The sequence below is a fragment of the Melospiza georgiana genome, chromosome 9, assembly GCF_028018845.1.
Source record: "Melospiza georgiana isolate bMelGeo1 chromosome 9, bMelGeo1.pri, whole genome shotgun sequence".
Taxonomy (NCBI): Eukaryota; Metazoa; Chordata; class Aves; order Passeriformes; family Passerellidae; genus Melospiza; species Melospiza georgiana.
In genome coordinates this window covers 30,612,831-30,891,718 of record NC_080438.1, presented here as the reverse complement: position 1 = coordinate 30,891,718, position 278,888 = coordinate 30,612,831, and the positions used below count along the sequence as shown (strand labels likewise).

The 278,888-nt window shown below is 51.7% G+C and overlaps 13 protein-coding genes across 15 annotated transcripts; 7 read left to right on the top strand and 6 right to left on the bottom strand.

The window, feature by feature from the left end:
* Window positions 1–4,679: 4,679 nt before the first annotated feature.
* On the top strand, window positions 4,680–30,570 carry WLS (Wnt ligand secretion mediator). Its single transcript, XM_058029818.1, has 12 exons — window positions 4,680–4,817; window positions 15,760–16,032; window positions 21,113–21,237; window positions 21,638–21,799; window positions 22,517–22,653; window positions 22,998–23,166; window positions 23,325–23,422; window positions 23,935–23,998; window positions 24,342–24,485; window positions 25,671–25,754; window positions 27,222–27,375; window positions 28,429–30,570. Exons 1-12 carry the CDS (start codon window positions 4,712–4,714, stop codon window positions 28,536–28,538), a joined length of 1,626 nt encoding a protein of 541 aa, XP_057885801.1. The 5' UTR covers window positions 4,680–4,711; the 3' UTR covers window positions 28,539–30,570.
* A 3,848-nt stretch (window positions 30,571–34,418) lies between these two features.
* On the top strand, window positions 34,419–35,648 carry DIRAS3 (DIRAS family GTPase 3). The gene is made up of 2 exons (XM_058029824.1): window positions 34,419–34,600; window positions 34,754–35,648. The coding sequence occupies exon 2, from the start codon at window positions 34,839–34,841 to the stop codon at window positions 35,433–35,435; it is 597 nt and encodes a 198-aa protein (XP_057885807.1). The 5' UTR covers window positions 34,419–34,600; window positions 34,754–34,838; the 3' UTR covers window positions 35,436–35,648.
* Window positions 35,649–44,868: 9,220 nt separating this feature from the next.
* GNG12 (G protein subunit gamma 12) lies at window positions 44,869–62,402 on the top strand. Its single transcript, XM_058029829.1, has 4 exons — window positions 44,869–44,943; window positions 51,889–51,946; window positions 59,726–59,842; window positions 61,959–62,402. Exons 3-4 carry the CDS (start codon window positions 59,747–59,749, stop codon window positions 62,082–62,084), a joined length of 222 nt encoding a protein of 73 aa, XP_057885812.1. The 5' UTR covers window positions 44,869–44,943; window positions 51,889–51,946; window positions 59,726–59,746; the 3' UTR covers window positions 62,085–62,402.
* Window positions 62,403–64,742: 2,340 nt separating this feature from the next.
* Window positions 64,743–66,593, bottom strand: GADD45A (growth arrest and DNA damage inducible alpha). Its single transcript, XM_058029825.1, has 4 exons — window positions 66,472–66,593; window positions 66,293–66,394; window positions 66,006–66,219; window positions 64,743–65,451 (listed from the first exon to the last, which is right to left on the bottom strand). The coding sequence occupies exons 1-4, from the start codon at window positions 66,513–66,515 to the stop codon at window positions 65,338–65,340; spliced, it is 474 nt and encodes a 157-aa protein (XP_057885808.1). The 5' UTR covers window positions 66,516–66,593; the 3' UTR covers window positions 64,743–65,337.
* A 15,085-nt stretch (window positions 66,594–81,678) lies between these two features.
* Window positions 81,679–97,659, top strand: SERBP1 (SERPINE1 mRNA binding protein 1). 2 transcript variants are annotated; one of them, XM_058029822.1, is made up of 9 exons: window positions 81,679–82,155; window positions 85,212–85,374; window positions 86,431–86,568; window positions 86,711–86,782; window positions 87,348–87,422; window positions 89,152–89,329; window positions 94,997–95,170; window positions 96,397–96,435; window positions 97,232–97,659. In XM_058029822.1, exons 1-9 carry the CDS (start codon window positions 81,795–81,797, stop codon window positions 97,286–97,288), a joined length of 1,257 nt encoding a protein of 418 aa, XP_057885805.1. In that variant the 5' UTR covers window positions 81,679–81,794; the 3' UTR covers window positions 97,289–97,659. The 2 variants fall into 2 exon arrangements, with proteins under 2 accessions (XP_057885805.1, XP_057885804.1); XM_058029821.1 differs by having other exon boundaries at window positions 86,687–86,782.
* Window positions 97,660–101,411: 3,752 nt separating this feature from the next.
* Window positions 101,412–115,598, bottom strand: IL12RB2 (interleukin 12 receptor subunit beta 2). Its single transcript, XM_058029817.1, has 16 exons — window positions 115,541–115,598; window positions 114,367–114,693; window positions 113,878–113,992; window positions 113,185–113,363; window positions 112,828–112,967; window positions 112,097–112,241; window positions 110,306–110,385; window positions 107,859–108,075; window positions 106,876–107,076; window positions 105,833–105,934; window positions 105,601–105,756; window positions 104,631–104,765; window positions 103,153–103,240; window positions 102,457–102,556; window positions 101,821–102,230; window positions 101,412–101,463 (listed from the first exon to the last, which is right to left on the bottom strand). Exons 1-16 carry the CDS (start codon window positions 115,596–115,598, stop codon window positions 101,412–101,414), a joined length of 2,505 nt encoding a protein of 834 aa, XP_057885800.1.
* A 6,356-nt stretch (window positions 115,599–121,954) lies between these two features.
* IL23R (interleukin 23 receptor) lies at window positions 121,955–139,868 on the bottom strand. The gene is made up of 15 exons (XM_058029812.1): window positions 139,826–139,868; window positions 138,734–138,811; window positions 137,594–137,878; window positions 136,876–136,999; window positions 135,950–136,122; window positions 135,087–135,232; window positions 134,349–134,508; window positions 133,903–133,985; window positions 133,315–133,531; window positions 131,417–131,614; window positions 130,219–130,293; window positions 128,498–128,548; window positions 127,075–127,171; window positions 126,498–126,588; window positions 121,955–125,166 (listed from the first exon to the last, which is right to left on the bottom strand). The coding sequence occupies exons 2-15, from the start codon at window positions 138,789–138,791 to the stop codon at window positions 124,591–124,593; spliced, it is 2,334 nt and encodes a 777-aa protein (XP_057885795.1). The 5' UTR covers window positions 138,792–138,811; window positions 139,826–139,868; the 3' UTR covers window positions 121,955–124,590.
* A 5,910-nt stretch (window positions 139,869–145,778) lies between these two features.
* On the top strand, window positions 145,779–158,102 carry SLC35D1 (solute carrier family 35 member D1). The gene is made up of 12 exons (XM_058029826.1): window positions 145,779–145,930; window positions 146,408–146,441; window positions 146,519–146,605; window positions 146,988–147,055; window positions 148,039–148,110; window positions 148,756–148,824; window positions 149,066–149,168; window positions 149,625–149,717; window positions 152,393–152,460; window positions 152,812–152,890; window positions 153,048–153,130; window positions 155,605–158,102. Exons 1-12 carry the CDS (start codon window positions 145,827–145,829, stop codon window positions 155,711–155,713), a joined length of 969 nt encoding a protein of 322 aa, XP_057885809.1. The 5' UTR covers window positions 145,779–145,826; the 3' UTR covers window positions 155,714–158,102.
* A 365-nt stretch (window positions 158,103–158,467) lies between these two features.
* MIER1 (MIER1 transcriptional regulator) lies at window positions 158,468–195,770 on the bottom strand. Of its 2 annotated transcripts, XM_058029820.1 has the most exons (14): window positions 195,712–195,770; window positions 195,494–195,586; window positions 183,233–183,257; window positions 182,189–182,334; window positions 177,519–177,686; window positions 173,426–173,558; window positions 171,875–171,939; window positions 171,484–171,556; window positions 169,725–169,876; window positions 168,895–168,976; window positions 167,192–167,286; window positions 165,729–165,856; window positions 163,514–163,650; window positions 158,468–161,410 (listed from the first exon to the last, which is right to left on the bottom strand). In XM_058029820.1, the coding sequence occupies exons 4-14, from the start codon at window positions 182,285–182,287 to the stop codon at window positions 161,085–161,087; spliced, it is 1,458 nt and encodes a 485-aa protein (XP_057885803.1). In that variant the 5' UTR covers window positions 182,288–182,334; window positions 183,233–183,257; window positions 195,494–195,586; window positions 195,712–195,770; the 3' UTR covers window positions 158,468–161,084. The 2 variants fall into 2 exon arrangements, with proteins under 2 accessions (XP_057885803.1, XP_057885802.1); XM_058029819.1 differs by lacking the exons at window positions 195,494–195,586; window positions 195,712–195,770 and adding an exon at window positions 194,668–194,773.
* Window positions 195,771–196,204: 434 nt separating this feature from the next.
* Window positions 196,205–212,791, top strand: DNAI4 (dynein axonemal intermediate chain 4). The gene is made up of 16 exons (XM_058029730.1): window positions 196,205–196,227; window positions 198,470–198,631; window positions 202,028–202,131; window positions 202,247–202,415; window positions 204,412–204,551; window positions 205,227–205,382; window positions 205,937–206,101; window positions 206,761–206,969; window positions 207,928–208,014; window positions 208,754–208,905; window positions 209,466–209,623; window positions 209,767–209,888; window positions 210,944–211,042; window positions 211,421–211,647; window positions 212,252–212,405; window positions 212,698–212,791. Exons 1-16 carry the CDS (start codon window positions 196,205–196,207, stop codon window positions 212,746–212,748), a joined length of 2,178 nt encoding a protein of 725 aa, XP_057885713.1. The 3' UTR covers window positions 212,749–212,791.
* Window positions 212,792–214,362: 1,571 nt separating this feature from the next.
* Window positions 214,363–216,369, top strand: INSL5 (insulin like 5). Its single transcript, XM_058029827.1, has 2 exons — window positions 214,363–214,525; window positions 216,134–216,369. The coding sequence occupies exons 1-2, from the start codon at window positions 214,363–214,365 to the stop codon at window positions 216,367–216,369; spliced, it is 399 nt and encodes a 132-aa protein (XP_057885810.1).
* Window positions 216,370–216,451: 82 nt separating this feature from the next.
* Window positions 216,452–218,046, bottom strand: DYNLT5 (dynein light chain Tctex-type family member 5). Its single transcript, XM_058029828.1, has 3 exons — window positions 217,986–218,046; window positions 217,781–217,905; window positions 216,452–217,341 (listed from the first exon to the last, which is right to left on the bottom strand). The coding sequence occupies exons 1-3, from the start codon at window positions 218,020–218,022 to the stop codon at window positions 217,138–217,140; spliced, it is 366 nt and encodes a 121-aa protein (XP_057885811.1). The 5' UTR covers window positions 218,023–218,046; the 3' UTR covers window positions 216,452–217,137.
* Window positions 218,047–219,369: 1,323 nt separating this feature from the next.
* Window positions 219,370–271,489, bottom strand: SGIP1 (SH3GL interacting endocytic adaptor 1). The gene is made up of 24 exons (XM_058029830.1): window positions 271,256–271,489; window positions 259,005–259,068; window positions 256,025–256,049; window positions 253,532–253,588; window positions 253,065–253,119; window positions 252,097–252,272; window positions 249,855–249,866; window positions 249,349–249,360; window positions 248,393–248,417; window positions 247,977–248,028; window positions 246,558–246,643; window positions 244,543–244,635; window positions 243,635–243,709; window positions 241,428–241,868; window positions 238,578–238,699; window positions 237,561–237,687; window positions 234,489–234,548; window positions 228,980–229,091; window positions 227,730–227,885; window positions 226,738–226,870; window positions 226,205–226,407; window positions 225,419–225,483; window positions 224,786–224,950; window positions 219,370–223,961 (listed from the first exon to the last, which is right to left on the bottom strand). Exons 1-24 carry the CDS (start codon window positions 271,263–271,265, stop codon window positions 223,939–223,941), a joined length of 2,349 nt encoding a protein of 782 aa, XP_057885813.1. The 5' UTR covers window positions 271,266–271,489; the 3' UTR covers window positions 219,370–223,938.
* Window positions 271,490–278,888: the final 7,399 nt, after the last annotated feature.

Sequence of the window (278,888 nt, the reverse complement as noted above, 5' to 3'; positions counted from 1 at the left end):
GGAAGTTGGTTAAATCTCTGCCATTAATTAAAATGGAATTCAGTCTCTGTATTCTGAACATGGATAGGAGTGATGAAACTATGGAGATTTTGCTACAAATGTTTGTGCAATTCAGATTTTACTTTTGCTGTGCTAAGACAGGATGCTGGACATCATTTTAAATATTAACATGGCCATATGTGTTAGCAGTACAAGTTTCATTGCTTGCTTTTGAGGATGTCACGCTGCAGGGAAAGGCAGATTCCAGCCTGGAGGGGTGCCTGAAGCCATCCTGATATCCCATGTTCCTGCCTGTGGGGCCTGCTGGGACACCTGGCTATTTATAAATGGCTTTTGTGGAGGTGAGAGGCACTGATGGGTGGAGGGGGGAGTGCTAGGAGTGGTTTTGATGAGACAAAACTTATGGGCCTCTAGATGATTGCTCAATCAAACTGAAGGATTTGAGCAGAGCTGTTCCTACTGCCAGATGATCATTATGTTATGGACGAGGTTTGGATGGAAGAACTTGGGAATTCAGTGATAGAGTAATGATGAATCCTCCCCAGACTTGTCAGATATCCCATGGCAGGAACTCTGCCTGTTTGCTGATAATTGAAAAAGACATTTTGGCAGATCCAAATCAAAGACTTCCACAGCTTTGGAGGGCTTGAGCCTTTTAACCACATGGTAATTATGAAGACTATAAATAACACTGAAAAATCCAGTTCAAACAGTCCTCAATAAATTATTTTAATGTGCTGTTATTGGCCCCCTCCTTCAGGATCTCACAAGTCTGCACTGTCAGTCTGACAGGCTGAAATGTGCTCTGTCAAATCAACAGCTCAGCTCTGTCTTACAGACTGAGGGAAGCCTTGATTGCCTGTTTGTGGATGTGGTATTTGGGGACATGGGGCAGTTCTGGGGAAACAGCTGGACTCGATGGTCTCAGAGATTTTCCATCCTAAACCATTCTGGGATTCCATGGAAGCTTCAGCCAGTGTGAGGAAAGTTTTGTTACCTGAAAGGATATTAGGGCAGAGCCATCAGAAGAGTTGTCTGGACTGTTCTCTCCATGTTTGTCGGATGCAAATGACTCCAGGAACCCAAGAATTGTGGTTTTCTCGCCCAGTTCTTGCTGAGGGAGCCCAGGACAGCTGAGTGCAGACAGTGGCTCTGTCCCTGAGCTGGGCAGTGTCACCCACCCAGTGCTGCTCTGGTGGTCACAGCTTGGACTCAGTGCTCTTGGAGGTGTTTTCCAGCCTCAATTAATCTGGGATTCTGTGAAACTTTATGTCTAACTCTGAGTTCCCAGATGTGGGAACAGTGGCAAAATTCAGCTTTCCTGCCTCCTAATCAGTGATGAATGTTTGCCTTGGAAACCTCTGCAAGTATTTACACTCTGGAGCAGGGCTGCTTCAGCTGGAAGGAACACTGCAGACCTGGGGATTTTCTTCCTACTCCCAGCTGCTGTGGTCATTAGCAGGTGTAAATCTCTGCCTGCTCACCAAACTCAGCCCTCCATGCTTGTTTTGACGTGTGCCACATTTGAGTATCTTTCCAAACCACGGAAAAGGCATGTCCATTTTCCAAACAGAAAATGTCCCCCACTATCTGTGTGCTGGAAATGACAAAACCACTCTTTTCCTGTTCAGTGAGAAAATGTTCCATGTTATCAGCATTTGCAAGAGAACAGAACTAAGAATTTACCTTTCAGAGCAGTCCATACTGAGAAGTAAGCAGGGCTTTTGAACCCTTTTAATTATCTTTATACTGTACACTGGAGCATCTTTGTAATGTTTTAGGTGTACAAAACAAACAAGAACTTGCATCAAGCAACACTAATACCCACCCTGAAAACAGAGCTCACAGCCCCAAAACTTAGGAGCGTGTGGAAACCCTGCTGAGCACTTACTGCACCTTCAGGCAGCAAAATCCCTTTGAAAATCTGGGCTTTAGGCCCAACCCTGCCAAGAGTTCTCTGTGGAAAGCTCCTCCTCCTCCCGCCTGGGGCTGACCCTGGCCCAGCTCTTGTAAAGGCTCAGCTTTCCAAACAGCCTAAAGCAGGCAGGAGAAAATCGTGTCAGAAGTGGCAAATGGATGAGTTCCCAGATGATTGATCCAGATCCTTTCAGAGACAGGAATTCTGATTTGTGAGCAGCTGGAAAGCACAGCTGGCTCCTCTCTGGTGCCAGTCTGTGTGTGGTCACTGTGGAATGTGCTCCATATGCCCTTTGGACACATGTCAAAAGTCACATGTCATTAATTTCTCCAAACTTTGCAGTATTAAAGATGTAGGAAGGTCATGGAAATGGAAAGTGCCTTATTAATGTGAAGAATTGTTTCCTGTGGTTTAGGTATTTTACTTTTTTCAGTCCAGATTTTTTTCCTGATGGAATGATTTGAGCTCTACCTCTGAGATTCTTGTCCCAGAAATAAATGGCTTGGAACAAAAGGGACATTTAACAGAAGATTGCATCGTGTAACTTTTGTAGAGTCATTAAAGACAGATTGGATTTAGTGACACTCGTGGCTCCAGAGATGCTGCCCAGGATCCCTGGAATGTCCAAGGCCAGGCTGGACAGGGCTTGGAGCACTCTGGGACAGTGGGAGGTGTCCCTGCCCATGGCAGGGGTGGAATTAAGGTCCATTCCACCCCAAACCATTCCAGGATTCTGCTTGGTCACAGGTCCCTGCATTTGGATAAGCAGGACCTCAAAGAGTGGCTGGGACTTGTCTGACTCTGCTCTTCAGCAGTGCTTACAGACTATGAGGGAACAAACACAATTCCAAGGCTTGTTCCATTCCCAACAGAGAAAAGAGCAAAAATCATCACTCAGAATCAACACTGTGTCAGACAGACATCCCAAAAATTATTATTAGATATTTCAAAAGAAGCATTTTTAATAGCAATTGTTCTATGTGGGATTTTTTTTTTTTTTAATTTCAGTATGAAGTATTTGGTATTTGAAGTCTTTAATTGTGCTGGCCAAAAGCCACTAAGAGGCTTTGATTTTTGGAAGCAAATCCATGTGACTGATCCGAGTGGGATCATGATGGCTGCAAGGACCCGTCCACTAGGAGCTATTTTTAACAATGAAGTCAGAACTGGAATGTGAAAGTAAAGCTAAAACTAAACTACAGAAAGGTAAAACTCACAATATTCTGAAAGATTAAACTGTCCTGCAGTGACAAAATAGCTAAAGTTGTTCCTGGTGCCCATATCCCAACCTATATTATCCCAAGTTATATTAGTCCTAAACCTCTACCAACCAAGCTCCAAGTATGGACAACCATTCAGCTCCTATACTGAATGGTCAAGGAGTGTTGGAGTCCTTCCCAACTTTTTTCCTGACACTTTTTGCTTTAGTTCATTGTTGGTTTGTGCCTCTACATCTTTGACCTGTCCTTCATTTTGTTCCTGTCTGTATTTTTGTTAAGAGTTGTCTCCTTTCATGGTTTATTTGTTCTCAAGTGTTTTTGGCAACTCCCTGCCTAGTTTCAGTCCTACAGGATGATGTTCTTCATCCATCACTCCAAGTGCAACAGGGAGCAGAGCATGGATCCTTGAGGTACCCAGTAAACAAAAACCAGAGATATCCCAGACTGGTTTGGGTTGGGAGTGATCTTAAAGCCCATCCAGTGCCATCCCTGCCGTGGGGGGACACCTTCCACCATCCCAGGGTGCTCCAATCCCCCTCCAGCCTGGCCTTGGGCACTGCCAGGGATCCAGGGGAAGCCACAGCTGCTCTGGGCACCCTGTGTAAAAGTCTGCCTAATATCTGATCTAAATCTGCCCACCCTTCAGTTTAAATCCATTTCCCCTTGTCCTGCGGCTAAAGGTGATGGCAGGGGGTGATGAGCTGGTGCTGGGCCATGAAAAGGACTCTGTGAGCACACAGAGCTCAGAGCAGGAGGAGCAGGAGGCCAGCAGCTTCCAGAGGGTGGGATGGGTACACAGCATCCTCCTCGGGGAAATGGGGAGAGATGGAGGGAGCAGAACTGGGAAAACTGCTCAGTGCGAGCAACTGGGGTGAATCAAAGTAGGGCTGGGAGAAGGACAAAGCATTGCCCAGAGCCATGGGGATGGGAGAGCAGTGGGGAAAGCATGATGGTGAGTTCAGGCCAGAGAGGAGAAGGTTCCAGGGAGAACTCAGAGCCCCTGGCAGGGCCTGAAGGGGCTCCAGGAGAGCTGGAGAGGGACTGGGGACAGGGATGGAGGGACAGGACACAGGGAATGGCTGGAAGCTGAAAGTGGGTACATTTGGGTGGATATTGGGAAGGAATTCTGGCTGTGAGGGTGGGCAGGCCCTGGCACAGGGTGCCCAGAGCAGCTGTGGCTGCCCCTGTGTCGCTGGCAGTGCCCAGGGCCGGGTTGGAGCAGCCTGGGACAGTGGACGGTGTCCATGGCCGGGGCGGGCCGGGCTGCTCCCCGTGCCGGTGCCGGGCTGCGGTGAGCGCACGGCGGTGCCGGTGCCGGTGCCGGTGCCGGTTGCCGGTGCCGATCCCAGCGCCGCTCCCATCCCCGCTGCCGGCGCTGTGGCGGCCCGGGCGGGGCGCGGGGAGGGAGGGGCGGCGGTCACGTGTGGCCGCCCGGTTAAAGCGGCCGCGGGCGGCGGGAGCGGCACAATCACGGCTGGGGCGGCGAGCGGGGCCCGCCCGCTGCCCGCCCGCGGCCCCCGCTCCGTCCGCAGCGCCCCGGCCCGCGCGGCCCGGCCCGCGCCGCCCCGCCAGCATGGCCGGGGCCATCATCGAGAACATGAGCACCCGCAAGCTCTGCATCGTCGGGGGCATCCTGCTCGTGCTCCAAGTCATCGCCTTCCTGGTGGGAGGGCTCATCGGTGAGTGCCGGGGGCCGCTGCCTTCCTCCTCCTCCTCCTCCTCCTCCCGCCGCTGCCCGCTTGTTTAGTGCTGGTTACAGTATCGCTGACTCGCTCCCATGATCTCATTATCCGCTTTTGTAGCCGAGCGATCCCGGCTCCGGGCCCTTTGTGCCCGTCCCGCGGCTGCTGCGGGGGGAGCCGGCCAAGGAAAAGTTTTTGTGTTGGTTTCTCTCTTTTTTTTTTTTTTTTTGGCCTGGTTTCAGCCTGGACTTAAAGAAAGAGGGAAGTGGGAAAGCTTCAGTATGGCGACGGAACGCGCAGGGAGCCTCGCGTTTCAAAGTTGGCTTAGAAAATAATAATAATTTATTTTTTTAAAAGGATTTTTTCTCCCTTCTTGGCGCTGCACCTCCCCGTGCCTCGGCCTCCGAATCGGCCGCGAGAGGAAACCTTTCCCCTTGCCAGAATGAGAACAAAAAAAAAAAAAAATTAATAAAAAATCTAGGGAGGAAAAAAAAGGAAGGAAAGAAAAAGGGGAGCGACTGGTGGGAGGGGGGGGGGGGTCCCGTCTGGGGTTTTTTTGGGACTCGCGCTTTGTCCGGGCTCGTTTCTGCGGGGGATCCCCCCACTCCCTCCCGATCCCGTTCCAGGGGGGTCCCCTCCCCTCCCTCCCATCTCCCGGCCTCTGTCAGGACGGGTCCCCTCCCGATCCCCCTCCGAGAGGAGCCCCCTCCGTTCCACCTCCCGCTCCCGCTGCAGGAGCTTCCCCCGTTCCCCATCCCCTCCCAGGAGAAGCTCCAACCCGCGGGGGCTCGGCCTGGGTTCGTTCCTGCCCGTGGAAAACCCTCGTGGCCGCCCGGGGAGGGCTTTCACCCCCGGCTCCCCAGCTCCGCACCGGGCACTCTGAAGCCCAGATTGTGTTTGTTTATCCCGTAGCGTTCCCAAAGGCAGGGAGATGGGAACTGGGACACAGCCCTGCGGCGAGCAGAGTGTTCCCTGGGGGATGGAAGGAGGAAGATGGAGGAGAGCGAGTTTGGGGCAGTCCTGGGAGTTTTTTACTTTTTTTTTTTTTTTTTTTTTTTTTTTTTTTTTACTAGAAAGCAGCTGAGTTCTGCGCCGGCTCCTTGCGATGATGGGCGCATGGATGTGGCTCTTAGGCCATTTCCAGGGTGGGAATGTCGCCTTTGTGTCCGGGCAGGGCTGTCCGGCCCTGCGGGGCATCCCCCGGCAGGATCCCTGAGGAGCTCCCCGGGTTTTCAGGGAGAATCGGGGTCAAATTCACTCCGAAACTTTGTTGCGCTTGGTTGGGAGAATGGAGTCGGGCTGTTGTCTGCTTGAGAGGGACCGAGGGAATAGCTCCGGCCGTTCCTCGGGAGCAGACTGTGCTCCTGGTGCCCATCAGTGCTTTGCCTTCCTGGCCTTGAATTATCAGCCTCTAATAACCATGAAATTCCACTAAATATAATTTTGGAAAACTTCAGTTTCCCTCATTCTCTTTCTTCCTCACCTCCGACACAAGGGAGTCACTGGCACATATTGACTAAAACTCATTTTCCCTGCTCTTGCAGGCCTGAAACCACATGGAGTTTATCAGGATTAGCTTTTTTGCTTCCTTTTTTTTTTCTCTTTAAGAGCCGGTTCGAGAGCAGGCTGCTGAACCCACTGCTGATTCCTGAGATAAAGTGTCTTGGCCTGTGCTGTGCAGAGAAGCCAGACTTCATCTTAAAGGTGTTTTTTCTAGCAGTTTCTTCCTGCTAAATTGAAGTGGTTGGTTTTTCCAAAGGCTGGTGTGGCTCAGAAAGCCTTGTTTGTGCTGGCATCTGGGGACAGATGTAACAAACAGATGTTTATGGCTGGCTTTACAGGGAAAAGACAAGTGTATCTGCTCAGTTTTGAAGGGATTCAGAGGTTAAAGAATTTAAATTATGTTAGTTCAGTTTTCCAGCTGGTTTGTGCCCTGATGCTGCTGCTGGGCCTCCACCTTGTGCCCTCCCATCCAGGATGGGTCTCCCAGATGGGGCTGGAAGCTGCATGGACAGGTTGGATGGGCTGGGGCCAGCAGGGACAGGGATTTGGGGCTGAGTTCAGTGCCCTGCACGAGCTCAGTCACTGCATCCTGCTGGAATTCCTGCACAGGCTCAGTCACTCCATCCTGCTGGGGTAAATGCATCTTCTCTCTGTGGTCAGGTCCTAGGGGGTGCTGCCCCAAAGTTCTTTAATTCCTGGATTCCCTCAGACCAAACTGCTCTGACCAATCATCCAAACTGTTCTTTCCTCTGCAGCACTTACCCCTTCTGTGCATTTAAGGAGTTCAGAGGCTTATCCCTGAGCCAGCAGCTCCCAGCCAGCCCTCCTGGGAGCTGCAAACCCAGGGATAGATATCTGGTGCTTGTGAAACACCAAGTTCCATGTGTAACCTAGGTGTGGTCCCCAACATCTGGCAGGGTGACACACGGCCTGGGAGGCTGAGCAGCTCCTCCCAGGAGCCTGCCCTGTTCTGGGCTCCCTGTATCCCTGGAAACTGATCCAGGGCTCGGGCCTGACCCCTTCAGTGATTCCCAAGCGTGGTGTTTCCCTCAAGGAGCCTCCTCACACTGAGCAGCGGGTCGGTGGCCGGCGTTCCCAAGGGATCAGAGCCGTGCCAGCAGAGCTGCCAGTGCCACCCCACAGGGTGCCACCAGGTGGGCTGGGAGCAGAGGTGGCGCTGACACGGTGGCCCCGCTCTGGTTGGATGCAGCGCACCCAACAGACACCAAAATCCGGTTATTTTGGTGTGCCCAGGTCTAGACAACCCAAAATACGTACCCGAGTGGGACAGGGCTGCTCAGCCCAGCCAGCCTTTCCCCTCACAGGCACTTAGGTCATGTTTCAAAACAATGACTAAGTGCTCTATTTTAACAGATCCCTCGTGCCAGTCCAAAATACCCAAATGCAGCACGTTGGTACTGATACAGCCGCCACAAAGCTGGTTTTCCTCACATCAGGGGCTTTCTGCCACTGCTGGATCCCAGCTCGGTTTTGGACAGTCAGTGTGTGATGCCAGAGTTTTAATGCAGCTTCCACATTTCCTACAGCTCTTTTATTTAGCAGCAGGAACCTTATCAGCTCGCAGGTGGGATTTGCTCAGAGCTGTCTGTTGGCAAAGCGCGAGATGCACACCGAGGGAGGAATTCCTGTGGCAGGAGGAAGCTCCTGTGCCAACAATTCCCTGACAGGAGCATGCAGCCAGGTGGGGTCAGGCTCTGCTCCCAGGGAACAAGGGGCAGGATGAGGGGAAACACCCTCAGCCTGTGCCAGGGAGCTTTAGGTTGGATATTTGGGAAAATTTCTTAATGGAAAAGGTTGTCCAGCCCTGCTGCAGGCTCTCCAGGGCAGTGGTGGAGTTCCCATGCGTGGAGGGAGCTTTGCAAAGCTTGAAAGGGAGCAAACACCCCCAAAAAAGAATTGTATTGGGTTGTTTCTCTGCTGTGCTTTGGTAATGAACTGTTGGCTCCAGAAAGTGGGGCTGTCACTACTTGAAGCCCCACAGGATTCCTGGTGTCTGCTCCCCTTGTGGAAAACATCTTGTTTAAAGGTCACGCTTCTGGGCTGTGTGTGATGTGTTCAGTTGGGATGCAACAGTGGGAGATAGAACATGATCCACAAAATGAATCCTAATGCAGCCTTGTCTCCACTATCCTGCTGTAAATGATGGCATGTGTGGATTACAGGAGACTGGGATCACCAGGAATGGTTTGTGTTATCGTTTGTGAGCAATGGGGCTGATGATAATTTACAGGCACGCCGGTGTTCCCAGGAGCCCCTGCCTGCTCTGCCTTCCCTGGACCCAGTGTGGCTGTCCTGGGATGCCACCAGGCTGGGCAGGGCATGAGGACAAACCTTGCACCTCCAGTGCTGGGGCAGTGCTGGGTCCCTTTGCACTAGAGAGACTCTGAGGGTCTGGAGCCCCAGGAGAGGCTGAGGGAGCTGGGCAGGGGCTGCAGAATCCCTGAGGAGCCGGGCAGGGGCTGCAGAATCCCTGAGGAGCCGGGCAGGGGCTGCAGAATCCCTGAGGGAGCTGGGCAGGGGCTGCAGAATCCCTGAGGAGCCGGGCACGGGCTCAGCCTGGAGCAAAGGAGGCTCAGGGGCCCTTGTGGCTCTGCACAGCTCCTGACAGGAGGTCACAGCCGGGGGACAGGGAGAAGAGCAGAGGGAACGGCCCCAGGCTGGGCCAGGGCAGCTCAGGGTGGATATTGGGAATATTCCTTCCCCAGAAAGGCTGTCCAGCCCTGGCACAGCTGCCCAGGGCAGGGCTGAGTCCCCATCCCTGGAGGAGTTTAACATCCCTGTGGATGTGGCACTTGGGGACATGGGGCAGTGCTGGGAACAGTTCAATTCCTGGCCTAAAAGGGCTTTTCCAGCCTAAACATTTCCATGATTCCACAGTTGGACCAGCTGCAGGTTCCACCTGGCTGTGCTGCTGCTGGGAATTGTGGCTGGGATGTTCCAGTGGAGGTCACCACAACTGCTCCAGGCCAAAGCTGAGCTGGGACACAGCAGTGTCCTCCTGGCAGCTGCCAGGGTGGAAGCTGTGTGTGCAGAATCTGACTGGATTTATGTGGGTTTGATGCCTCTTGGTCGTTTAGAAAGCAAAGCTTTTGATTACAAATTATCTTTTTCTGTAGGAAGCTGTTAGTGTCCCTTTGTAGTTGCCTTTCCATCTTGGAATTTATATATATATGTAGTTATTTTCTATGTACATAAAGGAAAAAAAAAATCAACCCAGATCTCTGTGCAGCTTTGAAAACTTTTTGAAAGGGAATTTTTAATGACTTATTTTATTTTATATGAGTTACTTTAAAGGTCCCTTCCAACTCCAACTTCCATGATTCCAAGGGTGCCTTAGCCCAAATCTCAGCTCCTTGGTTCAGACAAGCACAGGGGATGCAGAACTCCCTGTGGTCCAGGCAAATCCCGAGCAGGCTCACACCCAGGGAGGTGCTGCAGGCCCAGTGCCCACCCGTACGCTGTACAAATTTAACTGATTGGAAAAGTGGAGGGATTTATTTAGCACATGAATCCTCTGGGCTGAGGGGATGGATTAAGGAGGTGCAGGTTCACTGCTCCCTTCCCTGGCTTAGGCTGGAAAAAACAGAATTGTTGTGACTGGAGGAGCTCAAACTTCCTTGTGTGTCTGGCCTGGAGAGATAATGAGTCATGTGTGGCCATGGCTGAGCAGCTCTCCACAATCCCAGCTCATTATCTAAATGTCTGATTTGGCTCCTGAGCCCCCTGTTTCCAGGATTTCATTTTCTTTCCTGGGATTTCATTACCTTCCTCGGGCTGAGCTGATCTTTTGACAAGGAAAGCGCTCGGATTTCCAAGGTATGGATAGGAAAGAGTGTTTTAGGCTGATGATAAAGAACATTTTTGTGTGCCTGACTTCCTTTCATGCAGGGCCTCTCCAGGAGCTGGTCGGTGCTCCGTGGCCATGAATGCCAATGGATCCTGTGTATAGACACATTCCTGCAGTGCTGCAGCCTTGGCAGAGGCGCTGGGAGCCAGGAGAAAGCAGACACGAAAGGTCATGTCTGTTTAGTTAGGTCTGCTCAATTCTTCTTTTGAGGAGCTGTAACTGTAGCTGAATGGGCAAAAGTGCCAGAAACGGAGAGTTCCCAGGCAGGAACGGCAGTGCTGGGGCCTGAGGAGCTGGGAATCCTCAGAGGTGCTGCGTTTTCTCTTTTCACAGCTGCATCACTTCCAAACCCAAACCTGGGAGAGCTCAGGTCAGTCCTCCTGCTGCTCCCCCTCTGTCGGTTTAAACGTGACCCGAGCACTTCCCAAGCAGTGCTGCTGCTGCCTCCCTGCCCTTTGAGAGGGAAAACCTCCACACAGGAAGCCTTTTCCTTGGTAAATAACACTGGTGGCCTTTGAAGTCCCTGATAGCCTGGGAAAGCCTTTGAAGGCTCAAGGTGTCCAGTGGGGAAGGGCCCGGCCCATTCACATGGAGATGGAATTCCTCACATATCTGAGCACGGGCAGTTTCCAAGGTATCTTATCTGGGGGAGTGTCAGGCTCAGGAGAAAAGCTCAATAACAACAGCTCTTCCTGCTCCTTGGGGTCTGAGTGCAGGATTTCATACCTTGGCTGGGAGTTGCAGGAAATGCACCTCATCCCCCTGCAAAACTGACTTGGAGGAAGATCAGGCTCTCTGTGGCAATTAGTAAATCAGGTTTACCTCTTTTTTTTTTTTTTTCTTCTAAATATGTTTGAATATCCATTTCTGCATTTAGGGAGCTCTACTCATGCTCACCTCATTTGTATTCGTTGCTGCTGTTGAATATGGATGTGAATCATGCAGATCACTCATTCAGTTCTCCCTGCAAGTTGTGCCTGGTGAGATTTCCCTGCTGTCTGGCTTGCCTGGGGCTGAGGGAATAATTCCTTATCTCTGTTCCCCAGGAGCCCTTTGGCTGCTTATCAGGGAGCTGGGAATCCCCTGCTCCCTCAGTTCTAAGGGCTGTGGGCACGGATGCTCCTGCAGCTCCTTGGGAACCGATTTATTGGGAAAAACCTCCCATTTGTGCTGCTCTGGAGAGGCTTTGCTGGTAGCAAGGCTGCAAAAGGAGCACTGGAGAACAAACCTTGAGGAAAAACACAACCCCTGGGACAGGAGAGTACCCAGCAATGTGTGACTGGATTGTAGAGTCACAGAATCCCAGGATGGTTCGGGTTGGATGGACCTTCAATCCCATTTTTATCCCACCCCTGCCATGGCAGGGACACTTCCACTGTCTCAGGCTGCTCCCAGCCTGTCCCTGTCCCAGAGATCCTTTGTGGGGCAGACACAAAGTTTCTGTTCTGATCCAGCAAACTTGGCTTTGATGGTTTGCACAGGTTCATTTTTTTGGTCTGAAAAAATAAAAAAAAAGGACAGAGAATCCTGTAGTACTGATAAAATGCCTCTGAAACAACAGAAATATGGGTGTTCAGCTGCAACAGGATATCTGGAAACTACCACTGTAAATCAGGATGGAATTGGTGCCCCGGGGCTTTAAAGGATTTTGGTCTGGGTAAAGCCTGAACTCAAATATAAGAATGAAAAACCTTTCCCAAGGGGAGTGGGCTTCCAGTAGGCAGTGGAGTTATTTAAATATACGATTATTCTGCATATAAAAGCTGCTTCAATGTTCCAAAAAGCTTTGTGAAATAAGAGCTATCAAGGAAGTAGTAATTAAAAGTCTCTGTGTCACTCAAATTTATTAAACTGGTGCCATCGAGGTCCGGGAAGAGGGAGGCAGAAAAAATCCGGCTGCAATAAACGCATATTTATAATCCTGAGTGCATGCATGGTGTTATCCAGGTTGTGGCTGTTCCAGTTGGAAAAGCTGGGTCTGTCCATGATAAATTAGCTTGTTTATTCCTACCCTGCAGTCGCTTAGGGTAATGAAGCAGAAGCCCTTTGTGCGTGCTCGCTGGGAAGTGCTGGCTGGCTCCGGAGGGGGTAATTGAGTAGAAAAGCAGAATGCTCCCGGTGCCGGGAGAAGTTAAATCCCCCCGAGGTCAGGGGGATTCAGCCTTTAATCAGTGTGGACACAATGCAATTGAGAGTTTCCAAAGGGCTTGTTTATGGTGCTGGAGCAAGGGTCGGTGGTTAATGGCAGTGCTGGAGGTGCTGGGATGAGAAGGTGCAGGATGTGATTGCCAAGGTGAGCTGAGAGGGAGTGGGAATCCTGGAGCCTGAGGGCAGGAGGAAGGAGGTGTTTGAGGCTCCATCACAGGAGCTTTTTGAAGATCTGCTGGATTTATTGAAATTAAAATACTGAGTGATGGTGGCTCTTACCCACACCTAGGTGTGTGTAATATATCCCCAAAAAAATGCTAAAAAATTGAGCTCACTTGTCTCAGTAATTTTTTTCCCTAAAGCTTTAAGTCTAAATGCAGAGAAGCAGTGTGGTTTTCTTTCTTTGAGGACTAGCTCCTGGGGGAAGCCCCTTGGACCTTGTTTTCTGCTGTCCTGGTGGGATCAGGCCCTGAGCACCCTGCCCTGACCTCCTGGCTGAATGGAAAGGATGAAATTCTGTGCAGGATTGTTTTCAGTCAGTGAGACACAGCTGAGGTAGCCCTGGCAGTCCAGGGGAAGCCCTCCCTGGGCAGTGGTGGCCACACTGGTGAAGGTGTCCAGCTTTCCAAGTATTGGCTGGCTAAAACCATCACAGGGAGCAGCAGGATCTGCTTTGCCCCTGTAATTTGGGATTTCTGCAGTGAGCTGGGCACTTTTGCAGGCCCAGCTGGAGGAGATGCAGAGGCAGAAATCTAGGGGAAATTTAGATTAATAGATATTGGGAGGGAATCGCTCCCTGTGAGGGTGGGCAGGCCCTGGATCCCTGGCAGTGCCCCAGGCCAGGCTGGACGCTGGGGCTGGGAGCACCCTGGGACAGTGGGAGGTGTCCCTGCCATGGCAGGGCTTTGGAATGAGACAAACTTTAAGTTCTCTTTCACTCTGTGATGCTGTGGCACAGCTGGCAGCTCCAGCACCTCCTGCCCGTGGCTTTTGGCTTTTGGCACTGCTGGTGTCCAGCCCCCTGGCACGAGGGCTCTCTGCCCCATGGCTGCTCCAGGACTCCCTGCTGGAGGCTCCTGGCTGGGCTGGCTCCCAGAGAGCTGCACTCCCTCCCCTGGCTCCTGCCCAGCCTCCCCTGGGAGCTCTGCTCCCCTCCTGCTCCCAGTGGGACCTGCATTCCTGCCCTCTCATGGCAGCGAGCAGCACGAGGCTGCTGTGCTGTGCACACAGAGCTGTTCAATCGCTCCATTATTTACAGGCTGACAGATCCTGGGATCCGTGGGGCTGCTGCACCCCCCGGGCTGGGGGCAGAGGGGCAGGGGCAGCCCTTGGCACCACAGCACAGCCCAAATCCCTGGGTGAGAGCTTTGTTTTGCATAGCACTTTGTAATGCTCTTGGCTGAGTTGGCTGCAGCTCCACAAAGCATTTTTTTTCCACTTGGTTCAACGCTCACTTGGATTGAGTGGGCCAGGAGCCAGATCAGTAATGGAAGCCAAGTGCCGGCGTTTGTTTGGTGCGCGATTCCCGACGAGGAATATGTATAGTAATTGTCTCGTGCTCCTCAAAGCTGTAACTTTGGCAGAGGGGAGGCTGCAGGGAGCGTGCCAAGTGTTTAAAATCATAATCAGGCAGTGATGAAAACATGTATTTATGGCTATAATGAGTTGCATCAAAGCAAGAAACGTTCGGCTTCTCTGTAGAGGGAACGCTGTCTCTTAATTCAGAAATGCCTTCGAAATCACCCAGAATGTGTCAGAGTTAAAGAGCTCAGAGATCTCGGCTGAAATGCCTGGCTTACTTCACAGCAATATTCCTGATATCCCTTCCAGCTGCAGCTCTAGCTGTGGTTACTGGGCTCTGCATGGAGGCACGGCAGAGGAATCAGCATTTATTGCAGTGTTTTATGCACTGTGGGCACGTCATGAGAGTTCTGTAACCCTGGACTTGCAGCTTCATTTGTGTTTGTTTGTGGAGTGCTTTGTTTTATTCTACTTTGCTGTTTCTTGATGCAGTATTTGGGGTGGATATTGTGAAAAGTTCTTCCCCAGAGGGTGCTGGCACTGCCCAGATCCCCAGGGAATGGGCACGGCCCTGAGGCTGCCAGAGCAGCTCCGGGGGGTTTGGACAGCTCTGCCAGGGATGCTCAGCATGGGATTTGGGGTCTGTGCAGGGCCAGGGGCTGGATGAATGATCCTTGTGAGTTGCAGTTCAGGATATATCCCGATTCTGATGTCAATAACTTGTTTGGTTTTGGGCTTGTCTGAGTGTTGTGTGATTCCTGCATATAGCAAGGGTTTGGAATGCAACAGTGCATCCCAGGAGCTGGGATCCATCTGGGAGTTCTCCTGAATCCTTTCAGTGGGAAAAGCCCTCTAAGATCAGAAAGTCCAACCATTAACCCACCTGCTGACACCAGTCCCCTGGAGCCCACCCTTATCCCAGCATCCCTGTGCCTCTGGAGCTGGAAGAAACTCAGTGCTGTGAAAAAATGGAAAAAATGCAGTTGATAAACATTTGGCTTTTGAGTAACTTCCTCCTGCCTGGCGTTGAGTCACCGCTGCCTGCCCGTGGGAAGCCGTGTGGATGTCACCCTGTGCCGAGGTGGCACGCTGGCCAAGGTGCTCCACAGGGCTCCTGGCTGCCATCCCAAACGGCTCCAGAGCTGCTGGGATGATCCTGCTGTGCCCAAATTACAAGGGAGCCAGGGCTGAATCATCTGGGTGTAGCAGTGCAGGGCTGGGGGCAGCCAGGAGCCCTGGCTGGGAGGTGAAGCTCACTCTGGGGTTGTTTTCCTCCTTGGAATATTGGGAGTTTGTAGGGTGGTGTTACTGCTGCTGGAGTTTTTGGGGGGCTGTGATCTGTAAGGGAAGTCCTGGATCATCAGAATGAGGATGGTGACAACATGAAAACCACCTTCTGCAGAGTCTCACTTCCCATGCCACTCATTACCCTGGAGGAAAATCTTCCTGCCCAAGGAGATGTGTGGCCTTGCATGGTGCAAATCCCTGTGGTAAATCTTTTGCCCTTCAGGACCACGAGGTTTGGAATTAGTTTATCCATCCAGGTTTCTCTGGGCACATGCTTTCTGTGTGGATTTGCTTGGGTGAGCACAGGGAAAGGAAAAGAGTTCAGTAAATCAGGCTGATTTTGTGTGACCGAGGTATCTGAGACTGAACCAGCAGATCCCAGCTCTTCAATTAATCCTAATTTGATCCCACTACAAAGTCAGTAATACATCTGTGGATGTAATAAACTTAATTACTTGACTGTGAGATCAAAGAGCTGTGAAGGAGCAGCACTGGGTGCATTTGTTTTAAATGGCCTTCAAAGAGGCGAGCGGGGAGCTGCGAGTTTGGGTGGGGAAGCCGCCGCATCAGATGTCTGCAGATGCTACAAGTGTGGTTCTCTTGCATTGCCAGCCCCCAGCCCCACGACAGCTGTTCCCTACATGTCAGTGAAGTGCATTGACGTGAGGAAGAACCACCACAAAGCCAAGTGGCTGATGCCCTGGGGACCCAACCACTGCAAGAAGCTGAAGGACTTCGACGAGGCCGTGAGCCGGCAGATCGAGGCCAACGACATCGTGTTTGCCGTGCACATCCCGCTGCCCAGCAAGGAGATGAGCCCCTGGTTCCAGTTCATGCTCTTCATCATGCAGCTGGACATCGCCTTCAAGATGGACAACGACCTCAGTAAGTGCCTGGCACGGGGAGCTTGGCTCTCATTGCCCAGAGGGCCTCCCCTAAAGGGGTTTTTACCTCGTGTGTGAGTTGTGTTGGTGCCACACAGTGAGGTGGTGCTGCAGCACTTCCTGAATCTGGGAATTGGTGATCCTGAAATGGTTTGGGTTGGGAGGGACCTCAAAGTCCATCCTGTGCCACCCCTGCCATGGCAGGGACACCTTCCACTGTCCCAGGCTGCTCCAACCCAGCCTTGGGCACTGCCAGGGATCCAGGGGCAGCCCCTGCTGCTCTGGGCACCTGTGCCAGGGCCTGCCCTCCCTCCCAGCCAGGAATAACTTCCCAATATCCAACTTTAATTCCTCTTCTCTCCATTTGAAGCTATTACATAAATACTAAGTAAATATATAACACCCTCCCTGACACACACAAAACACACAACTCCCCCCCCAAAGTCCGAAATAATCTTGCACTAAAACCTGCAAAATTATGTTGGGAGCAGCAAGGGCAAGACTGCTCTGGCCCTCCCTGTTAGGGAAGCTGTCCATTGTTTGCATGTTTTAAAGTGTTTGGGGAAATCCCTCTCTAACTATAAGGCACAGTGAATAAACAATTTGCTTTCCAGACTGGTTGGGCTGGCTGTGTGGAGCTGCTGCCCTGGTTCCAGCCTGTCTGTGGGGCTGGCTCCATGCTCAGGGATCTGTGGGGTGGAATCAGTTCAGGGAGTTGATTGGGGTTAGGAGCTTTTTCGGCCATCTTTGTGTCCTTGACCCCTTCCTGCTCAGCGTGGAACTGTTCCTCCAGCTATTTATCCCAAAATCCCAGACTGGTGTGGGTTGGGAAGAACCTCAGAGCTCCAGTCCCACCCCGTGCCTTGGGCAGGGGCACCTTCCACTATGCCAGGCTTCTCCAGCCCTGTCTCACCTTCAGCACCTGTAGAGATGGAGCAGGGATGATTTAACACATTATCATTAAGATAAGTCAGAAATGAGATTGTGGAAAGCTTTCACCTGTGTTCTTATCCCTGTAATTATCTCTGAAATACAGAGAGAGCAGCTTTGTGCCTTTATTAAGGCCTCACCTCCTTCCACTTGGACAGATGATTGCATTAGGGAAACAGCTCTTGATTCCAAGGACTTTCAAGCTGAACCACCGTGCTGGAGTCAGGAGCTGGCCGAGCCCTTGGAGCAGGCTGGAATGCTGACCCAGCCTCTGGCAGCATTTCTGCTGCAAGAGCAGAGCCTTTGCTTGGGCTTTGAGCCCTTCAATGACTGAGTCCTGCACAGGTGGGGGGCTTTTTTGAGATCTCAAAGCAGAACAGCTCATCTAGGGCTGCCCCCTGGGTAATAAAAAGGAGGTTTGGGGATTGTCCAACACTTTGTACCAAGCTGCAAGCAGGTGTAAATTAAGTGTAGAATCTCAGGAACAAGTAACACATTTCTTGCTTGCTAGATTGTGTTGTAACAGCTCTTACAGAAATAAACAGCAGACTTGTTAAGCTGAATTAATTGCACCTGTGTGTCTGCCCCTGCTGTTAAATGAAAAGGCCCCATTGATCAGGTGATTGGGCTCAGCTCCTCGAAAGTGACAGCAATAAGGATGTGAAATAACCTCAGTTCTTCCTCTAAAGCAACAATTCAATTTCTTCTCTCTGGGGCTCTGAGCCCTCCAGGCCTCCTCTTGCTGTGGCTGATGCCAAACCAGGGCCACTCCTGGAAGGCACCACAGCTGCTGAGGCCTCTGCTCACTGTCCTGAAAACTGTCTGGGAGCTGCCTCAGGTCATCCAGGAAAGCAGCACTGCTGGGAGCTGCACAGCATTTATCCTCCTGGGGAAGCTGCTGCCTGGGGCACATCCTGCTCCTCTGCAGGGTCTGAAGGTGCTGAGCACAGTCCTGGGCTCTGCCAGCTCCCCTTGGCCTTCACCAGGGAGGTTTCTGAGCCACTTCAAACTGTCTCCTGCTTTTTTCCTCCAAGGCCATGGTTGTCCTCTTCCCCTGCAATTCCTAAGCAAGGCCAAGGCACAGAGTAAACCTGCATTTGGTTTTTTCAGGGTGCTGGGTGCCAAAACCCTCCTGGGCCAGGGGCAGCTGGGCTGTGCCTCTTGGGAAATGTTGGTGACTCATGGGTGACTCCTCATCCTCAGAGAGCTGGAGTCAGACCTGTGTCAGCTCTCCCCATCCAGAACCTGTGTCAGCTCTCCTCATCCAGCCAGAAAGGGTTTTTCAGGGACACAGGGGAAGGGCAGCCCTGGTAAGGTGCCCTGAGAGAGCCTGGCAGGGGCTGAGCCTCCTGGAATACCCCATGGGATCTCACCTTTCAGAGGAGCAGCCAGCCCTGATCACCTCACCTTGGGAACTCCCCTGGACTTTCAGTGGTTTTGAAACAGAGTTTTTTTGGAATGCAGATGTTTAGAAGCTGAGTTTCTCCTTCCCAGAAAGCTGGGAGAGAATCAGGCTGTTCCTCTGAGGAAGAGGCAATTTCTATTTCTGTGCTGTCCCTTTCCTTTCTTGATGCATTGTGCACTCAATTATTAAAACCCCTTCCCAGAACTGGGAAAGGAGGGGGGCAGAGGAAGGAGATGGAGTTTCTTTGCAGCTGGAAAGCAACTGTGTACAGCGAGAGGGCAGAGTGCTGCAGCCTCCTTTGCTAATTCATCCAGCCTTGGGCTTTTTGGTAGGTTTTGTAATTTTAGGGAGCTGCTGAAGCATGGAAGTGTAATGGAAATAATTCCAGCTTTTCTGCTTGCCTGCCATAGGCTTCTCCCCAGCCAGCTGTGTTAGTGTGCAGCTGGCACAGAGCCCCCTCCTGAAACTGCTCCACTATTTTTAGGCCATTGTAATGTGAGTGAAGATATCCTGGGCAAGTATTGTCCTATAAAGTGATTCATGGAGAAGATCCTGGGCAGTGAAATGCCAGTGGGAAAAATGACACTGGTGGTGTTTGGAGCATGAGCAGGGAGTCCCTCACTGGGGGAGTCACAGAGCTCAGGGCTGGAAAACCTCCAGGAGAGTGTCTTGTCCTCACTTGGGTTGGCAAGACCTCAAAGCCCATTCAGTGCCACCCCTGGATGGCAGGGACACCTTCCACTGTCCCAGGCTGCTCCAGCCTGGCCTTGGGCACTGCCAGGGATCCAGGGGCAGCCACAGCCACCCTGTGCCAGGGCCTGCCCACCCTCCCAGGGAAGGATTTATCCCTGATAAATCTGGTCCTGCTCCCTCTCAGTTTAATGTGTGCTGTGCAGGAAAAGGACACCCTCCTCTCCCCAGAAAATTGTCTATTCACCCTCTGATTAATGGGAATAAGGCACGAATCTCCTTAAGGTTTGGTTCTCTGTCACTGTCCTCGTTTGTTGCTCAGGCACAATGGGAGTTGCTGATGGAAGGCTGGCGTAGGATTCTCATGGAATCATTTAGGTTGGAAAAGACATCTTAGATGGAGTCCAACCACTAACACAGCTCTGCCATCAGTCTGCTGTGCTGAAATATATGGATATATGGATATATCTGTATTTTATGTTGACAGCCCTGAAGGGTCTTTGCACAAAACTCATTTCCAAGGGGAGGTGCCACCCCAGCAGAGAGACTGATGGAATTCCAGAGGGAGCCTCTAATCCATTGGCCTGGAAAGGCACGCAGCAGTTCATCTTCTGCCTTCTGGTTTTCATACTCCATGGCAGCAGCAACATTTGGACTGCAAAGATGAAATACTGAAAGCTGTTTTTCTTGGATTAAATCCCAAGCATTCCAGTTGGTTTTATGGCTTCTGAAATGGAGTTCATGGTTCTTTTTAGCCTGGCCAAGTTCAACCTTATGTTCCCATTTATCTGTTTTGCTGGTCTCCTAAACAGCGGATCTGAGATGGCAAATTCGTGTTTCATGGAAACCCAACTGCTGGCAGCTCTGGAAAGGGACTGCATGTGGATCTGGATGGTGCAGATCACGTGCACCAGAAAATGCTCAGAAAAATCCTGAGGTGTCCACATCAGATGCACAACCCAGCCACCTCTGAAGGGCGTAAAAATAGAACTGCCAACCACAGATCCCATCCACACCCCTTCCCATCCGGTGGGATGAGTGTGCCACCACCTATTTCCAACAAAAATATAGCTGAAAAGATGGCTTCTGGGGCCATCTCCCAGTGCTTCTCCATGGCAGATGGTTCTGGGGCCATCTCCCAGTGCTTCTCCATGGCAGATGGTTCTGGGGCCATCTCCCAGTGCTTCTCCAAGGTGGATGGTTCTGGAGCCATTTCCAAACAGTTCATGGTGGATGGTTCTGTAGCTATCTCCCAGTGCTTCTCCACAGTGGATGGCTCTGGAGCCATCTCCCAGCACTTCTCCAATCTGGATGGTTCTGGAGCTTTTCCAGCAGCTGTGGCTGTTAAGGATTTGGTGCCCTACAAAAGGAGGCTGGGCTGTAACATGCACACGCTCATTCTGGAGCGTGTTCCTCGTTCAGAGCCTTCCCTGGGATCTGTGCCTGGTAAACAGGAGGATTTTCCAGCTGGTGGAGCTGGTACAGACTTGCCTCAAGTTTTTAAACGTGTGGATGCTCCTTGGCAGCCTCAGCTGCTGCTCCAGTGCACGAACTCACTCAGTTATGGTTCCTCAGTGAGCCTGTTCCAGCCTGATCCAGCCTCAGTCCCGCTGGCAGTGCCCTGCCAGGAGCACCTTTCCCAGCAGCTGTGTCCCAGGCTGTCACTGTGCACACGTCCAGGAGGGGACGAGCTGCTGGTCCCACAGGGATGTGTGACCTTGCCAGGCCATGACTTCATGCGTGTCACTCGCGTGCGAGCTGGGCCATCTGCAGAGGCAGGAACAAGTCAGGGCAGGTGTGGAGGAGCAGGGGAGGGCTCTGAAATGTTCTGTAGGTGAGGAAGGGAGAGCTCCAAACCCTTCTGTAGAGCAACTGAAGCTAAACAAGGCACATAGAAAACATCAACACTGTTATGTGTGGCGGGTTCTGAGTTTTTCCTGGCTAGGCCAGTGTAGCTCAGCTTCAGTTCATTAATTATCTTCCTAAAGGAACTTTGTGTCGTGTTTTTTAATTACTCTGGGAACCTTCTGAGCCTCCTGTCTCCGTGCTGTTGCAGAGGAAAACGCAGAGATCACCCTGGATGTGTCGCTGGCCTATCGTGATGACATGTTCGATGACTGGGAGGAAATAGCACATGCCATAGAGATCAGGAAGCTGAAGTGCACCTTTAGCTCTCCAAAAGTAAGGAATTTGAATGACACTGGTGGTGGGGATGAGTGAGAATTGTCCTCTTCCAATCACAGAACCACAGAATTGCCCTTTCCATGAAAAAGTTTTCCCCAATATCCAACCCAAACCTCCCCTGGCACACCCTGAGACCATTTTCTCTTTGTCCTGTCACTTTTTTTGGGAGACATGGCCAATCCCCACCTGGCTCCCACCTCCTGTTAAGGGGGCTGTACGGGGTTCATCTAGGAAGGCTCCCATTGAAGTCTGAAATGTGAACCTGTCTGAGGTCAAGCCTTACCTGCTCGGTGACCCACACAATCGAAAACACGAGGAGAGGTGTCCCTCACACACAGGCTCCCCGTGCTCCCAGCTGGAGGGCTGAGGGCCGTGCTTGTGCTGCTGCCCTTTGCAGACGGTGGAGTCCGAGGGCCGCCACTACGACTGCGACTTCCTGCCCTTCATGGAGATCGGCAGCGTGGCACACAAGTACTACCTCATCAACATCCGCCTGCCCGTCAACGACAGGAAGGGCATCAACGTGGGCATCGGCGAGATCAAGGACATCCGCCTCGTGGTGAGCACCCAGCCTCTGTGCCAGGCTGCCCCAGCTCCTGCCCCAGCTCCTCTGCCTCCAGGGGGACTGTCCTGCTCCCTGGGAATGCTCTGCTCTTCTCAGGAGCCTTCCCCAAGAGCCTCCTCCTCTTCCCAAGGCTCCGAGCTCGCTGTGTCCTCTGCTTCCCACCGCAGTCTGCCTGCGATGCAGAGTCCTTTCTACAGACAGGAGCTAAGGAGGGTTCAGAGGGGGCCTGGTCTGCCTGCAGTTGGCTGTGGCCATGTGTGGGAAGGCTGTCAGTGATCCTTGCCCTCGAGGCTGGGTGAGCAGGGATGCTTTTCCCAGCTGGAGCCCTCCCACCACGGCTGCGGTGGCTGCAGACAGCGGTGGGAGGACGCGTGGCTGGAGAAACACGTTAATGAGCCAATGCTCTTCCCACCAGGGGTGACTTGGCTCCATGAGGCTCTGGTTACTTGTCTGGGAGTGATTCTGCCAGCTTTTTCCGTGCTGTGTCAGAATTCCCCCTCTCCCTCGCCATGGAAGCTGTGTCTGCTGGCATTTGTTCTCAGACGTTCTGGAACCTGCCCAGGTGGCCTGGGGGCTCAGTGGGCCCCTGTGCTCTGTCCATCATTGGCCAAACCATCATTGGGATGCACTCCCACATCTGTGCCTCTCCTGACACTCCATGAGGAGAACACAGGGTGATGATGTCAAACCCTGTACCCTGCTTTTCCTCAGGGCATCCACCAAAACGGGGGCTTCACCAAGGTGTGGTTTGCCATGAAGACGTTCCTGACGCCCAGCATTCTGATCATCATGGTGTGGTACTGGAGGAGGATCACGCTGATGACACGTGCCCCCGTCCTGCTGGAGAAGTGAGTAGGAACCTGTGGTGGCCCAGGGGACCCACTGAGGTGGTCATTGCTCCCAGGCAGAGCCCATGGTTGGCAGATAGGAATTGTCTCTTCTCCATCCCCTCCCTCCACCCAGGCACCCTGGGAGCTGGAGACCTCCACAGCTTCTCTTTTCTTTCCTGTTAAGCCCCTGGAGAAAAAGGAGCTGCTCTGAGGAGCTCAGTCCTGTGGGGTTTGGTGGCAGGAGGTGACACTTCCCAAAAAGTGCTGGCTTTCCTTCTGTTGCTCTCCACACACAGCTTTGGCTTTTGGGGCTCTGTCCTTCCCTCACACACTGGACAGAGATGGTGTTTGTGCCTCTCCAGGGTCATCTTTGCTCTGGGAATTTCCATGACGTTCATTAACATCCCTGTGGAGTGGTTTTCCATCGGATTTGACTGGACTTGGATGCTGCTCTTTGGAGACATTCGACAGGGCATCTTCTATGCCATGCTGCTCTCGTTTTGGATCATCTTCTGTGGGGAGCACATGATGGTGGGTACCACCCCCATGGGAACGTGGTTTCCAGCTCCACTTCCAGGAAAACCTGGCAGCTGATGTTTGGAAATGATGCTGGGGGGACTTGGACCAGCTGAGGGGATTTCAAGCTAACTTGCTTTTCCTTTTTCTGCTCCTCCCCACCTGGTGCCCAGGACCAGAACGAGCGGAACCGGCTCTCGGGCTACTGGAAGCAGGTTGGACCCATCGCTGTGGGCTCCTTCTGCCTCTTCATCTTTGACATGTGTGAGAGGTGGGTGCAGCTGCACTGCCCAGGCCCGGCCATCCCAGGGCAGGGAAGGCTCCTGGCCCCCTCCTGCAGCAGGGACCAGATGGGTCCCCATGGCTGGGTGCACAGCCCCATCTCCCAGAGCCAGGGGAGGCTCCTGGAGTGCTCCCAACTGTGCTGGCCATGGAAACCATTCCCACCTCACCTTCTCCTCACCCACATGGCAAAGCAGCACTGCTGGCTTTTCCTCTGCAGAGCCTTGGGAAAAGGTTCTTCCCCCAGAGGGTGCTGCCACTGCACAGATCCCCAGGGAATGGGCACGGCCCCAGGGCTGCCAGAGCTCCAGGAGCACTGGGACAATGCCCTCAGCCACTGGGTGGGATTGTTGGGGTGTCTGTGCAGGGCAGGAGCTGGATCAGTGATTCCTGTGGGTCCTTCCAGCTCAGGATGTTCCCCGATTCTGTGATTGCCAGGCTGCAGAGTGGGCAAGGGGCCCTCTGAGCTCTCTGAGTTGGTGTTTTCTCTCCTCTCTGCAGGGGAGTGCAGCTCAAGAACCCCTTCTACAGCATCTGGACCACCGAGGTGGGCACGGAGCTGGCTGTATCCTTTCCCTGCTTGTGGGATATATGTGGGAGAGGGAGGTTCTCCCTCCTGCCAGGTCCCTGGGAGCTGTGGGCAAACTCCCTGCTTTTGGGGGGCAGGGGCTGGCCAGGCACTGCAGGAGATCACTGGGGAGCTGGATATGGGTAGTGTTTTCTAGGATTTCCTGTTAGTTTGTACCATTTTCCCTGGGTAATGTTTTCTAGGATTTCCTGTTAGTTTGTACCATTTTCCCTGGGTAATGTTTTCTAGGATTTCCTTTAGTTTGTACCATATTCCCTGGGTAATGTTTTCTAGGATTTCCTTTAGTTTGTACCATTTTCCCTTGACTTCCTCTGCACAGATGGCCTTTATTATAGTCGCAGGGATCTGCCTGTGCCTCTATTTTCTCTTCCTGTGTTTTATGGTCTTCCAAGTGTTCAGAAACATCAGTGGGAAGCAGTCGAGCCTCCCTGCCATGAGCAAGGCTCGCCGCCTTCACTATGAGGTAAGGGTCCTCCTTGGGACACAGATTCCTTGTTTTTAAAAGACATTTTGGACTCACAGTCTGTTCTGAGACCTCCTTTATCCATAATATCCTCATACTTCCATTTCTCCTCCTTTGGTATAAATTTCTCCTCATGGTATGAATTTGGATTTTTGGGGTCATCATTTCCTTTTGAAGTTGCTGGAGGGTCAAAGCACAACACATTCCCACCATCATGCCCATTTTTAGCCCATGATTTTGGAGTTTCCTGTCCTACCTGATTTGCCTGCTGCCAAACCTGAGTGCTTAACCTGCTTCTGCAGGGATGCAAATATTTATCCCCAAAGCCATTCTGTTTAATTATGGTCACTTCTTCTTTAAACAAGTCGTTATCATCCATCAAGAATGCACATCAAAAATTCAGAAAACTGGACTTGAAAGAATTTGAAGCAGATACTCAGTGTTTTTCCCTCTAGCAGGAGGCACAGACATCTGGGGAGCAGGGATCTGGTGTGGAAGAGTTAAATTAATAGTCCTTTGTTGTCGTGGTGTGGCAGGGTAATTACGCAGACACTGACATTTCCACCTAAATTCCAGAACCAGGTTAAAAAAACCCACGCACTCACCCAAAACCAGAAGAATTTGTAAGTAAGAATGTAGAACCAGTGAAAGCAGGGGCAGTGGGCAGTGGGATTGCCAGCCAAGGAGTTTGTCTCAGAATCTCCATTCTGTGCTCGCCAGCCAGGTTTTCCAGACACTGGAATCGCTGCAGCTCCCTCCCAGCCGGGCTGGGGCGAGGATGAGTGTGGTGAGAGCCCGAGCCCACGCTGGGGCGCCGACCCCACCTGGTGTTTGTGTTACAAGGGCCGTGAGCTGTCGGGCCGTGCCCCCTGCAGCCCGGCGTGCCACCTCTTCCCCTGAATTACCTGCTGCTCAATCAGTCACTGGGCAAATGTCATGGAAAGGCAGCGCTGTCCAGACGTGCCCACCCCGCGCGGAGCTTCCGGCAGACGTGTGGGGAGCGGAGGATATGGGCTGTGCTGAGCACGGCACACGAGTGGGTGGAGGTTGTTTTGCTTTGGGGTTTCGTGGGTTGGACCCTTGTTTTATTTTTTATTTTTTATCCTCGTGTCTTGTCTATCCTAAAACCAAAAATGGGTTTTGTGGATTCTGTTAATGTGACCAGTGACATTTCTCTCTAAACAGGGGCTGATTTTTAGGTTCAAGTTCATGATGCTCATCACCCTGGCCTGTGCAGCCATGACCGTCATCTTCTTCATCGTGAGCCAGGTGAGGGGTGGCTCTGGGCTCCTGGCAGAGCCTCAGCGCCGCTTCCCGGCCGCTCCCGACGCCGCGCGTTGCTGGTCAGACTGGACGGGCCTGTTCTGAGCACATTTGATAACAAGTTGCTTTTGAAGAAGTTGTGTTGGTTTATTTGAAGCTCTGCCATGCAGTTGCTGAGGCTGGAGCCGGCACAAAGGCCCCTGGCTCCCGGGGAGCGTTGGGGCCGCGCCGTGCGGAAATCGGCCAACGGGCTTTAGTCATTTCTGAGAACTCAGCGAGAGGAAAATGTCCTGTTCACGCGGAAACACTGGGGTGGCTTTGTGTGCCCATGCAGATGTGACAGCATCCAACCTTCCCTGGGCTGACTGCAGCCTGCTGTGCCCAGCAGGAGCTGTACCTGTTTGTCCTGAGTTCCCATGTCACCTCTGTACGGATGAGCTTTTACCACTGCTGGAATCATGGAATCACAGACTGGCTTGGGCTGGAAGGGACCCTAAAGCCCATCTCATGGGCAGGGACAACTTCCTCTGTCCCAGGCTGCTCCTCGTCCCATCCATCCTAGCCCCGGGCACTGCCAGGGATCCAGGGGCAGCCACAGCTGCTCTGGGCACCTGTGCCAGGGCCTGCCCACCCTCCCAGGGAACAATTCCTTTCAATCTCCCATCCATCCCTGCTCTCTGGCAGTGGAAGCCATTCCCTGTGTCCTGTCCCTCCAGTCCCTCTCCAGCTGTCCTTGAGCCCTTTTAGGCCCTGGAGGGGCTCTGAGCTCTCCCTGCATCTTTTGCTTCTCCAGGTGAGCACCCCCAGCTCTCCCAGCCTGGCTCCATGGCAGAGGGGTTCCAGCCTCTAGAGCATCTCCATGGATCTCTTTTTAAGCTACTGTAGTTTTCTTCTTGGCCTTTATGCTGTTCTTTAACAGAAAGCAACACTGCAGCCTGAGCAGTCTGTGTACCTTCAAGGAATATTAATATTGATGATATTTTCATGGATGTTGACAGGCCTCAGTGTGTGGCAGGTTGGTGCTGTCAGCCTGGCCCCTCCTCAGCCAGCTGTGCTCAGCACATCAATTCCCCCATTACTCACGCTGGTTTTCCTGCTATAAAAGGTCTATTTTTAGCAGGTGGATGTTCAGGGATGTCAGTGGTGTCCCCAGGTAGTGCCCTTTGTGTGTCAGTCTGTGCTGAGCACATGCTTGTGGCAGGGGTATTGCAGAGCGCAGCGGCTCGGTCACAGTAAATGAGACATCAGAGCTGAAGGAGTCCTGAGGGATTCACTTTGTCAGGAGCATTTTGTCCCTGCAGACCGAGCCTGAAGAGGAGAATCCCAGCCTGACTTCTGCCTCACTGAACCTTTTACACTCCATTTCCTCTATCCTGTTGAATTGATGCTGTTCTCACTGATGTACTCCAAGGCCGTGTCTCTATGGACTTTGCTCTTCCTGATGGCCTGTCCGTGTCTGTTTTCCCTGGACAGGTGACAGAAGGCCACTGGAAGTGGGGGGACATCACGATCCAGGTGAACAGTGCCTTCTTCACCGGCATCTACGGGATGTGGAATCTCTACGTGTTCGCCCTCATGTTCCTGTACGCGCCATCCCACAAGAACTATGGCGAAGACCAGTCCAATGGTAAATGTCCCCAAATGACCTGAGGGCTCTCGAGGGGACAAAGGGGTACAAATCAGGGTGTGCCTTCTGTGCCTTTTTTTTGGTCTGTGGAAGAATGGCTGGAGGAAAAGGGCCACGGATCTGTGGAAATGTTGTACAAGCAAGGCCCATGTTAACTTAGGATACATGTTCACTTAGCAGCTTAGCGTGAGTGAGCCATACCTAGCATAACCAGGCCACACGCCACGATAGGAAGATGCTGCATCCTGCCTGCTGACAAGGTCGACAGGGCAAGGACAGCGACGAGAATAGAAACCATAAAGTATGCATAACCACAAAGTAGGAGGAATATGTAAATGTAATCTCTTGCTTTAAACCAATAAACTCAGGACATGTATAAGCAGTTAAACCAATAAACTAACGACAAGTATGCATAGTTACTGGAAAACAATATAAAAGTACTGGTGTACTCAAAATAAACCGAAGCTTGCTTTACCAATCATATTAATTGATTGCTTGGCTTCCCTCACTGCCCTCATTGGTCCAAGTGCACACTCAGCGCCTTGAAAAGCTTTGCAAATGATGGTTTGGGTTTCCAAGCAGGCATTTGAATTAATGGCTGGGTTATACAGGTCTGACTTTTAGCCAAGGCTGGCTGGAACCTTCAGGGTGGTTTCTGTGCCTTTTAGCATTGCCCAGATGGAACTGTGCAGCTCAGATGGAGGGATGAGGAGTGGAGAAAATAGACCCTCCTGTCAGGGAGTTGAGGAGAGCCGGATGGTTCTGCCTGAGCCTCCTTTTCTCCAGGCTGAGCCCCCTTCCCAGCTCCCTTAGCCACTCCTGGTGCTCCAGCCCCTTCCCCAGCTCCATTCCCTTCTCTGGACGTGCTACGGCCCCTCAATGTGTTTCTTGTGCTTCCATTTAAATACCTGTAAATAAAACAATTTATAGGAAAGTTGCTGGTCCATGGCTTAGGCAGCTGAGCGGCTGGAGGGAATAAAGTGGATCTTTTCCTTTGGAATAGTCCCATATTGTATTGTGAGACTGCACTGACAGAACACCTTTGTTTCTCAGGTGACCTGGGGGTGAACAGCGGGGAGGAGCTGCAGCTCACCACCACCATCACCCACGTGGACGGGCCCACGGAGGTGTACAAGCTGGCTCGGAAGGAGGCTCAGGAGTGACACGGAGGTGCCTCAGCAGGGACCGGCCTGGCGTGGGGAGCAGAGGACACACGAGTCCCTCTGGCTGGAGGCCCCTCCGGCCGCATCCGCTCCTCAAGCGCCCCGTCCCTGGTGCATCCACAGGGCAGCGACAGCGAGCAGAACATTTGTAACTCTTTACTATGGTGTAGTTATTCCTGGGGGGAGGGCTGTGTATATTGTGTTACACTCGGGCACGTAAAACCCTGCTGGAAGGGCACTGAGGTTGCAAAGTCGCAGGTGTGGATGTGGCGCCGGGGCAGAGCTGCCGTGGGGCTGGTTTCATTTTGCTGGGTGTGCTGGTGCATAAAGCTGCTGCAGGGAGCTCAGCTAGGAGCATGTGCTCACTACTCTGGGTTTGCTCCTGTGTGCAGCTTACACAAGGTGTTGGTTGTGGGGGGGAGCCTTGCTGTAAAAGCCTTTAATTCCACTGCCATGGCTGTACCGACCCTTGTCTGAGTCTTTGGGGCAGCCACCCTCTGTGGCTGGATGAAGCACAGCTGGGAGAGGAGTAGGCTGTTAGTAAGGCTTTAGTAGAAGCAGCGACTGCTTTCTCAGCAGGTTTTGCAGCTGTGTGCTGGATACAGGGAATGGCCAGCCTGGATGCTGAGTTGCAGGAGAACAGAGCACTCCTGACCCAAGTTCCCAGCTGGCTGATCCCACAGCCAGCTCCTCCCTGTTCTCAGTCCCTTTGGCTCCCCCGTGCTTTTGTAGCTTCCTCCACCTTCCCTTTTGTTACAGTGCATCCCTGGGAGCTGGGCAGTCTCGCTCTGTGCTCTGCGCGCTGGCAGGCTGGAGCAGAGCTGGATTCTTCCAGGGATTAAGGACTTGAAAGGATCCGCTGGTCATGCACTAATGTGGATCTTTGCTTTCCCAGAGCAGACACAGGCACCGGGCTCGCTCAGCCCCGTGCTGGGAGGCCTTTGGCAAAGAGAGGGGAGTGGGAACTGATCCGGGCTGGAGGCTGGAGCTGAACCCTGCTGGGCCCAGTTCAGAGAAGGGAACGGTGGGGAAGGGTCTGTGCCGCTCAGGGCACACCTTCCATGGCCTGGAGCATCCAGAGAGCAGGCAGGAGCAAACGTCTGTGCTAACTGCTGGTAACATGTAACTCACCCTCCCAGTTCCGGCCCCATGAGATAACAATCTGCTGCTGCTGTGCCTTGCTGAAGCATTGTAGGGGAGGCAGAGAGGAGAAACTCATTCCTGTCAGCCCAGGTACCATCATGATTCCTGGTACCATAACAATTCCCACCCCAGAATTTATCCATTTACCCTCATCCATTTATTAAAGCTCAATACTATGAAAAAAGAGAGGGTGGCACCACCAGATCACCTTGCGTGGGTTTGATTGCTGGGCACCATCACATGGGGTTCCTCCAGTCAGGAGGTGTTACACCAGGCAGACCCCTCTGCCAAAGGCCTGCTCCCTGAGTATTCATTGCATCTCCTACTGGATTTTCTTACAGCAGTTCTGTTTGTTGTGTTTGCCCTCCCCGGGATGCCCAGCTTCCCCTGCCCCTGGAGGCCAAGCAGTGTTCCTACTGTAGTAGCTACTCCGTTAGAAGTGAATTAAATCAACGCACATCCCTGCAACCCCGGAACGTTCCCGGCTGAACACTCGACTTTGCAACTTTGCCATCCCTTTTCCCTTGGGTTCTTACGTGATATTTATGTTGTTCCCATAGCTGTGTCCGTGGGTTCTTTTCCAGCTTAGACTATAGCATTGCGTTTTGTAAAGGCTGCCCACGAACGGGGAGCTGCAGCTTTCAAACCAAATTCTGTGTCAAACACTAACAGTTTGTTTACGGGGCGCGTGTGCGTGCGTGTGTGGGTTTTTTATTTCTTCATTCCTCAACCCAACTCCTATGTCTTGGAAATAGTCTCTGGGTCTTATTAAAATATATCCTTTTTTTGTTGTTGTTGTTTAGGTTGAGTTCAGTTTTTACAGAATGCTTTAAGCAACCTGGAAAACATGTAGTTTTGTTAATTTAAATAAAATATACAATATTGTGGATTTGTTGTTGGAATTTCTCCTCATCTCCAATCTCCTCTGGCAGTGGGAAGCCATTTCCCCTTGTCCTGTCCTTCCAGACCCACATCCAAAGTCCCTCTCCAGCTCTCCTGGAGCCCCTTTAATCATAATTAAGGGGCTCTTAAGGTCTCCCCAGAGCTTTCTCTTCCCCAGGCTGAACAACCCTGCAGGGTTTTCTCTCCTGTCCCTGCCTGCCAGCCCTGGAGTTGTCACAGCTGTGCTGTGACCTTTGTGTGTTGGCCATCACCCCATGGCAGCGTTGATTTGGGCAGCACCCTCCATCTGCTGCCATATTTCAAGGTGCTGCTGCCCACTGCTTGGAGCCTGCTCTCCCCATGTTGCCTTGCTGTCTGTAATCCAGGGAAAATAAATTTTTAAAAAGTGTTGGTGTCTTCTCCCAGGGAACAAGTGACAGGACAACAGGAAACAGCCTCAGGTCGTGCCAGGGGAAGTTTAGATTGGATATTTGGGAAAATTCTTTCATGGAAAGAGTTGTCCAGCCCTGACACAGCTGCCCAGGGCAGGGGTGGAGTCCCCATCCCTGGAGAGATTTGAAGGGCGTGTGGATGTGGCTCTTGGAGACACAGGGCAGTGGTGGCCTTGGCAGTGCTGGGGGAATGACTGGACTCAGTGGTCAAGAGGGCTTTTCCAACCTAAATAATGCCATAATTCTTTGACTTGCACTCAGGGAGTAGTGGAAAATTTGATGAAAACAGACAAAGTTCAGCATGAAGAGCCTGAAGGCCCGGGTGTGAGCTTTAGGCAGAGCCCGTGGCTCCGTTCCCGCTGCAGCCTGTGCTGGCTCCAGCCAGCCACAGGCAGTGCAGCTCTTTGCGACCTAAGGAGTGTCAAAAGAGCGAATAAATGAGATTTCAGTGCCTATAGCACCGCCACCTCCGTGGCAGGGCTCTGCTGCCACCTGCTGCCACCAGCCCCCGGCTCCGGCTGGACTGAGCGATCCCTCGGCAGTGAAATGTGGGAATTTGGGGATGTCAGAGAGCCACAATTGCCTGCACGGTGCTGCTCGGGGTCCGGGCTGTCCTGGAGCTTGGTGTGTCCGGTGGCTGTGCAGGGACACAGTGAGAACAGGCAGGGATGGGAAAAGCCACCTGAGCCTGCCAGCACTGAGCAGAGGCAGCTGCCGGGGTTTAAACCCACTGCCAGCAGCCCCAAACAATTCATACATTGTGGGACACTGAAAGGCGTCCCCTGTCCCACCCCAAACCCTGCAGCCCAAAGCTGTTTCTGGGATTTTGTCAGGATGGCAGTGAAGGATGGGGTGCACTGCTGGGGACAGAACGGCAGGAGATGGAGCTGCAGGAGAGGAGCTCCAGTTCTGGTTATAATGACAGTCACCTGCTCTTGACAACAGGACAGCGTCAGAGCACTTTTTGGGGTAAAATAAGCAATGAGCAGCGACAGATTTATTTCTGGAAGGCTTTGATCTGTGGTGGGCACATGGACGTGTCACGGGTCTGCTTCCCACTTAGCACCTGACACCACGCTGTGCAAGAGCTCTCAGAGTTCTTCCCTTGTCACAGCCTATTATAGGAAATCAATCCCAGCTTCAGGCTTTAGATCTGGAGGTTTAAATAAAACACCTCTTAGAAAGAACCATTGGAAAGCTTGGAAAATGGGATAACTGAGCAAAAGTGGCTAGCACAGAGAGCGAATTAGCTACTCATTTCTAGCCAGCATTTCATTGTGGCTAATAAATACCTCATAAACACCAGAAATGAAGGTTTAGAAACACCCCATAAACACCAGAAATGATGGTTTGTAAATCTGCTCTGAAAATCCCCAATAATGATGGGATTCAGGCAAAATGAATGGCTTGCAGGTTGAGCCTTGCCACGGGCAAGTCATCCTGCCTGGAGAGACAGGAACCGTAAAAGCAGATGTAAGATGAACAGGAATTTTTACAGCAAAAGGAAGGTGAAGGGTGACCCCTGACCCCCGCTAATGTTGATTAGTGGGCTTTCACAGTTCTGCTTTATTCTCCTATTTTCATTATTATCATAATTAATTCAGACAGGACCTTTGAAAGCATCTCAGTACAAATGGGCACCTGGTTTTAGAGAGGCCACTTCTTTTTTAAGGTCTCAGGTTAGTTCCCCTTGCATGGGGATGGATTTGGTCCAAGTTCTATCCCAGGTATTTCGGCCTCATGTCAAGACTGAAACTCCTCTGAGGTTTTCTTTTGTGTCAGACCAAAAAACTCCACTGCATTATGAAATAGATCTACTTTTTGTTGTTCTGGGATAGAAGCATAACAAGGCTGATAGAATTGGATTTATAATAAGAGAATACCACAGCGTTAGGAATGCAACAAGGATCAGAGAAATAAGAAATGATAACCCGGAAAACCACAAATGGTTTGAGAAGAATGAGCTTGGGGAAGAACTGGGAAGTTTTCCTCCACAAGTGCTGATTTCAGCACAGTTACTGAGTTGTTTTTATGAATTTCTTCCTCATCTTGGGAGTTCTGCCAGATGTCCTTGTGGTCCATAAATGCTGCATTCCCTGTGCCCACTATCAAGGGTTCATCCTTCTTCCCAAGCTTTGTTCAACTCCCCCAGGTCTGAGAGCAGAGAAACGTGTCCAGCCCTAACCTTAACAACTCTACCAACAATTCAGTTATTTTTTTAATACATGGCCATCACTTAGAGCTTGTTGGCCGTTGTTTCACAGATTCAATCTCACTTTTTGTCGACTAGGCTTGCAAGTATGCAAAGATCAAACACCAAAAAAACACAATTTCTTAAGAAAATTTTACACATCCCACATTTTGCAACGTAGGTGACCCACAAACAGAAACACTTCATAAAAATGCATTGATTTCGGACCGATCCCCTCAGAGGCCGACGGCCATTTTGGGGCGTGAGGGCGGGCGGTGCCTGGGCGGGAACGCGCGGGCGGGAAGGGGCGGGAAGGGGCCGTGAGGGCAGAGCCAGGACCGGGACGGGAACCCATGGGCGGGAAGGGGCCGTGAAGGCAGAGGCGGGACCGGGGCGGGAAGGGGCCGTGAGGGCAGAGCTGAGCCCAGGGCAGGAAGGGACCGTGAGGGGAGAGCTGAGCCCGAGACGGGACCCCACAGGCGGGAAGGGGCCATGAGGGGAGAGCCGAGCCCGGGGCGGCGGCCGAGAAGAGCCGGGGGTAGCTCTCCTCCCCGGCCGTGCCGGAGGTGGAACAGCGCGGACACACGGCCGTCTGCCCCTGTCAGGCACCGGGCTGGTGCGAGCTCCGGTGTCCCCGCATGAGGGCGTTTGGAGAGACTGCGTTGGAGGAAATTCCTAATAAACGAAGAGAAACACGGCTTGTGATTGTGATACACAACTACTCTTATTTCATCCGGCGGTGTGAGAGAGGCAAAACAAACAGTGGAATCACAGAATATCCTGAGTTGGAAGGGAATACACGGAGAAGGTCCTGAGTGGACCTTGCTGGCCATGGCCTCAGGGCTCGGTGGTTTACCCGGGGAGGGCTGAGAAACTGCTCAGGGCATCCCTGCCCCGCTTAATGCCAGTGGGGACGAAAATCTGACCCGGATTTGAAGTTTTTTTAAATTAAATCAGCCCTAAATTAAAGCTGGGAGATGCACAGGGTGGATGAAAGACGGCAGAGCCCGGCAGTTCCTGGGGGTCTGCGGTGCGGGGGGCTGAGGGAGGGCGAGACTCGCCTTTGTGCGCGGAGTGAGGGATGGAGCAGCAGAGCTCGGCTGCAGCGGCTTTAATTTAGGCGGTCGTGTTGATTATTTATTTATTTTCACGGGGCGGTTGAGTGGAAGGCTGGGTTTACGAACGCTCGGAGCCTCCCCTCCCCTGCCGCGGCGGCGGCGGCGCTCCGGGCGAGGGTGGTGCCGCTTCCCGGGGGCTGGAACACGCCTTCCCGGGGGCTGAGCGCGGCTTTCCCGGGGCTGAGCACGGCTTCCCTGGGGCCGGAACACCTCTTCCCCGCGGCTGCCAGGCGGTTTCAGCCCCTTTTCGCTGCTCGGTGGAGCTGATGGCTGCAGGTGAATTCTTATTCTCGTCTCGTAGCGTTAAACGTGCATGGGCTACATGGCTGGGGTAGGGAGGAGCAGTGGTTTATTTCGCGGCAAAAGGATGGGAGTGATTTATTAATTGCTGATTTCAATAACGCACCCTTTCCCCCTCCCTCTCCGCAGCCCACCTCTGCATAGGGGTGTGTAAACTTGGTGGAACTCGGGCTTTTTGTGTGAAAACCTCCTCTCACGTCTCGGCGCAGCGAACATGCCTGAGCAGAGCAATGATTACAGGGTGGTGGTGTTCGGAGCAGCGGGGGTCGGCAAGAGCTCCCTGGTCCTGCGCTTCGTGAGGGGCACTTTCAGGGAAACCTACATCCCCACCATCGAGGACACGTACCGGCAGGTGATCAGCTGTGACAAGAGCATCTGCACCCTGCAGATCACGGACACCACGGGCAGCCATCAGTTCCCTGCCATGCAGCGGCTCTCCATATCCAAAGGGCATGCCTTCATCTTGGTGTACTCCGTCACCAGCAGGCAATCCATGGAAGATCTTCACCCCATCTTCGATGAGATCTGTCAGATCAAAGGCGACATCCAGAAAATCCCGATAATGTTGGTGGGGAACAAAAGTGACGACGCGCAGAGGGAGCTGGATGCCAGCGAGGGGCAGGCGCTGGCCAGCAAGTGGAAGTGTGCCTTCATGGAGACGTCAGCCAAAATGAACTACAACGTTCAGGAGCTCTTCCAGGAGCTCTTGAATCTGGAGCAGAGGAGAACTATCAGTCTCCAGGTGGATGGAAAGAAATCCAAACAGCAGAAAAAGAAAGATAAACTGCAAGGCAAATGCTCTGTAATGTGATTGCCTTTGGCTGGACTCACTGCACGGCACAGCTGGAGCGTGGACTCCCACAGAAAATACATTTCTGCTGGAGATTTTGGAGGAATTCACGCCTTGCAGGGTTGTTGCTTTCCTCTAAAATCCCCGCTGGGTAATTGTATGTGTTGTTTTTAAGGAGGATGGCTTCTGCATGTTTATTTTTTTAAACCAATAAATGTTCCATGTTAGCAATTACCTATGGCTAGAAGTTTTTAATGTAAGAAGTTTTCCAGAGGAAAAAACGTCTCTCAGAACAAACCTCTCTATTCATGCCAGTTTTTAAATATCTCCAGCCTGTTAACTCAGAGGAAATAATCTATAATGTGTAGAGTTAAATTGTTTTCAGGAATCTATTGACCAGAGCAAATCTCTAACAAAGTGAGGCATTTGCTCTAAAAACGAACATGTGTGTGGCTCTGCGTGCCTAAATTTTTGATTGACAGACTGGCTTGCCCACCCAAGTGCAGTTTTGCATGGCAGAAGCGAAATTTTCCTGTGTGCCGTGCAATTCCCAGGACTTGTGCAGTTCTGGGAGTGATTACAGCTGTATAAAATCAGGCTTTCGTTCCTGCTTTGCTTTTTCATTCCCAACTTCCTCTGTTCACCGAGGCAGGATTTTCCACGTGCTCTCCCTCCCGGTCCAGGAGTGATCCTTGGTGTCCTTGAGCAGGAGCTGCCTCCTGGTGAAGGTAACCAGGAGGTTTTGAGTGCCCATTGAGGTGGGAGCTGGTTATCTTCTCCTTGCCCAGCCGTCACCCTGGCTGTGCTGTCTGAAGCTCCTTTTCCCAGCCCTCCTGCAATTCTGTCAGGTATTTTCCCCCCTCCATCCAAGTTTCCCGGGGTTTAGTTGAGACCTGGGATAAGTCAATCCAGACAACGCTGCCTGGGGAAGGAGCAGCTACGCCTGGAAGCAAACCCCTCTCCTTCATGTGAGTGAAGGGACCGGAGGGATTTAAAACGGTGTGGATATGGCACTTGGGGATGTGGGTCAGTACTGGGGAGCAGTCAGACTCCATGGTCTTAGAGGGCTTTTCAAAGCTAAATAATGCCATGATTCTGTCTCCTATTTTGGGTGTGTTTCAGCCCAAGCAGAAGACTGCAAGGCCTCAGTGTCACACCGTAGGTTTGATTTTTACACAGCAACGTGGTCCTGACACATGAGACACGGGAGGAGAGGAATTGCTACTTTTTATAGCACTTTTCTAGTCAAGTGATTTCATTGCTGAAGGTGAACACGATATGGAACAGGAGGTGCTGGAGGCTTTCAGGCTCTTTCTGTGAAAGTATTCAAGTATTTGTGTCGAGAATGACCTGAGGGGAGCCTGTGAGAAACATGGGGGCCTGGAGAGCCAGGAGAAGGGGGGGAGAGCTTCCCATGGCCAGAGGGCAGGGTTGGATGGGATGTTGGGAATTGGGAATTGTTCCCTGGTAAGGTGGGGAGGCTCTGGCACAGGAATTCCCACTGAAGCTGTGGCTGCCCCTGGATCCCTGGCAGTGCCCAAGGCCAGGCTGGACAGGGCTTGGAGCAACCTGGGACAGTGGAAGGTATCCCCTGGCAGGGGTGGAATGGGATGGGCTTTGAGGTCCCTCCCAACCCAAACCACTCTGGGTTTCAATGGAAGGTGCTATAGAATGGCCTTTTCTCCCAGACATCTTTGTTCATGTTGCAGGCTAATACACAAACCCATGACATTTGTATTCATGTAAATATATGAGATTTTAACAACTCCTGGCAGCTGATGATCCCTTGTCCCCTGTGCTGTCCCTGAGCAGCTTTTCCAGTCTCCTTAGGCTGCCCCTACACACTGATGGGGTCAGATGGCTCCATGTATGCCAGGGAAGAATGCCCCACTTTCATCTGGAGCCCTCACACCATTTGATTCAGCAGAAAAACATGACTTATGATTTCAGAAACCCATCTTCCGCAGGAGGGTTTGGAGCTGTCCAAAAGGTAATGCTCACTTGCCAAAGTCAGCCCAAAGGCTCTGCTCCTGATTTTCCTTATTGGAGAAGGGATCCCCAAGCTCCCAGTGATGGACCTGTGGTGCTGGCTGGTGTCACCCCCTGTGTGTGACCTCTCCTGGGGTGGCCAGGTGGTTGTAGGAGCAGCCCTCATGGCTTTGCTTGGACATAACTCTTCCTTTCTCCTCTCTGGCTTTGTGCATGGATTTTCTCTTTCTGTTCTCTCATGTCCAAGCAGTTACACAAAGCTCCTCGTGGGTTGTTTGGTTGTTATTACAAAAACTATTTCAGTTCCATCGCAGCCTTTGAAACCCCTCAAAGAAGTTTTCTGTCTAAGCCTTTTTAAAATGTCAGGAGACCTAATAATGTCTCTACAACTCCCACTGCCTTCATGGAGATGCCTGTGCAAAGGATCTGCAATTACTCACACAGCCAGGATGTTCTGGAATGTGTCATTAGCACTGCTGTGTGTTCCCTGTGCGGGGTGCGGAGGTCTCCGAGGGCTGGGATCTGTCAGAGCAATAATCCATTGGAACAAAGCGGGCTCAGGCATTCCTGCACCCGGGAGAATCCCTGAGGGAGCCGGGCAGGGGCTGCAGAATCCCTGAGGAGCTGGGCAGGGGCTGCAGAATCCCTGAGGGAGCCGGGCAGGGGCTGCAGAATCCCTGAGGAGCTGGGCAGGGGCTGCAGAATCCCTGAGGAGCTGGGCAGGGGCTGCAGAATCCCTGAGGAGCTGGGCAGGGGCTCAGCCTGGAGCAAAGGAGGCTCAGGGGCCCTTGTGGCTCTGCACAGCTCCTGACAGGAGGGCACAGCCAGGGGGGTTGGGTTCTGCTCCAGAGAACAGGGAGAAGAGCAGAGGGAACGGCCCCAGGCTGGGCCAGGGGAGCTCAGGGTGGATATTGGGAATATTCCTTCCTGGAAGGGCTGCCCAGCCCTGGCACAGCTGCACAGGACTCTCCATCCCTGGAGGGGTTTAAAATCCCTGTGGATGTGGCACCTGGGGACACGGGGCAGGGTGGCCTTGGCAGTGCTGGGGGAATGATTCAACTGGATCGTCTAGGTGGACTTTTCCAACCTAAACAACTCCATGATTCCACAGCTTCCCTTGGTTGCCATGAGACCAAGACTGTGTGGCAATGGAGATGCTGGGGTGCTCCTGGGGGTGTCCCAGTTTAGAAACCCAAACCAGCTGGGGAACAAAGGACACCTGCTGTGTCTGCCTCTCATGCTCTGTAAATAAGCTATGTCTTGGGTGTGCAGCTCAATTGTACTGTAAATTAAAACTGTATTAATAAATAAATTACGTAATTGGCTGTTTCCATATGAACTGAACTAACCTGGCTTGCGTGTGTGCAATCTATCGTTCTTATATGAAGGGAAATTCATTTCATTGGAGAGGATGCTGTGTTTTGGAGTGAGAGTATATATTGGATTGGAAGGATTGAATAAGTGCAGGTTAGAAAAGCAACAGACCTGTAGTTTTCCAGTTGATTTTTTGATGAAGGACATTCAGGTGAAGACATCTGTCAGCAATGAAGGAGCAGCTCTGCTGTCTGATGGAGCTGCTCTGGCCTTACCTGCTGTTTCCAGCAGTGCTTTTCCAGGAGCTGGTGGCAACATTTGTTTTATGGAGCTGTTTATGTGTCCTGTAAACCTTTCAGCTTGGAGACATGTCCTGACACATTGTCTGTGCCTGGAGAGCTGGATGGGAACTCACTAATAATTCTCAAGTTGGTTGTTTTATTCCCTTCTTCATTTTGTTCTACTGTAGAACTCTCTGGTTTTCTGGAAGGTTCTTCATGAAGTCAGATGTGGTGAGACAAGGTCACAGAAAATGCTGACACAACTTGTTGAGTTGCTTTTAATGCCTCCATAGTGTCTTCTGAGGATCATGAGTTGAACACTCTGAAAGTTCCCTCTGGGATATCCTGAAGGAATCCCCAGACCTGCTGCTGCCTGGGTGGCTGGTGAAGGCTGGGACTGTGAGGGCAGTGAGTGACTTTGACCTGAGTCACAGAATTGTGGAATCATTGAGGTTGGAAAAGCCCTCCAAGACCATGAAGTCCAATCTGTGTCAAATCCTCCCCTTGTCACCCAGCCCAGGGCACTGAGTGTCCCCTTCCTTGGATAGGGACTACACTACCTCCCTGGGCAGCCCCTTCCAATGTCCACCCTTTCCATGAAGAAATCCTTTTCCTCTCTGGGATGCTGAATTTCAAGCATCTCTCAGTCAGTACTCCTTATTTCCACACTACACTGGTTGACAGGCCTGAGGCAGTTCCCTTCCCGAGTTCGACGACCAAAATCAGTGTCAGGAGAAAACACTGGGGAGGAGAATCACGAACAGCTCTTCTTGCGAGAGAAAAATGTGAGCAGTAGCTGGAGTGTCCACCCACACATGTATTTTAAAAACAAGCAGACAGAATTCTGCTGTATTCCAATTCCTCTTCCCAGAGCAAAGCAGGCTCATGATTAATGGAACAAACAGCTCGGAATAATAAGCAATATTGCTTTATATGCAGGGTCCGTAGCCACGAGGTGCCCGGCACACTCCAGAAGAGTAAAAGCTCGTCTTAATCATCGCCTGCCTCCTCTGCAGTGTCTGTGCCGTAAATAAGGGACATCAAAAGCTTTGGAGAGCTAATGAAAATGCTAAAGAGGCTCCAGACCAACGACAGCCTCCTGCTTAATGGTGCTGCTGCGTGTCAGGCTAGACCTGCCACCCCTAATTGTTTCCTTTTTCCCACTTTGGGGAAAAACGATGACATAAAATCCTGTTGGATGGGAGTAGATTTAACAATGCAAAAAGCATGGAGGAGCAGAGGAAGGAGGGGAGCCCAGCACTGCCGTGGCTCAGCTGGGTTTGTTCGCAGTCCTGGGATGGTGGAGCTGAACCTCCCTGGCACAGCTGGGCACTGCAACAGGGTCTGGCTTGGGTGGCTGCCTCCATCCCATCTGCTGCTCTTTGTCCTCTTCACACTTCTAGCAGGTCTGAACGTGAGAGGGAAAGGAATGATTGTGTTTTCCTGGATTAGCACAGATCCAAGTCTTCCAACCCAACCATCCCAACTGCTCCTCCCATTGCCCTCAGCTCCTATCCAGGTGGGAAGGGGGGCGTGGGGTCCCAGCAGAGCCCATCTCCTCTTGGCAGCCTGTGTTGAGAACTTGCTCCAAGCCCTGAGCACAGGGCAAATGCAGCTGATCTGCTGTGAGAGGGGCTTTTCACAAGGGGGATTGGACTTAAAATGAAGAAAAGCAGGTTGAGTTTGGATATCGGGAAGGAAATTCTTCTCTCTGAGGGTGGTGAGATGCTGCTACAGGTTGCCCAGAGAAGCTGTGGCTGTCCCTGGATCCTTGGCAGTGTCCAAGGCCAGGTTGGATGGGGCTTGGAGCAGCCTGGGATGGGGGAAGTTGTCCCTGCCAGTGATGGCTCCTCCAGCTAAAGGGACGTGGTTTTCCTCCACCTGGATAGAGGTGACCACAGGTACCTCCTCCAATGCAGGCAGAGCACTGCTCTGAAGCCCCTGACATGGAGAGCAGCAGGGAGCTTTCCTTTCGTAGCTCAGTGATGCATTTGTGCCTTTCAGACTAAAAATACCTAAGGATGGAGATATGAAAACTCTCCTCTCCTACGTTATGGTTCTCCTTTGTTCCTACATGTTTTCCTCCAACCCCTGCATCCCATTATCTGCCTCAGGCTGCCCGTGGGTGAAGGATGAGCAGCTCACACCCAGGCAGTGAAAATCCCTCCTTGGAGGGAAAAACCCATCCATCACATGGAGTCCTTGGATCAAGACCAAGGCCTCATCTGGATTGGGAGTGAGGAAAAGGCTTCTTCTGCCAGAGCTGGCTGCCCACATCCTGCTGCCCACATCCTCCTGACTGCTTGGAGCGGGGATCCTCGAGCAGGGATGGAGCAGATCCCAGCCTGCACCCACGCCCAGCCCTGTACGGTCCATATGGACCTGCTGGGATTGATGTGGGGCTGAGGGAACAATGGGATGTTCTTCTTGTGCCTCCGAGGAAGAGCACACCTGAGCTGCAGCACACAGCTCTGCCCCTGGCCGGTCCTGATTTCGACAACACGAAGCCCAAAAATAGGGAAGAAAATTAATAAATAAGGGAATGTTCTTGCTCAGATTGTTGTAGCTATTTCTGCTGTCAGATGCTTTACCAGCTGGCCAAGCTGGAACTAGGGGAGAGTGGCTGGTTTTGTGATTATCTGGAAAGATGAGCCAGAATAGGGCTGAAAAATGGGAAATATTTGTATGAAATGTAAGAAATTACTCATTCCCACAGGCGTAATTCCAGACATTGATTCATTTCATTAATTTTTAGTGGAAAAATAAGTCTTTACGTCCAAGAAAGAGGATGCTGCAGGGTGGCTGGTGTTTGCTGCGCGGAACACGAGGACATTTGTTGTTTAATAATTTTTGTTTCATTAATGATTGCTCCAGACAGCCTTAGCAAGGCTCTTCCCAGGGGTGTCCAGCCTGGACACCCAAAATGGGACAGTTTATCACACGTGCTCCTTTTGGACAGCCTTTTCCAGGGAAGGCTGGGTCCAGCAGCCCCGGGATGGGGATTTAAGGGATTCCTTTGTGAAGGAATACATGATAAATAATAAAGGAAAATAAGCATTGGGGGGGTGCAGACCATATTCCTGGGGGCTGGTTCTTTGGGACAAGGGTGGGAAGAGCCAGGGGAGCCTGGGCTCCTGTTCCTTCTCATGGCACTGCGGGGAGGGAGGGAATGGCAGCTGTTGGTGTGGCAGGGATGGAGATGGGAGGGCAGGAGCTGCTGCTGGCCAGGCTCATGGGGACAGGCTGTGGCCCTGCAGAGAGCAGCTGTGAGGGATGGCTGCCCTGGCAATCACACCGCGCCGTCTGCTGCACCTCCGCTGCTCCCACGCCGAATTCGATTACTCTGCTGCTCCAGGAAAGCTTCCCTGGCTGCTGGCTCTGCACAGCTGCCTGCTCTGCTTGGGAGGTGCCTTCCTGCCGCTGCCACCCCAGATTCCATGCCCAGGGATAGTGCCAGGGTTGTGGGAGCACCCCCTTCCCGAAAGGCAGGACAGTGACCCCCACCCCACCCCACCCAGCCTCTAACCAGGAGCGAGCCCCTGCCTGCTCCCAGCTAGTTTCAGGATCATTTTTCTCTGCATTTCTGGTGAAATACAAGCCACCAAACCAAAATTCCCATTCTGCAAAGGTCCTGGGAAAACCGAGTCAAAATTCCTGTTCTGCACAGATCCTGGGGGAAAAAAAATCACTGATTTTGAGGGGGAACATGGTATAATCTTGGTGAGTTTGTCCAAGAATTAAGATTTTTCTGCTCTGCCTGCTCCTGCCAGGATTGTTGGGACTGGGAGCAGTGTGGCTCATTTTCTCCAGCATCAGATTTCCATGATCCATCTGGGAAAGCTCCCCAGGTTCATTCAGTGAATCCCCCACCTCCATGGAAGGGGATACGAGGTGGGAAGGAGCAGCACCGTCAAACAGGCAGAAGAAATCTGGCTTTGCTTCCTCTGGCCAAAGTGCACCCTGAGAGCAGAGCTGCTGCAAACCCTCCCGGGCTGAGCACTGCAGGCAGCCCTTGGCTGAACTCTGAACTTCGTTGTGCAGGAAATAACGAGAGTTCACAGAGATAAATGCTGGTGGGGACAGGATTGCAGCCTGGATACTGCTCCAGGGCCCTCCCAGTGTCTCACCTCAGACTGCCTTGGGTTGGGAGGGATCTCAAAGCCCATCCCTTGTCATGGCAGGGACACCTCCCACTGTCCCAGGCTGCTCCAGCCGTGTCCAGCCTGGACTTGGATATTCCAGGGATCCAGGAGTAGCAACAGCTGCTCTGGGAATCCTGTGCCTCAAAGGGAACAATTCCTTCCCAGTATCTAAGAGTGAGTGCTCTGATCTAGGCTGCTAGCACACACTAATAACAATAATAGACATTTACATAAATATTTGTGCTTGTAGGAGAAAGGGAAACCCGTGCTTGTATCACCAGGATATGAAGAGCCCAGTCCTGCCTTCAGACAAAGGTGGGACATCCACTGGGCGTGTGTCTGGGAGGGAGCAAAAGGGAGGAAAAACAAGAGATCCCCTCTAGCTGAGCCTTTATCCCGCCCCTGGTGGAGAGGAAAATAAATGTTTAATAGAGGAAACACAAAGTTCAAACCAGTGCGCCCTCCCAGCGTGTCCACTGCATGTCCCAGTGCTCCCAGTATGCAGAGTCCAAGCCCCAGTGCGAGCAGTGTGTGCCCAGTTCAATGCCAGGGTGCCCTCCCAGTGTGTGCCCAGCCCATGGGCAGGGTGGGACAGGAGCCCCAGCAAAGCTCCTGGGAATCCCTGCCGAGCTCCAGGGAAGCCCGAGGAGCTCCTGCTCAGGTCAGGGGCTGCTGGCTGGAAAATGCTGCGCTATGGGCACACAGGTAGTTCATTAACGCTGGCTAATTAAGCTCTCGGTTAGGGCGGAATGGTGGGAAGCTGCTGCTGCTTTAGCCCACGAGAGGGCAACGCTTCCCTGGCTGGTGGCCACACTCGGGAAAACCGGATTCCTGTGTTTTTAACTGGGAATCGAACCAGGAATTCCTTCCCTTTTATCAGTGTTCCTGGTGGTTTTGTTCCGGTTTTTGTCGTTGGGGCACAACGCAGGACAAGGTCCTCCTGTGCATCCCTGCTCTCCCAGCTGGAATGGCAATCGAGAGGAGCCGGCCAGGCTGGTGATCCCATCTCCTCTCCCATAAAAGCTGCTCTGGAGACAGGCTGGAGCCGGGGCAGCCCGGCAGTGCCAGGGACAGCAACGGCGGGCAAAACCATGGAAAAGAACGAGGAGAGGGAGGTTTTCCTGGTGCTCTCAGGGCAGGGATGCTCCATAGGGACGTACTCTGGGCAGAGGGATAGGGATGAGCGCAGCATCTTCCCCAGTTTTCCTGGAATTTTGTAGAATCCCAGACTGTGAGGGACCTTAAAGCCCATCCCATTCCATGGCAGGGACACCTTCCACTGTCCCAGGCTGCTCCAAGCCCTGTCCAACCTGTCCTTGGACACTTCCACGGATGGAGCAGCCCCATTTCCCCTGGACAACCTTGCCTCTCCACCCTCATTTCCCAGCCCGTCTCCCTTCCTGCATCTCCCATGCAGGAGCCCGCATTTAAATTTCAACCCACACCCTCCCCTGCCTCTGCAGACAAATGAATTCCCAGGCGATCAAAGCCCCACAAGCACGGGCACGCCGGGCTCGTTGGGGCAGCAGACAAGTTTTCGCAAATACCACATCTGCCCCTCCCTGACTCCCAAAATTCCCAAATCCTCCATCCCTCCAGCACGCCCGGGAGAACAGCGTGGCCACGCCCACCATTCTCCTGGCCCCGCCCATCCCCGCATGGCCCCGCCCCGCCCCGTTCGGGGCGGGGCGGGGCCACGCGGGGATGGGCGGGGCCGATGGGGATGGAGGCGGGGCTTGGCTCGGTGGGCGTGGCCCCCGCTCCCGCTCCGGTCGCCCGTGGAGACACCGGGAGCGGCGCTCGGTGAGTACCGGGATCGGCCGGGACAGGGGGGTTCCCACCGGGAACAGCGAGCTCCGCCACCCGGGACAGCCCGCCCGGCCCCGCGGGGGCAGCGGGGAGCGCCGGCCCGGCCCCTGCGGCCGCGGGGCCTGGCGGGGCGGGCCGGGCCCGAGCGGTGCCTGGCGGCTTTTGGGGTGGGTCTGGAGTTTTTTGTGGGGTTTTTTTAAGCGGTTTTTGGTTGTGCTGAGAGGGGGTTCCCGGCGGGTGTGGTGTGGTTCAACAAGTGGCACGGGAGTGAGGGAAAAGCTGCTTAATTGTGTAAAAATTTGTGTGCTTAATTAGGCAGAAATAATCCTAAAATAGGCAATTTTTTTCTTCCTTTCCTTCTCCTTCCCGCCTCCTTCCGTGCTGACCTTCCCCGTGGCACCGATGGACACCCAGAGCTGGCGGCTCCGACTCCGCGGGGGCCGCCCCAGCCTTCAGCTAAATCCTTTCAATTTCCCCGGTTTTAGCATTGCCAGCCCGTGGGTTTTCCTTGGGATCACGGAGCTGTGCCTGGCGGAGGAAGTTTCCCACGTGCGGGGAGTTGTGGGCTGAGTGTGGGAAGGAGGCTAATTAGTGGGAAGCGTCATTATTCCAGGAGGTTTCGTGTTGATACTGCGATTACACACCCTGTTGCAGTAACAGGATTGCTGGGAATCATGGAATTGCAGAACATCCTGAGCTGGAGGGGGCCCATACAGATCATCGAGCTCAACTCTTGGAAGTTTTTAGTTCCTTTAGTAACTAACATTGAGATTCTCTATTGCAAGCTGGAGTTCTTTACTTTTTTGGGAGTGGGGGCAAAGAGGGTTTTGAGTGTATATTGTGGTTTTAGCCTGGTGTTTTTAGGGAGGAGCTGTGTCAGGAGGGGTTTAGGTTGGATTTTGGGAAAGGTTCTTCCTGCAGGGGGTGGTGGGCACTGCCCAGATCCCCTGGGAATGCCAGGGCTCAGGGTGACATTTTGGGGTTGTCCTGTGCAGGGCCAGGAGCTGGACCTGATGATCCTCATGGGTCCCTTTCAGCTTAGGACATTCCATGATTCTATGACTTAATTAGTGTGGCGATTGGAAAGTGGCAAAATGGAATTCCCAGGTGATTATCTGGGGGTTTAATTGGCTCGGAACCCCCAGGATCAGGGACCCTTTTACTTGTGTGTGTTTGTCTGGGGTGGGAATTGGTTCAGAAGTTCTGGGAGTGGAGGGTGGGCAGTGGACAGTGGCAGGATTTTGTGCTGCTCGGTGCCACTAAATGAGCTTGAGAGATTAGTGTGGAGTTAATGACTCCTCGGTCCCGTATATTCCATCCCAGCTGGGATGCACCACAGCATTTGGGGTCTCTCTAATCAAGGAGCAATCAATTCCAGAGAGGAGCAGTGATGCTCTGGTGCTGAGGGCGAGCTCATTCCATAATCACCCAGCTGGTGGGGGATTTTCCCTTGAAAGATTAAATTCTCCTCTTGCCCTGGAGGAGTTTCTTGGGCTCCCAGGCAGCAGAACAGCTGATCTCTCCTGTCTTGCTGGTGTTAAATCAAATTATTGAGTTGTGCTGTAGGTTTCATGAACCAGATTCATGACACAGTAGAATTATGGAATCCCAAATGGTTTGGGTTGGAAGGGACCTCAAATCCCACCCAGTGCCACCCCTGCCATGGCAGGGACACCTCCCACTGTCCCAGGGTGTCCAGCCTGGCCTTGGGCACTGCCAGGGATCCAGGGGCAGCCACAGCAAATCTGGGAATTCTGTTCCCACCCTCGCAGGAACAATTCCTAATTCCCAATATCCCACCCACCCCTGCCCCGTGGCAGTGGGAGCCGTTCCCTGTGTGCTATCTCTCCCTGCCTATTTAAAACTCCCTCTCCCTCCTTTTTCTGTGGCTCCGCCGTCCCTGCAGGAGCTGCTGGGAGATGCTGAACGCGACATTCTGGGCTGGGAAGGTGCTCATTCCCCGGCCCCAGCTCCCCAGCCCCGGTGTGTGCCTCTGTGGCCGTGCTCTGTTGTGAAAGCAGACCCACGTTGCTGCAGAGCTCCGTGCTCAGCCCCACGAAGGCCCAGCCTTTGCCTCCGTGCCCTTTGCCGGAGCAGAGATCGCGGCAGGGCGGAGGGAAGCGCTTCCAAAGGTTCGCGGTTATCAGGGAGGCACAGCACAGCCCTGGCCCAGGCACAGGGCCGGATTCCTGGGAGGATTGAGTTGCTGCAACTCCCTCTGTGCTTGCACAAACGCTGGGGAAGGGGGAAGGCTGCTGTGGCCTGGCACAGAAATACCCCTGAGCAGGGCAGGGCTGGGAGTGAGCTCCATTAACTGGGATGGAGCACCCCCAGTGCCTGGGAGCCATCACGGACTCCGTTTGTCTTGGGAAATGGGAGCTGCAGATGTGTGGCGGCTCCTGGGATTGCTGCTCTGCTGGAGCTGCGCAGCTGCTTGGTGAATTTCGCACTGTTGCACAGCTGGGGCTGGTTTTTGTAAACCTCAGAGCTCCCCCTGCACTCGGTGTTGGGAGCTCTTGGTCCCACACCATTTCTGAACTCGGGAATCACCTGGGGGGAGTTTGGAAGGGTGAGACTGCACCGCTGACGTGAAAAAAAAGAAAGTTGGAAAAAAAAGCGGAAAGTTTCCATTCTGTGTTTTGCAAGGATTGATGAGAAAGAGCAGAGGCTGTGACAGCCGTGCTCAGGGGTGTGCTGGGATTCCCCGTGGGATTTTAGGGAGACGGGTAGAAGCAGGAGGGTGGGGGAGCAGTGGGGGTACCCATGGGAGGTGGAATGCGGTGGCGTCCATCCAGCCCCTGGGGAGACACGTGGCTGTGGGGACCCAGCACTCCCAGGGGATCCAGCAATCCCAGGGGACCCAGCATTCCTGACTGGGGAGCTGCTGAGCCCCTTCCAGCCAGGTGGCCCTGGGGAGGAGAGGATCCACTCCTGGATGTTGTGGTGACACCCCTGCAGAGCTGCCCCCAGGAGAGGAAGGACCTGGAGCTGCTGGAGGGAATCCAAGGGAGGATGGTGCCAGGGATGGAGCAGCTCTGCTGGGAGAGCTGGGATTGTTCACACGGAGAGAGGAGAGGCTTTGGGGTGAGCTCAGTGTGGCCTGGAGGAGCTGCAGGAGAGCTGGAGAGGGACTTTGGACAGGGATGGAGGGACAGGACACAGGGAATGGCTGCCAGAGGGCAGGGATGGATGGGAGATTGGGGATTGGGAATTGTTCCTGGCAGGGTGGGCAGGGGCTGGGGTGGAATTCCCAGATTTGCTGTGGCTGCCCCTGGATCCCTGGCAGTGCCCAAGGCCAGGCTGGACACTGGGGCTGGAGCAGCCTGGGACAGTGGGAGGTGTCCCTGCCGTGGAAAGGGAACAGAGCAAGATATTTAAGGTGCCCTTCCAACCCCAGCCACTTGGGATTCTGTGGAAGCTGGGGCCTGGGGTTCAGTGTGCCCCAAATCCCAGCTCCCCGGCTGGGGCTGGATCCCAGCTTTGGGATGTTCCTGGACACCAGCAGCTGAGTATTTTTAGTTGTGTTCCTTTGAATATTTGGTAAAACAGGCAATGTGTTTATATTCAGCTTCCTGTGTCCGCATCAGCGTCTTGGCATGTGCTGCAGTTCCAGGGGGAGGAGGGAAAGGGAAGAAAGTGTGTTGTGAGGGTTATTTGTGCTGCAGCAGCTGAGGCTGCTGGGATCAGCTCCTTGTTTAAACACTGGCCTCAGCTCAGGCTGAGCCAGCCCTGCTCCCCTTTGTTTACCCCCTTTCTCTTCCCGTCCCTCTCCCGTGGATTTCCAGTCGTGCTGTGCAGGGACAGGTGAGTTTCTGGCACCCTTTGCTGTGGGTGTTTGATCTAAGCCCTCCTGCCCTGCTCTGAGGAGCCCTGCCTGTGCAGGGGCTGTTCTCCAGCCTGGCTCTCACAGGTTTGGAGGTGCAAAAGCCCCTCTCAGTCCTGCTGGGAAGGGAGCAGCCTGCATTCTCAGCCTGCATTCCCAGCCTGCATTCCCAGCCTGCTCCCTGATCCAGCTGCTCTGTGCCATCACCCCTTTGCTCTGCAGAGCCACTGGGAGCTCACGGGGAAGGTTTTGTCCAGTGTTCCCATATAAAGGAGGGTTTCCTTTGTGCCCAGCCCCACCCAGAGCCCATAACCAGGAGGTTTCCTGGTGCTGTAAGCTGAGGAGGGAACATTCTCCTTCCCAGTTTCCAGCAGAATTCCAGGGGGATGTCCTGGGACCCTGCCCGTGCTGCCTGAGCCAGGGAAACATTGGGGTGGTTATCGTAGGAAGGGAAAGATAGGGCAGGTTTGGATGAGATATTAGGGATAAATTCCCCCCTGTGAGGGTGGGCAGGCCCTGGCACAGGTGCCCAGATTTGCTGTGGCTGCCCCTGGATCCCTGGCAGTGCCCAGGGCCAGGCTGGACACTTGGGGACAGTGGGAGGTGTCCCTGCCATGGCAGGGGTTTGGGACGAGGTGAGCTTTGAGCTCCCTCCCAGCCCAAACCTGTCTGTCATTCTGTGGTTGCTGTGAATAGTTCTGAGCAGATCCCAAATTGCATTTTCAGCTCTGTTTGTAGCTTCAAGCCCTCTCCCAAGGTCAGGGTTTTTGGTCTGAGCTTGGGGCTGGGATAAGCAGAAAGTGTCCCTGACTTCTGTGGGACAGGGACCATCCTTCTCCCAGCTCAGCCTGGTTGACATTGCGAGGGATTCCTCCTGCAGAGCAGGGATGCTGCAGCTGGAGCTGGGACTCCTGCAGAGCAGGAGGAGCTGGCTGGTGCTGCCAGCCTTGGCCACAGGGACTGGGACCCATCCAGCTGTGGAATTTCCTCAGCCCACGTGCCCTTCCCTGATTTATTCCTTCCCCAGCAGCGAGTGGAGGCTTTTGCAGGGGGTGCATTACTGCAGCCTCAAACTATGCCAGCAATGCTGCCTTTGTGGGGGTTTATGAGTGGCTTGATGGGAGCTGTGATCAGGCAGGAGCAGCAGTGTGGCTCTGGGCTGGAGGGCAGCCCCCAGGAGCTGGAATCACTGCTCAGGTGAACTGGAGGTGGGCTTGGGCTGGCTCATCCCCGGAGCTCTCTCCCAACCCAAACCATTCCTGCTTGCTGTGGCTGTGTTTGCTTCCCCCTCAGGGTGCACAAGCCAGTTTAAAAACCCTTCTTGTGTTTCCCTGGCAGTGTCCAGGGGGTGTGAGCAGGTTGGGATGTCGCACAGATAAGCAGAGGAGCAGCTTTTCCATGCCAGCTTTGATTTTGTGCAGCAGCCACACGTCCCTGGAGGAGGTTACGTGTCACATTTATTTATTTTGGTTTCCTTGCTGGATGTGGACAGGACAAGCCTGGCACGGGGACAAGGACTGTGGCAAGGCAGACTGTCCTTAGCACAATTTATTTTCCTCCTCCACACAGTGATTAGAGCAGCGCTTGTTAAAAGTGTGATCCCGTTTCCAGCACGGGAAGTGGGGTGTGATTGCAATGGGAACCCTGCCCGTGCTGCCTGCTGCAATCTGAAATGCAGGGAACTCTCAGAACTTCGGGCCTGTGAGCCAAAGCTTGGAATTAAACCCAGGATTTGATCCGAGACCTTGGGAAAGGCTCCCAGACTGAGGTGCCAGAAGTAAGAATGTGGATTTATAGTTTAAACCAGAGACATGTTAGCTAACTAAAAGAAGTTCAGAGTTTTAGAGTTTAAGAGATAGTAAAAGTAATTACAGAAGTAAACAGTTTAGAATGCAGCACTGTAAGTTTGTGTGCCATAACATGATTGGCTAAAAGAGCTTACACTGTAGCATGAGTCCATAAAACAAAATATTTAAAGATTGAGTCAAAACATAAACATCCTTGTTGACAGTGTTTTATTAGTCAATAACTCCTTAAAAAGTCTTATACCTAAGGGTCTTGAGACCTTCTAAACCACGTTGTAATGATTTGAGCCAAATTCCCCCTTCCTGCCTATGCAGAAGACAAGAAAAACAAACCAGATCATCCAAAACAATTCAAAAGTCCTGTCTCTAATTCCTCCTAAAATTCCCAAAGTAAATTACCACAGCTGCCTCCTCGCTCAGGGCCGTCCCTGGGGAATTTCAGGTGGGTTTTTGCCTCCTCCTTCCCTGGGAATGAGGGCAGGGATGGCTGTGGTGGGCACGGAGCAGTCCCAGGGCTGGGTGCCAGGGCTGCAGCACCCCTGGCAGCGCAGGCTGGATCCATGCCAAAGGCTGAAATCCCAGATCTGATCGTGCTCTGGCTGTGCCAGCTCAGGAAGTGCCTCTGGTCCCAGTTCCACGCTTAAAGATGGAGTCAAAACCATCAATATGGGATGGCTGCACTGGGGAGTGCCAGGGGCATTGCCAGCCCCTGGTGGATGGGGAGCTGCTGGAAGCTGGCACAGAGCTGGGTGTGACTGCAGGGATTGAGCAGCGCAGCACAGCCAGCAGGGTGAAGGGAAGGCTGGTTTCATCTGTAAATCCCTCCCCGCTCCAGCTCTCACCCAGCTCCCATCACCTGAAGGCTCCAACGCCCTCAGGGGCTGGGGCTGGAGGGGAGAAGGATGCAGGAGAGCTCAGAGCCCTGCCAGGGCCTGGAGGGACGTGAGGGCTGATAGAATCGCAGGTTTCTCTGTGGCTGTGCAAGGCCTGCACAGGGAATGTGAGCTCTCAGATGTGTCTGGGCACTGATTCACACCCAGCTGTGAGGACACATCACCGCAGGCTGACAGCTCCAGGGTCAGAGGAATCCTGGAATGGTTGGAAGGGACCTTAAATCCCATCCAGTCCCACTCCCTGCCTTGGGCAGGGACCCCTTCCACTGTCCCAGGCTGCTCCAAGTTTGAGGTGGATTTTCCAATCTCAAAATATTGTTTTTGTGATTAGCATTAAGCCACAAGTGCCAACCCCCCCCCAGCTCTGGCTTCCTTGAACAGTGAAATCCTTATAACTTTGATTTTATTCTTGTTTCAGGATCATTACACCGATAAAATCAAGGCAAGCTGGACAGGGAGCAGGTCTGCCTATGTAGGTGAGTTTCCAGTCCACTCTGGTTCTTTTATTTCATGCAAAACACGAAGCAGCATGACAGGTCCCAAACCCTGGTGATTTAATTTTATTCTGGAGCAGAACAAATATAAAGACCTTGGCAGGACTGCTGACACTTTTCACCTCATTATTTTAACTGCCTGACTGCTTTTGGGTTGGATTCAGGGGGCAGGAAAACCTGCTTTTCCCACAGAAATTAAGCTTTTCCTTGTTTATTCCCCTGATAAGAGGGAATTTCTTACCAGCCTGCAAATCTTCATCACTTGTGTCTTTGCTGTGCCACACGTGTTTCGTTTGACCATCAAAAAATGCAAATTATTCTATATTCCCCCCCATCCTTAAAAACAGGCACCTGGATAAATTCCTGCAGCCGAGGAGGAGGTGAAATCCTTCCTCCCCTCCCCAGCTCCTGGAGCTGAGCCCCGTGGGGCTCTCCCCAGAGCATCCCAGGCTTTATCTGTGCCAGACAAAGAATCTGCTGAAGGTCACAGAGCCTGGGGCCAGGCTGGAGCTGCCAGCACAGCCCTCTCCTGCTCTGCAGCCTGATTTTCATGCAGCTCAAAGTCTCTTTGCAAATGTCTCTTTGGAGTTTTCCCTCCTCTCCCTGTGGGGAGGAACAGGGACCTTCTGTGCCCCACAGTTCATTGCCTTTTCCAGGGTCTTTAAAATAACACTGCTCAGATGTTTTTCAAAGTAACCTTGATCTAAAAGTCACTTTTTTGTGTGTGCTGAAGGTACAAAAAGTGAAGTCAGGAGAAATGCAGAGGAAAGCAAAAGTAGGTTTTTCCACTGCTCCTCTCCCAGAATGTGCACTGGGTTTGACAGAATCCCACAGTGGGGGCTGCCTTTGGAAATCAAAGGGAGCTGCAGCCCAGTTTGATCAGCAGGATGGTGCTGGAATAACTTAAAAACAGGAGGCCATATAGGAGCACGGCCTTAATTAAACACCCAGAACACCAAGTCCAATTGAAGATCTTGGGAGTTGTCTGTTTCCTTTCATTTCACATCATTAAGGGTTTTAATCCCCAATTAAGACACTGGCAGCGTTATTTATAATTAAAAAAAAAAAAAAAAAAGGATCTCTAGTGTAAAATCTCTCAGTACTCTCAAGTGTAAATTCTCTGAAGGAGGAAACACCACAAATGGATGTTCTGTGCTTTAGGGGGCTTTCATTCTGTGTTTGCACTGACAGCAAACCAGGTGGATCTGCCACAATTCCCAATTCCCATCCAGCCTCCCTCCTCAGGAGGGGATGGCAGCAGAGCTGGGCCTTGCTGGGCCTTTTCTGCTGCAAAATTGGCTTTGAAATCTGAGCTCCCCCAGCCCCTTCAGCTGTGCTGCACCCCAGAGCAGCCCCATCCTCTGCAGCTCCTGCAGCTGCCAGAGGCTCCAGCTTTCCTTTTCCTGGGGCAGGATCTTGTCTGGGGAGGATCTTCCTTTCTTTCACCAAACCTAAACCTTTTCTAATGCATGTAAGATATTTGTGCCTGTAAATCTCACCTGAATCCTGCTTAAAAATCCAGTCCTGCTTAAAAATCCAGCCCTTCTCACCTGCTCAACCAGGGAGCTGCTGCTCACAGCTTGGTTTGGGGTAGATGTGGAAAAATCCTTCTTCTTCTTCTTGATGGGAGCAGGGAGGTCGTGGGTGCCCCCTGTTGCCATTTTTCCTGTGGAGTTTGCACTGTGGGTGTTGTGTTCAGGCTGCAAAGGGCAGGAGTGGCCCGGGGTGCCCCCAGAATTCTGTGGAATTTGTGTCTCCATTTGTCTCTCTGCTCGCTGTGTGGGGAGTAAGGATCCTGGAATTCCAGAATCTGGGTTGGGAGGGACCTCAAAGCCCATCCAGTGCTCCCAGAAATCTATGGACTATGGCACCACTTGTCTCTCTGCTCTCTCTGTGGGGAATAAGGATTGTGAAATTCCAGAATCTGGGCTGGGAGGTCCCTCAAAGCCCACCCAGTGCCACCCCTGCTGTGGGCAGGGCCACCTCCCACTGTCCCAGGCTGCTCCATTGTGGCCTTGGACCCTTCTAGGGATGGGACAAAAGCACCATCAAGAGAGAACTGACCCAAAAGCATCTGGAGTCCCTGCTTTGCTCCACCCTCGGTGTCCTGTTTTCCTGCTGCCCAGGCCCATTTCCATTCTCTCTGGCAGGAGGAGAAGGTTCCAGCCCCGGAGCTTCCACTGGGTGTCAGCATGGCCCCGCTCAGAGCCCTGGGCTTTCCCCTGGGCTGCTGGGAGGAAGAACCAGGCAGGCAGCGTGGCCGGGGCAGGGATGGGCTGCTGGGCTGCGATTCCTGCTCCCTCCCTTCCCTCCTTGCCCGGCAGGAGCAGTGGGACATGCCTGCCTGCTCCCAGTGCTCCCAGTGAAGGTGCCAGTGGGGATGGGATGGCACCCAGCCTTCCCAGAGCCTGTGCTGCAGGCACACAGCTCAAGGTGCTCCCCTCCACACAGCCCTTCCACTCTTTTTCCATCCTGAATAATCATCCATTCTTCCCAGGTCCTTTCCAAGGTCCTTGGGCCTGCCAGGGCAAGGCAGCTGCTTGCTGGGGAGATGCAGCAGCTCCATTTGGGTTCCAGGTGGGCAGGGACACCCCTCGGGTGCTCCTTTGTCGCTCCTGCAGGGCTGTCAGGGGCTCTGTGCCTCTGCCCCCCTTCCTGGCTCTCCTTGTTCCAGGTGCTGCTGCGCTCGGGGTGTGCAGGACCAGGGGGACGCCTCAGCTCCCGCTGCGCCTCCCAATCCTCTGCAGCACTTGGGCTGGAAACAGAGCCAGGCACAATGAGGTTCCTCCAGCACATTCCTCCACTGGAGGCCTGATAAATCAGAGATCAAAACTGGGGAATGTCCCGATTGCAGAAGCTGGTGCTGCTGCTGTGGAATTGTTCCAGCTGTTGCTGTGGCCGGTTGTGCTCCCGTGCCTGCTCAGAGCTGAGCTGTTCATTCCTGCCCCCACCTTCAGTGCCAGCAGTGGCCTCCTGGCTTGGACTGGGAGCACTTTCAGGTTCTGCAAGTCCTGACAGAGCCTGAGCTCCCAAGGGTGCCCTGTAGGAAAACCAACCCCAGCGTTCAAGTCCTGACGGGCCCCCACAGGGCTCCGGGAAGGGATCAGTGCAGAGCACCCTGAGACCAGGGCAGCCTCACCCCGCTCCTGCCCGCTCCTGGAGGGGCCACGGGGGCCAGCCCAGCCTCTGCCATCACCCCCTGCTCCTGCCACCCCTCCAGGGGCCGCTGGGGCTCCTTCTCCCTGTTCTTCATAGGGATTTCCCTCAGCTTGGTGCCACTCCCTGCATCCCCTCTTCCTCCTCCCAACACCTTCCTGCCCGGCAGATCCCTGCATTTGCAGAAGCAAAATTTTATTCTTTTAATTCCTGTGAGCTCTGGGGGATGTGAACTGCTACAAGGGGCAGCTGGATTTGGGGTTTTGCTGGTGTTGTTCCCACATTGTTTGCAGGGTGGCAGCTGAAGGCAGCGGGATGAGAGCATGCCAGGGAGGAGGGAGGGAGCAGAATGGCAGCAGCCAGAGCCTGTGTCAGTGGTGGTGACAAACCAGACCCAGCTTCAAAGTCTTCCAACAAACAGCAGGAAGTTTGCAGGACTGGAAATGGTCACTTGGAAACCTGCAGCACTCGTGGTGGAATTACTGAAACCTCGAGCTCAGGGCTGGGGGCGAGCTGGGAGCAGCAGCTCTGAGCTTGTCCAGCTCCTTGTTTCCCTCTTTTCCCCCCATTCCTGTGTATCTTAGAGAAGTGGGATCATTCCCAGGGTGGAGATTTGTTTCTGGTTTATCAGGCAGCAGCATCCAGACATTTCCGGGCTGGAGCTGCTCCAGCCTGGATTCCATGGAGCAGCTCCATGGATTCCCAGGGACCTGCAGGGTGTGCAGGGCCAGTGGGACGTTGGGAACACCCCGTGTCCTTTTCCTGCCCTTTCCCTGGCGCGTTTGGCACGTCCATCCTCCTTCCCACCCTGCCCAGCCAGGCTCCAGTGGCTCTGCGAGGGGAGAGCCCTTTGGAGCCTGCATTTGCAGGTCAGCTGTAACTTTAGATCCCTGCTGGCAGCCCTGGAAAACAAACCAGGGGCTGGAAAACCAGGGCAGGAAAACAAACCAAGGGCTGGAAAACCAACCAGGGGCTGGAAAACCAGGGCAGGAAAACCAGGGGCTGGCAGGGTGTTACACTTGGAGGTGCTGTCCCTGTCACTGGTGTTGGTTTGTGTTTTGCCCAGCCTGCTCTGTTGATCCAAATTCTGAGTTATTCACCTCAAAATCTGCTTTATTTCAAAAGAAGCGGTTACAAGACACCTCTGAGGGTTTGCCCTGCTGCCAGCCAGGCTCTGCTGCTCCAGTAGGAGCTGGCTGGGTGTAACTGGAGCAAACTGGGAGCTGTGTTCCAGGCAGAGCTGCTGGGATTTCCAGCAGATCCCCAGCCCTGCCTGTGCAGGGCTGATTTAATTACCTTTCCCTCAGCAGGTGCCTGACAAGTCCTGGATCTGAGAGAGTAAATAAGACAGTCCAGAGTTTAATTATCCCACTGGAGCTGGGCTCTGGCAGGCAGCCCAGGCGGATCTGGGGATCTGCTGCATGGCAACCTCATTACCCAGAGCCTGGGGAAAGGAATGGGGCAAGGCCTGGAAGAGCAGGGCTGTTCTCTGCAAGAGGGGCAGCTCCACCTGTCTGCAGGTGTTTTGGGACGGGAAAAGGTGCAGGTGTGGCTGCAGGAAGTGCACTGCAAGTTTCCCGTGCTTTTCGCTTTCCCTGGCGGCGTGGCTGGTGGGAATCCTCCTGTGCAGTTTGCAGTGGGTGAATGAGAAATAAACCCTTCCCTGGCAGGGCGGGCAGGCCTGGCACAGGTGCCAGAGCAGCTGTGGCTGTCCCTGTGTCCCTGGCAGTGTCCCAGGCCGGGCTGGGTGGGTTTGGAGCCCTGGGACAGCGGGAGGTGGCCCTGCCATGGCAGGGTGGTGCCAGGGAGGCTGCTCTGGGTCTGATCCTTTGTCTGCTTTTAGGCTCTGAGTCAAACCCAGCCGTGCCTGCAGCTGCTCTGGGCTTTGGGAATCTCTGTCCCCACCAGCCCGGGCCCTGCTCAGCTGTGTCACAGCCAGGGGACCGAGTTTGTCACCAGTGTCCCCACAGGGAACCCCTCCTGCCTGAGTCACAGCAGGAAATCCTGCAGTGCTTTGGGCTGGAAAGGAGCTGCAATCCCCCCAGTGCCACCCCTGCCAGGACAGGGACACCTCCCATTGTCCCAAGCGCTGTCCAGCCTGGCCTGGATCACCAGCCACGTTTTGGTTTAGGTAGTGAACAGAAAAACTTGTTGAAAATTCATTTATGGTGCATTTAGCACAGAAGGAGGAGCTGGGACACACCAGAGATCCCAAGGGAAGGTTTTGGGATGGGGGAGGCTCCCAGGGCTGCCCGCTGAGCACCAGGGATCATTTCCTAGAAATCAGAGCTGTGCCCTCTCCAAATGAGGGATTGTTTCTTCAGGGAGCAGCTTCTTCTCCTGGCAGATCCTCCTGGCCCAGCAAACCCTGCCCAGGGCTCTGAGCCCCACGTTCTGCAGAATTCTGGCACCTCCAGTTCAATCTGGGGAGTCCTGGGGTGCCCTGGGAGAAATCCCATGGCTGCAGCAGCCCGGATGCATTGCCAGAAGCTGGGAAGGAAAACAGATTTATGGGCAGCTGACCTAGTTGCTGTAAATCTCCCTGCAGAAGAGGTTTAGTAATCTTAGGAGGGTTATTAAAGCTCCTGTTTGTTTGGAGATGGGCAAACGCAGCAATTTAATTTTCAAATCTTACGGTTTGGCTTGTTTTGGTTTGGTTTGTTTTTTTCCAACCATCTCATTTATTAACAAAGCTAAGCAGCTGGGAAAATAAGCACTGGAACTTTCCTAAGGAGGTCAATCCATGTGGGGTGGGAAGGGATCCAGAGACTCCAACAGCTCCAGGGGCAAAAGGGGGTTTGGGGCTGGGGAGGGAAGGCTGAGTGTGGCCTTTCCCCAGTTAAATGAGAGGATAATCGTTTATCTTTTAATTCTGCAACTTTTTTAACCTAAAAAAAAAAAAAAAAGGTACGAAAGTTGGAGGAATCAGCAGCTCCTGAACTGCCCTCTCAGAGCTGCATTTGTTACTGGACAAAAATGAATTGCTGTGTGTTGGGTTTTTCACCCTGCAGGTTTTGAATGTTGTGAGGGGAAACTGCAGGGGCTGGATGGGACTTTGGGCTCCATTTGTGGTGGATTTGTGCTTTGTGTCCTGGTGAAACAGCTCCTTGTTTTATCCCAGAGAGGGATTTGGGCCTGCATGGGCAGGGTCCCTGTGGAACCCAGCAGTGCCTGTTGGAGTTTCCTGCTGGGAAAATTCATTTTTCATCTCAAGGGGCTCCAGGAGAGCTGCAGAGGGACTGGGGACAGGGGATGCTGCCAGGCCAGGTGAGGGAAACCTGAGCCTGCAGGGGCTGCTGCAGAGGGCACGGGGCTGGCTGGGGGCACACACGGGAGGGGACACACGGGAGCTGTCACACACCTGAGGGGCTCACACACAGCTCCCCTCATCTCCTGGAGCTGGGCAAAGCCAGCAGGGCCCTGCTGGAGCCTGCTGGGACACAGGACAGGGACACGGGCAGGGCTGGGCTGGAGACTCCCGCAGACATGGATAAATTGGAATCCCACGCTGGTTTGGTTGGGAGAGGACTCAGAGCCCACCCAGTGCCACCCGTGCCATAGCAGGGACACTTCACACTGTCCCAGGGTGTCCCAGTGTCCAGCCTGGCCTGGGACACTCAGGACTAAGGTGGAGAACCAGGCAGGGGTGCTGGGTGCAGCCTGTGCCAGGGATGGTGTTTCTATCAGCATGGATGGCATTTCTATCAGCCAGGGGTGGCATTTCTATCACCAGGGGTGGCATTTCTGTCAGCCAGAGATGGTGTTTCTATCACCAGGGGTGGCATTTCCATCAGCCAGGGGTGGCATTTCTATCAGCCAGGGGTGGCATTTCCATCAGCCAGGGGTGGCATTTCTATCAGCATGGATGGCATTTTTATCAGCTTGGGTGGTGTTTATCCCCAGAAAGGTTTTCCAGCCCTGGCACAGCTGAGTCCCCATCCCTGGAGGGATTTCAACCCCTGTGGATGTGGCACTTGGGGACACAGGGCAGGGTGGCCTTGGCAGTACTGACCATGGTGGGACTGGATGGTCTGATATGCCAACCCCAATATCCTGTGGTTCCACCCTGGCTCACTCCTCCTTTCACTCTGCAGGGCTCGGGAGCTCGTCCCCTCTCCTGGGATTTCAGGGATGTTGTGGCTCTCCAGGACCCTCTGGGATCCCTGCAAGCCCAGAGGGAGCTGCACAGGGGGGATCCAGTGGCCCAAGCTGTGCCACAGCCTCAGAAACCTGCACAGTGTGGGAAATGAATTTGTGAGAATTCTCAAACATATAAAACAGCTTCTGGTTGTGTGAGTTGTAACATCTGTGTTGTCTCAGCCTTCTCATGAGACTGGAAATGGAATAAAAGTTTTTACACCACCTCTCAGCTGCCCCATCTCTGGGTCAGAAAGGGCCTAACCTGAGAGCCCAGCAGCTCCGTGCCTTTCTCTGGAGCGTGTTTTGCCTCCAGAGTTGTTTTTTGGCCGATTGCTCCTGTTGGATGCCACAATAACCACGTTTAAAAACCCCTTTTTGCAGCGTGTGTGGTGGCTGCCTGTGTGCAGCAGCAGTTCAGGGCGCTGTGCTGCCTGCTGCAACAACAACCCCCGTGTTTCCCTGCAGAGCCTCCCTGCCCCTCTGAAAATGTCAGGCAAAACAGCCACCACGAGCAACAACATCGCCCAGGCCCGCAGGACCGTGCAGCAGCTGCGCATCGAGGCCTCCATCGAGAGGATAAAGGTGAGCTCAGGGGGTTCTTCCTCCTCCTCCTCCTCATCCTCCTCCTCCTCGCTGCAGGACAGGGACACTGCACAGTGTCTGTGTGGGTCTGGTGTCTTTGTGCACCCACAGCTCAGTGTTTGCCTCCCCAAAGCTCAAGAATTCCAAATAAATAGCAATAAATAATAACAAATGATAGTTAATAAAAAATAAATAATAAAAATAAATGTATTAATAAATAATAATAAATGATAGTAAATATTAATACGTAATAATAAATAATAAATTATAGTAAATAATAATAAATTATAATAAATTATAATAAATTATAATTAATATTAGTGAATGATAAATAATATGAAATAATAAAAAATTATTTTATTGATACTTAATAATAATATATAAACATGATAATATATAAATAATATAAACAAAAATAATATATAAATAATAATAAATGATAGTAAATATTAATAAGTAATAATAAAGAATAAATTATAGTAAATAATAATAAATGATAATAAATTATAATTAATATTAGTGAATGATAAATAATATGAAATAATAAATAATTTAATTTATTGATACTTAATAATATATAAACATGATAATATATAAATAATATAAACAAAAATAATATATAAATAATATATGAAATATATATTTTAATATATATAGAGACATATATTTACATATATATTAAAATTATATATAGAATATTTTATATATTTATAAAGTATATAAAATTATTTATTAATAATAAATAAATAATAAGTTGTAGTAAAACAATAAATAATAACGAATAATAGTGAATAATAATAAATAATAATAAAATAATAATAAATAATGAAATTTATTAATAATAAATAATAATTAATCAACACACTTCTTGTAGATAATATCCCACCCAATATCCCATCTGGCAGTGGGAAGCTGTTCCCCCTTGTCCTGTCCCTCCAGGAGAGATGAAAATCCCCCTGGAATTATTTTGAAGCCCTGTGGGAAATGGATTTGTAGAGAGTTCTTAAAGCCTGACAGACGGTTCACATAGTGTGGATTTGTATGTAAATGTTGAGATAAGAAATGTTGATTTAGAAATGGAATAGGGTAGATATTGTTGAGAGAGAAATGGAGCTAGAAACAAGTTCTAAAGGCTGGTTTTGTAAATAAGACTAGATACTTTGGAGAAATAGAATTATGAAAGATGGATCATGAGGATGATTTTAGATTGTTTGCTTTAAGGTATTTATGGTATGGTAAAAGTGGATAGGTGAAGAAGCACTTAGGATGTATTGTAGTTGGGAAAGGGCTGGTTTGTGATGATGGTGGTGTGATGCCCCTCCTGTTTGCAGAGTCCTGTGGGAGCCAGCTGGAGCCTTTCCCTGCCTGGTGTCACAGCAGCCCCAGGGAGCCCAGGCTCCATCCTTCCCCTCATTCCCTGGGGATCACACCAGCACACAGAGCCCTGCAGAATGAGTGCATGCCCAGCACCTCTCCCACCCCACGAGGCTCCCTCCCAGCCCTGAGCCCCATTTTGGTGCCATTCCCATGTCAAACCCCATTTTTGCTAATTCCTCAGCCCCATTTTGGTGCCATTCCCAAGTCAAACCCCCATTTTTGCTGATTCCCTTTGCCCTGAGCCCCATTTTGGTGCCATTCCCATGTCAAACCCCATTTTTGCTAATTCCTCAGCCCCATTTTGGTGCCATTCCCAAGTCAAACCCCCATTTTTGCTGATTCCCTTTGCCCTGAGCCCCATTTTGGTGCAATTCCCATGTGAAACCCCATTTTGTGCTGATTCCCTGAGCCCCATTTTGGTGCCATTTCCATGGCAAACCCCAATTTTTGCTGATTCCCTTTGCCCTGAGCCCCATTTTGGTGCCATTCCCACGTCAAACCCCAATTTTGCTGATTCCCTGAGCCCCATTTTGGTGCCATTCCCTCGTCAAACCCTAATTTTGCTGATTTCTGTGCCCCATTTTGGTGCCATTCCCATGTCAAACCCCATTTTTGCTGATTCCTGAGCCCCATTTTGGTGCCGTCTCCATGTCAAACCCCAATTTTGCCGATCCCTGTGCCCCATTTTGGTGCTATTCCCACGTCAAACCCCAATTTTGCCCATCCCTGTGCCCTGCAGGTGTCCAAGGCCTCGGCTGACCTGATGCTGTACTGTGAGGAGCACGCCAAGAAGGATCCCCTGCTGATGGGCATCCCAGCCTCCGAGAACCCCTTCAAGGACAAGAAAACCTGCATTTTGTTATAGGGCAGGCAGGGGCAGCCCCTCCTGCCCAGCCCCTGGGCCAAGCACCACCGCTCCCCCAGGTACCTGCACCCCGTGGGCACCCCCTGAGCTCCCCAAGGCATTCCTGCTGCCCCTGTCCCCCTTAGGAGCTTTCTGCCTCTCTGTCCTGGCCAAGGGAGTGGGCTCCAGGGTCTCTGCACTGCACGGGGGGTCCTGGTGGCATTTGCCAACTCCAGCACGACCAAAGTTGCCTGAGCTTTGCAGACAAAGCAGAGCTGTGGAGACCTGATGGAATCACTGGGTTTACATTTTATAAAATTGTGGATTTTTTTTTTTTTTTTTTTGGGGGGGAGGGTGGGGGGGGGTTGTGCCTGGCACCTGTTTGTGCACAGGCATGCCTAAAGTGCATTTTCTAGCAAAATCTACCTTGCAAAATGATTGTAGCAGCTGCTGGGGAGCTCCAGGGAGCTCTGCCTCAGCCTTCCTCCCGCTGGCCTCTCATCCCAGGGCTTTCAAAGGATAGAGATGGGAATCAGGGATGCTTTCCCTGCTTTCTGTGAGTTGGAAAAGCAGAATTTCCAGCTTGGATTCTGCTGCGTTTTTTCTCAAAAAAACCACCTGTGTTAGTATAAAACACATCCTCAGAGAGATGAGGAAAGAAAGAGAGGCTGGAAGTGCCCTGGCAGAGCTGGAGGAACGCTGCCCTCGCTCCCAATCCCAGCTGGGTTCTGAGCAGGGAGTCACAACTTGACTCATTTTTATAAAAAAAAATCAATTTTTAAACAGGAAAAATGCCAAATTAGCTCCAGCTTGTGGTTATGCATCTATAATTGAGGGCCTTTCCATCTAGTATATATTTTATATATACACATAATAAAAAAGTCTTTCTCTGTGTGTGTATGTGTAGATATATAAACTTTATATATTAACAGCAAATTTTGAAGGGTTCAAAAATAATCCTGCCTTCAGCTGGCTGCAAATGTCCTCGTGTGCAGGCAGCTGAAGGCATCTGCCAGAACCCTGCATTTCTGGGAGGATATCTGCAGAATTCATGAACCACTCGTCATTTATGTTGCACATTTGTCATTTCTATATGGAATTATAGACCCACTTTTGATAGAGAATAAAAAAAATTCAACTTTGCTTGACAAATCTCTTTGGCAGAGCCCCAGAAATCAGCCTGGCTGAGAAACCTGCTGCTTACCCTCTGCTTGGCTGCCAATTATTTTTGTAATCAGGGTATTTTTCTGGTGGCAGGCGATAAAACCCAACAAGGTGGCTCTGCTCTAATTCCTCCTCACCGTGTCTGTGTGTGTTTGTCACAGCCCTGGTCACAATTAATGACTCTGTTAATTGCTCAGCTGGGGCTGAGGGGATCCAGCTGTGCCCAGCTGCGGGGGGCTCTGGGCAGGGAAGGGGCCCCGTGCTGTTGGTGGCTGTTTTCCCAGGAATCTGGGAAGAAATTGGGATTTTCTTGTTTGGTTTGAGATCCCTGGTGGGGCTGCAGGGATGTTTTGGTGTCTGCCCTTGGAGCTCGTGGCAGGGTGCTGAGCCAGATGTGAGATCCTACATGGAGATCCAGCACAGCTGCCCAAATCTGACAATGTTTAATCCAGGGATTCTTGGTAAAGTTGCCATTTTTAAAATGCAGTGTACACTGAAATCTGGAGTGGTTGTGTTTGCACTTTGTTTTTTTGCCATCAACACCCCCTGAAAGAACAGGGGTTGTAAAATCTGGGGAATTGCAGACTCTGCCCTTGTGTATTATTTTTTAAAAAGAAATTAAACCATTGCATCCACAGGTTCTGGGAGAAGCCTGTGGTGAGACCCCACCACGGGGCATCACTGGGCTGCCCCTCTTGTCCTTGGCCAAGCTGGCTGATCTGGGGAGGAAAATGAGAATTTTTGTGCTGATCTGGGGAGGAAAATGAGAATTTGTGTGCTGGGCAAGGTCCCCAGGACCCCCCATTTTGTGGTGTGGGGACACTGGGAGAACCAGAGGGGTTTGGATTCAGCCTGAGCTTGGAGAAATAAATCTGCTGCTGCTGCTGCAGTGTCCCCAGGCACAGGGTGGCACCTGGGCTGGACACAGGGACAGCAGGGACAGGGTGGCCTGGTGCTGGAGCATCCCAGGAGTGGGAGAACAGGTCCAGCCTCCCCTCCTGGCCGGGCTGGGCACAAGGTGACCCGGGCTGGGGGACAGAGTGTGTCACCGCTGTCCCCAGGCAGTGCCAGCAGCACGCTGGCACTGTCCTGCCACACGCAGGAATGCCACCTGTGCCAGCCTGGCCGTGGCATTGAGGAGCAGCTGGGGCTGCAAACAAATCCCAGGGCTTTGTAAGTGGAATGAGGATTCCCACCTGCCAAGGAGGAGCTGCAGGAGCACAGAAACCTCGGCAGCAAAGCCCTTTTTTATTTTATTTTATTTTATTTTTTAAGCTCCTGTTGTGGCAGGCGTTCAAGCAAACTAAATAAATAAATAACTGAATAGCATTCCCAGCATTTCCTGCAGCACATGGGCTGCCTCAGCCTGTAATTGCTTGGGAGGGGCCGGGAATGAACCCACACTGGAGCTGCTCAACAGGACCTTGCCCGTGGCCAGGAGGAGGAAGCAGCAGCTGCTGCTCAGCCCCTGTGTCTGCTGCACTCGTGGAGCGATGAAAATCAAAGCCCGGGCCAAAGGTTTGATTTTACACTTTATTTCAAAAAAAAAGAAAACACAAAACAAGAACACCATAACCCCAAAAAACACTCGAATTTCAAACAATTATATTAATGGCGCTGCTTTTGCAGCCAGCTGGGAGAAGATTTGTGGTTGCAGACCAACTGCTCAAGGGCGTTTCGGTTCTCAAACCTCCAAGTATAAATAATTTCTCCATCGATATCAGAAAATAACTTATTATTATTATTATATATCTTAGCATAAAAACGTGAGAATTACATCCCAAAAATACAACAACATTGCTGGCAAAAGGCCTCGATTAACCTCGTTTGCTCGTTAAGGTGTTTAAAGCAGGAACTTTTAAGTGGCACTTAAGGAGAGAAGGAGTCAGGGGAGTTCTCGGAAGGGCATCGGGCTGGGCTCATCCCTGTTCTCCTCAGCTCCAGCCAAAACCCTCCAAATGACATCGGTTGTAGCTTTATTATTTTATATCTATTTTTTTTTTTTTTTTTTTTTTTTTTTGTCGCTGCTGTCGGGTTTTCTTTTCCCTCGCGGAGCCGGGGCAGGGAGTTCCTTCCTGAGCGAGAGCGTGCGCTGGCGGCAGGGCCGGGGTCACCGCTCCGGGAGGTTGATCACCGGCTCCCACTGGTCCAGGTACCGGCTCTCCCGGCAGAAACACATCAGCTGACTCAGCGCCGGGTCCTTCCACTGCGACGCCTGCGGGTTCTGGAAAGGGGACGGCAAAAAGCTCCGGCACGGCAGCAAAAACAACCCGAGAGCGGCGCGGGGGGGGGGGGGAGCGCGGCACGGAGAGCAGGAGGGTGAATCATCTTAAATTGCTGGCGAGGCAAACAAACAAGTCAGGCCTGGGAGCATGTGAGGAGTTTAGCTTTGGACTCTGGGGCAGAGTAGGGACGGGGGAAAAACAGGAGGGAGAGATAAAAGCGGGGGGAAGGGAGAGAAAAACAAGGGGAAAGAGGGAAAGAGAAGGGGAAAAATAAAGAGGGAGTGGGGGGAAAATAAAGAGGGAAGGGGGGAAAGAGGAAAATAAGAGAAAGAAAAGACAGAACAGGAGAAAGAGGGGAGAAACAAAGGAGGAAGATGGGGAAACCACAGCAAACGAGGGGCGAAGGCAGCCGCTGTCCCCGGGAGGCACCGCGGGACCCCCGGCGCGGAGCCCCTGAGGCCGCGGGTTCGAGTCCCGGGCGCGGCGGTTCGGGGGCTCCGGAGCGGCCCCGGGGAACCGTGCATGTCCCCCCGCGGTGGCAGCCGGGGCTCACCGTGACGAGCACGCAGTGCAGGTCTGCGGGCGGATCGGGGCCCGCGGCGGGCAGCAGCAGCTCGGCCAGGCGCGCCGGGTTGCTGACGCGCAGGATGTTGATGTCGTTCTCGCAGCAGAAGGCCCGCAGCAGCGTGAAGTGGATCTGCAGCGCCGCGTCGCCCGCCTCCTCCTCCTCGGCCGCCAGCAGGCACAGCACCACGTTATCGGGGTCCCTGCGGGGCACCGCCGTCACCGGGCGCGCCGGGCAGCGGGCACCGGCGGGCACGGGCACGGGGGGGCACTCACACGTTCAGCAGCTTGGCCGCCTCGTAGACGCCCAGGGTGAGGCTCCGCTGGCTCAGCGCCTTGCTCAGCACCTCCTCGAGCGCGTCCCCCGCCTGCTCCATCCTGCGCCGGGACACGCCGGCCGTCACCGGCCGCCCCGCGCCGCTCCCCGCCCGGCCCCCGCCGCCCCCCGGCCTCACCTCCCGGCGGCGCGGCGCTCCCCGGGCAGCTCCTCCAGAGTCATCACGGGGCCAGCGCCGCTCGGGGCTCGGACAGCGCCAGGGGCGGACACCGCGCTCCGGCCGCTGCGGCCGCTCCGGCCCCGCCGCCCGAGCCGGACAAAGGCGCCCCGCGCGCGCCGCCCCGCCCGCCCCGCCAGGCCTCATTTGCATACACCGCTCCCATTGGTTCATGCAAATGAGACCACGCCCGCAAAAGTTGCCAAGTCCGGCCGGGCCTGGCCCCGTTCGGGACCGGGACAGAGACCCTGCCCTGGAGCCCACCCTGCCCGGCCTTGGGCACTGCCAGGGATCCAGGGGCAGCCACAGCAAATCTGGGAATTCCAGCCCAGCCTCTCGCAGGAACAATTCCCAGTGTCCCACCCATCCCTGCCCTCTGGCAGTGGGAGCCATTCCCTGTGTGCTGTCCCTCCATCCCTGTCCCCAGTCCCTCTGCAGCTCTCCTGGAGCCCCTTCAGGCCCTGCCAGGGGCTCTGGGCTCTCCCTGGATCCTTCTCCTCTCCAGGTGAGCACCCCCAGGTGTCCCAGCCTGGCTCCAGAGGGGCTCCAGCCCTGCAGCAGCTCCATGGGTTCCTCTGGGCTCTCTCCAGGTGCTGCTGATGTTGTCCCCAGGGCTGGGGCAGCTCTGCAGGTGGGGCCTCACCTGAGCACGGCAGAGGGGAAGAATTCCCCCTTGGATGGATGCTGTTCTCTGCTCCCACAGGGGTTGCACTCTTGCTGTGCTCCTTGCAGGAGCTCCCCTGTGCTCAGACTCGGCCTCAGCAACTTCAAACACAGGGCCAGAGTTTGCCCCAGGAAACACCGTGGCTGCCCCATCCCTGCAGTGTCCCAGGCCAGGCTGGACAGGGCTTGGAGCAGCCTGTGACAGTGGACAGTGCCCCTGCCATGGCAGGGGAGGCACTTGGGTGATCTTCATGGTCCCTCCCACCCCAAAGCAGTCCGTGGTTCTGTGATCTCTCCCTTTGCAGCTTTCCAGGAACTCGGTGCTCCTCTGGGGAGCTGCTCCCGCTCCAGATGTCCCGTGTCAGCCCTGAGACCTCCGGGCAGGGCTCCTGATGGCTGCTGTGTCAGAGCTTTCTCAGCTGCTGCACCCAGACCCTCCATCCTCCCACAGCCAGAGCTCTTTCCCAACCTGGCTGTGGGCTGGCACCTTCCCACCCCCTCCACGGGCTGCATTGGGACCCTTGGTGGTCCCTCACAGGGATTTTGGCAGCGTGTCCTTTAAAGTTTGGCTCGTGTCAGGGTTTTCCTGCAGCTCCTGAGCGCCAGGAGCTGTTTTCCCCAGTACAGTGTGATGCTGGCTCCGTGCACCTCCTGCAGAACCCTGAGCTGGCCGTGTGGGAAATGGGACATCACAGAATCCTGGGATGGTTTGGGCTGGAAGGGACCCCAGGGATGGTTTTGTGGCAGGGACAGCTCCCAGCACGCCAGGCTGCTCCGTGTCCTGTCCAACCTGGAACATTCGGGGCACATCAACGCGTTTGTGCAGCAGAATAAGGAGGGTTTGTTCTGTGCCCCCGCCCGGCCCTGCCCCGTCCTGCTGCTGGTGAGACCCGACACGGCTCAAGGGAGCCCATGGCATGGGGGAAAGCGAGAAAAGCGCTTTTTGCATCAGGTGCGGGGCGGCAGATGGCCGGAGCGCCGCGGAACAGGTGGGGGCATTGTGCGGTGACCCTCCCAATTAAGTTCGCTTAATTTGCTCCATCTCTATTAGCAACTGCGGGCTCGAGGGCTCCGCCTGTGGCTCCGGCCCCGCAGCCCCATCTGTGCCGGCCCCGAGCTAAATCTGTCTCGGGTGGGGGCAGCTGGGGAGCAGCTGAAGGAGCTGCAAAGCTCTGACACCGCGCTGGCCCTGCGCTCACACCGGAGCTCTTTCGGGGCCGTCCCGTTTCCCGGGGAGCAGCAAGGATGGGGACTTTTCCCGGCTCTCCCTTTTCCCGGCTCTCCCAGTTTTCCCGAGGAGCAGCAGAGACGGGGACTTTTCCCGGTTCTCCCGTTCCCCGTCTCTCCCGTTCCCCGTCTCTCCCTTTCCCCGTCTCTCCCGTTTCCCGTCTCTCCCGTTTCCCGGCTCTCCCGTTCCCCGTCTCTCCCTTTCCCCGTCTCTCCCTTTCCCCGTCTCTCCCTTTCCCCGTCTCTCCCTTTCCCCGTCTCTCCCGTTTCCCCGTCTCTCCTTTTCCCCGTCTCTCCCGTCTCTCCCGTTTCCCCGTCTCTCCCGTTTCCCGGCTCTCCCGTTTCCCATCTCTCCCGTTTCCCGACTCTCCCGTCTCTCCCGTTTCCCGTCTCTCCCGTTTCCCGGCTCTCCCGTTCCCCGGTGCCCCGGTCCCGCTGCGGGGCCAGGCTGCCCGTGCGGGGATGTGCGGTGCCGGGCTCCGGGATGGGGCCGGACCCGCAGTTGTCTCTCTGTCAGCTCCCAGCTGGCAGCAGCTGCTGCTGAGCCTCCCTTTCATGGCCTGCCAAAAGCGGCCGGGGCGCTTCGCTCCCCCCCTGCCCTTTAATCCTGACTTCCATCGTTCTCCAGGCCGGGCCTGCCCTCCCCTCCCGTCCGTGTGTGGCATCACAAAGTCGGGGGGCAGAGGCTGTGTCGGGCTCTGCTCTTCCTTCCCTCACCCCGAATGTTCGCTGGGCTGCCCGAGGCCGGAGGAGCTTGGGGAGCAAGGGGTTAACCCAGGGATGTGCGAGATGCCCGCTGGAGCCCTCGGGCCCTTTGCTGGGCCACCCCGGGCTTCCCGTGGAGCAGGGCAGGAGCCCGGGACTGCCCGGGATTGCCCCAGGACCCGGCTGCCCTGGCACCACCAGTGCCCTCCAGCACGGGCAGCACAAGAGCAAGGAGACGATTCCGCAGTTTTCCTTGGAGTCCCTGGTGGAGCCAGAAGCGGGGTTCAGCCGCAGCCACCCCTGCTGCCGGCACGCTTTGGCCCTGGCCAGCCCCAGCGAAGTCTGGGCCCGCCTGGCTTTGGCTCCGGAGCTGGGCACGGTGCCAGCGGCTTTCCCAACGCCCAGGGCACGGGAATGCAGCCCAGAGCCCGGCACGGAGCAGGGCTGGCATTTCCCTGGCATGGAACAGGGCTGGCACTTCCCTGGCACGGAGCGGGGCAGGCACGGAGCAGGGCTGGCCCTTCCGTGCCACGGGCACTCCCTCCTGCCTGGCACGGGCTCCTTTGCGGGTTCCTGCCTGGGCTTGGCTCCCCAAGGGTGGCAGGGCAGGGGGCTGGGGGCTGGGGGATGTGGATGTGGATGTGTTTATCCCGGCCGGTTTGCCCGCACTCAGCACATTCCTGCTGCCCTCCGCAGAGCTGGGGCACCGCTGGGAGGGAGCGGGGTCACCCTGGCTGCTGCAGGAGCTCTGCAAACAGCGAGCTGGGAGGGCTTTGGTGGCTTTAAACTGCACGAAGGGAGGTGGCGATTAGAGATAGGAGGAAATTGTTGGCTGTGAGGGTGGTGAGACCCCGGCAGCTGCGGCTGCTCCGTCCCTGGAGGAGCTCAAAGCTGGCTTGGAGCAGCCTGGGGCAGGGGAAGCTGTCCCTGCCTGCTTCCCAAGGCAGTGGGCCTGGGTGAGCTCCAAGGTCCCTTCCAGCCCAAACCACTCCAGGATTCTGTGATTTCATGGATCACCCATGTCCCGCCACCCTGGCTAAACGCCTGAAATATCATCTCCTTCTGCTGAAGGGTATTTCCAGCTGGGAAATCTTTTGTGAGGTGCTCCCCAGCAAGTCCCTGCTGGGCTCCTGTGACAGGGACATTCCCTGTGCCCACCCCTGCCATCCTGTGACAAAGCTGTGGCAGGGACATTCCCTGTGCCCACCCCTGCCATCCTGTGACAAAGCTGTGACAGGGACATTCCCCTGCCCTGAATGCACTCCCCAGTGCCCTCTCCCTGCAGGCGCGGGTGTTTTTTCCCCCCGAGCACACGTGGCAGCCCCGGTGGGAATCGCCCGGCCGGGCAAAGTCCGGGCTGGGGACACGGAGAGCGGCGCTGGAATAAAAACAAACTTTTTGTCCATTCAGCGTGGGGCCGTAAAGCAGCGCTCGAGTGGCGCTTCCATGGGGGAGCACTGTCCTGCAGCACAAGGAATCACCTTCCAGCCCCTGCTGCCTCCCGCAGGGAAGTTCCCCGTTTCTTCCCAGGTTTTCCTTGGCTTTCCCGGCGTGCAGGAGAGCTCCGGTGTGAGCAGAGCCGAACCAGCCCCAGCCATGCACACAGAACCAGGGAGCTGGGGTGGTTCTCAGTGACCCACAGTGTGGCTCCTGTGGGCAGCAGGGAGCTCAGGGGGACGTTAAATCGTTAATCTGGATTGGTTTTGTCTCCTCGAAATGCAGGGAGTGGGAAGAGTGTCTGGAAAGCAAGGAGGAAGGAGCGTGAAGTCCAGGGTTTGATGATTGTTGCAGTAGAGATAATGGAACTGAGGCGTGTATTTGAGAGCAGACTTAAAAACATAAATTAAAATAAATAACATAAAAATGTATATAATGCTTATGAGACCCTATTTCAGAGCTGCCTCCAGCCCTGGGGTCCAACATGAGCAGCACCTGGAGCTGCTGGAGAATTCCAGAGGAACCCATGGAGCTGCTGCAGGGCTGGAGCCCCTCTGGAGCCAGGCTGGGACACCTGGGGGTGCTCACCTGGAGAGAGGGGCTGGAATAGAATTCCCAGATTGGCTGTGGCTGCCCCTGGATCCCTCCCAAGGCCAGGCTGGATGGGTTTGGAGAAGCCCTGCCCAGGCTTGTCCCTGCTGGGTCAGGGCCAGGGGCAGGGTCAGGGACCAGGCCAGGGACATGGATAGGGCCAGGGACAGACACAGGGACCAGGCCAGGGACACGGACAGGGACAGGAACAGGGACATGGACAGGGACACGGATGGGACAGGCACAAGGACCAGGCCAGGGATGGGACAGGAACACGGACAGGATAGGGACAGGACACCGACACAAACATGGACAGACACAGGGACAGGGACATGAACACGAACACGGACAGGACAGGGACAGGACAGACACACTGACAGGGACAGGGACAGGACAGACACACAGACAGGGACAGACACACGGACAGACACACGGACAGGGACAGACACACGGACACGGACAGGACAGGGACAGACACACGGACAGGGACAGGACAGACACACGGACAGGGACAGACACACGGACACGGACACACCGGGGACGCCGCCGCCGTCTCTCTGGCGCCCTCTGGCGGCCGCAGCGGGGGCAGCACCCGGCGGCTCCCGCGCGGGGGAAAAACGCGTTTGTTTTTTAATTTAAACATAATTTTGCAGTAAGGAAAAAGAGAACGGTGAGTCCAGCCTCAGTCACGGGGTCCTGACGTGGAGAGCCTGGCGGGAGCAGTGGGGCTGGGGTCTGTTTGTGCTGACCCCCCCGCTCCACTGTGGGGCTGCAGGCTGAGGGCCGCCAACATCCCAGGGAGTAACTTGGGCTGAAAACCAGAGGGAAAAGGGTGAGAAACCATCCCACGGAGAGGATGGAGGCAGGAGCAGGGTGGGATGGGGCTCAGGACATCCCATCCTGATGGCACCTCCACACTAGCAATGCAGAGAGTGGGGAGCCCTGTGGGGGAATGTGGGGTTTGTGCCCCCAGCCCAGAAGCTGTTTAGCAGGAATTGGAGGTGATGAAACAGCAGAAAAATGCAGCAGCACGTGCCCCAGGGCAGCTGCAGGGAGCTGCTTCCTGCCTGGCCTCACGGAGCAGCAATGTCCCGTGGGGCAGCAGCAGCTCCGTGGATGTCACCGTGTCACCGGGATGTGGTGACGCTGCTTTCCCCCTGCCACGGGGGGACGAGGACCTGCCACCACTTTCTGAAGCAGCACCTGTCAGGCCAATCCTTCAACATGAACCTGCAACAAGGGTGACTTATTTTTCTTGAGAAAATACACCATTTTCCCCGCCAATATGCGTAATTTTCTAATTAGGATTAGTTGGAACAAGATGATCTTTAAGGTTCTTTCCAGCCCAACCCATTCTGTGATCCAATGACCTTGACCACGAACTTGTGCCATGGGCAGGATGGGATGCCACCACGCCACCAGCCTGGGGACGATGCCATCATGCCACCAGCCTGTGGTGCCTTATCAGAGCTGTCAGCCCTGCAGCTCCCTCTCGTTCGTGTCCTTATCCAAGGCAGCAGCCCTGGGGACACAGCCCTGGGACGGTCCCTGAGCCACACGGGGCAGAGGCTGAAGCACCCAGGGCTGAATCCTCAGCACGGGGAGGGCTTGGGGGTCCTGCTGCAAGTCCTGGGCTGCAGGCTGAGCATCTCCATGTGTCTGCAGCCCAGGGGCCCGGCAGGATGGGTGGGATCCAGGTAAGGGTTCACTTCCTGGGCAGGAGCTCTCCCGAACACATCCCAAGCCTCTGCAGCTCCTCCTCAGGCGTTTTGTGTGCTGCAGAACCAGCTCCCGGATGCTCAGCCTGTGAGCAGCCTCCTGTGCACTGCCCCGAGGTCCAGCCCCTTCATTCCCCCGTAAATTCCATGGAACAGGGTGCTCTGGGTGCTCCCTGCTCCTCAATATTCATCCCCTGTAAATCCCATGGAACAGGGTGCTCAGGGTGCTCCCTGCTCCTCAATATTCACCCCCAGTAAATTCCATGGAACAGGGTGTTCTGGGTGCTCTGGGTGCTCTCTGCTCCTCAATATTCACCCCCTGTAAATTCCATGGAACAGGGTGCTCTGGGTGCTCTGGGTGCTCCCTGCTCCTCAATATTCATCCCCTGTAAATCCCATGGAACAGGGTGCTCTGGGTGCTCAGGGCACTCCCTGCTCCTCAATATTCACCCCCGTAAATTCCCTGGAACAGGGTGCTCTGGGCACTCCCTGCTCCTCGATATTCATCCCCCTGTAAATTCCCTGGAACAAGGTGCTCAGGGTGCTCTGGGTGCTCTCTGCTCCTCAATATTCACCCTCTGTAAATTCCATGGAACAGGGCACTCCCTGCTCCTCGATATTCACCCCCAGTAAATTCCCTGGAACAGGGTACTCTGGGTGCTCTCTGCTCCTCAATATTCATCCCCTGTAAATTCCCTGGAACAGGGTACTCTGGGTGCTCTGGGCGCTCCCTGCTCCTCGATATTCACCCCCTGTAAATTCCATGGAACAGGGTGCTCAGGGTGCTCCCTGCTCCCCAATATTCACCCCCTGTAAATTCCATGGAACAGGGTGCTCTGGGTGCTCCCTGCTCCTCGATGTTCCCAGCTCCGGGCTGAGGGAGCGCCCCAAGGATGCACACAGAGCCTGCCGGGGGGTACTGCACCTGCGGGATTTGGGGTGCCCTGTGCAGGGCAGGGCGCTGGCACCAGCTGGGGCTCTGGGGCACCTCCCCGGCTGCCACCCGAGCCGAGCCGAGCCGAGCCGAGCCGAGCCGAGCGTGCCACAACAGCCCCGGGGCTCGTTGGGGCCCACGGCGCTCATTAGCGGAGCTGGTGCCTGTAATCAGCCTAATGAGGGGGTGCCCGGGCCCGCAGCAGCAGCAGCAGCAGCAGCAGCAGCAGGGGCAGCTCCGTGACCTCCTTTCGGCGCCTTTCATCCCCCGCTCCTGCGTTCCCTTACCCGGGCCGGCTCCGCCCGGGCACGCGTGGGCTCGGCCGGGGCCCTGCCCGGCTCCTGGGAATGCCGGAGTGGGAATGGCAGAGTGGGAATGCCAGCCTGGGAATGGCAGACTGGGAATGCCGGACTGGGAACGCCAGACTGGGAATGCCGGAGTGGGAATGGCAGAGTGGGAATGCTGGCCTGGGAATGCCAGCCTGGCAATGCCAGCCTGGGAATGCCCGCCGCAGGAACGGCTCCGGCTCACGGCCCAAACCTGGCACTGGTGGCAAATGTGGTGTCACCCCTGCCCTGGGGGCTTCTGCACCGGAGCTGCCGCTCCTGCTGTGCCCAGAATCCCACAGGGGTCCCAGATCCCACAGGGGTCCCAGATCCCACAGGGGTCCCAGATCCCACCAAGCCTGCCCAGGGAAGCCCAGCAGGGATAAGGGATGCTGAGCCAATCTGCCAATCTTGGGGAGATGCTGGCGGGGTCAGTCCGTGTGCTGACACCCTCAAGGGGATCTCCCCTTTTGCCAGGGGTCCTGCAGGCCTGTCTTCCCCCAGAAACCAAACAGGAGGATGGGGCTGGGTGAGGAGAGCTAGGGACGCTGCCCCGTGGGCAAAGAGCAGTGCCTGGGTGCTCCCAGCTGGCACCGAGGGCTTGGCTCAGTCAGTTCTGTGCCAAATGCAGCTGCAGGGACAAGAAAAGCCAAGCGCTGGGGCTGGATGGTGTTTGGGACAGGTCCCTGGTGCGAGAAGGGCTGTGGGTGCCAGGGGCCTGGCATGGGGGGCACTGATCCCTGCTCCAGGAGGGTTATCCCAGCACCACCAGGCTCAGGGTGCAGCAAAGAGCCCGGCCCAGCTCCTGCTCCTCACTCTCCTGCAGCTGCCAGGTGGGAAACCGTGTCTTCCTTAACTCAGCCCTGCCTTGGCCGTGCCCCAAAATAAACCTACACTCGTTCCTGCCCTGCCTCGTCCTCCATAAAACAAAAGGACCTTTTTTATTTGTGTGGCAGATGAACTCCATGCTCCATGCAGCCACTGGAGCAGCAGGCAGAGCGTGGTGAGGGTGAGCAGGAAGGATGAGAATGGTTGTTGGAATCCTACATGCTGGAAATTTTAAACTTCCTGTGCTGAAGGGCACAGACCCACCAAAAAAAATACCATATTTGACCTGAGGCTGTGAAAAAAGCTTCCAAAATTAATTGACAACACTGGGATTATGACTCTGTAGTTTGATTAGAAGTGTGTGATATCACTGAGCAGAAGACTTAGAGTTTAGAGCTTTAAAACACATCAATATATATGGAGCAAGATAGAAGTTTTAGAACAGTAGCTAGCTGTTCTTCTTCAGGTTCTTCTTTGTCCAAGTTCTGTCCAATTCCAAAAAAAGTGTTTTGGAACTGGACAGAAAAATCCACATGGTGGACTTTGAGTGATTAGTTATTGAGTTAAAAGGGAGAGCAGGCAGGATAATAATGATGAGGGTGAACAGACAGGCTGAGGGTGATGAAGGTGAGAAGGCAGGCTGAGGGTGATGAAGGTGAGAAGGCAGGCTGAGGGTGATGAAGAAGGAGGGCAGGCAGGCTGAGGATGATGATGATGATGATGATGATGATGATGATGAAGGGGGCAGTCTCCCTCGCAGCCCCATGCCAGGCAGGGTGCTGGGGGGGGGGGGGCAGACAGGCTGAGGATGATGATGATGATGAAGAAGGGGGGCAGGCAGGCAGGCTGAGGATGATGATGATGATGATGATGATGATGAAGAAGGGGGGCAGGCAGGCTGAGGATGATGATGATGATGAAGGGAGCAGTGTCCCTGGCAGGCCCATGCTGGGCAGGGTGATGTGAGTGATCAGGCAGGCTGAGGATGATGATGATGATGAAGAAGGGGGGCAGGCAGGCTGAGTGACGATGATGATGACGATGCTGACGATGATGAAAGGGGCAGCCGCGCACCTCTCAGGGGCGCTGGGTGTGACTCAGGCCGCCCAGCTGGCAGCGATCGCGGCTCAGCATCCCGGCCCGGCCCGGCCCGGCTCCCTGGCCCCGCTCCAGGCCCCGCGGCCCCGCGGCTGCCCCGACAGGACGGGCGGGTTTGCAGCGGGCACGGAACCAGCCCGGCTCCCTGCTGGCACGGCTCAGCTCCGCTCCATCCCCACCATCCCTGCCCCGGCACCGCGGCTGGGTGAGGGTCTCCTGCTCGGGCTCTGTGCCCGTGTCACCCTGGGGCACAATGACACTTGTAGCTCAGAGGTTTCCAGTGCCCCGGGGACGGTGGCAGCCCAGATTTGGGCCGGATGGCTGCTCCGGACACGGGGCAGTGAGTCAGCCCGCTGCGAGATGGTTCTTGCGGGTCCTGGAGCTCCTGTGCCCATCCCACGAGCCAGAGCATCCCCATCACCCCTGGCACCCCCTTTCCCCTCTCGCAGACTCAATTCCCCCAGCACCATGGCCTGGGGCTGTGGGAGGGGGCCAGCAGGAGGCTGAGCTGCCCAGGAGGGGCAGTGGGGCAGCAGAGGGGGAAGCACGGCTCCCCACACACACAGAACACTGCCTGGGCTCCCCACACTCCGTGGTTTAACGTGTTCCCCTTCCCGCTGCCCACAGGCTGCCACACCAGCACAGCCAGCCTGAAATAGCGTGGCACAGGGGGAAAACCAGGCAGAGCAGGCCCTGCTCCAGCCGTTCCTGTGGCCATGTGGCAGTGCCAGCGTGGGAGGTGGCAGTGGGCACCAAGCTGGGGCAGCAGCAGCACGGCTGGTACCACCCATATGTTTTTTCTTAAACACTTTTGCTGTTATTAGTTTTTTTTTACACAATGATGTAATTAATATGTTGTAGATGATTTGGAGCCTTACCTTTTTTAGTGCATTTTGGCTCAGTCTATGGCAGACAGTGGGATTGTGCTTTTACCTCTGGGGCAGTCAGTTTTAGGTATACTGTGCACTTCTTTAGGTGAAGGCAAACTGAGGCTTGCACTTTGCTGCTAGAGGAACGGAGAAAAATGTATTGGCAATATTGATAGTGGCATACTATTTTGTTGCTCTGGACTCTAGCTTGTATTGGAGTTTCAGCGTGTTTGGCACAGCAGCGCTCAGCGGTGGAGTCACTTTATTTAATGCACAGTAGTTTACAGTCAATCTTTATTTTTTTTTAGATTACACAGAGGCTAAATGGGGTTGTTGAAGGGTGATCTCCAGAGGCAGCTGGAGCTGGCAGGGAGGAGCAGATTCTGCCCAGACAGCCACCAGCCTGCCCAGCAGGTTCCACTGGGCACGTCCCAGTCCTCTCAGCACTGCTGCTCTCGGCTGTTTCATGGAGACATCTCATAATTCCCCCTGATCTCCCCCAGTAATGACCCTGGGAAGAGCTGCTGGGGGTGCAGAGAGGGGCTCGGGCAGGAGGGCTTGGTGCCCAGCAGGAGCTGAGCCCAGCAGTGATGAGTGCTGGGTGTGCAGGCTTCCCTCAATCCCACAGCACTGTGATCCCTGTGCTCCTGAGCCCTCCTGAGCTTCCTAGGAGGGGAAACATAATTTTCTCCTCTCCTCTGTATTTTTAGATTAGGAAGGCAAAGCCTCTCTCCTCCAGGGCAGCTTCCAAAGGAGGTGTTTGGCCACTGCAGCCAAGGAGGCTCCCGGGTGCCCATCCCTGGAAGTGTTCAAGGCCAGGTTGGAGCACTGTGGTCCCGTGGAAGGTGTCCTTGCCCACGGCAGGGGGTGGAATGGAATGAGCCTTCAGGCCTTTCCAACCCAGCCCTTGCTGTGATTCCACGATTCCATCCGCCCAGCCCCTCCTGGCAGTGCCATTCCGCAGCTTTGGGAGCCGGGGAAGGGGTGGCTGGAGCACAGCTCGCAGGAACCAGCCCAGCTCACAGAAATAGCAGCGACAGGAGGAGCGTTTGCTGTACCCGACCTTCTGCTTTGTACGGCTCCAGTGCTGCTTCTCCAAACTAAAAATACCTCTTACCTTGGCTGCTCCAAGGAAGAACACTTGCTCGGCAGGTTGTTTAGGATTCAGGGGAAGAGAGTTCAGGCAGAGCTCAATTAGACTGCCTTAATTTACAAGCCAAGTTCTGTGTCTGCATGATTTGCTTCGCTTGTGTGTGCACATTTTAAAGCACGGAGCAATGCTGTGGGAGGGCGTTTTTTACTGCACGTACTTAGGGCAGAAATTCCGCTGTTATTCACATGTTTACAGCCCTCCTCGTAATGAAACTGCTGCCTTTTCTGCCATATTAAAAAAAAAATAAAAGAGCTGGTGATGTGCTGAAATGAGCAGAATATGTGGGAGGATAAAGACGTGCGTTGCAGATCGTGGATCTCCTCGTGAGCTCTGCCTTCTCCTGCTCGTTCCTGCTGTCCAGCTGGGCAGTGCTGGTTAATTCTGGGAGCTCTTCTCGGAAGGGATCCGTGTGTGGAAGCAAGCTGAGAAGTTGCTACATTTCTCTGTGATGTATGTGAATTTTTTTCTCACTCAGAAGTCGTAGCCATACTTGACTTTATTTGGAAGCAATCCCTGTATTTCCCATGGCCCGGAATCACAGAACCATTAAAGCTAGAAAAGACATCCAAGATTATCCAGTCCAACCTAAGGGAGGACTCCTGCCAAAAAAACCTCCAAGCAACATCCTCCTTGCCCATAAGTTATTATGGCAGCCTATGCTGACAGCGAAATAACTGAAAACTCCACAAACCGGATTCATAAAGCCCAGAATTAGGAAAACCATGGTTTTGGAAGGGATCAGCGACCCGGCCGGACACTTTTCCCCCTGCTGTGAACTTGCTGCATTTCCTATTCCTGCTTATTAAGCAGGCAGCTGACAGCTGCTGGCAAAGCCTGGGAATAGCAGAGGAGCGTGGCGTGTCCGGAGGCTCTCCGGGCCTCTTTTGGGCAGCAGCTCGGGAGCAGCTCCTTAGGTGGGATAGCCCTGCGTGTCCCAGCCAGAAATAGCCCTGGGAATCTGCTCCTCCCGGCTGGGAACGCCGGGCTGCTTGCTGGGAAAGGGGAACACACGTCTGTCCTGCAGGAGGAAACCAGCCCAGACTTTGGTGGCGGGTCCTGGAGGATCTCTGGGTGGTTTTTGGTTTTTAATCACTCCCTCGCTGTCTGAGTGCAGACACGGCCACCCATCCTCCCCTTGGAGGCTGCAGTGGGTCTGTGTCCTGATCCAGTGTGGGCTGGGATTCCTGCAGGGCTCTGCCTGTCCGCTGGGGAAAACTCATCAATTTCAACATGCCAATTAATGAGCACATCTTCAACTTAGGCCTAAACACAGGTGACTTCTGTCCTGTCCTTGTCCCTCACAAGAGCATTGACTCTTACGTGGGTGCAGCACTAGGATCTGCCCTCGGTGTAAGGAATTCATTTTAGTTTAAGTACTTTAAAAACCCTTTTTAAATGTCAGGAATGGTAATGTTGTCTTGAGGCCGGAAGTGCCAGAAAACTGTGAATTATACTTGAGGAAAACGTTGTCTTTTGGACTTTTGACCCATGTGGGGCCGTTTTAATGCAAACAGCAGCGTGCAAGCACGGCGAGTGACACTCCAGAGCGGAGCTGGAGCTTCCTGCAGGTGCAATTCCTGCTTCCTGCTGCACGGAATGCACACCTCTGCTGCTTGTGTTCACGTGGTGAGCATCTCCCTCTGTGTATTAAACACTCCAGCCTGCTTTCATCAGAGAATGGAGTGGTTTGGGTTGGAAAGGACCTTACAGACTGCCTGGTTCTACCATGGGCAAGGACACCTTCCACTGTCCCAGGCTGCTCCAACCTTGGACGTTCCAGGGATCCAGGGCAGCCACGGCTGCTCTGGGCACCCTGTGCCAGGGCCTGCCCACCCTCAAAAACAGGAATTCCTCCCCAATATCCCACCTGGGAGCGGGAAACCATTCCCCTTGTCCTGTTTGGTGTGTGTTTAACCCAAAGTGTCACCCCAAACATTTTACATTGGAAAATTGTGGGGTACTGAGCAAATATCAGCAGCACAGGGGAGCCCCTTGGAAAGCAACAAAAGGCAGATGCTCTGCCTCCCCTTGGAGCTGCAAATCCCAGCCCTCGGAGCCCATTTCCTGAGCAAATCCCCTCCCATAAAGCTGCCGGTGCCATCTGGCAGGAGCACGTCAGGGATCCGAGCGGGAATTGTCGCTGTTTTGTCCCTAAAATGTGCGTGTGGTGCCATGTGCCTCATGGGGAGCCCAGGCTTTTCCTGGGAATGTCCTTCCCATTAGGTGCTGCGTGGTGCCCTCTGATTCATCCCTAAAAGGCTTTGGGAGAACGTGTTCAGTCCTTAGGGTGTAATTTATGGGGATTATTCATATCCCAGAAGGGGGGGAGCTGCTGCAATCCCCCTCAGAGTCACCGCAGGAGGGGATTCCTCAAAAACCTCCCCAAAAGTGAGCACGGGGAGCTGAGGAACTGTAGGGAAACATAATACATAATATATAATGAAGAACAATCCATGAAACAAAAAAATTTTTTCATTTATCTGAAGAAACTGAACTCAAACCCCCAAGCTTTGGCATTTTCCAAACGCCAATTTTAAGAAACTAAACTTTGGAGTTTTCCAAACCAGTTAGTGTTGAGTCTTGAATTTATGAGCAATACGCATCCAATAACTGAACAAATGCAATTAAATTAATTTTTAAAGCAATTATTTCAAGCTTCTTGGAGCAGGCAAAGCAAATATTGGAAATAGCATCCTTGCTGAGGCACAAAGTTTATTTTATGACAAAGCGCCAAAGTGTTCTGATGACTTAGAGATATAAACTGTGAGCAATCAAATTGTGTTTTGAAGGACAAGTCAAATATGTGCCTCTTTATTATGGTTTTTTATATATTATGTTTTATATTGATTTCCTGATATAATGCTTTTTGGTTATAATCAGATACTACTACATACATATTATAATATATCAATATTATAATAGTGGTATGCTGATCTATAATTACATCGATATGTTACTATTAATATACAATAGTTATTATGTTAATATTAACATCAAGTGTGCATTGCATGTTATGAATTATGCATGATGGATTGTTATTACATATGATACATTACCATAGATACTATAATATACTATACATTACATATTGTTATATGTAGAAATATACGGTATTTATTTATACTGTATATTGCTATATTGATAACATGTATGTATTAATATATGTAATATATTAATATGTATTATTACAGCTAATATGTATTAATACCACAAACATCTACCACCTCCACTTCACACTACCTGCTACCCTCGTCCGCTAATTAGACGAGCAGAAATGCCCACGAAAGCGGCAAATCTTATCATAACTTTCAGATCAAGGCCTGGAAATCAACTTTTATTAGTTAATAACGCCAAATCTTTAAATTCCGCTTTATTTAGGTTTTATTTCTGAGGGACCCCCTCACGAGGGAGGTACCATCGGCGGGCGAGGCGCGGGGGTCGACGGGGGAGGCGACTCCCGCCGCCCCCGCCGCCTCCCCCGTCGACCCGTTCCCCCCCGTTCTCCCCGATGGTAGAGCCCACGGCGGGAAACCCCGCGCCCGCTTCACACAATGCGCGCGCAGTTCGCGGCGCGGCCGCTGGCGGCGCTGCAGCGCCCGCCCCGTGGGGGTGCCCGGATGTGGCCGCGCCGGAAGAGAAGCGCGTCTCCTCAGGGCCCGCCATCTTGTGCGGCAGCGAGCAGGGCGCGGGGGGCCCGGTAGCATCCGCGCAGGATCCCGCCGACGGGGGCCCATCATGCCCGGACACCTGCAGGAGGGCTTCGGGTGCGTCGTCACCAACCGCTTCGATCAGCTCTTCGATGACGAGTCCGACCCCTTCGAGGTGTTGCGCGCGGCGGAGAGCCGGAGGAAGGAGAGCGGCGGCGGCGGCGGCGGGAGCCAAGCGGGCGGCGGGGCCCGCGGCCCGGCGGGCGCCCAGAGCGGCTCCTCTGGCGGGGCTGGCGGAGCAGGCCAGGCGGGCGGCGGCGCGGGCAGCGCGGCCAAGCAGCTGCGCAGGGAGTCGCAGAAGGAGCGCAAGAACCCGCTGCCGCCCTTCGCCGGCGGGGACCGCCGGGAGGATGGCGGGGGCCAGCCCGGAGCGCCGCTGCGGAAGGAGGGTGAGCGGGCCGGGGGCTCGGCGGGGAGGGTCGGCCGGGCCGCACGGAGGGGGCCGGGGCAGGGCCGAGCCGCACGTGGGGCCGCGCATGGCGGAGCCCGCCCGGGGCGCCCGCGGGGCCGGCGGCGGCGGCGGCTCCGGGCTCGGCCGGCCCCACGTGTCCCGCGGCTCGGCCCGCGCAAAATGGAGTCGGGCGTGCGGGGCGGCCGGGGCTGCCTCGGTGCCCGCGGGAGGGAGAGGGGCAGCGCGGAATGGGAAAGGCCAGCCGTGAGGGGAGTCGCGGGGTGGCTCGCGTTGGAAGGGATGTGAGAGGCCATCCCGGTCCATCCCTGCCACAGGGCACCTTCCACTGGCCCAGGCTGCTCCGGCCGCGTCCAGCCTGGCCTTGGGCGCTTCCACGGACCCCGGGGCAGCCACAGCTGCTCTGGGCACCCTGTACCAGGGCCTGCCCACCCTCCCAGGGAAGAATTCCTTTCCGATATCCCATTTAAACCGGCACATGGAATCCTGGTGTGGTTCGGGTTGGAAAGGCCCTTCTCGTTCACCCCATGCCATGGGCAGGGACACCTTCCACTAGGCCTGGTTGCTCCAAGCCCCGTCCACCCCTGTATCCTGAACTTGACTCGTGTTTCATGGGCTCCGATGGATTTTACAGGATATCTGGAAGTTCCTGGGCTTCCCAAGATCCGTTTGGGTCATTTTCTAGGGGAACAGCGTTGATAGCCATCTTCTTGTTTTCATCCATATTTAAATAATCACTTGCACGAGTTCTTAGTTTCTCTAAATTTTCACGGCGTCTTACATGAAAAACTTTGGGAAAAGGAAATGAAAGCACAAAGAGACTGAAGAACGCGCTTTGGGAGCTGGGAGGCCGGGCCCCGCATGGACAGGGAGGGATGTGGGCACATGGCGTCCCGTGCGGGCAGCGGCTCCACCGCGCCCAGGCTCCAGCGCTCGGCAGGTGGGTCACAGCTCGGGCTCCAAGGAATCCTTGGAAAAAAACCCCCATCGGAGCGTGGTGGCAGCAGGTGACGTGGGAGCAAGGGAATAAATAACAGGTTAAGTGCAATTTCAGCAAGCTTTTCACAGAGCGCGATGCTACGTGAGAGCATCTTAAGTGCTTCCCCATTTATGTTACAGAGTGGTTCTGATTCTCCACTGGTTTATACTGTTAAAGAAAGAAATAATTTTAGTATGTTATTCGTTTTGGAAAGTGGGTGTTGTAAATATTCGAAAGCACCTTGTGAGAAGACGAATTTAGGAGCGATGTTAGAAATGCTCTTTGCTCGTGGATCTCGCGCTCAGTAAGGTTAGGAGTGTTTTCTGTGTGAGGGATGCAATGGTTTTTCTGGAGTCCCAGTTCGCCAAGCCAGTGTCCTCTGGAAGCCTTAGGGGGTGCAGGATTGCCCCACGAGGTACACCTGGGACACCGCAGAGTCCTCGGCACCGCAGGAGGAGGGCTTTGGGCAGCCCCTCTTCCGATTTTCACAGCTTGTTTTCAAGAGCAGCGTGAAAAATAACTATTTTCGTGGTTTGTTGTGATAGTGAAACAGAGAAAGTCGGAGCTGCTGTTGTAGCAGTGTGGTAAACAAAGTCAAGTTTGAAAATGTCTATTTTTGTGCGTGGCTGTTTTTGCAGTTCTGGCATCATAAAGGTGCTCGATGCCAGGGTTTGTTTCCTGTGCGAATGTATTTTAAGCTATTCCACTGCTCCATAAGGCTGCAAGTGATTTGCCTGCTGAATTAGCAGTTCAAAGCTTGGCGATGCTGAGAAATAACTCGTATTTTGGGTTAGGCTTCAGCAGGAGCCGGGTTTTTCTGAGTGCAGGGCGTTGAACTGGAAATTCAAAAGCCGTGGCTGTTCCATTCCAGTTCTGCAGCATGCCTGCTCCTCTCCCTGCTTCTGCTCCCGGGGGATGCCCGTCCCCTCTGGAGAGCCCTTCTCCCAGTGCAGCCCGCTGGCTTTAACCCCTTGCTTCCCCAGGGAGTCGGGAATGCTTGGGGAGCTCCGTGTGCCATGCAAACTTCATGTTAAACACGACTTGGAAGGTGAGGGAGGCATTGTTCATCTGGGTGTGTTGGCTTGGATATCATTACAACTGCAACTTCTGTGGCCCCACCCAAATTTGACATTGCTTGCTAGGCAGGAACTCGATTCTTTAAAAAATAATTAAAAGTCAGCTTTGGATTTAAAAGCTGGTTTGTTAATTTTGGAGCCAGTGCTTTGGCAAGACAACGGTGTAAGAAATGTGTTTGTCCTCATCTTTTAAAGAAGAGTAAACAAGGCCTTTCACATGAGTGCAAAAGAAAACTGTGTTAGATCTTTGCGAGGGCTTGGTAGAGAAGAGAATGCCCACGGGAGGGTTTTATTTGCAATAAAAACCCTTTTAGGAGGCCTAGGCAGGGAGGAAGAAGGCTGGGCAGCTCGGTGGCACTGTGGATTCTCAGCTGTTTTGAGGAGTGCACCAGAAGGAGAATCTTTGTCAGGGAATGTTGGGCTGGGAGGATCCATGTGGGTGAGGAGCTGGGTTAGTCACTGACCAGCACCTGCAGGTGACACCTCTCTAGGACAGATGGTGGCACTGCTGCCCAGAAGAGTTTCCAAGAACAGAATCACAGGATCATTCAGGTTGGAAAGCCCCTCCAAGACCATGGGGTCCAGCTGTTAGAGCAGCACAGGATGACTGTCCTAGGGAGCACAGGATTGACTGGTCCTAGGGCCAGTGAGGTGATGCTGGCTTTGTTTGGCTGTTCTTCAAATGAAACCCACTTGTTTTACATGAAAGGCATCTTTCAGTGGAAAAAAAACAATAATAAAATCCTGCTTACCTTCATCTTTGTTTGAAAGTTGACCCTGTTGTTTCATTAGGGATTACCTAAGTTCTCAGTCAAACCCAGTTTGACATCCTGGGTAAAACAGGGACTGAGAAGAGTCAGGTGGGAGTGGGGCTGCTCAGTTCACGCAGCAGTAAAACTTCTCTTCCCGCTCGTTTGCCCGGGGCTGGTATCTGTCCCCAGCACTGCACATTCCGTTGATGTGTGTGGCCTGATGTTGCAGGGATAAGGAGGATTGGCAGGAGGCCTGACCAGCAGCAGCAGCAGCAGCAGCAGGGCGAGGGCAAGCCCATCGACAGGAGACCCGAGCGACGGCCTCCCCGTGAGCGCCGCTTCGAGAAACCCGCCGAGGAGAAGGGCGACGGAGGAGAGTTCTCTGTGGATAAGTAAGAGTTTGTCTTGCTCATTAACAGCTTTCCTAGCTCTGACAGGCAGGCTGTCCTGCCTTCTGCTGCTCAGGTAAAGAAGCTGATTGAATCAAGATTGAATTCCTGTCATGCAAGCGATAACACTCCCCTTTGCCATGGTTTTGTTTGCAAACTTAAGTTATAGGCTGGGAGTGATATGAACAGAGTCATAGGTGTAACTGAATTATGGTTTAAATCAGGATACTCACCATATTTCTCTACATCTACAGCAGATAGCTCAGGAAGGGAACCCAAACATAGCTGTTTCCTGCAGGATGAGATTTGTTTGCTGTTACAGCTGTGGCTTTAATTTGCACAGCTGACTTAAAGCCAGCAAAAGTTTGTCCATGTAGATGTTTGCACCCTGGCTGCAGGGGCTTCAGACCTGGAAGTGGTGAAGCCATCTTAGATCTATGTGAAATTTAAACTGTCTTGAGTATTGTGAGGCAGCCAGAATTTGAGTAATGTTCAAATACTAATGTTTGAGTTGCCAAAGTTAAAATCCTTTTAAAAGTAAGTTGGATAAAAGTGAATTTAGTTGAAATTTTAACATCAGTTAATTATGTAACAGAATACAGAGATTAAATTTTGGAATTAATGCCAGAAGACACAAACAAACAACAGTCCTGAGTATTTGTTTCCAGATTCTAAAATCATGCAACCGCAGAATGGTTTGGGTGGGAAGGGACCTTAAAGGGACACCATGGGCAGGGGCACCTTCCACTATCCCAGGTTACTCCAAGCCCTTCCAACCTGGCCTGGGACACTTCCAGGGATGGAGGAGTGACTTATCTGGAATTAGAGCCTGAACCCAGCTACAAACAAATTCTCAAAGGAAAAGCAAGTAGATAAAGTTCTCAGGGATGAAAAGGACCATGAAGCACGCTGTACATTTTTGGAGGCCGATCCCTTGACCCAGCTTCCAGACAGTAATAATCAAAGCAAAACCAAGTAATTAAAATCCTCAGAGAGGACAAGAGCGTGAGATGCTGTGTGTTTTTGGGGTGCATCCTGACCTGTGTGTGTTCCCTGCAGACCCATCCTGGACCGGCCCATGCGTGGACGTGGCGGCCTGGGCCGGGGCCGTGGCCGCGGGCGCGGGATGGGCCGAGGCGACGGCTTTGACTCTCGTGGCAAACGGGAATTTGACAGACACAGTGGCAGCGATAGATCGTGAGTCTTTGCCTTTTCCTGTCCCCTGTGACTCTCCTTTACCTCCCTGCCCCCCGTTTAAAATTGATCTTTTGAATTTCTGTGTCTGGACACTATAATGTTAACTCAGTTTTGTTAGTTCTGTTTCACATTCACATTTCAGCGGCCTAAAGCACGAGGACAAGCGCGGTGGCAGCGGATCGCACAACTGGGGAACCGTCAAAGACGAGCTAACGTTAGTATCCTGTCACTGCTCAGAAAACCATTAGCACTATGTTAATCAGCCCTAATTATGGCTTGCAGAACACCCAGATTTAGCTGCATTTTTGCCTTTGATCTCCATGGTTTTTGCCACGCTTCTGCAGAGTTTAAAACCCCAGCGATTTCTTGTAGCATAAGAATAGCTTCACTGTTCAGCCAGAGTTTTGGGGAAGTTTGGGAGGCCTTGTGCTGGTTTGGTAACAATTCTTGGTTAAAATGAAACTGTTCTACTTTTAGTAAATTTTGGTCAGAATAAGCACGCATTTTGTAATACAAAAATTCAGCTGTCCCATTGAGATCTTTTTTTAATGCCCAGATCCATTTTGTATTGGGACAGTGGGATCCTTTCAGGAGGGGTAGTAGGAAGCATTGGGGAAAACCATTAGTTAAGTGAAAAGCATAGAGTTTAAAAGCTAGAGAGAGCACCAATCCTTACTGAAACAGTAAATCCACAGTAGATCTTGATTGTTAATCTTACATAGCTTTAAAGAGGGATGAAGTTGTAAAAAGACCCAACTCCCACCGTTATGTAATTGCAGTGAATTGGATCAGTCAGCTGTGACTGAGGAAACGCCGGAGGGAGAGGAGCATCCGCCTGCTGATTCTGAAAACAAGTGAGTACCACTCTCTCCAGGCTCCTGGCTTACCTCAGAGGTGCTGCTCCATTCCCTTTAACCTCTGCTGTTTATTCCACATCTGTTTGGCCAAACTCAGATTAACAGTAGATCATCCACAGTGCTGCTGAATGAGTCTCCTTAAAAACCTTGTGTCTGAAAATTGTTGTGTTTTAACCATTCCTTGGAGTCCTGCAGGCTCTTTCACATTTATTTATTTATTAATAATAATTTCTGATAGACTCTGGATCTTGAGATTGCAGCTCCAGATTCCAAATCCAAAAGTGTCTATGCTCAGATTAGGAAGCAGCACCAAGCAAATGGGACAGAAATGCCAGTGGAAGGCAACTTTCTAAACTCAATTTTCCTGAACAGCCTTGGAGACTGTGTGACTGAGCTGTAGGAGAAAAGTTGTATCTTTCATTGTCCAGGCAGTTTCCAAAGTTACCTGGGTCTCTTCCCATCTCACTTGGACACTGTTACAGGAGGAACCAGGGACTGCATGAATGAAAGAGTAACCAGAGAAGCAGAAGGAGCCTTACTGATACTGAGTTGATGTAAAAATACAATACAAAATTTTATGGTAGCCTGGTGTGACTAATGTTGTATTTTAATGAGGAGTGGGCTTTGTAGAGGACTCAAAAACTGGCAAACAGAATTTTGAAGTACTTGTTCCTGATGATTCCTAAGGTGTTTGCCGTGGCTTGGTTGCCTTGCTGAAAAGTTTTTCTATATAAAAAAGGCATCTCCACATGGGTAACTTTTTAATTGTCTGGTGTTATGTGGATCTTTGCTCTCAGTGTTTCAGCAGAACTGTAGCATGTTTTACTGCAGTAAAACAAACTTTGGCTTGAACAAAACAAATTCTGATTACATCCCATGTCAAAAATCATTCTCTCCTACACAGTTAGAAAAAGTTGAAATACAGTTATTTTGATATAAAACCTTTGCATTGTTGTTCAAAATTAATGGCTGCCAAATGAAGACCCTTGAAATTGAGGCTTGCATGATCTTTTTGCTGTGCATACACAGCATTGGTTTCCTATAAATCAGAAATTCAGTTGCATAAACACACTGAACAATGACCAGAGGCTTCCAGTAGCTGGAATATGATCTGTTATTGAGCACAGTGGTTGTGTGTTTTACTTAAAAATAGCCTTTGGCACTAGGGAGATGTGCTGTATCTCACAAATAACGTGTGTGCAGTTACTTTTTCAAATTAGCTGGAAGTAGAATTTGTTTGAATATTTGTTTTTGATTCAACAAAGGAAGCAAACTATCCAAAGCTGCTTAAATTCTGGTTTTTAAAATACTAAAAAGCTTGAAAGCTGTGGGAAGAATGAGTTCTTACTGCCTTGACTTGAATGTTTATGAATAAAGATGGATTTCAAGAAGGGGGGAAGGAGCTCCAAACAAGTCATGCCAGAAGCTGGGCTTTCAGATTTGGAAATAAAATTGACAGTAATGTGGATATTTGATGGCATGGGTCAATTTTAATTTTAACAGTTTGCTGTGTTTAGAGGTGGCTGAGTGTAATTTTTTTGGCACTCCCTCTAAAGGAGATGAATTTTCCTGTGGTGGATGTAGGTGTTAATATTTTCACCCCTTAACTGCTAAATCCTTGGCAAAGTTCAATTTAGACCCTGGTACGAGCCAGCAAATGGGTTTGGAATTGTATCCGGAGTGTAAATCCTCAGTTGTGACCATGACCTGCCTGAATTGACCACAGGGAGAACGAGGTTGAAGAAGTGAAGGAGGAAGGCCCCAAGGAGATGACCCTGGATGAGTGGAAAGCCATTCAGAGCAAGGATCGTGCAAAAGTCGAGTTCAACATCCGCAAACCAAACGAGGGAGCTGATGGGCAATGGAAAAAAGGATTTGTGCTCCACAAGTCAAAGAGCGAGGAGGTAAAGTGCCTTTCCATACTCTGAGCCTCCACCTTGTGAAGCTTTTGCTGTTGATGAGCATTTTTTGCAGTGGAAGCTCCATTTTGGGAGATGCTGACATGTTGTTGGGAGTTTAGAAAGTGGGAGCAGCATTTTAATTTGAACTTCATTCTTGTTCACATGAGCAACATTCTTTAGCAGCATTGAACTGCTGCAGTAGCACAAGTGGCCATTCTGACTGTGGTTGGGTTCAGGAGCTGAGCTGTGCCCTTAGCTTTGTAAGAATTGCCTCTTGGTGGGAGTTCTAGGGGAATGTTGTCAAGTCTGCTTCCTAAAAAAGGCAGCTTGTGTTATTTAGCATCTGCTCTGCAGTACACAGGCTCATGGTGCCTGCTAAGTGATGTCAGCTTGAAGGAAGACTGGTCATGCCTCAGAGACCTTAAACCCAACTGTGCATCTGAAATTGGTGGTGTGGGTGTCTCCTCACTTAGTGCTGTGACACAGACAAGCTCCTGGGAAGGCAGTTGGAATGATTTATGTGCTCCAGTGACACTCAGCTTAGCTGCTGTAGAATTGTTTTAAATTTGTAGTTTCTCATTTCAGGCATTGCATAATGTTCATTATTCTGTTCCAAGAGTGGCAAGGGGAGATGCACCAGGGAGGGAAATGCTCTTGTTTTGTAATGCAGGGCTGTGCTAATCTTTGGTTCTAATCTTTGTTTTTAGCACTCTGTAATATGTTAAGTAGCTCACTTAAGAGATTGGTGGCAGCAACTTTGTATACTGATGGTGCTGAGTCCTTTGAAGTGGCTGGATAGTGTGTAATACTCTGTTTGCTCTCTAAAATGTACTCCTGCTTTTTCACACCTTGCCAATTTTTCTGCTGGGAGCTGGGATGTAATACAGGGTGGGGGGCACTGCTCAGAGTTCAGTGAAAGTTCCATTTCTGCTCTGTTGAGCCCCCAGTGAGGCTGACTTGGTGACAGACCGGGCTGTTCCCTTGCTGTGTGGGACATTCTTGGAGTGATTGCATGGCTGTGTCTCCTCTGAAGTGTTCACTAAATGCTGCTTTCTCTGGCTGGGGTAGAAAAGGGAATGTGAGTTACATTTAATGCTGCTGTGTGCTGAAAGAATGTGTTAAACAGAAGTATTTATGTGCTTTACCAAGATTTACTAAACCTGGAGTTCTTCAAATTCCCTCAGTCTCTCTGAATCAGATTTATTTGACATTTACTCATTTGAGAGCACTTTTTTTAATATATAAGCCTATTTGATAGTAAAGGTGATGCTACTTGTGAGAAATTGAGAGGCTAGAAAAAGCCAGACTGTATTTTCCATTTGAAAACTGAATCAGTTAAATTAAAAAAACAAAAAACAACAACCAACCTAACAAAACAACCAAGCAAAAAAACAATTAAAAAATCTGAAGAAAAACTGTGAATAATCAAATTACTGCCATGAAGACCTGACATAATTAGTAGATTGTTCTATTTAAGAGGTGAACTTCTCAAATAAACAAGTTGGATATTTTTAGCACCATCACATAAGAAGGTAACAGCCTCTTGCTGCGTAAGCATGAAAGTGAGGTATTAACAAATGTGCCTTCAAATTGAGCTGCCTTTAGCCTGCTTTATTGTCCAGCCAGCAGATGTGTCTCCCCATCTCCCTTCTTCATTGTTCCCTGATCCCATGGGAAGCAGTGTGGGGATTTGCTCTCAGGATTATAGGAGAATAGCTCTATAATGCAGGCCTTAGGAAAGCTTCCACTGCTGCTCCTTTGTGAGCAGCTTTAGAAGGCAACATGTTTTTAAAAAACCACCAATCACCTCGTGTTTCCTCTCTTTGTTCTCTTGGATGCACTTAGGAGTCAAGAAATTAAGGTTTCTCTGATTCTTATTGGTAAGAAGGAGATGATGTGTGGAAGCGATTTGGTTTATAGGTAAATTTTGGTTTTAGCCCCAAGTCTATGCTCTTATGGCTGAAAAACCCTGTGTGCCCCAATAATCTCTCAGAAATCTGAGGTGTTGTGATGAGCACCTGCATTCCTGTAGCTTGGAAACTCCTTGGAGATGCCCCAGGAGTTGAGGAAAAGGGAGAATGAGGATCTGCTGCTGCTCATCCTTGGGAAGGAGCTGTCCTCCTTTTCCTCCTGGCTGAGGGCTGAAACGCTCAGCCCTGCCTGAGGCCTGTCCTGTGTTCCCCTTACTCTGCAGGTACTGATAGAATTAACTCAGTTCTGTCTCGGGTTCTTGCTGCTTTAATCTGACATCCAGGGCCAGCAGCAGCCCTGCTCCAAGGAGCCTCTTCCCAGGACAAGGGTTATGCCATAGCACAGAGCTCCTCTTTTTCTCTCCAGCTGATTCAGTGCCTTGAGTCTTCAGTTCCTACCAAAAAAACCAGGAATGAGTTATATTGTTGACAGATCCTGAAATTCATCCCAAAAATGGAATCCAGGGCTCCTGGAAAAACTGATACCCAGTAGAACACTGTCCCTGCTGTGCCTCTTCAAACCTCCTCACTAATCCAATCCTTCCTTAGAGGAGCTTGCACTGGGAGATTAGGAAATGTATTTTGGAAAAGAATGATTCATCTCCTCAGAGTTGGGAGCAATGACTCTTGAATGAGGACTCTGCAGGAGGATTTCCATGAGCAGTGATTCAAACATCCCAGCTCTTCCATCTCTGTGCCTGACGTGTGGCCCTGCTGGAGACCAGCCTGCATGTGTGGTCTCTGCCAGGGCTTCCTGCAGCTTCTGGGCAGCCTTCTGGTGTCCATCCACCTGAGCTTTTTCTTTGGTGTCCATCTGTTGGTTTCCATCCACCTGAGCTTTTTCTTTGGTGTCCATCCAGCTGAGCTTTTTGTTGGTTTCCATCCACCTGAGCTTTTTCTTTGGTGTCCTGAGCTTTTTATTGATGTCCATCTGTCTGAGCTTTGTTTTGGTGTCCATCTGAGCTTTGTTTTGGTGTCCATCTGAGCTGGTTTTTGGTGTCCATCTGAGCTGGTTTTGGGTGTCCATCTGAGCTGGTTTTTGGTGTCCATCTGAGCTGGTTTTTGGTGTCCATCCATCTGAGCCTTGTTTTGCTGTCCATCTGAGCTTTCTCTTGTCCCCACCCTTGGCACCTCCATCCTGTGCTGTCCCTGGCTGCGTGCACAGCTGCTCCCTGTGCTGCTCCATGTGCTCAGTGCCATCTGTACCAGCAGCTCCTGTGACCTGATTACCTGTTGTTGCTGTATGTAGTTGAGTCTCATTTCTCCCTTTTGTTTTCTCCCTTTGTTCCCTTTGTCATTTGGCGTGGACACACAACTGCCACCAGACAAAGGCGATGACAGAAATGCAGGGGAGTCTGCTGGATTCACATGAGGTACTGATCCTTTCTGTGTCACTGCTGATGCCTGGTGGGAGCATCAGCCCCTTCAGCAGGGAGCGTTTGGATATTGAAAACTCCCCAAAAGAAAGAGTTTTACTGAACATGGAGCTTTTCTGTCCATGCCTGTTGTCTCACTGTGCACCACCCAGCACCCAGCATGGTTTTGGTCCCCTTGCTCCTCATCCTGCTGGTTTCAAACCTTACCATAAGAGCTTCTATCATGAGGTTGTTTTTTTTTGTTGCTGCTGTTTTTCCATCTCTCATTGTCTGCTTTGGCTCTCTTGGTAGTTTGTTCTTAATTTTTGACAGCCTTCCCCAAGACTCTTAAGGGCAGCACTGCCTTCAAGAAGTGATCAGAAATTTAATGTTTCCCCAGATTTTTCAGGATAAGCAACTTGTTCAGGATGTCTGACTTATCACCCCAGTGATGGAAGAGGCTGAGGACAATGTGCCAAGTCTTTTGTTGGAATTTTAAGTGACCTTTAATCACTTTATATAGAGGAATCATCAGGTTATGTAGGGAATTTGCAATTGGTTGGTTCAGTGGTTACACCAAAATCAAAATGATTTTTAGTAAACTAGTGATTTGTTTTTAAATAAAAACAGCATAGGGGATGGAAATGCACAAAAATACTGCACAAGTCCACTGATCCCACCACTCCTTGTAATCCCAGGAAAAGGAATTACCACATGGCTAGCAGTAGTTGGAAATAGAATCTCAGTACCCTGCAGTGATAAAAAATGAAACAGTAAGAAAGGAATTTGGAGCATCTCTAAGGTGGTGTAGTGTTTTACAGTGGTGGTGTTAGGTTTGAGCAGTGCCATGCCAGGCTGAGGTGTGGAGTACTTTTTTTTGTTGAGACAGACTTCCTAAGTTAGGCAAAGAAATTTCCAGGGGCAGGAAAAATGAAATAAGGAGTTGAGAAGGGACCAGCTGTTCTGTGGGATACATCCCAGTGGAATGTGTTGGAAATAAAGCAGCATGGAAGGGATATTTTGGATCAAATTGGGATGGAGGGAGAGGACAAAGGGGAATGGCAGGGATAGATGGGATATTGGGAAGCACCCATGGAATCCCTGGCACCAGCTTTGGCTCCAGACCTCTCCATCCCCTGGCAGCCTTGTGAAGGCTCCACAACTGGTAATTAAAGATCACAGGGCTTAATTGCACAATGTGTTGCCTTTGAAAGTCCGAGTGTTGTGTAACTACAGCAGAGAAGTCAATTGGAGTTGGGAAGCTTGAGCCTGCACGTGGCATTTGTGTAGGAAAAGCAGGGAATTGATGAGTGCTGTGCCAGGAGCTGGGGCTGGGAGGGGAGGAACGTGTTGGATGTTGTCAAGTTTGCAAAACACCATGGCTGAGCTGTGATAGGCAGGTTTTTACATTCTTTGTATTATCCTGGATGCCAAAAACTGCCTTGCACGTGGAAATTTTATTTGTGTAAAACAGGAGAAATAACTGCTTTAAAAACACCTGGTGGGTTCAGTGAGTAACTGAAATTTTCCAAGTTTGCTGCTGTGGGTAACTCCTGGGAGCATCTCTTGCTCCTCCAGGCTCAGCTTTCCACCAAGTGCACTGGGAACAAACCAGTAAGGGAATATCCTGGCAAAAGTGCTGAGATCCACATTTTCCAGTGTCTCTGCTGAGACTGGTTGTGTTTGAGCTCCCTCAGCTCCTTGTATTTGAGCTTTCTGTGCCTCATTTGCTGTTACAGTGAGTGCAGAGCAGTGAGGGATTCTCAGCAGATCCCCAGCCTTAAATATTTATTAAGGGCTGAAATAAAAAAAGTGTAAATGCTCAGGGAGAAAAATCAGGGTGGGTGACCAGGAGTGGCAAAAGAATGGAAGGAAGTGGTGGAACCAGGACACAAAATGGGAGTTGCTACAACATGAGATCCTGTACTGGCTTGGTAATAGTCAGTCTGGTCTGGGATGAAGGACATGTTGCTGTGGTGGAATTTTGGAAGGATTTCTCCTTGGAAAAGGAAAGGTCAGGCATTGGAAGGAGCTGTCCAGGGAGGTTTGGAGTGCCCATCCCTGGGTGTGTCCAGGGAAGGACTGGATGTGGGCTGGTGACAAAATGGAGATTGGACACAGGTTGGACTCAATCCTGGAGGACTTTTCCAACCTCAGTGATTGTGTGAGCTCATGAATTTTCTTGCAAAGGCAAAATACTTTGGTTGCTAAGAAATTCCAAGGGGAAAACCAGGAGTGGGTGATGGGGCTGTGTGGGCAGGGGCTGTGCCTGGCAGAGCCCGGCTGCAGCGCCCAGGAGGGGATTTGCTGCTGTCCCCTGGCTGATGGAGATGTGCTGCTTGCAGGCTCATGCTGAGGACTCGGTCATGGATCACCACTTCCGCAAGCCGGCCAACGACATCACATCCCAGCTGGAGATCAACTTTGGAGACCTGGGCCGCCCCGGGCGCGGCGGCAGAGGGGGCAGGGGCGGCCGGGGCCGCGGGGGCAGGGCCAGCCGTGGGGGCAGGACCGACAAGGTGAGCCCCACCCACCCCGGGACACGGCCCTCACTCCCCGTCCCGCTGGCACCTTCCTGTCCCGCTGGCACCTTCCCCCTTCCTGTCCCGCTGGCACCTTCCCCCTTCCTGTCCCGCTGGCACCTTCCCCCTTCAGGTCCCGCTGGCACCTTCCCCCTTCAGGTCCCGCTGGCACCTTCCCGTCCCACTGGCACCTTCCCCCTTCCCGTCCCGCTGGCACCTTCCCCCTTCCCGTCCCTCTGGCACCTTCCCCCTTCCCGTCCCGCTGGCACCTTCCCCCTTCCCTTCCCGCTGGCACCTTCCCCCTTCCCGTCCCTCTGGCACCTTCCCCCTTCCCGTCCCTCTGGCATCCTCCTTTTCCCATCCTGCTGCCATCTTCCTTTTCCCCGGGGAAAATGCTCTATCAGCCAGCAGCATGTTTTAAACCCGAGTGAAGATCCTTCTGTGCCAAGCTGATTTTAAACCAGGCTGTTAGCACAAAAGGTTTGAGCAGTGCTGTCACCAAACACAAACAAGGGAGGAGGGTGGGTTTGTGTCTGAACCTGAGGAAGGACTTTCCAGCATGGACAGGTCTGAATGTGCCATGAGCTGCCTGAGGTGGTGCCCCAGCAGAGCCACAAGTGCTGGTTGTTTTCAGCCACAGCCAGGACACTCTGTGTGCACTGTGACCTGCTGGGGGTGAGGGACTGCTTGTACAGCTGCATGTCACATCTTGAGCCTGAGGAATTCACGTTTCCCAGCTGGAAACAGGGCTCTTCCTGGTTTTTCTCTAACCTCCAGTGATGTTTTTCCCTTCATTGGTGCTAAGGCATGAGGGGAATAAATACCCTGAAAAAATACTCATTGGGGTTTGGGAGACAATATGTGAAGTTGAGGCACTGCAGTGTAGCTACAGTGACGATTTGATTTATTATGAATCACTTACTTGCCTTAAAGGCATCACTCAAATTGTTACTGGTTGGAAAATGGGCTCAGTCTGTGTGCTGTGGTTTCCTTCACACAGATTTGCTTGGTTTTGTCCCTTCTGGCAGACACAGACTTCACAAATTTTAGTTTATTAGTTGGGAAGCTCTCTCCTGACAACAGTATCAGAATATTTAGGGAATTGAAATTAAGCAGTGATGGTTTGGTCTGAGTTGTTTCACTAATACTCTTCAAGAATGCTGCCATAAAGTAATTCCAGGCTTTCCTGCACCTGACTTTGTGTTGCTTTTGTTTCCTTGCAGTTGGTCAAGGAGTTTGATGTGATCCACACGCCCAACCAGGTGGGTGAGCTCTGCATGAGCATTCCCTGGGATCAGGGACCAAAACTCCCCTCCTTTTCTTGGCTGTTCCTGTTCTTGTGTGCTGAACAACTGGAGATGCTGAGCCTGTGGCTTAAGTTACTTTTTAATTCTGGTTTGTGGCCTGTGGAGTCTTAGACAAGGCAGAGACTCTGCAGCTACAGGTGTTGATGCAACTCTCATTTTAAATATATTTCTTGATAAATTAATACCATGGCAAAAAGTTCCACTATCTTCCTGTTCTTCTCCAAAGACCAAGAGTATGAAATTCCTTATTTCTGCTCTGGTTTTTAGATGTGGTGCAGAGTCTTCCAGAAAACTACTGAGGAGATCCTTGGCTAATGTGTGAAATTTTAGGGCTAAAAATGTGGCAGAAAAAATTACTTTAATCAACACCTGGTTTCTGAGTGGGAAAAATTAAACATGAAAAACTTAATTTGTGCTCCAGAAAGGGCCTTTTCAGTTGTGTCCCTCAGTAAGGATTGTCCACAGGGAAAGATCAACCCATGGCAGGAGGTTGGAATTCCATGGTAAGGTCCCTTCCAACCCAGACCATTCTAAGATCTCTTTAAAAAGAGAATGTGTTATAATGATATGCAAACATCCATTTGCCTACAGTTCCTCTCCAGATAGCTTGGATTAAAAAAAAAAACAGTATAGAAGGCTTTGTAATCCTTGGAATAAATAAAAACAGGGTTGTTTTTGTAGTGATGGCTCCATCCCCAAGGTGCTGCCCCCTCTGCCTGCAGGCAATAACTGTGTGATGTTTCTCTTTCAGTCAAGTGCTTCTGCTCCTGACGTAGATGACCCAGAGGCTTTCCCAGCTCTGTCCTAAACTGGATGTCATAAAGCCAACCCTGCCCTCGTCGGGCCTTCCTCTCCGAGGCTTGCATGCTTAAGGATCCTAAAACAACTAAGAAATTGAAAAAAAACAAAACAAAAAAAAAAAAAAAAGAGACTGTCATTCATACCATTCACACCTAAAGACTGAATTTTATCTGTTTTGAAAATGAACTTCTCTCGCTACACAGAAGCAACAAAATATGGTAGTCAAGTTTTGTATTTAGAAATGTAATGGTAGCAGGGATGTTTTCATAATTTTTTCAGAGATTATGCATTCTTCATGGATACTTTTTTGTATTGCTGCTTGAAAATATGCGTTTCCAAACTTGAAATATAGGTGTGAACAGTGTGTACCAGTTAAAAGCTTTCCCTTCATTTGTGTTCATTTTTTTTTTAATTTAAAGTCAGCATTTTAGACTTTCCCCTTTCCCCCCACCCCAAACTCCAAACTAGGTTTTAATTATTACACACTACTTCAGTTTCCTTAATTCCTCTTTGGCAGATTTTTCTCGGCCCGTGGAATCTGTGGAACATTAATTTGGCAGGCTGTTAGTGCTGAATGGAATGAACTCCTGCAGTACTTAACTTTTAATGCTTCACTTCCAACATGGAAAACCAGTCACATTTTCATCTCTGTTGGGTAGTTTGTTTACACAAAATCTTTCTAGAAAATTGAAAGTAGATACTTGAAATCAAGATTCAAAGCACATTGGTTTATGATTCAATACCTGTGTATGGACCCAGCAATGGGTAACTGGTCTGAAAACCAGGTTTTTAAAATTCCTGTATCCCACCTTGCACTCCCCCTCTGGACCTTTATTTCCTCTTCCTTCCCTTCAACAGAACAAGATACTTTTTTGGCAAAAAAAAAAAAAAGAGTTTTTTAATGACCTTTGCTTTTTGTTTGAGAGGATACCCTGAGATTGGGGAAATTCCTGTTATTGGAGCTGGGATACCCTGAAATAGAGGGAATTTCCTGTCCTTGGAGCTGGGATTCCATGAGACTGGGGGAATTGTTGGAGCTGGGAGTGGGGGGAAAGTGGCAGCTGTGGCTCTGGCAGCCCAGGTGATCCCAGGTGGGCTGTGGGATTGGCACCCAGGTGCAGCAGTACCTGAGGCATTCCCAGCTCTGCTCCAGGTGTTCCCAGGAGGGATTTGGGGCTCATGGTTTTGGGCTTGAACAATGGCAGTCTGTGCATGGGACACCAAAAATCCACCCCAGAACCTCAACACTTCACCTCTCCATCCAAATGCAGCTCTGGCTCAGTGCAGTGCTCAGGATCTGCTTGGGACATCACCAAGGAAAGTTTTTCCAGAGAATGACTGTAAGAAATTCCTTCTCCTCCCTCGAAATCCACCATCAGTTCCATTTCTTCCCTGTGTATCCCTTTAATACACAAAAGGAGTTGAGTGAATGGCTAATAGGGGATTTTGTAGGGGTTTTATCAGCATTTGGTAGGAGAATAGGAACAAATCTCCCATTTTATTTCATGTTTTCCTCTTTGGCCATTAGAGCATGTTGGTAGTTTTGTAGGTAGGTAGAAAACTAAAGGTAACCCCCTATTTTTGTAAAAACTGTGCAGGACAGGCAGGAAGTGTTGGAGACCTTGGAATGTGGAATAGCAGCCTGCTCAGCTGGGGTGTTAGCAGCTGCCTTTGCCTTTCCTGAGCTGTTCTCCACAGAGCTCCAGTTGGGACCCACTGTGAGTACCATGGCTCAGTTCCCTCACCTGGATCTCCAGCCCCAGGCAGGAGCAGGAGGCAGGTTTTCCACCAGAGGTGGGAGAATCCCTTGGTTCTCCTCTCCTGACTCTGCTCTGAGTGTTGAAGAAGCAGAGCTGTTCCTTCTCCCATTGTCTGGTGGGATGTGCTGCCCTTCCAGCCTTGGGGACAGCCTGGTAACACCCAAACAGGTGGAGCAGAGCTTTCCCTGGAACACAGCCCCTCCTGGATCCAAACTGCTGTTCCAGTTGCCACCCAGGTGATTTTGCTGGCTGGATTTTCCTTTTTCCTGCTCTAGAGCATTCCCAAATGGCACCTAGAGTGATTTTCAACACAGCTTGTAACTTAAGATTGGTCCTTCTGCTGTTCTGCCAGATGTGAATTCACCTCTTTCAGTCCATTTGTGTCAAGAACTAAAACTGTGAACATTTATCTTTAATATTGGTGGGTGTTAACTGAAATAAAGGTTTATTTTCATGCTCTTTTAAAAACAATGTGCTGAAAACCACATGGAAGTGAAACCACTGAGGTTCATAGTGGCTCACCTAGGGTCTGTCCCAGGAAATCCAGTTTGCATTCCCATTCCCAGGATGGATTTTGCCTTGGAAAAGCATCTCCCAAGTAGTTTATTTATGATTAATGAACTTGCTTTTAGCAACATTTTCTGTCCTCTTGCTTGCTCCTGCTGTCACACCAAATCTAGGGGACTGCAGCTTTTAAATTCTGATCCTTTGGAAAAGAGAGCAGAGAAAGTTGGAGGTGTGGAGCAGATTGGCTGTGGAATGAGCAAGGGCAAGGTTTGAGCAGGGGAGTTATCTCAGAGCTGGAATGCTGGGAGGGAGCAGGGGGGCTTGATTGGTGAGCTCCAAGAGTTAGCTGTGTGGGAAAGGACATGGATTCTCCTGGAATGTCAGGAATCAGTGGAAATGTGTGGTGGCAGCACTTGGAGGAGCTGAGCCCACCTGTGTACTCACAGGGGTGGCTTTGCAAAGGCAGAGCTCTGGTTTAATAAAGCCAGCACTGACAGCCAGCTGTGCCTCTTCCAGCTGTGCCAGCTTCTGCCCCCCTAGGGTCATCCCAAGGACCAGGCTCCCTGCCTTGGGCACTCTGGGCTGCTCTGCCCCAGCCAGGTTCCACTGGGCTGTCCCCAGGACAGCCAGACCTGGCATTCCTGCTGGAAAGGGTGTCCTGAGGGGGAATCAGCCCCTGGGATGCTCAGGGACAGCACTGGGAGACTGCCAGGCTGGAGTCACAGAGCTCTGGTCCTTGTCTCTTGGGGTGAGGCTGGACAGGAATCCCCACATTGTGATTGATTTGGAGATTCGTGGGGTGAGAACAAAATTAGTTCCAATGTTCTCTTATCCTTAGGGTGAGGTAGAAAATCAGCGTTCAGGCAAATATGAATGGTAAAATAGTGCTTTATTTAAAAAAAAAAAAAAAAACGTTTTTTGGCATCTGCTTTGCCTTTCTAGCTCAGTTTGGTTTGCAGAGCTGACTGGAGGGGCTGAGTTGTGGTGCTCAGGCAGAACCCTCTCACCAGGGTGGTTCCGAGGCAGGGTGTGGGGATCAGGCAGCAGGTTCTGCTTTTTGGGATGTCTGACCCAGTTGTGAGGGAGATGTTTTCCTTTGATGTCACCCAGCCAGGTGACACAGGTGGGAGCAGAGCTCAGAAGCCCAAAGTGCCATGGCTGAGCTGGTATTTGGCAATAGCCAAATGTGCACTTGAATGGTGGCAGCAGCAGCTCCGTCCCTGCTCGGGGATGCAGAGGATGCTCCAGGTAAGTTCATACCTGGGCTGCTCCTTCTCTAACTGCAACCTTTCAGCTTTATTTTTAATTTTTAATTGTTCTGTGTAAAGCTGGAACTTGACCAGAGAAAACAACAGGAAGCCAAGTTCAGATTTCCAACATTTTATTTCTATACACACACCTGGTAAACAAAGTCATTAAATGTGTAACACCCTTGCAGCCTGTAATTAGAACACTCCAATAAATCACTGAAATTCCTCTTGACAATCCATGTGGCTGAGTACAGATGCTGCCTGGTGCTTTTAGTTCTGCTGAGGAATTTTCCTGCCCTGAGCTGAGGCAAGGAAGGGGCCCTGGCTCTGGTGCTGTGTCCCCCGTGGGTCTGGTGACATTGGGGACTCTGTGACTTGGTGCCAGGGGAGGAACAAGAGGTGCTGAGCTGTTCCATCCTTCCCTTCTGCAGTTCCTTGCTCTTCCTGGTGGAAATGATGATTTTTTAACTCTGATTCTGGAACAGGGCTTGAGGCAGCCCAGGCTGCAGGAAGGGCTCCCCAAATACCCAAAATCCAGCTCTGGCATCCCCAGTGTGCCTCTGCAGAGGAGCAGCCACGTCCTAAGGTGAGGTGTGACTGGGGAAGGGTTTTGTCACTCGGAGGTGTCACACGTGAGGGACTGGATTGCGTGTGCTGAAACACTAAAATATTCGTAAATGCTAAAATCCAGGCCGGGCTCACATCAAAACACACTGAAATACTCAGTGAAGTGCCGAGATCCAGGCTGAGCTCACATTGAAAACACCAAATACTCTGTAAAGTTCCAAGATCCAGGCTGAGCTCACATTGAAAACACCAAATACTCTGTAAAGTTCCAAGATCCAGGCTGAGCTCACATTGAAAACACCGAAATGCTTTGTAAAATGCCAAAATCCAGGCTGAGCTCGCATCAAAACACACCGAAAAGCTTTGTAAAGTGCCAAAATTCCTGCCGGGCTCACATCGAAACACTCTATGGTGCCAGAATTCCTGCCGGGCTCACACCGCCCCCTGCCTCCCTCGGCCAGGAGCTGCCGCTGAGTTTCACCCGATCCAGAGTCAGGTCCCCTGGGCAGCAGAGGGCGGCAGGCAGGAAGGCCGAGGCTGGGAACGCGGACAGGGGGCTGGGCTCGGGCTCGGGGGCCGGCTCCGCGGCCAGGCTGCCGGGGTTGCAGATGTACTCGGCCACGGGCTCGGGGGGCTCCATCGCCTCCAGCAGCAGCCGCTGGTACAGCTCCGGCAGCTGCTGCTCCTCCGCTGAGCTCTCCGCTGCCCACCCGCCGTGCCCCCTGCTGCCAGCGCTGCCCACCTCCTCCTTGTCCGGGGGCTTGGGCGGCTCGGGCTGGGCCGGCGCCTCCTGCACCGGGCTGGCTTCGGGCTCCTCGAAGGCGCCGCCGGGCAGGAAGGGGCTGGAGGGAGCGCTCAGCTCCGCCTGCGGGGGGACACGGAGTGAATCCCGGCACGCATCTCCGGGACTCGCTCCCCGCGGCCGCTCGTCCCGCTGGGAACGGGGGATCTGCACTGTAATTCCCCCAGCAGAGATTATCTGCTGCCAGAGATTGCTGGATTTGCTGCTTCGGGAGATTACGGGCTCGCCTGGCTCCAATTGCTTTTCTAATGAAGGTTGTGGGATTAGAAGGAAAACCCCTCTAATTTACCTTGGCAGCCGCTAAGCTCTTGGCCCACGTGGCGTTGGCAGGGTCGGGAATGGCTTTGCTGTGCCACTGCGGCAGCAGGAGGGACAGGAGCCACTGCAACCTGCAGGGGGATGCATGCAATTAGAAACGTGAACGGTGAGACCTGCAGCGCCCTTGTGCTCCTCGGGTGGGGAATTAACCCAGCTGTGATCGTGGATCCGCCCTCAGAGCTCTTGGCTGGGTGGGGATAATTCCCAGGGATTGCTCCCCTTCAGTTTGGTTTCAAAATCTGGTTGAAAATTCACACTATCTATGGGCTACAGGTGTATTTTAAGCTCAGAGCCTGTTTTCATTATAATTCATGTACCTGAAACCTTAAATTTTAGCAATCTTCGCTGTTCCATGCTCATGAAAGGGTATGACCATCCTGTAGGACAAGGGAAAATGTTTTTAAACTAAAGGAGGATCTATTTAGATTAGGTGGGAGTGAAGATTTTTAAAATGCACTGGCACAGGGTGCCTAGAGCAGCTGTGACTGCCCCTTGCAGTGCCCAAGGCCAGGCTGGAGCACCCTGGGACAGTGGGAGGGGTCCCTGCCATGGCAGGGGTGGCACTGGGTGGGATTTAATATCTCTCTCAACCCAAATCTTTGCGGGATTTAATCCCTCCTGATAACCACCCCAGTTTTATTGGGACACAGCTGATGGATCCACTCACACTCTCCTTGCTGGAGGCACAGAACAAAGGCAGGCTGAGAGGATGAAGAAGCTGCAGATGAGCCCCAGAGTCAGCCAGTCCCCAGCACCTGGAATGCAGAGCAGCCACCATTCAGCTCCAGCAAAAAGAGGGGGAAAACCCCAAATCTTTCTGTGCTCTGTGGATAAACCACCCTTCACCACAGAGGAAAGAGCACAGCACTTGGGAGCTTGAAGGCAAAGAGATTCCACATCCCAAACCCAGCTGAGACTGCAAATCTTCAGCACCAAGAGATCTTCAGAACGCTTGGAGAGCTCCAGTGACTGCAGAGGAGCAGGAAAAGCATTCCCAGAGAGTGGGAGAGGGGATCCCAGGGGCAAGGACTGCTCTGGCACTGCTTGGAGATCTCCAGTGACTGCAGAGGAGCAGGAAAAGCATTCCCAGAGAGCGGGAAAGGGGATCCCAGGGGCAAGGACTGCTCTGGCACTGCTTGAAGAGCTCCAGTGACTGCAAGATAACAGGGAAAGCATTCCCAGAGAGTGGGAGAGGGGATCCCAGGGGCAAGGACTGCTCTGGCAGTGCTTGGAGAGCTTCAGTGACTGCAAGATAACAGGGAAAGCATTCCCAGAGAGTGGGAGAGAGGATCCCAGGGGCAAGGACTGCTCTGGCACTGCTTGGAGAGCTCCAGTGACTGCAGGGGAACAGGAAAAGCATTCCCAGAGAGCGGGAAAGGGGATCCCAGGGCAAGGACTGCTCTGGCACTGCTTGGAGATCTCCAGTGACCGCAAGATAACAGGGAAAGCATTCCCAGAGAGTGGGAGAGGGGATCCCAGGGGCAAGGACTGCTCTGGCAGTGCTTGGAGAGCTCCAGTGACTGCAGAGGAGCAGGAAAAGCATTCCCAGAGAGCAGGAAAGGGGATCCCAGGGGCAAGGACTGCTCTGGCACTGCTTGGAGAGCTCCAGTGACTGCAGGGGAGCAGGGAAAGCATTCCCAGAGAGCGGGAAAGGGGATCCAAGCCCAGGAGCACCCTGGCAGTGCTTGGAGAGCTCCAGTGACTGCAGAGGAGCAGGGAAAGCATTCCCAGAGAGCAGGAAAGAGGATCCCAGGGCCAGAAGCACCCTGGCAGTGCTTGGAGAGCTCCAGTGACTGCAGGGGAACAGGAAAAGCATTCCCAGAGAGTGGGAGAGGGGATCCAAGGGCCAGGAGTGCCCTGGCAGTGCTTGGAGAGCTCCAGTGACTGCAAGGGAACAGGAAAAGCATTCCCAGAGAGTGGGAGAGGGGATCCAAGGGCCAGGAGCACCCTGGCACTGCTTGGAGATCTCCAGTGACCGCAAGGGAACAGGGAAAGCATTCCCAGAGAGTGGGAGAGGGGATCCCAGGGCCAGGAGTGCTCTGGCACCGCTTGGAGATCTCCAGTGACCGCAAGAGAACAGGAAAAGCATTCCCAGAGAGCGGGAAGGGGATCCAGGCCCAGGAGCACCCAGCACCGTGTCCTTACCGTCCAGGCAGACGCTGTCGCTGTTGCCCCGGGGCCCCTCCCCGGCCGCGGTCGCCGCTGTCATCCAGAGCTCGTGGTGCTCGCCCGGCTCCAGGTGAGGGAGGTGCAGCGAGCGAGGAGCCCCGGCGGGAACGGCTGCGGGAAAACGGGGATGGAAATGGAGAGCCTGGCACCGGATTTACTGCCTGCAGCTGGAACCGGGCTCTGAGCGAAGGCAGGAAGGGGAGGAGGAGGAAGAGAAATAAGAAAAAAAGAAATGGAAGAAGAATAAGAGGAAAAAGGAGGAGGAAGAAGAAGAGGAGGAGGAGGATTAAGGAAAAAGAAAAGGAAGACAAGTAGGAGAAAAAAAAGAGGAAGCCGAATTGGGGGAGGAATAGGAAGAAGAAGAGGAGGAGGAATGAGGAAAAAGAAAAGGAAGAAGAATAAGAGGGTAAAAGAGAAGGAAGAAGAGGAGGAGGAAGAGGTTTAAGGAAAAAGAAAAGGAAGATGCATAAGAGCAAAAAAAGGAGGAGATGGAAGATGAATAAGAGGAGGAATAGAAAGAAGAAAAGGAAGAAGAATAAAAGGGGAAAGGAGGAGGAAGAAGAAGAGGAGGCAGAAGAGGATTAAGGAAAAAGAAATGGAAGATGAGTAAGAGAAAAAAAGGAGAGGAATAAGAGGAAGAATAGGAAGAAGAAGAGGAGGAAGAATTAGGAAAAAGAAAAGGAAGAAGAAGAGGAAGAGAAGTAAGAGGGGGAATAGGAATAAGAAGAGGAAGAAAGAAGAAGTGGAATAAGAGGAGGAGGAAGAAAAATAAAAGGAGAAGAGAAGATGCGGAAGGTAAGGAAGAAAAAGATAAAGAGGAATAAGAAGAGGAGGAAGAATAGGAGGAGCAGGGAGAAGTGATAGTTTCAGGCTGGAAGTGATCCCACAGGAGACTCTCAGCAATGACAGGAGAGCAGGAGAAGCATTTCCAGCCCTGGGCACCCACCGTGGACCTCGGGCTGGCCCTGCCCATCCTTCCTGTGCAGGTAGATGTGGTACCCAGTGATGCAGCCCCTCTGCTGGGGCGCTGGGATCTCCTCCCAGGAAACCAGGGCTCCGCTGGCCCAGGGCGTGGTGAACATCTGGGGCCCAGCTGAGGGGGCTGCAAGGCACAGGAGCGGTGTTAGAGCTGAGCTCAAACGCCTTGCAATCACCCGGACAGCATTCCTGGGGTTTACCTTGAGCTGTGGAGTTTCCCCTGACTGATGCTGCCTGCCCAGCTCTGTCCTGATAAAGTGCAGACACGTGGATCTGATAGCAGACGTTATCTCTGATGTGCTCTGGGGGGAGAAACCACAGCTGCAGAGCTGCTTCTTCAGGGATTTGGGGGAGAAATCACAGCTACAGAGCTCTTTTTCAGGGATTTGGGGGAGAAATCACAGCTGCAGAGCTGCTTCTTCAGGGATTTGGGGGAGAAATCACAGCTGCAGAGCTGCTTCTTCAGGGATTTGGGGGAGAAATCACAGCTGCAGAGATATTCTTCAGGGATTTGGGGGAGAAATCACAGCTGCAGAGCTGCTTCTTCAGGGATTTGGGGGAGAAATCACAGCTGGTTCTTCAAGGATTTGCAATCAGGGCAGAAATATTGCAGCGGCTGCTTAAATCTTAGATAAATCTTGTGATTATTGATGGATCTTTCATAAAGAAGGGAAAGAAATTATCTCTGATCTCCTGAGTCTGGCAGAGCCTTACTGGGCTTTAAATTGGAAATTAATGGTTTCCCACTGCCAGAGGAAAGGGATGGGTGGGATATTGGGAAGGAATTGTTCCCTGGCAGGGTGGGCAGGCCTTGGCACAGGGTGCCCAGAGAAGCTGTGGCTGCCCCTGGATCCCTGGAAGTGATTTTAGTAAAAATGATAGAAATATATAGAAAATATATAGAATATATATAAGTGTGTAGAATATAGTTTATATAGATTATATAGAAATATATTTCTATATATAGAAATATATAGAAATGCATAGAAATATATAGAAATATGGACTTTCAAACAGATTTGGCTTGGGAAGGACTTCAATGCCTATCCAGAGCCACCCCTGCCATGGCAACACCTCCCACCATCCCATGCTGCTCCAGGCCCCATCCAGCCTGGCTGAGGAGCCCAAATTCCCACCTGACTTGTGGCCAAGGATATTTTCCAACCAAGCTGGTGCCGTGCCAGCCCGGGGTGGCATTACCTGCTCTCACAGTGGACATTACTGCTATCACAGGTGACATTACCTGCTATCACAGTGGAGAGGTGGGACGGGGGCAGCTTCACCCAGCTGTGGTGGGGCTGCAGCTGTGGCTCCCTCCAGGGCTCTGCCCACTCCACCAGGTACCCCCCGAGGGGCAGGGCGGCTGCGGCGGGGGGGCTCCAGCTCACCAGGATGCTGCTGTTCCCCAGGCCCTCGGCGCGGACCCGCTGGGGAGGGGGCAGATCTGGCACGGGAGAACAAACCCAGCAGCTGGGGCTGCTCGCCCGCAGGAGCCGCAGGGACAGGCGGATCTGCACATCCCTGAGGGTCGCTGAGGTGGGCACAAGGTGGAGGCACCGCAACCCCTGCAGGGGCGTGGCATGGCAGGGGCGTGGCCTGGCAGGGGTGTGGCACAGGGGGGTGTGGCCTGGCAGGGGTGTGGCATGGGGGGTGTGGCACAGTGGGGGTGTGGCACAGTGGGGTGTGGCACAGCGGGTGTGGCATGGGGGGGTGTGGCCCGGCAGGGGTGTGGCACTGTGGGGGTTTGGCACAGTGGGGGTGTGGCACAGCGGGGTGTGGCACAGGGGTGTGTGTGGCCTGGCAGGGGTGTGGCACAGTGGGGGTGTGGTACAGGGGGGATGTGGCCTGGCAGGGGTGTGGCATGGGGGGTGTGGCACAGCGGGGGTGTGGCACAGCGGGGTGTGGCACAGCGGGGTGTGGCACAGTGGGGGTGTGGCACAGTGGGGTGTGGCACAGTGGGGTGTGGCACAGCGGGGTGTGGCACAGGGGGGTGTGGCACAGGGGGGTGTGGCACAGGGGGGTGTGGCATGGGGGGTGTGGCACAGTGGGGGTGTGGCACAGCAGGGTGTGGCACAGCGGGATGTGGCCCGGCAGGGGTGTGGCACAGCTGGGTGTGGCACAGCGGGGTGTGGCACAGCGGGGTGTGGCACAGCAAGGGTGTGGCACAGAGGAGGTGTGGCCCAGCAGAGCAGCTCTCCCAGCCATCCCCCGGCACAGGAGCCTTACCTGGGCTGCCCAGGTGCGTCAGGACGGTGGCAGGGGCGGAGCTGCCCCGCGGGCTCTGCGCTGTCACCGTCACCCTGTGCCCCGCCCTGGCGGTCACCCTGGAGAAGCTGGTCTGCGTGGTGCGGTGGGACTGCGCCCAGAGCTCCCCCTGCCCCAGCGCTTCCAAGGTCACGTTGTAGCACAGGATCCTCCCTCCTGCCTCCCACCTGCTCAGAGCCTGCGGGGACAGAGCCTCTGTCACCGGCTGTGAACGAGGGGCTGCCCCCTGGGCGTGCTGGGCATGGGGCACGGAGGGACAGGACGCAGGGAACGGCTTTACAGGGACACAGCGCAGGGAGGGGTGGGGTGCTGGGAATTGGGAATTGTTCCTGGCAGGGTGGTCACAGAAATTCTGGCTGCCCCTGGATCCCTGACAGTGCCCAAGGCCAGGCTGCAGCAGCCTGGGACAGTGGAAGGTGTCCCTGCCATGGCAGGGGTGGCACTGGGTGGGATTTAAGGTCCATCCCAACCCAAACCATTCCAGGATTTATTTTTCCCACCCAATTCCAGTTTTGCTGTGATAGCACTGGGGACACTGAAACCCTTCCTGCCCTGAGGACACTGAAACATTTCCTGCCATGAGGCTGAATTCACACTTTTTCTTTTTTTTTCACAAGGAAGGCAAAAAAAAGATGATCAGCTGCTCAGCTGGATTTGTCAAAATGAGCAGGTTTTGCTTGGGAGGAAAACCCTGGATTTTACTTAAACCACCATAAAGAATTATTTAAATTGAGCCACTCAGAACACACACCTCTGACAGTCTGTGGAACACCACACCCTGGTTTTACTCCCCTCTGGGCGCCTTCAGTTGTACTCTCAGTTTTAGTTTCCTGATGTTTCTGCGACATTAATTCATTTATTTAGCTGATGTTTGTCATAACGAAACAAAGCACAAGCCAAAATGTTTGCAAAGCTTTGGGAGCAGCTCAGGACGGAGGCAGCACTGCAAACCTGCTGAAGTTGAATTTTCAACCCTTCTCCTGGGTGTTTGTGTGAGAGCAAGGGCACACCCTGGGTAGGAAGTGGTGCTGAGTGTCAGCCTGGCCTGGGAGCTGCAGTGAAACCTCTAAAGGCAGTTTATTACCCTGTTTTATGAATGATGCTGCAGGAAGTTACCCCTGATAAAGAAAGTGCTGCAAGATAAAGGTCTGCAAGCTGAAGCCACAAAGTCTGGGGTCACAGAATTACATGAGAATTTCTGCTTTCACTTGCAGCGTGGTGTTGGGGGGGGAACACAGTGAATTTTTTCACCCAGCTCTGGCGGGTTTTAAACCAAATTCTGTGTGGAATGTTCCCTGTGGGGTTCCAGCCCCCAGCTCTGCCCAGCAGACCCCAAAAATGCTGTCTGCAGGTGGGGAATCTGCAGAGGGGCTTGGGATAAAGGGATGGAGGGACAGGACATGGGGAATGGCTCCCACTGCCAGAGGGATGGATGGGAGATTGAGAATTGGGAATTGTTCCTGGGAGGGTGGGGAGGGGTTGGATGGAATTCCCAGGTTTGCTGTGGCTGCCCCTGGAGCCCTGGCATGCCCAAGGCCAGGCTGGATGGGTTTGGAGCAGCCTGGGACAGTGGGAGGTGTCCCTGCCATGGGACAGGATGACATTCAGGATCCCTCCCAGTCCAAATAATTCTGGCATTCCATGATATTGCAGGCAGGAAAATGCTGACGAGTAAGAGGAGGAATGGGGAGGGCACCCTTGGTCTGTGTCCCTGTCCCTGGGAACTGGTGAGACCTTTGTGCTCCTTCCCTGCCATCCTAGAAATCACCATCTCTCCTCTCACCTGGCTCTGGTTTCGTTTCCCCTCTCACCTGGCTGGGTTCTGCTGCCCCTGCTGGGCTATCCTGGGTTACAAGGTGTGCCTGGGGCTGTGTGTTCTGTCCCCATCTGTCAGAGCTGGGGCAGTTATCTCTGTTCATTGGGCAGCTTTCTTTATCTCTTCCACAGCCAATCCTCCCTCCAGGAGATCTCTGCTGTCCATGGGCCATTAATTATTAATTATCTTCTGTCCATGGCCAGTGAGTGTCCCTGCATGGCTGATCCAATCCCAGCATCCCATGGGGAGATGCTCCGCCCAGGGGAGGGGCCAAGCATTCCTACCTGGGTACAATCTGAGGTTTGGGACAACAGAAACAGCCTTTGCTCACTGCATTCCCAGAGGAGCAGCTTTCTCCTGCTCTCACTCTGGCAGGTTTGTTTTGTATTACTGCATTTTCACTTTATTTTTATTATTTCTCTAATAAGGACCTGTTATTCCTGCTCCCGCATCTTTGCCTGAGAGACCCCTAATTTCAAAATTATACCAATTAGGAGGGAGGGGGTTTACATTCTCCATTTAAGGAGGCTCCTGCCCTCCTGAGCAGGCACCTGTCTGTTCCAGCCAGGCCGTGGGGTCTCACTGCACTCACCTTCCAGAAAAAGGAGAGGTTCTGGAGCCCTGAGCCCAGCTCCTGCTGCCGGTACCACACATCCAGGGTCCCTGTTGGCACTGGAGACAGGGAAGAGCAGAGCAGAGGCAGTGGTTGGGGCTTGGAGCCGACAAACAAGGAGGTAAAACCCCTGAGAAAATTCAAATTTAATCCTTCAAATGGCCCTGAAGCGCTGCAGGGTGTGATAACCCAGGTTTGCTGCTGTTTGGCTGCTTTGAGGGTGGGGTCAGGAGGAGAACAAGAACCCAGGGAGAGGAGTTTGGATGTCCTGACCTCAGTAATCTGGATGGCTCCCAGGGGAAGCCACACACCAAAGCACAGCATTTGCTCCTGTCTTTGCATAAATCTGAGGCTCCTGAAGGTCCTTGGGCTTGGCTCCATCCATCCCAGAACAACAGGCAGCCTTGGATGAGGGCGTGTGGGGCATGTGTGGGATTTTCCTGTCCAGTAAATGCCTTTAACAGCTTCTCTGAGGCAGCTTAAACCCCTGTTCCTCCCACAGTTCTGACTGGAAACTCTTGATATTTTGAAGAAACCTCCCAAAATGGCATCAAAGGGAAGAGCTGGCTCCCAAAATCCAGCATCAGAGATGAACGGGGAAGGAAAGCTGAGGGGACAGGGGATGGCAGAGCTTTGCTCCTCCAGCAGCACCAGCTCATCAATTCAAGCATGATCATTGATAGCTGGAGCAGGGGCAGCTGAGGAGCACCCAGGGCTGTGGCACAAACCCCTCCAGGTCAGCACGGTGGGAGCAGCTTGTCCTGGGGTGACTGCAGAGAGAGACTGGAACAGAAACAAGAAGCAGCAGCAGAAATAAAACCAGAGCACTGGCTGCGAGCTCGGAGCAGAAAAATCCCAATATGGGATTGCATCTGCTGCCCTCCAGCCTGGCTTTGAAAGCCTGCGAGCCACACGAACGAGGGGTTTTGGCAGCTCGCACAAAAAGGAGCAGGAGCAGGAATTTCTCCTTGGAAAGGGTTGATTTTGGGTGATGACTTGTGGAGAAGCTCAGGGCGGTGAGGAGGCGCCCAGAGCTGCTCGTGCGCAGCCTCCCCTCGCTCTGAGGGCACAAGGATCAGCTGAAAAGCCCCGGGGCAGGGTGGGGGTGACAGCCACAAACTCGGGGTGCAGCCCAAACGGGGAGAAGGCTGTTGAGAGGAAGGTGGGGGAGGCAGGGAAAGGTTCACACCTCCCGAATCAATCAATGTCTCTTACAGAAATCGCTGCTGTCACGGGGGAAAGGGGAACTGGGTGACTCAGAACAGCACCAGCCCCACGGGCTGGCAGTAATTCACAAGAAGGAGCAGCCAAAGCCAAACAGGAGAGCAGAGAATCACAGAATTACTGGGGTAATCATCTCATTGCCACCCCCAAATCCTTCAGCTGTTCTCAGGGAGCTCTGGTTTGGAGCAGCTTCACTCTTTGCTCATTAAAAACGCAATTTTCTTACAGAAACTTCTCCCTGTTGGGCTGGGGTCTGGATCTGGAGCTTGCCCAGAGCAGCCCAGCAGCAATTTGGGCTCCTGAGCTGGAGTTTGCTGTGGGTGCAGAGCCCAGAGCTGGCTCAGGGCAGGGCAGATCTTTACCAATTTCCCAGTTTAATACCAGTTAACCATGACCTGCTGCTGGGGTGCTGCCCTGGGCAGGGCAGTTCTTTACCAATTTCCCAGTTTTATACCCATTATTCTTTACCTGCTGCTGGGGTGCTGCCCTGGGCAGGGCAGGGCAGTTCTGTACCAATTTCCCAGTTTTATACCCATTATTCTTTACCTGCTGCTGGGGTGCTGCCCTGGCTGCTGCTCCAGTCGCTCCACAGCCCCTGGCCCGGCAGCATCCTGCAGCTCACCTGGAACTCGTGGGCTGTGTCGGGCTCCAGCCCCTGCAGGTGGAATCTCTCCCTGCTGAGGCTCTCCACCTTCAGGGGGGATGGAGAAACTGGTATTAGACTCCCGAGGAAATGAGGGCTGCAGGCAGTGAGAGGCTGAGTTGCAAATTCAGACACGGATTTAAAAACAGCAGCCTCAGAAACTCAAAGAATGATGCAAGGGATCATCAGACCTGCAGGGCTTCATCTGAAAAATCCCTCATAGCAAAATCTCTGTCTGGGTGATGTGCTCAGCTCCCAGCAAAGTGTTCTTTTAGCCACTTACAGTAAAATCTTCATGGAATCATGGAATCGTTTGGGTTGGGAGGGAGCTTAAATCCCCCCCAGTGCCACCCCTGCCATGGCAGGGACACCTCCAACTGACCCAGCCTGGCCTTGGGCACTGCCAGGGATCCAGGGGCAGCCACAGCAAATCTGGGAATTCTATTCCAATCAGGAATTCCTTCCCAATATCCCATCTCAATCTACCTTCTTTCACTCCCAGCCATTCCCTGTGTCCTGTCCCTCCATCCCTGTGCCCAGCCCCTCTGCAGCTCTCCTGGAGCCCCTTCAGGCCCTGCCAGGAGCTCTCTCCTGCCCAGCAGCTGCAGAATTCCCCGAATGCCATCAGGATTACCGTGCTCCAGCCGTGCCTGCCGAGGGGACGGTGCCTCAGCCTGCAGTGCTGGGCCTGCGCCTCGTGGTGCCACACGATGGTGCAGCTGGTGCCCGAGGAATCGTCAAATTCCACCGAAAACTCGGGAGGGAGCGGCTTCACTGGCACCCAAACAGAGAAACAAACAGAGAAACAGAGAAACAAACAGGGTTCAGAGAGGCAGCACAGCACTGAAGGGGGTTAGGTGGAAAATAGGATTGTTGCTTTAGGCTGGATGGGTGTTTTTTCCAAGAGGTTTAATGTTTAATGTTTGTGCCAAGAGGTCCTGACTATTTTCAGGTCTCCCCAAGGTCTGGAGCTGTCTGAGGGGTGCCTTACCTATGTCTGTCAGCGTGAAGGTGAGCGGCTGGGAAGAGGCATTTCCTAATGGATTGGAGGCAGAAACCACCACGGTGTAATTGGAGCCAAAATCCAGCTCGCTCAGAGCCCCAGAGCCAAACAACACCTGGCTGGGAGCCTCTTCTGGAAAGGAAAAGGTGCTGGTGCCGTTGGAGAGCCTGCAGCAGGAGCAGAGCATTGGTTGGATTTCTGTGGAGCAGGAAAGGTGAGCCCTGGGGTGTGCTGGCTTTGGGATTCACCCCAGGACATGGGGACAGGGTCAATCCTGGGGTGTGGGGTGTCCTGGTTTAGGGATTCACCCCAGGACATGGGGACAGGGTCAATCCTGGGGTGTGGGGTGTCCTGGTTTAGGGATTCACCCCAGGACATGGGGACAGGGTCAATCCTGGGGTGTGCTGGCTTTGGGATTCACCCCAGGACATGGGGACAGGGCCAGTCCTGGGGTGTGCTGGCTTTGGGATTCACCCCAGGACATGGGGACAGGGTCAATCCTGGGGTGTGGGGTGTCCTGGGATTAGGGATTCACCCCAGGACATGGGGACAGGGCTCCCTTTCCAAAGGGATGGGTTGGCACAGCCCCTTCGCTGCACCCCGAGGGGGCTGCAGGGCGTGCTGAGGAAGCTGCTGCAGGGGATAATTAGGCATTAATTGTATTGGCACCCCAGCACTCACTCTATGCCATAGGCAGTGGGGAGGTAGGTGAGCCTGCCCTTGTGCCAGGTGCAGGTGGGACGTCCCTGTGTCCCCTTCTGGATACAGGACACGTTCCTGGGCTCGTCTGGAGGGTCTGAAACAGAAATTCCTGTCAGTCCTGACATCCATGACCTTTCAGGGTCCTTCAGGCCAACACCTCCAGCCAGAGCAGGCTGCCCAGAGCTCCCGTGGCTCTTCCCCAAAGATGTGGGTAGGGGACATTGAGGGGATGCAGGGCAGGGAGGGTGTTCTTTGCTCTGGGCAGGGGCATTTGTTGAACCTCTCTCCCCTCAGGAACACCAGAGCTGCCCAATTCCAGCCAGGAATATTCCCATGGGACTGACTCCCAGCAGCAGCCCTGGACAAAGGCACCCCCTGGCAGTGCCTCTCAGGCTTCCCTCTGCCACAGGGGAGCTGTGAGAAGCAATGGAGAGCTTTGGGCAGCGACTCAGAAGGGATTTTCCTTACTGCCACAGTGGATGTCGATGCCACAGACGAGTGCTGTCCTGCCCCCACCGATGCACTTGCAGGTGAAGTGGTGCCTGCCCTGGGCAGTGACCAGGAGGGTTTTGCTCACTGAGCCCCCCTGGGCCCGGGTTTGCTCGGAGCTGTTGAGGAAAATCGCTGCCCAGCACCAGCCCCGTGCCCGCGGGGCTGCCAGCTGGCACGACAGGGTGACGTTGGTGCCCGCGGGGATGGCGCAGCAGGGGCTGGCAGTCATGGTCCCCTTGGCACACACCTCCGTGGCACCACGGGCGGCTCTGCCGGCACTCACTGCCCCCCTCCTGCAGGGCCCTGCAAGGGAAAGGCAGAAACAGAATCCTCAGCAGAGCCCTCGCTGCCTCAGGACGGGCTGCGCTCCCTCCCCGGGTGTTCGCTGGGGAAATTGCACAGGAACTGCTGGCACCTGCGTGGGACCAGCAGCCACGGTCGCTCCCAGTCCCCAAAAACCCAGATTAACCCAGGTAAGAGCTGCCAGAACCCTCCTTTTGTTGGGATTGGAAAAGTGCCTGGGTCGGCAGAGGTGCAGGAAGGACCTGGAGCCAGGCTGGGACACCTGGGGGTGCTCACCTGGAGAGGAGAAGGATCCAGGGAGAGCCCAGAGCCCCTGGCAGGGCCTGAAGGGGCTCCAGGAGAGCTGGAGAGGGACTGGGGACAGGGACGGAGGGACAGCACACAGGGAATGGCTGGAAGCTGGAAGTGGGTAGATTGAAATGGGATAGTGGGAAGGAATTCCTGGCTGGGCTGGAATTCCCAGATTTGCTGTGGCTGCCCCTGGATCCCTGGCAGTGCCCAAGGCCAGGCTGGACACTGGGACACCCTGGGACAGTGGGAGGTGTCCCTGCCATGGCAGGGGTGGCACTGAGTGGGATTTAAGGTCTTTCCAACCCAAACCCAAATTCCGGGATTCTGTGAACCCATTTTTTCCTGTTTATGAGCTCTGCCTGTCCCGGTGCCTTTTCTCACAAACCCAACAGCTCTACCTGGAACTGAAAACCAAACAAACTCCCTGCACCACTGATGAACCCAGAAAGGAAAATGTTCACTGGCATTTGGGGTAGAAGCTGGAAAAACCCCACCCTAATTAGGCTGAGTGCTTAATCTCAGAGTTAATTGCTGTGTAGGAAGAAGCCTCTCTTACCTGCTGTGAGGTGCAGCACCAGCCACAGTGCTGAGGGCACGATCCGTGGAAATGGCATTTTGGTGCCTGGAGAGAGAGGAATTCCTGTTGCCAGCTCCAAAAAAGTGGGGATATCATGTACACATCTCGGTGGTTTTCTAATTTTCCTGCTTTACCCCTTCCTACTTTATTGTAAAGTAGAAAGTCATAAAGTAGAAAAAAGATTTGTTCAGAAAATCCCAAACGCTCATTTTGTGAGACCTCTCTAATGAACATTCTCTCTGGTTTTGTTTGAACCCAGGGGCTGTGTTGTTGTTCAGCAGTGCCTCAGCCCAGCCAGGAGCTCCTCGTGTGGTGCCTTCTGTAGGTGATTCGCAAGTGCCAGGATGAGCAATCTCAGCAGCTTCTTCAGGGAAATGCTCTGCCTTCCACTAAGCCTGGGGGCTGTGTCAACAGCCTGCAAACAGCTGCTGCTCACAGCAAAGGGCCCAAAATATCTGAGAAAACGGGCAAAATCCAGCCTGAAATCCAGCCTGAAATCCTCAAAATCCAGCCTGAAATCCAGCCTGAAAATCCAGCCTCAAGATACAGCTTAAAATCCAGCCTTAAAATCCAGCCTCAATATCCAGCCTCAAGATACAGCCTCAAAAACCAGCCCTCAAAATCCAGCCTAAAATCCAGCCTCAAAATCCAGCCTCAAGATACAGCCTCAAGATACAGCCTCAAGATACAGCCTCAAAAACCAGCCCTCAAAACCAGCCTAAAATCCAGCCTCAAAATCCAGCCAAAATCCAGCCTCAAAATCCAGCCTTAAAATCCAGCCTCAAAAACCAGCCTCAATATCCAGCCTCAATATCCAGCCTCAAAAACCAGCCTCAAAAACCAGCCTAAAATCCAGCCTCAAAATCCAGCCTCAAGATACAGCCTCAAGATACAGCCTCAAAAACCAGCCCTCAAAACCAGCCTAAAATCCAGCCTCAAAATCCAGCCTAAAAAACAGCCTCAAAATCCAGCCCTGCTTCAAAGCCTTTGGTCAGAGGATGTGAGCTGTGATGGGAGTAAAGGATGAGAAACTGCTGAGGAGCAACTCCAGCTCAGAGCTGAGAAAAAGGGAAATTAAAGGGAAATTCGGGGGGGATAAATAGGGGGAAATTAATGGGTAATTAAAGGGAATTAATAGGGGGAAATTAATGGGGGATTAATAGGGGGAAATAATAGGGGGAAATTCAGGGGAATCAATAGAGGGAAATTAATGGGAAATTAAAGGGAATCAATAGGGGGAAATTGATGGGAAATTCAGGGGAATTAATAGGGGAAAATTAATAGGGGGAAATCAATGGGAAATTAATAGGGGGAAATTAATGGAAAAGTCAGGGAAATCAATAGGGGGGAATTAATGGGAAGTTCAAGGGAATCAATGGGGGGAAATTAATGGGAACCCCTCCCAGGTGACAGAACGGGGAGGGAAATCAGCATTGCTGCTTGGAGGGGACTGAAACACCCTCAGGGGGTGTCTGTGGGTACCAGCCTGGTCTGTTCATGCTCTTACCCCAAAATCTCCTCTGAGAGCCCCAGGCCACCCTCTCTGGCCCCCGTGGATGCGCCCCAGGGACTCTGGCTGTCCCTGCAGCTCCGAAGTGAAAGCAGCTGAGAAGCAGCACAGCTCCGAGCCCAGAGCTGGCCTTCAACCCCGCTTGTCGCTAAAAAAACCTCTGCTGTGCTTTCCAAGAACCGGCAGGAACAGCAGGCTGGGCGGCAGAGGAAAGAGGAACATCTCAGTCATTTCAGGCACAATAACCCCAAATTTGTGCCCCGAATCTCACCCATCCCCAGTTCCTGGCGCTGGATGAGTTTCTGGGGAAGCTCTGTGAGCACAGTGGCACCCCGGGTCACCCCAAACCTGGGGACTGTCCCACCTGGGGCTGTTCCCCAAAGCTGGAGGAGTGAGGGATGGAATCAGAGCCCAGAGCTGCTCAGGATGGGCCTTGCTCTCCTGGGGCTGCTCCATCCCAGCCTGCAGGGAATATCTGGGATAGTGAGAATTCCTGGGCAGCAGCATCGCCGGAAAACACGGATCCCGAGGCAGGAAAATCCCGGGACAGAAGCACCCCAGGGCAAAGAAAATCCTGGGCAAAGAAAATCCTGGGCAAAGAAAATCCCAGGTAAGGAGCATCCCAGGACAAGGAAAATCCCAGGTAAGAAAAATCCCAGGTAAGGAACATCCCAGGGCAAAGAAAACCCTGAGGCAGCAGCATCCCAGGACAAGAGCACCTCACAGCAGAGAAAATCCCGAGTTAGAAGCACCCCAGGGCAAGAGAATCACAAAACATTGAACATCCCAGGACAGCAGCATCCCAGGGCAGGAGCATCCCAAAGCAATGAAAATCCCAGAGCAGGAGCATCCCGGGGCAAAGAAAACTCGGGGGCAAAGAAAATCCCAGTGCAGGAACATCCTGGAGCCGGAATATCCCAGGGCAGCAGCATCCCAAAGCAATGAAAATCCCGGGGCAGGAGAATCCCAAAGCAGCGAAAGTCCCAGAGCAGCAGCATTCCGCGTGGTGCCGCCTTTCCCCGGTTCCCCCACCGGGGTTCCGAGCCCCGAGCCCCGCGGCCGCTCCGAGCTCCGCCTGTGCCCCGGGGGATGCTCGGGACGGGAAAGGAAAGGAAAAGAAAACAAAGGGGAAAAGGGAAGGGGAGGGAGAAGCGAGGAAGAGGAAGAGGAGATAAAAAAATAGAAATTTTGCTCAGAGCGAGGGGCTCGTCCAGAGGCACATCCACTCTCATTTTAGCTTCTCTGTCAGATGATTTTTGCTTTCTCTCATTTTTTCAGCATTCCCACAACCCACCGCCACATTTAACAGAGCTTTAAATTAATGAATATCCTGCTATTGTTTTTCTTTTTTTTGGTTTTTTTTTTTTTTTCAGGCCATCAATGACATAAACTCAGCTTTTCTGCCTGATTGTGACCAGCTTTCCTTCCTTACCATGGACACCCCAGCACGGGTATGTCAGGGCAGCCCCAGAAACGAGGGCACACAGCATGTGCAGCCCCCAGGAACCCCAAATTCTCCCTTTGAGCCTCCAGCTGCTTTTCCTCCCTCCCCCAAACCCCAGGAGCACCATTTGGGCTCCTTTCCCGATCTGCCAACAATTATCATTAATTTCCTGTGGTGGGGGGACCAGAGGGGGGGTTAATACCCCACAAAATCCCGAATAGCCAAAGCTCCATTTTACCTCTGGTTTCCCCTCTGTCCTCATCGGTTCCCGTGGCGGTTCCCGTGGCAGTTCCCGTGTTGGTTCCCGTGTTGGTTCCCGTGTTGGTTCCCGTGTTCCAGAGCGGTTCCAGAGGGGTTCCCGTGTTGGTTCCCGTGTTCCAGAGCGGTCCCAGCGGCTCGGTGGGGCTCGGCCCGGTCCCCGCCGCCGGTCCATGCGCTCCGGGGCTGTCCGTGCCCCGAGCTCCGCCCGGAGCGGGGCCGGGCCGGTTCCCCCTCCCCGGGGCTGATAACAGCGTTCGCGGGGGAAGGTGTGATGGACGGCTCAGGTGATCGGCTTTGCCTTCTAGTGACAGGCGGGAGGAAATCACCAGTCCACCACTTGTTTCCTTTTTGCTTCTATTTTTTTTTTCTTGTTTCCTTTTTCTTCTCTTTTAAAAAAAGTTTTGGTTTTTCTTTGTAAATTTTCTTGCGTTTATATAGATGTTTTCCAGTTTTCTTTTTTCTTTCCCCCTTTCTCTTCTTTCGTATTTTTTCTTTGCCTTTGTCTTGTTTCATTTTTCTTCTTTCTTTTTCTATTACGTTTTCTTTCTTCTTCTTCTTTTTCTCCTTTTTCTTTGTCCTTTTTCTTTTCCTTTTTTACCCGTTTTCCTTTCCCCCTCTTTCCTTTTTCCTTTTTCCTTTCCCCGTTTTAATATTTTTAAATATTTAAAATATATTTAATATTTTTATAATTTTTAATATTTTTATCTTCTTTATCTTTTTTCTTTTTATCTTATCTTTTTATCATCTTTTTTCTTACTCTCTTTTTCATCTTTTTCCCTTTCTTTTGTATATCTTTTTATCTTTTTTATAATCTTTTTTATAATCTTTTTTATCTTTTTATCTTTTATCTTTTTATCTTTTTTCTTTCTTTTTATGTTTTTTATCCTTTTAATATTTTTTATCTTTTTATCTTTTTTATCTATCCTTTTTTCTTTCTTTTCATCTTTTATTATCCTTTTTATATTTTTCATCTTTTTTATCTTTTTGTCTTATCATCTCTTTTCTTTATCATTTTTTCCCTTTCTTTTTATATTTTTTTACCTTTTTATCTTTTACCTTTTTATCTTTTATCTTTTTATCTATCTTTTTTCTTTTTATGTTTTTTATCTTTTTTATCTACCTTTTTATCTTTTTTATCTTTTATCTTTTTATCTATCTTTTTTCTTTTTATGTTTTTTATCTTTTCTATCTATCTTTTTATTTTTTAATCTTTTCATATTTTTATCTATCTTTTTCATATTTTTATATTTTTTTATTTATCTATATATTTTAAATCTTTTTTATATCTTTTTTTATCTTTTCCCCTTTCTTTTTCCTCCATTTTCCTTTCCTGCTTTCCCCCTCCCACACTTTTAAGCCCCAAACTCTGCTGCTCCCTACGATTCCTCCTCCATTGCCTCCTGCCGACCACAGAACCCAGAAAAACCAGGGAGGCGCCGGTGCCAGGGACAAAGCCTGGGGAGGAGAGGCAGAGCCGGCGGTGCCAGCCCCGGTGCCAGGGCAGGTGGCAGGGCAGGTCCGGAGTCCCCGCTGTGACTCTGCTGTCCCCAGCAGGATGGAATGAGTCACCCAGCCTGGAAAATCCCATTGTTCACGTTCCAGCCCGGCCAGGGGGGGCCCAGGGAGGGTTTGGGTCCAGCAGTGCCCCGGGGGATTGGATGGTGAACAAAACACATCCACAGCTGCATCCCAGCCCTGCTCCCTCATCCCAGCCCTGCTCTTTCATCCATCCATCCCTGCTCCTCCATCTCATCCCTGCTCCTCCATCCATCCATCCCTGCTCCTCCATCCATCCATCCCTGCTCCTCCATCCATCCCTGCTCCTCCATCCCATCCCTGCTCCTCCATCCATCCCATCCCTGCTCCTCCATCCCATCCCATCCCTGCTCCTCCATCCCATCCCTGCTCCTCCATCCATCCATCCCTGCTCCTCCATCCATCCCATCCCTGCTCCTCCATCCATCCCATCCCTGCTCCTCCATCCCATCCCATCCCATCTCTGCTCCTCCCTCCCATCCCTGCTCCTCCATCCATCCCATCCCTGCTCCTCCATCCCATCCCTGCTCCTCCATCCATCCCATCCCAGCTCCTCCATCCATCCCATCCCTGCTCCTCCATCCCATCCCTGCTCCTCCATCCCATCCCTGCTCCTCCATCCATCCCATCCCAGCTCCTCCATCCATCCCATCCCTGCTCCTCCATCCCATCCCATCCCTGCTCCTCCATCCCAGCCCTGCTCCCAAGGCTCTCCCAGTGCCATTCCCATGGGATTTGCCCTCATGGGAAGGTGGCACTGAGGGCTGGCACCGATGTGGAGCCTGGTGAGACCCAGCCACAGCCTGCCCTCTCACATCCCCTGCTCTGAGTCACCAGCCTGGTTTCAGTCTGAGCTCAGCCCTGGGCAGGGCTGCTCACCCTCCTCCCCCAACCCCACAGAGGCTCAGGGCTGGCAGAGGCTCCCCCAAATCCCATCATTTTGAAGGATAATCCCCAGTTTTGCTGCGAGGCCGCCCCAGCTGCCGCTGGCTTTGCCCTGACAGGTTTTCAGCAGGGTTCTGCTGAGCCAGGCACTTCTCTCTGCGGCTTTGCAGAGCCTGGGTCACAATCTGGGCTTTGATCTGCACCCTGTGTGCTCAGAAATCCCCCGAGGCCTGGGTGTTACTGAGCTCTGTGAAACCTCCCTGCCTGGAATCCAGTTTTAGCCCTGCAGTGCCTTTATCAGCCACAATCTCCCCACAGTTCTCTGACAGCCAGGGCTGGCAGGGTGGGCAGGTGCAGACACAGAGGGAACCCAGCGGCACCAGGTTACTCAGAGCAGGTTTCTGTCACCTCCTGCTGCTCTTCCCAAGGGGTTTATGGGGTTTTTGGCCTTTGGTGCTGAGGCTTTGCCAGCTGCAGGAGCCCAGACTCTGTAGATAAGGAACGAATGAAGCGACGCCATCGGTTGGTGACTAAGCTGAGCCTAAACCCAGCTCTCTGTGCTGCCAACCTCAAACAGAATGAATTCCACTCCTCCTGCATGGCAATGGTTGGTGACTAAGCTGAGCCTAAACCCAGCTCTCTGTGCTGCCAACCTCAGACAGAATGAATTCCACTCCTCCTGCATGGCAATGGCACAAAGGGCTTAAAACCGCAGCTCAGATGCACATTAATACACCGTTTATTATGTGTTAAATTTATTTGTTGCTTCTTCAGTCTCGTTTCAGGTTCAATAATTTGCAGGCTGACTTTTTGGGGAGGTGAACAAATCCCACAGGGGAGCCTCTGGCTGGTCCCTGGGGGTGCTGGGACCTCCTTGCACCTTGAACTCCCCCTGGTAGACACAGACATCACAGATAAAAAGTTGAATTTTTGCTCAGAGCAAGGGGCTCGTCCAGAGGCACATCCACTCTCATTTTAGCTTCTCTGTAAGATAATTTTTTATTTTTTATCTTTTTAATATTTTAATCGAAAAAGCTCATCTGGAGTTCAGAGCAGGAGTGAGTGCCTCTCTCTGCTCTCCAACCCCCCTGAGCTGCCTGCACTCAATTCCTTGTTCCTTTTAACTGTTCCCTCCTTCCCTTTATATTAAAAAAAATGTTTTTAAAAGAAATATTCTTTATTAAAAAATATTTTTTTTTTTAGAACTTTGGTGATGATGAGACAGCACCGTGGTGCATCTCTGTGGGTCCTGAAAATCATGGAATTCATTCCTGAGCTAATAAACAACAAGAGGGAATCTCTGCCACTGGATCTGACTGCCAATGGTAAAACCGAGCTTAAAATGGGGGATAGAAAATCCTGATACCAAAAATGAGGGGGTTTGGAATATTTGAGGGAAGGAGGGAACCCTGAGAAGTCAAAATAAATCAGTTGGGAGTGACTGTGATGGGATTCATGGGATGCCCCATCCCTGGAAAAGCTCCAGGCCAGGCTGGTTGGGGCTTGGAGCATCCTGGGATGGGGTTTGGGATCACAGAATCCAAGAATGGTTTGGGAATCCTTAAATCCATCCAGTGCCACCCTGCCATGGCAGGGACACCTCCCACTGTCCCAGGCTGCTCCAGCCCCTGTGTCCTTGGGCACTGCTGCTCTGGGCACCTGTGGAATACTCCCCGTAGCAGAAATATTCCCTTTATAAGCAGAAACATTCCCTGTATCTCCCAGGGGTCAGGGCAGGGTGGCACTGGTGGTTCTCTGGTGTCCATCCATGCTGGGAGCTGGGAATTCTCCATCCCTGCCCTGCTCCTGGGAATGCAGGAGCTGTGCTGCTCTGCCCAGGGGGATTTTCAGGATTCCTGGGGCTGGGAATGCATGCACCCAGCAGCTCCTGGAGGGCAGCACCAGCCCTGTGTGGCTGGGGAACAATTCCCCCCCAGGTTTTGCAGCTCAGGTGAAGGAGCAGCACAAGCCTCAGGATGTGGACTCTGCAAAAAACCCTTCCCCTCCTCACGCTTGGGCTGCTCAGAGTCCTGTGGTGTTCTTGTACAACTTCCTTCCTGCTCGAGCAGCACTCTCTAATTCAATTTATTCAATTCTGGGCTCCCTGCCCTGCCACACTCCCATTTCTGTGCTGGTTTGCTGCTTCTGAGGGGGAATCCTCCCCTCCTTGCTGGTCACTGCTCCTGTGGACACTGTGACAGATTGCTGGGCAGGGAGGGACCAGCACAGCACACCAGGGGGATTGGGAGTGCTGAGGACAAGCAACAAAATAAATCCATTTGTGTAGCAGCTGATGGAGAAATGCTCACAGTGCATAGGAAAAACAATAGGGAAAAAAATGGGAATATTTTGTAAGTCCCAGAACACCTGGAGATGGTTTTAGGGCTGCTGAAGGAAGGCAGCTGCTGTGTTTTACCAAAGATCCAAATCCATGCTCATGAGCCAGAATAATCCCATTTTCCTGTGCCACACTGCCCTTCCCACAGCCAGGCTGAGGGGTGACAGGGTGCTGTGAGATGATAAATCCCTCACCCAAAGGGAAGGGCTTGGCCAGTGACCACTTCAGAGGGGTTTAAAACAGCCTGGCAGGAGGTGGAGGTGTGTTCTCACCCGAGTGGGGCTTTATTGGGAATGGGAGGAAAATGAAATACAGAAAATATTCCATGTTCTTGGTTCCATGTTGTTGGTACCAGTGTGACACATAAATCCTCCTTGGTGCGGGGTCTGTTCATCGGGAGCAATCCCAAAATATTTTCCACATCTCTGCCAGGATGTCTGGGGGACTTTTATATCCATTTTAGCTGCAATTAACTCCAGGAATGAAGTGCCCCAAACCTTTGGGAATGAAGTGCTCCAAACAATTGGGAATGGAGTGCTCCAAACAATTGGGAAGGCCATGCTCCGAACATTTGAGAATGAAATGCTCCAGACTTTTGAAAATTAACTGCTCCAATCTCTTGGGAATGAAATGCCCCAAACATTTGGGAATGAAATGCCCCAAACATTTGGGAATGAAATGCTCCAAACATTTGGGAATTAAATGCTCCAAACATTTGGGAATTAAATGCTCCAAACATCTGGGAATGAGATGCTCCAACCCTTTGGGAAGGAAGTGCTCCAAACCCTTAACAAGAGGACGATGCTGAGCAGTAATTGAAGATATTTCACCCTGCAGGAATCTCCTGATTGCATCCCAGGAATCCAAGCTTTATGGGATTTTTTGCTTCTGGCAGTGTGAGGTAAGGTTAAAACTGGGGTTTGCTGGCCCAGGATTCCCAGGCAGCCCCAAGAAGCTGCAGTGGAGTAGGAAGGCAGAATTCCAGCGGGGAGCGTTGCTCTGGCTCTGCCGTTGCCCATCCCGGTGCTGACACCGCCCGTGTCCCTGCTCCAGGCTTATCCCCAGTCCCAGCTGCCCTCAGGGCAGCCCTGCCATGCCGTGTGGGATGCAGGGTCCCTGTTGGTGGCCCTCAGGCAGGACAGCAGCTCCTCGGGCACCAGCATCTGCTCGGGGCCGGGCTCCCAGCGCTGCTCCGGGACGGGTCCGTGTCCGCGTACAGGGAACTCCAGGCTGCTGTTGAGCACCAGGTTGATCTTGTCCAGCAGGCACAGCTGGGGGGTCCCTCCCTGCGTGTCCCACAGCTGGGGGACAGGGCTGGTGTAATCCTGGGAGAAGATTCCCAGCTCTGGCTGCGGGATGGGCGTGGGCGGCTGCGCCGGGCAGATTCCGGCAGCCACGTACCCCAAAGCGTTCCCGTCGGAGAGCTGGGGTTTGTAGGCACCCAGCTGCCCTGGGGCCGGGCTCCTGGGGGCCACCACGCTCCTGGGCACCTCCCTGGGCTCGGCCACCCCCGCCCTGGCCTCGGGCTCCCGGCGCTGGGGCCGCTCCTGCGCTGGCACCTCCTGGACATCGGAGACTGCAGGGTCCAGGAAGGGCTCCTGGAGGCTGGCACTGGGGAAATCAGCCTTGTCCTGGGGAAACGAGGATAGCTGTGCCACCTTCATCCAGCCCTGCTCCTCCATCCATCCCAGACCTGCTCCTCCATCCATCCATCCATCCATCCATCCATCCATCCATCCATCCATCCATCCCATCCCAGCTCCTCCATCCATCCATCCATCCATCCATCCATCCATCCATCCATCCATGCATCCATCCATCATCCATCCATCCATCATCCATCCATCCATCCATGCATCCATCCATCCATCCATCCATCATCCATCCATCCATCCATCCATCCATCCATCCATCCATCCATCATCCATCCATCATCCATCCATCATCCATCATCCATCCATCATCCATCCATCCATCCATCCATCCATCCATCCATCCATCCATGCATCCATCCATCATCCATCCATCCATCATCCATCCATCCATCCATCCATCCATCCATCCATCCATCCATCATCCATCCATCCATCCATCCATCCATCCATCCATCACCCATCCATCCATCCATCCATCCATCCATCCATCATCCATCTATCCATCCATCATCCATCATCCATCCATCCATCCATCATCCATCCATCCATCCATCCATCCATCCATCATCCATCCATCCATCCATCCATCATCCATCCATCCATCCATCATCCATCCATCCATCCATCCATCCATCCATCCATCCATCACCCATCCATCCATCCATCCACCCATCCATCCATCCATCATCCATCCATCCATCCATCATCCATCCATCCATCCATCCAACATCCATCCATCATCCATCCATCCATCCATCCATCCATCCATCCATCCATCCATCCATCCATCATCCATCCATCATCCATCCATCCATCATCCATCCATCCATCCATCCATCCATCCATCCATCCATCCATCCATCATCCATCCATCCATCCATCATCCATCCATCATCCACCCATCCATGCATCCATCCATGCATCCATCCATCCATCCATGCATCCATCCATCCATCCATCCATCCATCCATCCCATCTCCGCTCCTCCATCCCATCCCTGTTCTCACACAAGCTGCTCTCTCCCAGCTAACAGGGAATGTTACCAGAGGAAATGGCCTCAAGTCGTGCCAGGGGAGCTTTGGGCTGGATTTTTGGGAAAATGTCTGTGTGGAACGGGCTGTCCAGCCCTGGAGGGATTTAAAATCCCCATGGATGTTGCACTTGGGGACACGGGGCAGTGTTGGCCTTGGCAGTGCTGGGGGTGGCTGGACTCGATGGTCTCAGAGGGATTTTCCAACCTGGATCATTCTGTAAAGCCCAGCTTTAATCTGAGGGGAAGCAAAGCCAGGAGACAACCGTGCCCTCACCTGGAGTGACTTCACCACGGTGCTGTTCTCCATGTGGGGAAAGTCCTCAAACATCCACCTTGGCAAGAGGGACACGAGGGCGGCCTTGACCCTTCACAAAAGGCAAAAACAAACCCCAAATGTTACTGCAGTGTGTTATTCAGATATTCCTCATGCAGGATGAAACTCTCTGGGTGGGAAGGACACATGAAGAACACCCAGCCTTGGAAACTCTGGGTTCCCCATTCTTAAATTTCACCAATTTCATGTTTATTTCACTGTTTTTTTGTTGGTCCCTGCCTTACTGTAGAGCACCAGAAAGTCCTTTCATACGATAAATGTGTGATATTGCCCTCGGGCTGAGTTGAAAGGGACTCTGTAGTTGATTTTAAAACATCCCAGAAGAAATTTTATATTTCTTCTATGTAAAAAAAAAAAAAAAAAAAAAAAAAAAAAGAAAGAAAAAAAAGAAAAAAAGAAACCACAAAAACCCCAAAAAATTTTCCCCCAAAACCCCAAACGCCCTCCCCACAAAAAAATGGGTAAAGAAATTCTGAATTAGGAAGAAGGAAAGAAGGCATGGAGGAGAAAGGAATACCTTTTCCTGACTGACTTTTTAAACATCACAACTGCAAAAAGAACGGATAATCCAACCACGCTGAGGCTCAGTCCCAGGAAAACTCGGATGTCATCATCTGCAGGGGCTGGAAGGGAGGAGGTCACGGCCTGGGTGCTGCACTCACTCACCATTCACCATTCACCATTTCCTGCCCCAGAAGTGCTGACGTGAATTCCTCAGCCTGGGCTGGTTTTGCTTTTGGTTTAGGAGCTGAAACAGACCGTGACCTTTACCAGAGGATGTGCAAGCTGAGCATCCCCAGAAGGGTGGGAAACGCTGAAACACGTCCCTGGTCCCAGTTGCAGGGTGGAATCAGCCTCCTGCATGGGTTAATTCGATATTTCCTGGGTTTGACACCTCCCCCTTGGACTGGGCATTGTGTTTTAGCCTCGGTAGAGAGCAGAACTCAAAGCTTGCAGTCTGTGGGTGCTGCTTATCTTCCCTGCACTTGGGGAAAAACTCCTTTATTAGCTCTTGTTGGAACCCAGGAAATCCCTCTGGCTGCCCTGGAGGGCTCCAGCCCCTGCCCAGGGGGCTCAGAGGCCTCAGCACAGAGCCCAAGGACCCTGTGCCTTTGGTCTTGATCCATGGAAAAACAATTGCCAACCTTGTGTGAAGAATTGCAAGTCAAAAGAGTTTAAGTAGAAAAATAGTTTGTCACAGAGTGAAAAAGAGATTTTTTTAGGGTTTTTAGAATGGGTGTCCAAGGGGTAAGATGGAGGAATCTGTGTCCAGCCTTTCTCCTTCTTCTTCTTCTTGGCCTCCATCTCCTGCTGTGATGGTGGCACTTTGGGATTGGTTTAGAGTAGAAGCTCAGTGTCTAACACAGGTGATGGGTATTGGGAAGTTATGGTAAATATTGTACAGGTAGTTTTTAGTATAAAAAGATAACACTGCCCCAGAACAGGCAGAGTGCCTCTGTCTGTCCTGCTGAACAGACCTCGGCTGGACAGGAGAGAGAACTTTATAGATAAGGAACAATGAACAACCTTGAGGATGAGAACCCAGAGCATCTGGGAGCTCTCAATTCCCACTGCCAGGAGCTGCCTGGGTTAAACCCCCCATAGGACAAAGCCTAGTCTAGCAAAGCAGAGCTCCCACAGGACAAAGCCTGGCCCAGCAAGGCAGAGCTCCCACACAGAACAAAGCCTGGCCTAGCAAGGCAGAGCTCCCACAGCACAAAGCCTGGCCCAGCAAGGCAGAGCTGCCATGGGACAAAGCCTGGCCCAGCAAGGCAGAGCTCCCACACAGGACAAAGCCTGGCCCAGCAAGGCAGAGCTCCCACACAGGAGAAAGCCTGGCCTAGCAAGGCAGAGCTCCCACGGGACAAAGCCTGGCCCAGCAAGGCAGAGCTGCCCAGAGCACAAAGCCTGGCCCAGCAAGGCAGAGCTGCCCTCCTTACCCTGGGACATCTCGCTGTAGGTGCTGCCCAGGAGCGGCTCCTCTGCAGGGGCTGGAACAGAGAGAGGGAAAAAACGTCTGTGGTTCCTTCAGAGGGCTCTGGGTGACACCAAACCTGCCTTGGTTCTATCTTTTGAGAAAAATAAATAATGGTGTAACAAGGACAATTAAGCTCCCTGAAGCAATGAGTAACTCCAGCTCTGCTGGGCTCTCCACATCATCCCCACAATTAAATGAGATGTTGATCAATCCTGTCCCCACCTACAGAACCTCTTCCCCGCACATCCCTCCCTGCCCTCAGCACCCTAAACAAGGATTTAGTCCCCCTGGGGAGCTCCATCATTTTCCACAAGCACTCCCAGGTTGTTAACATCTTTTCCAGAGAAGTTGTGGATCCCTGGAGTGTCCCAGGCCAGGCTGGAGCAGCCTGGCACAGTGGGACGTGTCCGTGCCATGGCAGGGGTGGCACTGGGTGGGATTTGAGGTCAATTCTAACCCAGCCCATTGTGGGATTCTGTGATTCCCAAAGTGCCTGCACCCCTTGGGAATGAATTTCCTGATTATTTGCATGCAGTGAGGGAAGATCTGCAGCTGGAGGCCCTGCCATGGCAGGAAGCCTCTTTCTGCTGAGATAAGCAGCCAGCTTTGATCCTGGCCAGTTCAGCAATTCCCTCGGGATCCCTTGTCCCTGATTTGGAGCCACTGGGAAGGGTCCTGCCCTGCGGACAGCACCCAGGGCCAACCCGGGACACCCATCCAGGAATGTCTGCTTGCATTTCCTGGGAACAGCTGCCCTGCTCCAGGGGCTCCTGCAGGGCCACGGGGCTGCTCTGGCCCAGGAGAAACCCCTGGGCAGCTGCAGAGGGCCCATCTCAGGTGGCATCGGAGCCAGGAGCTGGGGACACCCTCAGGTGTCCCCTCAGGTGTCACCTGCAGGTACTTTGGGCTCTGACAGCCCTTGATGGTCCTGCCCAGCCCCACCTGGCCCCAGGGTGGGCTCTATTTAAGCCCAGCCCTGGCCTCAGCCCCAGCTGGGCTGGGCTGGGGCAGCTCTGGGGCTCAGACCCTGCTCTGGTGTCACAGCTTGGCCTCACCCTCCTGCGCAGCTCTGAGGGTGCACAAAGCCACCCCAGTGCTGGAAATGAGGTTTTCCTTCCTTCCTTCCCCAAACCCTTCCCAGCACTGACCCAGATGCAGATGTCCCTCCCAAGGCTCTGTGACTCCAGGTAGGAAAGGCAGGCTGGCTCTGCCCAGCTGCTCCCTGGAAAAGCTCCGTGCTGGATTTTGGTTTATCTGCAACATCTTACTGCGAGTTCTGCATGTGCAAACTCACTTTTCTGCCCCAGAAAGGGACAACGACCCCGCAGGTGCCTCTGCTGATGGGAAATGAGGTTCTGGGTCTGTGCGGGGAGCAAAGACCAGCTGGCGATGGGTCTGACACCAGCACATGGATTAAATGTGTTCTATCCTTTCCTGCCCTGCTCGGTAGGAGCAAAGACCAGCTGGAGATGGGTCTGACACCAGCACATGGATTAAATGTGTTCTATCCTCTCCTGCCCTGCTCGGTAGGAGCAAACACCAGCTGGGGATGGGTCTGACACCAGCACATTGATTAAATGCATTTTATGCTTTCCTTGCCGTGCTGGGCGGGAGGGTTTGCGCTGTTCCCGGCCCCAGGGATGATCCCCAAGGGGAGCAGCAGCATTTCCCCGTCGGGCTCACCTGGGCTGGAGCGGGGAGCGCTGATCCCGCCGGGATACACCGCATACAGCCGCGCCTGCCGCGGAGCCGCTGGCCCTGCCGGCAAAGCACAGATTCACCCTCAAAATGGGGATTTTGTCTGCTGGGCTGGGCCAGGGGCTGGGCACTGAGCAGTGACAGCGGCTGGGTTACCCCTTGAGGGTCTGGGGTCGTTCCTGGCCCACCAGCTCATTTTTAATTCATTAAATAATGAATGCATTTAATTAATTTTCTTTCCCTCCCCATCCCCTCCTTCCCCTGTGATCTTCACCCGGGGACCCAAATCCCACTGTCTGCCCTCAAATCTCCAGCTGCTTCCCTCCCCTCCTTCTCTAAGGACTCTTCATGGCCCCACTCCCTCCCCCAAAAAAGTGGGCAGGGGCTCAAACTCAAATGAAGCTGCCTTGATAGTCTGGTTTGGATTTATAATTTAATCCTGATTGATAGTCTGATTCGGATTTATAATCTAATTCGAATTTATAACGTAATTCAGATTGATAGTTTGATTTGGATTTATAATCTAATTTGGATTTATGGTCTGGTTTGGATTTCCAATCTAATCCTGATTGATAGTCTGATTTGGATTTCTAATCTAATCCTGATTGATAGTCTGATTTGGATTTGTAATGTAATCTGGATTTATAGTCTAATTTGGATTTATAATCTAATTCGGATTTATAGTCTGATTTGGATTTGTAATGTAATCTGGATTTATAGTCTAATTTGGATTTATAATCTAATTCGGATTTATAGTCTGATTTGGATTTATAATGTAATCTGGATTTATAGTCTAATTTGGATTTATAATCTAATTCGGATTTATAGTCTGATTTGGATTTATAATGTAATCTGGATTTATAGTCTGATTTGGATTTATAATCTAATTGAGATTTATAGTCTGATTTGGATTTATAATCTAATTGAGATTTATAGTCCGATTTGGATTTATAATCTAATCCCGATTGACAGCCTGATTTGGAGTTATAATCTAATCCCGATTGACAGCCTGATTTGGAGTTATAATCTAATCCAGATTTACAGCCTGATTTGGAGTTATAATCTAATCCCGATTGACAGCCTGATTTGGATTTATAATCTAATCCAGATTGACAGCCTGATTTGGGTTTCTAAGGTCCCGCAGAGCAGTGCCCAGCAGAAGGGGGTTCCTGGGCTGTCCCACCTGGGATGTAGGTGTGAGTTTGGTGTTTTGGGATTCTCTCCCAGCTGTGCTGCTCCTGCAGGCCGTGCTGGGGGCCGTGCACCCACTCCAGGATGAACCAGAGCAGGGGGCTCTGGCTGGGCTGGGGGCGCTGCCACCGCACCAGGGCCCTGCTCTGCTGCTCCTGCTGCACCTCCAGCGCCTCCGGGGCCGGGAACTCTGTGGGGAGACGGGGCAGGGGCAACTCAAACAACAGCCCAAACCCATCCCTGGGCACCGGGGAGGGAGGGTCAGCCCCGCCCAGGGGAAATGCAGCTTTCCTGGAGGGGTTTGAAAGCTGAAGGGTGAGCAGGGAATTACAGAATATGGTGGGTTTGTATATAAACACACACACATATATATATATAATAGAATTATTCAGGTTGGAAAAGACCTTAAAGATCAAGGCCACCACTGTCCCATCCATGTCGTTTTTGAATCCCTCCAGGGATGGGGATTCACCCCTGCCCTGGGCACCTGTGCCAGGGCTGGGAAACCTTTCCAGGAAGGAATATTCCCAAATGTCCACCCTGAGGCCGTTCCCTCTGCTCCTGTCCCTGTTCCCAGCCTGCTCCCTCAGCTGTGCCCTCCTGTGCAGAGCCACAAGGGCCCCCTGAGCCTCCTTTGCTCCAGGCTGAGCCCCTGCCCAGCTCCTCAGGGATTCTGCAGCCCCTGCCTGGCTCCTCAGGGATTCTGCAGCCCCTGCCCAGCTCCTCAGGGATTCTGCAGCCCCTGCCCAGCTCCTCAGGGATTCTGCAGCCCCTGCCCAGCTCCTCAGGGATTCTGCAGCCCCTGCCCAGCTCCTCAGGGATTCTGCAGCCCCTGCCCAGCTCCTCAGGGATTCTGCAGCCCCTGCCCAGCTCCCTCAGGGATTCTGCAGCCCCTGCCCGGCTCCTCAGGGATTCTGCAGCCCCTGCCCAGCTCCTCAGGGATTCTGCAGCCCCTGCCCAGCTCCTCAGGGATTCTGCAGCCCCTGCCCGGCTCCCTCAGGGATTCTGCAGTGCCTGCCCAGCTCCATTCCCTGCCCTGGGCACTCTCCAGCCCCTCACTCTCCTTCATGGGGACAGTCCCTGCCCCGTGGCCCTCCAGCTGTGCTCCTCCCCAGCCAGATGTGGAGCTCTGTGCTTGCAAGCCCCGCACCCTCAGCTCTGAAATGCTTCAGCTGTCCCTGCTTACCAGAAACGTGCAGGGTTCTGATAAGCATCAGAGTCGAGAGAGGTTTTTCCACCTTATTTCTCTTCAGTTTCCTTTTAGTCATGTGTTTGTCCTCAGCCTGAATGGGACTTTCCCCTCCCATTGCTCATTCAGACACGTTTTTCAGAACGAGCAAAACGTGGTTGTGGGGGGAAACCACACCTCGGGGCACAGGGACCATAAGGTGGCCCTAAAAGGATTTAAAAGGATTTTTGCCCCCTTCTTTTTCAGTTTGCAAGGACCCAGCTCCCAGGAGCAGCCTGGCACCCTTTGCTTTGCCAGCCAACACGGACAGGGCTAACTTAAAAATGAGTTTGTTGCTGCAGCCTTGGGAGGTGAAGGGCTGAGATTCCAGAGCCTGAAGGGGCTCCAGGAGAGCTGCAGAGGGGCTGGGGACAGGAATGGAGGGACAGGACACAGGGAATGGCTCCCACTGCCAGAGGGCAGGGATGGATGGGACATTGGGAATTGTTCCCTGGCAGGGTGGGCAGGGCTGGGCTGGAATTCCCAGATTTTCTGTGGCTGCCCCTGGATCCCTGGCAGTGCCCGAGGCCAGGCTGGACATTGGAGCAGCCTGGGACAGTGGGAGGTGTCCCTGCCATGGGACAATGAAATCAGCTGGGCTTTAAGGTCTCTCCCGGTGCCAAATCCAGCATTTCCCTGGGGCAGGGTCGGTGCCCCCGTACCTTGCGGAGCTGCCGCCCAGTTCAGAGGGATGCTGGCGGGGCTGGAGGCGCCCTTGGCGTTGCGGGCGGTGACGAGGAGGCTGCGGGCTCCGGGCGGCACCAGCAGCGAGCACTCGGTGCCCGCGGTGAGGCACAGCGGCCGCAGCGCTCCCGAGGGGCTCTCCGCGCTCACGGCGTAGCCCAGGATCCTCCCGCGGGCATCCCGGGCCGACAGCGGCTGCGGGGGCGAGAGAGGCCGGGATCGGGGATCTGACACCCCCACAGCCGGGATCGGGGGGTCTGACACCCCCACACCCGGCCGGGATCGGGGGGTCTGAGCCCACAGCCGGCCGGGATCGGGGGGTCTGACACCCCCACAGCCGGCTGGGATCGGGGGGTCTGACACCCCCACACCCCGCCGGGATCGGGGATCTGAGCCCACACCCGGCTGGGATCGGGGGGATCTGAGCCCACAGCCGGCTGTGACCTTTACGGGGATGGGGATGTGGCTCCTCCCCGGGCTGGCCCTGTCCCGCGGGCTCCGCACGGAGGCGGCCCCGGCGCTGCCCGGGGAGGAGCGGCGGAGCCGAGGCCGCCCCGAGCCCGTACCTTGATCAACACCGTCACCTCGTGGCTGCCGTTCGGCAGGGCCCGGCCCAGGCGCCGCCACACGGCGGGAGCGGCGGCGGGGGCTGCGGAGGAGCGGGGACACCGCGAGTGACACACCGGGAGTGACACTGGGACTGACACCGTGACACCCCGAGGGGACCCGGGGCTCCCACCCGCCCGCAGCCCCTCCCGACCGGCTGGCAGAGCAGCGGGGGCGCTTCTATTCGGGATGGGTCCCCCCCGTTCCCCGCTGGCACCGGCACGGGAGGGCAGCGCTGCCTCGCTCATCCGTGCCAGGCTCATGCCAAAGCCAGCAGCTGGCACGGATGGGCGGAGCTGGCTCGGGGTGACCGCGATTTGTCGCGACACCTCGGCTGATGTGGTTTAACCCCCAGGGCAGCAAGCAGGGCACTGAGGACCGCGGGTGTCGCCGGCGCTGAGCCCACCTGCCTCGGGGGTGCGGTACGGGAACGGGGGGCTCCAGGCGCTCCAGGGGCTGCGGGCGCTGCCGAGCCGGCACCTGGCCTGGAACACGAACTCGGTGTCGCTCTGCAGCTCGTGCTGCCAGCGGGGACCCTCCGGGGGCACCTTGGCACACGGCTCCACCTGCCAGGGAAGCACAGGGACACTGCGGGTGACACGTTTGACAGGGGAGTGGGACACAGCGGGTCCCGGCTGCCACCCCTGCGGGATGGGCAGGGATGGGCAGGACCCGCCCTGTCCCCTCCGGTGCCACCTTGCGTGGCACAGCCAGAGCCCCCAGCCACGCCGGGAGTGCCAGCACGGAGATTTTGGGGCTCCTGTGGCAGCGGGGATCCAGGCTCAGGGAGTTTCCATCCTCAGGGAGTTTCCATCCCTGCCCCAGTGTGGGTTTGGGGTTTTTTGTCTGGGGTGTGCTCTGAGCGTCCCCAGGATTTTGTGCCTTGTCCTTGTAGAGCGGAATGTTTGGGAATATTTGGAATTCCGTCTTTTCGCTCAGAAAGCTGAGCTAACCCTGCCCACGAGGCCATCTGCTGTCCCCCCCGGGTGGCATCAGCTCTGCTGTCCCCCGCCTGTGGCCGGGGGTGCCCGTTTGAGCACACCAGAGCACAGGGGTGAGTCTGGAACACCCCCAAATATTCCCATTGCCCGCGGGGTCTGCAGCAGGAGCGGGGCTGGGGTAGTGAGGGGGTTTGGGGTCTCACGTGCCACGCCGGGGTGCCCCTGGCCCGGTGCCTCTCCTGGCAGTGCACGTCCCTCAGGCGCGTCAGGCTCCTCCAGCGCGTGGTGGTGACGGCTGGGGACGTGTCCGTGGTCTCGGCGCCCATGGGCACGGGCAGGGCGGGCACCACTGCGGGCACAGCACGGAACAGCAGGGTGGGGACTGTCCCTGGGCTCAGGGGTGTCCCCAGAGTGCCACAGCAGGGCAGGCAGGCCAGGCATGGCCGCAGCACACCATGCTGCTCACGGGGGGACAGAGGGATGGATGGATGGATGGATGGATGGATGGATGGATGGATGGATGGATGGATGGATGGATGGATGGATGGATGGATGGATGGATGGATGGATGGATGGATGGATGGAGTAGAGGGATAACGGAGGGATAGAAGGATCAATGGAGGGAGGGATGGATGATAGATGGAGACATTGATGGACAGATGGATGGATGGATGAATGTAGAAGGATAGTGGAGGGATGGAAGGGATCAATGGATAGATGATGGACGGACGGATGGACAGACAGATGGATGGATAATAGATGGAGACATAGATGGACGGATGGATGGACGGACGGACGGATGTGGAGGGATAATGGAGAGATGGAAGGATCAATAGAGGGATGGATGGACAGAAGGATGGATGGCTGATGGATGGACAGATGGAGACGTGGATGGACAGATGGATGGGTGGATGATAGATGGAGATATGGACAGACCGATGGGTGGATGATAGATGGAGACACAGATGGATGGACAGATGGATGGATGGATGATAGATGGAGACATGGACAGACCGATGGACAGATGGATGGACAGATGGACAGACAGATGGATGGATGTCCGTACCGAGCTCCTGCAGGCTGAGGCGCTGGGGGGCCGAGCGGGCAGTGCCCAGCGCGTTGCTGGCCTGCACCCACACCCAGTACTGGCTGTCGTTGTGCAGCTCCCTCAGCAGCACAGGTGAGTCTGCAGGGAAGGTCTTTTCTTCCTCCTCATCCTCCTCATCCCGTGCCACCACCCTGGAAGCAGAAGGCAGCCCTGTCAGTGCGTATCCCAGCAGCACAGCCCCGCTGGTGTGGCCACTCCCAAACCTGACACTTGTCACCCCTAAAGCAAGCTGGGGATTCATTCCCTTCCCTGACACTGCTGATGGGCTTTTGTATTCTCACAGTGGTAAAAGAACTCCTTCCTTTCTGGCTGCACGGATCAGCTTGATTCCAAATTTCGGCAGGAGCTTTGTCCCTTCTCCTCACAAAGCTTGGGGTGAGACATATGATGGGATTTAATGTCCTTAAAATTGAGAAAGGAGAACTGATAGCCTGAGACGGGACCAGCCACGGCATCCTGGCATGGGTGTGACATGCCAGGTGCTACCATGGGGACCGGCCATGACATTTTGGGATGGGGTGTGACATGCCAGGTGGTGCCGTGGGGACCTTGGTGGCAGGGAGCATCCCAGGGCGGGACTGTGGCACACTGTGTGGCAGCCAGCACCTCTGCTTCGGCTGGCCTTTGGGGTTTGGGCAGTGCTGGGGTCACCCTCTCCTTGCCCCAGAGGGAGCCCCAGCCGCTGGAAGCTGCAGCTTCCCCTCGGTGGGGCTCGATGGGATGCGAGTTGGGGCGCTGCGGTGAGCGCGCGGCTCTGGGGCAGGAGGTGACAAAACGTGAGCTGAAGGAAGTGGAACTGGGGCACGGCAAGGCTGCTGTCAGTGGGGCTGGCACCGGGGGCTGTCCCCAGGGCTGTCCCCGGGGCTGTCACCCCCAGGGCTCACCTGCGCAGGTGGAGGCTGTGCCGGGTGGGCAGGTGCGTGCTCCGGCCCCGCTCCCATCGGCACCGCAGGTGCTCCGAGCCCTCGGCGATGGCGCAGCTCAGGTTCCCGGGGGGGTCCGGGGGGTCTGCGGGGCGAGCCCGGGTGAGGCGCGGCCCCAAGGCAGAGCAGCATGGCCCCGGGGCTCGGGGAACACGGGGGGACACGGGGCACTCACAGCCCGGGGGACACGGGGGGACACGGGGCACTCACAGCCCGGCTCGGGGGTACAGGGGGCACTCACAGCCCGGCTCTGGGGACACGGGGGGACACGGGGCACTCACAGCCCGGGGCTGGGACAAGGGGGACACGGGGCACTCACAGCCCGGCTCGGGGGTACAGGGGGTCACACGGGGCACTCGCAGCCCGGCCCCGGGGGCTCGGGGGGACACGGGGCACTCACAGCCCGGGGCTGGGACACGGGGCACTCACTCACAGCCCGGCCCCGGGGGTACAGGGGGTCACACGGGACACTCGTAGCCCGGGGCTGGGACACGGGGGTACACGGGGCACTCACAGCCCGGGGCTCTGGGACAAGGGGGACACGGGGCACTCACAGCCCGAGGCTCGGGGGTACAGGGGGGGACACGGGGCACTCGCAGCCCGGCTCTGGGACACAGGGGGGCACTGGGCACTCACAGCCCGGCCCCGGGGGGACACGGGGGTCCCACGGGGCACTCACAGCCGGCCCGGATCTCGGTGCCGCACACCACGCGGTGTCTCTGGGCGCAGCGGGAGAAGCAGGTGACGCTGACCAGGGGCAGCTGGAAGCGGGGCAGGTGGAGGCGCTCGGCGCCGTCGCGCAGGGCCAGCAGGGAGCTGTAGTTGAGGGAGACGAAGAGCTGCTGCGGCGAGGGGCAATCCAACCGGGACTCGCAGCCGATGGAGATGTCGGAGCCCAGCAGCACCACGGGCCTGGGCTCGGGCTCGATCCACACGCGCCCGTTGCACGTCAAGTTCGCAGCACCTGCGCCAAAGCGGGTGGGATATGCCGGAGCTATCCCGGGGCTATCCCGGGGCTGTCCCGGCGCTACAGGGCTCGGCAGGGAGCGGATCCCCTCCCTGGGATGCCCTGCAGCCAGGGGATTACAGCCCGCCCTGCTCACCTTCAACCCCGTGGGATGCAGGTAAACTGAGGCACGAGTGATGCCGGGGAGAAATTGTCCCCCCTGAGGGTGCCCAGAGGAGCTGCGGCTGCCCCCGTACCCCTGGCGATGCCCAAAGCCAGGCTGGACAGGGCTGGGAGCGCTCTGTCCCTGCTCCGGGTCCCTCCCACCCAAACCGGGCCTGGATGCGCCCCCCGCCCCCGCTGCAGCGCCCCGGCCCCGCTGACTCATCCCGGCCGAGCAGGAGCGGCCCCGTCCCGCCGGTTTCACCCATCGCGGGGCCGCTCGAACGTTAAATGAGTGCAGGGAAATAACGCGCGCCCCGAGAGCTCTGATCCCCAGATTAGCGCGGCGGGGGCGCGTCCCTTCCCTATCAGATGGAGCTCGGCAGCAGCGCCGGCTCTCGGCGCTATCGGCTCCATCTGCCCTTCCTGGAAAGGGCAGGGCCGAGCCCGGGGGCCGCAGGGACGGGGGCAGAGCTGGCACGGGGGCCGCAGGGCCCTGGCAATGGCCCTGGGAATGTCCCCGGGAGCCTGGGAATGTCCCCGCTCCAAGGAGGGAAGGGGAGGGAGAAGGAGCTCAGGGCAGGGGACCCCTCCTGCAATGCTCCCCTCAAACCCCACAGCTCTGGGATCGTCCCGTCCCCACCCCAAACCCCCCGCGGGCCCGGGGCGCTGCTCGGGGGCCATCCCGGTGTCCCTGTCACCGTCACTCACCCGGGCACAGGCAGCAGAGCAGGACGGGCAGCACCAGCGCCTGGCCCGGCCCCGCCATGGGCTGGGCTGCGGCATCGCCTGGGGAGCGAAAAACCGTGGAGAAATTCCTGCAGGGAGGATGTGGGATCGGGGCAGGGAGCAGCCCTGCCCCGGAGAAGGTGGGACGGGGATCTCAGGGGGTGCTGCCCCTCTGCCCAGAGCCCCCCGGGTGCTGCCTGCGGGGCTGGGGTCCCAGGGACACAGCGGAGATGGGGATGCGCCGGAATGAGCCCCCCGAGGGTCGGGAGCACCTGGGATGTGTGGAAGGGCTGGGGGAGCTCTGGAATGAGCCCCCCGAGCGTGTGGAAGGGCTGGGGGAGCTGCTCAGCCTGGAGAGGAGAGGCTCAGAGGGGATCCTTGGGGATGGATGTTTGATGAGGAGTAAAGAGGAGCGAGGCAAACTCCCCCCAGGGACAGGACAGGAGGCAACGGGGTCAGGAAATCAGGAAATTCCAATTTAACATAAAAAAAAGCTCTGTAAATGTCAGAGTGGGGCTGCTGCCCTGAGGGCTTTGGTCCTGCAGTCTCCATCCCTGGGGCTGCTCAGACACGTTTTTATGGGATGGAAACTCCCCGTTTCCATCACATCTTCTCCACAGGTCCTGCCCAGGCTGAGCCTGGCTCTTCCCAGCACTGAACGCCCAGAGACAGCCCCAAAATCCGGGGCCATGCTTCCCACCCTTGTGCCCGCACCCCACTGCTGCTCAGATTTTCCCTTGCTCCCTTGGCCTCTCTCCACAGCCTCTTTGGGAGAATTCCCACAGGCCAGGAAAGCAATCCCAGCCTCACCAGCCTCGTGGGGCCGGGTTTGGGGCTGGAAGGGCTCTGCAGCACCCAGGGCACACACTGGTGAGGAGCAGGGAGATGCAGCTCCCGGGGGGGAATTGCTCCTTTCCATCCCCCCGGAGGCATCCCCCGGAGCTGGGGTGGCTGCAGCACCCCCAGGCCCCTCTGGGGTCACAGAGCAGACCCCAAACCAGCCCTGCCACCCTCACTCTCCTGCCTGGGCTGAGCAGAGCCCACGCTCCCTCATTCCCCTTCCCCACGCAATACCTGCTGTCAGCAATGGCGAGTTTCCCTGGAGGGAGGCCAGAGTCCTCAGTAAAAGCCTCAAAACGCTGTTTTTCAGCCCAAAGCAGGCCAGCAGCAGCAGCAGCAGCGAGTGCTCTGGTGCTCCTCGTGCGGGGTGAGGTGACCTGGTTTGGTTTTGGGGCTGATCAAGCGTTCGCCGTGGGTGAGTCAAACCTCAAGTGCCTCCCTATTACCTGACCTACAAAGAGAGGCTGTCACTTCCCAAGTGCCCACGAGCCTGCTGCAAACCAGGGCAAGTGAAAAAATGCATTGGGCTCCTGTGAGAAGGGCTGGGAGCTGTGAATGAGCCCGGCTCTGCCTCCTCTGGAATCACCTTTGTGTTTTTGTTCCAGTTTAGAGGCGTTGGCAGACTCCAGAGCCAAAGGAACGAGGCCGTTTGGGGATGCTGGGCTTCGAGCTGCTCTCCTGGTGCACTAGGGCTGGGGAAACGGGGATTCAGCAGGAAGGGAGAGGCTGCTCCGCGGTGCCAACCCAAACCCCACGGAACCTTCCCCGGGGCTGTGCCAGCAGGGACAAACAAACGCGGGAGCAGCGGGTGAGGAGCAACAGGGTGAAATCAGGGGCTGGCAGCTGGGCAATGCTTACCTTGGCAGCGCTCAGGACGGGTGGCACCACCGGGAGAGGGCACAGAGCAGCCGAGTTCCCTCCCGGTGTGAGCCAGTGCTTGGGGAAACCCAGCGTCCCCTCCCGGGGAAGGGAAGGGAAGGGAAGGGAAGGGAAGGGAAGGGAAGGGAAGGGAAGGGAAGGGAAGGGAAGGGAAGGGAAGGGAAGGGAAGGGAAAGGGCTCCTCGGCGTCCCGGCAGCGTTTGGGCTCAGCCTGGTGGAGCCGAGCCCATCCCCAGGGTTGCTTTGTGTCCTCGGAGCACGGCAGAGTCCCGGGTGCTCTCAGGGAAAGAGCTTCTCCTGCCGATGGAAACTCCTTAAGGAACGGAGGTGTTGTCACCAGCACTGAGTGTCACCCCTCGGGGCCACCCTCTGCCACCCCTCGGTGGTCGTGCTGTCCCCAGCTGTCGCAGGCAGCATTCCCAGCGCTGGGCGGTCCCAGGGATGCTCCGGGGATGCTCCGGGGCTGCTCCAGGGATACTCCGGGGATGCTCCGGGGATGCTCCGGGGATGCTCCAGGGATGCCCCGGGGATGCTCCGGGGATGCTCCGGGGCTCTGCACCCCCGGCTCCCTCCGCCGCTCCCACAGCCCGGCCCGGCGCTTCCTTCCCTCGCCTCCTCAAGAGTTAAACCTCAAAAACAGTGTTAACCTCATTAGACGCGGCAACCACAGGAAACCCCGCACTGCTCCCGCCTCTGCCTCGGGGAGGAAACGTCGGGGAGCAGAATTCAGCCCCGGGGAAGGCAGAGCCTCCTCCCCTGCCAGCAAAGCCCGGTGCTCCGGGCTCTGCCCGATCCACGGGGATTTTTGTGGTAGGGAGAGCAGGAGCCTGCTGGGTGGTGCGGTTATGTAATGTATATAATGTGTGTAATGTATATAATGTGTGTAATGTATATAATGTGTGTAATGTGTATAATGTATATAATGTGTTTAATGTGTATAATGTGTGCCATGTGCCTGTGTGGCAGCAGGAACGGCTGGGTTTGGGTGGTTACACACACCCCGAGCAGCACTGGGGGGTTCAGGTTCAGTGGGAATTTCAGCTTTGGGATGTCCTGGGAGTGCTCAATGCCCGGGGCACACAGCTGGGGCTGCACGGCCAGCGTGCACATCTGGAGCCAGCTCGTCTCGTCTGGGCCCAGGTGGAACATCTGGAACTGCACAACGCGGGGGGATGTGGAGCTCTCCCGGCACAGGTGAGAGCCGCGGTTCCCGCATTTCCCAGCCCCGTCTCCCTCTGCCTGACGTGTCCTCATCCCCTCCCGAGCACCGGGGCTGCAGCTCAGCGCTCCCCGGGCAGCGGGGCCGGGCTCACACCCGGCTCTTCCCGCAGAATCCTCCTTCCCCTGCTCGGGAATCCCAGCTGAGGCAGCCCCGAGTTTCCATCCCCTCGTGTCCGGGGCTCTCTGTGCTCTGCTCGCGTGTCCCTCAGAGCCCGATGGAAACTGAGGCAGGGTCAGGGTCAGGAAATCCTCCCTGTGAGGCCGGGGAGGCCCAGAGCAGCTGCGGCTGCCCCTGGATCCTGCAGCGCCCAGGGCCAGGCAGGGAGATGGAAACATCATTAATGGATCGGTGGAACACTTGATTTGTTATTCTTGGTGGGAGCGCTGGGGCAGGGCAGGGAAAGGTCGGGAGGGAGCCGGCTCTGCTGCCGGGGGACAGGGGGGACACAGGTGGGGCACAGGCACAGGCTCAAACCCTTGTGTCACCCCCAGAGCCAGGGGACACAGGCACAGGCTCGAACCCTTGTGTCACCCCAGAGCAGGGGGACACAGGAACAGGCTCAAACCCTTGTGTCACCCCAGAGCAGGGGGACACAGATGGGACATAGGAACAGACTCGAACCCTTGTGTCACCCCCAGAGCAGGGGGACACAGATGGGACATAGGAACAGACTCGAACCCTTGTGTCCCCACAGAGCCAGGGGACACAGACACAGGAACAGGCTCGAACCCTTGTGTCACCCCCAGAGCAGGGGGACACAGGCACAGGCTCGAACCCTTGTGTCCCCACAGAGCCAGGGGACACAGATGGGGCACAGGCACAGGCTCGAACCCTTGTGTCACCCCAGAGCCGGGGGACACAGATGGGGCACAGACTCGAACCCTTGTGTCACCCCCAGAGCCAGGGGACACAGATGGGACATAGGAACAGACTCGAACCCTTGTGTCACCCCCAGAGCAGGGGGACACAGGTGGGGCACAGGAACAGACTCGAACCCTTGTGTCACCCCCAGAGCCAGGGGACACAGATGGGACATAGGAACAGGCTCGAACCCTTGTGTCACCCACAGAGCCAGGGGACACAGATGGGACATAGGAACAGGCTCGAACCCTTGTGTCACCCCCAGAGCCAGGGGACACAGATGGGACATAGGAACAGACTCGAACCCTTGTGTCACCCCCAGAGCAGGGGGACACAGGTGGGGCACAGGAACAGACTCGAACCCTTGTGTCACCCCCAGAGCCAGGGGACACAGATGGGACATAGGAACAGGCTCGAACCCTTGTGTCACCCACAGAGCCAGGGGGACACAGATGGGGCACAGGCACAGGCTCGAACCCTTCTGTCCCTGCTGGCAGCTGCCAGAGGACACTCGGATATTTGATCCTAAATCTGCGGCGGTGGCACCTGAGCCAGGGCTGAGCACACTGTCCCCTCGGGGCTCCCCTGTCCCCTCGGGGCTCCCCTGTCCCCGCGGTGGGACAGGGACACGCCAGGGACACGGGAGTGAGCGCTGCTGGCCTCAGCCCCGCTGGCACGGCGCTCCGGGCACGGTTCGGTTCCTCTCCCCGCTGGAGCAGCCGCTGTTCCCTCCCCGAGCCCCGGGCTCGCTGCAGGAACAAGGAAGGTGATGCCAATGTCAGAGCTGTGATTTTTGGCTGGGGTAAAAGGGCACCCGAGATACGGCGAGGTTGCTCCCGGACTTTAAATGCCGTTTGTCCTTCCTGTAACCCTGCCAGGGAACAGCCCCTGCTCCTTGCAGCAGCACAGAGGGGAGCGGGCCGGGAAAAGCAAAGTTGGGGCAGGGCTGGATTGTCCCTGCCAGGCCCAGCCCAGCGTGCCGGGGCAAGCGGAGCTCCTGACCCGGGGCCACCCAGCCCCACGCCCTGCGGAGCCTGCAGGCCTGGCTGTGCCCAGGCAGGCCCCGGCAGCGGGAAAATGGGGAATAACCCTTGCCAAAAGGGGCTGTAAACACCGCCCTGGCCACTGGAGGGAACGTCCCGCTGCTGCCTTCCCTCCTCGCTTGGGGAGCGATTCCCGAACCAGCCCTGCAGGGGTTTAAAACCGAGGGGATGCACACGGGATAGGGGTGGCCTCGGCTAGACGGGCTTCAAGGGCTTTTCCAACCTAAACGATCCAAGGTTTGATGGAATCGCTGCCGTTTCCAGGCTGAGCTGATCCCTCATTCCCATGCCCACCTCCATTCCTCCCACAGCCCCGGAGCAGCTCCCCCGAGGCTGCAGCTCTGTCCCCCGACCCGTGTCCTGTCCCCCCGGGGACACCGTGGGGACGGAGCTGTGCCAGGAGGGACCGGGCTGACAGGAAGGGTTCCCGCGGTGACACCGAGGTGTGCGTGTCACCCCTGTGCCCCACAGACACCAAGGTGTGCGTGTCACCCCTGTGCCCCTGGCACCGAGGTGTGCGTGTCACCCCTGTGCCCCCACAGACACCGAGGTGTGCGTGTCACCCCTGTGCCCTGACAGACACCGAGGTGTGCGTGTCACCCCTGTGCCCCACACCGAGGTGTGTGTGTCACCCCTGTGCCCCCACAGACACCGAGGTGTGCGTGTCACTCCTGTCCCCCACACCGAGGTGTGCGTGTCACCCCTGTCCCCTGACAGACACCGAGGTGTGCGTGTCACTCCTGTCCCCCACACCGAGGTGTGTGTGTCACCCCTGTGCCCCCACAGACACCGAGGTGTGCGTGTCACCCCTGTGCCCCACAGACACCGAGGTGTGCGTGTCACCCCTGTGCCCCCACAGACACCGAGGTGTGCGTGTCACCCCTGTGCCCCGACAGACACCGAGGTGTGCGTGTCACCCCTGTGCCCCGACAGACACCGAGGTGTGCGTGTCACCCCTGTCCCCCACAGACACCGAAGTGTGCGTGTCACCCCTGTCCCCCCACACCGAGGTGTGCGTGTCACCCCTGTGCCCCCACACCGAGGTGTGCGTGTCACCCCTGTGCCCCCACAGACACCGAGGTGTGCGTGTCACCCCTGTGCCCTGACACCGAGGTGTGCGTGTCACCCCTGTGCCCCCACACTGAGGTGTGCGTGTCACCCCTGTCCCCCCACACCGAGGTGTGCGTGTCACCCCTGTGCCCCCACAGACACCGAGGTGTGCGTGTCACCCCTGTCCCCAGCCCTCAATCCGCTTGCTGTGTCCCGCAGGGCCGGGGCGGTTTTGTGCTCCGAGCCGCCTTGTTTTGGGATTTTTCCACTTGGCAGAGCGTGGCCCGGAGGGGGAGATTTAATCTCCGCGAGGGAAGGGCCGGTGCCAAAACGCTGCGTGCGGGGTGAGCCGAGGGCAGGGCCCGGCAGGGCGCAGGGCCCGGGGCCGCCGTGCCAGGGACAGCGGTGCCCTCCCCTGGCAGGATCCCCCTGTCCCAATCCCCCGTTCTATCCCAGCCCCCATCACATCCTCCCCCTATCAATGCCCCCGTGCCAGCCCCTGTGCCACCATCCCACCCCATCACTGTCCCCATCCCAAGCCTCTGCGTGGTGTCCCTTCATCCCAGCCCCCTGTGTGATGTCCCCCATCACTCTCCTCCAAACCCTGTGTGATGTCCCCCTGTCCCATGCACCCCTGGCCATGTCCCCATCCCTGTCCCCAGCACTGTACCATATCCCCTTCCCTGTTCCTCCTCTGTGCGCTTCCCCACCGCTGTCCCACTGCCGTGCCATGTCCCCCATCCCTGTCCCATTCCCTGTACCGTGTCTCCATCCCTATCCCCACCTTGTCCCCTGTGCCATGTCCCTATCCTTGTCCCCATCTCCCCATCCCTATCCCCATCCCTCTCTCCATCCCTGTCCCCTGTACCATGTCCCCATCCCTGTCCCCACCTCCGTCTCCATCTCCCCATCCCTGTCCCCACCCCCGTCCCCCCCTTGTACCATGTCCCCCTCCGTGCCCGGTGTCCCAGGCCCCTCCCCGTTCCCTGCCCGTCCCTCCCGGTCCCTCCCGTTGCCCCGGTCCCTCCCCGCGCCTGCGCGCTGCGGCCGCCCAGGCCCCGCCCCAGCCATGTCGGAGCCGCGCAGACGCCCCGGGGCCGCGGCCGGGGGGGGGCCCGAGGGGGCGGCCGAGGGGGGAGCCCCCGCCGGAGCCCCCGCGCCCGGCGATGCGGAGCGGGGCATGGCGGCCCCGCCGCTCTGCCTGCGCCTGCTGGCCGCCGCCTTCTACGGCCTCAGCTCCTTCCTCATCGTCGTCGTCAACAAGAGCGTCCTCACCTCCTACGGGTACGGCCGCGCCGCCGGGACCCCCCTCCCCTCCCCGGGAGCGGGAATTCCCTCCTCGATCGGGACCCCCCACGCTGGGATCGGGGATACCCCCGGGATCGGGACCCCCCACCCTGGGATCGGGACCACCCCCCGCCCGGGATCGGAAATCTCCCCGGGAATGGGACCCCGACCCCCCCACCCTGGGATCGGGACCACCCCCCGCCCGGGATCGGGAATCCCCCCGGGGTCGGCGTGGGGACCCCCGCGGGATGGGGACCGGGACCCCGCCATTCACTCCGCTCCCTGCGCTCGGGTCCCCCCCTGTGTCCCCCCCTGCCCCGGGTCCTTCCCAGCCCTTGCCCCCGCACCCCGCTTTGGGGCTGCCGCTCCCCGACCCCGTCCCGTCCCCTCGCCGACCCCGGTGTCCCCTTGCGGTGTCCCCACGGCCGTGGGGCCGTGTGCGGGACCCCCCTGATCCGCGCTCTCCTCCCGCAGGTTCCCGTCCTCGCTGTGCGTGGGGCTGGGCCAGGTGAGTGGGACCCCGCGGTGTCCCCGCACGCCGTGTTCGGGCTTTGGGGGCCGTGGGTGACCCCTGCTCTCTTGCAGATGGTGGCCACGGTGGCCGTGCTCTGGGCCGGGAAGGCGCTGCGGGTGGTCAAGTTCCCTGACCTGGACAGACACATCCCCCGGCGGGTGAGACCCCTCCCCGGCACCCCAATCCCCTTCCCTGGCACCCAAATCCCCTCCTCGGGCATCCAAATTCCCTCCCTGGCACCCCAATCCCCTCCTCGGGCACCCCAATCCCCTCTCCAGCACCCAAATCCCCTCCCCGGGCTCCTTTCCCCATCGCCGGGGTCCCTGTCCCACAGGGGCTCTTTGGGATGCCCGTGCCCATTCCGGGGATGATGGAGCTCCGGACACGTGTGAGTGTGAGTGTGTGTGTGTGTGTGTGTGAGTGTGTATGTGTGTGAGTGTGAAGGTTTCCATGGCGGGTGGGAACAATTCCGTTCTATTTTTATCCCCCGAGGCGGCTCGGGGAGCTCCCACAGCCTCCTTTCCCTCCTCTCCTTTGCAGACATTTCCTCTACCTCTCCTGTACTTCGGGAACCAGATCACAGGACTGTTCAGCACGCAGAAGCTGAAGTAGGGATGGGTTTCCCGCCCGGGGCTTTCCGGGGTTGCCGGGGAGCCCAGCGGGCCCTGCGGGTGGCGGGGCCGGAGCCGCTCGGGGCCCTGCGCTTCCCTCCCTCCCTCCCTTCCTCCCTTCCTTTCCTTCCTTCCCTCCCTGCCCACGCCGGGATGTGCCACGTGCGTGTTCCCAAACGCTCCCCGCGGGCAGGGAGGGACACGGGGCTGGCCCTAACCACGGGCTGAGGGCTGGGGGTGTCCCTGGGGGCCCCATCCCTGCAGGCTCGGATCTGTGGGGTGTGGGAGCTGTGCCATTCCCATAAGGGAATTCCCCACTAAGGACAGGGGCCAAGCCCGTAGCCCTGCTCTGATCCTGTATCCCTGCTCCAGTCCCCTATCCCTGTCCTGATCCCATGTCCCTGCTCTGATCCCATATCCCTGCTCTGTTTGGGATCCAGTATTCCTGCTCTGATCCCATATCCCTGCTCCGATCCCATGTCCCTATTCTGATCTCATATCCCTATTCTAGTCCCATATCCCTGCTCCAATCCCATAGCCCTGTTCTGGTCCTGTGTCCCTATTCTGATCTCATACCCCTATTTTGATCCCATAGCCCTGCTCCCATCCCATATCCTGATTCTGATCCCATTTCCCTGCTCCTGTCCCATATCCTGATTCTGATCCCATTTCCATGCTCCTGTCCCATATCCCTGCTCCCATCCCGTATCCCTGTTCCCATCCCGTATCCCTGTTCCCATCCCGTATCCCTGTTCCCATCCCATATCCCTGTTCCCATCCCATATCCCTATGCTGATCTCGTATCCCTGCTCCCGTCCCATATCCCTGCTCCCGTCCCATATCCCTGCTCCCATCCCATATCCCTGCTCCCATCCCATATACCCGCTCCCATCCCATATCCCTGCTCCCATCCCATACCCCCGCTCAGTTTGGGACGCAGGGAAGGGGGCACAGCCCCTCAGCGCTGCCCTTCCCCGCAGCCTGCCCATGTTCACGGTGCTGCGGAGGTTCTCCATCCTGTTCACCATGTTTGCCGAGGGATTCCTGCTCAAGTGAGTGCTGGGGCTGGGCTGGCTTTGGCTCTGGGAGGAAGGGGCGGGTTTGGAGCTGCCGGATCCATCCCATCCCATCCCATCCCATCCCATCCCACCCCATCCCACCCCATCCCACCCCATCCCACCCCATCCCACCCCATCCCACCCCATCCCACCCCATCCCATCCCATCCCATCCCATCCCATCCCATCCCATCCCATCCCATCCCATCCCATCCCATCCCATCCCATCCCATCCCATCCCATCCCATCCCATCCCATCCCATCCCATCCCACCCCATCCCATGCCATCCCGGGGGGGCTGGCAGAGCGGTTTGTGTTGCTGTGCTGTGCCAGCCCCAGCTCCTGCAGGGAGCCCAGAGCCCCTGGGCAGGGCTGGAGCTGCTCCGTGCCCGGCTGAGCCCGCCCTGCCCTGCCCTGCCCTGCCCTGCCCCAGGCAGAGCTGCAGCTCCTCCAGGCTCAGTTCTTTATCCTCTAAAGAATCACAGAGATAATTGTCTAAAATGTCTTCACTCACAGCTCCTGCAGGGGTTGGGTTGGGGGTGGTTTGGGGTTTTCCCCCCTTTCCTCAGGAAGAAAAGCTGCTCCCTGCTCCGGGTGTTGCCAAGGCCTGATGCCAGGTCCTGCTGCCTGTGTTTTGCAGGAAGAAGTTTTCCTGGAGCATTCAGATGACAGTGTTTGCCATGATCTTTGGTGCATTTGTGGCTGCCAGGTGAGCTGTCCCCGTTCCCGTACCCAGTGCAGTTCCCTGGAGTGTCCCAGGAGCAGAGGGGTTCCACACTGACCTTCCCCCCTGCCAGACGTGCTCTCCAGTAGGAGAGAATGTTTTCCTGACCCAAATCCCACCCCCTCCTGCCATCATGAACTTCTCCTGGCTCCACAGAGGGTGGAGGGACCCTTCCAGCGCTGTCCCTGCCCAGCCAGAGCTTTAACTCCTGATTTTCCTTTCCCAGTGCTGACTTGGCATTCGACCTGGAGGGATACATTTTTATCCTCATCAACGACGCCTTAACAGCTGCAAACGGTGCCTACGTGAAACAGAAGCTGGATTCCAAGGTGGGATGAGCTCTGGCTCCCTCTGGGATGTTGGGATTTTGGTTTCTGTGAGGGCAGAGGGGGAGGCTCAGCCATCCCATTCCCAAAATCTGTCCAGAGCTGCAGAGGGGCTGGGGACAAGGCCTGGAGGGACAGGACACAGGGAATGGCTGGAAGTGAAAGAGGGTAGATTGAGATATTGGGATGTTGGGAAGGAATTCCTGGCTGGGATGGGATTCCCAGAGCAGCTGTGGCTGCCCCTGGATCCCTGCAGTGCCCAAGGCCAGGCTGGATCCCTGGGATGGTGGAAGGTCCCTGCCCTTGGGACTGGATGAGCTTTAAGGTCCCTCCCAGCCCACACCAGCCTGGAATTCCGTGAGATGTGAGAATCCCCAGCTGGGTTCAGCTCCAGGCCCAGTGGCAGCGTGAGCAGGAATTTCTGTTCCCACTCCAACCCTCGGGTGTTCCCATTTCCAGGAGCTGGGCAAGTACGGCCTGCTCTACTACAATGCACTCTTCATGATCCTGCCCACCCTGGCCATTGCCTACATCACTGGAGATGCACAGAAGGTAGGACAGCCATCCCAAAATCCATCCCAAATTCCATCCCAAATTCATCCCAGACCCCATGGGTTCCGTGGCACGCTGTCACATGGAGGAGCTGGGGAAGGGGGTGCCCCAAAACCACCCCAGCAGAAAGGAGCCACAGCTTCAACGTTGGACCCAAACCCACAGAGTTGCTCCATTCAGGCGTTTTTGTAATGCCTGAGGAATGGGGAAGTGGAGAGCAAGGAGAAAACCCAAATATTATTTAAAGAAGCTGAGTAATTTTAGAATCAATGAGTTTATTCAAACTTTCTTTTTTCCCCGTCCTTCCCCTCTCGCCGGGGCAGTTTTGTGGAGTTGCTGTGTGGGTTGGCTTTGCTTGTGGTGATCCTGGAGATGATAATAATATTAATAATACTAATAAATAAATAAAATAATAATAGTATTAATAATATTAACAACAATAATAGCATAATAATAACAATAATAATAATAGCGGCTATGGTTATGAATACATGAAATTATTCTTTATTTTTACTATTATTATAATTATCTACCTGTGGTCCTGTATACTTGAAATTATTAATTATTATATTACTAATAGTAGTATTATAGTTATTATAATTATTACAATAATAATAATAATAATAATAATAATAATAATTATTATTATTATTATTATTATTATTATTATTATTATTATTATTATTATTATTATTATTATTATTATTATTATTATTTGTTTTTGTTGTTGTTGCACTCACTGATGTGCAGCTGGCTCTCCTGAGCAGCAAATTCCTTTTTCCTGTCTGTTTTTTGGGGGATCTCCTCCACGTGCAGGGAATTCAGCTAAATGCTCTCCCCCAAAGGCTGGAGGTGTTGCCCACCCTGGGGGTGGCCCTGCCACCCTCCCTGTCCCCCAGCCGGGTGGCTTTGTCCTCCTTAGGAGCTTAAAGCCCGGGGATAATGAGCTGGGCTTAGCAGGGATGGCAGGAGGGTGAAGGTGGCCCAGCCCCGCCCTCTCCCAGGGCTGGATTTGGGATCAAAGTGCTCATTTAGGAGCAGGAGCTGGGCCTGGGCAGGAAAACGTGGCTGTGAGCAGCCTCTGTTCAGCCCGGGGAGAGAAATGGCTTTTTGAAATTTGCTTTTCCCCTGAATAAGCTCCTTTCTGGGCTGCACAAAGATGTGCTGTGTGCCGGGGCTGCTGCCAGGAAGCTGCAGCCCCAGGAGCCCCTGGGGAGGGGGCTGGGGAGGGGGGCTGGGCCCCTCCCGTGCCTCTGGCTCTGGGAATTCCTGTGCTGGCTCTGGAGGCAGCCCAGGTAACACACCCTGCCCTGGATGTGCAGGATTCCTGGGCAGAGGGCATGCAGGAGCTGCAGAGGGGCCCCGGGGCTGGGATCTGGTGTCCCTGGGCAAAGGGCATCCCCGGGTGCCAGGCAGGAGCCCTGGGTGCCCTGGCATCCCCTGCCCAGCTGGGAGGGGGGTGAGGGAGGCAGCTCCTGCCCCGTGGCTGAGCTGGAGCAGGTGAGATCCCACCTGGATTTTGGGGCGTCTCCAAGGCTGGAGGCTCCCCCATTTCCCTGGGCAAGCTTTGCCCCTCTCCAAGTGCTGCAGCCACCCAGAGGGACCTCCCTGGGTGTCCCTGTGTGCCCCTAGGTGCTCCTGGCTCTGGGATCCTGTCCCTGGGTGTCCCCTGTGTGTCCCTGTGTGTCCCCTGGCTCTGGCATGTGTGTCCCCTGGGTGTCCCTGTGTGCCCCTGGTTGCCCCTGGGTGTCCCTGTGTGTCCTTGGGTGTCCCTGGGTGCCCCTGGCTCTAGGATCCTGTCCCTGGGTGTCCCTGGCTCTGGGATTCTGTCCCTGGGTGTCCCCTGGGTGTCCCTGTGTGTCCCTGGCTCTGGGATCCTGTCCCTGGGTGTCCCTGTGTGTCCCCTGTGTGTCCTTGGGTGTCCCTGTGTGCCCCTGGCTCTGGGATCCTGTCCCTGGGTGTCCCTGTGTGTCCCCTGTGTGTCCTTGGGTGTCCCTGTGTGTCCTTGGGTGTCCCTGAGTGCCCCTGGCTCTGGGATCCTGTCCCTGGGTGTCCCTGTGTGTCCCCTGTGTGTCCTTGGGTGTCCCTGTGTGTCCTTGGGTGTCCCTGGGTGTCTCTGGCTCTGAGATCCTGTCCCTGGGTGTCCCTGTGTGTCCCTATGTGTCCCTGGGTGTCCCTGGCTCTGGGATCCTGTCCCTGGGCACCTTGGGCAGGGCCTGGCTCCTGGGTGACACCCTGAGTGTCCTCAGGGATGCTGCAGTCCTTGGTGGCCCCTCTGGGCTCTGTGTGGCACAGGATCCAGCCCTGCAGACGCTCCCCAAAGCCCCGAGGCCCCGGGGAAAGCCCTGCCCTGAAATCCAGGCTGCCTCAGCAGCACCCCCGGGTCACAGCTCCCTTGGGGTGGGAGTTGTGCTTGGCAGGGAGTGGGAGCCAAAAGGATCCAGCTCTGGGGAGCAGCCAGCTGGGAGAGGCCTCTGTGAGCCCTCACGCTCCTTCCCTGCCCTTTCCAGAGGGAGTGAGCTGGGAGCTGAGCCTGGAGGTGCTGCCAGAGCCTTGGGGTGTCACTGCAGGGTTGGTTTTCCCTGCTGTGGGGTGACAGCAGTGCTGGGGGTGCTCCTTGTCCTGCTGGGAGCGGTGTGGGTGCCCGGGCTCTGAAGGCAGGTGCTGTTCTGCAGGCAGTGGAGTACCAGGGCTGGGCTGACACCTTCTTCCTCGTGCAGTTCACGCTCTCCTGTGTGATGGGGTAAGCATGGGCTGCTGGGCTGGGGCAGGGAGGGCACCTCCATCCCAGAAATGGGGATTCTGGGTGCCCTGGTGTTACTGAAAACCATCCCAAACCCTCAGTCCTGCTGGGAGACCGTTCCTGGGAGATCTGGGGTGGGTGGGGATTGTCTCCCACCCTCCTGCAGTGCAGGTGTGGCTGAAAAAGTGGGAACAGAGGGTGGGAATGGATCCTGGAATCCTGGAGTGCTGTGGGCTGGGAGGCGCCTCAGGCTCCCCCCGTTCCCTGAGGGGCAGGGACCCCTCCCCAGGCCGGGGTGGGGGGACGAGGGGGTTCCAAGGGGCTGTCCCTGATGGTGGCTCCTTTCCATAGGTTTATTCTGATGTATTCCACGGTTCTTTGCACTCAGTACAACTCTGCTCTTACAACTACAATAGTTGGCTGCATTAAGGTGGGTGGCATTCCCCAAAAAAGCCCCTCAGCCATCCCTTGGGAATTGTGTTAACCCCTCGTGTTCCCCCCCCTGTGTTCCCTTTCCCATAAATTCCATTTTCCATACAATTCCCTTGTCTCAGGCTGTTTGTTCCTCCGATCTTGTTCCTTTGCAGAATATTTTAATAACCTATATTGGGATGTTTTTTGGAGGAGATTATATTTTTACATGGATGAACTTCATTGGTCTAAATATCAGGTAAGAGCAGAGGTTTATTTACGACTTGTAACTGAAAACTGGGGTGAAACTGAAACTATTTGACACATTTAATGGATTTCCCCCCCAAAAAAACCCCCATGGTTTTGGGCTTTTGTACTTGTTTTTTTTTGTGCTTGTGCTTGGGTTTTGTGCTTTGTGCTTCGGTTTTGTGGGATGCTCCCAAACTTGGTTTGTTTTAAAGCCAGGAGAATCCACAGGGGTATTGTAGCAGGAAAATTGAGTTTTCCCTGAGTTACCAAGCAGAGTCATGGAATTAAGGCAGCAAAAGAAGAATTTTGGGGATTATTTCATTTGCATTATTATTTTTTGGGGCGATTATTTCAAGTTAAAGAATTTGGGGATTATTTCTTATTATTCTTATTATTTCTTACTATTCTTCTTATTATTTGGGGATCCATCTTATTATTCTTATTAGTATTTGGAGATCCATCTTATTATTCTTATTATTATTTGGGGATTCATCTTATTATTCTTATTATTATTTGAGGATCCATCTTATTATTATTATTTGGGGATTCATCTTATTATTCTTATCATTATTTGAGGATCCATCTTATTATTTGGGGATTCATCTTATTATTCTTATTAATATTTGGAGGTTCATCTTATTATTCTTATCATTATTTGGGGATTCATCTTATTATTCTTTATTTTTGGGGATCCATCTTATTAGTATTATTTGGGGATTCATCTTATTATTCTTATTATTATTTGAGGATCCATCCTATTATTATTATTTGGGGATTCATCTTATTATTCTTATTAGTATTTGGGGGTTCATCTTATTATTCTTATCATTATTTGGGGGATCCATCTTATTATTCTTATCATTATTTGGGGATTCATCTTATTATTCTTATCATTATTTGGGGATTCATCTTATTATTCTTATTAGTATTTGGGGATTCATCTTATTATTCTTATCATTATTTGAGGATCCATCTTATTAGTATTATTTGGGGATTCATCTTATTATTCTTATTAGTATTTGGGGGTTCATCTTATTATTCTTATCATTATTTGGGGATTCATCTTATTATTCTTATCATTATTTGGGGGTTCATCTTATTATTCTTATTTTTTGGGGATCCATATTATTAGTATTATTTGGGGATTCATCTTATTATTCTTATTAGTATTTGAGGGTTCATCTTCTTCTTATTATTATTATTTGAGGATCCATCTTATTATTATTATTTGGGGATTCATCTTATTATTCTTATTAGTATTTGGGGATCCCTCTTATTATTCTTATCGTTATTTGGAGATCCATCTTATTATTCTTATCATTATTTGTGGGTTCATCTTATTATTCTTATCATTATTTGAGGATCCATCTTATTATTCTTATTATTATTTGGGGGTTCATCTTATTATTCTTATCATTATTTGGGGATTCATCTTATTATTCTTATCATTATTTGGGGATTCATCTTATTATTCTTATCATTATTTAGGGGTTCATCTTATTATTCTTATTAGTATTTGGGGGTTCATCTTATTATTCTTATTAGTATTTGGGGGTTCATCTTATTATTATTATTATTATTATTATTTGGGGATTCATCTTATTGTTCTTATCATTATTTGGGGATCCATTTTATTATTCTTATCATTATTTGGAGATCCATCTTATTATTCTTATCATTATTTGGGGATTCATCTTATTATCATTATTTGAGGATCCACCTTATTAGTATTATTTGGGGATTCATCTTATTATTCTTATTAGTATTTAGGGGTTCATCTTATTATTCTTATTATCATTTGGGGGTTCATCTTATTATTCTTATCATTATTTGGGGATTCATCTTATTATTCTTATTAGTATTTGGGGGTTCATCTTATTATTATTATTATTATTTGGGGATTCATCTTATTGTTCTTATCATTATTTGAGGATCCATCTTATTATTATTATTTGGGGGTTCATCTTATTATTCTTCTTAGTATTTGGGGGTTCATCTTATTATTCTTATTATTATTTGAGGATCTATCTTATTATTTGGGGATTCATCTTATTATTCTTATTAGTATTTGGGTGTTCATCTTATTATTCTTCTTATTATTTGGGGATTCATCTTATTATTATTATTTGAGGATCCATCTTATTATTATTATTATTATTATTATTATTATTATTATTATTATTATTATTATTATTATTATTATTATTATTTGGGGATCCATCTTATTATTCTTACTATCATGTTGGGGTTCATGTCATTATTCTTATTATTGGAAAATATAATATTGGGCAGCATCTCCTTTCTGGGCTGTGTGGTGGGAGTCTGTCCTGGCCTTTGGGGTGGCGCAGGTGTGGGATGACACAGAGCTGTGGGTTTGGGAGGGAGGCTGGGGGTTCTGCTGGCGCTCTGCCTTTCCCCGGGGTGTGTTTGGTTGCCGTGAGTTTCCCGGAGCCGTTCCCCACCTTCTCCCCGCATCTGCTGCAGTATTGCCGGGAGCCTGGTGTACTCGTACATCACCTTCACGGAGGAGCAGCTGAGCAAGGAGCCGGAGGCCGGCGCCAGGCTGGACCTGCGGGGCAAGAGCTCGGTGTGAGCGGGGCCGAGCCCAGCGCTGCTCCTGCCGGCCTGATGCGGGCAGGGGGCCCGCGGTGCTCGTGATTAGCACGGCTGAGATTGCTGCCTTCCTTCGCAAATCCTCGGCGACGCCCGCCCGGCCTGCGCGGGCAACGAGGAGCCTAATTGAGCCTGATTAACGGGAGGAATTAACGGGTTTCTAATCAAGGCGGGGCTGGCAGTGGAGATGGGCACGGGCAGGGCTGGCAGCTCTGCCCTGGGGTGTGCCAGGGTGTCCCTGGCTGGATCTGCTCCCTGGGATGCTGGATCTGCTCCCTGGGGTCCTGGATCTGCTCCCTGGGATCTGGATCTGCTCCCTGGGATCTGGATCTGCTCCCTGGGATGCTGGATCTGCTCCTTGGGATCGTGGATCTGCTCCCTGGGATGCTGGATCTGCTCCCTGGGATCTGGATCTGCTCCCGGGGGTCCTGGGTCTGCTCCCGGGGGTCCTGGATCTGCTCCCTGGGGTCCTGGATCTGCTCCCTGGGATCTGGATCTGCTCCCTGGGATCTGGATCTGCTCCTTGGGGTCCTGGATCTGCTCCCTGGGATCTGGATCTGCTCCCTGGGATCTGGATCTGCTCCCTGGGATCTGGATCTGCTCCTTGGGGTCCTGGATCTGCTCTCTGGGGTCCTGGATCTGCTCCCTGGGATCTGGATCTGCTCCCTGGGGTCCTGGATCTGCTCCCTGGGATCTGGATCTGCTGATCCCAGCGGGCTGGGAGCTGGGGCTGGCTCTGTGCCCAGCCTGCTCCCTCTGGAACAGGGCAGTGCCCTGGGAGCTGCTCCTGGGCTGGGCCAAGACCTCCGGGGTGAATGTTCACTGCTCTCTGGACTGAATTTAAGCTGTTTTCAGTTGGTTTTCTGTTTGTTTGGCCCATTAACCCACTTTCCAAGCTGGGTTTTCCCTCCTGGCTCTGTCAGAGCCCTGCATCCCCCTCAGTCCCTCTGAGGTTGGTGACATTCCCAGCAGGAAGGGTTTTCCTGCCCTGCTGAGCTCTGCAGCCTCCCTTGGATCCAGCCCGGCTTTGGGAAAGCTGCTGCCTTGCTGGGAGGAGCTGCTGGGGCCACGGGAGAGCCAAGGTGGCACAACTGGCACAGCACATCAGGGAATCGCAGGGGCTGCAGCTCCCACCCCTGGAAGAGGCACAAGGACTTAAATCTTCTTTTTTTGGCAAGTACAGGGGGCCCCATAATTCCTGTTTTCTATGGAATGAATCACTCTGAGTTTGTGACCCACTAAAAGAGTGGAACTGTAGAACATTGGGCAGTAGTGTTCAGTGAGTTTTAAAGGTTGTCTTACCCAGCACCTCTTTCCAGGTTGTCTTTCGGTTTTAAAAGAATTGTTTTTAAGCTTGGTTAAAAAAATTTTAGTAAAATAACGTATTTAGAGATTTTTGTACCCTAACAGCTTCCCTAGAAACTGACAGTGGGATTTTTTAGGAGATACTTGCTTAAGCTGAACTGCTGTTGGGCAAAGCTGAATTTGTTGGAATTTTCTGGAAGTGTTTGGATGGGAAGGAGATTTTCTGTGAGGGTGCAGCTCCAGCCTGCTGTGCTGGGGAAGGTGTGGAGCGAGTCAGCTGCTGCCTGCTCCAACATCCCACTCCTGGAGCAATTCCAGAGCCACAATTCCCCTTTTTTGTGGCATTTTGTGGTCACTGCAGGCAGTTGGGGTGTCGTGGAGCAGCCCCTCAGCACATTCCCCCTGTGAACACAGTCAAAAGGAAATCCCTGATTATTTTGTCTCCCAAAATTCCAGTAAAACCTTGGCTTTGTACCGGGCAGGGAGGGTCACAAACCTTTCCTGGTGTGGAGAAGCCCCCCAGTCCCAGCCCAGATGGGGTTGCTGGTCCCAGTACTGGTTCTGGTTCTGGTTTTGTACTGGTTGTTCTGTCCTGGTTCCCAGTGCCCAGGTGCTCCTGCCCTTGCTGCAGCATTCCCAATTCCCAATTCCCAAATCCCATTTTTCTCCCCCTTGTGCTCCAGCTGCACCATGCTGAGGTCACAGCCAGCAGGGTGATTCTGCCAGAGGGGTTTTTATGATTTTCTGTTTGTTTTTGAATCTACTGGTTAGATTTGCAGTCCTAAGAGAGAAGGATTTTTAAAGCTTTTTTTTTTTTTTTGTCCACGCTGGGATCCTGCTGGATCCTAAACACTGGGAAAGCCAAGAATTCCTCTAACAGTATTTTCTATGCTATTAATTGACTAAAAAACAAATGTTTTCTATAGAGAATCTATTTACAAAATGAGCATTTTAGTGATGAAAACCTGAATGTATGGCAGGCTGTGGATGTGAGGAATGAGAGCAGAAAGGATTTATGTGCCTCTGTATTTTTGTATTTGCTTCCAATAAACCAATGAACCAAAGCTGTTGCTGCTGCCTCAGCCTCTCTTCCCTGGTGGAGAGGGTGGGAATGCTGGGCTGGATAAATTAAAATAAAAAATAAAAATAAAAATAAAAATAAAACCCGGGATTTAGGGGGCTCCTCACAGCCCCCAGTCCCTGCAGGGTGAGGGGGGGAATTCTGGGTTTCCAGCTTTGAATATTCCTTGGGAAGGGATTTGGAGACATCATGGGGAATGAAGGGAACAGCTGGAAGGTGATGCAGAAAAATGGGTTTTGTTTCCATGGGTTTCAGTGCAGAGTACCAGAGTCACTGCTCTCCCAGCCTCTGAGAGGGAATATTCCACCCCTCTGGAGCAAGGAAATCAGGAATTTTGGATGCAGACAGTAAGTTTAAAAATATTTTAATAAGCTTTTCCAGAATTGCAGACGGGGAAGGGGAGGAAGAGGAGGGAATTACCGACAGTGCAAATACCGTGTGGAAAAAATGTATCCAACAAATCTGTGGGGTTTGTGTGTGTGTGGGGAATTTATAGCACATTGAACCCTCTGGGAAGCCCAAGGATTTCCTGTTGGACTGGATTCCCAACTGCACAGAAGGCTTGGAAAATGAAAGCAAAGTTAGCAGATTTCCAGGATTTTCAATAGCTTTAGTAGTGCAATGACTTATCGAGTTACAGTGGCTGCAGTTTGAAACATGAACAAATATTGTATAAAACACCAGCATAAACAAAAGGCAAATTAGAATTAAATATTCTTAAAGTCTAGCTGAGCATTACATAGTGGATTATGGAATGTCAGGTCTCTTCTAAGTATCACCAAAAAAAAAAAAAAAAAGAAAAAGGAAAGATAAAAAACAAAGCAACATTCCTGAAAATATACACAGTGCTGGATTTCACACACGAGCCTGAGACAATTCACTTGGAAACTTTCCTATGGATTTTTGGGAAGTATTTCCAACTTGCAACCGAGAACAAAGAGCATCAAAATGAAACTGAAAATAGGATTCTGCTTGTGTGGAACCGTCCTTGAGGTTCTGCTCACGACCAGAGGGGAGAGTTAACAGCAACCTCTGCCTCAGGCATTAATCACTGCATTCCTTAATTAACACAGGCCTCAATTAGCGAGCCTCACCCAGAGGCTCTCCAGGAGCAGGGCTGGCAGGCAGAGCTGATCCTTCCCCAGGGTTCTGCATCCACAGCCCATCCTCATCCCGAGGCTTGGCTCATTCCTGATCACAAAGTCCAAGGGAAGGTCAGTGGAGAAGAAACCAAATCAGCCCAAGCCCTCAGCACTGGGGTTTGGGTTGAAACATCCATTTCAAACCATTCAGTTCAACTGGAACCATAAAGAGCATAACCCTGCAGAGGAAATAACCAGTGAAGGATGAACAGCACACCTGTGAGGAGGAGGAGGAGGACACGGGGTCAGCAATGGTACAATTGAACAATTATCCCAGATTTGAACAGAGCAGAAGTGGAGCTGGGCTGAAGAAAACAACCAAACAAAACCAAAGTGAATTGGGATTTCAAACGTTCCTGATTGCTGGATGTAAATCCTACACCCACAACTTCTCACTGGTGCTGCTGGCAGGGTGACATCACCCTCTTGCCATTTATTGATGAGGAATTTTTGGTTCTCACACTGCAATTAGCTCTCCCCAGCTCAATGTGAAATTCCTGCTCTCCCTTCTCCAGGTGAGCGTGTGCACCAGCAGAGAATGCCAGGATTTCCTAGGCTGGAAAAGACCTTTGAGCTCATCAGGGGCTCCCAGCGCAGCCTCCTGTGCTGCTCAGCAATTCCATCCAGCCCCAGCTGCATTTCCAGCCCTGCTGTGCTCCCTGGAACCCGGCAGGGCACAAACCAGGGCATGATGGAGCAGCTGAACCTGCAGAAGATTCAGCAAACTCCAGCATTTGGCTGCTGGGAGACTTCTCTGCCTTCCAAACAAAGGGAGAAAGAAAGCAAGGAAATGTGTGCAATGCAAGCAGCATGCTTAACAAAAATTGAAACATCATTATTTGCCATAAAACAAGAAAAAAATAACACATTTCCAAAATCAAACGCCTCCTAACCATTCTTATGTTAATTATTTACCAGTTTCTGGGAAGAAAATTAACACGTTGGTGATTAATTTTTAACTCCATTGGTTTGGTTTGGTTTTTTTTTTTTGTTGGTTTTTTTTTTTAGAAAAGACTTCAGCAAAATAAAAGGAAGCTGACATTAGACTCAGGGTATCAACTCTCTCATAAAAGTTTACCAACTGTACAAGGTAAGAAAATTATACAAGCTTTTGTTTTAAGAAAGGACAGTTCAATCAAGACATAAGTACTGTAAAAATCTTTCAAAGGCTACAAAGAAATCTGGAAAAATACAGAATGTATTTCTTTAGCCCAGATAAAGAATATGGAAAGACATCATTGATGTCAACAATTTTACATAGACAAACCTGACCTGGTTTATTTATTTACCCTTTAAAACTTCTATATATAAAAATAGTTGTGCTCATAACTTTCAGGATTCATGAGGGTTCCTTAGTGATGGAGTGACATTTTCCTCTCTCCAGCAGGAGTGGAAGTCTCTGTGCCTGCTCTGTCTTGGCTTTTCCTGTTTTATTTTAACTTCCTGCAAAGCCCCAAATGCTTTGTTCACTTGTACACTGATTAAATGCTGTTTTATACATTAAATGCTGTATTAACACATTCTTTAATGTATTAGGCTGGGAATATTTTTGCAGCAACTCACTGCTTTGTTCCTTAAATATTTAAGAGCCTTTTTATCCCAGAACTGCAGCTGCCAGCTCTGAGAAATCCAATATTCTCCTGCTGCTTTTCAGCACTGAAGAAAACCAAATCATCGGATCTTTAGAGCCGACTAGAAGGTCTCAGGAAACAAAAAAAAATCTCAGATTGTTTATGGAACTGGACTTTGGAAGGTAACCCATCAACCCTGAAAATTTTAGACACCCAGAATTTACTCCAAGGAATAAAATCAGCTCCCAGCACTCAGTCTTCCAGAGTTTCCAGCTCCTCCAGCTTCCCGTGGGAGTTGGTTTCCTGGAAGAACTCTGAAGCACCCGGGCTCTCCTTCCCATTGCTGTTCATCCTCCTTCTTTTCAGAGGCCTCTCGCTCTTCTCCTCCAGCTCAGGCTCGTTCCTGGGGGCTGAGTGAGCCCCTTTGGGGTCACTGGGGAGGGTTTCGGGCTCGTAGCCGTTGGTGTCCAGCTCAGGGTGAGGAGTTTTCTTCCCACTGCAAGGTCCATTGGCATGCAGCCCCTCCAGCTTGGCCTCCTCCTTGCCTGGCACCTCCCCTGGGCCGTTGGCAGAGACACCTGGCAGGGAGAGAAACCCTTCAGCAAGGCTCAGCAGCACAGCTGCCTGGGCTGCCTCAGGAAAGCACAGTCTGAGCTCAAATTCATTTAAAATCCAGGGGTTTTCTCCTCCTCGCTGTGTGACTGATGTGCACACAACTGACAGAACCTATGGAAGTGCTTAAAAGGAACAGAGAATGTCCTGGAATCCCAGGACCCCAGGTGGGCTCTCCTCAGGAAAGCAGAATTTGAGCTCAAATTCCTTAAAAATCCAGTGTTTTTCTCCTTCTCCTCATTGTGTGACTGATGTGCACACAATTGACACAGGGAGTTCATGGAGTGCTTAAAAGGAAGAGAATGTCCTGGAATCCCAGGACCCCAGGTGGGTTCTCCTCACCTAGGCTGGTTCAGGAAAGCAGAATTTGAACTCACAATTCATTAAAAATGCAGTATTTTTCTCCTTCTCCTCACTGACACAATTGACACAGGGAGTTCATGGAAGTGTTTAAGAGGAGCAGAGGATGTCCTGGAATCTCAGGACCCCAGTGGGCTCTCTTCACCTGGGCTGGCTCAGGAAAGCAGAATTTCAACTCTGCTTTCAAATGGATTCATCTTCCTGACAAGGCCCCTGCCTAAATGCAAACATGGAGGGGGTTTTAAAAACCAGTTTGAACTTGAAATAGGCTGCTTGTCTGTGGGGGTGCCCACCTGGAGAAGAGGAGGCTTTGGGAGAGCTCAGAGCCATTTCCAGGGCCTAAAGGGGCTCCAGGAGAGTGACTTGGGACAAGGCACGGAGGGACAGGACACAGGGAATGGCCAGGGACAGATGGGACAGGGGGAGGGGAGGAACAGGAGCAGCCTGGGAGGGCGGGGAGGGGCTGGGATGGAACTCCCCGAGGAGCTGTGGCTGCTCCATCCCTGCAGTGCCTGAGGCTGGCTGGGAGCAGCCCGGGGTGGGGATGGTGTCCCTGGCAGGGCAGGGATGGCTCCCCAGGGCCATGGGGTGGGGATGGTGTCCCTGGCAGGGCAGGGATGGCTCCCCAGGGCCATGGGGTGGGGGATGGTGTCCCTGGCAGGGCAGGGATGGCTCCCCAGGGCCATGGGGTGGGGGATGGTGTCCCTGGCAGGGCAGGGATGGCTCCCCAGGGCCATGGGGGTGGGGATGGTGTCCCTGGCAGGGCAGGGATGGCTCCCCAGGGCCATGGGGTGGGGATGGTGTCCCTGGCAGGGCAGGGATGGCTCCCCAGGGCCATGGGGTGGGGATGGTGTCCCTGGCAGGGCAGGGATGGCTCCCCAGGGCCATGGGGTGGGGATGGTGTCCCTGGCAGGGCAGGGATGGCTCCCCAGGGCCATGGGGTGGGGATGGTGTCCCTGGCAGGGCAGGGATGGCTCTCCAGGGCCATGGGGTGGGGATGGTGTCCCTGGCAGGGCAGGGATGGCTCCCCAGGGCAGCCCGGGATGGGGATGGTGTCCCTGGCAGGGCAGGGATGGCTCTCCAGGGCCATGGGGTGGGGATGGTGTCCCTGGCAGGGCAGGGATGGCTCCCCAGGGCCATGGGGTGGGGATGGTGTCCCTGGCAGGGCAGGGATGGCTCCCCAGGGCCATGGGGTGGGGATGGTGTCCCCTGGCAGGGCAGGGATGGCTCTCCAGGGCCATGGGGTGGGGATGGTGTCCCTGGCAGGGCAGGGATGGCTCCCCAGGGCCATGGGGTGGGGATGGTGTCCCTGGCAGGGCAGGGATGGCTCTCCAGGGCCATGGGGGTGGGGATGGTGTCCCGGGCAGGGCAGGGATGGCTCCCCAGGGCCATGGGGTGGGGATGGTGTCCCGGGCAGGGCAGGGATGGCTCCCCAGGGCCATGGGGTGGGGATGGTGTCCCTGGCAGGGCAGGGATGGCTCCCCAGGGCCATGGGGTGGGGATGGTGTCCCTGGCAGGGCAGGGATGGCTCCCCAGGGCCATGGGGTGGGGATGGTGTCCCTGGCAGGGCAGGGATGGCTCTCCAGGGCCATGGGGTGGGGATGGTGTCCCTGGCAGGGCAGGGATGGCTCTCCAGGGCCATGGGGTGGGGATGGTGTCCCTGGCAGGGCAGGGATGGCTCCCCAGGCCCAGAGCAGCCCCGCTCTCACCGTTAGGGGTGCTGCTGGAGGCGCCCTCGTCCCGCTCAGACTGGCTGGTGCTGCTGTTGGAGGCCGTGGGCGGCGGCGACGGGGCCCGGCTGGAGGCGGCGCTCTCGCTCTCGTCCAGCAGGCGGTCCATGTAATCCCTGCGGGACAGACAGACAGACACACACACAGCTGGGACAGGATCCATGTAATCCCTGCGGGACAGACAGACAGACACAGCTGGGACAGATCCATGGGATCCCTGCAGGACAGACAGACAGACACAGCTGGGACAGGATCCATGGGATCCCTGCGGGACAGACAGACAGACACACACCCAGCTGGGACAGGATCCATGTAATCCCTGCGGGACACACAGACAGACAGACACAGCTGGGACAGGATCCATGTAATCCCTGCGGGACAGACAGACAGACAGACACACACAGCTGGGACAGGATCCATGTAATCCCTGCGGGACAGACAGACAGACAGACACACACAGCTGGGACAGGATCCATGTAATCCCTGCGGGACAGACAGACAGACACAGCTGGGACAGGATCCATGTAATCCCTGCGGGACAGACAGACAGACACACACACAGCTGGGACAGGATCCATGGGATCCCTGCGGGACAGACAGACAGAACTGGGACAGGATCCATGGGATCCCTGCGGGACAGACAGACACACACACAGCTGGGACAGGATCCATGGGATCCCTGCGGGACAGACAGACAGACACCCACTCAGCTGGGACAGGCTGGAGATGCTCCTGCACACACTGCAGCTGTGGGAAGGTTTCCCATGGGCAGAGGGCAGGGAGGGCTGGGATTCTGGGAATTAGGAATTGCTCCCAGGATGGGATTCCCAAGCAGCTGAGGCTGCCCCTGGGTCCCTGGCAGTGCCCAAGGCCAGGATGGGCACTGGGACTGGAGCCCCTGGCAGTGTCCTGTGCCCCCATCCCTGCCCTGGATGGGCTCTGAGCTCCCTCCCAACCCAAACCATTCCATGATTCCAAAACCTTTATGTGCTCCCAAGGGGATCCCTCCAGGCACTAAACCTGAATTTGCTGAGCCACCAGTACCAAACCATTCCAGTAAAAATAAATCCCATTTGTGCACAAAACCCCCAAAGGGGTCAAGCTAACAGCAAGTGAAAAACTCCAGAGTCCAAGACATTCCCATCTGTGCCATTTATTCCAGAGCTCCAGTTCAGGGCAGGATGGAGATGGAAACAAAGGGAGATGGTGGATGAAATCCTTGGATGTGGTGGGAGGGATGGATTAACTCCAGAAACTTCTCCTGACATGTAATTATCCTGGAATTCCACCCTGAATTCCCTGAATTTATCTGCAAAATCATTCAAGAGCAGACAAGTCCAGTCCTTAATGACACTGCTGCTGCACCCAACTGCAGGAAGAGACCCAAAAATGTCTCTTTTGGGGAAGAAGGAAAAATAGGGGGAAATGGGGGGAAAAATGGAAAATAGGGGGAAATGGAAAATAGGGGGGAAAAAACCCACCAAGAGATGGAAGGGAAGGGGGAGCCAGGCAGTCCCTGCCAGGTAAGAAACTCTCTGTAACACCCCCAAAGTCCCTGATGGCACTCTGGGTGTCCCAGAGCCCTGAAATGTTTGGAGGAACAATAATATTCCAAAGAAGGATCAAGAGAGGAGCCAGGAAGAAATGAGGAATGAAAATAATAGTAAAAGAGCTTGGCAGGAGGCAGTGGAAAGAGTGGGAGAGGCAGATCAGAGCTTTGGAATGAAGGGCAGCAGAACAAGCTGGGAGCTCTGCTCACACATTCCCTCTTCCCTCAGCAAGGATGGGAATGGGAAAGCAGCTTTGGAGAGCCCAAAATCCCCTGGGATTTGTGTTGTGCTGGCCAGAATGAGGGACAAACAATGCACCACAAATTCCACCAGGAAATGGGAATTCATGCTTTCGTAGAAAATATATTTAATTAAAACAAACATTAAAAAAAACCCCATTAACTTTTAAAAAGTAAACCAATCAAATCCTAACAGAACTCAAACTCAGATTGCTCCTCAGTGCAAAGTGTTTGCCTTGCCCCAAATCAATGTACTTTACACATTATTTATACACACTTAGGGCATTTTTTTACACTTTGGCTGTTTTCCTGCTGCAAATTAGGCTCTGAATCCCTGAATTTTCAGCTGAGAAGAAGACAAAACAAAGATTGAACCCCAAAATGATGAAATCAGGCACATCTTACGTGACCCCAGGGTGCAGGTTGTATTTTTTCTTCCCAAAGCGGGTCTGCTGAGCGAAGAAATCGTAACGCTCCGACTTTTTCCACATGTAATAAAAGGCCACACACTCCCCCACCGAGCGGGTCCGCACCTGCAGCACGCACAAACAAGCCTGGCTCAACTTCTGCTCCAAAAAAATCAGCATTTCTAGCAAAAAAATGTGAAACTCCAACTCTAAGCTGCTTGGAAGAGGGGAAATTCTTGGGGTAAAATTTCAAAATTGAGAGGGAACTTCAGGGTGTTGTAAAAATATTGGAGAGAAGGAAAGGAAAGGGAAAGGGAAAAGGGGAAAGGAAAGGGAGAAGGGAAAAGGGGAAAGGAGAGGGAAAAGGGAAAAGGGAAAAGGGAAAAGGGAAAAGGGAAAGGGAAAGGGAAAGGGAAAGGGAAAGGGAAAGGGAAAGGGAAAGGGAAAGGGAAAGGGAAAGGGAAAGGGAAAGGGAAAGGGAAAGGGAAAGGGAAAGGGAAAGGGAAAGGGAAAGGGAAGGGAAGGGAAGGGAAGGGAAGGGAAGGGAAGGGAAGGGAAGGGAAGGGAAGGGAAGGGAAGGGAAGGGAAGGGAAGGAAAGGAAAGGAAAGGAAAGGAAAGGAAAGGAAAGGAAAGGAAAGGAAAGGAAAGGAAAGGAAAGGAAAGGAAAGGAAAGGAAAGGAAAGGAAAGGAAAGGAAAGGAAAGGAAAGGAAAGGAAAGGAAAGGAAAGGAAAGGAAAGGAAAGGAAAGGAAAGGAAAGGAAAGGAAAGGAAAGGAAAGGAAAGGAAAGGAAAGGAAAGGAAAGGAAAGGAAAGGAAAGGAGAGGGGAAAGGAGGAAGAGTGGAGGAGAGGAAGAAAGAAAGAGAGGAATAAAGAGAGAAAGAGAGAGAGAGAGAGAAAGAGAGAAAGAAAGAGAGAAAGAAAGAGAGAAAGGGAGAGAGAAAGAGAGAAAGAGAGAGAGAGAGAGAGAGAGAGAGAGAGAGAGAGAGAGAGAGAAGAGAGAAAGAGAGAAAGAGAGAAAGAAGAAAGAAAGAAAGAAAGAAAGAAAGAAAGAAAGAAAGAAAGAAAGAAAGAAAGAAAGAAAGAAAGAAAGAAAGAAAGAAAGAAAAGAAAGAAAGAAAGAAAGAAAGAGCGAGCAAGCAGCTCCTCCCACAGGAATTTTGCACTTCCAGTTACAAATTCTGGGCTTTGAGAAACCAATTTGGATGTCAATATTGGGAAAAAATTGAGGAGGAAAAAATTCCTGCCTGGATCCATCCCTGGAAGGGTCCAAGGCCAGGCTGGAGCAAGCTGGGATACTGGAAGTGTCCCTGCCCATAAGATTTTTTAAGCCCTTTCCAACCCAAACCATTCCAGGGTTCTGATTCAACAGCAAAAATGAAATAATTTTGTCCATTTCTTTATGAAGGACAAAATTTATTCATAATTACTTTGAAAAGTGAGAATTGCACCTCAAGTTTACCTTATTTGCCTGAATCACGTGGAAATCCTTGCCATAGACTTTCAGCCCTTGCTCAAAGTTCCTGCACTCCTCTTCTGTCCAAACAGACAATTCTTCTACAGCAAAATCAAAAATAAAAGCAATAAAGAAAATAGTTAATTAAATAAGCCACTAAAAGGCAACTCAAGTGACAGAAAAGATCTGGGTCCTTTCTCCAGCTGCTGATTCCATAGGAACCAGCCCAGGAATTTCACTTTTTGTTAAAAAATGGGAATTCTGCCTTGGAAGGACCAGACTGGGAAGTGGGAGGAGCTGGTTTGTAGGGACTCTATAAATAAAATCTGATCTGGTTCATTGATCCTTTGGGTCACCAGTAAATCAAATGGTGGGAGAGCAAAATAATCTCATTTATTGGATCCTTCCTGCCCTGTGATGTGCCCAGGGAGAGCTTTGGAAGCTGAGCTCCCCCAGTTTGCTGTGCCTGACTGCAGCGTTTGTAATGTTATTTTTGTAAAATAAAAGGTTTATTTGCTCCTTTGTTTAGGATTATTTCATTTTATGTGTCAGGGTTTTTAATGCTACACTCTGTAAAATAAAAAATTAATTTGCTCCTTTAGTTAGAATTAACTCATGTATCGGGATTTGTAATGTTATACTTTGTAAAATAAAGGGTTTATTTGCTCCTTTATTTAGGATTATTTCATTTCACATATTAGGGTTTTTAACCTTATACTTTGTAAAATAAAAAGTAAATTTGCTCCTTTATTTAGGATTATTTAATTTTATGTGTTAGGGTTTTAAATGCTACACTTTGTAAAATAAAAAATTAGTTTTCTCCTTTATTTAGAATTAGTTTAGTTTATATATCAGGGTTTTAATGCTACACTCTGTAAAACAAAAAATTAAATTTCTCCTTTATTTAGAATTAACTCATTTATAACATTTAATGTTATACTTCATAAAATAAAAGGTTTATTTGCTTCTTTATGGAGAATTATTTAATTTTATGTATCAGGGTTTTTAGCTCTACTCTGTAAAATAAAAAATTAATTTTCTCCTTTATTTAGAATTAACTCATTTTATGTATGGTTTGTAATGTTATACTTTATAAAAGAAGAGGTTTATTTGCTCCTTTATTTAGGATTATTTCATTTTACATATCAGGGGTTTTAATGCTACACTCTGTAAAATAAAAACTTCATTTGCTCCTTTATTTAAAATTAATTCATTTTATGTATCAGGGTTTCCAATGCGACACTCTGTAAAATAAAAAATCAATTTGCTCCTTTATTTAAAATTAATTCATTTTATGTATCAGGGTTTCCAATGCGACACTCCTCTGTAAAATAAAAATATAATTTACTCCTTTATTTAGAATTAATTCATTTTACATAGCAGGATTTGTAATGTTATTATTGTAAGATAAAAGGTTTATTTGCTCCTTTATTTAGAATTATTTCATGTCTCATGTTTGTTGCATCCACTTTGATGACTGAAAGGTCTAGAAGAGCACAATAAAATACCTAAAAAATACCCAGGTGAGTTGTCAAGAAGTAATTTTCAATCTGAAGTTGGGGCTGAAATCCCTGACATTTGTATCAAATATGGCCAGGAAGGGAATTTCCACATCTGCTAATTCCATTCTCCCAGAGAACAAGGAGAGATGCATTTAAATGAAGATTAAACCAATGGAAATCAATGGGAATTGAGGAACAGAAACTCACCTCTGGCTGCTTTGACATTGAACCTCAGCCTCCTTAAGGACTCCTCCGTGTCAAAATTGCACTTCACCAGCTCATAGAGGGCCTGCAGGGAGGAAAATGCACAGTGACCCTGCAGAGCCACCCAGACCCTGCTGGGCCAGCAGCACGCCCAGAAACCCCTGACAGCTCTGAAGATTAAAAATAAACCCTTGGAATCAACACAGCGTAATCTAAGATGCATTTACTGTGGTTACACTTCCAAATCTCTATTTACAGAAGCAAGAAAATGCCCAAGCAGAGCACTGCAACTTTTTCATCCACTACACACATTTGTAAAACTGATGGAAGGGTTTTTCTGAAGCTTTTTCATCTACTACACACATTAGCAAAATTGATGGAGGGTTTTTTTGAAGCTTTTTCACCCACTACATACATTTGTAAAATTGATGGAGGGGTTTTTTTGAAGCTTTTTCATCCACTACACACATTGGTAAAATTGATGTGTAGGGGTTTTTTGGGTATGAAGAAAAAAAATTAAGTGAACATTCATAGAGAATTTAATGATTGAAACATTCATAGAGAATTTAAGGATTGAAAAAACCTGAGAGAATTAACTCATACAGATTCATATATATATATATTTTATTTATTTTCTATTATATATTTATTTTACATAAATCAGCATTAAGCCCAAGTTAACAGTTTAACATTCTCTGAGAGGTAAAATCCTCATAAATTTCGATGTCTGCAAGGAACAATAAAACTTCAAACCCAATTTCACCTCTTGGGAGTAAAGTGAAATAAAAAGATGATTAATTCTAGAAAATAAACTGCATATTTATTTTTTATACCTGCTCATTGTCTTTAATGTGGGAGCCCTCAGGAATTGCATCCAGGCCCTTCTCCTCTCCCGTGCGCCTCGAGGCCTCGTTGAGGAATTCTATGACTTTGTCCTCTGGTAAAAAGTCAGGGTTCCAGAGCAGCTGGTCATCATTTTCATACACTGGAAAAGCCCCAGGGAGAGCACAAGAAAATGAAATAATTATAATAAAATTAAATAATTATAAAGGCAATTATTGATCAGCCTTGGGGGATCATGGGGCACCATTAATCTGTAAATCAATAAAACCTCATGAATGCAGAGATCCAAATGACCTGGCTTGGGGTTTGACTTTGCTTTCAAATCCTGGCATGATCTGGGTTCTGGATTTTAGAACTCATCCTGCAGCTCCAGAATTTTAATCTCCACCTTTTCCAGAGCTTTCACAGGAGTTTGAGGGCAGGGAAGCCACAGTAAACCGAATTTAATGGAGAAATGTGGGCCAAGTGAGATATACCCTGATTATTTTGGAAGAGTTTTATTTTGGAAGAGCCAAGCTTGGACTGCAGCAGAATAAAGTGAAATTCTGGCTATTAAAGTAGGAAAATATCCAGAGCTTGGCTGTGGACTCCAACAACCTGAGGAAGAGCAGCAAGGAAGGAATTTGGGCACTGATTCCAAAAGGAATGCTTGGGAGAGCACAGCCAGCTCAGGGAGGGAGGTGTGGGGCAGCTCAGGGGGTTCAGAGATCAATCTCTACTTGGAAAAAGTATTTTATAATGGAAATAAATACAAATAAACTCCCAAAAGTGGTAAAGAAATGATTAAATGGCTTGCAAAGAAAGCAGCTTCACTTCCCCCAGGACACACTTTGGGAACAGTTCCCAGGAGTTTTTGGGGTTTTTGTTCCAGAGGTTCCCACTCAGCTGATGTTTGGCTGCTCACTCAAGAAAAATAAAGAGTTCTAGGAACCCTCAGAGAATCCTGGAATGGTTTGGGTTGGAAGGGACCTTAAAAAGCATCCAACTCCATGGATTCCCCTGGGAGGAGGGAGCTCCACTGTGCCAGGTGCTCCAAGCCCTGTCCAGCCTGGCCTGGGAGCCCCAGGGATCCAGGGAATGCAAACCTCCCTGGCATTGAGATAACTGAGCACCAGCTTGGGTTCTGGGAGGGCTCCAGGCTTTGTGCTGGTTCCTTAAAAACTAAATTCTACAAAGCTACAAAGAAATCCATTCTCATTGACCTGCAGTGGGAGCAAATCCTTAGCAATGGGCTGAATGAGCAGGAAAATTTCCTTTTTCTGCTCCCAGCTGGGTTCAAACTGGATCTGCCTTTCCTGACAGCATCCAGCCAAAGCCTCTGCTTGGGATGAGGGGAAAAATTGCTGGGGAAAAAAATCCACAAGAGCAGAACTTCTTCTTCCTGATTGAAGAGGTACAAAATGTGAAAAGCAAAGCTGCTGGTACCATTTTGCCCTTTTTACTATGATAATCCAGTTCCAGCAGTGCAATTTCTCCATTAGCTGTTTCATTTCACACAAAAGAAATCCAGAAGTGAAGAGGCTGCAGCTTGTGTGGATCACTAAATCAGAATCCAAGGGTTCAAGAGGCAGCAGGCCAAGAATAAATCCTTCTTTTCCTCTTCCTCCAGCTCTGCTGAGCACAGGATGAGCTCTAATGTGATGATGGTGGCTCTAATTGTCACTCATTTATTAAGACACATGACATCAATCCAGTCTTTTCCTTCTCCTAATCATTGATCCCAAGGAGCAATAAATGGTCAAATCTCACCTTTTTCAGTCTCTTTGTATTTGCAGGTGCCAGCTGGAATTTCAGCTTGGAACATAGAGCCCACCATGATTTCCTGAGTGGAATAAAAAGAAAAGGTGAAGCCCTCCTGAGATTTTTTGTTAGCAAACAGGAGCATGTCCACATCTTTTTTCCTCCCTTCTTGAAACTTTCGTTGTTTAAAATCTAAAAATGCAATTAACAGGTTTCAAAATTGAAGGCAGCTATATGGAAATGGATTTTTGACTGCTTGGAGAGGATTTAAAGACTTCTCATTACCAAAACTCTGCTATTTATGGGGAAAATCTGCAGAGGATTTAGGTGCTCCACAGAGCTCAGAGTTCCCCAGTAACAGGTTAATTAATTATTCATGAAATGTGGGCTGAATATTTACCTTTTTCCAGTCTTCTGAGGGAATATAATCTTCATCTTCTTCAGATTCCTCCTCTATTTCACTATCTGCAAGGAATTTCACAGACATCTGAGCCCAGAGCCAGCAGCCCCAGCCCTGCTCCCTGCCTCCCTCCTTATCTCAGGGACACTTTTGGGGACAGCACTCCTGGCTCTGCAGTGACAAGATTAAAAAATGACCCACCCAGATTTGGATTAAGATACAAGCCAGGCTCTGAGAAATTGAGAAGATATAAATAAAAACATCCCTAAATTTTGTTACTAATTTCACATTTCTTTTCCCTTGGCTTTGAAGGATCCCTATCCAAGTTTATTTTGAATTTGTGGGAATATTTTTGAGGGTTTAAAGCCCTTTTCCATCAGCTCCTGGCTTAGTTGCTGCTGGTTTTTTTTTCAGATAGATCTCAGCAGAAGGTGGGAGAAATCTGGGAGTGTTTCCTCCTGGGATGCCCAGCAGCACTTCAGGAGATTATTTGGGATAAGGACTGGCAGGAATGTTAAGCTCTTTATGGTATAGGCCAGCTGCCTTTCCCAAGGTGCTGGCTTCTGTACAGGATGGGATACAGCAGCATTAAAATTATCTAGACATTAAATGACATTTTATAGACAGCTGAAAGCTGTGGAAACCCCCAAACCTAATGCAATACACTTGAATTAAGTTAATTCTGTGCTTAAAAATAGGAATTTATTGAAGATATTTGCAATCCTCTGCACAGCTACATACCTGGCAATTCTTCATTTAAATTTAAAGGTTCCTTGGCAATTTTGGATTTAAATAAACCACAAAATAATAATTGCATTTCTAACTAATAATTATCAAGTGTAAGGTATGGTGAGGAATCTTTTATTTGTTCAAACACAGAACAGAAGGAATTCAAATAGCAACAGCCACTTTTATGGAAAAAAAGATGAAATATCTGCTGTCCCAAGCAGCCCAAGAGGGTCAGATCCCATCAGGGGAGATTCCAGGGAAATCAGAGTTCAGGGGATGCAAAATCCATTTGTAAACAAAATAAGTATGAAAATGATCAGCTCAGTGCTGGCAAAACTGGAATTCTTGAAGTAAATTTTCTTCTTTGTGACCTCCCCCTTCCACTATTTCAGGGTTAGCAATTCTTGGCCTTTCCCAGATTTTATTGCTTTTCTGTTTCTCAGGAAATCTGTGTTTTATTTGTAGGAAATTTCAGTTGATTCTTCCCTTCAGGTGGACTCTGAGCTCCTCTGGATGAGAACAGAGCTCAGGCTTTGGCAAATAACCAGGGCACACCAATTAATTTTAACCTGTAAAATGTCAAATTTCAATGATTCAATTTCCCAAATCTTTCTTGTAAAATCAGAGATTATTTCCTGTCCTTCCACAGAGCCAGCAGTGCACCTTCAGCCCTCAGCTAAAACCAGGACTTCCCTTCTTTGTTTTGAGCATGATTCTCATGCACAGCAGTGCCACAAAGAGGAAAATCCAATATTTTTAGGGCTCAAAATGCCTTTCTGGCACAGGATACTGGGATTTTGGGGCTGATGAAACTGGACTTACTGGTATCAAAATATTTACAGCGCCGAGGGCGAATGATCTCCTGGGGGTCCTGAGAGGCCACAGATGGGGCTGGGTCATCGTTGGAGGACTGGGTCTCATCCTCCTGCCCTGACGAGTCCTTGATGGCCTCCTCCTGCCACAACAGCAAACCAGAATCAATGAGGGACAAAATCAGCAGCACTTCACTCATCCCTGGCAGAAAAATCTGGTTTTGGCAATGTTTTATTACTAGATTAACCCCAAATCACTTTTATTTGTGGCATGTCCAGGCTGAGGCACCACAAATGTTAACTTCTTATCGTGTGAACACATTTTGAAGTTGTTTTTTAAGTAGATAAAACTTAAATCTTTGCTTTTTTAAATTCACATGGTTTATATTGAATTTCGTTTCAATGACATTTTGCTTTGGTCTCCAAAATAATTTCTCATGAATTTTCAATAAAAAAGGGAGAGATTTAGATGGAAATAGTACCTGCCATAAAAGTCCAAGTTAATTGGGTGGTTCAACCCCACAGGAAGAACAGGCTTGGCTCAGTACATTGACACAAGATCAAAAATAAGAATAAATTCCTTAATTAGAATAAATTCCTTTATTAGTAACATTTTAATGCGTGAACATACTCTGAGGTTGTTTTTAAGCAGATCAATAGAACAGCCAGACTGTAACAAATCAGAAATATGGACCCAAATGAAATCTGAATCTTTGCTTTTTTTAAATCCTCGTGGTTTTTACTGAATTTAATTTCATTTGAAAATTTTACTTTGCTCTTTAAAATCCTTTCTCATGAATTTTCAATAAAAAAAGTGAGGGATTTAGATGGAAATGGTACCTGCCATAAAAATCCATGTGAATTGAGTGGTTCAACCCCACAGGAAGAACAGGCTTGGCTCAGTACATTGAGACAAGACCAAAAATAGGAATAAATTCCTTTATTAGTAACATTTTAATATATGAACATATTTTGAGGTTGTTTTTAAGGAGATCAATGCCAGACTGGAACAAATCAGAAATATGGACCCAAAGGAAATCTGAATCTTTGCTTTTTTTTTAAATCCTCGTGGTTTTTATTGAATTTTATTTAATTTGAAAATTTTACTTTGGTCTTTAAAATCATTTCTCATGAATTTTCAATTAAAAAAGTGAGGGATTTAGATGGAAATGGTACCTGCCATAAAAATCCATGTGAATTGAGTGGTTCAACCCCACAGGAAGCACAGGGTTGGCTCAGTACATTAAGCCAAAATCCAAATAAATTCCTTTATTTGCAGACAAACCACCACAACTACAGGAATTATTACAAGCAGAGAAAATGAAAACTATAAATATTGTTTTAAAATGATTTTTTGGTGCTCCCAAGCCTGCTGCTGTACATGTGGTGCTCTGTGCTGGCCACCCAGGGGCCGTGAGGAGCACCATGGCCAGCACGCAGGGCCTGCACTCCAGCAGAGCCCTGTCACATGTGCAGCTCAGAGCAGATTAAAAATAGCAGCCAGGGAGGGAAATGGGCTGGGAGAGCTGAGAGGAGAGAGCTCAGTGATCCCACAGTGCTCCACCCCCACAGCCTGCAGCGCCCTGAGCTCAGAGCCTGCACAGCCAGGGAGCAAACACAGCTGGCACGGGCTGGGGGGGCTGGGGTGGGATGGGATGGGATGGACTGGGATGGGATGGACTGGGATGGGATGGACTGGGGGGCTGGGATGGGATGGGATGGGATGGGATGGGATGGGATGGACTGGGATGGGCTGGGATGGGATGGGATGGACTGAGATGGACTGGGGGAGCTAGGATGGGATGGACTGGGGGGGCTGGGATGGGATGGACTGGGATGGGATGGACTGGGGGGGCTAGGATGGGATGGGATGGGATGGGATGGGATGGGATGGGATGGGATGGGATGGGATGGGATGGGATGGGATGGGATGGGATCCATGGGATGGGATGGGATGGGATGGGATGGGATGGGATGGGATCCATGGGATGGGATGGGATGGGATGGGATGGGCTGGGGGGCCTGGGATGGGCTGGGGGGCCTGGGATGGGATGGACTGGGATGGGATGGACTGGGATGGGATGGGATGGGATGGACTGGGATGGGATGGGATGGACTGGGGGGGGCTGGGATGGGATGGGATGGACTGGGATGGGATGGACTGGGATGGGATGGGGGGGGCTGGACTGGGGGGGCTGGGCTGGGATGGACTGGGATGGGCTGGGGGGGCTGGGATGGGATGGACTGGGATGGGCTGGGGGGGCTGGGATGGGATGGGATGGGATGGACTGGGATGGACTGGGATGGGATGGACTGGGATGGGATGGACTGGGATGGGATGGAGGGACTGCTCCCAGGGCTGGGATGGACTGGGATGGATTGGGGGCTGCTCCAGGGCTGGGCTGGGCTGAACTGGGATGGACTGGGCTGAACTGGTGTGAACTGGGAGGGCCTGATCCCAGTGCTGGGCTGAACCGGGATGGGATGGGATGGGATGGGATGGGATGGGATGGGATGGGATGGGATGGGCTGAACTGGTGTGAACCAGGGCTGGAAGTGGGGGATCCTTGCTCCCAGTGCAGGGCTGAACTGGTGTGAACTGGGCTGGAAGTGGGGGATCCTTGCTCCCAGTGCAGGGCTGAACTGGTGTGAACTGGGCTGGAAGTGGGGGATCCTTGCTCCCAGTGTAGGGCTGAACTGGTGTGAGCTGGGCAGTGCTGCTGAGGGCAGAGTGCCAGCCCTGCGCTGTCCCTGTGGAGAGGGGCCCTGCAGAGGACAGGACAGGGGTGGCTCCTGTGTGGGACACAGGGACAGCACAGGCAGGGCCCTCCTTCCATCAGCTGCTGGGAGCCCTGAGGACGGCCAGGATGGCATTTGTGCCAGCAGGGACTGAGCACTGAGGGCACAGCAGCGAGTGACCCTGCAGGAGCAGCAACAAGCTCAGCCAAATGAACATCTGAGCCTTAGTTTGACTCTGCACAGGGCGACTGAGGTTGGAGAAGCCCTCCAGGATCACCCAGCCCAAGCTGGGACCCATCCCCACCCTGCCACCAGCCCAGAGTGTCACATCCAGGGGTCCCTGGACACTCCAGCCCCTTGCAAAGCCTGACCACCCTTTCCATGAGGAAATTCTCCTGAGAGAATTTTCCCTGACAGAATTCTCCCTGCAGCCTTCATGTTACATAAGTTTCTCCCCCTCCCCTGAACCTTTCCTGATCCAGTCCCACTCTGGATCTTCCTTTTGAACTGTTCAGCCCCCACAAAGAACAATCCTCTCCAGCACCTGTCAAGGCAGCTTGTAAATCCCAGCAACTTCAGCTCCTGACTCAGATGTACCATTCCTCATCCCTGGGTGCCATTCCAGGGTTCTCAAATAGGTGAAGGTACCAAAACCCCAGAATGGATCTCTTTTAAGGCCACACTAGGAAATGAAACCTCCTCTAAGGCCTCAGCTTTTGTGTCACTGACAATTCCAAGGGGTATCTTAATGAAATACAGGATGCAGCAGCTGTGCCCGTGACAGGACTCTACATTCCAAGTAGAAAAATCTCTTTTTTAAAATCAGAAAAATATTTGAAGAGAACACACTAAAAGAGTTTGAAAATGCTAAGCTCAAAACTAAAATTTGGCAAAGATACTTGAAGCATTAGGGTGAGTTAATTCAAGTACAACCAGGCTGGAAAAACACAATTTAAAAGGCTCAGGCTGGAAAACCTGCAGGATTTCCAAGAGCCAGAGCCACATTTAATCCAGCAGTTTGTGCAGTTTCAATAATCAGCTTTTCTACTCCAAGTGAGTGTTCAGCTGTATCCCTAAAGGTGTCTGCAGGCATTTAAAATGTCAGTGCTGTGGCTGAAGGACAATTCCCATCCCTCACATGATGCTGCATCCAGGGACTTTCAATTGCCTCTGCTTGGGATGAGAGAGATGGAATTAAGAGCAATTAAGAGAAATACAGATGGGTAATTAAGAGTAAACCTTATTAGTAAAGCAAGGTTTATGAAATCAACTCTATTACAAATTAGCTCTGCCATGACCTGGGACACTGAGTAGTGCATGTATGCAAATCACAAATTTACATATGCAAATGAGCACTCATTTACCTTGTTTTCCCCACTGCAGCCGCTGTTGTCATCGTTATCGACATCATCATCGTCTTCTCCCTCCTCCTCCTCCTCTTCTTCCTCCTCCTCCTCCTCCTCCTCCTGCAGGGGCACGGTGCCATCGTAGCCGTAGCGGCTCAGCAGCTCCTGGATGGGCATGTCACTCTCCTGGGAACCCCAAGAGACACTGGGATTAATGGGATATCCCACAGGAACTGGGATATCCCACAGGAACTGGGATTAACTGGGATATCCCACAGGAACTGGGATTAATGGGATATCCCACAGGAACTGGGATTAACTGGGATATCCCACAGGAACTGGGATTAACTGGGATATCCCACAGGAACTGGGATTAATGGGATATCCCACAGGAACTGCTCCATGGCACCAAGGCTCTCACCACACTCAGGGCACTCACACCCACAATGGCCACTATGGACTGGCAAAATTAACTCCTAAGGAAAATGGGGGGTTTCTGTGTGGGATCACTTATTTCCCAATCCTTAATTTATTTCCAGCAGACCTCCCACCTCAACACAATGGGCATGTCACTCTCCTGGGAACCCCAACAGAAACTGGGATTAATGGGATATCCCACAGGAACTGCTCCATGGCACCAAGGCTCTCACCACGGCTCAGGGCACTCACACCCACAATGGCCACTATGGACTGGCAAAATCAACAGAAGTTAGGGCTCCTAAGGAAAATGTGGGGTTTCTGTGTGGGATGACTTATTTCCCAATCCTTAATTTATTTCCAGTAGACCTCCCACCTCAACACAATGGGCATGTCACTCTCCTGAGCAAAATTCAACCAAAAACCTGGGAATTAACAGGGATATTTCACAGGAATTGCTCTGCAGCATCAAGGTTCTCACCAAAGCACAGGGATCAGAATGGTCACTAGAACTACACCCAGATTGGTCACTATGGACTGGCAAAACTGGAATTTTGGGCTCTTAAGGAAAATGTGGGAGGCTTTTTCTGCAGGATAATTTATTTCCTAAGCCCTGACTTATTTGCAGCAGACCTCCCACCCCAACAGGATTTCCTGGATGGGCATGTCACTTTCCTGGGAAAATCCCAACAAAAACTGGGAATTAGCAGGGATATCCCACAGGAATTGCTCTGCAGCATCAATATTCTCACCAAACTACAGGAATCACTAACAGCCACACCAAGGATGGCCATTCCAAAAGGAATTCCTTCCCCAGCTGGAAACAAACCTGCTAAACCTTAAAAAATTTTATTTAAACATCGTGAAAAAGCTGGTCTGCTCTGAGGAGACATTTCAATTTGTACTGTCAGGTCTCAAACTAATTCAAGTACAACAAAGGCTCCCAAACTTTCACCTTTATTAATAAAAAATACTAATACATACTACTAATAAATACTTTTAATTAAATTTTGTTAATAAATAGTATTAGTAAAAATTGCTGGCTCTGCTAATTAATTTCTTTATTACTTTTACTCCTCAATGTCCAGCCTTTCTCCCTAAGTGAGATTTTTCAGAGCAGAAATTTTGAGGAATCATTTAAAAATTCTCTCTCAAAGCATCAAATCCTTTGTTTATTATTTGGAATTGTGTGCTTGCTCTAAATAGTTTTTTCCTAGTATCTAATGCACATGTTGGCTGATAATCAGATATTTTTAGTTATTGGCTGACCTTAGACTTCCTATCCTAAGGGCCTGCACTGATCTAATTTCTGGAAACATCCCAATAATCCTAATGACAAAGTGGAGCTGGTTGTGCTCTGTAAAAACAAGAGTGACAGGGATTATCAGCACTTCTTATCTGCATTATTTTATTTCATTTCATTTTATTTTATTTTATTTTATTTTATTTTATTTTATTTTATTTTATTTTATTTTATATTTTATTGAACTGAGCCATTCTAGATCTTATTCCCCTACTCTCTGGTTGAGCTTTACACCCAGCCATACAATTAAATGGTTTTTGGTCCCCACAGTGTCACTTGATGGGGAATAAATATTTTACTGACACAGATAACATGAAAGGCCTGTGCTCTTAATTAAATCTGGCAGCAGAGCCAGCAGAAAAATCATACTGGAATCATCCAAATGTTCTCCAGGACATTTTGGAAAGGAATATCCTGGCTTTAAGCACTCCCATCCCCACAGAGCTGAGAATTAGAAATGAAAAATTGGAATTTGCATTTTTTTTTGGGGAATTATGGAACAGGGATATCACTGACCCTGTGTTACCCAGCAAAGGGGGTTTTTATTTATAATGTTTTTCTGTATTTATAATGTTTTCTCAGGTTAAGCCTCTTAACTTCAAATAGTCCATTGCAATTCCAAGAGCTCCAGGGACCAGCAATTCCCCAAGAGAAAACAAAAACTGGGATTTCTTCATCGCTTCAGGGTATTGCAAAATGGAAAAGGTGAAAAAAATGAATGTATTTATTTATTATTTACCCACAGCTAGAGGCAACCACTGGCTATGAGGGGATAAACTGAAGGGCTGTAATGTGGTGAGAGAGTTACATGCAATATGAAGGGAAAAAAGCCAATTTTCAGTTTAAACCCCACATGAGAGACATGTGGAGCTCCACTCCTCATTTAATCTACATGAAGCACATTTGGATTCACCAACTATTTATTTATCTTTATGCTTTCCATTTAGTATCAACCTGGAAATTAGCAGATTAAAAAAAAAGATAATTTCCACTGGAAATATAGATTAAATGGAGTAAATTAATTTCAAGTCCTATTGGCAGAATCACTTAAGCTAAATAGGATTTCTACATCAAATATTCATTAGAGAATCATTAATGATCTGTTCTGGGGGCCAACAAGGCCACAGACAGGATCTAAATTACTCTGCATTTATAATGAACCCACTTGGTAATTTAAGAATATTATTCCTGCCTGAGAAATAATTGAAGACAATACAGAAGTGACAGCAGAACCAGAAGAAATTAGCATTTACACTGGAAATATTGATTAAATGCACCAAATTAATTTAAAGTGCTATTGGCATAATCATTCATGCTTAAATAGGGTTTGGACATCATTTCCTCTGCATCTTCCTTTAAATGAGGCTATTCCTAAGTGCTCCACTAGTTGACAGATATCTGTAACAAAATGCACAAGAAATGTGAATTATGAGAGGTTTTTTTTTAAAATAAGAACCTACAAGCACCACTCTGGTGCAGCTGGAATACACAAGTTTAGTCAGATGATATTTTAATTTATATTAGTTCCAAAATTCACATCCTATAGATGCAAAAAACAACTAACCAAGCACATTATAAATATTTATGTACCATTTATTTCCCCCAATTCTTGGTAAATTTATTCAGCCTTTCCCTCTCTTTATTATTTATTTATTAATTTTTTTAAATTCCTGCATGTTTTGTGGGTGTGGTTTGGGATCTGTTCCAGATTGCAAGGCAAGATGTATTGTGTATGTCAGCTGTCTTTTGTCAAGTGGCAAGTTTGCCTTATCTCTCTGAGTGACCACAATCACTCCTCCCTCAGGGGAGATATCTGCTGATAACAGCTACTGAATGTCACTGCATGGCTGATAAGAGCTACAGCATCCCACTGGGAGATGTGAGCCCAGAGGGAGGAGCCAAGCATTCCTGCCTGGATATAATCTGGAGATTCTGGAACACCACCCAAACATTCCTGCCTGGATATAATCTGGAGATTCTGGAACACCAGCCAAGCATTCCTGCCTGGATATAATCTGGAGATCCTGGAACACCAGCCAAGCATTCCTGCCTGGATATAATCTGGAGATTCTGGAACACCACCCAAACATTCCTGCCTGGATATAATCTGGAGATTCTGGAACACCAGCCAAGCATTCCTACCTGGATAGAATCTGGAGATCCTGGAACACCAGCCAAGCATTCCTGCCTGGATATAATCTGGAGATTCTGGAACACCAGCCAAGAATTCCTATCTGGATAGAATCTGGAGATTCTGGAACACCAGCCAAACATTCCTGCCTGGATATAATCCGGAGATTCTGGAACACCAGCCAAGCATTCCTGCCTGGATATAATCTGGAGATCCTGGAAACACCAGCCAAGCATTCCTACCTGGATATAATCTGAGATTCTGGAACACCAGCCAAGCATTCCTGCCTGGATATAATCTGGAGATTCTGGAACACCAGCCAAGCATTCCTGCCTGGATATAATCTGGAGATCCTGGAAACACCAGCACGGCTTCTGCACTGGATTGCCCAGAGGAACAGCAGCTGCCTCTTCCCCTGGATCTTCCACCCTTCTACAGGGAACCACCCCTGACACTGCAGGAGGGCTGAGCCACAATTCCAATGGGATTCTCCAGGATCCCTGCTCCAGCAGAACCACCCCTGACACTGCAGGAGGGCTGAGCCACAATTCCAATGGGACTGCTGCCAGCACCCTGCCCCACAGGGTGACAGGTTGGGTTCTGACTCTGGCAGTGTTGTTTTAGTTTACTGCATTGTTTATGTTATCCTTTTATTTCCTTCCCTATTACAGAACTGTTATTTCCTGCTCCCATACTTTTTGCCTGAGAGCCCCTTCATGTAAAATTCATAGCAATTTGGAGTGGGGGGTTTATATTCTCCATTTCAGGGGAGGCTCCTGCCCTCCCTAGCAGACTCCTGTCTTTCCAGACCCAGAGAGGCTCCTGGAGGCCACCTACCCTGTTGAGATCCTCGATTTCAGACCTGAAGTTTGTCTCCCCTTCCATCATCTCCTCCTCCTCTAGTGTGCGTTCGTCGTCGAAGTCGTGCACCAGCATGTCAGCCGAGGGGTCGAACTCATGGTCATCAGAGGCTGCTGATCCTCCTGGGAACATTCCAGAAACAGCTCAACTCCAGCAGCCTGCAGCTCTGCTGGCCTTCAGCTGTGTCTGCAAGGGAGGCTCGCAGCAGAGTTGTGAGCAGGAATTCCAGTGATGGCTCCTCTGACTCTGCCCAGGGAAATTCCCCTTGTGGGGAGATCCTGGCAGGAAGGAGCAGGAACCTCCTGCACAGCCCCTCTGGGAAATTCTATCTGGGAGCATTTCAGCCTAAATAATCACAAACTTGCCTCCACTGAGCTCTACAGAGTCAAAAACTCACCATTAAAAACTCACAAATAAAACCAAATAAAAAGTCAACAAATAAAAACTCAAAAACAACTCACAAATAAAAACAAATAAAACCTTGCAAATAAAAGCTAACTCACAAATAAAAACTCAGCAAATAGAAACATATCAAATAAAAACAAATAAAAAACTCACAACTAAAAACTCAGCAAGTAAAACAGAAAAAAACTCACAAAATTCTCCCTTAATCCCAGCCCTGCTCATATTTACCCCCTTTTCTCCTGATTTTAATCCCAACCCTGCTAATCTTCTCTCCTGAATTTTAATCCCAGTTCTGCTCATATTTTCCCCCTTTTCTCCTGATCTTTAATCCCAATTCCACTCATATTTTCCACCTTTTCTGATTTTTAATCCCAACCCTGACCATATTTTCCCCCCTTTTTTCCCTGGACAATTTAAATTCCATTTTCCAAGCCTTGCCCCACACTGAGGGTGTGACAGGGAGGAGCGACTCTAAGATTTAATTATGAAGCACTTAATTATTTCTCTGAAAGAAATAAAATCTCAGGAGAAAACAACAATCCAGCTGAAGGAACTCCTGGAAAGTTTTCCACCCATAGGATGCCCAAACCCTTGGAAATTATTAAAAATATTTACCTGGGCTTGAAGACTCAACAGAAGGCTAAAAAAAAAAGAAAAGAAAGGAAATTATTTTTGGTATGTTGAACCTGTGTAAATAAAATTATTTAGCTGATAGAGAAAAACTCACTGCAGAAAAATAGATTTATAAATAATAAATTTATAAATATTATAAATAAATGTCTATAAATAATAATTAAATTGATAAATAAATTTATACATTTATAAATAAAATTATTTACCAAGGTAAATAATACTTTCACTTTAGCTGTGATTGAACTCCAGGTATAAATCCCCTTTTCCACAACCCAGGGATATCCCAGATTCCACTGCCAGTGAGTCTCGGTTTAAGAGGAATTACTAAGGAATTATTTAATTATAATTCAATAAATTAAGAGGAAGCTGAGCACAAATTCCCTGTTCTCCTTCAATTCAGGGACACACTTTTTAAAGGAATCCCAAACCATAATAAGAACGCCTTACAGAATAAAGGAAAAAAACCAATTTAATCTGAATCTCTAACTCAGATGTGAGGAAAAAACAAAAAATATTATTTTTGAGATAAAGAAAATGATTCCCTAATAATCCAGGTAGCAGAGCCCCTCTCTGGCCCCAAATTTGGTACCCTGGTCTTTACAACCTCCACAAACAAATTCTCCCACAAAATCCTGCTCTCCTTGTGCCAGTCTTGAACCCCTGGGGGAAATTTGCATGTCAGCCATTCAAAGCTCATTTGTTTGGATAATTCAAGCAAATGCTCCCACTCTTTTCAGGCACACAGTAATGAAATGTTTATTTCCAAGGCAGGAAAACTGAATTTTCCCCGTGGTGCTCCTGCCACCTCCTGCAAACTCAGATATTGCTTGGCACCGTGGATTTTGTTACATTAATTAATGTATAATGCTGTCCTCAAGGAAAAACTTGGATTTTCTGAAGGGTTTTCCTTCAACTTGCCTCCTCAACTCAGCCTAGTGACGCAGCAAAGCAAAAGCTAAAACCGAAAAAATTCTGTCTGATTTGAAGTTTTTTATATCAAAAGTTCCTCAAAGAGAGAAGAGACCTTCTTATGGAATAATTTCCCTTACACGTCTGCCTCCCTTTTGTGGGAGTCCCCAGTGTATAAATGAACTCCAAAATTGTCCAGAATCAGGAAAATGCAGAATATAAACACTGAATTCCCTGCCAGCATCCCATCCATCCATCCCTTGTCCCCCTCTCCAGCTCTCCTGAGGCCCCCCAGGATTCCCAGAGAAATTCACATTAATGGGGAAACCCCACAAATGTTTTGCAGATCGTTGCACAACATCAGGGGAAGTTTTGCTAATCACTACACCCGAAAAAGTCTTTATTTGCAAAGATTATCTTAACAAATTCCACAGTCCAGAACTCCTGATCTGGAGCTGAATATCAGGATCAGCAGCCTGGACTGGTCTTTATTTGGTGTTTTGTTTGTCTGATGAACCTGCATAATTAATAGAATGCAATACATGATCATTAATAAATTAACAAAGTCTTACTGAGTTTATTGCAGCAATCTTTGGTTGGAAACTGTGAGAAATGAATTTGCAGAGAAATTTTAAAGTGTGACCCAACTATTTCTTAGTTGCAATACACTCTAAACATTTCTTAACCTATCAACTTTCATAACAGTATGTTAAAAATACCTTAAAACCAATAATCTGAAATGACCCCTCATAAATTCTACTATAATCCACCTTTCATAATTCTATTTCTCCAAAACATCTCATCTTTCTTACAAAACCACTCTTTAAAACTTGTTTCTAATTCCATTTCTCTCTCAGCAATTTCTATCCTATTCCATTTCTAAATCAACATTTCTTATCTCAACATTTACATAGAAATCCACACTATGTGAACCTTCTGTCAGACTTTAACATTTCTCTACAAATCCATTTCCCAGAGGAAACCAAATGAATTCAATCTTCCCAGACCAGCAGGGAAGCCACAGAGAGCCTCCCCTTTTCCTCCTGGAATGGGCTGGAATCAGCACCTGCAGGTGTCCCAAACCTGGTGGCACTTGGGGACATGGACTCATGGCATGGATTCCATCATCTTTTCCAACCTTAATTGCAGGATGAAAAATTATTCCAGCAATGACTCTGCCCTCCAAGGAACAGAGCTGGATTCAAAGGCCTGAGGAGAATTTATTCTGAGGGATAAAATATTTTCCTTAGGAAACAAACAATTCTGCAAATACCATCTTAGAACTCCTCTTGAATTAAATTATTAAATTATTAAAGCTTTAGCTGTGATCTAACTCCAGGTAAAAATCTCCCTTTCCACAGCCCAGGGATATCCCAGACTCCACTGCCAGTGAGTCCCAGTCCAAGAGAAATTATTCCAGTTTGAAGCTGAGCACAAATTCCTGTTCTCCTTCAATTCAGGGACACACTTTTTAAAGGAATCCCAAACCACAATGAGAATTCCTTGTGGAATGAGGGAAAAGCCATTAAAATGTGTTGTTATTGGGAGCCTCTTACACAAATTGACACTCACTTTGCCAAAAAACCTCTTTCCAAAAGGTTCCCTGCCTCCCTGGATAATTTTGGCTGTAACAAAGGAGTGCTGAGGAGGTCTCAGCTGCAAAGCAGGTTATGGGTTTATCACTGATTTGGTGACAATCCATGGGGAATTCTGGCTGCTCCATGCCCAAGGGGCTGACCCAGCTCAGCTCCAGCCTGGGCAGGGAAGTTCTGGGACAGGACTCAATGCAGAAGGAAGAACAGGACACAAAGCAGGGATCAGGGAGTTCAGGGAGCTGTGGCTCCCAAAAGCAGCCTCTGGCTCCCTGCCCCTTCTCCAGGCTTTGCCAGTGACACCTGCCCTGCCCATGCACTCTCCTGTGTGCATTCCTGCCTTTCCAGCCTGGGATGAGCTGCCAATCATTTCCTGCTTCTATTTCCAGCCCTGAGCAGTGTCACACTCCTGCTCATCTTTATTAATGCCCAGCTGCAGCCAGGAGCAGCCCTGACCTCTGGCACCCCTCCAGTGCCAGCTGTGCCAGCCCATCCCCAAGGTGACTGGCACCACTTCTCCAGCCTCTCCCTGACCCTGGCCTCTGTGAGTGCCAGCTGTGCTGCAAACACCAGTCTGGGGCTGGACACGTGGAAAGGAGAGCTGGAAAACCCTGCAGTGCCAGGCTGGCAGCACAGAGGGTGAGGGAGCAGCCTCTGGTTGCAGCCTGGTCAGTCCCATTCCCTGCCTCCAAGGGATGGTGGCTCTGGCCAGGGCACAACAGATGCCTTTGGGGGCATTTAGTGATGACAATTTCCTGGCACTGCTGAGGGCCACATCCCAGATGCACATTCCTAAGGATGGCACGGCCATGGGACGGGAATTCTGGGAAAAGGCAACAGGAATTCTATCACAGAAGAACTGATAGGATTCTTGTTCTTCAGTGATCTTCATTTCCTGCCCAGCCATTCCCAGGGAAGCACAGAGCACTTTTTGCCTCAAGGGCACTCATGGGAACAAGGAGCTGCCACCTATCAAAGGATATTGGGATCCAAGGCCCAGGAGAGAAAAATACAAGAAAAATCAGGGACAGTGACCATCCACAGGCAATGCACACTGCAATTGTTCTGGAAGTGCACCATCAGCAAAGGTACCAGTGAGCAGCCTGCTGTGAGCCCAAAGGAATGAAAATCACCCAGGAACTCCTGACTCATGGACACTGAGCAGATCTCCAGTGGGCAAGGATTCCTGCTGCAGGGATGCACCGAGGAGCTCCCCTGCTAATGCTCCAGAGCAGCCTGGAGGGAGCTCTGGGGGCTGCAGGAACAAACCCCAGGCAAAGAGGGAAAGGACAGACACTGAGCCCCAAAGGACTGCTGAGTGCCACTGCTTGATTCCAGGGTATTTTCAGGGATGCCAGGAAAGACAGGACTTCCCAAGGTGAGGGACACTGGCAGCAACAACCTGCCAGATCACATCCAGTGCATTCCCAGGATGTATCCAACAGGATATGGGATGGATGGGATATATCCCATTCCTCAGGGTGTGGATATGGGATAGATGGGACAGATCCCATCCAATCCATTCCCTGGATAAGGAACAGATGGACAGATCCCATCCAATCCATTCCCTGGATATGAGATAGATGGGAGAGATCCCATCCAGTCCATTCCCTGGATATGAGATAGATGGGAGAGATCCCATCCAATCCATTCCCTGGATATGGGATAGATGGGAGAGATCCCATCCAATCCTTTCCCCAGGCATGGATATGGAATAGATGGACAGATCCCATCCAGTCCATTCCCTGGATATGGAATAGATGGGAGAGATCCCATCCAATCCATTCCCTGGATATGGAATAGATGGGAGAGATCCCATCCAGTCCATTCCCTGCATATGAGATAGATGGGACAGATCCCATCCAGTCCATTCCCCAGGCATGGATACAGGGTAGATGGATATGGAATAGGTGGAGTGAAGCTGGCCAGTGCCCCTCAGACACCTGTGACTGCCAAGAGGTGAAGGCAGCAGAGATGTGTCACACATGGGAACATCCCCAGCACTGTGACAGTTCGTTCAGCTCAGGAGGCAGCAGCCGTGCCCAGTTTATTCCAGGCAATTCCAGGGGATGCACTGGGATGCTCCAAGGGGGATTTATTGGGACGCTCCAGGGGGATGCACTGGGATACTCCAGGGGGATTTATTGGGATGCTCCAAGGAGGATGCACTGGGATACTCCAAGGGGGATGCACTGGGATGCTCCAGGGGGAATGCACTGGGATACTCCAGGGGGATTTATTGGGATACTCCAGGGGGATGCACTGGGATGCTCCAGGGGGATTTATTGGGATACTCCAGGGGGATGCACTGGGATGCTCCAGGGGGATTTATTGGGATGCTCCAAGGGGGATGCACTGGGATACTCCAGGGGGATGCACTGGGATGCTCCAGGGGGATGCACTGGGATGCTCCAAGGGGGATTTATTGGGATGCTCCAAGGGGGATTTATTGGGATGCTCCAGGGGGATTTATTGGGATGCTCCAGGGGGATTTATTGGGATACTCCAGGGGGATGCACTGGGATGCTCCAGGGGGATTTATTGGGATGCTCCAAGGGGGATGCACTGGGATACTCCAGGGGGATGCACTGGGATGCTCCAGGGGGAATGCACTGGGATACTCCAGGGGGATTTATTGGGATACTCCAGGGGGATGCACTGGGATGCTCCAGGGGGATTTATTGGGATACTCCAGGGGGATTTATTGGGATACTCCAGGGGGATGCACTGGGATACTCCAGGGGGATTTACTGGGATGCTCCAAGGGGGATGCACTGGGATGCTCCAGGGGGATGCACTGGGATGCTCCAGGGGGATGCACTGGGATACTCCAGGGGGATTTATTGGGATGCTCCAAGGGGGATGCACTGGGATGCTCCAAGGGGAATGCACTGGGATGCTCCAAGGGAGATGCACTGGGATGCTCCAAGGGGGATGCACTGGGATGCTCCAAGGGGGATTTATTGGGATGCTCCAAGGGGGATGCACTGGGATGCTCCAAGGAGGATGCACTGGGATACTCCAAGGGGGATGCACTGGGATGCTCCAAGGAGGATGCACTGGGATGCTCCAGGTGGATTTATTGGGATGCTCCAAGGGGGATGCACTGGGATGCTCCAGGGGGATTTATTGGGATGGTCCAGGGGAGATGCACTGAGCTTTCTCTCCCCTACAGCAAAACCACCTGAACAGAAGGGACAGACACTGCACAGTTTCACTCCTACCCACAAAACTCTTGTCTCTGCTAACACCTTTCACACTGTTTAACAGAACTGATTAATAATGAAACATCTTAAAATTTGCAGAATAATCTGCAGTGTCTACAAGACAAATACACATCCTGTCCAAATTGACTCAGTTATCTTTAATAGCTCCTGAAGTGTTACATAAAACAGTTAAAAACTAGAATTAAATTATCCTTATATTGATAGCAATATGCCTGACAAGCCCATCAATTTGTTCAGGTCTTGAACTCTGCAACAGCAAAATATCCCAAAGTTAATAAACTCTCCTGTGAGCTGGGCCTGGAGAAAAGAACTGGGTAAAACAGGGAAAAACACCTTTTATTCCAGAGGCAATGTGTCCCTTTCCATAAGAGGAAGGCAACAGCCCCAGCCTGCTCCTCTCTGTCTGTTGTGTTGCAAATTAACTTGTGTTAAATTTTTTTTTAAAAGGTCACATTTTTATTTTGGGGAGAAAATAGCAACATTGAAGCAAGGAAAAAAGGAAAACCACTTCTGGTCCTCTTTTCCAGTCCTACATGTGAACTTTTGCACAGCCCAAACTGCAGTGACATCCCTCAAATGGAAGCCTTTACACCCATGGATTTTCACTTTCTAAAATTCCTGTCCTTCCAGAAGACAAGGACCAAGTGCAATGTTTGAACTCCCAGATCCCAAATGTGAAGCTCCCAGCCTTGCAGCTTCCACCTCAGCAAAGCTGTCCTGGCCATTTCCCTCTGAGACTTGACCCCTGTATCCAGAGGACTTTTCCCAATGTTTGTCTTTGGAAGTTTTCAAGACCAGGCTGGAGGCAGCCCTGAGGGCAGAGAAGGTCCCAGCAGAGACCTCCTGAGCTGTGTCCCACCCAAATCATCCCACAATGCTGAGCTCTGAGATTCCTGAGAGAGCTGCGCCTGTTCAGCCTGGAGAGGAGAGCTCAAACCCACCCTGCCATGGCAGGGACACCTCCCACTGTCCCAGGGTGTCCAGCCTGGCCTTGGCACTGCAGGGATCCAGGGGCATCCACAGCAAATCTGGGAATTCTATTCCAGGGCCTGCCTACCCTCCCAGCCAGGAATTCCTTCCCAATATCACCCAATCTGGAATCACAATCACAACTCCACCTGCCCTGCCTGAAGGACACAGTTCCACACTTCCCCATCTCCTATTCATTTTCACCTTAACTTCCTGTCATAATCTAAAATACTGTGCTAAGAAACCTGGGATTTTATGGAGTGATTGGATCCTGCTATAGAATCCCAGAAGCAACCAGCCCCAGTCATATGCCAGGCAGCACAAGGAAACATTCCTATGGACAATTTGTGACGTGAATGGATTAGGAGGGAAATATTAATGCAGCCTGGGGCTTCTGGCCAGGAAAAGGCTCAAAAAGAAACAACTTTACAACAATTCCAGCCTCTGCCTAAATCCCTCTGCAGCATCAGGAAGGACTTGAAGTCCTGACTGGAAGCCCAAAAACATCAGTGTTTGATCACATGTGGAAAAAATCCTCAAAACTCTTCTACTACGACAAAAGAACTCAAGGGCCACCCTCTTTTTAAGATTAGAAATGCAGAGTGCCACTCTATCCCTGCAATTCCCTTGGGGGGATCCAAGCAGTGCCTACAGCAACCACTTTGGGGTTTATTCCCTCACCAAGGAAGGGAAAATCCAGAATTCCCAGCTCTCCTTTAGGTTCACTGCTACCTCAGTGCAGCCTTCCACAAACACTGCTCAAAATGACACAAAACCCCCCATTAGTTACAGCTAAGATCAAACCAGGGAAAATGTGATTGACTGCTGTCAATGCCTGATTTTAATGGTGATTTAGATCAGTAGGAAAACTGCATTTAATCTATTTTAACCTTGTTCTGTATCCAGGAGCTCCTCAAAAACCCTGACTGTTCAAACAGCTCAATTAGCAAACACATCAGTGACTGTGTGAACTTCCTACTACACCTTAGTTCAACAAAAACACCAAGAAAGTGAAACAGAACAGTTAGCAGGTCACGTATTCCTTCAGCACTGAAGCTGTTCCAAAACAGAAATCAGAAAGTAATGCTCAAAGTATGAAAACAGAATTCAGTGACATTACCAAAGTTTAAAATTCTTCAGCTGAAAGAAGCAGAACGTTGAGGAAAAGGGGAATTTTTCCAGACAATAGGGATTTATAGATGACTTCTTAAAGCACACCATGTGAATAAACTGATGTTTTGGTTGAAAACAACAAAACTTTCAGAAATTTAAAAACCTTGAAGTGCACTCAAAGAAATTAGGTTGAGACATTGAACTGTCCACTGACACCAGAGGAGAGCTCCTGCTCCTTCCCATCCTTTCCCAACACCATAAAATGCCAGTCCAGGCTTTTATCCCCTCAGAAATTCCCTCTGCAGAAGCAAAACTTTAGTTTTAATTTCAGCAAGTCAGAAAATTGAGGAAGCTCAGACATTCTGTGTGAGAACCACAGGGAGCTGCTCAGCTGCCTGCCGGAGCTTTGGGAGAAACAGGAATTATGTTCCAGCATCAGTCACAGGAAGGGAACCACGGAATCCTCTGGGTTGGAAAACACCTCCAAGCCCATCCATTCCACCACTGCCATGTCCCCAGGTGCCACATCCCCAGGGGTTGGAATCCCTGCAGGGATGGGCACTCAGCCCTGCCCTGGGCAGACGTGCCAGGGCTGGGGAACCTTTCCATGAAGGAATTTTCCCAATATCCACCCTGAGCTGCCCATGCCCAGCCCGGGGCCGTTCCCTCTGCTCCTGTCCCTGTTCCCAGCCCGATTTCCCTGGCTGTCCCCTGACCCTCCTGGGGACCTGCTGCTCCCAGGGCTGCTCCATTCCAGCTCCTGTGGCATCTCTCCCTGCCTGCCCCGAGGTTCTCAGCAAGATGGATCAGCCCATGGAAGCTCAGGGCCAGGACACAAAGGCAGCAGGAGGAGCAGGATCTCCCCTTTCAGGGCCTGTCAGACCCCTCAACCCAGAGCTAAACCAGCCTGCAGGTAATTCCAAGCTATGCCAGCCAAAAATCAGGGGTATTTAGTCCCCAGTGCTCCCACCTCACCACTGGCCACACATGGCCACCCTCTCTCCCACTCCTAATTCACTGAAGGACAACAAAAACCCCAAATCCTGCTCTGGTTCCCTTTATTTTTGCATGCTCAGTATCCTGGCAAGGATATCCTGCAGGAACCTGGCTGGTGCATCCCTTCGTGGAACACAAGGAACAGCAGGAATTGGCACTTCTGGAAATGACAGCAGGTACTGAGCTGCCTCTGCTCCACACAAAAGCCTGACCCCAGCTCTTCCAGTGGGGATCAGAAGATCTCATTCTCTCACTTACATTTCACTCCACCACTATAAAGGCTGAATTTACAAAAACCATTCTCTTTCAGCTGCTAATCAAGCTTTTCAGCACCAACCTTTTCTTCTCAGGAGGCATTAAAATACTTATTTTGGAGAAAATCTGTGTGTATCAGCATTCCCTCCACCAAAACCACCCCGTAAGCAGCTTAATGCAGGATACTGGAACAGCCACAAAGCTTCAGCTGATCTTAAGTTAGAGATATTTTCTTTCCAGTTTATGTCTGGAACAAACTTCTGACATGTTGGAGTATGAGGAATCATGTCAAAGGATCCCTAACACAGGTTATTAATCCCAAATTTAATATATATTCAAAATCTTTTTTTTTTTTTTTTCTCTTTGTCTGTCCTGTATTCAAATCACTTCTGCAAAAGTGAAGCAGCACTTTTGGTGAATTTAGTTTCACTTTCTGGCCTCCAGCCCTGCTTTCTGAAGGGCCTTCCTGTGCAAGCCAACAAGTCCCAGAGCCACACTGGGCTTGGAGGAGCTGTCCTGATCCTCTGCAACACAGGTTGTAGGATGGCAAAGAGGGCAGGATGAGCTCCTGAGGGCAGGATGAGCTCTGTGCACCCCCAAACAGCAGCACAAGGTTCTAGGATGGCAAAGAGGGCAGGATGAGTTCCTGAGGGCAGGATGAGCTCTGTGCACCCCCAAACAGCAGCACAAGGTTCTAGGATGGCAAAGAGGGCAGGATGAGTTCCTGTGCACCCCCAAACAGCAGCACAATGTCTGCCACTGGCACAAAGGATGGCAAAGAGGGCAGGAACCATCAGCCTGCCACCTTCCCATCCACCCTCTGGTGATCTGCAGCTCCTCCAGGCCGGTGGCTGCCACCAAAGCCACGTGGAAATGCCATGCTAAGGACAATTCCCACTCTGCTCCCTGTGGATTTCCTAAATTCATGAAATCCTGGCACGCTTGGGGCTGGGGCTGGAAGGAGCCCTAAATACCATCCAGTTCCAGCTCTGCCAGGGGCAGGGACACAAACCGAGCTGGAAACTGTATCCAGGACCTTAAATCACTCCAGGTATCAATTTTTTAAAATTATTACTGTTTCCCCATGAAGACACAACAGTTGCCTGGGGATGAACTCACCCACAGGCTGACCAAAAGAATGAGGAATTCACCCCCAAAAAGGCCAAGATGAAACCCCCCAGTGCAGAACTGGGACCTCAGCCACAGGAACCACAGCCACAAGGGAAAAGCCACAGGTGGGCAGCCCCACATCCCGGGGGGACCCCCCTGCCCTGGGGCTGGGACAGCGAGCAGGGAGCGACCCCAGCTCAGCCCCACATGACACAGAGGGACTGCCACAGGAAATTGGGGTTAATTCACTAAAAAATGGACAAAACCTCCAGCCAAACATCCCCAATACTCTGATGGCCACAGCAAAGGCACCACTGTCTCTCCAGGTCTGTAGGAGTGGGTTTCAAACCCACATTTTTGGGATCAGACCCGTGATTCCCTCTGGAGATACAAAACCACCCAGGCAGGTTCTCAGAACTTCTAAGATTAGCTCAGGACGTGTTGTCCCAACAACAGGAAGAGTGCTCCATTAAAGGTTTGGTTTGGAAGGGAAAGAGAAAGCAATTTAAGGGGAAAACCCCCTACATGCAGGAATTTCAAGGGGAGAAGCTCCATCTATAAAATCCAAAATCTGGACACTCTCAGCTCCCCCTGGGAGCAACACCTGTCCCACAGATTTTACTTTACCAAAGTATACTTTTCAAATTTCCATTTCCAACACATTTGTCGACGCTGTTAGAGCAGCAAACAGCCCCGAGATTGGGATCTGGGGATAATTTAGGGAAAACTTCATGGAATATCCATTCACCAGTCCCCTCCTAAAAGGGAAAGAGCTGATCCTATTGGGACGGGCCAATCCAACCCCAGCAACCCAGCCCTGCGATAAAGAGCCTTTTTTCCCATTTCCCCATTATTTCCCTATCATCATCATCTTCCATCCCGCAACACAACTCCCATTATCCCCAGCTAACCCCCCCCATCCCCGCAAATCCTGGCAATTCCACCAGAAAGCTCTCCCGGGCTGCCTTTTAAGCAATTCCCCTTTGTTTTAGGGATTACAAAAAAGATATTTAAAGGAAATAAAGCGCTGGTTTAGCAGACGCGGTCCTATAAGAACCGGGAGGCGCCGCGCTCGGTCCCGCCCGCTCCCCTCAGGCGCCTTCAGCCCCCGGGACGGCCCCGAACGGGACCGGGCGGCTCCCTGAGGGGAGCGGGCGGGACCGCCGGTGCCCGCGGGCCTCCGCTCCCCGCAACAAACTTGCGGCGCCGCGCAACAAGTTCCCGGGCGGGCCGCCGCCGCTCTCACCTCAGCCATGGTCGCTGGTATTCCCGGGCAGGGGTCACATCGCCGGCAAGCGCCGCCGGGTCCCGGGGGGAGCGGCGGGAGCAGCGGGGACGGGACCGGGAGCGGCGGCGGGGCGGGAGGGGCGTGGCCACGTTACGCACGACGTCACCGCGCACCGCGGGAAGCGGGCAGGGCGCGTGCGGCGGCTGTCAGTCAGGGGAGGCCACGCCTATCCGCGCCTGTCAGTCAACGGGAGGACACGCCCACTAGCGTGTAATATAGCGCTGTTCAGCCTGTCAGTCAGGGCGGAGGACGCGCCCCCTTCCTGTCACTTGGGGGATTGGCCACGCCCTCGCCTGTCACGCAACGCAGAGGCAAGGCTGCATCTGTCACTCAAAGTCTAAGGCCACCTCCTTACACGTCAATCAAAGCGCACACCGCTACCCACCGCCTGCCACTCAGCGCACACGCCACGCCCCTCGTTTGTCACGACGCCACAGGCCCCGCCTGTCACTCAAACCGCAAGGCCACGCCCCCAGCCGGCCGAGGCGCGGCCGCCGCCGCCCCCTCATGCCCATATATGTCATTCGGCACAAGCCACGCCCCCTCACGTGTCACCAAAGAACAAGCCCCGCCCATCACCTGGCAATCACGCTGATGCCACGCCCCCTCTGAGCTCATTCAATGCCCAGGCCCCGCCCCGGCCGGTGCTCGGTGCCGCAGCTCCCGCTCACCGCGGCCCCTCACGGCCCCCGAGTGCCCCCGGCCCCGCCCGCCGCCGCCGCCACCTCCTCGGCATCATCGCCCCGCTCCCCCTCCCCAGCCCGGACGCGGCCGCCGTACTCACGCGGGGAGCCGCAGAGGCGCGGGGGGAGTCTCATCGGCCGTGAGGCGAACGGGGGGTCCTCGGGGAACGGGGGCTCTTGCTGGGTGTGAGGCTCTTGGGAGACACAATAACAGCTCCAGGTTACACACAACACCCGTAACACCACCCCGAATAAACACAACAAAGATGCGGACCCGGCGGTCGTTCACCGTGTCCTCCGTGCAGCCCCGGTGCCTCACCTGCCCGGCTCAGCGCTGTCCCCGGGCCGGCGCGGGGCAGCGCCCGGCGCGCCCGTCGGGCATCGCGGCCGTGTCACAGCGAGGACACCGCGGCCTCGGCCGTGCCCCTGAAGAGCCGCGGCTCACGCGCGCCCGGCGCCTCCGCCCAGGAGCCGCATCCCCGACCCTCACACGGTCCCCGCGGGCGGTGCCGAAAGAGCCGGCGGGCGCGACTTTGCTGACTCAGGGGTGAATCCCCCGCGAGCGAGGCGCCGCAGCCCCGCGGGAAGGCCGGGCGGCGGGCGGGGCGGTGTCGCGGCGGGCGCGGGCAGCGCCGGTTCGGTGACACGGGGCGGGGGCGGGACCCGAACCGGGGCCGGGGACGGCCCGGGGCTGCGGCCGCGAGCACAGCGCGGCCCGCGCGCCGCACGCCGACCAATCGGCGCCGCCCTTGCTGGCGGCCAATCGGCGCGCCGCGTCTTGGGCGGCGTTGTCACGGTAACGGCGCGACGCCATGCAGGGGCTGCGGCCTCCGCGGTGAGTGGGAGCGGTCCGGCCTAAAACTGCAACGTTATGGGAATTAAAAAGCTTTAAAACCCTGAAAATGCCTCTGAATAGATGATAAATTATAGTACAGAACCAATTATAACAGATCATTAATTATAATTAATGATGGAAAAAGTTCCTTTAGTATAAATGGATTACATCCCTTAAAATACTTAGTAATACATAAGTTATAATAAATAATTAATTATATTCTGTAATATTAAATTATATTTAATAAATTACATAAGTGTCCAGAATTCTTAATTATAAATGGTTTACATCCCTTAAAACAAAGGGTAGCATTTAATGAATTGTAATATGTAATAAATTATATTCTATAATAAGTCATAATTAATCAATGGTAAAAAGCCTTTATTATAAATGGTTTACATATTTGAATTAATGGGTAATAGATAGTGAACTGTAGTATATAATAAATTGTATGCTATAATAAATTATATTCTATAATAAATTGCACTCTATAATAAATTACATTCTCAATAAATTATAAGGCATAAGAAGTTATAACAAATAAATAGTCAAAAGCCCTATTTATAAATGGTCAAAATCCTTTACAATAATTGGTAATATGTAATTAATTATTGTACACAATAAATTATAACAAATGGCTGAACTCTTTATAAGTGCTTAAGATCCCTTAAATAATTATTAATATATCATAAATTATAATCCATAAGTAGCTGCAGTCCCACAATCTTGTATTGTATCCCTTAAAATAATTGGCAATACATAAAAAATTGTAATACATAACAAATTACCTTCAATAATATGTCATAATACATAATAGTTTATGATAAATAAATTGCTACAAATATTTTACTTATTACATTATTGTATTGATTATGAAGTGCTTTACATCCCTTAAAATAATTGGCAATATATAACTAATTGTAAGAATCCTTTATTCTAAATTGTTAAAATCCTTTAAAATAATTTATATTTTATAATAAATTATAGTACATTAGAAATTGGAAGAATCCTTTCTTATAAAGAGCAATAGATGGTTAAAATTCTTTAAAATAATTGGTAATATATAAGTTATACTCTGTAAGAAATGGTAACAATCTTTTCCTATAAGTGGTTGCAATCCATTAACATAATTGATAATATATAATCAATATAAGAATCCTTTATTATAAATTGTTAAAATCTTTTAAAATAATTGGTAATAAATAATAAGTTATATAAGAAATGATGAAATTCCTTTCTTATAAATTGTTTACATCCATTAAAATATTAGGTAAGATATAATCAATTATAATAGATAAGAAATTGTGAAAATCCTTTATTATAAATTATTTACATGGTTAAAATATTAGGTAATATATAATCAATTATAATATTTAAAAAATGGTAAAAATCCTTTCCTATAAAAAGTTTACATCCTTTATAATTTTAGATAATATATAATCTATTACAATATTTAGGAAATGGTAAAAATCCTTTCTTATAAATGGTTTACATGCTTTATAATATTAGACAATATATAATCTATTATAAGAATCCTTTCTTATAAATAGTTAAAATTTGTTAAAATCCTTTTAAATGATTGGGAATTATAAGCAATTATTAAAAATAAGTTGTAATATAAGAAAGTTTAAAAATCCTTTCTTATAAATGGCTTACATCCTTTAAAATATTAGGTAATATATAATGTATTGTAATGTTAAAGAAATGGTAAAAATCCTTTCTTATAAATTATTTACGTCCTTTAAAATCTTAGATAATATATAATCTAATGTTAAAGAAATGGTAAAAATCCTTTCTTATAAATGGTTTGCATCCTTAAAAATAGAGGTGATATAAATATAGAATAAAGATATAAATATAAAATATTAGGTAATATATATTATATATATTATATATATATATTTATTATATATTTTTATATATTATATAAATATAAATATAAATTTTTATAATTTATAAATAATATATATTGTTTATATAATATATAAAATATTAGGTAATATACAATCTATAATATATAATATATAATTAGGTAATATATATATAATCATATATATAATATAAGATAATATTTAAGAAATCATAAAAATCCTTCATTATATATGGTTTAAGTCCTTTATAATTTTAGGTAATATATAATAAATTTCTAATAAAAATCCTTTATTATAGACGGTTTAAGTCCTTTCTAACAGCAGGTAACAATTGGATGTTTACAATGAATGTTCCCGTGTGTTGTTTGCAGGGCACGGCCGGGCGCCAGCCGAGCCCCGAGCCCCCGCAGAGCCTCCACGGCCTCCTTGGCTTCCCTGGGCAAAGCCCCCCTTTTCGGGGGCAGCCAGGGAGCCCCGCAGGTGAGGGGGGACAGCCAAAATCCCAAAATCCACCCGGGCCATGGCCTGCAATGGTTGGGTTAGGAAAGGTGGGAAGAGCCCCAAATCCACGTGCAGGAACGATCTCAGAAACTCTGGAATGGTTGGGTTGGGAAAGGTGGGAAAAACCCCAAATCCACGTGCAGGAACGATCTCAGAAACCCTGGAATGGTTGGGTTGGGAAAGGTGGGAAAAACCCCAAATCCACGTGCAGGAAAGATCTCAGAAACCCTGCAATGGTTGGGTTGGGAAAGGTGGGAAAAACCCCAAATCCACATGCAGGAGCGATCTCAGAAACCCTGGGATGGTTGGGTTGGGAAAGGTGGGAAGAGCCCCAAATCCACGTGCAGGAAAGATCTCAGAAACCCTGGGATGGTTGCGTTGGGAAAGGTGGGAAGGGCCCTAAATCCATGTGCAGGAACGATCTCAGAAACCCTGGAATGGTTGGGTTGGGAAGGGTGGGAAGAGCCCCAAATCCATGTGCAGGAACGATCTCAGAAACCCTGGAATGGTTGGGTTGGGAAAGGTGGGGAGAACCAAAAAGGCCTGGAATGGTTGGGTTGGACACCCTTGGGAAGAGCCCCAAATCCACCTGTGGGAAGAACCCAAGAGCCTTGGAATGGTTGGACTGAGAAAGGTGGGAAGGGCCCCAAATCAACGTGCAGGAACGATCTCAGAAACCCTGGAATGGTTGGGTTGGGAAAGGTGGGGAGAACCCCAAATCCACGTGCAGGAAAGATCTCAGAAACCCTGGAATGGTTGGGTTGGGAAAGGTGGGAAAAACCCCAAATCCATGTGCAGGAACGATCTCAGAAACCCTGGGATGGTTGGGTTGGGAAAGGTGGGAAAAACCCCAAATCCACGTGCAGGAACGATCTCAGAAACCCTGGAATGGTTGGGTTGGGAAAGGTGGGAAGAGCCCCAAATCCATGTGCAGGAACGATCTCAGAAACCCTGGAATGGTTGGGTTGGGAAAGGTGGGAAGAGCCCCAAATCCACGTGCAGGAACGATCTCAGAAACTCTGGAATGGTTGGGTTGGGAAAGGTGGGAAAAACCCCAAATCCACGTGCAGGAACGATCTCAGAAACCCTGGAATGGTTGGGTTGGGAAAGGTGGGGAGAACCAAAAAGCCCTGGAATGGTTGGGTTGGACACCCTTGGGAAGAGCCCCAAATCCACCTGTGGGAAGAACACAAGAGCCCTGGAATGGTTGGACTGAGAAAGGTGGGAAGAGCCCCAAATCCACGTGCAGGAAAGATCTCAGAAACCCTGGAATGGTTGGGTTGGGAAAGGTGGGGAGAACCAAAAAGCCCTGGAATGGTTGGACTGAGAAAGGTGGGAAGGGCCCCAAATCCACGTGCAGGAAAGATCTCAGAAACCCTGGAATGGTTGGGTTGGGAAAGGTGGGAAAAACCCCAAATCCACATGCAGGAATGATCTCAGAAACCCTGGAATGGTTGGGTTGGGAAAGGTGGGGAGAACCAAAAAGCCCTGGAATGGTTGGGTTGGACACCCTTGGGAAAAGCCCAAAATGCACCTGAGGGAAGAATCATGGAGCCCTGGAACGGTTGGGTTGGGAAAGGTGGGAAGAGCCCCAAATCCACCTGTGGGAAAAACCAAAGAGCCCTGAAATTCTTGGGATGGAAAAAGTGGGAAGAGCCCCAAATCCACGTGCAGGAAGGATCTCAGAAACCCTGGAATTATTGGGTTGGGAAAGGTGGGAAGGCCTGGAAGGGTTGGGTTGCCCCTCCAAGCCCAGTGACAGGAGTGGCTTTTCCCAAAGAATCCCAAAAATCTGGGGCTGGTCCTGCAGGAAAGCAGGAATTCAAACCCCTTCCAGGTGCCCTCCCTATAACAAAGGGAAAGGATCCTGAAAATTATTCCAATTTTTCTCCAGGTTTTTGATGAGGAAGGGAAGAATGTGACACCCCAACCCCTCTTCCAGCCAGACCCAAATGCTGCCAGGCAAGAAAAGTTTTATTAAAAAAAATAAAGCATTTAAAGTATTTTTTTAAAAAATAAAGTATGTATTTTAAAGTATTTTATCTGTAAGTGCAGACAAGCTTTTATGCAAAATTATAAAATATAGAAATTAAAATATTGAATTAAGATATTAAAAATACCAGTTCAACTATCAAAATATGTTTAACATAATAAAAATTCTCTGCTTTAATAATATTTAAGCAAGTTAGCTCTGTGTGGTTATGTGCATCCATCTCTCAAAAATGCTCAAAAATGAACAAAAAATTTGGAGTTAAAACTCCTAAATTATGTTTCCCTACACTTTCATTTACAAACCTCCAGCACAGAGGGGAAAAACAAACTCAGTGGAATTTGGGCTGACAAACTCAATTCAGTCATGCAAAGAAGGGAAATAATTAATGGTGTTTTAAATGAAAAATCCTGAGCCACAGCATTATCAAAATGAAGGAATAATTGTAATTGTTTACAATTTATAATTACAATAGTAAACACTGATTTCTGAGATGAAGATTGCTTTTTCTGCCATGTTTCCCAGGCTGGCTGTTCCAAAGGACAATCCCAGGGCTTGGGATAGCAACCAGGATCAAATATCTATAAAAAATAACTTTAAAATTATAATTAAAATACTAATAATTAAATATAGATACTAATAATATTTAAATATAAATACTAACAATTAAAACACTAATAATTAATTATAGATACCGATAATATTTAAATATAAATACTAACAATTAAAACACTAATAATTAAATATAGATACCGATAATATTTAAATATAAATACTAATAACTAAATATAGATACTAATAATATTTATATATAAATACTAATAATTAAAACGCTAATAATTAAATATAGATACTAATAATATTTCAATATAAATACTAACTATTAAAATACTAATAATTAAATATAGATACTAATAATATTTAAACACAAACACTAATAATTAAAATACTAATAATTAAATATAGATATTAATTATATTTAAATATAAATACTAATAATTAAAACACTAATAATTACATATAAATACTAATAATATTTATATATAAATACTAACAATTAAAATACTAATAATTAAATATAGATACTAATAATATTTAAACATGAACACTAATAATTAAAATCCTAATAATTAATATAGATATTAATAATATTTAAATATAAATACTAATAATTAAACCACTAATAATTAAATATAGATACTAATAATATTTTTATATAAATACTAACAATTAAAATACTAATAATTAAATATAAATACTAATAATATTTATATATTAATACTAATAACTACATATAGATACTAATAATATTTATATATAAATACTAATAATTAAAATACCAATAATTAAAAATACTTATACTTACTTAAAAGTACCTCCAGAAAATAAACACTTTTTAGTTTTTGAGACAATTGCTGCTTGTTTTTCATCCCTGAAGGACACACGGCAGCAGCCTGTGGGCATCACCACGGGACTCATCACCAACCAAGCCCGGCTTGGATGAGGCAGAACCTGAGGAAGACGCAGATTCCAGCTTGTCTGGTAAGGAGCACCCCCAACAATTGGACATTTCCCACGTGAAATTCTGTATCCTGGGATTTGTTGGATTCCCAGCATTATTTTCCGAGGCGCTGTTTGTGCTCTGGTCCCCCAGCAGAGCAGGAGCAGCAGGAGGAGGAGGAAGAGGAGGAGGAGGAGGCAGCCCTGACGGAGGCAGAGCTGGAGCAGGTGGTGGAGGTGCTGCTGACAGAGACAGACACGCGCTGGATGCTGGACCTGCCCACGGCCCTCGTGTCCACCGAGGCAGAGGAGGCTGCCAGGGTGCTGTAAGTCACCAATGGCATTGCAAATACTAAAACAGATTTCATATGTGTAGGGCTAAAATAAGTTTGCTATAAATATATTGGTTTTATATATATATAACCTATATATATATAAATATAACCTATAAATATATAAATATATTGGTTTTATATATATATATATATATATACACATTGCTATATATATTATATTATATTATATTATATTATATTATATTATATTATATTATATTATATTATATTATATTATATTATATTATATTATATTATATTATATTATATTATATTATATTATATTATATTTACACAATATTTATATATAAATATAAATACCAAAATGTATTTTATACATGTACTGTTAAAAGAACTTTGCTATAAATATATAATTTTTATTTATATATATAAAATATGTATATATATTAAATTTGTATATATATTGCTAATATTAAAAGAGATTTCATACATGTAGTGTTAAAAGAACTTTGCTATAAATGTATCATTTTAATTTATATATATATATATGTTGTTATATATATACATATTATATAATATACATATATAATATACATATTATATATGTATTATTTTTATATATTGCTAATATTAAAATAGATTTTATACATGTAGAGTTAAAATAACTTTGCTTAAATATATAATTTTATTTATATTTTACTGCTATAAATTATATATTTTATGTATTGCTATATATAGTAATGTGTATTTTTAGATATTATATCTATATATTTTATGGAATATATATTTTAATATATATTGTGTTTTTATATATTGCTATATATATTATATATATTGTTATAAAGATACAGTAATTTTAGATTTTATTTTATTTTTATCTTTTTTTTATTCTATGTTAATTAAGCTTAGACATAGTAGTGAAATAGCTGATATAAGCATACTTGTGTTAAAGTACCAACTTGGATGAAATAACATCCAATAAACATATTAAAGAAGAGACCTACTACAAATATACCAACTATCAGCACTCATTGTCTAAAGACAGTGTGGGCCAGCACCTAAACAAAAGAAAAGAATAAATAAATAAATAACATATTTTAAATAAATAAATAAATAAATAAATATTGTAATTAATAAACCTAAACCCACAACCAAAAAATACAGATGCTATGTAAAAGACCTGAAGAGGAGCCATGCTAAACAATTCTTAGAATATGTAAACTAGTTTAAGAAAAAGTTTACTTAACTTGATTATTTATGAATATACAACCAGCTAACGTAATAGAAAAATATTTAAAAGGCATCCCCAAAAATTAGTGTGCTCTTGGCTGAGTGCCAAGATGCACCCAGCCCTCATCTTCACTCTGTGTTCTTTATCTCCTGTTATCCTTTATGAAACTTTTAAAATTTTCACAAGAAAATAAACGTGTTTTTCACAGCTGGCCCCCATTTCTTACAGCTCCCTGTTGTGGGTGAAATTCTTCCTCCCTTCCACTGAGAATCCATGGCAGCTTAGGAGAATCCAGGGTGGAGGAGGGTGATAATTTGATTTTCATGAAAGCAGTAAGACATTCCAAACTGCTGCATTGATTCTTGTGGGTACTTCTAATTATTGATTAATTAAGATGAGTTGAAGGTGGCAGGCAGCTCCCCTTGGTGCTCCCTGAGCTACCAGGGCAGTGTGGGAGTGCTGGAACAGAAAAGGAGAAATTTCCTTTTTGTCTCCTGCCTTTCACTCCCAGGTATGAGAGCTCTGAATTCCCCAAAGCTCAGGGGCAGCTGGGAAAGGGAATTTTGCTTTCTCTGGGCTCTGTTCTGCCCAGGCCATTCCTGTTTTAGAGCAGCATCACAAAGATCAGAACGAGCTGCTGAATAATACAAGGCTGAAATTTCACCCAGCAATGCAAAGAGCAGTGCATGGGGGACATGGCAAAGCCTCTCCTGATCAGCTCCTTGTTCCAGACCCTGAGAATTCCAGGCAGGATTTCCCAGGGACTCACCAGGCACTGTTTCCTTTATTTCCCAGGGAGAGGAATAAGATTTACACAGAGCTTTGTGAGGCTAAAATTGACAGTGAGTACTTTGAAGAAAAAATCGCGCAAACCTTCTCTGGAGCTGCCAAAACCAAGGAGGTGCAATGTGAGGCCATCACCGTGGCAGAGAAAGGTAAACCTGGGACTGACAAAAGGGAATTTTTTACTTCCATCTCTGAGCAGATGTTCCCTCAATTTCCACTTCCAGAGCTTTGAGTGCAGGCAGCACACTGTGGGTTTTGGTGGCCTTTTCTGCCCCTCCTAAATCTTGAATTTAGTGCTGGAACACTGAATCCATTGCAATAAAATTGTTGTTAACACTCCCAGAGAACGTTATTGTTGTGTGTGAGAGGCTAAAGAAATTACAGGGAATGCTGTTCTAAACACTTTTCCTTTGTCTTAGTGTATGTAAAACCCCAAAAGTAGATAATAATCTGTTTTGAAAAGCTATTTGCCACTTGTTTTGTGGCATCAGCAGGGCTCATTCCAGCCCTTGAGCACATCAAGGCAAAAACCCTGATGGAGCTGCAGCATCACACAACAGGAGGAGCTTTAAAATAATCTGCTTTAATGATTCTTATTAAGCACAGGCAACCTTTTCTGTAAATTTGTAAAGGATGGCAATTAAATGATGAAATTAAAATGTTAAATGAAAAGTATCAGTTCAAATACCAACAGCTTTGGAAGCAGAGGTGGTTCCAAAGCCCAGTCCAGCAGTTGGGGTGTAGGAAGCTCCCTGCAATAATGTAAAAAAAAGAATATAATAATGCAAAAGAAGAGCCCTGTGTGACAGGGAATTCATTCCCAGGGGTGGTGGTGACTCCCTGGGATCTGGACCATCCCCTGGATGCCTCAGGAGCAGAACCTGCAGAGACAGAAGGACCCAAAAGCCCAGCAGGGACAAGCAGCACATCTCTCACAGCTGGAGAGCAGGGTCGGCCTGGGGCTGTCCCTTCTGCCACAGGTAACATTTCCCATTTCTGCCCTTCCTCATCCTCCTAAACCAGGCACGTCCCTGGGATCTGTGGGGAAAACTTCCTGGAAAGCATCCCTGGGACCTGCAAGAGAGTCTGCTGAAGAATCTCGGGCAGGGCTGCACTTCACTGCCATCAGAAATCATCTTAAATAAAGAGAAATACCCAGGGACAGAGTTGGCTGATACTCACTTTAAAAAGTAAAAGCAAAACACCATTTGTGAAAAATTCCAGGAGTAGCTGAAAAAGATAAGGAAATTATAATGAGAAAAAATTATAAGATGATAAAATTATAAGAAAATTATAGGGAAAAAAATCACAGTGAAAATATTTTTGGAATTCTCTGCTTTTTTCAGGTGGAGGAAAATTTTTATCCCTTGATCTTTCTGTGTGAAGTTTTATCATGTTCAAAGCATTTCTATGCCATTTATCTGTTACCAGGCAGCATGGGCCTGTTGGGCTCCATCCATGGATCCTTGTGGGTCCATCCCAGCCTGGAATATGCCAGGATTCTGTAATTCAGCTTCTTCCATCCCCCTTGCAGACAGTGCTGCTCCTGCCAGGAGCCCCGAGGAGCAGGAATGCCACTCAGGAGCAATCCTGACCTCAGCAAAGCTGCAGCAGGATTTAGTTGTCATGGAGAGGATTCTCATGGAGAACATTTTCCAACCCAAGCTCGCAGTCTATCGGCAGATTCCCGTCCTCATAGGTTTGTTCCTTGCTCAGTACCCTATTTCCAGCCAGAAACTCCTCATTTTCCACAGAATTTCCTCACTTTTGCCTGGCTAGCTAAATGCACCTGCAGCAGACCTGGCTCACTCCAGCCCAGTCCAGCTGTCTGCTCTGTCCCCAAGCAATTTTAGGCACAGTTTTAGAAGTTAGGATGTCTTAATTCCTTTCCTTTCCTTTCCTTTCCTTTCCTTTCCTTTCCTTTCCTTTCCTTTCCTTTCCTTTCCTTTCCTTTCCTTTCCTTTCCTTTCCTTTCCTTTCCTTTCCTTTCCTTTCCTTTCCTTTCCTTTCCTTTCCTTTCCTTTCCTTTCCTTTCCCTTTCCCTTTCCCTTTCCCCTTCCCCTGCAAATTTTTCTTCTGGTGTGAATAATTGGAGTGAGATAACAACCTATAATAATATAGGTTATATATAATAATATAGGTTATTTAATATTTAATAATGTAATATTTAATAATATAGGTTATATTACATAGGTTATATATAAATATAAAATGATATATAATTATAAAATAATATATATATACAATAATATGTAAAAATAAATATTAATAAAAATAAATATAGATTATGTATACAATTATACCTGTAATGAGGTAAGTGAAATATTTCCACTCAGACTCTGTATCTGTGCATTTTAGAACCTGTTGTCAGCTCAGACACTGAGGTGGAAGAAGATGAAGAGGAGGAGGACGAGGATGATGAGGATGAGGATGAGGAGGAAGCAGCAGAGGTAGCTGAAGGCCCAGCAGAGGAGGCAGGCCCCAGGCTGGAGCTGCTGTGGTCCTACAGGTGTGATTTAACCAGGGCCCACAGTGTGAGCAGCATGTCTTGGAACAAAGCAAACCCTGTGAGTGCACAAACCCTCCTGAGCTGAGCTGGCCACAAACTGGGACAGGCAGCTGGGGCTGGCAATAAATCCTGATCCAGTCTCTCACTCTCACTTTAACCTATGGCCTTCCCTACGCATCACAGCTTTAATTGGCCCAGAATTTCATTAATTGCTCCCTGAGCGGCAATGTTCATAGACTTGGGCTGTTCTAAAATTGAAATTTAACCCCTGCTGCTAAACTTTGTTTTCATTGATGGAGTTTGTTTGTGGTAGTTTAGACACCACATCTTTGTCTCTAACAGGAGCCTCCCAAAACAGCAGAATTCCTCAAAATTTAAGGATAAGATGCACAATAACAGCACAGAAGACAAAGCTTCCTAAATCTGGTCATGTAAATCTCTGTTTGCCCACCAGAACTCATTTATTAAACAAAAATAATGAATGGAAGAGAGGCAAAAAGCAGCTGAGGATGAGAAACAGAAACCCAGTGAGGGGGGAAAAAAGAGAGAAAACAAAGACCATTTCATGCTTTTAGTGCACCAAATCTCCAGATATTAAAAAGTTGGACACGTTTAGAGACTTCAGCCTTAGAATACAGGGCGAACAATCGGCTCCTTTTAAAATGTGAGTTTCACAAACTACTTGTTGAGTGCAAGAAAAGAAAAATTACTGGAGCTGAAGGCTAAAGGCTGCTGGTTTTTACTTCTGCCTATGGAAAGGAATGAAGGGAATTCACTGGATTGTGGAAAGCTAAAACCCGGAGTTTGAGGTGCTTTCTGAAGCTCCTTTTACAGCTGACCCTGAAAGGGAAAATTAGAAGCACTCCATTAAATAATGCACAGTAAAATATGATTATAGAGCAATGTATCTCCTCCATGGGAGAGAAGCTTTGCTATTCCAGACACAAAGGAGCTTTGGAAATGTCCTGCTGAGCTCCAGGTGGATCTGAGGCCCTGCTGTTGCTCTGTGCTTGCAGGATCTCCTGGCTGTTGGTTACAGGGAATTTGTTTCTCGGGGTAAGAAGAAAGGCCTGGCTTGCTGCTGGTCACTGAAGAACCCCATGGTAACGAGCCCTTTTGTTTGCTTTCCCTGCAGTCTGCTTTTCTCTGGACAATTTCTGCTGTATTTCCCTTTTAGCCACAGTTATTTACTCTAACTTCTCACAACACTGTCAGTGGAAGAGGAAATTTCATAGATGTAACATTTACACCTCTGCAGATCCATCTGAGAAGGGATCATTTAAAACCAACCATTAAAAGAATGAATCATTTAAAACCAATCATTAAAACCAACCATTTAAAAAAATAATTTCGAAATCTCACTTACAAGGTGTCCCAAAGTAAAAAAATTCTGATTGCCATAAATTACAACATTCCAGTTTGATTTCTACTACGAACTTCTCTTGGCCAAAATTCTATTAGACTGATTTAGACCAGGCAGAGTCAAATCTTTGATATGTCATTACCACACCAAATACTCTCATGATTCCCTGCTGCCACCATAGATATTTTTATGTATTTGGTTTGGAGTAGCCTTGCCGTACCAAATACCGTCATGATTCTCTGCTGCCACCACAGATATTTTTATGCATTTGGTCGCGAGTAGCCTCATCTAACTTATTTTCCAGTGTCATATTTCTGCCCAATCTTTATCCTTTTCCTAATTTTATCGGTTGTAGCAATAAACACATGGTGCCGGTCAGAATTTCTGCTCCCGTGGGCACCATCCCTGGCGTTTCTGAGTCTCAGGCGGGTGAGGGGGCTGCCAGCCCGGCTCAGGGTTGCTGTGCTCTCCCCCGGCAGTGGCCAGAGCGCATTTTCCGCTGCGAGCACGGCGTCACCGCTGTGGATTTCTCCCGGGCCCGGCCGCACCTGCTGGCAGTGGGGACAGCCAGTGGCCGCGTGGCCATCTACGACGTGCGCGGCCGCCAGGACACCGCGCTGCTGGACAGCAGGTCAGGGATGTCCTCCTCATCCTCCTCATCCTCCCCTGAGCCAGCAGGGCTGGGACAGGCCAGCAGGGACCCTAAGGGACTGCAGCCACGCACCCCATCAATTAGAGATTCATTAATAAATAATTCATATTCTGCGACAGTCCAGCCCTGGGCAATAAAGCCTTGTGGCACACTAGGGGTGGCTTTTGGTGCTTTCTCTCTGATCCCTCTTGCCAAAACAAAAGTGAGGGGTGAGGAGGAATTAAGAATAAAATGAGAGAGGGGATGGGTGGGTGATAAGGGAAGCACCTGCCCTAAGGGCAGCTCCCCAAGGTGCAGACTGATTTCATGGCACAAGCACATAAACAGTGCCCTGAAACTAATTATCAAACATGTTTAATAAGGAAACATTCTTCTAGAGAAAACAACCCCAATGTTCAGACCATTTTTTTAAAAAGAAAAGCTAACATTTCTGTTATAAGACTTAACAGTCATTAGAAAGTGGAAGTTTAATTATTCTTCAAACATGCTGTCTTGTCTTTGCTCACCTGTGATTTACCACATGTATTTTTTTGTCCCAGTGCATGCCTAAATAAGCACAAAGGTCCCGTGTGGCAGCTGAAGTGGGTGGAGCAGGAAGGAGGTGCAACAGCAGGTGACAAAGAAGAGAGACTGATGTGCATCTCAGGAGATGGGAGGATGACCCAGTGGTTCATTCAGCAAAGGCTGGATTGCTCTGGTGAGCCCTGACACTGCTCTCTCTGACCCCAGCTGGCGTTCTTTACACCAGTAATCCCACAAAACATCTCAGAGCTGCTGGGCATCCCAGAGCAGCACAGGTTCCTCACTCCTGGCTGACAAAGCCTCCTGCTCTCTGCACAGATGTGATGCAAATCAAACGAACAGAAAGTGAGAAGAAAAAATTACCAGGTGAGAGAGAAAGGAAATGTGAAGGTCCCATATCACAGCAGGCAGCTGGAATGTGCTTTGACTTCCATCCAAAGGTAGGCTCAGGAAGCCCATCCTGGCTGGAGTGTTACCCAGGAAAGCTCTGCAGCAGAGGTGGGAGCTAGCCAGGGACTTGGCACTGCTATTTAAAGCATGTTAATTTTGAAATTAATTGCTTTCTAGCTACTAAGGTTTACCCCAAATGGGTGAAGTGGTAAAACAAGCCCTGTCTTCCTGATGCCCAGAGAGGCTGCCTGGAACACAGGGAGGAATACAGGCTGGGCAGTGTTAAAGGAGCAAAGTGGGGATTTATTAAAAGGCCTTTGAATGATACACCTTGGGCAGTGCAAGAGCCTGGCCAGGGCTACAGCCAGGATGGACTCCAGGTCAGGAGTTTTCACCCTTTTATAAGTTTTGGTCCATTTCCATGTTGGGGTTCAGTGTCCAATTCCAGCTCCAGGTTCTGCAGTCCCATCCTCTGAGATTGCTCTCCCCCATTCCCTGTTGTTTGCAATTTTTGGGGCTGAAGCTGCAGCGATGCCCTTTGTTTTGGGCTGGAAAAGGATTGTTCTGTGGGACTGAGCTGTGAGGAGAACTTGCTGAGATTTATATGAAGTTCAGAGTTATACACCAATGCAGTACAGAATTGTGGGAAATGGATTTATAGGGTAAATTGTGGGAAATGGATTTATAGGTAAATAAGCTCAAACTTCAGGCATCACTCCCAGGCACGTTACTCACATTTCCTTGGGCAGGCCTCAGGGCAGTTCCCCTCTGAGTGATGGCCAGGGCTGGGAGAATTTGTCCAACACCTCCCACATCCAGGACTCAGCTGAGCTTCTCTTCATCTAGCTGAGTCCTTCCTCCACAGAGCACTCAAAGAATTCATGCATTTTCCACATGGATTGCTGAAAATCCAAGATTTTCAGGAGTCAAACCCCAGCACGTTGTGCATTGGTGGAGAACACACCCAGGAAATGTGCAACGCTGTGGTTCCACTTTCCCCCCACTCACAGGAGCTCCTCCTTGGCTCTGAACTCCTCCAGCCCTGGATGATCTCTGTAGGAGTGATAAATCCATCCAACCTAGGCCACTTTGCCCTTTCTTTCAGGATACTGATATTTTTCTTGTTGGAACAGAAGAGGGACACATCTACTGCTGCTCTTGCTCAGGCAAGGAGCAAATTCTGGGCACATACAGAGGCCATGAGGTGAGTGACACTGTAAACAAGGACAGCAGGAACTGCTTAACTCAAAAATGGAATCTTTGCTTATATTTAGTGAGCATCTGCAACAAAAGAAACCTAAACTTCTTGTCTTATGTTAGGAACGAATTCCCATAGCATAAAGCATCAGTATTACAGCATTACTTTCTGTGCTGTCAGGGTTTTTTCAAGTAATTTATTAAAACTGATACTATAAACTGTTTTAAAGCTTTAGCTCTGGCTTTATTCTAAGACAGCAATCAGAAACCTGATTGTCCTGTAGAGTTAAATAGTCTTACCTGTGGGAGGAAGGCTGGGTAGCTCTAGAAGAGATTCTGTAGCTCTGCAGCAGCACCCAGTTCTGTTTTGTTTCTCTCCAAACAGGGCCCTGTGTACAAAGTTGCCTGGAATCCCACCAGCACCGACATGTTCCTCAGCTGCTCTGCAGACTGGAGCATCCTCTTGTGGCACCGGGATTCCCACACCCCCCTTCTAACCTTCACCTCTGTCACAGCTTTTGTTCACGACATCAGCTGGGCTCCACACTCAGCCCTCATCTTCGCAGCAGTGAACGAGGAGAGGGTGGAGATCTGGGATCTGAGTGTCAGCATGTGAGTAAGGACTCTTCTCAAGGAAAAGTCTGAAATTTCATTGTCGCACATTGTTACCTCATCAGTGTTTTTATCAGATCATTACAGCTCCATGTTTGTAAATACTCGTTGTGTAAAAGCAGATGGTGGTTACCAGAGATTTGGGGTGAGAAGAGAAGGAGCTGGATGCCTCCTGGAGCTGATGAAGTGTAAAACTGCCCTTTCTCTGCAGAAATTGTGGCAGAGTTAGGAGGAAAAACAACAAACCTGAGCTTCTTGGGTAAAGATTGGATGGTCTGAAGTTGAGGTGACTCAGTTACCTGTGACCTTGTCCAGCTGCTCTGGGTTTTGTGTTACTGTCAGTGTGAAGCCCTGGTGGATCCAGAACCCTGCCACATCCTGCAAATTATTCATCTAACAAAAATATTAACCACCACTGTCCAGGTTAGGACAGATTTTTAGGCAAGTAGGATATCTCAGTTAACAGCAGCTGGGATTTTTCTGCAGGCAGAGCCCAAACCAAGCCCTGCCTCACTAGTTTCTGAGATAGCCCAGACCACAGACAGTGAGATGTGCAGCCCTTCAGCCGATGCCTGCACGGTGCCCATTGACTCTTGGCTTGCAGCTTCGACCCGGTGCTGTGCTGTGCTGCCAGCCCCGAGGGGAACCTGAGCTCGCTGCTGTTTGCCAGGAACGCCGAGTGCCTGCTCCTGGGGGACAGCCGTGGCCAGGTGGGGGTGTGGCTGCTGCCCAGCCTGGCTGTCCCCAGCTCCGAACAGGTAAGGCCGTGCCCTCGGGGCCTGGGCTCCGTGCCCAGCCAGGCAGTCCCGGGAAACACCCAGCCAGGCAATGCTGCAATAGTGGGATCACCATTCCGGGTTAAAGGTGGTGGTTCCTGCTCCTCTGCTGCCACACCACTGGGAATTAGTTTCCTTTATAAACGAGATAACGTTTGCATGCTGCCAAATAGGACAGTGCAAATGTAACCCGGCCTGGCCTGCCAAAAGTGCTGTTTTCCAGCTTTAACGGAATTCCACAGAAGAATCAGCTCTTTTTCCTCTTGTTTTCCAGGTTGGCTCCTTGTATGACATTGTTGCTCCTGCTGGAGCTGTTAAACAGTAGCTGATATCCCTTCCCCTTCAGGAAATGCTGTAGTGTGAACATAAACTGGTTATGTTTTTTAATCAATAAAGTTTCTCTTTGAAGCCACACTGCTTAGAAACTTCTTTCAAATGGCCTCGATTTCCTCCTGGAAGTCCCCTCAGTGCACCACCAGTGCTCATGCATGGGTGGCCTTCTCTGGAATCCTGATCATGGAAAGGTCTCTGCAGTCTTTTCTCCTTGGGTTTTTATCCCTTCCTGCTTTTCCCCCAAAGTCTTTCCTCCTTGGGTTGAAAGCAGGCAGTGTTTGGCTGCCTGGGCTGGCTTTTTTGAGAAGAAACAGGAAAAAATACCCGGCTGGATTTCCAGGCACTTGCTGGCCACAGGAAACAGGGAGCATCTCCAGAGGAGTGATTAAGCACAAGCTGTAGCCCTGCTCCGAGCACATGTTGTATGGAAACCTGTATTTTATGGATGCAGAACATGCAGCCTCTCTCATTATCCTGACAATAAACACCCAGCACTCAAACACAGCACTGAATTAAGGATCATTTGTGCTGCATTAACATCCACTTCCTCCTGTGTGCTGCACACCTGACAGGAGACATGCAAACTTCCCCCAACATAAAATTCATCTTGGTGTGTTTCAAGGAAAGACACTCGTTAAGGTGAATCATTTGTTAATCATTATTATAAATCCGACCAAAATACACCCTGTGTTTTCCATTCATGCCCGTGACTGTTTGCTTACTGCTAAAAAACAAGCTTTCTGTAACACATCATAACCCACCCTGCACACAGTGAAAATCAATTACCTGTAACTTTATGGTGCTGGAAAATTCTTGTGGTGCTAGGAAGGGCTCAAGATCTCCAAAGTTCCTCATGTATTTTGTTCTTAAATATGGAATTTCTGACCATGTAAGTCAGAAATTTCCTCCTAGAAGCATTTTGTTGCAATGATTTTTTATAGAAACATAAATACACCAAAGCCAACATTAGGAACCAGTAACCTAGAACCAAGCCCTGCTCCCAGAGCAGAGGCTCAGCTCCATGTGGTGCAGGATCATTGGCACACTGGGAATCTGGGCTGGGATATCAATACATGGCACAAACTCCTCTGGAGTGAATTTTGTTAGCAGTGCTTGGCACTGGCAGGGTTTCCCCACAAGCACCCACAGCTAGGTGAGGAATGAAGAGGTGCATGATGCAGACATCATGGGGAGGAGTTCATTCCATTCTTCTTTGGGACCACCAACACAAACAGACCCCAGTCAGGACTGGGCATCAGGCTGTGTGGGGAACACAGACACCAAACCCACTGAGGACAAACCCCATCACAAACACCCTTTTGTTCTGGCAGAACACACATTAACTGCACCCACCCAAGCCATACCCCATAAACTGTCACACCTCAGGTGTTCCCAGTAAAGCAGCTACGTACAGAAATCTTTCATACCTGACTGAGATCCCAAAGCACTTCAACCATGACCAGAAACAAGCAGTTTATTTGTTTTCAGCAAACATTGCCACCCTCAGAGTGAGCTGTTAGCCAGTGGAGTGGACGGACCGTCGGTATAAATGGGAAGGCTCCAGCAGAATTCCCCACACCCAGCTGGGAATCACCACGTTGGCAGCATGAGGGGCACACTGCTGGCTCTGGGCTGCCTCGCTCTCCTGCTCCTGGCACGGGAAGGGGCAGGGGAAGGGAGCAAGGTGAGGCTCTGTGGGAGAGACTTCATCAGAGCCGTGGTGTTCACCTGCGGCGGCTCGCGCTGGAGACGGGACCGCGATCTGCGGGGTGAGTACAGCCATGGCACCCGGGCTGCCTGCTTGTACCCATCCCAGGGCATCCCAGGGGCTGCCCTGCCTGCTTGGACCCATCCCAGGGGCTGCCCTGCCTGCTTGTACCTATCCCAGGGCATCCCAGGGCATCCCTGCCTGCTTGTACCTATCCCAGGGCATCCCAGGGGGCTGCCCTGCCTGCTTGTACCCATCCCAGAGCATCCCAGGGGCTGCCCTGCCTGCTTGTACCCATGCCAGGGGCTGCCCTGCCTGCCTGTACCCATCCCAGATCATCCCAGGGGCTGGGGAGCAGCACATCCCCTGCTCCCCTGAATCCCTGCAGCTCCAACCTCCCAGCACAGGCTGTGCTCTGCTCCCTCTCCTTGCAGCTTGTCTGGCTCAGCTTCCTGGGCTGCTTTGCTAAAGAAAAATAATTCAGACTTGTAAGACTTCCTAAGCTCACCTGAGGAATGAGATCCAAGGCAAGGCTATCACTGAAAACCTGCCATCTCTTGTCAGTGACGAGTTTCACTGAAGGCAGTGCGAATGTCTTGCTGTGGTCTTCACTCTCCCCACTAGAAACCCGAAGCTTTGCAATTAAAGCATGTTGAATATCTGCTCTGCAATTTAAGCACCTTCACATGGGCTGTTTTGCTAAAGAAAAACAATTCAGACCAAGACTTTCCAAGCTCACCTGAGGAACAGGATCCAAGGCAAGGCTATCACTGAAAATCTGCCATCGCATTTCAGTGACAAATTTTGCTCGTGCAAGTGTCTTGCTATGGTCTCCATTTTCCCCACTAGAAACCAGAAACTTTATAAAACGTTGTAATTAAAGCATGTTGAATGTCTGCTCTGCAATTCAAGCACATTCACATGCTTTTGTGTATATTTATACTTACTAGCACATTTCTTGATACTCAGAAAATTTTGATTTGATGGTCAGAAAATTCAACCATTACATGCACAGCTAGACACGTGTACTCTGATCAAAACAAATAGGGAACAAGAAAATAAAGGAGGAAGGTGACAGCAACAGAGGCTTTCTATACTTCCTACATCTCCATTTTTGGAAAAGTCTCTTGTAGCAACAGCCTTAAGCAAATACAAAAGTGGTAGCATGGGCAACCCCCTCCCCAAAATCTGTTGAAGAGCCTTGCTTTTAAAAATTGAGAGCTACTACACCTTTACAGACTGCACAAGACCCAGCTGCACTGAGGTACTTCAGCTGCAGCTGGGCTGTAATTTCTGTGGGAACACCAGAACTCTGGGCTAGCTGATGCCTTAATGCAACACCTGCAATTCAGGAACCCCCCAGGTCCAGCTTAATGTGCTGGTCAAGAGCCTCTGACACACCAAATCACAGTTTTTCCTGGAGAAACAATGTATTAGTGTAAGACTCAAGGCACCACAGGACACTTTTCAACATAAATCCTGGAACTCCTCAGTTTTACCACGTTGATCACAGATTATTCCTCACAGTGAGGAGTCCGTGATGTGGTGCTCTTATCAGAGGGGAACACTCAGCTCCCTGCCTGTAGCTTGGTCTGTCTTTCTAGTAAAGATAAAAAGCATAAATTACTCATCTTCCCACGACTTTTAACTTCTCATTTTCCTGCGCCAGAGAGTGAAAACCCCCAGCACTTCCCACACGAGGACGAGGGTGATGCTGACTCCTCACCACACCCAGAGCTGAGGCTGGGAATCCACAGAGAAGAACCCCAGGACGTCAAAGCTGAGCAAGACTTGCAAAACACCAGCAGAGTTCCTGTGCTCAGCAAGCGTGAGGCAGCCAAGCTGCTGGCCACATCCTGCTGCAACGAGGGCTGCACCAGGACAGAGATCAGCTCCCTGTGCTGAAAGGCAGCAGCTCGGAGTCACAGCTTCCAGGGATTAAAATAATCATGACAGAAACCACAGTCCTTTCAGTTGTGTTCTTTAATTGTAGTTTTTGGGTGTTAAAATGTCACAGTGCACACCAGCAAGTGGCTTCAGGTTGTCTGCATTTCACAGTGTTTACAGTGGGTTAGAGTTAAACTTTTAGTCATAAGTACATGAAATGTTTCTTCCCAACTAACTACTGTTCTGGTATCAGCTTTGCACCTAAAATGTAATAAAATAAGCAGCTTGTGATAGGTTTGTTCTCTGACTCAGGAAAACCCAACAGCAGGTTTCAGCTGGGAAATAGGGGTAGCAAAAAGTCTGGTTTCAGATTCATAGCGAGGTGAGCCAGACCCCACCTGGGTGGGGAATGGCTGCACCAAGAGAGACTCAGGACCACCAGTACCAGCCCCAAAAGTGGGCAGGCAAAACCCATGGTTTATTCCCTAATCCAAATACTTCCAGTAATGTTTCCTGGAGGAGAACAGGGAAAACATTACTTACAGGCAATATTCTAAAAATATTTCCCCTACAGAGCAAGTTCTGAAAGCAGCAATGAGCTGCAAAACTGTGCCATAGAAAGCCACTTCCCAGAGAAAACCCCGGGAAAGACCCTTATTCCACTCACCCACAGGCTCACATTTCAAAGCAGGTGAGAGTACCTTGGTCCTTCAAGATATTTTCAACAGAGCCAGGAAGAGTTAGGCTGAACATTAATTTCTCCTGCTGCTAAACTCTGCTACCTCCCTACTCAAAATACACACCATAGACATTTGCCACAGCAAACAGCGAGGTGTTCTTGAACACGTAGGAGGAAAAGGTGTCGCTCTCGGGATCCCAGAGGCACCTGCTGCTGATCTGCAGGCTCTGCCCACCCAGCTGCCCAATGTGTGCCACCACCACGATCTTGTACCTGGGCACCGCCAGCGCCTTGACCCGCGCCTTAATGACCTGCGGGGAAAAACAGAATCAGTTCATATATCTTCAAATATGGGGATGGATTTACAGCAGGGCAAGGGGGAATGGTATTGAACTACCAGAGGGATGGACGGGATATTGGGAATTAGGAATTGTTCCCTGGCACTGGTGCCCAGAGCAGCCGTGGCTGCCCCTGGATCCCCGGCAGTGCCCAAGGCCAGGCTGGACACTGGGGCTGGGAGTAGCCTGGGACAGTAGGAGGTGTCCCTGAGGCTGGATGAGCTTTAAGGTCCCTCCCCACCTAAACCAGCCTGTAAATCCATTAACTAACTCGTATATGTGTGCACTGTCCTCTGAGCAACCCCTGCTGGCATCTCAACACCGCCTCCAGCCTTTATCTTACACTTTATCCGGCACTTTGGGGGACATTTGGGGCACCCATGGAGGCACAAGTGTCCCGTCCCGGCCGCACCTCGGCGATGTCCTTGGCCGCCTCCAGGCACGGCCCCGGCTCGTAGCGCCGCTCCCTCAGGGCGCTCCCCAGCACATCCCTCAGGATCTCCTCCACCGCCGCCACCGGGAAGCGCCTGGCAGGTCCTGCGAGGCAAAGCCCGAGTTTAGGAAGGCACAATCGCAGCGCTGGAGGGTTGGGCTTTAGAGGGGCAATCAACACCCACCTGAGCCGGGCTCGGCGGGGCATTCACCGCCCTCCATCGCCCTCAGCTGCGTGAGGGGAGGCGGCGCCGGGAGCGGGGCCCGCCCGCCGCGTTCCCGTTCTCCGACTCCACCCTCCGTATTCCCGGCCTACATCCCCCCACATTCCCGTTCGCCGCCTCCATTTACGCACGTTCCCGGCCTTCGTCCCTTGGTATTCCCGTTCGCCGCCTCGTCCCCCCACGTTCCTGGCCCCGCCATTCCCGCCCTCACGGCTGTGAGTTCCTACGGCTCCCCTGGCTCCCATAGTTTCCAGCGGTCTCTGTGTGTTCCCACAGCCCTCACAGGTGCCCATGGCAACCACGGGTCCCCACCGCTCTCTGTGCGTCCCGTGGCTTCCACATTCCTACAGTCCCTGGTGTCCGACAGCTTCGTGTGTGTCCCTACAGTCCCCAGAGGTTCCCATGACTCCTCCATGTCCCCATGTTTTCCACAGGTCTCTGGATTCCTTTACAGTCCCCATGGTTCCCATGGCTCCCATGTATCCCTAGAGCTTCTCCAGATCCCTCTCTGTCCCCACGGCTTCCACAGGTCCCTACATGGTCCCATAACTTCCACATGTCCCCACAGCTCCCAAGTGTCCCCACATAAACCTAAAGATTCTGTGTGGCCCCATGGCCTCCAAATGTCCCCACATGGCCTTTATGTTCTCAAGGCTCCTGAGGGTCCCTGTGACCTTCTCAGGCCCCCATGGCCCCCATGGGTTCCCACAGCCCCCCAAAATGTGGGTCCCTATGGTATCCATGGGGCCCTATAGCCCACACAGATTCCCGTGATCCCTGTGGATCCTCACAAACCCCTGTGTCCCCACAGCCCTGAGGTGACACAATGACCTCCACAGGTCCTCCAACCCCAATCCCTCATGTCCCCGCAGCCCTGAAGTGTCCCCATGGCCTCCACAGGTCCCCCCAACTCCACATCCCTCATGTCCCCACAGCCCTGAAGTGTCCCCATGGCCTCCACAGGTCCCCCCAGCCCCACATCCCTCATGTCCTCACAGCCCTGAAGTGTCCCCATGGCCTCCACAGGTCCCCCCAACCCCACATCCCTCATGTCCTCACAGCCCTGAAGTGACACCATGACCTCCACAGGTCCCCCCACCCCACATCCCTCATGCCCCTACAGCCCCATTTCCTCAAGCTCCATCCATCCCCACAGTCCCTGTGGATCCTCGTGTGTCCCCACATGCCACCCTCGACCTATCCCCATGCTGGGACACTGCACATAACTCCAGCAGTAATGATAGTTTTTGGGACACGGACCCTTTTTTGGGTCAGCCTTCAATCCCTCTGCCCGCTCCTCTGGGTGCTCATGCATGTGGTAGCAAAACCAGCTCAGAAAAAGAAATGTTTTACTTTTTTTGTTTATTTTCAAGGAAAAAAATAATAATAATCACATTTAAATTGCAACTCAGTTGGGTATTTCATGTGGTTCTTATGTATAGGATGAATAAACTTTGTTCTGACGTGGGGATTTCTTTGTCACAACGCTCTGCATGGTAAATAATTGCATATTTGAGAGTCGGTGAAATTGGTGACGGGGAGGATGGAGGAGAGACATTTATAAAAAACAGTATTTACAAAAATGATATCCACATAGTCGTACTCTAATCTATAAGGCAAGTAACATTTAAAATATGTTGTTTCATGATTATCTTCAACAAGTCAATACAACACATTCATATTACCAGTGGTCAAATACAAAGCTTCGCTGCAGTAGTCCCTGTGCAACAAACCTGTACGTCTTTTATAGGTTGTTTGTTTTTTTTTTCTCTGAGAACAGTAGGAAAGCAGCAAAGTTTTCATCACAGACTAAGCAGTACCTAGGCCATCGTAGACTAAAGGTATATTATATCTCATTGCACGTTCAGGCAGAAAAGGCCAGCCATTCATTAACTTATTTAACTTAAATCTTAAAAATAGACCTGTGTATCTTCATCCACAAATATTTATAAACATTTTATACACGAGGGAGTTCATTAAGTGGTCCAGGGTGATACCTGGGGATATCTGATTCACTGCTGGGGTGTCACAGTGGGGCTGTCCCACACCCTGGGCTCTCCTCCCGCCAGCCCTGGGAGCTTCCTGGCACATCCCAACCCAAATCCTGGCTCAGACCATGCCACATTTCTGTTTGTTTCATGTCACCCAAGCATCCAGGGGATTTCATCAACCTTACAATGTTTGGGAGTGAGAAACCCCTTCCTGCATGGATGAGGAACCCAACATGGGGGCAGCACGTTCCCACAGCCATTCCCACTGTCCCAGAAAACCTGGATTTCTAATGGATGAACAGGGCATTCCCAAAGCCTCCCTGGGATCTGGTGTGTTCCACCACATCCTGCTTGTCCCCAGGCCTTTGAAGAGCATCCCACCATCAATTCATGTTCCAAGAACCACTGCCAGCACCATCATCCCTCCCAAAGGGACAAGGGAAGCCAGGCAGGAGCAGGGCAGGTTCCTGCAAATCTTTTCCTTGCCTTGCAGTGAAAGAAGAGTTAAAATCCTGACTGGAATAATCCTGATTATCATAAAACCTCCCTGGCTCTACACGGATTCATTTCCTTGAGAAATCGTGAGGAAAAGAGGAACAGAAGAATTCTGGCTATGAAATGAAATCTTTGAGACAGTAATTTCTAACCTGGAAAGTACAACAGGATGACATTACATCTTTTGGTCATGACTAGCTTCAAAATTAGGGGTTTTAACCAAGATATTTTCACATAAAAACCACAAAAGGGTAGGGAAAAAATGTTTGACTCTCTCTTAGGTAAATTAAAAATCTGTCACCTTTTCAGTGCACTCCAGCCATTGAAAAATGCTTCTGCTGGGAGAAAGAGGTGGTGACCCTTTTTATTTAGGATGCTCCTGCTGGAGGGATCTCAGAGAGCAGCACAGGAAGGGTGGCAGGGGGGCTGTACCTTCCCTTCCCATCCCCGCTCTGCCTGGCTAAAAAGGGAGGGCATTCCAATGGAAACTTGCAGGTTTTTCCCACTTATGTTTTAAAAAATGACAGATAAAACCTGAAACAGCAGAGTGAAGACAAATTAATTTCACTGGAATACTGAATGACGACAAAACCAAAAAGATGTAAACAGGGCAGTGATATTTAAGAACAAATGCAGACACCAAGTGAAAAGCTCAGTATCTGGTGTTTTTTCCTACTATTGAGAGATTTCAGAGTTATTGAGAATACTGTTAAAGCAGGAAACTGCTCTGCAAGGTCTCCTTTGAGGAGCACCATGAGCTGGCTGAGAATTGTGACTGTTTGCAACAAACAGCAGAAAGGTGGTAAAAAAAGAGTTCCTGCTTCTACCATGTAAGATTCCAAGTCTGAAGGTATCCATGGGGAAAAACTCCTGCTCTGCCAGTGGGACCTTGACTCTGCAGGTGTGGGCTGCCAAATTCCCAGGGGAAAATTCCTTTGGGAGAGGCTGCTGAGGACAGTGTAAAGGGAGATGTCCACGGGAGGAATGGAGCTGAAGCCTCTCTGTGCATGCATTCACAGATTTTCCTTCCTAAAAGCCGAGGTGAAGCCTGCAGAGCTTGAATGCCCTGAGCACTACAGCTCCCTCTCTGGAGCCAGCTGCTCTCACCAAGCTCCCAACAAACGCCAGGGCACTCTGAGCAAACCCTGTGCCAAAAACTGGCAAGAGCAGCGTGGAAAAACCTGTCCCAAATCGCTGCTTTTGGTCCCAGTGTCACAGGGCTGGTGTCACCTGCCAGTGCCTGGAGCTGTGTCCCTGTGGGGCTGGCAGTGCTGGCACATCCCACATGTCCAGAAATAGGACAAAATGTCCCAGGCTGTTCCCATCTCTCTCTCCAGGCCGTGAGGGCTGCGTCCCCACAAAGTGACCGACCTCTGTCTTGTTCACCAGCTCAAACAGGGTGAGCTTGGGAGCTTTGGGTTATGGGTTTTTCTGTTTCAAAGCACTCAAAAACCCAATGCTAATGTAAACACCTTGTCTTTCAAATGAAATATAAAGTAAAATCTCTATGCTCTGGTAATATTTACATTATAAATCCATTTTTTTCAGGTCTATGCCATAGATCTCTTTTGGAAGGGTGGGTTTGGAGCAATTGTACACACCATAAACCTGATTCTTAGGGTTTGCCCCTATGTTTCTGTGTCAGAAAGGGGTGAGCTGCACACTTTATACAAATTTCAGTTCAGGGGGAAAACCATTCACGGAGTGGGACACTGGGGAGTGCACTCCCAAAATCTGTGAGGATGTGAGAAGCTGCAGGAGCAAATTGTGCTTTTCCTTTCCTGCTGCTGCCTTCTGTCAACTCACACAGAGCTCACCCCCCAAATCTCAGCCTGGGGGCCACCTCACACCTGAAATATTCCCACATTTCCTTCTTTTCTCTCACGATGGGCACAGATCTCTGCTTTCCTTCATCAAACTGCTCCATGAGCAAGCACTTCCAACATGCCCAGGCTGTTTTCCAGTGTAAATTCACCACTCTAACCCTGGCAACACCTGGAAAACCAGCACTTTTTGTCGCCTTACACATTCCCAAAGTCCCAGCACCCCATTCATGGATGCTCCTCTGTGCATCTGTGTTTAATTTCACACAGGTTCCTTCATTTTTGTTCCCAAAATTGCCAAATTCTCCTGTTTCACAAGCCTGGCTGCAGCACATGCATGCCACCAACGCTCTCACCGTGCTGCCAGGAGTGGGATGAGACTGAGATCCACAGGAATGAGCAGCACTCACACAGCGGGACGGGGAAAACACAGAGGGATAATGTTTTGTGCCCCATTCTCCAGTTCAGCACTTCCATGTGTTTTCCCATTTCTCTTCTTCCCAGCTGCTCCCAGTGCTGGCCAGCTGGGCTCCTGCCCTGGCTGCTCCCAACAGCCCCCACGCTGCTCCTGCTCCCTGGGGAATCCTTTCCCAGTGTTTTTCCATACACATTTCCCTGCCTCAGTGCTAAAACAGAGAAGCAGGTGCGGCTGCAATCCTTTAAAGCATTTTCTAAACCCGTAGAGCTTTCAAAAATGGGGGGCAAAGGCAGAAAAAAGCCAGCAAAGCAACGTAAAAACACAACTGAATGTCTGGAGGAAGCTCGGAAAACACATCCTTGATCCCAACAGAGACATTTTGTGCCAGTGCTGGGAGCTCAGAGGGACCACCCAGCCTCTTTGCTGCTCCTTTCCTCATCTGTATCCCTGTAAAATACCTGGGCACGGGGCTGGGAAGAGCTGCTGGGATTCCAACAGGGAATCTGCAGCTGTAAGAGAACACAGAGCTGGAAATTGGGAGTCAATACTCCTTGCAGAAGTGAGATTTCCTTCCTGGGAGATTGTCCTAGGAACCTCCACCTTTCCAAGAATATCTTTCTGCAGTTAAACCAGCTAAACCTGAAGGTTTTTATTGATTGCTGTGAGACGTACGAAGGACTGAAGGAAAATTAAATCAGTCTGTGGGCCCTACTGAACTCTCTTTTGATGAGGCACCCCCTTCATAACAGCTACCAGTATCGTATTTAAATTGTATATATTGACAAAATGCAATCTACCTCTGTAAGCATTGTGCCATTCAACAGTACTACTATTAGATTTATATACCACAGTTTAAATTACATCCATTTCATGAATGGTAAAATGCTAAAACTCAAGTGTCTAACTGCCAAAATACAGCCTTACTGGAATGAGTACAATTTACAAATACAATAATTACATTTTAAAACCATTAACAATGTTACATCTAGAAGTAAATACTGGAGGACTGGTCAAGACGGTGTTTTCCAAGGAAAAAAAATGCTGAAAGTTGTCGACACTTCCAACAGAAATGTCCCGAGTGCAGGATTCAGTTCATTTATCCTTAAACTGTAATTAAAACCCGTTCCACGCACAGCAGTCCTTGGGTATTTTCCATAGTATTTTCCATGGACTTGCATAAGCTTCCATCAGTTATCCGCCAAATATTTACCTAGAAACGGGATCAGAAATCAGCTGGGGGGAGGGAGCAGCCCTGATTCCCAGGAGTTCTTGCCCACCTCCACCAGCCCTTCCTGCCCACGGGAAAATCCTCATTATACTCTGCAACCATGAGGAAAAATCCTCGATATTCTCTGTAACCATGAGGAAAAACCCTTCTGCAGCAATGAGGAAAAATCCTCGTTTTTCTCTGCAACCATGAGGAAAAATCCTCGTTTTTCTCTGCAACCATGAGGAAAAACCCCCTTTATTCTCTACAGCAGTGAGGAAAAATCCTCATGATTTTCTGCAGCAATGAGGAAAAATCCTCATTATTTTCTGCACCCATGAGGAAAAATCCTCGTTATTCTCTACAACCATGAGGAAAAATCCTCGTTATTCTCTACAGCCATGAGGAAAAATCCTCGTTATTCTCTGCAGCAATGAGGAAAAAATCCTCATTATTCTCTGCGGCAATGAGGAAAAATCCTCATTACTCTTACAGCCATGAGCACAAGGAAAACTCTTCGTTATTCTCTACAGCCATGAGTACGAGGAAGAATCCTTGTTATTCTCTACAGTTATGAACACAAGGAAAAATCCTGGTTATTCTCTGCAGCAAGGGGGCAAAAGCTCTTCCTGGAGATGCCCTGGAGATGCCAGCCCTTGCCTTTCCTGCAGGAGCAGGCGTGAGCCATGGAACCCCAGGCTGGCGGGTGTCAGCAGGATTTATTTCACGCAGTCTGTCCGTCTGTCCCCCTGCCCGAGCTGTAGCGTACAGACACACAGCGCTCCCAGCACCTCGGCACGGCCAGGGGGAGCTGCGGGGACACTCACCTGCCGCAAACCTCTTCTTGATGAGGGAGAAGCGGTAGCCGGCGCCCACCAGCTCGATGTCGCAGCTGGACAGGGTGCTGCCCTCGCTGGTGAACTGCACGGCCAGCGGGGCGGGCGAGCTCGGCCCCTCGGACAGCTGGAACCGCGCCAGCAGCGACCCCACACCTGCGATGGGAACCGGACAGACCCCGGTGAGCGCGCTCGGAGCATCCCGGCACGGACCGGGCACGGGCACAGCGCCAGCCCAGCCGCAGCATCACCCGGGCGGGCACAGCCAAACCCCCTCACCCACCCAGCAGCATTCGGCTGCTCACACACCCCAGCGCTGGGAGCAGCTCTCCACCTGGAAAAGCTCCCGTGGGACACAGCAATCACCCAGCGGGCCTCAGCCTCCCTCAGAGCGGAGCCGAGGACTTGGCACCCCACCACATCCCAGCCCGGTGTGTGAATGCCCCTCGGGATGCCAAGGTGGCTGGCAAAGCAGCACGGGTGGCACACAGCCCTGCTTTTTGAGCTCCAAAATTAAATAGCTTTGTCCCCAGCAAGCCCCTGGGCTCGTGTGCCAGCACCCTCAGCGGGTCCGTGCCTTCCTGAAGGATCCCGAGATAATGACGTGCATATTTGCAGGATTACCTCCATTTTCTGACTTCTGGGAGATATCAGGGATCTTCCACAATATCCTTTGCTGTTCAGCATTCCTGCAAACACATGGAGAAGAGCATTTCTGTAGGAATCAAGGAATTGCCAAGGAGTAATTTGAATTTTGCTCAAGACTGGTGGTGGGGTGGGGAACTACTCTGGTGCTGCTCTCTGGAGCAGCAGTTCTGAGAGCTTGGATTTGGGTTTCACAGCAAGTGAAAGTTCAAGTCATGGTTGGACTTGATAGAAGGCTTTTCCAAACAAAATATTTGTATGATTGTTATGAGGATTGCAGGTGAGCAAGAGACATGGAAATGTGCCAGTGCCTACGGCAGCGACAGCCACACATCCTTCCATGAATCCCAGAATCCCAGACTGCTTGGGTTGGAAGGGACCTTAAAACTTATCCAGTGCCACCCCTGCCACGGCAGGGACACCTCCCAGTGTCCAGCCTGGTCTTGGGCACTGCCAGGGATCCAGGGGCAGCCACAGCTGCTCTGGGCACCCTGTGCCAGGGCCTGTCTGTTCATCCCCCTAAACCCTGGGTAAAGCAGCCAAAACACAAAATAAGGGCTGATGCTCTGCTGCCTGCACATCCCCCTTCATCCCTGACCATTTTCCTGTGGGAATGGCAAGAGAAAGGGAATTGGAGTCTGGTTAAACCTTTCCTCCTACAAGAGGAGGGCAGGTTTGGGTCCCCAGCGTGTCCCCAGCTCCCACCCACAGACCCCCTGCAGCAGGATGGGGATTCTGGGCAGGGACAGGAGGAGCAATCCCTACCAGACAGCAGGAGGAAGCACAGCTTGCAGTTTGGTTACTCCTCCGTCGACGGGGACGAGGAACTGGACGTTGTTTAGAGCTACAGGCGTGGTCATTGCCTCTGTATTGTATTTGTAGTCGATGCGCAGGTCAGTGCTTGCAGGGTCACACCGCCAGCTCACTGCAAGGTTTAATGGAGTAGACTGAATACCCTGGGCAGACACCTTCCAAAATGACAGAAAAAACATTTAGTTTCCGTAGGGCTGAAGGGAGAAATCCCATTTTACCGACGCGGACATCGCATTTGGAGGCAACACCTTGAATTCCCCCTGAATTCTGTACTGGGCTTAAAGTCATACAACTCAGTGCCACACAGAAGGGACAGTGGGACAGCAAGCCCCCACCTCACATTAGCTCCACTCTGCACTAGGGAAACACCATTTTTTACATTACCATTTTTTATTTTACATTTACCATTTTTTACAGCCATAATCAGCATACTTCTATTTTTAAATTTTGTTTGGCACGGTTTTATCTCACAAAAAAACCCCTACCTGGTATTTGAGCATATCCACATTGTAATAGGTGGCTTGAGGTTTCTGTTCCGATACCTTCTTTAGGTGAGTCATCAGATTTGGCATGTTGACCCAGAACTCCTTGGAGTTGGAGTCACTCTGCACGCTGTCACTGCACAGAGGAGAAGGAACCCTTTGGATAACCTGCCTGGGCAGGACAGGGCTGTTCTACACAGCACAGGTCTGCACTGAATCCCACCTCCAGAGGAACATTGGCTCCCTCCCACCCGCTCTGGCTTCTCCTGATCCATCTGCACTGGGATTCAGAGCCCCCCAGTGCTGGGCTGATCCCCCAGGGGGGATTCTTCCCCTCTGCCCCTCCCAGGCGAGGCCCCACCTGCAGAGCTGCCCCAGCCCTGGGGACAACATCAGCAGCACCTGGAGAGAGCCCAGAGGAACCCATGGAGCTGCTGCAGGGCTGGAGCCCCTCTGGAGCCAAGCTGGGACACCTGGGGGTGCTCACCTGGAGAGGAGAAGGATCCAGGGAGAGCCCAGAGCCCCTGGCAGGGCCTGAAGGGGCTCCAGGAGAGCTGCAGAGGGGCTGGGGACAGGGATGGAGGGACAGCACACAGGGAATGGCTCCCAGTGCCAGAGGGCAGGGATGGATGGGAGATTGGGAATTGGGAATTGTTCCCTGGCAGGGTGGGCAGACCCTGGGATAGGATTCCCACATTTGCTGTGGCTGCCCCTGGATCCCTGGCAGTGCCCAAGGCCAGGCTGGACACTGGGGCTGGAGCAGCCAGGGACAGTGGAAGGTGTCCCTGCCCGTGGCATAACCCTGATACCAGGATAATGCTGATGACCTATCAACCCAAACCGTTCTGGGATTTCATCAGGTGTTTGAGCATTTGAGAGTTTCACTCCCACAACCAGCGCCTCTCCAAGGAAGACACCTCAGGCCATGCATTTCTGCAAGCTCCCTGTTTTCCCGGAATGCCGCCCTCCCTGGGACGCTGCTGGGGAATGCTTACCAGCAGAGCAGCTGGGGGTTTGGCAGGACGTGCTCCAGCCGGTTGAAGTTGAGCACGCGGAAGGTGAGCACGGCCGGGGCGGGGTTGTTGGCAAAGTGTCGGGTGATGCCCGCCGGGAAGGACAGCACCATCTCCCCCGTGATCTTCACGATGCACCTGCAGCGCCCGGCACACAGAGCCAGGGGGAGCAAAGGGGGCTCAGCAGGCAGCAGCGAGGGGGGGGCTGGCACCATGGATGCTGTGGGGACATTGCCCCCTTCCCCCCCGACACATCTGAGCCCCTGGGGGCCTCAGAGAGAGCAGAAACAGCACAAGGGCTGACAGGGATCTTCTTAAAGGAACCCTGTCTGAGCTTCTTATTTTTGCTGTCATTCAGTATTTCAGTGAAATTATTTTGTCTTTGGTCTTCCCTTTTGGGTTTTATCTATTAGAGGGTCTTAAAATATAGGTGGGGAAACCCTCCAAGTTTCTGTTGAATGCCATCCTGTTTTGGCCAGGCACGGGAGGGGAAGGGTGCAGCCGCCCTGCCACCCTTCCTGTGCTGCTCTCTGAGATTCTCACACAAAGTCCTCACCTCCCTTTCTCACAGCAGGAACATTTTTATATGGGGCACCACAGCAGTGTCCTGCCCCTGGACACCCCAGGCCACATCACCTCCTGTCCTGATGCCTCAGGTTTGGCTTTTCTATTTTCACATTCTGAGCTGCTTTAGTGTGTGGGTCTGGGCTCACATTCAGGGATGGTGAGCTCTGTGCACAGAGCAGGGAGACAAAACAATTCCTGCTCCAGCTGGGCACCAAGGACAAATGACCCAAATCTCAGCCCAGGAGCACAAACCCTGTGGGCTGGAGAGAGAAAAACAAGCAGGGTGGGACTGCCTGGGCTAAAGCTGGGATGGGACAATGAACTGCAAGGTGCAAATGGAGCAGAGCTGATCCCAGGGACAGAGCCCGTGCCCGGCCGTGCATTTTGGGGCCATTTTGGTTCATCTTGGGTGCAGCCCTGGCTGGGCTCTGGTGCTGCCCAAGGTGGGTCCATGGAGGGGATCCTTGGAATAAATCTCTGCTTGATTCTGGAGCTCTGCTCTGGGGCAGCCTGCACAAGGCATCAGTTTCTGGCTGCCCAGCTGGGACAGAAGGCATGTGGAAAACCCCCTGGACCTAAGCCAGAGGAAGGCCTCAGTCCCCTCCTCATCCCTGACAAACCCCTGATGCCCCCCCATCAGGGACACCCCGGGGGTCGGCACCTACTTGTTGGGGTCAGCCCCTTTGAAGTACGCGTTGACGGTTTCGGTGAAGGCGGCGGCCACGGGCAGGGTGTCCTGTGCCCCCATGGTCAGGGGGCTGGGGCCCCGGGACGAGCCTGCAACAGAGCAAAGAGCCCCCTTGGCACCTGCGGGCACCATGCCGTGCCCCCAGCCTGACTCCGTGGGCAGAGAACCACCAGAACCCCCCAGGCTTCGGATGAGGCTTTGAAACGTTTGGGAAATGATCTCTGCCCCACCCCGCTGCCGAAAGCAAGCAAAGAAAAGGATGGAGGAGGCCAGGCGGGAGCGGCATGCGGGGCTGCCTCACGGCAGGCTTTGCATGACAGTTTTTGCAGTCGCTTTTTGGGGCCCACAACGAGGGGCTGGGGGGTTCATTGTGTCACCCTGGGGATCGGGGTGCTGGCAGTGTCCCCCCGAGCTGAGGGGGCTCCTGCCATCCCCAGCACACTCTGCTCTGCTCTGCTCTCCTGCCCTGTGGATGCCTGGAGCATCCTCCACACCCCGCTCGCTCCACGAAACCCTCAGTGCCCGACGGGAAATCTGCAAATCATCAGAAACCTGGAAAAACAGAGGCACTGGCACAGCTTGTGCAGAGAAACTGTGGCTGCCCCTGCATCCCTGGGAGTGTCCAAGGCCAGCTTGGACAGGAGCCACCTGGGATAGTGGAAGTTGGAACGAGCTGAGATTTAAGGTTCTTTCCAAACCAAACCATTCTAGGATTCCGTGATTTGGGAAAGGGGAAAAGCTTGCCTTGGTGTTGCTGTGCATCCTTGGACACTTGCCAGGCTCTAAATAACTCAGCCCTGCAGGATCACACACAGGTTTCCCTTTGCTGGCCAGGAATTGTTGTTTCCAAAAGACATTTGAGGATGAATTCATCACTGCAAGTGCCCCTCAGGAGCTCCAGGTGTGCTGGAAACCCTCTGAGGGACCACAAGTCCTGTGCCCACCACCAAGGGGTTGGCACAGCCAAGCCCACACCTCTTCCCCACGGAAAGTATCCAAAGATCAGCCCAGATGTCTGGGTGTTGATCCCACAGACACCCAAAAAATCCTGGAGAGGTCACTCCTGCCCTTCAGCCTCATCCATTTCCCGCAATGCACCATTTTGGAACCTTTTTTAAATCGTGTACACCAGGTGAAGCACAAGGATTATTTTGCCCCAAATCTGCTAAAAAGGAGCAGCAAAGGACTACAGAGGGGCAGCTTATCCCCCATAGTCCGTCACCATCCAGCCAGGCAGGTGGAAAGGGGGACAGACCCAGCCCAGAGTTTGCTCAGAGCACACGAGCACCTGCCAGCTCCAGCCAAAGCTGTGGGAACTCCAAAGCCACAGGAATTCCAACACCAGCCCTGGGAAGGGCAGAACAGGCAGAGGATAAGGGGGAAGCAAAGCTGAGCAAAACGTGTCATGTTCCTGGTGAGCTCTTCTGCTTGGGCCATCCTCAGAAATGGTCCCTTCCCTTCTTCCTCTGCTGCTGCCCCTGGGAATAAACAGGGGTTTGGGAGCAGGAAATTGGGATTTGCAACATCCCCTGGGAGAAGCACTTCTGTCACTTCAATGACACTTTGAGTTTGGGGACATTAATGGGAGAAATGATGGTTTCCACCAGTGGGGAGGAGCTCTCACACCTCCCCGAGGCACCCACGTTAATGGATAAATCCTAAGTGCTCTTTCCTGGAGGCTCAGATGAGGGATTTTCCCTTGCAGTGCCTAATGCAGCCTAAAAGTGCCAAGCACTGATGCAGCCACACGTGTCCCTGTCGGTGGCACCCCCGGGGGAATCAGGGGAATGAGGGATTGCAGCTGCAGCCGTGATGGGGGTGCTCAGGGAGGGGGTCCTGCTGTTCCTGGAACACCTCACCCGCACACACAGACCCACAGCCGCACATTCATTATCCTAACGAGCCCAGAGCCTCCTGCTCTGAGCCCACAGCCCAGGATGTCCATCAGGGATTCCCTGCTGGAATTCCCACCGAAGAACAGACAGTTCCAGATGAGGGCATGGTCCCCAAAGCCACGGGACACCACACCCCAAAACTCCAGGACTGAGGGGACACACAGGACAACATTTTCTAAAAATGCTTCCCAAAGACACCACTGGGAGCAAATCCTCGCTGCCCACCCGCAGCAATGACCCCTCAGAGCATCAAACACAGCCAATACCCTGGCAGTGGGACATTCCCACTGCATCCACCTGGAAATTCACAGATTCACAGAATCACAGAATGGCTGGGTTGGAAGAGACCTGCAAGACCATCGAGTCCATCCCAGCCCCAGCACCCCAACTCACCCCTGGCACCCAGTGCCACATCCAGGCTTTGTTAAACACACCAGGGATGGGCACTGCACCACCTCCCCGGGCAGCCATTCCAGAGCTTTATCACCTTTCTGTGAAAAGCTTTTCCTGCTCTCCAGCCTGTATTTCCCTTGGTGCAGCTCGAGGCTGTGTGCTCTGGTGTGTCAGTGCTGCTGCAGACAGAGCCCAGCCCCAGGTGAGCACAGGCACCTTCCAGGAGCTGTGAGAGTGATGGGGACACCCCTGAGTCTCCTTTTCTCCCTCAGGGGTTCCTCACAGGGTTTGTGTTCCAGCCCCTCTCCAGCCTCATTGCCCCCTCTGGATGAGCTCCAGTGTCCCAATATCCTTCCCAAACTGAGGGGCCAGAACTGGACACAGCACTTGAGCTGTGCCCTCCCCAGATGGGATCCAAAAACACCCACAAAGTCTGGCTGTGGAGGAGGTGCCAACCAGCAGAGGAGCCTCAGGCTTGGCTCCTAGGGAAGGCACAAGAAAGGGCCTGGCAATGGAATCATCATTCCTTGCAGAATGCACTCCCCAAATGCACAAATTCCAGCTGGGTGCTGCCTGGACCCCGCACCAGGCCATGGAATGTGGCTTGGGGTCTGCCACAGCACCTCACTCTTCTCATCTTTCATCTCTCCTTCCCTCTGTCCCTCTGCATCTTTGATTCTCCAGGATGAAAAGTCAGGAATAACCAGGGAGATCTCCTGGATCCCCAGGCTCAGCTGGGATGTGGGAGTGTGAGTCCATCTGAACAACAACAAAACCTCCTCATTTCTAATGGTCTGAAGGTCATGTGGGTGGAATTGGGGTTCTTGGTTCCCTCCACTCTTCCCTCATGAATCCATAAATTCTTCTCTTCATGGCTTCAGGGAATAAATTAATTTTTACGCTCATGTTTTCACTAAAAAAATAAAAGTAAAAACTATTACAAGCATTGCAATTATTGTCCAGAAACCTGAGAGACAAATGCAGTTGCTGTGGCACAGCCCCACCCCAAACCTGCCTTTCAGCTCCTGCTTCAAAAGTCATTTTTATAAACATTTCATTTGCACAAATGACCTGATAATAACAGAGAAAAAAATAAATCCACTTTATGGATCTTTGAATCCAGCCATAAGCAGCAGACCAGCTTAATTTGCCTTATTTTTCCCTACAAAAGGTGGAAAATGCAGCTGTGGAGTAGTCAGGGATCCCAGAATATGAGAGCATCACCACATCTCCTTCCACACAGGGAAAAACAGTCCCACGTTCATCAAGCATGTGGATCTTGCCACAAAAAAACCCACAAAAAAACCAGAAACAAAGGCAAATCCCAAAAGAAACCATAATTTCCCTTCTGGCATTCCATGCCCTGAGTTCCAGACACCAAACTCAGCAGATCTCCTCTCACTTCCCTGTACATGAAGTTTATCTTTTTTAATTTTCAAGTTGGGTTTAAACATTTAGAGCTCAATGAGGAAATCCATCATGCAGAAGTGAGACAGCTCCTTGCTGGGCTGTGGGATGATCCTGGGGCAGTGCCACACTCCTGCATTCCCAGGATAATCCCAGCCCAGCTCCAGACCATCCACACCACCAGAACCAAGCCCAGGAGTTCCAGTACAAGGTTAAGATTCCAAGGCACAGGAAAAGCCCCAGGTGAGCAGGGCTGGTGCTGGACTGAGCGAGAGGCAGGGAGGAAGCATGGAGCAAGGGGAATGTGGAGCTGGAATGTTCCTGCTGAGGGATAACGCTGTCCCTGCTGCCCTCAGCTCTCCCCAGAGCTCCCAACAAGCCCCTGAGAGAGAAAATCCAAACAGGGATTTTGGCTGGAAACTGCAAAACTGCCCCGAGCACCAGGAGGAAGCAGCTCCTGCATGACCCCTCCAGAGTCTAAACAGGGAGATGCCATCGGAGTAGGGACATCAAAGTGGGAATTGTCAGAGAGGGGACCTTGGAAAAAGAGGGAAAGGAAGGACCTAAACCCCCTGGTCACCACCTTGATCCCTGCCTTCTGCTGCTGCTCCGCCATCACTGTCACCAGGATGGGTTTGCTCTAGGAGCCCAAGGAGTCCATGCCAGGCAGTGCCATCCTGGGCCACTGCTGAGCTCCCCAGCCAGGCTGTGCCATCCTGGGCCATCCCTTCCATCCCCAGCCATTCAGTGCCATCCTGGGTCACTCCTTCCATCCCCAGCCAGACACTGCCATCCTGGGCCATTCCTGAGCTCCCCATGCCAGGCAGTGCCACCCCAGGCCCCTCCTTTGCAGGCAGCACAGCAGCTCCCAGGTGCTTCCCTGGGATTTGCAGGAATCCCTCCCCGCTGCGGGAAAACCCCCTCGTCTCCTTCTGCTGTTAAAAGGAAATGTTGGCTCCGTGCCTGTGGGATGAGGCTGCCCCCAAAGCCTTGGGGAATGTCCTCTCTGGGATGTGACACTGCTCGAAGAAGGTGCCATCGGCCCCAAACCGAGGTTTTCCCCTCCCCAGCGCCCCTCATCCACGAGGGAGCCCAAAACCTCCGGCAGCTGCAGCCGAGCACCCCAGCAGCACAGCCTGGCACGGCTCGGGCGGTGCTGGCAGTGCCAGCGCACCCCGGAGCCCTTCGTGCCCACAGCGGGACGGGAGCAGCGCAGGGGCAGCGGCTCCTCGGGGCTGGAATTGCCCGGAGGAGCGCAGGGGCAGCGGCTCCTGGGGCTGGAATTGCCCGGAGGAGCGCAGGGGCAGCGGACGCGGCTCCTCGGGGCTGGAATTGCCCGCAGCAGCTCCGGGAGCCGGCGGGGACAGCCCTGCCTGGCAGGGTCGGCTTCCTCGGCAGCGCAAGCGGCTCCGCTCCCTGGTTTTCACCTCCATCTGGGAATACCCGCAATGTTCCTTTGGGCTTTTGGTTTGCTTGGGTCGGATTTTTTTTTTTCTTTTTTTTCTTTTTTTTCTTTTTTTTTTTTTTTTTTTTTTTTTTTTTTTTTTTGAAAATGAAATCAACGAGGCAAAAAAGAAAAAGAGATCAGCGGGACAAATGGCACAAACCAAATCAAATCAAACCGATTCCGGTCGGACTGGCGATGTCATCTAAGTAGCCATAGCATTCCGCACGGAAAGCTGGGTTGGATGGAGCCCGGAAAGCTGGATTGGATGGAGCCTTGGAAGGGAACCCCGGGAGCGAGAGAGCGAGGGGAGCGAGCGGTTACCGGCTGTGCTTTGCACTACTTACCTTCGAAAGTCAAATAAAACTTTCCTCTGTCAAACCAAACGAGGGAAGGCTGTTCATTCTCTGTATGGCCAGGAGTTGAAGCGGGATGGGAAAGGTTAAGGAGAGGGAGAGAGAAGGACACAGTGTGAGTCACAGAGCAGGTCATTAATGTCGCTACGGGGAGGGGGCGAGGCGCTGCAGGGCGGTCACACGTGCAGGGACAGGGGCGTGACAGCGGCCGCCGGCTGGGGACAGAAAGCGGGAAGCAAAGCTATGGAAGCCCAGATGGAAGAGTCGTTCTGCCCGCCGGGCGAGCGGTTCGCAGGGGTGCTCTCGCTTTTTTTTGGCCGCGGTAGAAGAGGTTTGTCGGCTCATGCGCTCCGGGTTCCGCCTGCGCGGAGCGGGGCCGGCGCTGCTCAGCATTCCCGGCGGATGCTGCTCCGCACGCCGCCCCGCAGTGACACTCAGGGACAGTGACACGTGGCTGTTTGCTCTCGCACCTCAGGACACGACACTTGCGGAGAGCCGGACACACGCACACAGAGCAGCGGATCCTAGCTGGAGCCTTCCCTTCCCAGCACAGCCAGCTCCCTGCCTCCACCACGCTGCCGTAACTCGGGATGTGAGGGCCGGAGGGGGGCGTGGGGCAAACAGCTTTTGGAGCTGCTAAATGAACCTTTTGGAATTCGGGAGGTGCCAACCTTCCACCTCCGAGTCCTTTGAGTCACTGAGAAACTGTCATGCAAGGTGCTGCGAGCGGTGGGTGCCGCTCCGAGGGCGGAATTCTCGGCAATTCCCTGCTAGTACAGTACCTGCCGGCGTTTCACTGCGCCCCTCAAACGCGGGCAGTTTGTCAATAAAAGCATCATCCTCTGATAACACAAGCAGAAGAAACGCAAAGGAAACAAAGAAAGAAAAGAAGAAAGAAAAGAAAGGAAAGGAAAAAAAAAGAGCACAAAAAGAATGAAAACACGGATCCCAAGTGAAACCAAGCAGCGCACTTGTATCAACGCAGAGACAGAGATGACGGAGGGGCACCGACACGGGAACCACAGAGCTCCTTGCTGTGCCAGGAATTGTCCAGACCGACATGCAGCCAACGAGGAAAGCACACCAGAGCAGCACGGAGGACACGGGGATGGAGCAGCCCTGCCCCTGCTCCCGGACAAACTCCGTGGGACTTTGCCACAGGGCACGGGACACGGGGAATGTGCTGGAGCCAGACTCCAGGTGTCCCAGGCCCCCGGGACCTGCAGCAGTCCCTGATCCCAGACCTGCCCATCCCTGCACACCTCCCAGCCCAGCTTTTCCTGTTTGGGAATTGGAATGGGTCCCTCCTCTGCTGTGGGTTTCCCTGGATGCTCATCCAGCAGCAGTGCCCGCCCTGGCCTCGGTGGGGACAAGGAGACGCTTTCCCAATGCACACCCCAAACCCTGTCTGGCTCTGCCTGTGCCCCATCCAGCTTTTCCCAAGACTTAGGCTGGGTGCCAGCAGAAAATATTCCTCATCCAGAGGGTGCTGGCACTGCCCAGGCTCCCCAGGGAATGGGCACAGCCCCGAGGCTGCCAGAACTCCAAGAACATTTGGACATCACTGCCAGGGATGCCCAGGGTGGGGCTGTTAGGTGTCTGTGCAGGACAGGAGTTGGATCACTGATCCCTGTGGGTCCCTTCCCACTCAGCATAATCTCTGCATGGAGCTGGAAGTGCAACACCTACAAAATCTGGGATGCCCCTCCTGGCTGCCCCCTTTGGAGTTCCCTGGCCAGGGGTGACCCCAGAGCCCCGATTTTGGCTCTGCTCCAAGGAAATCTCCATGGAGGGTGTGGGACCCCAGCTTCTCCTCCTAGCCCAGCACCTCATCCCCTCTGCTCAGCACAGGGAGGTCACTAAACCATCAAACATCAGCTATTGATCCCAAAAATATGAGAGAAAAAAAGAAATCTAAACGGAGAGCGTGAGGGAGCTGGGGTGGCAGAGCTCAGCTCGCTCCCATTGCCCTTCCCAGCCTCGCGCAGCCCCTGGGACTGTCCCTGTGCTCAGCCTGGCTGTCCCCTCCCCTGACGCCGTGTCCCTGCGGCCACCGTGCCCCCAGGCACTGCCAGAGGCACAGGGGACGCTCAGGGCTCGCTGCCCTGGTGACATTTGTTCCAGCCGGGCGCTGTGACAGTGACCAACAGCCGGGACAGGCACCTACAACACCTGAGAGCGAGGTGACACAGGACGGAGACGCAGTCGAGACTCCAGCAAAGCCACGGGGAGGGCTCGGTGCCAGCGGCACCGCGGGGACAGCGCCGTCACGGGGGTGGTGACAGCGGTGACAAAGGGCCGGGCGCACGGGAACTCCCGCCAGGCCCGGCTTTTCCAGAGGGTTGGGGAGAAAAGACAAGGGAGGGAGGTGATCCTGGAGGAGATGGAGCCGCAGGAAGCGAGGGGCAGGGGCTGGCAGCCAGGGATGGAGGAGGAGGAGGAGGAGGAGCGCCGGCAGCAGGGACAGAGGGGACAGGAGGGGACAGAGGGGATGGAGGGGAAGGCGTGGGGGGACCCAGCGCCTGGAGCTGGGAGCTGCCAGCCAGACTCGGTTCCCATTCCTCATCTCAGCCCCGGGGTTTGGCAAACCCCACTTTTCCCAGGAAAACTGCAGTGTTTGGTTCTGCCCTCGGACATGCCAAGTGGCTGGGAAAAGCCACCTTCTTTTCCAAGACCCCTTTTCTGTTACTGCTTTAAGGGCAAGTGTGAATTTAAGACATTCCAAGAGATTTAATATCCCTGGATCCCAAGGTCTGGCTTCCAGCCCCGCTCCCCTCTAGGCACAAGCATCCCCTGCAAAAAAAGCTTATTTTGCCCCAATTTACAGTCCAGAACCACATTTTCTGTTACAATTCCCTTGACGTTCACCAAACATCCATTTCCCACAACATTTGGAAAAACTTCCCTTGCAGCATCACCCCCCTCAAATCCCTTTCAGCATTTCAAACCCTGATGGAAACCAACAGAATCCAACCCCAAGGAATGACCTAGGGAATGAAGAGGCCTCAGGAGTTACTGGAGGATTAGGAAAGGTGAAAGAACAGCAGTGCTGCGTGTGTTTACCAACGGTGGGAGTGGTGGCTGCGCTCAGGGAATTGGTGGAAGAAATGGAAGAAGTACTTTCAGCACGGGCTAAAGGTGCTATCGGAGGAGGGCTGGAGGAGTGGATGGGAGGGCTAAAAGGCCTGGACTGGAGAGAAACATAAAACAACACAGAGTTAAAGAAAATCTAAACAAAAACATTTGCATCAAACAAATAAAATTTCACCTGGACCCTCCTGACTGCTCTGCCGGTGCCCCAGAGGGAAAATTGGAATTATTTGAGTTGTTTTAGTACCAATGGCATTTTAGCTTGGAGCTGGGAAAATAGATTATCCCCACCACTGCGGGGATGGGTGTGGAGATTCCCACCATCCACACCGAGGGTGGAGCTCCAGGGGCCATGGGATGGATGGAATGGGCTGGGCATTGGGGAGGGAGCAGTGCCCACCAGGTGCCAGCTCCCCAGGCCCTCAGGGATCCTTTGGGGGTCATTTTATACCCTCAGCATCACCCCCAAAGCCCTCACACCTTACCTGGAGCGGCCTGGGGTAGCACACAGGGCAGCCCTGAGCTGGCATTGCTGCTGGGGAGGCTGGAACTGCTCTGCTCTGCCTCCAGAGCCTTCCCAGGGCACATTCCCACCCCAACCCTCACCCTGAGCTGGCATCACTGCTGGGGAGGCTGGAACTGCCCTGCTCTGCCCACAGACCCTTCCCGGGGCACATTCCCACCCCAGCCCTCACCCTGAGCTGGCATCACTGCTGGGGAGGCTGGAACTGCTCTGCTCTGCCCACAGGCCCTTCCCGGGGCACATTCCCACCCCAGCCCTCTCCCTGCCCTTGCCATGACTGGGCACCATGGTTGGCACCACCAGGCTGGCAGAGCAGAGGTGGCACAGCCCTTCCCACGGGGATTCACAGATCCCAGAGGAGCCCAGCCCAGCCCGGTGCCCGCGGCTCCACTGCTCCATCCCGCACCGGGAGCGCCGCCCGCCGCCCCTGGCAGTGCCCGGCCGTGCCCCCAGCCCTGCCCACGTACCACATCGCTGACGGGGGGCTTGCCCGGGGGCAGCTTGGGCCGGGACGGGGGCCGGGGCGGCGGCGGCGGGGGAGTGCCACACGGGGCCAGCGGCGTGCCGGGCCGGGCCGGGGACGAGGAACCTGCGGGGAACAAACAACGGGAGCCGTGAGTGCCCGCGGGCCCTGCCCGGCGCTGCCCACCCGGAACACTCCAGGAGGGACGATGCCCGTGGGCTCCTGGCAGCGGCTGCTCGGAGCCCGGTTCTCTCTGCAAAACTGGCATCACAGAGCTTTCCCGAAAATACGGGCAGGAGGGATGGGATGGTGGATGGAACACTGCTCCAGGGCTGGCACAGCTGGGAGTTAGGGATCCTGGTCACGGTCATATTTTCTGAAAAATCCCTTCCGCCAGGATTTCTCCTGGGAAGCTGAGGAGCCTCAGAGAAAAAGGAAAACAAATTCTTATCTCATTGATTCTCCTGTGTTGTGCTCACACGTGGAGTGTGTTCGGAGATTGTTTCATTGGTTTCATGTCAATTGTTTTGACTTGTTGGCCAATCAGTACCAAGACTCTGGAGACAGTCACGAGTTTTCATCATTATCTTTTTAACCTTTTGTAAGTATCCTCTCTGTATTCCTTAGTATAGTTTAGTATTCTTTAATGTAATATAGTATCATAAAATAATAAATTGTCCTTCTGAGTACATGGAGTCATATTCATCATTCCTCCCTGCCACGGGGCACCCCACAAGTACAACAGATCCTTGTCACAGGGCAAAGCTTGGCCCAGCAAAGGAGGGGAAGGGTGGAAGAGGAAGGTTCTGGGATTTGCTGGGAGCACAAGCAGCTCCCAACACACCAAATCCTCCCAAAAAAGGGAGCTGAGCTCAGGGCTCACACAGCCCCTGCTGCAGAGGGGGCTTTCTGTGACCAAATGGGAATTCCAACGGGTGCCTCACGGGAGATCCAGGAGCCTGCTTGGCTCCACACACAGGAATTCCTTCCAGGAGAAACCCAGCCAGACCTGGAGCTGGGCAGAGCAGGCAGAGGGGGCACCAGGCCATGAAGGGCAGCAGCAATGGGAGGGAGCTCAGAGCTCAGTGCCAGGACAGCTGAGCAGGGTTTGTCACCAGCTTCCCATGGAGCTCAGCAGCTGAGGAGATGATAACTTAATAATTTCCCCACTTACAAGAGAATAATTTCCTGAGTTCTTTGGGTGATAGCTCAAATTTAGCAAAGAAAGATCAAAGCTGGATTTATAGAAACAAGAAGAGGTGAAGGAGAGCAGGCTCAGACAAGAGAGGACCTGGATTAAAGGGAGTAAATTCCAGTCATTCCTCTGCACAACTCCAAGATTCAAGCCACTTTTATTTCAAAGCCTAATTTGGGAAACAAAGTTTGAATTTTTCCTTCCTTATCCCAAGAAAAGCCAGAGAAAATAGGAAATATTGAGGGAAAAGAACCTTGCAGGACTGAGTGTGGAGGGTTCTGCGGCCACCAGGTAGCCAAATCCCAGGCAGATGGTGGCTTCCACCCAGGGAATGGACATTTCCTACAGCAGAAACTGACAGCATGTGGAAACCAGCACGGAATCAGAAATGTGCTGGAATGCTGGCCTTGGAGCAGCCTGCGGTGGTGGAAGGGGTTGGAACAAGGGGAGCTTTGAGGTCCCCTCCAACCCAGCCCTTCCACCGTGACCCTGCACAGAGCCTTGGTGACACCCACAGGCTCTGAGGGCACGGGCTCCATAGCACCCCAAAACCAGCCTTGGAAAGGCGAGAGGGTGGCACAGGTGCTGGGTCAGTGCCGCACACTCTGCTGCAGCTTTTGGAGGATTTGCACCATTTTTGTGCGGATTTTTCATTTCCCATTGCTGCCCAGCTGATGAGACAGGAGGCAATTCCTGGAGCAGGGCTGTGGATCTTCTGGGCCAGGCTTCTCCATCTGAGAGGAGCCCTGGTGCATCTCCGCCCTGTGCTCAGCTGGGAGCGGGCAGGACAGCAGTGTGGGATGGATCCTGGTGTGTCCTGCTCCTGGAGAAGTTCCAGCTCCTGCTGGACCCCACAGCCCCCACAGAGACCCTGCCCACCCCCCGAGCCAGCACAGAAAAGCCACCAGCACTGAAGCAAAGCCACATCTGCAGCGCCAGCCACACTCAGGGCACCCTCCTGGCGGTGACACAAACCCCGAGCTCCCACCAGGAGGGTGGCAGGGGGCAGACACGGAGCTGGGGGGCTGCACACCCACCCCACCACCAGTGCAGGTTCCTCAAGGCTCTGATTCCCCCAAAATCACCTTGGGTGGATGCAGGGTGGGAGCACAGGGCTGAGCTGGGCTCAGGCCCTAAGAGAACAGGCTCAGGCTGCAGCTCCTCAGGCAAGGAGTGCCAGTAAGCCGAGCCTCCCCGGCTCGTTTGCCTTAATGAACATCTATAATTAATCAGGTGAAAGCCGGCAGAGCCAGCAGCTTCTCCCGGGGGAGAGGTTCACCCCAGAACACATCTCCCCATCCACACCCAGAGCCAGGAAGAGCCGAGCACCATTCCCACCGGGAATTCCCGGGGTGAGAGGACGTGATAAAAACAAACACCCCAGCCCTGATCTGAGGCTCGCTCAGACCGTTCACCTGAACCATACCACCCTCACGGAGAGCACAACCGCAACAACAACAACAACAACAACGACAGCACCACCAAGCCCGTGCCCGGTTTGGGGCGGGAAGGGCTCCGGGAAAGGCTCCGGGAAAGGCTCCCAGGGAGGGAGGGAAGCACACGGGAGGCGCAGGGCACGGGCGGGCAGCAGGGCACGGCCGCAGGGACACAGCCAGGCGGGAGGGGCACCGGGGCAGCACACCCGAGCTCAGCACGTACCGCTGGCGCTTCCCGTGCTGGCGCCCGGTCCGGGCGACGACACCACGGCGCGGTACGTGGGCGGCGGAGGGGGCGGCGGGGTCCCTCTCTGGCCCGCCCCAAAATCTTTGGGAGAGGCGACGGGCTCGGCGGAATCGTCCTTAACGTGGGGCTGCTCGGGGAGCTTCTTGGGAGCGTCTTCCAGCTGCAGCGGCGAGGGCAGCGGGCGGGGAGGCTCGGCCGGGGCGCTGGCCGGGCTGCCCGCCGGGGACGCCGCCTTGTCCCGGGGCGACAGCTCCGGAGGCGCGTTCTCCGGGGATTGATCGGAAAAATTGACCCACTTGTCTTCCGCCGTGGCAGCGGCAGATTTGGGGGACGGCACGGGGCCAAAAATGCTGTCCAAGTCATTGATGGACGGGAGTTTGTCCCGTTTGGGCTCTGCGGCTGCTGCCTGGTCCCCTCCTGCGGTCAGAGGAGGTTTATTTTACACCGGGCGTTAGGAGAGGGCTGCGCTACTCTCTACGGGCTCTAGGCTCTAAAATCACCTTTTCTCATCTGTTTTTATATAATTCATGGGCAAGAACGTTTCCAGCACAGCCAGGTGCGACATGGAATGAATCCCGCGGGATCCAAAGGCTGGAGGAGGGAGCATGCACCACCACGAGCCAGCACTCACAGCCAAGAATCCCAAATTCACAGCCAAGAATCCCAAATTCACAGCCTTTTGTGTCCTCTAAACCACATCACGTCCTTATCAGCAACTCTGATTTATCAGCAGGTACCAAAGGTGTGCACTCAGCGCTCCACTCTCTCCATATATATATATTTATAAACACTCAGGTATAAATACATATATTCAGACATGCTGGTTGGACACTGCTGGAGTCTGGGCATGCAGCACAGGATGCACACGGGGAGTGTATTCCAGCCACGGGGAATGCATCCAGCCACAAGCAGGAACAGGTCGGAATTTTAGGGCACAGGTTGAGATTTTAGTGCACACACAGATGGGGATTTCAGGGCTCTGCTCACTGAGCCACCACACAGCAACACTCCCACCTGACTCCAGAACCACCACAGATCCACCAGCCAAGCATTTCACATCCAGGGAAGGGAGAGCCTGACACTAAATGCCCTCTGGGCTCCTCGTGGCAGCATCACCCCATCCCTGCTCCTCTGTTTTGGGATCCACATTTAAGGTGGGGGGGATAAAATGGGGATTTGCTGAACCAGACAAAACCAGACCTCAGCCACTTGCTTCACAAATACACAAGGCACAGCCCAGCAAATGATCAGGCATTTGCTGCTGGGAATGGATGGATGGATGGACATGGACACCCTGCCAGCCTGGAAAATCGGGGTTTGGGAGCACAGATGAGATGGGGATGGACAGAGCAGGGGGCTCCTCGTGGCTCAGGGGTTTCACCCCGAGGGGCTCTGGCTGTCCCCACCAGCCTGCCCTGCTCAGACCCTGCTTTCCCACCAGCCAGCACCATGAATTATATGCCCGGAAGCAGCGCCTGCTGTCCTCTGGCTGCCTTCAACACCTTTCCATCCCTGCCCTCGGGCTGCCCCTCATTCCCAGCACCATTTCCCTTCCCTGCCCAGGGCTGCAGGGTCAGGGGGGCTTTTCCCACCTCTCAGCAGGGATTTGGGGGCAGGGAAGGCAGGAGCAGCTCCTGCCACAGGCAGACCCTGCACAGCTCTGGTTTCTCAGCACAGGCTGTGCAGGGCTCTGGAACTGGGAATATATCCTGGTTTTCAGCAGGATGTTGAAGCTAATCCTGCACTGCATTCCCAAAGGCAGGGATGGTGTAAAGAACATTAATTTCACCAGGGTGAGACCGACTTGGGAGGCAAAACCATCTTTGTGCTGCTTCTACTGCAGCAGCCACTGAGACACCTCAGGGCTGGGGCTGCCCCTGGATCCCTGGCAGTGCCCAGGGCCAGGCTGGACACTGGGGCTTGGAGCGGCCTGGGACAGGACAGAAATTCCTCCCAGCCCAGCCCAGCCCGGAATTCTCTGAATTCCAAGGGCAGAGGATGCACAGGGACCAAATCCGTGCCCAAACTGCGGCCACGGGGACAGGGACCTGTCCCCCAGAGCTGGGGATGGGAGCTGTCCCTCCTGGCGTCCCCCCAGAGCTGGGGATGGGATGTGTCACCCCCAGTGCCCGCCCCCGAGCCGGGGCTGTCCCCGTGTGCCCGGCGCCCCCCGGAGCCGTTACCGATGGCCGGGGGCAGGGGGGAGCCGGTGCGCGGCGGCGTGGCCGGGATGTTCTTCGGGGGGAGCGGCGGAGGGGCTGGAAGAGAGCACAGAGAGGAGAGAGTTCAGCCGGAGAGCAGCAGGGACAGCCCGCGGGATGTCCGGGAAAAGGGGACGAGGCAGGGATGAGTGTCCAACCTGGCCTTGGGCACTGCCAGGGGTCCAGGGGCAGCCACAGCTGCTCTGGGAATTCATCCCATCCCTCCCCATCCTCACAAGGAGGAATTCTTCCCAACATCCCATTAATTCCTTCCCAACACCCCATCCCTCCCTGCCCTCTGGCAGTGGGAAGCCATTTCTGCCGGGTTTGATGGAATTTTCCCCCTTTTTTTACATCTGCTGTTTCAACCCCCTAAATTAGCATTTTAATTAAACCTGGATCCTCCGAGGCACGGAGCTGCCTCCGCCTTTCTGCCGTGCCCATCCCACGTGGATCCAGGATGTGGATCCGGGATGGGCAACGCTGGGGCTGATTAACAGCGGCTAATTAACCAGCTGTGCTTTACAGGGGCATTTCTGCACAGGAAAGGGCTCCGCAGCTGCCCCGGGCAGAGGGAAAGCTGCAATAAAAACCCGGGACTGGGGCTGAGCTGCTCTCCCTGATGTTATCCTGGAAAAACCGGTGCTTCCCACTTTTCCAGCCAAGTGACCTCGGCATGAACGTGCAGGATCAGGATCCACCCCACCCCTGCACCCCTTATCAGTCCCATTCCCTCCTCCACCCCACAGTGCTGTCACCCAAGCCAAACAAAGGGGGAAAAAAAATCTCCTTTAATTTAAAATATTGTGGAACTGCACAGCCTGGATGAGGACAGCTCAAATCTTTGACCTGATTTCTGGATATATTAATTTATTTTCATGGTCACTTACTTCCAGTTGGAAAAGGTCTTGGAAGTTTTGGGGACTCTACGTTTGTGTTGATGGGCTGGACTGACCCCCATATCTCAGGCTGGTCCAGAGCAGCTGAAAAATCAAAACCAAACATTTGAAAGCAATGAATAACCCAAATATTTTCTTCCCATCACCCAAACACACAGATGAGACACTGAGGCTCTGGGAAAAGAGGGCCCAGACAGTGACAGAAACCTCATTAATTAAGGACAGGGGGTTCTGTAACGGTGGATAATTAAAATCCTGTCTGATTTTGAAGAAGGACGTGCAATTAGTTTGACACTTATGCTGCTTGACAAACAAAACAATGCCAGGGATGGATTTGGAGACTTATTATGGGAAGGAAAACATTGTATTGATGGCCAAAGTGGTCTGGAATTTTAGGATATGCAAACAAAAAAACCCCATCAGGTAGCAAAATTAAAAGATAATTGTAATCCCAGAGAATAAAGGGGGGGGGGGGGAAGAAGATATTTTTGTATATAATTTAGATTTCTTGGAGTTTTTGTGCAGAGAACTGCTTGCAAACGTTGCTTTGATTAAAAGAATTAACTGGAGGCGTTAATGACGGGACATAACGAGGGCAGTGGCCCTCCAGGAGGAGGAGGAGGAGGAGGAGATCTCTGGGAAGAACCCGCTCCAGGGCATGGATGGGGTTGGTTTTGGGGAAAACAAGTCTTGCAAGGTTCCTGTGCTTTGGGAAAGCTGGGAAAAACCAGATTTGGATGGAAGCAAAGTGTCTCTGTGTTAAAGGAAGGAAAAATGACATTTTGAGATGGCATTTCCTAGGCATGGAGGGGTGCAAGGCTCGTCCAACAGCAGCCTCCAGAATCCTGGGTGGAGTTAAACCTGCTCCAGGGTGAAGGTTTGGCTGGAAAACACTGAGTTTTCATGTTCTTGAGCTGTTCCCTGTCAGGATCTCTCCCAGACCTCATAATTAACTAATTGACTTAAGCACTTGCTGTGTTTCCACCCAGCCTGAATTAACCCTGGACATGGTCACCTGTCCTTCAACCCCTGCCTGGGCTCCTTCCTCCTCCAGCAGGAGGGCTGGGAACTGTCCAGCTTGGAGAAGCCCTCAGAGCCCATGGAACTGCCAGTTCCACCCCTGACCTTGTCCCCAAGTGCCACATCCACACAGCTCGGAAACCCCTCCTGGAACGGGGACTCTGCTCCTGCCAGGGCTGGAGAACCTTCCCAGATCCCTGACAGGAGATGCCACCGTGGCCCAAAGTCACTCACCATGTCCCCAAACTCACCCACCATGGCCCCAAAGCCACCATGGTTCCAAAGCCACCCACCAAGGCCTCAAAATTGCCAAGGCCTCAAAATCGCCCTGTTACTAAATTCACTCACCAGGTCCCCAAATTCACCCACCACAGCCTCAAACTCCCTTGCCCCAGCCCCAAACTCACTCTGTCCCCAAACTCAATCACCAAGTCCCCAAACCCACTTGCCGTGCCCCAAACTCACCCACCATGGGCACAAAATCCCTTGCCCTTTCACCAAACTCACCTGTCCTGGCCCCAAGCTCACCCTGTCCCCAAAACTCCCTCACCCCGACCCCAAACTCCCTCACCCCAGCCCCAAACTCACCCTGTCCCCAGATTCAATCACCAAGTCCCCAAGCTTACTTGCCATGCCCCAAACTCACTCATCCTGGCCCCAAACTCACTCATCCTGGCCCCAAACTCACCTGCCCTGGGCTGAAGCTCACCAGGTCCCCAAACTCCCTCACCCCAGCCCCAAACTCACCAGGTTCCCAAGTTCCCTCACCCCAGCTCCAAACTCACCAAGTCCCCAAACTCAATCACCAAGTCTCCCACACTCACTTGCCATGCCCCAGACTCACTCAGCCTGGCCCCAAACTTATCCACCATGGCCCCAAACTCACCAGGTCCCCAAACTCACCCACCCTGTCCTCAAACTCACCCACCATGGCCCCAAAGTCACTTGTCATGCCCCAAATGCCCTCACCCCAGCCCCAAACTCACCCTCCAGCTTGGCCTCCTCAAAGGCCGACTCCAGCGGGGGCCCGAAGAGCGGGGCCAGTGCCGCAGGGTCCTCCCCGGCCTTCTTGCTGTGGGGAGAGAGCACAGCGGCCATGAGGGACAGGCCGGGGTTTGAGGGGTGAGGGAACACAGAGCAGCCATGAGGGGCAGGTTTGGGTTTGTGGGGTGAGAGAGCACAGAGCAGCCATGAGGGGCAGGTTTGTGGGGTTAGAGGAGCACAGAGCAGCCATGAGGGGCAGGTTTGTGGGGTTAGAGGAGCACAGAGCAGCCATGAGGGGCAGGTTTGGGTTTGTGGGGTTAGAGGAGCACAGGGCGGCCATGAGGGGCAGGTTTGTGGGGTTAGAGGAGCACAGGGCAGCCATGAGGGGCAGGTTTGGGTTTGTGGGGTGAGAGGAGCACAGAGCAGTCATGAGGGGTCGGTCTGTGGGGTTTGTGGGGTGAGGAAGCACAGAGCGGCCATGAAGGGCAGGTTTGTGGGGTGATAGGAGAACAGAGCAGCCATGAGGGGTCGGTCTGTGGGGTTTGTGGGGTGAGAGGAGCACAGGGCAGCCATGAGGGACAGGCCAGGGTTTGAAGGGTTTGTGGGGTGAGAGGAGCACAGAGCAGCCATGAGGGACAGGCCTGGGTTCTGACCCCATCTTTGAGACAAACACAAATATTTTTGAGGATGTTTTGTACCCCAGACCAAGGAGGAGCTTGGCAAACATGAGGTTTCAGGTGGGGACAAGGGAAAGGAGCAGCACCCCAGTGCCAACCCTGTGGTGCCACAGCAGCTGCTGGGACACCGAGTTGCTTTGGGATTAGTCAAAACTTCATGGAAAAGAATTTTAAAAATAAAAACTTGAGGTCTGGGCCATGCTCTGCTCCAACACACCTTGAGCTGACCCCTGGAGCTGCACAGGGCATGTTCCCAGGGAGATTTGGCTTCATTCCATAAAAACTTGCATGTTTGCTGTCCTGAATCAATACATCCCCCACCCAGAGCTTGGCCTGCTCCCTATGGATCAGGCTCAAGGTGCCTTCCAGCAGGGAATGTCCTTGGGAAGCAGGGATGGGCACTGAGCATCCCAACCACCACCAGCCCCTCAGTCCTGCCAAAATCCTGGAATGGTTTTGGGTGGAAATACCTTAAATCCCATCCCATTCCACCCCTGCCATGGCAGAGACACCTCCCATGGTCCTGGGTGCTCCAGCCTGGCCTTGGCCACTGCCATAATCCAGAGGCAGCCAGAGCAAATCTGGGAATTCCATTCCTCCCCCTCCCAGGGAACAATTCCTTCCCAAAACCCCATCTGCCCCTCCAGCTTCCCGTCCAGCAGAACGCAAATGGGAATTTCCCAGCCCCAGATGGGATGAGGGCCCTGAGCCTGGGATGGTCCCAGCAGGATGATCTGCACTGACCTGGCGGGGTCTGGCGTGGGCGTGGAGCGCCGGGGCCGCGTGATCTCCTCACCTGGGACACGACAGGACAGACAGGGATGAGAGTCAGAGCCATTCCCACCCCAGAGCATCCCCCTGGCCCCCAGAGCCCCTGCTGGCAGGGGGGTCACACCTGATGTCCCACCCACCCTGCTCTGCGGGGATCCTGGCAGCAAAAATCTGCTTTAACTCCAATTTATTTCTGTACAGAGCTGAATCAGGGAACTGCTCTGCTGCAGATGTCCCCCACACCTTCTCCAGGGAAAGCTTTTGGGAGCCACCAGCTCTGCAGGATCACTTTAAACCAAATTTAACTCCCCCCTTTTCCCACCCCCACTCCCCAAACCCCCCAGCAGGTGCAAGGAGTGCTGGTTTGATGGACTGCAGGAGATACTCACTGGATAAATTCCTTTTGATCGTCCCCTGGAAGGAGAAACACAGGGATCAGTGGCATGCACAGGTACAGGGGTGTGTGGCAGCTGTCACCCCAGGAGCAAAGCAGCCCAGCAGAGGTGGTAGGAGCTTCTGAGGGGACATTTCCTGCAGGAGCCTGAGCTCCAGGGAGCAGAAAACCCTGTACAAAATTCCTGAGCCACACAAAGCCACTGCTGGCAGCTCTGCTGTCCCCAGTGCCACATGCACAGGGGTTGGGAATGGGCACATCCACTGGGAATGGGCACTCTGCACTGACATGGGCAGCTGTGCCAGGGGCTCGTGGGGCAGAAGCCAAACTCTCCCAGCCATGGGAATGGGGACACCCCAGAGCCAGAGCGTGTTCTCCAGGGATCCCCATCACTGAGGGCCCCCTGTGCTATCGCTGGGTGTCACTAACATCTTTTATGAAAAATCTTTTCTTTAGGATTTTTCCTCCTGAGAAGCTGAGAGGCCTCAGGAACAAAATGCAAACAATGGTTATCTGCTGCTGTGGAATGCAACAGGTGCATCTGGGATTGGGCTCATGGGGTTGTTTCTAATTAATGGCCAATCACAGTCAGCTGGCTTGGACACAGAGCTGAGCCACCAGCCTTTGTTATCATTCTTTCTATTTCTATTCTTATCTTAGCCAGCCTTCTGATGAAATCCTTTCTTCTATTCTTTTAGCATAGTTTTAATATAATACATGTCATAAAATAATGAACCAAGCCCTCTGAAACATGGAGTCAGATCCTCGTCTCTTCCCTCATCCTCGGACCCCTGTGAACACCATCACAACTGGGGTGACACAAGGGGCTGTGTGGCACCCCTGGCAGCTGTCCCCACGCCCTGTGACACCCCTGGCAGCTGTCCCCACGCCCTGTGCCCCCCCAGAGCCCAGCAAGGACAGGGACCCCCGTGACCCCATCCCAGCTCTTACCGGGCTGCGCCGCTGCGGTCAGCGAGAGGGGAGAGAAGAGACACCTGGTCAGAGAGTGACACGTCAGCACCCCAGGGCCCAGCTGCCACCGCCACACCTCGTGGGTCACCCTGGGACAGCCCCCCAGGGGAACCCAAGGCCTGGGAAATGGGGGGGATTTCCCTCCTGGAAGCTGAGTTCTCATGGAGAAACCCCAGTGGCACCAGGGATGGGTTTCCTGCCTTCTCCTCCCTTTGGATGCACCCCAATCCAGGCAAAACTGAGCTCTCACACACCTGGTCCAAATTCTTGGACCCAAACTACATCCCCAAAGCACCCTCAGAGCCAAGCCCAGCTCTATACATTCTATTTTAAAATGCTCTAAGTCAGCGATAAAGGAAATTAAACTTCATTCTAGAAGGGCAGGATTTGTTATTTGCTTTTGGCATTTCAGCTCTAGAGACAGGACAAGAGCACACACAAAGCTGGGTTAAAATATTCCAGGAGATAAAAATTACATTTCTTACCGGACTTTTCCTCTAAAAGAAGGCAGAGAGAGAAAAAAAAAGAAGGAATGAGAAGGTGAGGGATTTTTTTAATGAAGAGGAATCAAAGATTTGTGTCAGGTTAAAGACAAAGCAGAGGGACAGGAGTGCTCCAGCTTCACCCCTCATGTGGGAGACTGGAGGGATAGGGAGCATTTGGAAATGGAAAAGTTGTGTCTGAGCCATTTTAGGGGGAGAATTTAATTGTTTTATCATGACAGGCCCTGCTGGCCATTCCCAGTTAAGGCACCAGAATTCCCAGTCCAGAGGGCTGGGAACGATGGTGAATATGGACACAGCCCCTGGCACAGAGCTGCCCAGAGCAGCTGTGGCTGCCCCTGGATCCCTGGCAGTGCCCAAGGCCAGGCTGGAGCAGCCTGGGATGGGGGAAGGTGTCCCTGCCATGGAATGGGATGGGATTTGGGATGGGGTTTTAGGTCTCTCCCAGCCCAGTCCATGGGATTTATGATCTCCCTCCCAGCAGTTCCAGAGCAGGGCTTTGTGGCTGGTTTGGGAGCGAGGACAAGCCCAGGATGAGGGCAGGGAGCTGGCAGTGAATGCTGGAGTTCCTGTGGATGCCTGGCAGTGAATCCTGGCATTCCTGCAGGTTCCTGCAGGCAGCTCCTGCCCGGGGCTCTGGTGCTTTCCTGGCCCATCTGCTCCCTTGGCTGCATGTCCTGGCTTTGGGATCCTCCTGCCCAGCCTCAGGGGCTTTTCCCTGAGCACATCCCAGGGAGGCTCCAGGCCAGCCCCAGGGATCCCCTCCAGCCCAGCACCCGAATCCCTCAGCCCACCCCACACTGGGATCCTCCTCACCCCTTCCCAAACCCCCCAACCTCCGCAGGAAAAACACCACGGGAAAAGGGAGACAAAAATCCTATTTGGTAAAAGGCACATTCTGCAAGAATTTGGTTTTCCTAATATTATCATCAATATTAAATTGTTCATTTTGAAGTTGGTCCCCCCCCGCTTTTTTTTGTGCTTCCCAAAGCACCCAGCTGCCATTTCTAATCCTGAAATGGCAAACGGGAGCTCCCTGGTTGGGAAGCAGAAACAAAGCACACGGATTTTGTTTGACTTTGGCTTGGAGAGCCATTCACACTTCAGATCCAGGTTACTTATAAAACATGGAAAGCTCTGTCTGGGAAGTCACTTCAGCCCACACCAAAACCTCCTGAAAGCCCAGAATCCAATCTTTTCATGGCTGAACAGATTGGGATGAGCCAACAGGAATCTTAACAAGCCTCAGGAAAAGCAGAGGGGGATGGACTTTATGCCAGGATGGACTAAGGAAAAATGACCTTTCCTTCCAGGAACCCAGATTCACCTCCAGGGTGGGAAACATCCCTCTAAAATCCCATGGAAAACCCATTGAGATTCAGGGCAAGACCCTGAATGATGATGATTGAAAATTCCCCTTGATTGAAATTCCCCTTTTTCCTCATTGAAAAATTAGGGGGGAAAAAAATCAGAATAATACATCCTGATCTGATTTATGAGCAGGAAAGGAAATTTTTATGACATTTTGAACTGGAAACATTTCAATACATCTGAGCAACACCTGCAGACCAGACCCCAAAATAAGGACACCAAAGCCAAGTGGAACATCAGCTCCCACCGAGTTTGGGGTGATCCCAGCGCACCACCACTGCCACAGTGCAGCTGGTTTGCAGCTGCCAGATAAATTTGGTCATACCAGACCTCACCAGCTTAGAAGTAAAACGAATCTCCAGACAAGGCAAGGATAGGTTGGATTCAAACCAAAGGGGGACCTGCAGCCAGCCCCATCTGATCCTAAATGCAAACACACCACTGGCTGAGGGCCTGGGTAGTGCAGAGATCCCGACCTATCAGCTATCCATAGAAATTTTGAATCCCCTATAAAAGGGGGACTCTTGGCTGGACAATGAACCGCAAGGTGCAAATGGAGCAGAACTGATCCCAGGGACAGAGCCCGTGCCCGGCCGTGCATTTTGGGGCCATTTTGGTTCATCTTGGGTGCAGCCCTGGCTGGGCTCTGGTGCTGCCCAAGGTGGATCCATGGAGAAGATCCCTGGAATCAATCCCTGCTTTATTCTGGGACTCTGCCCAGCCTCTGCTCCAGGGCAGCCTGCACGAGGCATCAACATCACCAAATTTATCTGGCAGCTGCAAACCAGCTGCACCAGGACACACCAGGGGCCGGGCAAGGCCGGGCAAGGCCAGGCAAGGCCGGGGCACTCACCACGGGGGATGGAGAAAGTGCAATGTTGCCGATGGAGGCCTTGAGCTCGTCCACGGTGGCGGCGCTGCGCAGGACATCCTTGGCCTGCAGGGGCTTGATCTTGATGTTGAATTTCTTGTGCGCCTCCTCCTCCTCCTCCGACTCGCTGGAGGAGTAGAAGTGCTTTCCTTTGGTAGGTACAGCTCAGTTAAGGAATTTTCCTTCCTCAGTGTTCTGAGCTTGCTGGAGAGCAGGATTCTGGCAGTCCCAAAATGCTGACCCCAAAATAGGGGAGGAAATCCTGTGCTGGGCCTGTCACTGCTGCATCCCTGTGCAGCCAGAGCATGAGGAACTGCTGCTCTCAGGGATAAATCCAGCCCAGGGCTTGGTTTATGAATCCATGTCTGGATTTCATGGGAGTTGTTCAGGTTGGAAAAGCCCTACGAGATAATCCAGTCCAGCCATGCCCCAGTGCTGCCCCAGGTCCCCAAGTGCCACATCCACATGGATTTTAAATCCCTGCAGGGATGGGGACTCCACCCCTGCCCTGGGCAGCTGTTCCAATGTCTGATCACCCTTTTCCATGGAGAAGTTTTCCCCAATATCCAACATAAACCTCCCTTGGAATTCGAGGCCACTCCTCCTGCTCCTGTCCCTGCTCCCACCTCCTTGTCAAGAGGCAGAAGCTCCTCCCTGACCCTCCTTTTCTCTGAGATAATCACAGACATTTTGGTCTCCATGGAGCATCCCATGGGATGTTCCCCCACTCCTCATTTCACAGCAGTGAGTCAAAGGCAATGCAAATGCCTCAGGTGATTCAGCTTTATCTGTGGAGAGCCAGCTCCAAATGGAAATCAAAAGGTGGAAATAAAGAATTATAATTAATAATAAATACTAACAGTGAAATAAAAAGAGCCAGAGGGCTGCCTGTGAGCCCAGCTCCTGTTACAGGCTGTAACCCAAGAGGCAAAGCCAAAACCAAAGGATATATCCTGGTTCCTCGGGTCGGATGCTGTATCCCTCCTCATCCAGCTCAGGGGAGTTCTAGATAGGCAACAAAACAAAAAAAAAAGAAAACCCAAACAGGAAAATGAGGACTGTTCATTCCTGGAAAGCTGGAGCAGCTCTTCCCTCCTGTGGGAAAGGATGTCCTGCACAGCCCAACCCTCTGGGGCCACACAGGGCACCTCAAATTCCACAATTCATTTTGCAGAAGGAAAAGCTTTAATCCTTGTTGAGGATTCAAAGTTTTCTCTGGCTAAACTGCAACGTCCCATGGGCCAGGACAGAGCTCCCCAGAGCCACCTCATCCCTGGGAATTCTGGCTGAGCTGCAGGTATGGAATTGGGGTCTGGACAGAGCTGATTTCACCCAAAGAGCCCAAAATAGGTGTGGAAAGAGCCTGGGGTTCCCATGGGATGCAGCTGGGGACAGGGAAGCTCCAGGGGACACTTACATATCTGTCCCAGTCGATCTCTGCATAAAATCCATTTGGGGCTCCGTTGGTTTTCTTCTGGAAAGGAAAATTCCCACAGTTCAAATAGAGGAAGCAGGAGGAGAGCACATCCTGTAGCAGGTGCTGTTATCCCACACCCACAGCACAAACCCAACAGCATTCACCATCTCTACAATCTCCCATTCCAGGGAGATGAAAGGAAGGGGGGGGGTTGAAAATTCCTTAGGTGGACATCCAACATTCCTTAAGGAAAAGTGAGGAAAGGGTCCTCCTCCCTGTGCTGGGATCTCCCAGCCCAACACCAATCAAGTGGGGAAACTTCTCAGGAAACATTTCCTGGGAGATAAAAACCCTTCCCCAAGAAAGAGCAATCCCAGGAAGGCTTCAGATCCCATTATCCCACATGCCAGGTGCTGTGAATTCGGGATGGAACAGTGGGAAGGGTCTGAGATGAGTCCATGCCATGAAACACCAACACACACAGGAACTGCTGCTTGGCATCAAGGGAATTCCATTTGGAAGAGGCTCCAGGCATCTCTCACCTCTGGAACGCTTCCCTGGCTGGCTCTGGGCACCCAAACCCACCCAAAGTCCCACGGCCACCACGATTTTGGGCACCTGAATGGGACAACCCAGCTCCCTTGAGCTTCCAGAGGGACCATTCCCATCCCAGCTGCCTCCAAGGGGCTGGCAGGATGCACTCCCTGGTCCAGGGCTGGGTGCAGCTCCTCACCTCCACACTCTGGGTGGACAGCTCCCTTGGAGCTCAGCTGAGGAGGGAAAACCTCCCCTGGGTTCTGTTTTGTGGGAATTCTGGTTGCTGCTCCAGGGGATTCCTCCTTTTCCCCCATCCATTTGTGTTTAACCCCATTTCCACAGGCCTGGCTGACCCTGAAGGGATTTTCCTGCACTCTGGGTTCCAAACCAAGGGGGGCTTCCCTGTTTTCCACAGCCCTGTGGGAGCTGGGGGCCGAGCTCAGTTTTCCTTACCCCGTTTTTATTTCCTCCTTCCCGCGTGCCCTCGGCTTTGCTATTGGAGGTTGGATCATTGGGAAGAGGGCTGGGCTGCTGCAAGGGTGGGGTGGCACAAAAAGGGTTAAAACAGCTGCTCCTTGGCTGGCTTTTGGGGGTTTTCTTTTTAAGGGCACAAAACTGAGTTTTAGGAAGCAAGGAACGTGGATTTGCCAGGAAAGGAAGGCTCAGCTCTGGCTCCACCAGGATTGAAGGTGGATTTTCCCGTGGGCTCTATTCAGCAGTCAGGATTTGCATTCTGGCCACTCCAGAGGCTGCAAAAATTATGTGTGAAAGGGTCTGGAGGATGAAAAATTATATTAAACTTCTCCATCGCCAGTCCCTCTACCTCAAACACCTCCAGGAACTTTGTTTTGTCCCCTAAAAATTGCATTTCTGCGTCCTTGGAGAGGACACCTGAGGTCCCTCTGCCCACACCTGGTGAGGAAAAGCTGCCCATGGGATTTCTGCTGGAACAGGGAACAGCCTGGGGATATTCCCAGAACTAAAATTGGAAAAACCTCCAGGATCATCCAGCCCAAGCTGTGCCCATCCCCACCCTGTCACTAAGTGACACATCCAGGTGTGGACACCTCCAGAGATGGGGACTCCAAACCTCCCTGAACACCCTTTATGCGGAAAAATTCCTCCTGATAGGCCCCCTAAACCTGCTATCTATTAATTGATCCAACCTAAACCTGCTATTTATTAATTTATCCAGCCTAAACCTGCTCTTTATTAATTTATCTCTGCTGAATAGAGCCCTGCTGAAGGAACTACTTTTACTTTCATCTCTATTTCCTAACAAGCAGCTTAAAAACACAGAGCCTGCCCAAAGCCAAGGATTTTGGGTCAGACTGGGGGAAAAACTAAAATTATTTCTTGCAAGGAGCAGCTTGGCCCACAAATTTTTATCTTTTAAAAGATACCCCAGCACTGCTCTCCCTGCTGAGCCTCAAGGGGCTCATCTTTATTTTGAGGTGGAACTCTAAAAATCTGGATTTCCTGAAGAAATAAAGCCCAGTTTGAAGGCAGAATATTTTTTATATCAAACACTAAAGGAGACAGGACCCATTTCCTACCCAGCTCTAGCAGGGACATTTCAGTCTAACACCAGGAATAAAAGCAGCAATGATTAAAAGGAAAAAAAACCAAACCAACAAACCACAAACATCTCCTTGTTTTCAGGTTAATATAGAAAATAAAAATAGAGGCTGGAAGCAGCTGCTCTGGCAATGAACTCCTCAGGCAGCAAATCTGGCCCAAGCCAATTAACAGGGGTGGAAAGGAGGATGAGGAGCTGGGCTTTAGCAGGACACCTGCTCCCTGTGCCCCTGTGCTCCTCAGGACTCCCTCCGTTGGTGTTTTTATAGCAAACCTGGAATTTGCCTTTTTTTAAACATTTATTTTCTATATTAAACAGAAAACTGCTCACAAATGCTGATGGTGGTGGGAGGGGAGGTGACACTGGGCAATACTCACGATGCCATCCCTGTCTGGTGACCCTCTGGAAAGAACAGAAAAAGGAGCTGTGTTAGTGCCCAGACCACACCCAATTAACTCAGGGAAATGAATTTTTAAATTTTAAAATGAATTCATGGCAGCAAAACCTGGAGTTGTCAGCACATCTGGGTTACCTGAACCTCATGGAATCCACACAAGGTCACGGATTTTTTTCCCTCGTGTTATCAGCTGATAATTGTTAGGTTTGGGAGGAAATGAAGTGCTGGGGCTGGCAGTGTCCCAGCTGGCTCCTGCACCATCCCACAGCCACATCCCTGCCCGTGTCCATCCCCTGCAGGGGACAGGAGTCCCACTGGAGGAACTCCAGGCTTTCACTGCGCCAGAAGGACAGACACTGCTCTGCCGATGCACGGCAGCTGCCGGGGCTCCCCCGGACCCTGATCCCGGCTGCCGATGGGATTCGTGATCGGGGCCGGCTCTGCAGGGATGCCGGGACTCAGGGAATGCCAATGTCCATGGGTGCAGGCGGGCTCCTCCCGCACATCCCGGGCTCCCGCACCCCAGGGAAGCGCCAGGGCTCACACTGGCTGGGGAACCAGGGAACCCGGCTGGGAGCTCCTGCTTCCACAGGGAATAACACCGGCCCGGAAAGGTCTCCAATCAACCCATGCTGTGTCCCATCTCTCCCATTCAGGCTCCATCTCCTTGCACAAAATTCCCTGAAATCCTTTGGGAGTGGCAAAAATCCCTTTGCTGTTATGTTTCCCCCTCGCTGCATGATCCCCATCACAGGAGGTGTCACCTGCTGCTCCCATCCCGGCTGGAATTGCTGGGGAGACCTTCCCCAGGTCCAGCAGAACCATTCCAGACCCAGCAGCGGCTCCAGGGACCCCGGCGAGGTGTCCTGGGAGGGAGGTGGCCGGGGGTGGCCGCAGGGTGTGGCAGATGCCACCATCCCGGCCTTCTCCCGCTCCATCCCCTTCATCCCTGCCTTCTCCCGCTCCATCCCCTTCATCCCGGCCTTCTCCCGCTCCATCCCCTTCATCCCTGCCTTCTCCCGCTCCATCCCCTTCATCCCGGCCTTCTCCCGCTCCATCCCCGCCTTCTCCCGCTCCATCCCCTTCATCCCTGCCTTCTCCCGCTCCATCCCCGCCTTCTCCCGCTCCATCCCCTTCATCCCGGCCTTCTCCCGCTCCATCCCTGCCTCTTCTCTCCCTCCTTTTCTCTCTCGGTTCCATCCCTGCCTTCTCTCCCGGTCCTCTCCCGGTTCCATCCCTGCCCTTCTCTCCCTCCTCTTCTGGTCCCATCCCTCTCTCCTGTCCCGGTTCCGTCCCCGCTGCTGCCGGCGGGGATTTGGAGAGCGCCCAAAGCCCCCGGGCCGTGGCCGCGCCGTGACCCCGCCGTGCTAATCACGGCTGCTGCTGCTGCTAATTGCAGCGCGCTCCGGGCTGGCCCCGCCGCGACCTCCGCGGCTGCCGGGGATCCCTCCGGGAACAGCGGGAACACCGGGATTGGGATGGGATGGAGGGAGCGGCGGGATTGGGATGGGGATGGAGGGAGCCACGGGATCGAGATGAGGATGGAGGGAGCACTGGGATCAGGATGGGATGGGATGGGATGGAGGGAGCACTGGGATCAGGATGGAATGGGATGGGATGGAGGGAGGCACCGGGATTGGGATGGAATGGAATGGAGCAGCAGGATGGGGGAACAGCGGGATTGGGATGGGGTGGAAGGAGCAGCAGGGCAGGGATGGAATGGAAGGAGGGAGCAGTGGGATTGGGATGGGTGAGGATGGACGGAGCAGCGGGATCAGGATGGGGGAACAGCAGGATTGGGATGGGATGGGGTGGGATAGGATTCATGGGATGGGATGGGATCCATGGGATGGGATGGAAGGAGCACAGGGACTGGGATGGGATGGGATGGAGGGAGGGAGCACCGGGATCGGGATGGGACGGAGGAAGCAGCGGGATCAGGGATGGAGCAGAGAGAATCCCGGCGCTGGATAAGGCAGTGCCCAGCCCCGGCTCCAACAGATTCCCAAGGGGAGGAGAAGCAAAGGAGCCTCGCTCCTGCCCATGGGAATGAAGGATGGATGAGCTCACTCCCAGCTGGAGCTCCCGGCTGTCCCACAGCCACATCCCTGGGGACAGCAGCATGGCACCTCGGGGCTGCACGTCCCTCTTTGGGGATGTGCTCTGTGTGTCCCTGTTCTTTGCAGCAGGAAAAGCCCGGCAGACGTGCCAGTGCCACCAGGGCCAGGCCTGTCACCTTGGCATGGGAAACATCCAAGCAGCTCCCAGCAGGACACAAAACTGCTCAGGGGAACAAATCCAAGTGGAATAAAAGGAAAAACCTCGGAGATTCTGCTGACCATGGAACACCTGAGCAGAGCTGCAGGAGGGGACTGGCTGCTGCCTGTCCCCTGCTGTCCCCAGGACATGGTGGCACAGGCTCCTTGGCCACAGCGCTTGGGGACATCCACCCCAAAGCCCTCTGAGATCATCCAACCCAACCATTCTCAGCATTGCCGAGGCCACCTCATGTCCCCAAGTGCCACATCTGATTCTCCAGCCCCTTCCCAGCTCCCTCAGCCCCTCCTGGGGCTCCAGCCCAGGCTCGGCCCTCACACACAGCACCCCCCACCAGATGTGGGAAGAATCCAGATGTTTTCTGGGAAGCAAAATCCCTGTGCTGCACCTTCCCCAGCCACCAAACCCTGCACAAACATCTGTGTAAATCCAATTTCCACCTCTAACCAGCTCTAAAGGGCAGAGAGGAATCTGCTCCAACTCCGAGTCCTCCTTTTCCACCGCCCCCCAAAAATCCCCCACACCCTGAGAGCTCCCAGGAAATCCCAGATTTGCTGCACATGCAGGGGACAGCTGGGATGTGCCTGCTGATAAAACTGCACCCAAGGATGGCACCATCAGCCCGGGATGCCCCAGATCCCTGCCGAGGGCCCATGAAAGGCCCCCAAGCCCCAGGAACTCACGTGGAGTCAGTGTCCTTCTCTTTCCTGCGTATGCCAAAGGCCTTCCTGGTGCGCTTCTTCAGTCCTGGGGAGCAACGGGGAAAGGAATTGTTAATGCAACCCCAAAAAATCCTCCTCAGGCTCCTCACAGCCTCCAGGGCTGCAGCCCATAAATGGGGTGAGGAAAGGGACCAGCCAGGCGATCGGGGAGTCTCAGAACTGAGGGGCTGCCAGGAGGTTGGGGGGACATTTCTTTCTGACATTTATTTGTTCATTTAACACTGATTAACTCCCTCCCAGTGTGTGGGACTGTTATTTCCCACTTAATATTCCACACTCAATATTTCACAGTTATTATTTCCCACTCCATATCTGTTTCACAGCTAATATTTCCCAGTTGATGGTTTCACAGTTAATATTTCCCAGCTGATAAATATTACAGTTGTTATTTCCCGCTCCATATTTGTTTCACAGTTATTATTTTCCAATTAATTGTTCAGTTAATGCTTCCCAGTTAATATTTATTTCCCAGTTAATATTTCACAGTTAATATTTTCCACTCAATATTTGTTTCAGTTATTATTTCCCAGTTAATATTTCAGGGTGTTTTCCCGGTTAATATTAATTTCACGGATATTTTTTTTCAGTTAATATTTGTTTCACAGTTATTACTTCCCAGTTAATATTATTTTTCACATTTAATTTTTTTTTCCACAGTTAATTGTTTCACAGTCAAGATTTCCCAGATAATATTTCCCACTCAATATTTCTTTTGCACTTATTTCCCAGCTAATATATATTTCACAGTTAATATTTCCCAGTTAATATTTCCCACTCAATATTTTTCCTAGTTAATATTTCCCATTCAATATTTGTTTCCGAGTCAATATTTCCCACTCAATATTGTTTTCACAGTTAGTATTTCCCAGTTAATATTTGTTTCCCACTCAGTATTCCAAATATTTCTGTCCTGATGACTCCCTCTTCTCCCACACTGTTTGTGGGCACTGCAGAAAGGAGGAAAGCCCCTCCTGGGTGTTAAAACCCAGCTTAAACCCGAGTTTGGTTGTGCTCAGCCCTGGTTTTATCTGCTCAATGCCTGGCACCGAGGATTCCAGAGCCAGCAGGGAAATCCTGGAATTCCAGAGCCCCAGGAGCAGCAGCCTCCCCACAGCCCTTGGAGAGCAGAAGGAGCACGGTGGGCTCCTCCAAGGTTTTCCCTCTATTTGCAGAATTCCAGGATGGTTTGGGCTGCAGGGGATTTTAGAGCTCACCCCGTGGGCAGGGACACCTTCCCTTATCCCAGGTTTTCCAGCCTGTGGGATCCATGAATCCCATAAAGCCAGCTGAGCCCCACAGGCTCATCCTGCCCCATTCCTGGCTCTGCTTTCCCAAATCCATCCTTTCCCATCCCCACCAAGGCTCAGTGAGTCCCTAATAACAGAGAATATTCCCGTTTTTCTCCCCTGGAGAACCCTGCTCCCCAAATCCCAAGCAGACCCAGGGGGCTGTGAGCCCCGGGGCTGAGCTGCTCCTTGGTGTCCCCTGGAGCAGAACCCCAAAAGTGGCAGAAATGTGCTCAGAAGCTGGGTTATGTAAGAGTTCCATCTGCCTGGAGGGCTGCTGGCTCCAGGAGAGGGGAAAAAGGGATCTTTGGGGAAGGGGAAGCAAAAGGAGCTCTGCCTTTGGAGAGGGGGGCTGAGAGCAAACCCCAAAACCGCCCTGTGGGTGACACCACAGAGGGACACTGCTCAGGGGACAACCCCAGGATGGCATTTCCAGCAGCTCCTGAGCCCCTGGAGCAGGAAAATTCCCCATCTGGAGGAGCAGGGGCTGAGCTGGGGTTGGGATCTGCTCCTGAGTCTCTGGCACAGGAAAATTCCCCATCCAGAGGAGCAGGGGCTGAGCTGGGGCTGGGATCTGCTCCTCCAAACCCTAGGACAGGAAAATTCCCCATCTGGAGGAGAGGAACTGAGCTGGGGCTGGGATCTGCTCCTCCAAACCCTAGGACAGGAAAATTCCCCATCTGGAGGAGAGGAACTGAGCTGAGGCTGGGATCTGCTCCTGAGTCCCTGTACAGCAAAATTCCCCATCCAAGGATCAGGGGCTGAGCTGGGGTTGGGATCTGCTCCTGAATCCCTGGTACAGGAAAATTCTCCATCCAGAGGAGCAGACACTGAGCTGGGGTTGGGATCTGATCCTGAGTCCCTGGCACAGGAAAATTCCCCATCTGGAGGAGCAGGGGCTGAGCTGGGGTTGGGATCTGCTCCTCCAAACCCTAGGACAGGAAAATTCCCCATCCAAGGATCAGGGGCTGAGCTGGGGTTGGAATCTGCTCCTCCAAACCCTAGGACAGGAAAATTCCCCATCCAAGGATCAGGGGCTGAGCTGGAGTTGGGATCTGCTCCTCCTGAATCCCTGACACAGGAAAATTCCCCATCCAGAGGAGCAGACACTGAGCTGGGGTTGGGATCTGCTCCTCCAGTCCCTGCCAGGTGCTTTCAGAGCTGAAACTCCCCCAGGACCTGTCCTGGCAAGACTCCTCCTCACAAAAACTGATCAAACCTCATCCATGAAGCTCCCAGGCCCGAGCCATGGGAATGCCAGGGGGAATTCTCCGGGCTGGAGGTGCCAGGGCAGAGCCAGCCCTGCTGCTGCCTGACCCCACCTCCGCCACAAAAGCCTCTCCAAACCCAGCAGCACCCACCTATAAACCCCTTTTTCCCTGCTGTCCCTAAGAATTCCACCTGGGAAACACAATTTGCTATTTTAAAACTCTGATTTTGTTTTTCAGCTTTTTTCTTAAGAAGGACCAACATCATTTTCTGCACCAAAAACTGAATTCTAGGAGCAAACCAGCCCCATTCCCCCATATCCAACCCTTCACCCTCCAGCCCCAGGCTGCCTCTGGACCCCCAAGTATTGATTTCTAAATTTCAATTTAAATTTTAAATATTGAGTGAGGTTTCTGGAGGGAGAATTATTCCCTTAGGAGCTTGGAGCTCATGGGGAAAACTCCTCTCCAAGAGGAAAGGCAGAGTGTGGATGCTCTTTGTGATGATTGAAGTAGGAAAAAAAATGCTTGAAATGAATTCTGCTTCATCTGTGCACAAAGATAAAATTTATCTGTGACAGACTTGGGAGCAGGGAAAGAAGGAAGAGGAGGAGGAAAATGAAATAATCACTCTTAAGTTGGATTTTTTTCTTGCTTTGGGTGTGGGGATTTTCAGAGCTGGATCATTTTTTCATGTAGGAAAATCTGAATCATTTTTTCATATAGGAAAAGCTAATTTTATTTATAAAGATTACATTTCTATAATTTTTAAAGACTTTGTGTGTGACTCAAATTGGCTGGCAATATTTTTGCTGCTTATCCTATTGGTTGGAAGGTGCTTGTGTGTGAACGTGCAAAACTTTTTATAGATGTTTACATTATTTTTTGTGGATTCTTATGGGATGGATCTTCTGTTATGACAGGTGTAACTTATTTTTCTTGGCAAGATTAGGTTGTGTAAACTGATTCTCATTCTTTGGATTCTTTCTTATGGGAATTAACTAACTGCACTTAGCTAAACCACAATTTTGTAAGGTCTTTCTTTTGTAATAGTTTTGTACGTATTTATTGTAATGTAAATAAGTATAAATATATAAAAATAAATATATAATAGTTTTACATATAAGTATTTATTAATTATATATAATAAATAAATACATAAATAATTATAAATAAATTTTGCCTACAAATAATGTAATTATTTGTAGGTAGCATCACCCTGCCTTAAAATCGAATTTACTGTGCGACTTTTGCTTTGCCCAGCACGCTCAAACCTGCAAATTGCTCCCAAATTCCTTGGGAGAGCACAGAAATGTGGGAATCCAAGCAGAGAACAACCCTGCCTGTGCTCAGCACAGCAAAACAAACTCTTGAAATCCTCAGGTATTCCCAGAGGGAAAAGCCACGCAGTAAATTCAATTCTAAGGCAGGGTAATGCTACATAAAAATAAAAATATTATAAAAGAAAAACATAAAATTGTGGCTTAGGCCTGCCACTTCAGCTAAGTGCAGTTAGTTAATTCCCATAAGAAAGAATCTCAAGAATGAGTTTACATAACAGCCTATTCTTGCCAAGAAAAATAAGCTACACCTGTCATAACAAATAATAATAATAAAAAACAATAACTATAGCCCATAAGAATCCACAAAATAACGTAAACATCTATTAAAAAGTCTTGCACATGCACCTTGTAACCAATAGGACAAGCAGCAAAAAATTACAGCCAACTCCAGTCAAAAACAAAGTCTTTGAAAACTATATCAGTTCTAGGAATAAAGAATTAGCTTTTTCCACATTAAAAAAACTGAGTCCTGTCTGCTTGAAACCCCAGCAGGCCCTAAATCCTCTCATGGCTTTGGGGCTCTGCAGGACACCCCAAAGAGCCCCCACAAGCAGGTTTGATATAAAATTGGGCATTTTTGGTCCTTGGCACACCCCAAAATCCCCATTTCCTTCCCCCCTGCAGCCCGAGGCCAATCCCACTCAGTCTTTGTTTCCCACTCAGTATTTCCCAGTTAATATATTTTTCCCAGTTAATATATTTTCCCACACTCAGCAGTAATTACTTGTTTCCCAGTTATTTCCCACTCAATATTTGTTTCACAGTTATTATTTCCCAGTTAATATTTGTTTCCCAGTTAATATTTGTTTCCCAGCTAATATTTTCCATACTTAATATCTCTCACTCAATTATTCCATCATAGTTAATATTTGTTTCCCAGATCATATTTCCAACTCATTGTTTGTTTCCTACTCAATATTTTCTTTCCCCGTTAATATTTCCCACTCAATATTCTCTTTCCCAGTCAATATTTGTTTCCCAGTTATTATTTTTCCCCAGCTATTATTTCCAAGAATTCTGTGCTCCCAAAATAATATTATTTACAATATACTATTATATATGATATCTTACACCTTGCATGTTATAGTATTTTATACTATTTTATAATATTGTATATTACCTGGTTTGTATTTTATATATTGTATTTTACAATATTTTCTATTATTTTATATTCCATGTATAGTAATTATATTAATTATTATGTATTAATTAATTTGGGGCTCTTTGAGTGTCCAAGGCCAGGCTGGGAATGACCTGGGATATTGGGAATTGTCCCCGACCTGGCTGGAATGGGATGAGCTTGAAGGGGTTTCCAACCCAAATAATTCCAGGATTTCATTATTATTATTAATTAATTATTAATATCGACTCTAATAACAAGGCACAACTTTGATGGTTTCCATAAATCTAACATTATTTCATGTATTTATTTAATTTATTTGTGGGGCTGCCTGAAGTCCTTGGTGTGCCTGGAGCAGGGGCAGGCTGGGAAATCTCATCCTTCCTGCTCCAATTTTCCCAAAATTCCTGAAATTTGCCACAAGTTAATCCCAGCTTGAGCTTTTCAATTCTTAACCAGGTGTAGGTGGAGAATTTTAAGATTTTTTTTTCCTCAGTATGTTATCTAAAAAATAAACTAAACGCAAATGACACCAAAGAAAAAAAATCAGAATTTAAAGACAAATTTAAAAGCACCAATCCCAGAAATGCTTTCCAAGGCTGGGGTGGGTAAGGAATGTTTTTCCCAGATAATTCAGGACTTAAAAATCTGCTTTTAAACAAACTTCCCATTGCCAGCAGCAATCCAGAGTAAACTGGGATGTGCTGAGGAGTTTCCCTTCCCAATCCCACGTGAGAATTCCCTGAGCAAGGGAGGAGAAGGGCAGGAATTCCCACAGGACAGCCCCAAAACCTCCGGCTCCAAGAAATAAAACGGAAAAAATTTAAAAATTTTAAAGGAAAACACTAAAATTGAAGAATTAACATGGGGAAAAATATAAAATTCAAAGGGGGGAAAAATATAAAATTAAAAGGGGGAAAAATCTAAAATTAAAAGGGGGGGAAAATCTAAAATTAAAAGGGGGGGAAAATCTAAAATTAAAAGGGGGGGAAAATCTAAAATTAAAAGGGGGGGAAAATCTAAAATTAAAAGGGGGGAAATTAAATTAAAAGGGGGAAAAATTTAAATTTAAATGGGGAAAATTAAATTAAAATGGGAAAAAATTAAATTAAAATGGGAAAAAATTAAATTAAAATGGGAAAAAATTAAATTAAAATGGGAAAAAATTAAATTAAAATGAGAAAAAATTAAATTAAAACCCCAACACCAAAAACTGATTTAAAAATCCAAAATAAATGAATTTTTGAGGGTTTCAGCAGCAAAAGCCAGCAGCTGGAAGCACTTGCAGCCCCTTTCATTCCTTGGGCAGTGCCCAGGAAGAGCGGCTGCAGCTCTGGGATTCTGCTTCGGACAAAGGCCGAGCTCTCAATGGCTGGCACAGCAAACAGGGCCACGCTTGTGCTCCTGGCAAAGGCTCCTGCCCCAAAAATCCACCTGCACAACCTCCAGGCCTCGGGGCTCTGGGGTTCGTACTCCCAAACATCAGGGGGAAAAAAAAGGAAAAAAAGAGAAAAATCACATGGATGGGCTGGTATTAAAGAAATGAGTTTGAAAATTGGCTAGTAGGGAAAATGGGAAACTTATATGAGAAAAGAAATATATATATATAATGGGAACATTTCATATATATATATATATATATATATACACACATAGGGAAAAATCTCATATTTATATATACATAGGGGAAAATTTCATATTTACATACGCATAGAGGAAAATTTCATATATATATACATATATATAGGGAAGCATTTTTATGTATATGGGAAAATTTTTTATATGTATAGGGGAAAAAATCATATATATATGGGATGAATTTATATAAATATACGGGAAATTTATATATATATATATGGGGAAAAATTCATATATATATAGGATGAATTTATATATATCTATATGGGAATTTTTTTAATATATATATGGGAAATTTTTATATATATATATGGGAATTTTTTTATATATATGTATGGAAAAATTTTTATATATATATGTGAAATTTTTATATACATATGGGAAAAATTTTTTATATATGTATGGGAATTTTTTATATATATGTATGGGGAAATTTGTATATATATACGAAATTTTTGTATATATATAGGGGAAAATTATATATACAGGAAATTTATATATATATATATACGGGAAATTTATATATATATATGGGAATTTTATATATATATATATATATGGGAATTTTATATATATATATATGGGAATTTTATATATATATATATATGGGAATTTTATATATATATATATATGGGAATTTTATATATATATATATATATGGGAATTTTATATATATATATATATATGGGAATTTTATATATATATATATATATGGGAATTTTATATATATATATATATATGGGAATTTTATATATATATATATATATGGGAATTTTATATATATATATATATGGGAATTTTATATATATATATATATATGGGAATTTTATATATATATATATATGGGAATTTTATATATATATGGGAATTTTATATATATATATATATATGGGAAAAGAATACATAGATATATATGGGAAAGAGGCAGAACTGCCAGTCCCTCCCGTGCCGAGGCAGATGGATCCTTCCTGACAGCTCTGGAGCCTCCCAACACTTCCAGGTCACTGCTCTGGGGAGGAGCTCTGCATTCCCCTCCTCCTCCCCAGCTTTTCCTTCTTATTCCTCCTCTCCAATCCCAGAACTGCCACCAACCCTGCATAAATCCCATTTTCCTTCATGGTCTCCTCTCCAATCCCAATATTGGATTGGGATTCCTGCCACAAATTCTGGGTTAATCCCATTTTCCTTCGTGCTCCTCCTCTCCCAAAACTGGGTCAGGATCCCAGCCACAAACTCTGGATAAATCCCATTTTCCTTCACGTTCCTCCTCTCCAGTCCCAAAACTGGGCTGGGATTCCAGCCACAAACTCTGGGTAAATCCCATTTTTCACTTCCAACAGCTCTTGGGGCTCAGCATCAACATTTAGGGCAGGATTTCCCCCAAATCCACGTTTTTAAGGGATGAAACCCCGCCCTGGGGAGGTCCAAGGTGAGCAGCCCTGACCTCACCTGGAATTTTCTCTCCTGCAATCCCTGGAACAGGAATGAGGCTGGTGAATCACACAGGAAATTCCTGCCTTGCCAGGAAATCCCAAATTCCTGCATTTGGGCACCAGCTCCAGATGCCCAAGGGCACATTTTAAACTGGGCTCACCCCAAGGAGGAGTTCTGCCTTTTTCTTTTTTAGGTTTTGCCATGTTTCTTTTCCCAGGTTTTGCCTCTTCTGTTGTTGCTGTTGTTTTGGGGTTTTTTGTTTGTTTTTGAACCCAAACCCAAGAGCTCCAGAGCTTTCTCCCACTTCTCTTCCAAGCTTTTAATTTCCAAGGCCTCATTCCCACAAAATTCCTCCTTGCCAGCTCAAACCCACCTGGATCAGCCCCCAAAAAATCCCAAAATTCTCCATGGACATCTCTGGCCTTGAGCACGGTGGATTTCTGATCAAACTCCAGAAAATCCCAACACTCCTGACTTGGGGCTCTGGGCATTTTCTGGGATGGTTTTCCATCCATGCCTGAATTCGTGATATTTCCATCAAACCTGCTGGTGGCTTCCTCAAATCCAAACCCCAAATTTGCCTCCTTAAATCCAAATCCCTCCAGTTTTGCCTCCTCAAATCCAAAACCCGCAGATTTTCCCAGATAATTTCCTTGCTGAGTCCTGCAGACAACCATGAGCTCATTCAAACAAAACTTACTAAAACCAGACCACCCAAAAATAAAATAAAGTCAATTTTCAACCAACGAAAAGGATTTTTGGGATGTGCCATTGATGCCTCTGGGCCCAGCAATCCAAGAATGGAGACCACCAGGGCCAAAAGATGATTCCAGAAGGATTTTCCCAGTTTGGAGGTGACCAGAGGATCCCAGACTGGTTTGGGTTGGGAGGGACCTTAAATCCCATCTCACTGACAGGACATTCCCATGGAAATTCCCCGATGACCAAACTCTCCAGATTCTAAGGAATTCCCACTCTGGGGTCTGGAGGAGCACAGGGAAAGCAGGGATGAACTTCTCCAAAGGAACCACATCTGCTCCCATCTCCCCAACATCTGAGCTCCTCCCTGAGCAGCCATTCCCAAATTCCCAAAGCCTCCCAAGGCCCTGGAGATGCAGCAGAGCATCCCCAAGGAGTCAAACCTGTTCCATGCCCAGATGTTCACCTCTGCACAGGGAGCTTCTGAGCGTTCCTCAATCCCAGAGAACATCCAAATCCTTCCAAATTCTGCTCATTCCTCAATCCCAGAGAACATTCCAAACCCTGCTCATTCCTCAATCCCAGGGAACATCCAAGCCCTGCTCATTCCTCAATCCCAGGGAACATCCAAACCCTGCTCATTCCTCAATCCCAGAGAACATTCCAAACCCTGCTCATTCCTCAATCCCAGGGAATATCCAAATTCTGCTCATTCCTCAATCCCAGAGAACATCCAAACCCTGCTCATTCCTCAATCCCAGATAACATTCCAAATTCTGCTCATTCCTCAATCCCAGAGAGCATCCAAATTCTGCTCAATCCCAGAGAACATCCAAACCCTGCTCATTCCTCAATCCCAGGGAACATCCAAACCCTGCTCATTCCTCAATCCCAGGGAACATCCAAACCCTGCTCATTCCTCAATCCCAGAGAACATCCAAATTCTGCTCATTCCTCAATCCCAGAGAACATCCAAACCCTGCTCATTCCTCAGTCCGAGGGAACATCCAAATTCTGCTCATTCCTCAATCCCAGAGAACATCCAAATTCTGCTCATTCCTCAATCCCAGGGAACATCCAAACCCTGCTCATTCCTCAATCCCAGAGAACATCCAAACCCTGCTCATTCCAGAAACCCAGTGAATATCCAAACCCTGCTCATTCCTCATGTGGTCGGATCTCCGGGGGGTTTTATCCCCATCCCAACCCTGCTGAGTGAAGCCAAGCACAGCAAATCCATGGAATGTTCCTGCCCCTCCATGGAGGTGGAGGAATTTCCATTTTTGGAGACACCTGTGACACCTTCAGTGTCCTCCAGCAAGGATTGGGGTCTGGGAAAAAAAAAAACTTTTTTTCTTGTTTTGTTTTTTTAGGTATCATTGGGATTTTTAGACACAAAAAAGAAACATTTTTGTCCCATCCCCCAGAAGAACCACAAAATATTCCATATATTAAGCACAACCTCCATAGCCACCAAAACTGCTCATCCTGCGCCGTTCCCAACCAGGGGAATTCTCTTTTTCCCAAGGAAAAGGATCCAAAGAGAATCCATGAGCCAGCTCCCTCCTGCTGGCCATGGGTGGCCTCAGGCCCTGGGCCCACCACTCCAGCAGGAAAAATTATTTAAATAATTAATTACAATGATAATTAAACCCCTTTAAGGTGCTCCCTGTGAGGAATTCTCGGTGTTTTGCTCAGGTTTAAAAGTTTCAGCTCCAGTTAAGCCAAGCTTAGTAAAACCATTGAATTTTTTGTGTTAATATTAAATAAACCACCCCTGCAAGGGACCAGGGGGATCTTGGGTTGGAGTTCCACTCTCCCACAAACCCAACCAATTTCCAACTACTTCAAAACTCAAAAAATCCCCAGGAATTATTTCTAATTCTCCAACTTCTGTTCCAGGTTTGCATCCACCACTTGGAGAAGGTTTCAAGGTGTTTAATGATTCACTTTTTATGAGTGGTGTTTAATTTTCCCCCGTGCGTGACTGGGTCATGGAAGGTGATTCCAGCTCTGCCAGAGCCCAACATCCCAGCCCTGGATCCATCCCCGGCGTGGGGCTGGGCAGTGACCAAAGCTCCTGCCAGGCCAAAACCCTCAAGGAATAAAACCAAACCCCAAAAACCCCAAACCCAAAAACCCCGAATCCCCAAAGAGCCTCAAAACCCCAATTTACTTCCCCCAAGCAGCCTCAAAACCAAATAAATAACCCAAACCAAGGCCTACAACAAGACAGCTCCAGTTTATCCACATTCATTCATCCATAAACGTTGGGATTTTGGGAGCAGGCAGGTTTTTAATGGCATTTTCCCTGCCATGACCTGCTCCTGTCGTGGGATGGGTTTGATGTCATGGGCTAAAATTAAAACCTCTTTTGCTTGTGACTCTCATCAGCACGAGGGAGAGCAGGGAAGGCTTTTCCTGGGATCTAAAGGACCCCAAACCTCATTTCCCTCACACCAAACCCAGGAGAGGCTGCTCCATGTGCCCACACGGCCGCGACAATTCCCCAAGTGCCCAGGCCAGGGGAGCATCCTAAACCCACAGAAATCCCGTGGATCTCCAGGGGAATTTGGGCAGGGGGCAGCCCCAGATTTGGGGGACACTCCAGGAATCAATTCCCCAATTTCTGCCTGTCATTCCAGGGAGCTCCTGGGCTGGAAGAGGCTCCAGCAAACCAGGCCCTGCTGCTGCCACCAACGGGCCAGAAATCCCCTGAAATCCAACAAATTCTGCTCTTGCTGGCCCTGGAGCATCCATTCTGCTAAAATACAGTTAAACCCAAGACATCCTCTCCCTGCATCCTGCTCCAGAAGGAATTAAAATGATAAATAATAAAGGAGAGCTTTACATACGGCCGAGACAGACGACAGAGGATGAAATTCCTGTCATGCCCAGAGGCTTTTCCCACACAGGATCAGACACAGCTCCCTGAAGCATCCTGAGCCCGCAGCCCATATTTCCTCCTCATCCCCCTTTTTTATGCCGAAATCCCCAATCCAGCCTCTCCTCCTCCTTCCCCCGACCCGCATCTCCGCGGCTGGGCAAGGAAAACCCATCGGGAGCCGCGATTCCCTGGTTTCCCACGGAAAGGATGCTCGTCCATCCGGGAAAAACACCGAATATCGCATCCCCGAGCGGCACAGCGGGATAAAATCGGGATCTGGGGACCCGAATCCAGCCGGCTCCGCGCCGGAGGAAGCGGCGGAAAGCCGGCAGGGAATCCGCGCAGCCCGAGCTGCCTACACAGGGCTGGGGATGGAATTGCAAATAACCTGATATTATATCACCGCCCGGCTGAGCCCGAGCGGCCGGGATTAGGGGGAGGGGAGGCTCTGATCGCGTTATTATTGTCATTATTGCCATTATCGGCGCTATCATTCCGTTCGGGAGAGGCTGGAGCCCCCCGGGCACGGCTCGGTGCCTCCCCCCCCGCCGGAGAACGCGCCCGGCTCATCGCATCGCATCGCATCGCATCACCTACCTTCCATCATGGTGGCAGAATTGCATTCCTCACTTTCCGAGGAGCCTGGAAAAACGCAGGAGAGTGCGGGTCCCGCTCAGCAGCGCCCGGCCCGGCGCGGGGAGGAGGATGAGGAGGGTGAGGAGGGTGAGGAGGAAGGAGCGGCGGGCTAGGGGCAGGCCATGGATGCTGCTGCGCCTGTATCACCTCCAGGCTGAGCGCGGAGATGCTCGCAGCGAGGGAGGGAGGACGAGGCGGGCCCCGCACTGCTCACATGCGCGCTCGCTCCCGACACACCCCCGGCAACGCTCCAACCTATTTCCCAGATTTTTCTCCTTTTTCGCCCCCCTTTTCCACCCTCCCCAGCGCCGTTTTCCCCAAAAGCAGAGCCCCTGCCCGCACCTCGTGACGCACTTCCCCTCCCTAATCCTATTGCGGGTTAATTCCTGTCAGATTAGAGGCGCGATGGGAGAAGGGAGAAGGCACAAGGGATGGATCCCGGGCACAAACCCATCCCTGGGGCAGCGCTCGGCCCGGCGGGAGAGGATGGATGCGGGGGAAATTCCTCCCGACAGCTCCCAGCAGCGCCCGGGATTCATCCCGCACGAGGGGAGAGCGGAGCGGGGAACAAAAGAGGCCGGGGAGGCGCCGCGATGCCATCCTGCCCTGCGTGCCCCGCGGTGCCACCCCTGCTCTGTGCCCCCTACAGTGCCACCCTGTCCCGCATCCCCCACAGTGCCACCCTGCCCTGTGCTCCCCGTGATGTCACCCAGCCCCGTGTCCCCTCACAATGCCAGCCTGCCCCGTATCCCCTCCACAGTGCCACCCCCTGCCCCGTGTCCCCTCCATAGTGCCACCCTGCCCCGTGTCCCCTCCATAGTGCCACCCCCTGCCCCGTGTCCCCTCACAATGCCACCCTGCCCCGTGTCCCCTCACAGTGCCACCCCCTGCCCCAGCTGCCCCCGGGTCCCTCACCCCTTCCCAATCTATCACAGGGGCTGGGGGGACTCAGCCGAAATCATTGGGATCCCTGGTTTATCCAAGAAAACGCGGGATTTGGAACCGTCCCTGGCAAACCCGGCTCCCAAAGTCCGGTTATTTTATTTTTCGTGGCAGGAAAGGGGCTCGAACCCCCCCGGGACCCTCATCCCAAAGAGAATCGGGGCTGGACGGGACAGCCCGGGCTGGGTCCCCGCCGCTTCCCAGCGCCCGGGGAAAAAAAAACAAAAAAAAAAAACCCAGAAAAACCCCAAAACCCAACGGGATGGGCACCATTGGCGCCCGGGGAAAAAACCAAAAAAAACCCAGAAAAACCCCAAAACCCAACGGGACGGGCACCATTGGCACCCCGGAAAGCCGGGATGGGCACCATTGGCGCCCCTTGCCCGCCGCTGTCCCTCTGTCCCCGCAGGCTCAGCGGCAGCGGCGGCGCTCCGGGGACAGCCCCGCGTCCCAGCGCGGATTTTCAACGTGACCGCGGAGCGAGCGGCGATGGAAACTCCCCCTGTGCCGCCCGCCCGCATCAGCGCCCTCAGCATCATCCCCGCGGCTCGGCAGGGCTTCTCCCCGCTCCAGAGCGATGCCCACACCGCTTTTCCTATTGAAAAAGGAAAAAGCTGCTTTTCATTATTAAAAATCTATTTAGTGCCCCTCATTAAAAATAGTAAAAAATTAAAATTAAATAAATAAAATAAAATCTATATTCTCTCCCATTTAAAAAAATTAAACCAAAAGCCAAGCAGCTGCAAGGGTCTGGGTAAATCAGGGAGGGAGCAGCAGCTGAGCAGGGTCTGTGTGTCCAGCCCAGCCCAGCCGGTGGGAAATGCCCCAGCAGCAGCCACGGGGATGGGATTATTGAGCAGATGGTTCCTGTAATCCCTGCACGGAGCTGCTGCGACCTGCCTGCCCCCCTGCCAGCCCAGGGACAGCAGCCCAGGGACAGCAGCCCAGTGCCCTCGGGAATTGTGGTGTAATCCCGGGCTGGGCACGGCCCAGGAATGCTGCCCCGCTGTCCCCTGGGCTGCCCCGCTGTCCCCTGGCATGTCCCGCTGTCCCAGCACAGCCCAGGAATGCTGCCCCGCTGTCCCCTGGCATGTCCCACTGTCCCACTGTCCCCTGGGCTGTCCCGCTGTCCCCTGGCATGTCCCGCTGTCCCAGCCCTCAAACAGCCCAGCAGCCAGGCTGGCACACAGGGGAGGGCACCCAAGGGATGGACAGACACCTTCCGTGCCCAAATTCCTCCTGGACACACCCAAGTGACACAAATCCCCCCAAAATGCACAGAGCACAGCCCCAGAGTCCCCATCCCTGGCAGTGCCCACGGCCAGGAGCAATCCCAGGGAAGGTGTCCCTGTCGTGCCAGGGCTGGGATGGGCTTCAGGGCCCTTCCAATCCTGAATTTGGGCATTCCGTGGTGCCACAGCCAGGACAGAGCCAGTGCCCCTTCCCACAGCTCCAGAGGGCTGAAATTCCTGAATCCAAGGAGAGCCAGAATTTCCCTGCAAATCCCTCCCAGCCAGGCTGTGGATACAGAAATCCTTTTCACCAAATTTCCCCATTTCAGGCCTGGCTTTGGGCAGCCTCCCCATCCCCCTGGGAATGCTTGGGCTGCTCCAGCTTTCCCTGGATCCATGGCAGAGCTCAGCCTTGTGAGACCCCTCCTGCCACGGGGCCTGACCAAAACTGTGCCCAAAATTCACCCACAAACTGCTCCTGGAACGGGCTCTTCCCAAAAATCAGGGGGCACAGGGGAGCCTGGAGCATTCCCTGTCCCCGGGGGTGCAGCTGCCACCAAAGCCCTGTGTCCAAGACAAAGCTGATATTCCCAAATGTTGGAATTCACCTTCCCAAGGCCCCCCGGCCCCGCTGAGCTGCCCCAAGGACAATCCCCATGAAAAGCCCTGGAAATCTCCAGCAGCTCCCGGAGGAGAGGTGTGAGGAGCTGCCGGCAACAGATGAAGCCGAGGGCCTGAGGATTTAAAAAAAAAAAAAAAAAAAAACCAAACCCAAATAAGAAGAGCGGCAGCAAATGAGTCACGGCGAGCAGGGAGAGCAGGGAGAGCACGGAGAGCACTGAGCATTGCTCATCGCTCATCGCCCATCGGGCAGAGTCAGCCGCGGCTCCGTGTGACAGCAGCGCCCCGGGAGCCGCCCGGGCCCGCATTCGCTGCTAAATAAAACCCCAAATCCTCGGCCCGGCCCGGCAAATCCCGGCATTGGCGGCAGCCAGGGATGCGGCATCGCCCCTCAGCACGGGCCGGGATTGAACCGGGATTGAGCCGGGTGGGAGCGGGATTGAACCGGGATTGAACCGGGATTGAGCCGGGATTGAGCCGGGATTGAGCCGGGTGGGAGCGGGATTGAACCGGGCGGGAGCGGGATGGGGCCGGGATTGAACCGGGATTGAGCCCCGAGCTGTGGGATGCAGCTCCCGGCGAGTTCAGCCTTTGCCTCTTCCCTGTCAAACCGGGGTACAGGGGACACGGGCAGGGACACCTCCCACTGTCCCAGGCTGCTCCAGCCTGGCCTCGGGCACTGCCAGGGATCCAGGGGCAGCCACAGCTGCTCTGGGCACCTGTGCCAGGGTCTCACCATCCCCACAGCCAAAATTCCTGCCCAATATCCATCTAAATCTACCAATCTTCAGCTTAAATCCATTCCCTGTGTCCTGTCCTTCCAGGCCTTGTCCCCAGTCCCTCTGCAGCTCTCCCAGAGCCCCTTTGGGCCCTGAGCTCTCCCTGGAGCCAATTTCCAGAATTTTTTCCTCAAAGGGTCCCCCTATCAGGGAAGGAGGCTGCGAGAGGGGAGAACCCCCAGGAGCAGCTGAACCCAACCCTCCATGAGCTCAGGAGGGCACAGAGGGGATCCATCCATGCCCCAGCTCCTGAAAACCCAATGGCACCACCGAGACCCCCAGGTGCCACTCCCTGCACCCCAAACACTCCCGGGGCAGCCCCAGCTCGTGCTGTGGGCAATCACAGCATTGCATGGGCATCCAGAGTATCCCGGCAGGAGCAGGGCTGGAGAATCCATGGGAACAGGCCCCAGCTCATGCCAGGGGTGGGAAATCCATGGGAGCAGCCCCTGCCAGGGCTGGAGAATCCATGGGAGCAGCCCCTGCCAGGGCTGGAGAATCCATGGGAACAGCCCCTGCCAGCCCCCAGCTCATGCCAGGGCTGCCCAGGGCTGCTGCTGCTCCCAGCTCAGCCCTTTCCTTCCATGAACCCTCGGTTTTCCTGAGCACAGAGAGCCACAGAGCCATTCCCATGCCGGGAGCTGCTCCCAGGAGGACTCAGGGATGTGGGAATGAGCCCCCAGCCCAGGGACAGCAGGGAGAGGGGGAGAGAACAACGCTGGGAAAAGGAAATTCCTGTTGGATGCACTCACTGGATTCCTGCTCCAATCCCCACCGTAACCAGGCCCGGGATCCCCCGCTCACCAGCAGCCCCAAAACCCCAAAGGAACGCCCCAAGAGATCCCACCTCGCTCTGCTCCTGCTCCTGCTCCTCCTCCCCAGCTCCAGCACCTCCCCGCCCTCGGCCCTGATAACCGGGGCTGGTCGGGGCAATCAGCACCGCCCCCGGGGGCACCAGCTGCGGCTGCTCCACAGCGCTGATCATCGATCCATCCTCATTCTGGGGGGCAAAAAAGGCAAAGCCTCATGCAGGCCTGGGGCTGCAGCCAGCACCCCCATGTCACACCAGGTACCTCACCTGAAATGTCACTGAGCACGTTGGGGTTTGATCCCTGATCAGCCTGGGATGTGCTTTAGGATGGGGATGGATCGTCCCCCTGCCCCCAGGATCAGAGCTGCAGGAGTTGATCCATCAGTAAAATTTCACAGCTGTGTATAAACCCCAGAGAAACAGATTCTGCCCTGACATAATCCAGAGCTTCAGAAATGCCAGTGGGGTCTTTCATTAAATTAAAATTAAAATTTAAGGTGTTTTTGGGTATCATCCTGATCCCCTTTGGGCCTGTCTGCTTCGGCCACGGCTAACAAAGAGCATTAAATTCTCCTTAAAATTAATTTATTCACAGAAAAGAAACGGGACGGGGAGGGGGCAGAGATGGGGGGCGGTGCTGGGGAACATCGGGGGCAGCAGAGGCAGAGGCAGCCCTGGGGCGTCTGCATCCAGCTGTGCGGGGATCCAGCTGTGCGGGGATCCAGCTGTGCGGGGACCCAGCTGTGCGGGGATCCAGCTGCGCCAGTTCCAGCTGTGCCGCCCGCGCTGTGCGAGCCCCGCAGGGCCCGGCCCGGCCCCGGCCCGTCCCCGCCGTGTCCCCGGAGCGGGCGTTCCCCATTCCCGGGGCTCTGGAGCTGCACTCCCTGCGCAGCGCCCGGGGCTCGGCAGATGGAGCTGTGCAGCTGCGCAGGGCCGGGCCGGACAGATGTGCAGGGACGGACAGATGTGCTGGGACGGACAGATGTGCAGGGACGGACAGATGTGCAGGGACGGACAGATGTGCAGGGGCGGGATGGGCCGGACAGATGTGCCGGCCCCTCGCGCTCCCCCGGTCCTGCCGTCCCCCCGAGCGCACCCCGCACCTGCGGGCAGAGCTCTGCTGTCCCCGCGTCCCCAGCGGTGCCGGACAGAAGCGGGGACAGATGTGGGGACAGAGGCGGGGACGGCGCCACTCCAGGGTGGCAGAAATGCCCTCAGCAGAGCGGGACCCTGGGCGCCGGGCTCGGGACAGGGAAACCTTGGCAATGGGAATTCTTGGTTTGGGCTCCTCGTGTCACCCCAAAAGGGACATTGGGGAGAGTTCAAACGCCCAAACCCATCTCAAGCCCCATCAGCAGGGCCGCAGCCTGCTGTCCCCCCTGGCCAGCCCCGTGTCCCCGCAGTGTCCCCATTGCCAGGCTGGCAGTGCCGCCTCCCCTCCCTGGGAGCCCGCGGCCTCTCCAGCCCCGGTGAAATCCGAGCTTTGTGCCTGCCCCGGCTCCTTCCTGTTTGGGACTGCACAAATGTCAGGGGAACTCCCCATTTTCACTTCTGCTTTCTCCCCCGCCGCAGCCCCGGGTGAGCCCCAGGGGCACCCGAACCCCCTCGGCTGGCAGGGAGCTCTGCAGGTCCCCAGCCTGGGAATGCTCCATCCCAACAGGGACACCAGGGACAGGAAGATATGGAATCACTGGGGCTGGAAAAGCCCTGAGGCCACCACTGCCCTGTCCCCAAGTGCCACATCCCCGTGGACTTTAAATCCCTGCGGGGATGGGGATGCCCTGGGCAGCTGCTCCAGTGCCTGACCAGCCTTCCCATGGAGAGATTTCCCCAAATATCCAACCCAAACCTCCCCTGGTGCCACCTGAGAACATTGTGTCCTGTCCCTGGTTCTGGCTCTGTCACACATCACTGGTGAGCCACATTCATCCCCGACTCCCACAGAATGGGGAGAGAAAAGGACATGGAATTCCAGCTGCCCCCCCAGGAGAGCAGGCTGAGCTGGGAAAAAGCAGCAGGACTGGTTTATTATTTCTGGTTTATTATTTTATTTCTGTGCATCACAGTCTCTGTGAACAAGGGTGACCTGGGGTCAGAAGTCTCCTGGCAGTGGCAGGGGCTCTGTGGGACCCTTGTCCCCCCGCCCTGGGAAGGGCTGGATCTGCTCCCACTGCCCATCCCTGGGGTTGATGCCCTGGGTGGGTTTAGGGCTGGTGGAAATCCCCCTGAAATCCCAACTCCATGGCCTCAGTGGGAAGTGTTGTCCTTGGGGACAGGGCCAGCTGTCACTCGGGGCTGTGGTGACATCTGTGGTTAATGGTGGCAGCAGGGAGGGGACAGATCCGTGTGCATCCCTGAGCGTCCCTGTCCCGAGCTGGGGTCCCTCACCTTCCACCCCACACACACCAGGAGCTGGGGGGAGCCCCTGGAGGTGCCCTGGGGACCACCAGGGACAGACAACAGTCCCACCAGCTCTGCTCCAGAGAGGAGGAAGCGCCACATCCCTGCTGCAGCTTCCTGTGCCAAAGGAACCTGTGCCAGTCCAGCTCTGGGTGTGAGGGTGGTGCAGCACTCAGGGAATCCTCATCCCCTGAGGAGCAGAGGCCACTGAGCCTGCCAGTACCCCTGGGCTGGGATTTCCCCCTGCAAACAGAGGGAAAGCACAAGGGTCCGGGTGGGTTTTGTGCTGTCGCATTTTCTGGCACTGCTGCTCTCTCCCGGCTTCATGTTTTCCCCCCTGAAATGCTGATGCTTTTCCAGCCCCATCATCCCTTTCCCATCCCTTTCCCATCCCTTTCCCATCCCTTTCCCATCCCTTTCTCATCCCTTTCTCATCCCTTTCCCATCCCTTTCCCATCCCTTTCCCATCCCTGCACATCCCCAGGAGCCGTGGGCAGGGCACAGCTGCCACAGCCCAGGGATGTGGGAAGGATGAGTTGGGGTGAAGGGAGGATGGTTTAAATTGAAAGGGGAGAGACTTAGATGGGATGTTGGGAATTAAGAATTGTTCCTGGGAGGGTGGGCAGGCCCTGGCACAGGTGCCCAGATTTGCTGTGGCTGCCCTGGATCCCTGGCAGTGCCCAAGGCCAGGCTGGACACTGGGACACCCTGGGACAGTGGGAGGTGTCCCTGCCATGGCAGGGGTGGCACTGGATGGGATTCAAGGTCCTTCCAACACAAACCAATTCTGGGATTCTGTTAATCCACAA

Coding starts and splice junctions, on each gene's coding strand:
- WLS (XM_058029818.1), top strand. CDS start 4,712: ATGGCCGGGGCCATCATCGAGAACATGAGCACCCGCAAGCTCTGCATC. Junction 16,033..21,112: donor CAAGATGGACAACGACCTCA/GTAAGTGCCTGG, acceptor GTGCTGTTGCAG/AGGAAAACGCAGAGATCACC. Junction 21,800..22,516: donor TCAAGGACATCCGCCTCGTG/GTGAGCACCCAG, acceptor GCTTTTCCTCAG/GGCATCCACCAAAACGGGGG.
- DIRAS3 (XM_058029824.1), top strand. CDS start 34,839: ATGCCTGAGCAGAGCAATGATTACAGGGTGGTGGTGTTCGGAGCAGCG.
- GNG12 (XM_058029829.1), top strand. CDS start 59,747: ATGTCAGGCAAAACAGCCACCACGAGCAACAACATCGCCCAGGCCCGC. Junction 59,843..61,958: donor CCTCCATCGAGAGGATAAAG/GTGAGCTCAGGG, acceptor TGTGCCCTGCAG/GTGTCCAAGGCCTCGGCTGA.
- GADD45A (XM_058029825.1), bottom strand. CDS start 66,515: ATGACTCTGGAGGAGCTGCCCGGGGAGCGCCGCGCCGCCGGGAG. Junction 66,220..66,292: donor GCGGCCAAGCTGCTGAACGT/GTGAGTGCCCCC, acceptor GGTGCCCCGCAG/GGACCCCGATAACGTGGTGC. Junction 65,452..66,005: donor TGCACTGCGTGCTCGTCACG/GTGAGCCCCGGC, acceptor TCCCCTTTCCAG/AACCCGCAGGCGTCGCAGTG.
- SERBP1 (XM_058029821.1), top strand. CDS start 81,795: ATGCCCGGACACCTGCAGGAGGGCTTCGGGTGCGTCGTCACCAACCGC. Junction 85,375..86,430: donor GGAGAGTTCTCTGTGGATAA/GTAAGAGTTTGT, acceptor TGTTCCCTGCAG/ACCCATCCTGGACCGGCCCA. Junction 87,423..89,151: donor CCTGCTGATTCTGAAAACAA/GTGAGTACCACT, acceptor AATTGACCACAG/GGAGAACGAGGTTGAAGAAG.
- IL12RB2 (XM_058029817.1), bottom strand. CDS start 115,598: ATGCCATTTCCACGGATCGTGCCCTCAGCACTGTGGCTGGTGCTGCAC. Junction 105,757..105,832: donor GGGAAACTCCACAGCTCAAG/GTAAACCCCAGG, acceptor TGTGCCTTGCAG/CCCCCTCAGCTGGGCCCCAG. Junction 101,464..101,820: donor CTCAGCGGCAGCTCCTGGCC/GAGGGAGGCAGG, acceptor TTACGAATATTT/TAGTGTTTCAGCACACGCAA.
- IL23R (XM_058029812.1), bottom strand. CDS start 138,791: ATGGCGGGGCCGGGCCAGGCGCTGGTGCTGCCCGTCCTGCTCTGCTGC. Junction 137,879..138,733: donor GCTCTGCTGCCTGTGCCCGG/GTGAGTGACGGT, acceptor GCTTTGGCGCAG/GTGCTGCGAACTTGACGTGC. Junction 128,549..130,218: donor CGCTCCCCGCTCCAGCCCAG/GTGAGCCCGACG, acceptor TCTCTGTTCCAG/CCCCTGCAGAGGAGCCGCTC.
- SLC35D1 (XM_058029826.1), top strand. CDS start 145,827: ATGGCGGCCCCGCCGCTCTGCCTGCGCCTGCTGGCCGCCGCCTTCTAC. Junction 148,111..148,755: donor GCCGAGGGATTCCTGCTCAA/GTGAGTGCTGGG, acceptor TGTGTTTTGCAG/GAAGAAGTTTTCCTGGAGCA. Junction 148,825..149,065: donor GGTGCATTTGTGGCTGCCAG/GTGAGCTGTCCC, acceptor TTCCTTTCCCAG/TGCTGACTTGGCATTCGACC.
- MIER1 (XM_058029819.1), bottom strand. Junction 169,877..171,483: donor ATACAAAGAGACTGAAAAAG/GTGAGATTTGAC, acceptor GGGCTTTTCCAG/TGTATGAAAATGATGACCAG. Junction 167,287..168,894: donor CAATGTCAAAGCAGCCAGAG/GTGAGTTTCTGT, acceptor ATTTTGCTGTAG/AAGAATTGTCTGTTTGGACA.
- DNAI4 (XM_058029730.1), top strand. CDS start 196,205: ATGCAGGGGCTGCGGCCTCCGCG. Junction 204,552..205,226: donor CATCACCGTGGCAGAGAAAG/GTAAACCTGGGA, acceptor ATTCATTCCCAG/GGGTGGTGGTGACTCCCTGG. Junction 211,648..212,251: donor TGGGATCTGAGTGTCAGCAT/GTGAGTAAGGAC, acceptor CTTGGCTTGCAG/CTTCGACCCGGTGCTGTGCT.
- INSL5 (XM_058029827.1), top strand. CDS start 214,363: ATGAGGGGCACACTGCTGGCTCTGGGCTGCCTCGCTCTCCTGCTCCTG. Junction 214,526..216,133: donor ACGGGACCGCGATCTGCGGG/GTGAGTACAGCC, acceptor TTCCTGCGCCAG/AGAGTGAAAACCCCCAGCAC.
- DYNLT5 (XM_058029828.1), bottom strand. CDS start 218,022: ATGGAGGGCGGTGAATGCCCCGCCGAGCCCGGCTCAG. Junction 217,906..217,985: donor CCCCGCCGAGCCCGGCTCAG/GTGGGTGTTGAT, acceptor TTTGCCTCGCAG/GACCTGCCAGGCGCTTCCCG. Junction 217,342..217,780: donor CGGCCAAGGACATCGCCGAG/GTGCGGCCGGGA, acceptor TTTTCCCCGCAG/GTCATTAAGGCGCGGGTCAA.
- SGIP1 (XM_058029830.1), bottom strand. Junction 227,886..228,979: donor AAAGGGGCTGACCCCAACAA/GTAGGTGCCGAC, acceptor CGGGCGCTGCAG/GTGCATCGTGAAGATCACGG. Junction 226,408..226,737: donor TGGATATGCTCAAATACCAG/GTAGGGGTTTTT, acceptor TCATTTTGGAAG/GTGTCTGCCCAGGGTATTCA.